This window comes from Emys orbicularis, chromosome 2 (genome assembly GCF_028017835.1).
Source record: "Emys orbicularis isolate rEmyOrb1 chromosome 2, rEmyOrb1.hap1, whole genome shotgun sequence".
NCBI lineage: Eukaryota > Metazoa > Chordata > Testudines > Emydidae > Emys > Emys orbicularis.
The window spans coordinates 268,505,626-268,793,983 of NC_088684.1; the positions used below are offsets into that span (position 1 = coordinate 268,505,626).

The window sequence follows — 288,358 nt, forward strand, 5'->3', positions numbered from 1 at the left end:
GGGAGGCTCCATGCGCTGCCGTCGCCACCCCCATCGCTCCCATTAGTCGCAGTTCCCAGCCAATGGGTGCTGTGGAGCTGTCACTCGGGCGGCATGTGGAGCCTCCCTGGCTGCCCATGCGCCTAGGGGTGGCAGGGACTTGGCAGCCGCTTCCAGGAGCCATGTGGACCCAGGGCAGGCAGGGAGCCTGCATTAGCCCCGGGCCCCTGCTGTGCCACCGACCGGACTTTTAATGGCCACCACCAGAGTCGAAAACCGGATGCCTGGCAACCCTACACGGGACCCAAAGAGGATAAAGGACAATACTGGGCCCGGGTAGCCCTGTCCCCTTCTCCTCAGCCTTCAGAGCATTCTCCAACTGGAGAGGAAGCTTTAAAAGGGAGCCACTCAGCTCAGAGGGGGAAGAAGACAGACCTATCCTGAGGGCTCCTGGACAAGGGTGCCAAAGAAGCCTCCTTGTGGGGAATAGAACTGCATGCTGAGTCCAGTTGGGGCTGAAGGTTTGGTTGTCATTTCTTTTGCTTTTACCTTATATTGGACTTGGAGCTGGGGGAAGAGACCAATGGTAGGAAGTGACCCAGGGAGAGTAACTCTGAGGGCACTCAGAGTGCCAGATACTGTTGACTCTCATAGGACTCTGGGTGGGAGCCTGGTGGAGTGGGATGGCCTGGGCTCTCCTACCAAGTGCCCCTGCTGCAGGAGGGTCATAAAACTTATTTCTATCCCATAATTACAGATATTATTAAGCTGCATTTGTTGGTCTACACAAAACTATCCATGCCTTTCACAACACACACCAGGAATGTATGCACATTTGAAAACAGACTGGACATGTCTTAGCTCAGTATCATTTTAGTCAATTGCATGGAGGAAATGAGGTGGTACTTTCTAGATTTTTAGACTGTCTACTGGTGACCCACACAATGACCAGAGCTTTCCAGGTGTCTGTGGATTGCACAGGTGCATCCCAAGAGAGGGGATGCCCCTGCTCAAAGGAGACTCAGGACTGCCAACTCTCATGATTTTATTGAGAGTCTTCCATCGTTTGGTGCTTTCCTTAAAGCCCCTGCTCCTGAGAGCAAGTGATTAGGTGAGAATCTCAACTTTCATTTTTTAAAAAAGGATGTTTCTAGCCCTCACAATTGTAAATTGAAAACATGACCCAAATGCACCCTAGAGACTTGAAAACCAGAAGTCAATAAAAAGAATCCAATATTTATTTATTGTAAATCTCATTAATTTTAAGCCAATATCATGATTTTTAGCATGACTTCATCTCTCCCAGGAGAAACAGCATCCTAATGGCCACACTCCTCACAAGGTATTGTGACATCTAGCCAGGGTGGGGCTTTTTGTGTCCTTGCTTCTGCCTTGAGTACCTGTGGAGAGGACAGTCACAAGCTGGATTATAGTCTTACTATACTGCAGTTCTCCTGGAAAAAAGGAAAACTTTTGCCAGTGTGAAAATGAAGTTACAGAAGATGGGACTCTCTCTGGTACTTCTTTATCTGGTGACAAGGAGTGAAAGTGGTGGTCAGTCATCTAAGCCAGTGGTTCTCAACCTTTCCAGGAGTCTGATTTGTCTTGCATACCCCGAAATTTCACCTCATTTAACCTACTTGCTTACAAAATCAGACATAAAAATACATCACAGCACACTGTTACTAAAAAATTGCTGATGTTCTCATTTTTACCATATAATTATAAAATAAACCAACTGGAATATAAATATTGTCCTCACATTTTGGTGTATAATATATAGATCAGTATAAACAAGTCATTGTCTGTAGGAAATTTTAGTTTGTACTGACTTCGCTAGTGCTTTTTATGTAGCCTGTTGTCAAACTAGGCAAATATGTAGATGAGTTGATGTACCCCCGGAAGACCTCTGAGTACCCCCAAAGGTACACATACCCCCGGGTTGAGAACCACTGATCTAAGCTGCCACTGGATGTCCCTGTAAAATGGATTCCCAGGCTGAAGAGAAAATGGCATTTGATTGATATATGTAAAATGAGAAGAAATTGACAGTAATTGTCCTTTGATTGTGACTTTACAATTTGGATTTGATTATATCATTCAGAGCTCAGCAGATTTCCACATCCTGAACAGTGCAAAACATGCATGTTCCATTTACAAAAAGGAATTTCTGGGAAGCCTGTTGTGCGTACATATCAGGAGGCAGGATTGGCTGCTACTTCGTCGGATGGTTTTTATTTAATAGGGTTTTGAAGAGCATATGGGGAAAAATTCTACAGTGGTGCATCTAACTTGGAAATATGTTGTGCCTGGAGGAATAAGCTTTTAAGAGCTATAAGGCTCTTGTATCCATGTATAGTGTTCTAGTGCAGTGCTGTACATTTGGGCTTGCTTTATCACAATCTCTGAGGTTGATGTCTGGACTGTACCCTGTTGGAGGTTCAGTGTGTGTGCCAGAAAGCCTGTGCAGAGTCTGTGCAGATTTTTTTTCTTATAGATTTTAGCTCAAGGCCTTGATTTTTATAATATTCTCTTTTTGAAGTGGGTTGCTCTTTGGAGTGAGCTCTACTAAGTGTTCAATTCCCTTTCCTCAAAGTTCCCCCAATCACTTTCATATGGCAATATGTAACATACAGTATGTGACCTTTCAACTTTTAAGGGACAATTCAAGTGTTCTACATTTGTTTTGTGATAGTTATTTGGTGTTGTCCTACTAAAGTGATTTAAAGATAGATCATTTCTGTATAATTTGAAGTATGACATAATCATAATGGTATTTGTTTTAACTAACGTCTCTATTTGATTCTAGTGGAATTCCACTTCTTTGTTTAATTCCAGTGGAAGCATTTCTGAATGTGAGTAGGTAAAACTGACACATAGGAACAATTTAGAATAGAGGCAAGAGGATAATACAGGTTATGGGCTAGTTTCTACAAGGAGCTGAGCACCACTGACTCTCAGTAAAATCAACGGGAGTTGAGGGTACTCAGCACCTTGCAGGATATGGCTGTATTGGAGATTTTGAAGACACGTTCCCCTAGAAAAGTTTTCTGTTTTTTGGGTTTTTTGTGTTTTTTTTTTAATGCAAAGCAGTGCATTTGAACACACTCCAAACAGGACACTATCACCTTGAATTTTTTTAAATGGACTAATTTCAAAATATTCCAGTCTCTGTTAGAGCACACTTTAAATACTATGACCTGAAATTAGTGTTTAAAAAGCTTCCTTTAAAATTGTTAGATTTTTTTCCTGTTTCTCTGATGATGTTTATAATGGTCTTTTCAGGAAAGGAAAAATTTACCAAGGCCTCAAACCAGCAAAGAGTTAACATGTGCACTTACAACATGCAGAGAAGTAAAAAGCATGTGTAAACCTTTGCGGAATCACAGCCTAACTAGATGTAAAGGGGAGACTGTAAAACTGACTGTACACAAGTGTGCAGTGTCATACACATACAGCAAAGTGAAAAAAGAGACACAGTTTTTTACTAACTTCTTTAAATGTTATTAAAGTTAAGTATTACTTGTAAGTATAATAGGAATTTTTCAGACAAAATTTGATTTTCAAATTGAAAGTATGCCTTTAAATTAAATTTCAAATAGGTTTTCCTAATTTATTTACAAGTGCAGCATACATTATTTATAATCATAAGTAGTTTTCTCTTTTAGCCTTCAGTGGAACTGATGGTTGAAATTCTTGTAGTCTTAAAAGGATGCTTAGATCAATAAAAATTATCAGTCTCATTAAAAAGCTTACTTTCACAATTCAGAACAAAAAATACAAAGCATAATGACACAGCAGGTATGTACAAACAAACTTGGAAACAAGAGTGAAAACTGAAAGAGAGTAAGATGTAAGCAGAAGAGGAAAAGAGACAAGTATAACCACTAACAACCTGAGTAAACATTAACAAGAAAAGACTCCCTGAAGGGAAAAGGTCCCTTTCTCATGACTTCTTTGTTTATTGATTCAAATGAAAAAAGATAGATTCCCACATTGTGAACCTGTTTTCTAATTAGTAAACAAACTCAAATAATACAATTAAAACACCTGCATTTTAAAAATGCATGAAAAACAACCTTATTGTTTTGACTGTAGCTTGTTTAGTCTGCTTTGAACATTTTAGAAGCTCACTATCAAAGGTTACAGAACAGATGGAGAAAGCAATGCAACAGTACTTTTTTATTTCTTAAACTGCATGGTGACATTCAATAGGTAGGCATCTCATATCTAGTTTGTGCTAAGAAGGCAGCAGAAAACTCTAATTTTAATTCTACAATTTGTAAGGACAGTATATATTCTAATTTTTCATTACTGACAGCTATTTTAAATGATTTCTCTTGTATGTTGCAATCTGACCTGGTTAGTTGCTTTACAGGGATATTTTTAAGTCTGCCATTTCAAATACTGTACAATAAACTGAAAAATAATTAAACTTCTACGTCATAAACATCTTATTTTGATTCTAGTTTTAGTTTCTTATTTTTCTGTTTATTATGTGGAAAGGCTTATTTTAGCACTTTGTAAATCAACTGCAAAAGTCAATGTTATTAACTCTACCATATTCTGCAAGGCAGATGTCAAAGCTTTGCAATACCCACAGAATACAGGCAACTTCCAAGAACTCCAGGGGCACAAATAATTTGCAAATGTAGCCACATAACTTTTTAAAGTAAAATTCATCAACACAAGCATATTTGTTTGAACTGGTCACAAATTGCTTTTAATGTTAGGTTCGCCAGAAATAAAAGCTCACAGCTGATCAGGTTTGTCCTTGTTTTGGAGTGAAAAGGAAGAGGGCAGCTGCATCTGGGGTCCTATCCAAAGCCCACTAAAATCAATTGGAGTCTTTCCAGTGACTTAAATGGGCTTCCAATGAGGATCTTGGCTCTGCAACTACACATTATACTCTGGTCTAAGAGTTATTAAAAAAAATCCAGAAATATTTCCATTTCTATATGTAAGACAGAAGAAGGGATTGATGAGGTACCCCCAAATATTTCCCACATAAAATAAAGTTGTAATAAACTGTCCTGTTACATGGCATAACCTAATACACTGGAGTGACTGACATCCAAAGTGGCCTGCAGAGGGAAACAAAACAGTAGGTCTATGCTCTTATTTGCTAATTTATGATATATAAAGAAAGGTTTTTCATTAAAAATATAGTGAGAGGTAGTTCTGTTTGTGGTTCTTCAACAATAGAAATACAAGTCTTGTCTGTCTGGTTTTTCCTAGAAGAACTTCATTGATGACTGAAGAACAAGCAGAAGTAGGACATCACAAATATGAAGGAAATCAGAACAATTGAGAGGAAGAGGGATTTTTAGTTAGACTATTGTGGGACCCAGGAAGCTTAAGAACCAGCAAAAATAACAAGGAGTCTGGTGGCACCTTAAAGACTAACAGATTTATTTGGGCATAAGCTTTCGTGAGTAAAAACCTCACTTCTTCGGATGCATAGAAGAAGTGAGGTTTTTACTCACGAAAGCTTATGCCCAAATAAATCTGTTAGTCTTTAAGGTGCCACCAGACTCCTTGTTGTTTTTGTAGATACAGACTAACACGGCTACCCCCTGATACTTAAGAACCAGCAATTTGTTTTCTGGACTGAATCTTTTGTATTTAGTACCCCAGTAATTTTTGGCAGAAACAGAGCAGCAGCATGGAATGAAGCCATACAGTATATACAATTAGACAGTCTTGATTAAACTGTACTGTATGAAAAACCACACAATGACCTAAGTGTCTCATTTTTATACATCATGGACATGCTCAATGATATGATTTAAAAGGTCAATATCGAAAGGCCTTTTGTTAATGCCTTCTAGAAGGATTACATAAGTGTAAAGTATTATTATTAGTCCATTATTAGATGACAAGTCAGAAGATCTTATTTGCCACAATGCTATTTATCTCTGTACCTCTGCTGACACTATTTCTGGACAAGAGAGAAGATCATTTTTTGTGTTGGCAAAAGAGTGAGAGAGAAGTCTTTTCCACTGAAACATCATCCATATTAGGACATTTTAAAAAATCCCATCAGTTCAGCTGCAATGTTAAAACTGCTGGGAGCCCTAATGTAGACATCATTCAGCTGCCTTGCGACATTTTTACCAGTAGTTTACCAATCAAACCTGCTTCTTAGCCTAGTTAGCTGATATGGTAGTAAAAATGCCAGAGCCTTTTCTACACTAGGGCTCTCATCAATGTGAAAAATAGTATGTGATCATGAAATGTTGGAATCTCCCAGTGGAAGCTTGTGAAATCTGAAAGTTGGTAGACAAAAGCAAAATGCAGAATCAGAGCCAATTTACTGCAGGAGGTAAAGATGATACCGTGTTAGGCTTAAAATTAGATAGAATCAAAACAAAGTTCATGCTTGGAGAATTTCTTGAGAATTTTCATTGGTTGATTTCAACCTTTATATTACATTCCTGTTAGTTTAGTTTATTTTTTATCAGAATATTGTATAGTAAAGGTTCTGATTATTATCAGAATTCTGGCGAAACGTCCCTAAAGCCAGAACACTTTTCAGTTCTCCTACTATTGATCTATGTACTTACTTGCCTGGAACAACAGCCCCATGACACTTTGGAGGGTATAAAATAAGAATATTTAAAATGAAAAAAAAATTGCCTAGCCATTGAACACTGAATTACAATCTACCCTTCCCTTTTCAGCAATAGGCAGAGTCCCTAGTTCAGGGATGCTTCATGAGGATACTGACATTACCAGTGCTTTGGAGATAATGCCCCAGATCCTCCAGTCTGATATGGCTGCTTTGTACTGCTAAGCAGCTGTAAAGCTGACTTAGCTAGCTAATGGCCAATTGCCCCTGCCTTGGGGAATCCCTGGGTGACATAAAGGTGCCATAGTGGCTCCTATACTACTTCTTTCATGGGTCCCAATGTGAGGGGACAGATATGTCCATGGGAAAAGGTTATGGGCAGCAGTATACCTAAACTCCAGCAATCTCTGACTGCTCAAATGGCCCCTTGAAGCCATTGTCAGCCAGATGTAAATTAGAACAGCCCACAAGATCTAACTTGTAGTGGGGGTTTGCAGCACTCAGCCAGAGTTGAGGATCTGGCCCAAGTTGTGTAAAGGTTAGTGGTAGCATAGCTACTTTGCCAGGGACCTGGGATTATCAGAAGCCATGGTGTGTATCTCCTTTTCTCTAAATACAGATATCCTACAATGCCACTTCCCACTATAAGATCCTGTTACTTTGGCAAGCTATAACCACGTGAGCTGAAATTTTCCATGCTGTATGTCTGTCTCAGATTGAAATGTTTTGGAAAACTTTAGCAAAAATGGTTCAGCTATTTCTGGGAACAAGGCTAGTGAAAAACCCATTGTTTTGCCATGTTAAAAAAAAATCTGACAATATTTCGAGAAGCTCTAATGCCTCCACTATTACTAGTGCTTTGGAGCTGCTTTGACATGGCTGGGTATAGGCAGTGTTTGTCTAAACAGATTTGGCAGGTTGTTTAAGAGCCCTGCTAATACTGGGAGGGTGATCTTGCTATTAGGAGGGGACTCCATTATATCAAAGACTGGGTTAGAGGTCTTTTCTACTGAGAAAAATGATACCTTTAAAGTTGAAGCCATTCTGACTGCTGAGGCAACTCCTGGGTTGTCAGCAGGAGATGTCTAATCATCAGGCTCCAGAGCCATGTCCTGCTATTCAATGGTCCCACTGGCTCTTCCTCTGCGAGTGTATCTGGGCCTGCCATACATTCCATCTCAGGGCTTCCCCTCTAGGAGCTTACCCTGCCTCTCTAGTGTACTTTCGTTCCCCTTTATCCTCCTGTTAAACCCTAGATTTGGGTTGCTCTCTGCTAGAGAGACCTGTCTACTGCACTGCACAGCAGTCTCATCTCTCCTTCTCCCAACTGAGCAACTTCAGTCTACTTATGGCTTAGCTTAGAGGAGAGATTAATAAGATTGGGAGTTTTAAGCTTGGAAAAGAGACGACTAAAGGGGGGATATGATAGAGGTCTATAAAATCATAACTGGTGCGGAGAAAGTAAATAAGGAAGTGTTATTTACTCCTTCTCATAACATAAGAACTAGGGGTCACCAAATGAAATTAATAGGCAGCAGGTTTAAAACGAACAAAAGGAAGTATTTCTTCACATAATACACAGTCAAGTAGTGGAACTCTTTACCAGAGGATGTTGTGAAAGCCAAGACTATAACAGGGTTCAAAAAAGAACTAGATACATTCATGGAGGATAGGTCCATCTGTGGCTATTAGCCAGGATGGGCAGGGATGGTGTCCCTAGCCTCTGTTTGCCAGAAGCTGGGAATGGGCGACAGGGGATGGATCACTTGATGATTACCTGTTCTGTTCATTCCCTCTGAAGCACCTGGCATTGGTCACAGTACAAAGATAGAATACTGGGCTAGAGGGACCATTGGTCTGACCCAGTATGGACATTCTTATGTTTCTTCTTCTTAACTGTTTAATAACAGACGTGGGCAAACTACGGCCCGCGGGCCACATCTGGCCCGAAGGACCGTCCTGCCCGGCCCCAAAGCTCCTGGCCGGGAGCCTAGTCCCCGTCCCCTCCCCCCGTCCCCACTCCCCCGCAGCCATGCTGCCGTGTGGGCCGCACTCTGGCCTGCCGCTCCCGCTGGGCAGCGTGGGGAGCACAGCTGGCTCTGGCCAGGTGTCGCGGCTGCAAGCTCCTGCTGCTGGTAAGGGAGCGGGGGGGTTGATAAGGGAGCGGGGGGTTCTGGGGGGCAGAGGTTCTGGGGGGGCGGTCAGGGGATGGGGAACAGGGAGGGTTGGGAGTCCTGTCAGGGGGCGGGGATGTGGATAGGGGTCGGGAGGGCAGTCAGGGGACGGGGGGGTTGGATAAGGTGGTGGGATCCTGGGGGGCAGTTAGGGGCAGGGGGTCCCGGGAGGGGGTAGTCAGGGGATGAGGAGCAGAGGGTGGTTGGATGGGGGTGGGAGTCCCAGGGAGGCTGTCAGGGGGCGGGGGTGTGGATTGGGGTTGGGGCAGTCAGGGGACAGAGAGCAGGGGGGGTTGGATATGGGGTGGGGGTCCCGGGAGGGGGCAGTCAGGGGACACGGAGCGGGGGGGGTTGGATGGATCAGGGGTTCTGAGGGGGCAGTCAGGGGGCAGGAAGTGGGAGGGGGTGGGGGCCAGACTGTTTGGGGAGGTACAGCCTTCCCTACCCGGCCCTCCATACAGTTGCGGAACCCCAATGTGGCCCTCGGGCCAAAAAGTTTGCCCACCCCTGGTTTAAGAAAATGTAAAAGCTGATAGCATGGGGGCAATTCAGGTCCCCCCCACCTGAAGTTCCATATACGGTAAACTGCATTTTTCCCTTATTATTATATTGATTACCCAAGAGAATGTTCAGACTGGGACACATCACAATGTAGTTAAAATGCCCTTATATAAGATCTGAAAAATAGATGTTGCAAGTAAGTTTTATAGTAGGTATTAATTGTAGTTGCAAACCCTAACATTTCTTCAGTCCTTTCAGGCTGAATATTTTTAAAGCAATGGATCATGTTGGAATAGATATAGATGTCAAAGAACTTGTAAATATACTGCATAAGAGCAGGCTCGTCATAGTGAAATATTCATTAGCTATAGATAAAGTAGTCTAAGATTAACAACACAACTAAGTATGGTAGTTTTGGATTCATGGTCAAGACTGCTATTGTATATGCAGTGTGCTTCAACATCTTTTTTTTTATGCTGCAAATTAATCCTACGCCTAACACATATTTAAGGTAGGGTCTAAATTCATATTCTTGAATGAAAAGGGATCCGTTTAAACCATCTCCACAGGGAGGGAAAGGGGTGGAAGCCATACAGTTTAATTTTATTCCCTTCACCGTTTAAAGGACAAGCCTTCAGTATACTATTGTTAATAATAATTAACTCAATTCCTTCTGCCCCATTCTTCAAGCTATTCTAATATCTGCATGACAAGCTAAAATGTAAACAGGTTTACTTGTAAGAATGAAGCACAGTTCTTTGAGTAACCTGATTTGGCAGAATTAGGCCCTGTCTATGCTAAACACACCATATTTTTGTAATCATTTGACCTGGTTACAAACACAAACAGTTTGATTGTGTCCACATAGCAATTTCCCACCCACAACACAATAACGTATGTCGCACATACTTTGTTGCCTAACTATGGGTATATAAGTGCATTCTGGGAGAATCTCAAGAGGATGCTGCCTCAGTAAGGCATAATGCCCAGAAGACACACACAAAGAATAACATACGTCAAGCGATGCACTAAGGAATGTTTTACCACACAAAGCTAGAAGCAGGAACAACCAGTTAATTAGGTTACACAGGCAAGGTTAAGACAGTCCCACAAACACAGCCAAATAAGTTTTACAACCTGGTTAGAAGAAAACAACCATGCGCCACTTTGGTCTGATTGCAAGGTGGCACAATTAGTTACTATCATTATTAAATAGTGCATTAGCCATGACATCCAGGGAGCCAGCTATGTCAATAACTGGTTACAAACACTTAATTTATATTGCAAACAGGAATAAATATGATCCAGTTAACCAACTCTTCATTTTAGCACTCCTGATTACTTTGATTTTTACCATCTAGGGACCAAGTTCTGAAGTCTCATTCAGTCCTTATTCAGGCACAGCTCTGATAAACTTCAGTAGTTTTGCCTTCTTAGTAAACACTAGCAAATTTGGCCCCTAGATTAATATCTTTCACCCACAGATGGTTTGTCTCTGCTAAAAATTTTAACTCTAATTAAATTATCTCAAGTTAGCTAACAACTTTCTTACATGGTCGTGTGGGCACTCCACGTTTGTTCAAGGACACAAACATTTGTGATTTAGCCAAGGGCTGAGTGTGTTGTCCTGGACCAACAATTTGTTGAGTATCCCAACTAGCATGTGTAAGTGTTAACTAACTCTGAGTTTAGACTCAAGTGCACAGATATCCACCTTGTAGGGAAGCTGATCTGCACAGAGGCTTTAAGCTCACTTTTACACTCTCCTGATTCTGCAGCTCTCTGCAGAACTGGTCCCCCTATACTATGTTAGAACAGCCCGAGGCTGAAAAAGATAAAAAATTCAGTTGATTGGTGTGATGCAGGACAGTCATGACCCTTTTCCCTTCTATGTCAGTAGCAGGGTATGTATGAGGTGCACAACTCTACAGCAGAGAATCACCTTGCACTGAGGTGATTCTCCCTGGTCCACCAAGCCAATTTCATAGCCAGAGTATACTGCTGGGGAGGTGTCAAATAGTCACACCAGAGAACTGACCATAGAGCCTGCTTTTCAGGTAGGCTAGGGCTCCTTTACATCATTCATTTACACCCATCCTAAGATATCTTGGCACTGCCAGTGGGAGGCTAAAGCTCCATTACACAACTGAGAATCAGGCCCACTATGTTTAATACCTTAATGTTTCATCGCATGTCTCATAAATTTAGCTCATAACCATTCCACTATTCTTAGGCTTTTTTTTAATAATAATTATTTGTTGTGATTTTTATAAAAACAACCAAAACCAAACAATTCAGACTTTTATTTATTTATTGTGGCGGTTATATTCCTTTTCTGGTTTTCTTTATGTTAATACTGTTTATTCAGAAGACACGCTACAAGCTCCAAATCTACAAATTTTGCAAATATATTAAGCACTTTGCAATAAAAGAAAACAAATGAATGACATCTAGCAAGAAAATGTTTCAAAAATTAAAAAAAAAAAAACCGGTGTAGTGAAATAATCAAGAAAAGGATTGTAAGTTTGCATCTAAAGATCTGAGTGAGACAGCTGTACAGATATCACAACAAACAAAATAACTCCAAATGAGAGCCAAACAAGCAACAGCACAATATTTTGAAACAGCAAGGAAGAGAGTGGGTAATAGAGCTAAATCAGAAACAGAACGCAAGTTACAGGAGGAAACAAATATGAACCATATGGAAAAATATTCATAACACATTAGTGTATAATTAAATAATATGCTGGAAAGGACACTTATGCAAGTCATCATAAACATAGACAAAGAATAAATGAAAAATGTGCTGCTCATAAAATTGGTTAACCTATTTGCCCTCTAATTGTAATCTGAGCAGCCACAAGTTCAGACATGGTGACTTAAAGCTGAAAATAATTATATTTTTGGTATATTACTTTGCTACTGTAAATCACAGGCTATAGATTAGTGACTATCAAAGTAGAAGCTCCAGGATATTGTAAGAAAGAGCTACTCATAATCAAATACATGAGCCCATAATTAATGAGCCACATTGCTAAAAGAAAAAGAAGAAAGTAGTAGAATGTATTTGGAATGGTGGTAGAACTTCCTAGATTACATTCCTCCTTTTCCTAAACAGCAGTTTTTTATGGAGGGTGTTTGTAAATAAATCCACATGGCTGGTCCATACATGCCACAAACTAGGGCATGGATCCCCAGAGTAAAATTGGTGTAAGAGTGGAGAATTAGACACTGTTTGTCCTATTCATTAAATTTATACAATGAAGTAGCACATAAATCACAAAATTGGCATAGAGCATCATCATAGGTTAATTGCATTCTAACAGTAGACCCATCTGTGACAGCATTGGGAATGGAAGGGAGTGAAAAGTACACAAGACAAACAAAATGGTAGGGAAGTAGTCTGGATATGTATGATTCTTCATATGTTTACAAAGAAAATTTCAAAAGAAAAATACACAAGTCTGACCAGCCCATGGTAGATGTAATTTACACAAGTAAATGGCACTTAACCTTAGTTTTCATTATGCTTAAGACTTTCTGAGAAGTCTCTTCTCACTTACTAGAGAGATTTGTAGAATTATTTAATTATTTTTATATAAATTGCACGTGGTATTTTTTCAGGTTGGTAAGGATGATAATTGGACCACAATTAATTTCAGCAACAGGGCTCAAACACAGAGAGAATTTCATGGTAAAGTTCTCAAATGGAGAAAAAAAGTTTGAGGATAAAAGTAGATAAAAACCAATATCTTTAAATTTTTATTTTTTGTTGAATTGTATAAAGAAAAGATCCTAAACTATACAATACAATAAGTACTTATATTAATAAATGAAAAAATCTGTATGGTAACCATGAGCACAAAATATTCCCATTGTACATGGTTTACAATGCACTTGCACTAATGTGACTGTAATTTTTTTCTTAACACAGTTTGCATCCCCTCCCAACCAAAGACTTTCAATCCTAAAAGTTTCAAGCACATTATGTCCATATTGCACAAATTAGATTCATATTTAACTGGAACTAAATTTGTATAATATTCATATGGAGCTGAAGATTGGGCATTTTTGGTAACTGGCCACATATCTGGAATTCTTTCTATAAAGAAATATGCTTACAAACCAGGCTATGTTTAGAAAGAGCCACAAGATACCATCTCTTTGCCTAGACCTTTACAAATAATTAAACTATTAATTCCTAGGTTCCTAGATAAAAAATCAGATTAAAAGATGAGGACAATAAGGTGTTTCATGTTTCTTAATTCTCATTTACAATATAAACTGACACAATTTAAACCTTGTAAGATGTGCCTAGATACTACAGTGATAAGCATCTTATAAATGCAGTAATAACATTTAACTAATTGGCCTGTATGAGGAATCAGAAGAGATTCATTAGGCCAAAACATCATATTTGACGATGGCTACATTTTATTGTGACAAACTTTTAAAAATAGTATAGTGAGCATATGGAATTCTTCTTGAGAGGCTGAGAGATCCGCAGTTGCTTGGTGATTAAATATAGCAAAGTTCAAAAAATCCTCATCTACTTGTTAATGGTAACTGGGAGGCTTTCAATGGTGAGTGGTGGTTGTGGGCTAATTCATCAATTTATGCAAAATCTAGCTTCTCTTTTTTTAGTTGCTAGTCCTTTTGGTTGCAAAGTTACTTTCCAAATGTAAACTAATTCAGTGCTGTCTTCATGTGACTATAAACAGATCACTCCAGTGACCCTAGTATTATTTCTAAGCAGCAGCAGTATGAAATTAACAACCCTCCTGTCAGTTTCACTTCTGCTCTTCACAAACTGGTGGTCAGCAGAGAAAATGACAACAATTGTCATCTGTTTTCTTTCTGCTGTTGCTTACAAATCTCCAAGAGACAAGTGTGTGAACAGCAACTATTCACAAGGAGTATCAGACAAAACTGAACAAAACCTCAGAGGTGAGGCTGAGGAAAGTAAAGAATAGCAAGAGATATACCCCATCATGCAGAGCAACCAGTAGGCTGAAGGAAAAGTAAAGAAGCAGAGAAACGAAACCTTCCTACAACAGTCAAGAGGCTCTAGGGAAGGAAATAATCTTCCCGTTCTCCCTCTCAGCAGCCAGAGGAAATCACCTTGATAGAAATCGCAGCTTCTTTAAAACTAAGAGCCAACGTGATTTCCCCCCCCACCCCCAAAGGTGAAAAGTTACAAAACAGAATCAAAACAAGCTAATTGAAGGACACATACAAAGGAGAAGTTTGGATTTTGGTACCATGTGTGCAAGAGACAACTGTTATAAACCTTTTGAATAAAGAGAATATGAATGGTGAATTAAACTAATGAGATTTTCCCCCCCATCTTCTTCAACTGCCTTCTAAAACATCACAAGTTTAAAGAGACTGAAATCCTAGCACAATACTCCACAAGCGACACTCAGGACAAACATCATCTGTAGAATTACAAGCATTTAAATGTATTACCTGTGTTACTAATACCTTAGGGCAGTGGTTCTCAACCTATTTACCAGCGTGGGCTGCATATGAAGCTCTCTATGTGTTATGCGGGCCACATCCACACAATATATATACTACCTGTATGGCCCTGAGGATGTCATGTGGGCCACAACCGTGTGCTGATTGGGCTGCATGTGGCCCATGGGTTGAGAACCACTGCCTTAGGCCCACCTAAAAGGTGCTCCATACGACTGGATGTCTGCTTGTATGCAGAGCAGCTTGCAGAACAGCTTGCAGGACTGGGCCCTAGACAAGATTAAAACCCTGCCTTACTTTTCACCATTTATATTTTTTTACTCTTTGTAATTTACTCACTTTTAACAATAATATTTTACTGAGGGTTTCACTTGTATTTCATAGTCCACTTCACTTTGTGATTCTAAGGTACACTTGTACTTGGGCTTCAGAAACTTTTAATTCATAAAAAGATTTCTATTATGGATTGTAAATCTTTTAAAAAAAGGGCTAATGGGCATATCCTCAGCAGGCATAAACTGTCATAGTTCCACTGAACTCAATGGAGCTCTGGTAATTTACACCAGCTAAAGATCTGCCCCTAAATGCTAAGCCTAAATTTACTCAAATTTTCAGAAGTATGCACAAACAATGTTGACATGTGCCTGTAAATGAGGGCTGTGAGATACTTAGGCATGTGAACACATAAATCCATGACTTGCATACACTTTTGAGACTGTGGACTATCCTGTCCCTTTAACACAATGTACAGAACAAATACACAGTTGCAAAAAATTAGCTTACATAGATCAAAGTTATGAGAAAATATTTGAGAAATCTGTGTAAACCTCACGTTTCAGCTTTCTCTGTCACTTTTCAATTAAGAAAAAGTCACTTCAGTTTAAAAAACCCATTGTTTCTATAAAATGAGGTCATATATGTACATGAATACACAGACTACCTAAAGGGATGTGATAAGGTAATTTAGGCCCCAGATTTAGTAGTTTTTAAATTATTTTTTAAAATCTAATACAAGTAGAAATGTTTTCCCTGAAATTTACTGTGTTCTGTTCAGATTTAACCATTCACAGAAGTGTTGGCAACCTAAACATCATAGAATTCTTCGAGTGCATGAGAACCAGGAAGTGAAAATAACTAGAAATAAGAGGGAAACTGACTAACTTATTTTTGTTATCTAAACTGAGTGAAATGTAAAAAGTAAACAAATAGCATAAATGGTAAAAGATCAATCAAATATCTAACATTTTCAGTTTTTTAATAACGTAAGGTATTTATTAAATAAAGAAATAAAGTAGGTTTTTAATTTTAAAAATATCAGAATCTTTTTGGTGTGTATAACCTCTCCACCCCTCCCCCTCCCCTGGTAAAGTAGAAAATATGGTTTGTTAAAAAGATATTTGACTATTTCTTTACATTGTGGAGACAGCTCTCTTTTCTTCCTGTTTTTTCTTTCTTGATTAGAGCCCTGTAATGCAATATCAACATAATTTATGTAAATCATCCCATAGTAACACCTACACTTTGAAGTACATGACAAATCAATCAGTTACTTCATATCTATATGGTGATAGAGATGATGGTAAGAGGTAAGTGAGGTCATGCTATACAAGTGGAAGAAGAAATGACAAATATGTAACATACATTATGTTTTGAAGCTGTTATGGCTACAAGTGGAGCTTCTCTGCCATTTTGCACTTGGGAAATGAAACTTAACTCTCTTCTTGGCCTCAGTTAACCTTTTATTTCCTAACACCAAGTGCTTTATTTAGTAAATCAGATCTTCCCTATAGGCTTGTACACCAAACAAAGCCAGACTTGCTAAATCTCTCCAGCTATTTTGAGGGTGATGGTGAGAGAGATTCATGTGGAAGACAGGAGGCAAGACCTGCCCCTACTGTCTTTGGGGAAGGAGACAGGCCCATTTTGGGGGATGGGGGGAAGCAAAGACTCCTTCACTGAACATAACTTTTAAAGCAAGTATCTCTGTTCTGGAGATGACTGAAAGGGGATTTTGATTTGAGAATTTTGCTATATACGTTAGTATCCCTGCCCACGAGCATACCCGTCACACACGTAAAATCCCCCGACCCCGCTCCGCACGGGGTCCCGGGGGAGATCCCCCTCCCGCACACCCATGCTCACAGGAATCCCCGCCTTCCTCGGTGGGGATCCCCCTCCTGCACACCCCAGGCCCAAGGGCATCCCTCTCGCCTCCCGCCCATGGGATCCCCCGCCCCGCCCCCGGAAGGGATCCCCCTCCCGCATACCCCGTACCCACAGAAATCCCTCTCTCTCACACACACAGTACCTAGGGGGATCCCCCTCCCGCACGCCGCATGCCCACGGGGATCCCCCTCCCGCACGCTGCATGGCCACGGGGATCCCCCGCCCCCGGTAGGGATCCCCCTCCCACACACCCCTTACCCACGCGGATGCCCCGCCCTGACCCCGGTAGGGATCCCCCTCCCACACACCCCGTACCCACGGGGATCCCCCTCCCACACACCCCGTACCGACGCGGATGCCCCGCCCAGCTCCCGGTGGGGATCCTCTTCCCACACACCCCTTACTCATGGGGACCCCGCGTCCCTCTTTCGCTCCCAATCCCTGGCTCCGCAGCCCACACTGCGCTCTCCCCTACCCCGGCACCTGAGGCAGGAACTTTTCCCTCTTCCCCGTTCAAACGTGCTGCCGTAAAGCACCCGTCTCCCCTGGCAACAAGGTTCCGGCCGAGAACTAGGTGTAGGAAGGTGATGTAAAAGTAAAACCACCCAGTGTCGTAAACCAGGTCCGGGGGGGAGGGGTGGGAGGGGGAGGAGGTGACTGGAGCATTTAGACACAAGCGAGAGGATCATGGCGGATGGCCCCAGGTGTAAGCGCAGGAAGCAGGCGAACCCGAGGCGCAATAACGGTCAGTCAGCCCGCAGGGCAGCGGCCCGCTCCGCGCCGGGCCGGCTCCGGGGCTGGGCCGGCCCGCCTGGAGTGCAGGGGGGACGGGAGAAGTAGAAAGTAATTTCCCTGCTGCTCCTCGCTGGGTGCCCGGCTCCCTCTGCACCGTTATATCCGCTACCTGGTGCCTCCCTCGCTCCCTCCCTCCGCGCTCGCTCCCTGCCTCCCTCCTCCGCCTAGTGGTGCCTCCTCGCTCAGCCGCCTGTCCGGGACCGTTACACGCTGCCTCCCCCACACGCCTGGCAGCGGCAGCACCTTCTCCTGCCGCTCCCCGGGGCTGCGGGTCCCCCCTCGCGGGGCTCCGAGCCCCTCGGGGGACCGCGGGGAGGCTCGGCCGGCCCTGGCAGCCCAACTCCCAAACTTGTTACCTGGGTGCGAGAGAGAGCGGGGGCAGGCGCCTCCGCCCCGGGCTGGCAGCGTGCGCGCCCCGGGCCGGAGCGGGGCGCCCCCCTCGCTGCCGCCGGGGCGGCTGTCTCTCTCCCCCGCGGTACTTTCCCCGCTCGCTCCCGGGGGTGGGGGGCTGGTGTGAGGCGTTACCTGGGGCGACTGGGACCCACCCGCGGAGTGTAGCGGGGTGACGGAAGGGGCTGCTGGCGCTCGGGGGCGGCGGGGCTGCACTGTTGCTTGCTGCAGTGTGTATCGATTTGCGGGGAAAACACTCCCCCCCCACGCCCTGGGGACCGCAGTGAAAGGGGAGCCTCCCCCACCCCCTAAAATAGCCCGTTTGCTACTTTCGGAGCCGCCTTTAGTGCAGCGCAAGTTTATTTCTGTGTGTGGCCGTTGACTGGGCTGTTTCTCCTCCGTAAAAAAGTCCCGATCTCTGCAGGATTGTCGGGACAATTAGGTTTCATAGGAGTGGCGGGGAAGGGAGGGTTTCTGCCTGTGTGGCGGGGGAGGGAATGCGATTCGGTGAAGTTTCTTCCCTTCCTTTGGCTTTGGAGGTACCTGTTTGTATAATAATGGGTGGTAACGGTTTGGCCAGGGGCCCCTCTGCTGTGTGTCTGAACTGCTGCAGTCTATATAAGGAATTACATTTACATTTCAGACTTAAGGGGCTGTTTTTTGGTACGTGTGTTACTTCAAAACGCATTTTGAGGATAAATAGAGGGGGGAATAAACGCTCATAACTCCTACTCCGAGTTTATCTTCAGTAAATAAGGAAACCGCTCTGTTAGCTTAGTAACTCTTTTTAATAGGATGTTAAACGGGAGGGGGGGGGTTTGTAACCGTCCTTGGCAATTTTAGGTTTTATGTGGCATTTCCTGTGTAGGGTCACGGATAGGAAGGCTTTCAGCTGTGATTCTTACCGTGTGAACAGTTCTCTCTCCCCCCCCCCCTTTAAATATATTTGAGTCGGGATTGATGTTTCTGATCACTGCTTCGAATTGTTTAGGTGTATAAATGCGTATGTAAACATTGGCCTTTTAAGGGACTAACAAGTTGATCTGATTGTTCTGAACTCGTGGCTCTTATTTTTACCGTATCGAGATATTATTATAGCAAGTATCGGTGTATTTAAAATTGCAGTTTTTAATTTCCTGTTTTACGTCAGTACTTATATTTAGTTGATGTGGCTTTATTAAAGGTAAGTTTAGAAAGTGCTTTTCTCTTCCACCTTATTTAAAATGTTGATGATCAGAGAAAGGGGCTTTTCTTGTTGCTGACGACATGTGTGTGACATGTGAGTCTGAACCACCCAGTGTCTGTGCAGGAGCAGTAAACATGTTTACCTGAGCAGGAAAGAAAATGGATTTTATCTTAAAGATCCCGTGATATGAATATCATCCTCTTAAAGCATATCAACAGATGACTTGTGAGAGAGAGAGAGGTTTTTTTTCCGAAAACCTAGCTTTTTGAATCAACGGGGAAAAGAGGTTCTCGATCGCTGCAGCAAATGGCAACTTGTGCAGGTAGAAAAAAAGATGGTGTTTAGTTTTCTCCTGCATGCATGTCAGCCCCCTCCTGTCTGCTGCTTTCATTCTCCAGGGAGGGATTTATTTACCACGCTTGCTGTCAGTGTTTTTTCCTTTGTGCTTAATATTAGAAAAACAGATTTGAGGCTGTTTAGCACAAAACGTTTTGTCTGCAGTGTGGATCGCTTGCAGAAAACAAAAGGTGTATAAGGCCATTCAGGTGTCTTTCATCTTCGTCACTTTTGGTCCTCATCATTGCACCTTTTTTGTTATCAGAGGCCTTTGATTCTTTAACTAATTTGTTGTATAGAATTTAATTTTTTTATTTTACAAATTAAATATAACTTCTTAAGCTATTGTGTATTTAAGCATGAGGCTAGGTTAGATAATAGACGCTGGATAATAGAGATTTCTCGGCAGTGGGCTTATGTCTGACTTGCAAATGTTTACTGAAGAAAATTGATAGAAAAATGTTAAACCTTTAGCACAAATAAGTAATTTGAAATTATTTCTGTGGCAAGCTTCTAAATGTACTATAGATAGAGATCTTTTTGTTAATCTAAGATTAAGGAACAGTAGATCCTCTAGCCACTGTGTTACTAGGCATATGCAGTAAATTAATTTTTACTCTGTTCCTTTCTCCCTCTACGTCTCTTCCCCCTGCAGGACATTTTACTGGATGTCAACAGTGTATGGCTAGAACACCAAACTGTGTACAGTACTCTAAACTTTAACGCTGTTGCTCATGTAATGGAGCCACATACAAGCTCTAATTGATTTAGCGTGACTTTTTTGATGCTGTCTATTATTTTTTTTTTTTTTTTTTTTTTTTTAACACCTATACTTTTCTCCTTTCTTCCCCTGTTGGGAGTCCAAACTTATGGCTGCCATTCTGATACATTAACTCTGGATGGAAAGACAGCTGCACACCTTTCTGTCTCCAGAGCTAGTTCCTTTGCTGCCTTTTGAATCAGCCAATACTGGATGCTAGCAAAAGATCTGAATGTTGCCAGTGAAAGCTTTCTAGTAGAACCAATATCTGGCACTTTCAGTTCATTCCTCAATAAACCATTGATTAAAGAGCAGCATAACACACATGAAAAGATCCAAAGAATAAATGTCTGTATAGTGTTTCTGTATTAGAATTAAATTACCAGACTATATACAGTATCAACACAAAGACTCTTGAGTGATTGTATATTTTTTGTTTAGCATATTTGTGCTGGGGGAGGGGGAGGGGGCAGGAAGAAGGCTGTGATTCTTCAGTCTGATCTGCATGGACATTACCCTTACAGCTGTGTAGAGAGCCCCTGAAAAGTCAGTGGGTCCTGTGTAGGCACAGGGGTCCAACAGTGTGGTTCAGCGTGCAGGCTCAGGGCCTAAGGATATTGTTTTGTCCCTGTGGCTTTAGGTCATACACCTTCAATTAAAGACTTTATTAGCATATTTAGCATGCATGTTGCTTAATTCTTATTTAAAGACAGTTCAGATATGGTTATGGTAATGATTAATAATGGTTGATGGTGAATGTCTTTTTAATTTAAAAGTCAGAAAGCAACAACTATTACTTACTTATTTCTATCACAGTGTTTAAATAAACTTCTCAAGCAGGAAAGCTAAATGGACAGTAACTTAAAATAGTAAATTTCAAAAAATGAGTTTAGACATAACTACAGACACCTTGTGAGCACTACATCTTACATTGAGTACCTCTACCAGCTTTTTGTGGTGGTAAAATATTTCTCCCTTTTAAAAAATAAGTCTTGCTCCATGCAGAGGAATATGTGAAACTTACTAGCCATACAGTGTGGTCATGTTTACAAAATTAAAAATAAGCTGGATTTTTCTCTAACCTTTCATTTATAGTAATACATAATATTACTTCTAACAATAATAGACAAACATTTTCAGGAAAGCTTTTTTTATTAGTGACTCTCTAACCATTTTACAATTGGTTTTTCTTCATTTACCATTTTATGATATTTATATATCTTCCGTATGTTAAAATATAGATTAAAAATAACACTGCTTCCAAATAAGCGAAAAGTATGACATGTCTGTTACCTTCAAGGTGTTAACAACTGGCAGGATGTCAGGTGTTAGTGATACTTTGGATACTACATTCTTTTTCATGCCTTTCTCTTCTCCCCCCACCCACCCCCCCAGGTATCATGTTTTCACTCCAGCATTAATTTAAACTTGCAATTTGGGAATTGAGGAATGTAGCCCAAGTTAAAATTCTAGGCACAGTGAACAGGTCTGCTCAGCCAGCTGAGTTAACTGCTTGAATCCAAAGAAATCCTATATCTCATGTAAACTAAATGCAATTTTTGACATTAGGGAGATAAATACTGCATTTTAAAATCGAATCCAGTTTTCTCCTTTTTAACTTTCTTCTGGATTGTTTGTGTCTAGTATAAAAATGGCTATGAAGCCTGTTATTTGAAGTTAATCAGCTTATTTACTTCTAATAGTAGAAATATTTTCACTTCAATTTTTACAGAGCTTCTATAAGTGCATTAGTGATATAATCAATGAAAAAACTGCAAGCAGACAGAACTTCTATATAGAGGAATAGAAGTTAAATCTGACTCTAAATTACAGAAGCTTAAATTAACTTCCTCAGCCTGGCATCAGCTTTCTTATATCAGGAGTTTAGATGTTTGGGAGAGGTGGGTGTTCAATTAATTGAATGTAAATCTTTTGTTGTGAGTTAACTTTTATCATATTAAATATTCCTCCCCATTGAGAGCATGATGGGAATCTTTCCATAGATCTCGCTGGGCTTTGCATCAGGCTCTGTATGAGTGTCCCAGCTTCTGTTGACTCCTGAACTTGGGTTTTATGTCTTCAGTGGTTATCAGCCTGGTATCTAGATGTGCCTGTCTCCTTAATAATTGTATGTACAAAAGAAGATAACTTAATAAAGTTCAGGCTATTGATAGAATTTATATTCTGTTTTAGGAGGGAGGCTAGAGAGACAAGGCAGGTGAGGTAATATCTTTTATTGGACCAATTTCTGATGGTGAGAGAGACAAAGTTTCAAGCTACACAGAGCTCTTCCTGAGGGAGGTGGCAAAGTGTTGGTTCATCTATTCTTAAAATTATCCTCTGTTAAGATTCGTATACTTCATATTATTTTTTCTCATCAATTTACATATTGCACATGTGGAAATGACTATAGAAACATGGGATATTCCCAGCCAGGGATAGTGATGATGATAAAACCATTATTTACACTTTTATTCCTAGGGATGTTGTACTCTTTCATTGTCCTTTTTTTTTTTTTTTTTTTTTTTTTTTTTAATTCACTTACATGCATGTGACTAGCATTACAGTGACTGCAGTTTGGTGACTTTTTTTTTTTTTAATCCCTGAGCACAATATCTGCTTGAGCAACTATTCACAATACTTACAAGAGGAAACACTGCTAAGACTGAGACTATCCAACCTGCTGGTTCAAAAAAGCAAACACTCAGATGCTCAAACTTTTAACCACAGCCACTATGTTAATAAAAATTAGTTGCTTTTACTTGGTTGCTGTATTTTTTTGCAAAAATGGAGACAAATGAGAGCTGATTATGCATATCACTTAGTATGAGGCACACCTTCCTGTGACCATAGAAGTGCAATAAGTACTATTAATGTTAACAGTTTTTATCTTTGTAGTGCCTAGAGGTCCTGGTTGTGGTAGGCTCTACACAAACACAAAAGACACAGTGCCTGCCCCCAAAAGATGTGACTCTGGAGAATTGGTTTTAATTCCTGGCTTTGCTACAGATTCCTTTGTGATCTTGAACAAAGTGCCTAAAGCTACATTTTCAGGTGTTCAGTACTCACAAATAGGATCAAATTTTTAAAAGTTCCTTTGTAGGCACGTAAATAAGGAACAGATTTGTAAAGGTGCTCTGCACCCAGCAGTTGCTATTTTGCCACATATAACTAGACTTTAAGAACTCTGCACCTGTTGTGCTGACCTGTCTTGAAAATTTAGCCACTTCATATTGGTACCTAAATGGGAAGTGAGCTTTCTAGAAAAAATATGGCCCTAAGTGATTTGCCCAAGGTCACACATGTAGAAATGTGATGGAAATTGAACGCAGATAACTTGAATCCCAGTCCATGTTTTGCCATCAAGAGCATGCATCCTCTCTGGTGAAGAGAGAGCTTTAAAGAAAAGGGATGGATCTGGAATAAAAAATTGGCAAATGCCTATTAAATGCTTAGGAAGCACCTTTGACTGACTTATTTGTATATATTGACTTTAAGTACCATTCACACATATCAAGGTGCAGGTATTATACATGTCAAGTGGTGGTACTTAACCAAAGCCAACTAAAAATGATTAAAGAAAAAATTAGGACAGTTTCTTCATGAATGACTCTTCCTACATTTAAAGTCGATGTGGAAGGAACGAGGAGCAAAAGTTCTGTACCTTGATTTTGCACAGCATAACAAGCAATAAATCTATTGCAAAACAGCGTGTAGGCAGGGATGCCAATCAAATAAAATGAACGAGGGAATTGAACTGTAAAGAATGCTAACTAGTGTTAACTGTCTAAATCTTCTCAGGTGTTTGAGTAGCTAGCGTAAGTCTTTAGTTAGGTGGTTAATATAAGTGTTCCATCAGGGGAGGAGACTGCCTGACCTGCCCTTGGTCGGGATAGGACTGTGGCTGAGAGAGAGCACTATTGGATGGCTGTGATTGCTAGCTTCAGAAAGCATCTGCCAGAAAAAAATAGCAGCATGGTGGATTTTTTCATTTTTAGATATGAATAGGGTTGGAAAATCTACCTGTTCAAGGTAGGCACAATAAACATCTGCTGAATTATGTTTATTTTTAAAATCTCTAGCCCTCATGGCTGCATGCATAGCCATCCAAGTGTGAACAGGGACAGCATAAATCTATGAAGTGATGTCTTCCTAAACTGCCTGGAAATCTCCAGTATCATCACTGCATGGTGGGGAGGGAAGAGAGGGAATTGCTGCTTTTGGGACAGAGAAGGCCTCTCTCGGGGGTAGGATGGCCTGGTAAGGTGGTGGCTGCTGCTACAGTCACCACCAACCCTGGATCATGTGTTTGGGTGGAGGGCTGGCATCCTAACTGAGGAATCTGTAGACTTGTGGGTGGAGTCGAGGGCATCATAAACTAATCTCTGGTGACGGGGAATGTCTTTGCTTTCATTTACTGAAAAGCAGTGTAGGTTGATTGGAGGAGAGGGGATAACTGGTTGTAGGAAAACATTAGGAGGTGTTAAGGAAAAAAATGATTCTTTACTCTTTTGTAGGGGGTGGGAAAGTGGGAGCATTCCAACTGTCACTGAAGTCTGGTACCTTGCTCTATGGTGAACTATCCTGGTGATCTTTCAGTGGAAAGTGTACACCCATCTCTTACAATGTAGTGCCCTTGCCTGGTTGTGCAATAGAGACCATAGTATAAAATATATATATTTTTTTGACATCAGTTGATCAGCTTATGCTTTGAAACACTAGGATTGCTAACCCTTAACTTTTCTCCTTGCATGTTCTTCATGTAAATGAGCAATTTTTTTTTATTTTTTTTAAATCTCACTTGGCTATTGCCTCCAATATCCTGATTTAGTCAATCCCATAGGTTAATTATAAGATGCACAGGAGTTTCTCATCAGTCTTTAATCCGTTTTTTTTTTTTAGCTTTTTAATTTCAAGTGTCTCCTTGTTTTTTAAATTATAGGCAAGAGTAATGGAAGTCCATGATTAGGTTGAAACCACTCATTGTTCTATATTGTTGTACTTCTGTATTCTCAGTCTCTCTCTTCATTTCAAACTAAATAACCCTAGTCTTTTTAAAATTGCCTCTTTTATGGAAATGTCTTCTGTGTATGTACTGATTACTGATCTTTTGGGGCCTTTCTAATTTTTGCTGTGTTGGCTAGAATAAGTCCTATTTGATAGCCCAGAAAAATGAAACTTCTTATTTGGTGAACAAGCTACTGACTTGCACTTAGATTAACATGCATACCCACAACTAACCTAGGTATTTACCTGGACCACCACCATCATAGTATCTAGCACTTCCCAAGTATTTAAAATACAAGGATAGCTTATAGAGTCCCCTGTTATGGTAATTGTGTGTTTGTGTCCCTGAATCCTTGTCTAAATATTTCATTACCAGCACTATTACCCTCTGAATCCATTTTCTCTTAAGGACTTGTGTTTACACAAGAACTTGCTCTCCTGGGTCTTCTGGAGGGTGAAGAAGGAAAACAAAAGTAGTGAAACTTAATTTTTTATGTTTAAGACTGATGGGACAGTAAGGGTTTAATTTCATTGTCTTGATGGGGGAAGACTCTTCCCAGCACCTGGCCACAACATACATTTTTCAAAATGTGGGGGCAAGAATAAAGGAGACGGTGATACAAAGGAGTCAGAAAAAGGCTTTTAGATTAGAAGCAGGTGGTGATATTTTTGAACTTCTTACCGGTCTCCATCTTCATTCTTCTGGGTCAGTTCATCCTTATCTCCCACCCCAACATTTCATGCTTCTCTCCAGTCATGTTTTATTTGACCTCTTGTGTCTCTTTCGGGGTGTTGTAACATTGGTTCAAGTATCCTGGGTTTTCCAGCATGCCTTTCTGTTCTTAACAGGTCTCTGTTTCTGCTCCTGCTTCTAACATTTGACATGTGGGCTGGCAATAGCAGTACAGTGAAACTGATAATCCTGATCTATCACTCTGCTGCTCTGGTGGAGGACATATTTACAGGAGCTGTTGTGGTGAAGGGTAAAAAGAAAAGCTTGAGGGGATGTTGCTGACAAACAAGGGAGTGGGATAGTAGTTTCACCAATGGTCAAGTGAAAGAACACATCAGTACTTCTTCTGCCTGGTCCAGCGCTGCAAAATTAGTACATTCAGGGCCTGGTTTGTGAATGCTTCCCATCATTCTAGGAAACTCCCTTTCACTAAATTGCGTCTGACAGAGTAGTGTGGATGGACAATGGTGTCAGCTATGCCCACCCTATTTTGTACAGAGGGTTGCCAACATAGGGGAACTTTGGAGGGAGTAAGAAAAATAAGATTCCAAAATATCCACAAACAAATATGGTAGTCGCTTAAAAAAGGGGTGTTTAGGGGGAAACGCACTCCATCTGAAGGGATGGATTAGAGAAGAGACCCAGAAAAGAGGAGAAAATTGCTGGGGGGGGGGGGGGGTTGTTTTTGCTAAGCTGAAGGTGGCAAACTGGACTAGTGGTTCAAAGAAAATATTCTATCTAACACCAACATTGTGGGATTCTCCATCTGAAAATGTTTGGGAGAGTGGGAGACTCTGCTTCCCTTACTCCCAGATACATACATACTTAATTTGTGTTTGTGCACAGCTTCTCTCCACACTTCAGTCTCTGAGCACCCTCCCACCCCAATACCCTTTCAGGGCTATCTTCTGAGATTTCTTTACCATCATTTTGTTTGTTCATTCTCCAAGGCTACAGATCACAGTGACCACCAGTCAAACTAATTCTGGATTTGACTTCATCCAAAGCCTGGCAGACATTTTCTTTGGTCCAGCCTCCTGCTCTGCTCTTCCAAAACAGAATTTTGCCTGTTCCTTGTTGCTCCTGATACTATCTAGCAGCAGCACCAGGAGTTGCCACAGAATGGAACTGATGTTCCCTCTTGTTAGGTTCACTCTGCGGTTGCTGTGAGGAAGTGTTGCGAGTAGCAAAAGCAAATCCCCAGATGCAATTGATTCCTGCAGCAAAAGGGTGTGAATAGGAGAAGAGAATACAGTGAATCTCTCTTAGGGTACGTCTATACTTACCTCCGGGTCCGGCGGTAAGCAATCGATCTTCTGGGATCGATTGATCGCGTCTTGTCTAGATGCGATAAATCGATCCTGGAAGTGCTCGCCGTCGACGCCGGTACTCCTGCTCCGCGAGAGGAGTACGCGGAGTTGACGGGGGAGCCTGCCTACCACGTCTGGAACCGCGGTAAGTTCGACTAAGGTACTTCGACTTCAGCTACGTTATTAACGTAGCTGAAGTTGCGTATCTTAGTTCGAAGTGGGGGGTTAATGTGGACCAAGCCTTAATGTCTACCTATTAACTTTCTCTCCCATCAGAAGAGAACCTGATAGGATCAGCATCAATTTCTTTCCACTTTTGAGGAAGTGTTCTAGGTTATAACAGAGGTAAGGTTTGATCTTCTATGAGATTGTCATGCAGGGGAATTTCAGAACTTTTGAGTAGTGAAAAGGGACTAGAAAACACAGTTCCCATGACAAAGTTAAACTCTTGTATTGTGCAGATTACTTCAATGAGTCATCCACAGCTATACTTAGGTCTTTTGTGAGAGTACAACTAATTCAGATACCATTAGTGAATTAGAAGCTCAAACTTTTGGTTCCAGTGTGTGTTTATACTCTGAATTTCATCTGTAGATTTGTTGTTTGTAATTGTATTATAAAGTTTAAATAATCTATACAGAAAGATTTTTTTGCTAACATCCTATACCTCTTACTTCATCTAATAAGAGATTGGCTTAAACTCTGCATGTTATAACATGGATAAACTACACTTGCTCAGTTGGTAACGGTAATGATACTAAACAAACCAAGACTAACAACTTCCATATACAGAATCTGTTCTAATTCCTTGGACCTTATAAAATCAAGGACCTTATAAAATTCTCTCTGTGGAATAATGTTCTTTAGTAACTTATTTGACATGGGTTTTTTTTGTTTGTTTTGGTTGGTTTGTTTTGGAGCCTTGTTTAGGGAAAGAGGAAACGTTCCATCCTATACCTAGTGCCTTTCCCTACCTCCTCATCATTCTATACAGGAACAAACAAAATAAATGGTTTGCATTTTTCTTGCAAACAGGCCTTTATGGGGTGTGGGTGAGAGAGATTTCCCTCTAAATTGTAGAACTTGACTATTTTCTGAATGTTTTTTTTTAAGATCGCCTCCAGAAACATCAGGAAATTGTAAAATTCATATTGCAATCTTTTTTTACAAGCTTTTATTTTCTCTAACTGGACATTGTCCCTTACACTTCAACCTTTATCTCTAACCTATCCAATTTAGAACTTTGAGAAATTCAAACTTTTATAAGGATTTTTCTACAGAAACTTCCTGAGACTCCATCTTTGGCAGCCTACAGACATTGCTTGTGTTATAATGACTTCCATTCTCTTGATATTTAAGTAAACTGAGGGAAAATCTTCACTGGTATCAGGCATTCCACTTAGATTTTTAATAGTCTAGGCTGAATAGGCTTAAAGAACTGCTATGTCTCCCACCAGCCTCCACAATGCTAGGTATGGTTGCAGGAAACAACTAGACAAGTTTCCCATAGGAAGGTATTGGATGGTCCAGCAGGCACAAGAACCAGCAAGTACTGATGAATTTTTTTCTTCCCCCTTGTCTCTCTTGCCATGGTAACTGTTGGTAGGAAATGCCAACAGCTTCAACAAATGGCTCTACTGCTTTTAGGCATACAAGAAGTTGTTTTCGAAGATATTGACACACCTGACACTAAAAGCAGCTTGCATCTGCTTCACTCCTTGTGTCCTGGCTTCCTTCTTAACGTTAAGTAACTTAAAATTTTGTATCGGTAAACTTTACCACTTCACTCATTTTAATCTGTAGAAGAGCTTTGTGTAGTTTGAAAGCTTGTCTCTTTCAATAGAAGAAGTTCGTCAAATAAAAGATATCTCGTCCACCTTGTCTCTCTAAAATATAAAGCAGTCTTGGTACACTGCACCATCAACCTCTTTCCACAGTGAGAAATAGCCATTTTTGATTGTTCCTCTTACCCAGTTCTTAAAGTCTGACAGTAGATTTATTTCAACTTGGTTCCCAACTCTTTTTAACATCATCTCTTCAGAGACTGTATTAAATATTTTGAAAGTCTAAATTAAATCCACCAGCTCCCCTTAATCCATTTTTTTTTAATTAACTGCTAGCATCCATGACTTCTCCATTGTGCCAAGTGTGCCAGGCGCTTTACAGACTAATCTAAAGAATAGGTCTTTGCTCCAAAGATTTAAAAATCTTATTAAGATGATGTTTAAAAAAAAAAAAGTGAACGGTACAGAGATTAAGCATAGAAGTTTCTGGTTATCAGGGAATAATGTACAGATTATCGAGGGTGCAAAGTTTGGTTTAAAATCGGATGGCATAAGGAATACATAATCTGCAATATTCCCGATTGGGGGTAAAAGGTTGATGGGTCAAAGTACAGACATTGAGATATGAGGGTATGAAGTTCATAAAGTGTCTATGTTCGGGTGTGGAGTATGAGTGGATATGATGATGATGGATTGACCCTCATTTGGTGAGATTTAATGTTCAGGGAGTTTATGGTTCCAGTTCATATGATCCAACGGAGAAAGTCTCTTGGTCCCTTTCTCGTAGTCTAAGAACGATGTCACTCTGGCTCACGCCTCCTGGTACTGTCAGTGGCCGGTGTTTGATGCAGATGTCCCTGGACCATTGGATGGTGTCTGAGACCATGATGCGCCGCATGAGCCATGCGTAGCATCGACCGATACTGCAGGTCCGCAGCACACGCTCGTTGCAGGAGTCCCAGGCACCCAGGGCTCCGACGATCAGGGCGTCCATCTGCACCTTGTAGCCTTCGCTCTCGGTGTCCGCCAGGGGGGCGTACTTTTCCAGCTTATGAGCTTGGGCTTCGCGAAATGCCGGGGTCCTGTTCTCAAAGGAGATTGTGACGTCAATGAGGATGATCTTTTTTTGGGCCTCATCGGTGACGACGACATCAGGTCGTAGCTGGCTGTTGGTACTGAGGATGGTGCAGTTTACAGATAACTCCCCCAGGTGTGGTGCGATGGCTTTCACCAGGCGGTTCTGGATGGCGTTGTGGCACAGCTGCCAGGCTCTGCAGTGGGATATGCAGCTGCACAGGACGTGGGGCAGGGTCTTTGAGTAGCCACACTTCCTGCAACGCTTGTCTCGGTTCCCGTGGCGGACGGCTCCGTTGAGCGGGACGCAGTTGAGCCGGGCACGGTGGATGAACCGCCAGTTGGTGAAACGGGTGAAGCGGCCCCCCGGCGAGGAAGTGGTTGCTGGCGTCTCATTTGCTGGTCAAATCAAAGGCTTTACCCTGGTCCGGTTTACACTTTAGGGTTTCCACGTACAGCGAGTGCATGGCGGCCTTCAGGGTCCTCTCCAGCAAGCCCCTGGCGCTTGGGGTGACGATGGTGGTGTCGTCAGACCTGATCTGCGGCACCTGGACTCCCAGCTCCTGGCGCTCCTCACACCACTCCCAGCGGCAGCCGATGCGCTTTCACAGGCGACGCATGGCGTTGCGAGTGTGGGACCACAGTGAAGCAATGTCGCTCCCGTCCAAATTCCCCATCCAGGGAGCTGCTCAGGAAGGTGGCGATGTCTTGGTTGGAGGGGGTTCTGCCGATCCGCTTCTCTGTGGCATCATGCAGGGCATTTGCCGCGATGTTCCTTACCATGGCTTCAGGACATGTCAGCAGGCAGAAGGCGTGGGTGATCACTGCAATGTCGCACAGGTCACCCATGCGGGGGACATTGGCGCCGCCATGCCTGTGGGTGATGTAGACCAGCTCGTTCATTCTGAAAGGACAGGGAATAAACAAGGGATAGCAGGAGGAATGTGACGAAAAGTAGCATGATAGTATGGTTAAATAAAACAAACATCTTATTCCACTTTAATTTAGTGTTTTGAATATAGAAGAGTGGTTTGTCTAATCCTACAGGCAGAGATGTTAGGCTTTTATAGGCCTTTTGGAAGGGGTATCAGATCTACTTGAAGGACTGGAGGCCAGAAGCATGGTGGATTGAGACAGGGTTGCAGGGCATGGAGAGAAGATAACTTTACTGGTTGGGTGGAACATAGGCATAAAGGGTTGTGCAGAAATACCCAGGAGTTAGTGTCTCAAGGCCTAAACAACCCGACCTAGTACCCTATCACAGCAGGTCAGGGTTTCAAAGACTTAAGCATGTTCTGCTGCCCATGTTCCTCCTAAGCAACCAGCACATGCTGTTGGCTCCTAACCTCTCTTCTCCGCTAGAGCTTGGGGTGGAGGGGAGAGATTTTATTTGCTTTGTGGTAGGCTTGCAGCATCCAGCCAGCAGATGATCTGCTCCTGTGTTCTGCTGTAAATGAAGGAGCCTTCCTGGACTTTGCCTCCACTCATGAAGTGAGGGCAGTGTCTTTTGAAACAAATACAAACTCTCAATTGAACTGGCAAGTTAACATAAAACTGTTTGGTGTTCTGTTATGGAAGGAGTTGGACTCTTGAGGTTTGCAAAATTTTGTTTCCAGTGTTTCGTTTCACCTGAGTGAAAGTCCAGTCTATCTTAGCATTTTGTTTTTAGTCCTTAAACTCTCAGACATATCAAAGCTTTTTCAAATTTCCATATTGGAAAGGATGGTGTTTAACCACATGAACAGTAGTTCATTGTCATTTTCATAGTCCTAGATTCTAGGGCTGGAAGGGACCCCGAGAGGTCATTGAGTCCAGTCCCCTGCCCTCATGGCAGGACTAAATACTTAAGCACTAAGTTCTTGTTACTGTATAATGTAAGTATTTGTAACTTACTCTAGTGGTATTCATGTTCTTATTTACCTCTTTGACAGGTATAGCTTACAATCTCCTTACTCCCTGGCTGCTTCTCTTGGTCTAACCGTAATTACTGTCAATCTGGATGCATCATTTTCATGTACATGACTCATTTTATGACCCTTCCAGATTTCATTGTGTGTCTTAAGTACCTCTACATCAGATTTTCTTTCAATCCTAGATCCTATTGTCAAAAACCTTTCCCTCCCTCATATTTCTATGTTTCTCTATTTTAAAGAGTGACTTTAGAATATGAAACCTACTGTTGATCCATCTGTGGTCCACAGAGAGCTTCCAGGTGACTCGGTGCTGCCTCCACCTCTTTCCTTAGATTTGTTTCTACAGACATCCAGGCTCTCTATGGCATTGAAAAGCCTGTCTGTCTATAAAAGAAGCTAGAGACAAGGAAGAACTAACCTAGATGCTTTCTGTAGAGCAGTGGCTTCTAGTGGGGGGAAGGGGTGAGTAGGAGGAGAATGGAACCAAAGCCACTCATGGAGACTATATCAATTATTGGAACATTAAAAATACTTATTTCCACATAAGCAATTGATGTAGTTTATATAGTATCAAATGCAAAGAGAATGGTTCATGCAGTCATCATGGGAAGGGAGGTTGCCAGTGAGACTCTGTAAAATGTAAGCCAGGCTAATGAACTCTTGTGTTGGAGCCATAGTAGATTTCTGTGAATGCCAGGGTTAACACTTATGAATGTGGCCAACCTATGTTTGTTACTAAAGTCTCCCTGCTTTTCAAACTGAATTGGCACTCTCAGAAGTGAATGTCCCAGTAGACTGAGTCTCAAATGCACATACATGGGGGAAGGGGGGAAGAAGGTTTTCCAAAGACAACCATGACCTTCAGCAAAGAGGGGGACTTGAATATGATGGGGAAAATATTCTACAACTGTTAGTGGATGTGGAATTATAAAGATCACATGTAAAACTAGGGAGGTGGTAATGCTGCTTAATGTCGACTTGGTGTGTGACTTTTGCTAGAATGTTGTGCAGTGATCCCCACACTTCAGGGAGGCTATAAAAAAAGCAGAAAATAGCATACGAACGGAGGGATCAATTGCCTGAAGTTTAAAAACTAATTGGGTTAGAAAGAACTTTCTTTAAACAAAAAAGATAGATAATGGTAGAATAACTACCAAGGTAGGTGGTGTCTGAGGCACAATTACTGCAGATATTAAATCTATTGCAAAAATTTGTTAGTGGGATTTGTGTAGTGAATAATCCTCCTATTAAGGAGGTTAACAGTATTGTTTTCAGGCCCTGATCCTCTTTTCTTCTCACTACGTGAAAAAATCAGTCACTTTGTACATCACAGTATCTGCAGCAGTATTAATGTGATGAGTTCTTTCTCAATTGTCTAATCTCCTAACTCAACCAACTGGCAATGATGCCTTTCAAACAAGACTACTGCATTTGTCACTCTCATTGAAACTGTCAAATTGAGTTTGAGAGCACTGTTCTAAAATTTTGTTTTAACACTAGGTTCTGTCCACACTGGCTAGTCCAAACCATGTTAAAAACTAGTTTTGCTGAGATTGCAAAAATGCAGTTACAGTAAAACTCTATCCTTGGACCTCTGGTCTGTGTAGGATCACCTTTCAGGCTTACTCCTGGGGGGATTCTGTGCCACTGTGCATGTGCAGAATTCATGTCCACCGCAGATTTCTTTGCTTCCCTGCAGAAAAATTACTCTTTGATGGGGAAGCAAAGGGAAGCCCCCAAAGTGCTCATGCAACCCTCCCCCAGCAGTATGGTTTGGGTGCCCAGGGCAGCTGGCAGAGATGCAAATCACTGTCGGGCTGGGGAAGACCTGGCTGGTGGCTCCTACCCTGCCCCAGGCTCAGCTGCTAGTCCCGGCTGGGCTGGGGAGGATGGGACTGGATCAGACCCACCCCCAGATTTTTCCCAAGGCTTCAGGAAGCTCTGCAAACCCTTCCTCCCCCCACTTCCTGCACCCATTGCTCCTCAGCTGCAGGGGGAGGGATCACTGTATGGGGAGCTGCTCCCCCATCCGCCTAACCCCTGTGCATCCAGACCCCTCATACCCAGACCCTCCCACTAAGTCTCCCCCCTGCACCCAGAACCCTCCCCGGCCAAACCCCACTGGCCCTGCACCTGGACCAGTTACCTACACCTGGATCCCCGCTCCACTGAGCCCCAACCAGCTTCATCTGAACCCCCCCACACCCCTGCTGAGCTCTATCCCCACCATACCCAGACTCCCCACCCCTGCTGAGCTCCAACCACCTTCACCTGTATCCCCCTGCAGAGTCCCATTACCCTTGCACCCAGAACCACCCCCAACAAGCCCCTGTGCATCCAGATACTCCCTGCACCCAGATCTCCACCCCCCCCCTCTGAGCTGCTTGCACCCAGATTACACTACACGGAACCCTCTCAGCCCACACCTGAATCCCCTCACACTACGGCCCTCCACACTTGGATCTTGCTGGTCTGAGCCTGCCTGCCCACATTTGGTGAGCCAGGGACAGGGCCCTGGGTTGTTTCTGGAGCCGACCCCGTCCTTGCACTTTGTCAGGGTTGGGTGCAGCCTCACCGCTGAGTCCACGTCCCAGGGCAGGGAGCTGCAGAGTGCCATGCTGGAGCCTCCACAATTATTTGACAAATTTGCAGAATTTTAAAATATTGTGCACAGTTTTGGTGTTTTGTTTTGGTTTTTTTTTGGTGCAGAATGCCCTCAGAATATTGAAACAACTGGGTCAGATTCTGGCCTCTGCTCCAGCAGCATATGGAGTTGTGGTGTGTGAAGAGTAATTCCCTCACTGTAGGGTAGATGCAAGTGACTCTGCGCTGCCCAGCAGTACCCCATGGGCACAAGAATAGGAGTGTGCTGGAGACAGGAGAGGGCATTCTCATAGCATGTGGTCAGATGGAGATTCTGGACTGCAGAACAGCTTGAGTACGGCTGTCATAAGTTAAAGCAGCACAGGGCTGCTTTAACTCATGGTGAGGCCACTTTAGCATTAAGAGCAGTCCAGAATTCGGGTTGTGTAAAGCTGCCTTTCCCTCAGTACAGAATCTAGCCTATTGTAGCCACACACTTAGAAACTACAGATTTAAACAAATCCTTTATGTCCAGCATGAGTTTTGGAAGCCAGATGTACATACATTTTATTAAAAATCTAATGAAGTCACTTTTAATCTATAATAAAAGCAAATCAGAACTGGAAGTTCTTTGCTCAATTAATGATTGTGGTTTCAGGGAACAATCTTACAATTTGCTGAAGTGACAGCTAAACTCACACTTGTCTTTGGTAGCTGGGAGTGTGTGCTTCACAAAGGCATTAAAAAGAATAAATTAGTTTTCCTGCATTACTGTGTTTTGTCCTCACCAATTATCAGTTGCCATCTCCCCTCCTCTTTAACTTTGTAGCCATCCAGCCTGCTAGTGTTTCAAATTGCTCCATGCTAACTGGCTTCTTCAAAATGTGTTGAACAGTTTTGTAAAAATTGACATTTGAGGTGTCTTTTTAATTGACTCTAGTTAGAAATCAGTGTGTTGCAGCTCTGCATTTCTATCAAAGTAACGAAGGTCTGTCTGGTAAGCCAGGATCATTACGTCTGAATTTTATACTTGATCCAACTGACTAAACTTTCATTTATACAGAAAAGGCTTTCTGTATTTTAAGGGGCAAAGGGGTAATTGAATTACCTATTCAGGGCCTGCTTTCCACCAGTTCACAATATTAGTTGCTCAATAGCTGAGCTGTATTGTGGTGTTTTTTTTTTTTTTTTTTTTTTTTTTTAATTCAATTTTTGATTTCACTTTTAACAGGAGTCTTTTTGGGGATTTTTATTTTCTTAGAGACAAAATTGTGCCACTTGCTAAAAAAAGAAATCTAGTTTTGTTGCTTCATATAAATGACGTTCTTTGAATTAAACTTACCAAACATTCCATGAAATATTCTTGGCCAGCTCAAGCTCCCATGTCAGTGTGTCCATTACTGTAGGGTTAAGATAGTCCCTTTTTAAATCTGAGTAAGCAGCAGCTGAAATACTGCTAAATGACCTTTGACATAGGAACCCATGAATGCCCCAAGTATGATTTCACTTTCACCATGTTCTTTGTGAACCTGAATGCTTGTCAAATCAGATGTGTGTTTAGACCTTTTCACTGAATGTGCCTGGAGGGGGAGAACAAAGCATGGGGTCAATTTGGTATAATCCCCACGTTTATCTTTATTCTGTTATAGTGGCTTGTGGGGGATGGGGTAACTATTCTTCCTGAGGTGAAAGTGCAAGCAGAGTGTAGGGAGGCTATCAGTCATTTCTTCTAGACTTTTTTCTCAACAACCTAGCTGGTCTCCTGTGATGTACACATGCTAATGTATGGCTGACTAGATAGGTTGCTGGTTGATATGCATGATTGCTATTTGCTCTACTCATCACTGTTATGTAATAGTAGCATCAGTTGGCTAATTATGTGAAGTAAACAAATGTGTATATTTAACCTTGGGCAACAGATGCAGAAGTCTATACTAAACACTGCTTTCTTCTTGGCCTTGAAGGGGGGGAGATGAGTATTTGTGGTATACTAAAATGATAGGTAAACAGTTAGAGTATCTTAAATTATTTTTATAAAGACTCCCAATTTAATATACATTTTTACTGTGTAATCTTCATTACACTTCCTTTTGCAGGTTGTTAGTTTTACTCAAAGTAGTGACTAACTAATACATTTTCAAAGCATGTAAGGTTTTGTCGTTTGGGGAAAAAAATAGTAGAGCTCCTCTCCTACTAAATTATTACATGGTTCTGTAATAGTATTTGGAGATTTTACTCCTGTAGTAGATTGACTTTGCAATAAAGGATATTGGTTTCTGTATTGAGCTTGAGTGTTCTGAATCTGTAAACTAGCCATTGTGTGGTAAAGTACGAGTGGGTGGAGGAACTATATGACAAAGGGCCTAGTTACCTTTACAGTTTGTTCGCTGTACCTTGTACACTTTGTTTCAGAAGAAAAGCGCTATTCAGTGTCTTGTGTGAAAGACTGCCTCCTCACACACAAGACTTGTGGGAAATTTCTCTCCAACTTGTGGGTTTTCAACTTGTGTAGAGCTACATTGAATGCCTTTGGGACGTGACTCCAAACAGGAGGTGTGTGGTGTGTTTTTTTTTTTTGTTTTTTTTTTTTTTATATAAAACATCTTTAGACTGAGCATTTCCTAATTTGACACTTTGATAGTGAAAACAGAAATCAAACATCAAGAGCACCTAAGAGGTGGAATATGTTAGTCACTAAGTTTAAAAACTTACTCTTCAGAAAAGATGCCTTTCCAAGGGACTCCTGAAATAGGAAATTGCTTTCACTGAGGTTAAAAATCTTGCTTTAAATTTGGGAGGAGGAAAACACATTTAAATGTAAAGAGCTAATTTAGTATTGTCTTAATCAATTCTGGAAGAAAAACTAGTTTTTGTTAATTGAGATCTAAACCTCATCTGCTGTCCTTGTTAAACCTGATAGTTGTCTTCACACAAACCCCATAAAAATGTACACATACTTCAATATTGTATCTGGGTATTTACTTTGTTTTCTAAAGGGACAACTTTTGTTTCTTGTCTACATTAGCACAGCAGAGAATAAATTTTTTAAAATACTCTTCTGAAAGCTTCTAGGTACACTTAGGAGGTGTGCTTCACCCAAAATATAATATAACTATTATGGGGATTAAAAATGTAACTATTCTTTCTCTGCACCTACAGTCATTGATTTGTTTTTTATTTATTTTACTGCAGTCTTCTTTGGCATTGAAGTGGGAAAGGGTGTGGTGGGGAAAAAAGAGCTAGGCTCATTCCTGGCTAGCAGCTTCCTTCAGGAACTCTTGTACTCTTACCCTCAAGCTTATCTTCTGCCCATCTGTACCAATACCTTCTTAGACAAGAAAAGCAGCTAATTCTGGGAAAGGATTAATACTACTAGGCTTTAGGGACATTTCCCAGAGGAGGCTGATTAAGAAACTCAGCCTGTCTCTGAGGCAGGCCTTGGCTCCATAAAAGCTCTTGCAATTTTTCCCTATTGCAACCTGCCACCCTCTGATTTTTCAGATCTTACATCAAAACTACTAACCTAAGTTCACATGTGCTCTTCTGAATTAAAGGCATGCAAGCCATAGCACATTTGCAGAACACCTGAACAACAGCCTCTTCTCATTCATACCAAGGGTGCTTCAGCTCATCTCTTCTGTGTTAGTAGGTCATGGTGAGAGAAGCCGTCTCCGGTAGATACATTTTCTGCAAACAAAAAAATGGTTAAACTTCATTTGGAAACCTATAGGCAAGGAGCACTGGCTTCATCTGCATGTACTAGGGCTTGTCTATACTTACGCGCTGGTTCGACGGCAGGCAATCGAACTTCTGGGTTCGATTTATCGCGTCTTGTCTGGACGCGATAAATCGAACCCAGAAGTGCTCGCCGTCGACTCCGGTAATCCTGCTCGGCGCGAGGAGTACGCGGAGTCGACGGGGGAGCCTGCCTGCCGCGTCTGGACCGCGGTAAGTTCAAACTAAGGTATGTCTACCGTAGCTGAAGTTGCATACCTTAGTTCGAATTGGGGGGTTAGTGTAGACCAGGCCTAAGAATGCTACTTACTATTGCATTCAGGAACTGCTTCAATTTAGCCTTAATCTAGTGTTGGGGGGGGGGGAATTACATTAATTGCATTGTGAAGGACTTTTTTGTCCCCCAGATGCATTCAGAAACTAAGAACAATTCTTTAATGTTTTATGCAAAAAAACCTTTATTTTACTAGCAAACTGAAAAAACTAGCAGGAGTCTCTCTAGGTGAACCTGTATGCAATTTTCACACATCAGCATTGATGTGGAGTGGTCAGCACATACGAAATCACTGCATTCTCCATGTTGCTTGTCTCTCTTCTGATCAGCTGACTTTGGGCAAACATGGCAGCATCAACTGCTGAGTTTGCTAGGTGCTTCCATGGTGGCTGGTTTTTGATGGTAGGCAAGGGACAAGAGTGCTGCTTTGATGGACATGGCGAGATGATGGATTCTTCCCTTGATATGTGTGTCTGAGTCATTCTGCTAGATTGACAGGGAACAAGTGCCTTCTTTGTCTTGGTCGAGTGTGCAATGCCAGCAACATCAGGTATGTTGAAGAAAAGAACCATTGGACACCTATTTACCTTGTGCCTGAAGGAGTACATTCTTACAAGATGGTCTATATTATTGCCACCACTTTTAATGTCATTGTACTGGAGAATTATGTAGGGTTTCTTTTTGTCTCCTCCTACAACCTTGTCATGATGCATCTTCAATAGCATTATTACTGACTTGCCCTTCTTTGGCATATAGGAAACCAGAGAGAATGGCCCAGCAAACCTGAACATTGATGACTATTTTCTCTGCTGTGTTGTGGATGCATCTCACTGGGTGTATGTGGCTTATTTTATTGGATTGTTCCAGCATAACTTCTTCACCAGTATTCAGTTTGCTGAAGATCTAACTCAAATATTTGTGAGGTAGATCCCCCAACTACATCTCTCCCAGTGTTAAGGTCTGAACGTGAGCTTCTAATTGTCTGAAGATGAACAATCAATGGAAATGTGGTCTTCCTTCTCAGAGCAACTCTTGATGTGATCTGGCACAAAGTCACTATTATCTAATACATTGTCAGCATATGACAACTCACTTTCTGAGTTGCCAATCACTTTTATAAGGTCAGAAGCAGAATATTGTGCCCATTTGTTCGCTATCTTGAATTGTGCAACACAGAAAATTCCCTCAAGAGTTTCCTGAGTCTGCAGTGTTTGGAGCCCAATACCTGCATAGAAAATCCCCTTGAGTGTTGGGTATCCTCAACACAGAGTGGACTGACGCTGGCTCTCTTTGCCTAACAGGCCTGGAAGGACCAACCTCCCTGGAATACTTTCTATGGGGATTATGCAGCGACAACTGTCATTGCAATGCATTATCAATTAGTATATGCTGACTACTACAATACCAGATACTCTCACTAGAAGCAAATATGTAGATTGAACTACTAAAAATACAGGATAATAGTGCAATATGTTTCAGGTACACTTTTGTGTACCACATACAATGTTTTCATATAATTTTTTTCCCACTGAATCATGTACATGTGCCTAGGTGACCGTGTCCTAAAATAGCATAGTTGGAGGGCCACTAGGTCATGAATTACTGCAATTTATATGCTTACGGGATATAACATTACCCAGCAAATGTGCATGAGGTCTCAGTTCTAGACCCATGCAGAGAGCATTGCAGTAATACAATCTTGAAGTGACAGTGGCATGGATGACAATTAGCCTGCTTCTAAAGGGAATGGTAGCCTCCAGATCATACACCGAAGAGAACAAAAGGCTGATCTGCCTGCTGATCTCCTGGTAACAGCAGAGAATCCAACCAGATCCCTAGATTGTGAATCTGACCAACAAATGGCAGACACACATTCTCAATTAAAGGGGCAATTGTTCTTGTCCTATCTATCTTAGAGTTATATGCTACTGCCCATCACCATAATGTGAGTACTAATGATTTTACATGGAAGGCAGAAAGTCCGTCCCTGATATACCTATTGTCTGGTTGCTTCCCTCAACCAACCGACATCACCACTGTCTTGTCTAGGGCCTTGGTGAAGTTCAGTCCAGTCTGAGACACTGGGGCAGGGGAAGAGGACTGAGTGTAAGTGGAGGATGAATGGGGGGTGAGTGAACAATCTGGGTATGTATGAGTTGGTGCGGTAGCGGTTGAGTAGTTAGTCATGGTTGGTGTGGCCTGTGTGTATGTTTCTCCTTGTCTGTGGTTATGCGAGTGGAAAATCTAGGGGTTTCTTCATTTTGATGTTCATGGTAAGGTAGGCTCTTGTCCAGATTGGTAAATTTCCTTGGCAATTATGCAAAACTGTCTTACTGTTTTGTGCACTTAAATTTTAAGCAGTTAACTGACTCTGCTAGTTAGCTTCTTTTACCACAAAATTTTACTGAAGTCGAAAGTCAGGAACTATGCTTGGATCCTGGTGCCTTTGGCTACCCTGGTTGCCCTGCTCTGTGGCGCTATGAGCTAAGCGATCCTGGAGAGCTTAGCAGTGCCTCAAAGTACTGACAGCTAGGGCTGCCCCGACCCTATTTAGTTCAAGGTTTTGTGGCAGTGGAAGCTAAATTGCTTCTAGCTGAGCCAGTTAAGTGCTAAGGCACTTGAGGAAACCTTAATTGTTTAACTGATGAAGCAAAAAGCCAGTTATTGTTGATTAATATTTTCTCCAGCCTCCATGGTGTAGACTAACAATACTAATAACTCTTTACTTAAAACTGGCTATGATTGTTTTGCATCTGTTCCACTAGTAAATGTTTCAAGTATTTAAACAAAGCCATGTAAATTTGAGGGATCTGAAAATTAACCCCCCCCACTAATTCTTTAAATTCCTCGACTATTGAATATACTTGTAACTCTATACAGAGTTACAAGTATATTCAATAGTGTTTACTTAATGTGGCATACATTTGATGGTACACATTTTTTATTCTTCACAAGTGTTGAACCCTGCTTCAGCTGGAAAGAAGTATCCAATACCTATAAAATTATAATGGATTTCCACCCTACTTCTTCTTCCTTCTTCTTTAAAAGCAACATTTTTTTTTCCTTTCAGGTGGCAGCTGCCCCATCCAGCAGGGATTACAGTTGTGTAAATAAAAACAAGGGTCTATTCTGCATCACTGTTAAACTATACGTGAAGTTGATAGCTCCGCCTACAGTTAGATTGCCCATCACTTGCCATTGTAAGACCCTATTTTCAGTTGTTTATAACTTTGGGTTGAAATATCTCAGGTGTTTGCTTCAGACTGAATTGACTTTTTTTTTTTTTTTTTTGGAAAGCTTCAGCAAAAACTGTTCAACTGTTTCTAAGGATATTGAGGAAAATACATTATGTTGCCCATGGTTTTAAAAAACAAACAAACAAAATCTTACAACCATTTCCTTAAGAATCTTTAGTGTCTGCATGCTTTGGGGCAGGGACTTGAAATTTGGTACACCTCTACCTCGATATAACGTTGTCCTCGGGAGCCAAAAAATCTTACCACGTTATAGGTGAAACCACGTTATATCGAACTTGCTTTGATCCACCGGAGTGCGCAGCCCCGCCTCCCCCCCCCTCCCCCCGGAGCACTGCTTTACCGCATTATATCAGTATTCGTGTTATATCGGGTCGCGTTATATCTGGGTAGAGGTGTATGTGTGTTTCCCTTTGTGGCAGGGATATGCTTTGGGTGGGCCTTTTGCTGTTCCTATGAAAAAAATCCAAACTTGGCCAAATTATAAGGCTGTGAAAAATAAATTTGCATATGCTCAGTACATACTTGTTAGAATTTGGTAGCTAAATTCTCCAAAGATTCCACTGTACTGGGCATACTCCAGCCCAGGGCTGCAGGGGTGGAATAGGATTATTGCTGCTTCTGGCTGCTGTGGGCTGCTGTGGTGCCAAGCGAATAGAATTTAGAGCATGGAGATTATTTTCTGTACTCCCAGTGCTGCCTCATTTGTTGCAGAGGTTAGAAGGTGGTAATAAATGAGGCAGGGGATGGCAGGAACAGAGGATGGCCTCATGACTAAAGCAGTTGGAATGCTTCCCTGGAGAATTGGATTGTATCCCTGCCTCAGACACAGGATTGCTATGTGGTGCTATATAAGTCACTTAAACCAAACTTCACAAGTGGTTGCTAATTGACTTCCTCATTTTCTGGGTGACTTAGTTGAGACGCTGGGTTCTGAATTTTCAGATGTACTGAGCACTCACAGTTGTAACTGAAGTTAATGGGAACTGTGCTTTGAACATATGAAGTACTCTATAATACTAAATACTCTGAAAAATCTTGCCCTAGGTGTTTGTAAAACGTGCATAATACCTCCTCTTCACCTCACTGGTATGTTGTGGAGATAAATTCACTTTCTGAAGCACTTGGATACTATAATGATGAGCACCATAGAAAATCCCATGAGGAAACTAATACTTCTATTCAGAGCAGGGTTTGAATAATGTGCAGTAAATAAGGGATGAGGCCACATATTGAACAGTAAGTACTCCTCAGGGAATTCTGTGCCCCCAAAAAATTAAATTCTGCGCATGGTATTTTAAAATTCTGCATATTTTATTTGCCACAATAACACTATATAGTCATGCCAGTTTCAATGAACAGTTTCAATTATCTTGGTAATTTATTTCAAAATACTTGTCAACAACTGTCTGTAACAGTGCAGACACACACACAAATTTCCCCTAGGAGTATAGTTAAAGAAACCCCTGTGACAATCCAGTTCCTGTTTCTCTGTTCCCTCCCCCGAGCCCAACCCGGGGAGGGGTCAGATAGTTGCATCCCTATCCCCTCCAAAACCCAGGGATCCAGAGGGAGAAACAGTCTGATGCTGGGTTCCCAGGCTTATATGGCATTTCCTGCATGCTGCCTCCTTCCTTCAGGGTTTGCCTGGAACCCTCCAGCTCCTTCCCCCAACAGTGTCTTATATTTATGAGCTGTGGAGCGGGGCTCTGCTGAGTCCAAGAGCCCCTAGTGGCGGCCAGCAGCTCTGCAGTGCCAATTCTGGGGGGGGGGAAATTCAGCACAGAACATTAATTCTGCGCAAATGCTGCGTTGCACAGTGTAGCAGAATTCCCTCAGGAGTAAATAAAGATAAAACAAAATATTGAATAGTCACTTATTCAATGAGTACAGTTCATCCTGTGTATTAAATGAGACAGCAATCCTTTGAAAGTCAATGTGTGATCATGTAATGAAAGACCATATAATTATGCAACTCACAACAGGGCCTTTTTAAGGTTGTATGGGTAACTTTTATTCTGGTATTTCCTAAACTTTGAGTAGTTGACTTTGCAACCTTAACATTCTTTTCATGTAGTTTTTTGAAGTGATAAAATTATGCCCATGGAAGTTGCAACCTAAGGACAGTAGGGAATTTTGTAACTCTGTGTAAAAACACAGTATTAGCTTCCCAGTATGTGGAAACTTGATAGCTCATAATTTTAACTTTCCTCACAACTTTTTGTACACTGAGGAAGTTAGTACTCCATTTTATTATCAGGCTTGAACAAAAACTTCTGTACTGCACCATTTAAAAAAAAAACAAAAAACAAAACCTGTTTACTATTAAAAATTAATGAGCTGTCACATGTGATGTTCCTTTTTCTTTCCTGTTGTTCACATCTCCTGCTACAAATGAGTGTTTGCTAATATTTTATTTTGTTTTTACAGAGTACATCAGGCCCCCAAAATCTTTGTAATACTTATTCTGTAGAGGCTTCTGCTTTCTGAAGCAATTCATGCCAGCCAACTGTCTTCTGCTACCATGTATAAAAGCAGTGTTGAACGTAGCCTGGGCTTATCTCTGAACTATTATATTTTTATAATTTAGGCCCTTCAACCCACAATATTTAAATCTATATCCAGCCTGCTCGATAAATAAAAAGGGCACTTGTAGGCCTCCTGCCATTTGCAGAGTCACTGCCGTCCAAAGTATTTCCTCCAGTGATAAGTAAAAACTGATCTGTCTATTGCACCTCTCTGGAAATCACTTGAACTTTATAAATATAGTCAATTTCTAATTATCTGAATTTATCAGGAAGTATTTGTGTAATCAGTTTGATAATTGATATAAAAACAAATATACAGGCAATCCTCTGACTTACGACACAATTTGTTCCTGAAAATTGTGTCATAAGTCGAAACGTTATAACTTGGAACCGCAATCCACTCCATTGTAGGACTGAGCATTGTAAAGTCGAAACCAATTGTCGTAAGTCAGATCAGTGTGTCAATTCAGAAGCGTCATAAGTGCGTTTGTCCTAAATCAAACGTTGTAAAGTCGAGGACTGCCTGTATATATATTTTTGAATTAGATAAACCGGAAATATGGATAATAGAGGTTGAAATATAGCTGGAGAGCCCTTTACGCAACACTAAAAGGCACCACCTGTAAGAGTGGAATATAACAACTCTTATATAACCATTCAGAAAGGGACGAACACAGTTTCATCCTAAAACGGAGAGAACGTTTGTGGGTAAAATCATTTAGTCAAAGATAGGGCTAGCTACTGCTACTACTGTACTGCAAAATGTGCTTTTATTTATTTTTAACCCACCTATGGTTAGGGCCTCCATTTCTTGTCTCCTCTGAAAGACACCCCCTCCAGCAGCAAAGTGCCCATAACAGCATGCCTGTGCACTTGCTTAATATTTATTCAGAGGGAAAAAAGCAACTCATTGAGTGGCAAACACCTTTTTGCAGCATTTGGTGTTCTTAAAACTAGGTATTCATCAGGCCAGACCCTGAGTAGTTTAGGAGATTTGAATACACTAGTCTACAATTTTTGAGAAGTCGTCTGCTTCAGAGAGAAAATGTGCTATTTATTATGTATTTTGATGGGCTGAATTCAAATATGACAATTAAAACAACGGATTGGCTACTGTTTCTAAGATATTTAAGTTTTTACATTTTATGTCTATGTATATTGTGTAGATAGTAGAGTTTTAATCATAAATTGTAAACCTAGGTCTTTTCATGTGTTTATGGTTGCTTTACATGATAATATTTCACCTGTCCTGTTTATATAACAGTTTAAAAATCAGCCAAAGGGTGTTATAAATAAAATTTATTATGAAACAAAAGGCAAAAAACTATTCTATACATAGTTTAGTCCTATTCAGTGTCTACTCGGCGCTTCTTGGCTTGTCTCTTGTATTCATTAAATGGAGCATCTCTTGTCACTGTCCAGCAATAGTCTGCAAGCATTGATGGGCTCCATTTGCCCTGATAGCGTTTCTCCATTGTTGCAATGTCCTGGTGAAATCGCTCGCCGTGCTCGTCGCTCACTGCTCCGCAGTTCGGTGGGAAAAAAATCTAGATGAGAGTGCAAAAAATGTATCTTTAGTGACATGTTGCAACCAAGACTTTTGTATGCCTTGAGGAGGTTTTCCACCAACAACCTGTAGTTGTCTGCGTTGTTGTTTCCGAGAAAATTTATTGCCACTAACTGGAAGGCTTTCCATGCCGTCTTTTCCTTGCCACGCAGTGCATGGTCAAATGCATCATCTCGAAGAAGTTCACGAATCTGAGGACCAACAAAGACCAACCTTCCTTTATCTTAGCTTCATTTAACCTTGGAAATTTTCCACGGAGGTACTTGAAAGCTGCTTGTGTTTTGTCAATGGCCTTGACAAAGTTCTTCATCAGACCCAGCTTGATGTGTAAGGGTGGTAACAAAATCTTCCTTGATTCAACAAGTGGTGGATGCTGAACACTTTTCCTCCCAGGCTCCAATGACTGTCGGAGTGGCCACTCTTTCTTGATGTAGTGGGAATCTCTTGCACGACTATCCCATTCGCAGAGAAAACAGCAGTACTTTGTGTATCCAGTCTGCAGACCAAGCAAGAGAGCAACAACCTTCAAATCGCCACAAAGCTGCCACTGATGTTGGTCATAGTTTATGCACCTCAAAAGTTGTTTCATGTTGTCATAGGTTTCCTTCATATGGACTGCATGACCAACTGGAATTGTTGGCAAAACATTGCCATTATGCAGTAAAACAGCTTTAAGACTCGTCTTCGATGAATCAATGAACAGTCTCCACTCATCTGGATCGTGAACGATGTTGAGGGCTGCCATCACACCATCGATGTTGTTGCAGGCTAGAAGATCACCTTCCATGAAGAAGAATGGGACAAGATCCTTTTGACGGTCACGGAACATGGAAACCCTAACATCGCCTGCCAGGAGATTCCACTGCTGTAGTCTGGAGTCCAACAGCTCTGCCTTACTCTTGGGTAGTTCCAAATCCCTGACAAGGTCATTCAGTTCACCTTGTGTTATGAGGTGTGGTTCAGAGGAGGAGGATGGGAGAAAATGTGGGTCCTGGGACATTGATGGTTCAGGACCAGAAGTTTCATCCTCTTCCTCTTCCTCGTCTGACTCAAGTGAGAATGATTCTGGTGCATCAGGAACCGGCAGTCCTTCTTCTCCGTGGGGTACTGGGCGTATAGCTGATGGAATGTTTGGATAATGCACAGCCACTTTTTCTTCTTTGACACACCTTTCCCAACTGGAGGCACCATGCAGAAGTAACAATTGCTGGTATGATCTGTTGGCTCTCTCCAAATCATTGGCACTGCAAAAGGCATAGATTTCCTTTTCCTGTTCAACCACTGGCGAAGCTTTGTTGCACAAGTGTTGCAGCATATGTGTGGGGCCCACCTCTTGTCCTGATCTCCAATTCTGCAACCAAAATAAAGGTGATAGGCTTTCTTAACCATAGTGGTTATACTGCGCTTTTGTGATGCAAAAGTCACTTCACCACAAACATAGCAGAAGTTATCTGCACTGTTCACACAAGTACGAGGCATCTCTGCTCACTTTGGCTAAACAGAAATGTGTCCCTTTGCAAAATCAAACACTGACAAATAAGAGAGCACGACACTGTATGATTTCTAGGGCTGATATAGGGCAATTTGTTCAGCAGAGTGATGTAAGCTTCGTTATGATTGCATCATCCATGACTTCTAGGAATAACATGATGCAATTCATATCATGTATGACGCAATACCAGCTTCAGATTGCATCATTCATTGTTTTGCCTAAAAAGCAAGTACTGTCCAAACCCAGTCATAGATTTATTCATAGATCCAGTCAAAGGTGTATTTTAGTCATTTCTGGTTTAAATTGAGATCCCTTCCCTTTATAACTCACTTATCCTCCGCCATTCCCAAGTCAAGGGTCGTATATACTGACCCAATAGCATATCTTGAAAACTAGAGCCAATCAACAATTCTAAGCATCATTTTTGTTCTCAGTGACCAAGAATTAGTAAAGTTTGACTACATTTATTTCAGAAGCATTTTGGCTGTAGAGCAGTGATATCGGAGCAGTGTTGCTGCCTTTCAAACTACTCATTCTGTTAGGTGCGCTTGGTTGGAGGATGAAGCCTGGCTAGAGGTTGGAACACTCTCCAATTGTCCATATTTGGACAGAGAGAGAATGTCTCTTTTTTCTTTTCTCTTTTTTTAACAAGAAAATTTGCTCAATCTATTGAATAAAGGCAGCGATGAACACAGCTTAAATGTACAGTAACCAATCTAGTAAATAGAAAGCTTCCATGGGTTCAATCATCATTGAACATGTGATTGCTATGTAATAGCAATACAGTTACGATTAAATACGTTTAGTATTTGTAGTACCAGACAAGATTCTACTGACTTCTAAAATCACATTCGATTTTTTTCATATTTCTCCCCAGTTTGGTGTTTATGGGGTAGAGTTAAGGTGATTTGGGTGTAGTAACTGCATTTTGTTCTTAACATGTTTGAATTTCTTTTTAAGTGTCACCTTTACTGCGAGTTTCCTTGGTTTGTAATGTTTATTTTGAGGTGATTATAACATCCCTGTGATGTGTGTTTTGCCATTAAATTACTGAAACGTACACTCAATCTTAACTTTATCTTATCATACAGACTTTTTTTGGGAGTGGTGGGTAAAATTTCCTTTTGTCTTGATTATTTAAAATTTCATTCTCTCTCTCTCTCACGCACGCACACACACCCACCTCCCCCTCCCCCAAGAAGAATGTTACCAAGAGAGATTTCTAATGACACGTAGTAACACTTAAAGATTTTTCTTTTAAGATTAAATTTTAAAGGCAGGCTCACTGGTAGCACAAAACCAGAGTGCACTTACCAGTGAAGCAGGCTTTACAGCTGCTTTGGGTTACCAAAGCAAAACAGCTGAAGCATACTAGTAAATCTGGCCCTTAATTTGCAGTCAATTTATCAGTTTAGAGGGTTGAATTAATGAGACTGGCACAAAGGAATGCGGGGTGGACAGGGAGAATTTGTCCCAATGTCTTTGTGCTTTAAGGTGTTCTCCTGTACTGTTGTCTCAGTTCTCTTGGCCTGGCAGTGTTGCCTCAAACTACAGTGGACCCATAGCACTGCTGCTTTGGCACTCTTTCAGTCACTGATGCCTAAATTATCATGTAGCCACAGCATCTTTAAAGATGGGACAAGTAATCTGCCAACACAAAGTTTTGATGTGTCCAGTCTCCCTCATACTGCTAATTCAGTACACGCAATAGAATTGTTGTATGAAAACTAGCTGTAGAAGAAGGGTGCTGGTTGGTTCTGTTAGCTCTGTCACCACAATGGCCTCACTTAAGGGTTACCTGACTTGTTGATTTGATCCTGTCTAGAGATTATGTAATCACAATAATTAGATACAATCATCAATAATGTAGCTTAATTACAACCTAACTGAAAATATAGCCTATGCACAATATTTCAATTGTAACTTTCTAGAAAGTTTGATGTATCTATTTCATTAAGAAATTTAGCATCTGTTTTCCCCCCCCCAAATGAACTTAAAGGGCCCAGTTTTTAATGCTAACTCAGACTAATTAATGAATTTACTTGTCACTTCTCAGAAAATTACTTCTGTACTTATTCTAAGTGCTGGAAGTTTGTAGAGGAGGCACTGTATGTTTAATATAAAGCAAAAGATAAAACCCTGCTTTAAGTCAAAATGGAGCTCTTAGCTATAGTCATGACCAGCACCTCCATAATATAATCACTGACATAGCAATTAAAATAAACCAATAAAAGCTCCTACTCTGCAAAAATGCTAATAGGCATCAAACCTAATATCCGCCAGCTTTTTACTCCCAAATAAAGTGAAAGATAAGTACAGAATTTCCACACAAGAAAGGAAGAATGGTGTTGCTGTTAAAGCATTGAACTAGGATTCAGGTGATCTGTGTTTAAATTCCTGGTTCTGCTACAGGCTTGTATAACCTTGGGTAAGTAACTTAATCCCCTGTTGCTTCAGTTCCTTTATCTGTAAAATGGGACTAGTGTTTCCTCTGTCTACTTATAGCTGTAAGTACTTTTGGTCAGGGGCTTCCTATATGTACAGCACCTAAAAGAACAGCAGATTCTTTATTAATGCTAATATATGAGAGATCCCAAGATGAACAGCAGGGCTGACAGTTTACAAGTGAGGAATATTTTTCCTGAGCAGTAGTAATCTAGAAATCCACTGATGTGTGTTGCCACTTCTTTCAGAGCAGAACCTCATCCATTTAAAGCGTGCATGCCTAGAAACTGCTCACTTTCAAGCAAAGGAACACCTGAATGAAAAATGGTGTAGGAATTCAGCTTAGTTTTCCGTGCTAGCAGATTTTCCTATACTGCCTCTAATTTTCACATTGAGTCATCCTGTTCTGAACAGAATTGCAAGAACACTCCCATAACACACACTATTCAGATATAGTTTTTTTTTTTCTTTTTAACCGCATCTGTGCACCTCAGCACACCAATTTGTGATTTTTGACTGGTTACTTCTCCTTTCATCACTAAGGGACAACACAGCTGATTTTTGTTTAGGTACTCTTTTTCCCTCTGCTATTGAAATTCTTCTGCTGTTACTTTCTCTACCTAGTATTTTTTCTCTTCATAAAGACAGACAAAGTTGAAGCAGTTGCTGACTTATTTTCCTATGATAAAACACATGTTGGACTTGAAATATCTTAGTACAGTTGAAGTGACTAACTTTAAATAGAGAATCATCAGTCATAGTGGCTATCTGCCCTTAGGACTGCATGAAATCTGAGTCGTAGGATGCCTGTCTTCAGATTCTCTTCAAAGCTTCTGAGGCTATTCGTTTAGTACAGGGCCATTCTAGTTCCCCTAAAGTATCTGACAAAAAGACTGATGGCAGTCCTTGGAAAAGAAAACCAGAGAGTTTATATCTCATTGGGACCTACCAGCTTATTCAGGCTCGGTTCAAGGATTAGCATCAAGTAATTGCATCCTGTAACTATTTCACCTGACGTTTCTTCATCTAATTGAAAAAAGAGCTTGTGAGATAATTGCAACCTATTTGACCTTCCATGAGTTATAACAGGCACTTAAGGAAAGTTTATTATACTTAACACAGATGATTGGTTCCCCTGCTCAAGACGTACCTGGTTTTTACACTGAGAATGTCCATGACTGATGTTATACCTAATTGCACAGGTTTCCTGCCTGGAAGAAGTGGGCAAGACTTCACTCCAGATGTTGTCGTCTTCTTTTTTTTTTTTTTTTTAAGTATATGTAACTCCCAGATTTCATAATGAGAAAGCAACAGGATTGCAGTTTGTGCTTATAGTCTGTGCTAGCGGCCTTTTGGGCTGTATAAGTAGGGGCATTGCCAGCAGATCGAGGGACGTGATCATTCCCCTCTATTCGACATTGGTGAGGCCTCATCTGGAGTACTGTGTCCAGTTTTGGGCCCCACACTACAAGAAGAATGTGGAAAAATTGGAGAGAGTCCAGTGAAGGGCAACAAAAATGATTAGGGGGCTGGAGCACATGACTTATGAGGAGAGGCTGAGGGAACTGGGCTTGTTTAGTCTGCAGAAGAGAAGAATGAGGGGGAATTTGATAGCTGCTTTCAACTACCTGAAAGGGGGTTCCAAAGAGGATGGATCTAGACTGTTCTCAGTGGTACCAGATGACAGATGACAGTCTCAAGTTGCAGTGGGGGAGGTTTAGGTTGGATATTAGGAATAACTTTTTCACTAGGAGGATGGTGAAGCACTAGAATGGGTTACCTAGGGAAGTGGTGGAATCTCCTTCCTTAGAGGTTTTTAAGGTCAGGCTTGACAAAGTCCTGGCTGGGATGATTTAGTTGGGGATTGGTCCTGCTTTGAGCAGGGGGTTGGACTAGATGACCTCCTGAGGTCCCTTCCAAGCCTGATATTCTATGATTCTATTCCAAAATATGCTGGCTTGACTAGTTCCCCAGTATGTTTTCTGAACACTGACTCAATCTAGCGACTGTAAATGGTCCCCCTTCTCACTCTCTCTCTCCCTCCCCCAAATTCTGTGGAGTCACTGGGTGCTATGGTACACCAAATCCTTCCAAATATTTGGTAATATGCCAGGTGTACCGTGAGATAGAAATAAGTGCTGGAAACACCTACAGCATTAGTACGTAGGTTCTAGCACCTGGCAGTCTGCCAATAAGTCCTCTCAATTTTTAATGAGGGTGCAGTTACCATAGGTACAAATTCTTAGACATGTCACTTGCGTATATAGCTTCTTATAAGTTCCTAGACAACAGTGCATTAGTCAGGTATAAGTGTAACTTTGCTCACTGAGACCAAAACTGAACACGGTACTCAAGGTAGAGATGTGCTAATTTTATATATGTACGCACGCACACAATCCCATTTTAATATTTTCAGTATTCTGTTCCTTTCTTCATGTATTCTAACATCTTGGTCTCTTTGTTTTCAGTTTTATTGAACACTGCTGTGTACTGAGCAACAATTTCATTAAGCTGCCTATAATAATCTTAGGATCTCATTCGGAGTGGTTTTAGTTAACTTAAAACTCATCAGAGTCTGAGTAGTTCATATTGCTCCTTCCAATATACATTACCTTGCACTTACCTACACTGAAATTCATTTGCCATTGTATTACCCAATTATGCTCCTTGGAACTGTGATGGGGCTTCTTGCCAATTTGGAACACTTTCAGGCCACTTGCCCTTGCAGCTTCCCACACTAGCGAGCATCGTGGCTTTCCTCCTTGTGTTCCTTAGTTGTTCCCTCAGGCCCCTTCCCCTGCTGTCTGTTACTCACCTACCCTCCCTAGCATTGAGCTGCCTATACCTGTGGCTCCTCCTTGGTGATGCACCACCTGCATTTCTGGGATCTCCCCTCCTCCCTACAATCTGACCTAGACCTTCCGTTCTCAGTTAAATCGTGGTGGAGGACTCTCTACTGTCTGATGATTGGATTCCTAAGAAACCCTTCTGTCTTTGGACAGATCCTTAATATTACCATCCACCTGGTTTCTCTGTACAGGTAGAGGCAGTCAGATCTCCTCATTCATCTGACCCATGGTACTTTTTCTCACTCCTTGGTAACTGACATGCTTGGAAGAAGTTTTGCCTTTGAGTATATTATTCCCTAATGTCTACTAAGGTTTCTTGCACCTGCCTCTAAGCATGGTACTCTTCCACCTAAAAGGCATGTAAATTAGGGGTGAAAGGACGAACAATGCATCAGTTTCATTTAAGGTATTAAGTTGAATGAAGCCAGTTGGGAAGAGTTCCTATATTATCAAAAAACATTGGCTTATTTTTAACGTACATGTTTAAGGACTAAAACTACTGAACCTGTAATCATGAATAAGTATTTGGTAACAAGTATATCTTTTAATCTTTTTAATAGGGAAAGCTACTTTGAAGTGTGGTGTATCAACATGAAGAAGAACTAGGGGTTTTAATAGCTGTAAATTTTTTTAAATTGAATGGCTTTGAGTTTAGTGTATTTAGAGTAACTTGATGGATGTTTCAGATCAAGGAAAAGAGAGTTCATTGCTTAATTGAATAATTCACAAGGCACAAAAGCAGCTTTTTTTTTTTTTTTTTTTTTTAACTCTCCACTCCTTTCTCCCTATTCACATTCTTCCTTAATGGTCCCTTCCTAGCCAAAGAGCAACTTTGTCTGGATGTGCAAAAGCTTGGACATGACTGCAACCCCAATGTTAACAGACTACTTGGTGGTCAGAAAAATCTGTCTCGAACTGGTTAATAAGCAAGAAAACTAAACTGTGCTTAAATGCATGCATTTCATTATGAGGCTCTGTATTTATCAATTTATATAAAGTATTTGAAAATATCAGCATTCTAAAAGTCTTGCCTCTTTATATTGTATGTTTCATACAGCATTAATTTTGTGGTTTTTTTTTTTTTTTTCTTTAAACAAATAATGGAACGGAAGAGGCCTGTGTTAGAGCAGGAGTAGAATTAGCACCACTTAGCTCAGTTGTTATTGGGCCACTAAAATAATTCTTTTTCAAGTGACCTGTAAAAAGATTATAGGCCCTAAAATCTGAGATTTTTACAAGAGATTGAATTAAACAGTACAACAGACTTTCTCTCCCCCTTCAGACACCAGTTGCCTTTTTAGTGACCTAAAGACTTTTTTTTTTCTCCCCCCCCCCCCCGGTAAATGAGACCATTATCAGGATGTAAATAGCCTAAATCCACCCCTTGACCTCATAAAGCTCCGTCAGAACGCTTGAGTTCTGAACTACAATTGGCGCTCCTTATAGTCAGTTCTCCAACTAAGTGTCCCAGATTTCCACAACATCAGTTTGTTGCAGTCATATTTTAGACTGTGGAGATTGATCATTTAATTCTAAAATTTTATTAAGGCTCTCAAGCGATTAAAAAAATCGTGATTAATTGCACTGTTAAACAATAAGAATACCATTTATTTAAATATTTTTGGATGTTTTCTACACTTTCAAATATAGTAATTTCAATTACAACACAGAATACAAACTCTACAGTGCTCCCTTTATTTTTGATTACAAGTATTTGCACTGTAAACAAACAAAAGTATTTTACAGTTCACCTAATACAAGTACTGTAGTGCAATCTCTTTATCCTGAAAGTTGAACTTACAAATGTAGACTTGTGTACAAAAAAAACTGCATTCAAAAATAAAACAATGTAAAATTTTAGAGCCTGCAAGTCCACTCAGTCCTACTTCTTGTTAAGCCAATCACTCAGACAAACAAGTTTGTTTACATTTTCAGGAGATAATACTGCCTGGTTCTTGTTTACACTATCACTTGACAGTGAGAACAGGCGTTCTCATGGCGCTGTTGTAGCCGGAATCGCAAGATATTTTTGTGTGACAAATGCACTAAAGATTCATATGTCCATTCATGCTTCAACCACCATTCCAGGGGACATGTGTCCATGCTGATGATGGGTTCTGCTCAATAAGAATCCAAAGCAATGCGGACTGATGCATGTTCATTTTCATTATCTGAGTCTGATGCTACCAGCACAAGGTAGATTTTCTTTTTTGGTGGTTCAGGTTCTGTAGTTTCCGCATTGGAGAGTTGCTTGTTTAAGACTTCTGAAAGCATCTACACCCCGTCCCTCTCAGATTTTGGAAGGCACTTCCAATTCTTAAGCCTTGGGTTGAGTGCTGTAGCTATCTTTAGAAATCTTACATTGGTACCTTCTTTGCGTTTTGTGAAATCTGCAGTGAAAGTGTTCTTAAAATGAACAACCTGTGCTGGGTCATCATCCGAGACTGCTATAACATCACTTATATGGCAGAATGCAGGTAAAACCGTGCAGGGGACATACAATTCTCCTCCAAGGAGTTCAGTCACAAATTTAACTAACGTTTTTTTTGTTTTTTTTTTAACAAGCGTCATCAGCATGGAAGCTTGTCCTTTGGAATGATGGCCAAAGAATGAAGGGGCATATGAATGTTTAGCACAGGGGTGGCCAACCTGAGCCTGAGAAGGAGCCAGAATTTACCAATGTACATTGCCAAAGAGCCACAGTAATAAGTCAGTAGCCCCCCATCAGCTCCCCCACCCCCACTCCCAGTGCCTTCCACTCACCGGCAGCCCCACCAGTCAGCGCCGCCTCCTCCCTCCCCGCACCTCCCGATCAGCTGTTTCGTGGCGTGCAGGAGGCTCTGGTGGGGGGGAGGAGTGAGGGCATGGCAGGCTCAGAGGGGGTGTTGGGAAGGGGTGGAGTGGGGGCAGGGCCTGTGGCAGAGCCAGGAGTTGAGCAGTGAGCATCCCCCAGCACATTGGAAAGTTGGCACGTGTAGCTCCAGCACCGGAGTCGGTGCCTATACAAGGAGCCACATATTAACTTCTGAAGAGCCGCATGTGGCTCCGGAGCCACAGGTTGGCCACCCCTTGTTTAGCATATCTGGCACGAAAATACATTGCAATGCTGGCTACAAAAATGCAATGCAAATGCCTGTTCTCACTTTCTGGTGACAGTGTAAGCAAGAAGAGGGGGCAGCATTATCTCCTGTAAATGTAAACAAACTTGTTTGTCTTAACGATTGACTGAACGAGAAGTAGGACTGAGTGGACTTGTAGGCTCTGAAGTTTTACATTGTTTTGTTTTTGAGTGCAGTTATGTAACACAAATGTAGATTTTTTTTTTTAAGTTGCACTTTCGTAACAAAGATTGCACTACAGTACTTGTATGAGGTGAATTGAAAAATACTATCTTTTGTTTTTTTACAGTGCAAATATTTATAATAAAAAATATACACCTTGATTTCAATTACAACTCAGAATACAATATATATGAAAATGTAGAAAAACATCCAAAATATTTAATACATTTCAGTTTGTATTCTAACAGTGCAATTAAAACTGCGATTAATCGTGATTAATTTTTTCGAGTTAATCGCGTGAGTTAACTGTGATTAATCGACAGCCCTAAATTTTATATAAAAAATACTACCATCTGGCCTTAAAATCTATTAAATAAATGACTCTCTTCACAAAACAGTTCAAACACACAGGTTCCAAATTTCTAATTCTCAGAGAAACTCTTCTTATCTCCAGTCATTAAATGTCCTGGTTAGACAAATATGAAAGAGTAAATCCTCAGAGTAAATTGTTTACTATTCTGTTGCTGTAAGCCTAGGTCTTTCCTTTTCTCCTTAATGACTTCATCCCAAATATTTCCTGAATAAACTTCTATTGATAACACAAATCTTCCTGGAAACTTCCTGTTCCATAACAAAGCTTAGAGGATACAAAATTTTTAAAGAGAACTCTTAACTATTTTCCACAAATACTACCAAATAGTCCGAAGGTAGATTATAAACACTCACATGTTTTAAATTACTACAACTCAAACTTGATAAAATTTTACCCAAATAAGTTCTACGAAATGCTCATGCGGTTCTTTATCTGCAGCTCAAAGTGATCCAGTTAGATACCAATTCATTCAATCTTACTCCAGAAGAAATGACTTCTCTCTCCTGACCCCCCCAACTACTGTTTGTTGTACACAGACTCCCAGTAAAGAAAATGGCACTTCATCTACCATCTTCCTAGGATGTGTTTACACAGCAGCTGGGAGGTATAATTCCCATCTTGGGGAGATATGCACTCTAAAAATAAATGTGGCCATGGTGGCTTGGCTAGCTGCTCGAGTACAATCCTGTCAGAGGTCATACATATGTAGCTGGCGGTAGCAGCTCAGGCTAGCCATCCAATTTACATATCTTGGATGGGATTGTACTCAAGTGGTTAGCCTGAGCCTCCGCAACCGCTGTTCTTTTTAGTGCAAGAGGCTTGATTTAAAGCTAGCACATATTGGTTGATCTGAGCTGGGATTTGTACCTTTCTGCTGCAGTGTAGGCATAATCTGAGCATGCAAATACTAGGCACGTTGATTGCATCAAAACTGAATAGAGCTGGTAGTGTAGTGGGTGTTTTTTTTTTTTTTTTTTAATACTATAGTAATACCTATGCGCCCAACTCATAGACCCAGGACCTCATTGTGCTAGGCACTGTACAACCACACAACAAAAATACAGGCCCTGCCCTGAGGCGCTTACAATCCGTTCCCTTCTGGCCACATAGTATAATGCACTTCATTATATAGGGCTTTTCTGTAGAGCCATGTTGATCCATTATTGCTGAGCTTGGAAAGGTCAAAAATGCAATGATGGTTCTTGGGTGAAGTGAGCCACCAAGAACTCTACTTAATTTGAAGAGACTTGGGTCTGCTTGTAGTTTGCTGTGGGACAGAATCTACAGTGCTAATTGCTGTGCTGAGAATGTTGGTGTGGCTGTTTTAGCACCTCTGCTGTGGTACTTGCATGAACACCTACTCTGCACAGAATTGGTGTTTGAGGGAGGACTGTAGTTGCAAAACATGCAACAGTGAAATACTCAAGTAATTTTGTGGAGAGGTATTTCCCCCTCCCCTCCCCCTTGGAGCATTACACAGTGATAGGACTTGGGGGTGGGGAAGAGGTGGAGGGGGAAAAAAGGTAAAAATATTTCTAACTTCCAACCTCTGAATTTCTTTAAGAGGGAAAATATGCCCCTACTTAAGTTTAGATGACATTTAAGGTGATTATAATTAAAAGCTTTGCTAATTGTTTGAATGGGCTTATGCACTACCCTTTTTCTCTTCCTCTAAATTAATTCATTTAGCAGAATGCAACCCCCGCAACCTCACAATTATGTGCATGTGGGTGCCTCTCTGTCTGGACTGCTGAGGGGGCGGAAAAGGGTAGATGCTACTTCTAATGGTCTCTTCTCCCTTGCCCGCCTGTGCCCCCTCCCCCACCCGTTGGAGTTTGAAAGATGGCTAGCTGGGTGTGTGTGGGGAGAGGCTTCACCTGAATGGGTGGGTAGGCAGGCATGTGGGGTTCAGGTAAGCCATTGACTCCCACGGACCCAGGGGTGAGGAGGGTATATAAACCATGTCCTTCTGGCTTGATGCTCTTCTGCTGCCCAGATTACCAGCTGCAAAGAAGCATCAGAGGAACCTGCCACTGTTCAACGTGGCAGTGGGCCCACTCCCAATGGAGGCTTGGAGTCCTACTGAGGATGAGGGACTAGGAAAGATTTCCACCCCCCCACCCCCCGCCAGATATGGTGGAGGGACCTGGTGGGGTAGGTCAGAAGGTAAGAATTTCACAATTTTAGTAGGTGGCAGGTGTCTCCTGCAGGTACTCATTGTATAGGAGATTGATTCCTTGATAAACCAGAATTGGAAGTGGACTCAGGGGAAGGCATCCCCTAAAGAAGCTGGGAAATGGGGTTGGGGCTCCTAATGTCTGGTACAGTGAGGAGACGGTCCTTCTCCAGCCTCTTAACCCTCATAGAAGATGAGGGCATGGGGTCCCAGCAAGGGTCTGGGAACAAGCTGTGGAGGGATAGGGGGCTGATGTCAGCTCTCCACCAGGTGGAAATGATTAAGGAAGGAATCATGACCTGTGCTCTGCGAGTTATTGCTGAATAGTTCAGAGATAATAAAAGCTGTGGCCTAATTAAACCACATCCTTTGCATCTTGTCTTTCTTCCCACATGTCCGAAATAATGTTAAACTGCTTCTTGAGTGACCTAGGTCTTTCCTACAGGCTGTAGAGTCAAAAACCTTTCACCTTCTTGGGACTTAGCTTTATCTTATGGGTGTTTTTTTTTTTTTTTTTGAAGCCAGCTCAAGACTACCCCCCCCCCCAGGTTTGGATGCTCTTAGGGTTTCTGATTTGAGCTCTGGGCTGAGCAGTCCCATCTCTTTTCTTCAGATAGCTACTTGCACTTCCCATATATCGGGAAAGGAACCACAAAACTAGCTTCTAGCAGGAGCAATGCCTGCTGTAGCTTTTCACGTCCCACCTCATATGGCAGTTCCCCCGTGTACCAGTTCGTGATACCAGGCACTTCCAGAGGGTTATATACTTTGTCCAGGGCCTGCTCCAGGCACCAGGCAACCAAGCTGGTGCTTGGGGCGGCACCTGGAGGGGGGCGGCGCGGCGCTCGGGCCGCCGGGGAGAGCGGGGCCACAGCCGGGCTCGCCGCCCTCCCCCCGGCGCTCTGGCTGCCCTCCCCCCCGCGCCCTGCCCCCGGGTGGAGAGCGGCGAGCCCGCCCTGCGCTCTGGCCGCCGGGGGGAGAGCCGAGCCCCCGCCGGGGCTCGTCGCCCTCCTCCCAGGGCTCCGGCCGCCCTCCCCTCCGGCGCCCTCCCCCCGGCCGCCGGGGGGAGAGCGGAGCCACCCTCGCCCCGGGGCTCCGGCCGCCCTCCCCCCGGCCTGGGGCGGCAAAAAAGCCAGAGCCGGCCCTGACTTTGTCAAAGAATTATAGCAGTGAAAAAGGTTAAACTTAATGCACTATGAAATTCTTCTTGGTCTGGTATTTGTCTCCAGCTAAGGTTTAATGAAAATGAGTTCTAAGTTACTTTTTACATTTGTAGTAACTACACAATTTAGTGGAAAAAGCTACACTAAAGGACGCTCAACTCATATGAAAAGACAAATGTGTAAGGACCTAAAGAGAACACAGTAGTAAATGCTAAAAACACAAAAGAAAAAAATGGGAATGGGTAAGTCTTATGTTGCACCCCTTTCTCACACCACATTTTGTCTGTTTATATAGCGTCACAGGTGTTCTGTTGCTTTACAGACATATAAAGATAATTCCCTGCCCAAGAGAGTTCACAATCTATCTCAGGATAAGATGATCTAATACAGTGTTTCCCAAACTTTAACAACCTGTGAACCCCTTTCACTAAAATGTCAAGTCTTGGGAACCCCCTCCTAAAAATGAATATTTCCAGGGATTTTCAACTTTACCTGAGTATAAATTATAAAAGCAATGACCTTGGAAATATAAAATTTGTTTTTATGACATGCTTATTACACACTATTATTAATTATTTATCATTACAGTATTCTTATTACATTATGAAAACGGCAACACTCTTCCAAGATCTCACTTTCGTAGCTTGTATCACTTTGAATAAGCTTGTTGTAAGACAAGGCTCCTATGTTTCATCAAGGAGTATCAGATGTGAAACAAGCATGAAGGTATTTAAGAAGCCAACTTACAGAGTTCCTCCTACACAAGCATTCAGGTCTTGAGCAGTCCAGGCAAACAACGCATGTTACAACAAAGCTTAAACTTGTTCATAATAATTTTAAAAACAATACTAGCTGCCTATTTAATTTTAAAAACAGCAAAAAATATCTACCTCCCTTTCCATTTCTTATAAGGAGTCTTGAAGTTTAAATCTCTTCAGTGTGATAGATATGCTTGCTTTGATCTGCTTAGCTCTTGGAAGTCCAGGGGCTCCGGGCTGCTGGCCCCATGGTGCCTGAGGTCCCTAGGGACAGCTCTGTCCGCCATTAGGGAATTTTTTCCCGAGAACCCCCTGTAACATTTCGCGAACCCCCAGGGGTTCACAAACCCCAGTTTGGGAACCACTGATCTAATAGTATTATTCAGAATATAGTTTTCTTTTGGAAAACTTCAAGGGCTAGAGTCATCTTGTAATTGGAAGATGACTTATGGATTAGAATTGGGTCTTCAAAATTTGTTCAAAGATTCAAAATATAAAACTTCCCTGTATATTTTCAACCTCATTTATAATAATAAAGCTGTTGTCTTTCCATACTTAAGAATGTGATTATATTTGTTTAAAATCACAATTTGACCTGCCCTTCCACCCCTGCCCTGCAATTTCAGATACATTGGTTTCTTTTTGCCTACGTATCATGTGTTCTCACTGAGAATATCTTTGATCACGTTGAGGTTAGCCTGATAGAGTATATGGGAGATTTGAATTTAAAATAGAGGGCTGTTCACTTTTTCTAGATGTTTTGTCGGAATATTTTCCAGTTTATCTCACAACTGGCATAGTTTTTGTGTGGGGGGGGGGGGCGGCGTGGTTTTTGGAGGAGGGGGGTTGTGTGGTTTTTTTGTGTGTGTGGTGGGGAGGATATCTCAACAAGGACCATTGACTTAAACTATTTTTTTAAATGAGATACCTTTTAGATTTTGAGTTATCCTAAGCTGCTTATAAGCTTGAGTTATACCACAGAATTTGAAGTCTGAAATCATATTGAATGATATTTGAGATATCCACAGCCTTTTCCTAAAGTCTGTATTCAAGTCATGAAAGACACCTGTAGCTGAAGACTCGTAAAAGCTTTTTAGGAACTACTGCCTCAGAACACCTAGAGGGGTCATAATATCATAGAGCTACAGCAAGGATTCCTTTCTCCCTTGTGGTCCCCTGCTGCTCTGGGTTGATTTAACTGATGGGATTTCCATGGTTCCTCCTTTTTATTTTTTTCCCTCTTTAAACACCTTAATTTAGGATATGCTAGCTGTTTTTTAGTACCTACGATATTCTAATAATCTACTGAAGTAACTGATTTGTTATATGAAACCAAGTGTTATGCCAGTAAATATAGAACTTAAAGGCCAGTCACTAATAAATAATTTTTATAGAGAAATTAAAAGTAAAAAGAAAAGGATTAGTGCAAGACACTTGCTAGGTGAGCAGTCATCTTGCTACTAATTTGTTTCCCTTTTTTACTTTTCTATATGCAATGCTTAGAGACTTCATTATTCAGAAACTCCATTATAGTTAGATAAGCAATTTATTTTAAACTAGTATTTCCTGGAATGGTGGTACCAGTTCAAAATAGTCAAGCACCTATATCCACAATAGCATTCACTGTAATAGAAGTACCAAAGTTCATTGGGTTGATCCTAACTTATTGGAAATAAAGTAGTATACTAAGTATTGATTTATAATTGAAAATAGTGAGTTATGAAATAAAAATTCCTCTTAGTATATTTAAAGCAAAGAACAAACATCACCTCATTGTCTAGTTCAACTGTATTTTAATAGTGTTGTATAAAGCAACTTATAAAATGCTTTTTTGGAAAGCATTTTGAAAAGATATGCAAGTTCAAATGAAAGTCTTTTGAAGAGACATTTTATAATAGAATCTGTGTGTGTGTGTGTGTGTGTGTGTGTGTATACATACACACAATTTTAAATGGAAATATCTAAAACTGTTTTCTCTCTGTCTAAAACATTATAAGATCTTTTGAAATGAAAAGGTACTATGGGTGGATGGAATAGCTTGTGAATTTTGAATCCACTTTTGCCAGAGTTAGGCTTTGTCTACACTGAAACCTGAACGACAAAACTTTAGTCATTTGGGGTGTGAAAAAAACACAACACCCACGAATGACAAAAGTTTTGCTGACGAAAAGCGCCGGTGTGAACAGCGCTTTGTTGGCAGGTAAGCTCTCTCTTGCCATCAAACAGCGGCTACACTGCATGCCTTTTAGCCGCATGGCTGTAGCGGCACAGCTGTGTCGCTAAAAGGTGCGTAGTGTAGACATAGCCTAAGGTATCTCATTTGTTAGCCTTGGTATTGCAAGATTTTTGGTGGCTGAAAAAGATGGCTTCACAAATCTGAAACTTAAAACTGTGTACTATTAAATTGCACTCTTCAGATGTTAGGCAACCACTGTATTTGGACTACTACTGTACTTGTTTGCATGTGTAAATTTCTTAAAGGAGTTGACCAATATCTGTTAGTTATGTAGTATATTATGTAACTATTGAATTCAGTGGTGGAATTGGAATTCAGCCAAGGGTGCCCATGATTATATTATGATCTAATTCAGTAATTAACCTACCTGAACTAGTTGATGATGCTTACATGAAACTACTCATGCTATGGTAGAATTGCAATGCTGTATCCTAAACTTCTGTTCAGCTCTGAAATTACTGATCTTACCACAGTATAGAATCTTCTATGGAACTTTCTTAATATATTAGTTATAAACAAAAAGGATATAGTGGCTGAGGAGTTTGGTAATACATGCAGTCTTTCACCTCTAGGTCACAGGCACAAATTTGGAAAGGATAGTAGTGACCAAAACTAGCTGTCAAACATCTTTTCATTGGTCTATGTGCAACAAGATGATGGTTTCAGTAAAGCTGTCTGTCACAATTGCCACCGTATTTGTTACTCTTAGCAGAGAGACTAAAGAGTGCATTGGCTTGGTCAACCATCTTCGTTCCAAGAGGTGGTCACTGCTAAACAGGGGGGACGCTCATCGGCAGGGTGCTATGGGGAAGCTCACAATGCTGCTGCCTGCAACTAAATTCATTCTAGAATTCATTTTAAAAGTGCTGTTTGGAAAAATGAAACTTTAAATGTGCCTTGTGTGTCTCTTCCCCCCCACCCCCAATATCTGGCACAATAGTTGCATTTAATGTTTTCCATTGTGTCAAGTGTTGGAGTCAGCAACGTTTGTGAGAGAGAAATAGGGTGCACTTATCTCTTAAATGAACACTTGATGGTAATAGAACCACACCAACCTGCCAGCTGTCTTGTGGTACATATGTGTGTCTCATCCTTTTCACTCTAATGGTCTACTCAGTTCCTGAGAACACATAAGATATTGAAGTTCAGGCAAAGTCTACACTACAAACTTTTGCTGGCATAGCTGTGTGATTTGTGACAGACATAGCAGTGCTGGCAAAAGCCTGTATGTAGTCTAGATATACTGGCCAAGCTGCTTCCACCCTAGTAGCAAGGGACATTATAGGGTAGCAATACTGGCAAAGCCTTCCAAGTCAACTTGGCCTTACAAGAAGTGAAGCAGGATTCCAGTGGAATTGCATATCTTGCTTGCTCACAGTCCTGAACTCAGAAGATGGAATGACATGTTTTTGCTAACAAAAGGAGAGAGAAAAGTAGGTGCTAATGGTAATATAAATTATCTTGGCAGATAATTTAAAACTTTATCAAGCTACAGTCCTTATTTTGGAGATCTGGGGTTTTGTCTCCCCAGGATGAGAAGATCATTTTAAATTAGATTAACATGAGCCTGTTGCTAATAATTTTGACTTTTGTTTACCACATCTTTAATTTAGTACTATTGTGATTAAAGATGTGCAGGTAAGCATATTTTACTAAATTTAAACAAAAAACAGTCTTGATTTGGTCACTGTTAAACTTTTGCATCTAACCCCAGTTGGCTGTTGGCAGCATTCAGTTGCTCATGAGAGGAAGGGTGTGGAGGAAATGTGATATAGCTTGACAAATGGACTGTAACCCTTTTAGACTAAACCTGCTAGGACGTATGCGCATAGTCAAGGCCACATGCTGCTTAAAGTTTTTTTTATATATGAAAAGAGAAGAGCAGCTGGTATATGTAGCTAACATAAGGTAGTTTGTGGAGCTGAGTAATAAAAGTATTCTAGTTTTGAACCCTCAGGCTTCTGGAAAACTGCTTAGCAACTAAAGATGCGACCTGAATTAAAGCAGTGTTTTGATTCAGAGGGGGAAAATGAACTAAGGCTAGGGTTTTAAAATTAGTTTAAGAAAAACAATTGTTCTGTTAAATTACATATACTTTATAAAGTGTCTTTGGAGGGAACTGTACATGGTAGAAGTACAATTAAATAGTCTTACACATGTTTAAAAACATAGGACAAACGTATGTTCGTTTTTCATTTGGAAAAAACAAACTTTATAAGGCTTATGCAAGAGGAGGGTTATTGTTTGGTTTTTAATCAGAGCAAGCGAGATCCTTATGTCACCATTTTCCGACACTTAATTTGATTTCTTCAATACCATATTAATATGATTGACTTTATCTGACTTACTGCCATTTTCCGTTTTGGGTTAGTATTTTGTCACTATCTGAGTAGATTGATATAGACTTATGGATGTGCATTGTAAGTCCTCATGCATTTGTGGTGCTTTGAAAGTGCCAGACCTACCTTTTAAGGCATGATGCTGGAAAGTATGGCAATACAGAGTTAAAGGAAGCTATCACTGTTAGAAAAGGATATATAAATGTGTTAAATATTTACCGGTAATTAAAATAAAATTTAAAAATTGCCATGAAGTTTCAGCTTTTCTTTGGCAGCCCTGACTCATTTCTTGGCAACTGCCGTTGTGAGGGTCAGGGAGCAAAGCTGGCTGTCTCTCGTTTCTGGGGTGTTGCTAGAACATTTTAGGCAGAGGGAGCCACCTTCCCAGCAGGTTACGTGACACACATTTCACAGTAGGTGCCCCTACCCTTCTCCAGGATTTAAAAAGATAATATACCAGGTGAACTGGGTACCTTTTTTAACGTTGATTTCAAAACAACCAATTATTTTAAATATAAACTGATCATTTGAAATTTAGCTCTTTGTAAATGGGGCATTTACTACATGCATAGAATCAAATATTAATACAGGAGAAGACTCTCATGAGCAATAAGCATATACAATTTTCTATAAAATTGTAGTAACACTTGTTAAAGCTGACCATATGGAAACACCTAGATTTTTATGGTCAAAATGTCTGAAACTATGGCGCATACTGCATTAAAAGAAAATCTTTTATGGGTGGCCCATATATCCATCTTCCCTCTCCCCCCCGTTCCCCCAACTTCAAACTAGTAATCATAGGGTTAGAAAAAATAAAAGCAACTATCTTAAATGATCAAGTGATTGATTGCTTTAGATACATTTATTAAGCCACTCTCAAAATATAACAGATACTGTAAATATAAAATTATTTGAATGTTCCCTTTTTAAAATGCACCATGTGCTTGGATAATTTGTCAACAAACGCAGACTTACAAATAGTTTCAGGGACCTAGTGTTCAAGTTTAAGGTAGAAATTTAATTTGGACTTAAACTTCCTATTTGGATCAGCTTTGATAACAAAGGTCAATGACTTACTTCACTTCAAGAAAGTTTGGTAGTTGTCTTTGCTAGACCTCTGGAAGAAGTAGTTTGTTAAGCTTCACTGGCTGTTGAATAGGGTATTAGTGAATGGTTTGATTGCTTTATGTGTGAACTATGACTTTTATGACCTGTTTAAAACTAATTAACATGTTATGCTTTACTGGAAACAACTTGTGAGTTTTGACTTTGAACAGAATGGTGCAGTGAGAACTAAACCGATTTGTATTAGGCTTGAATTTTTTTAGACTAGATTGGTGTAGTGGTTTTTTTTTTTTGTTTGTTTGTTTTTTTTAAACCAGAAATATGAAATCAGCACTCAGTATTTTACTGACTTGGGATTTCATTCTTGTGTATTCTGTTGCTGTTGTGTAAACTGAGTAAATTCACTATTCTCTGGCAGCCAATCACAATGCAAGACTTTTACACCACTCTGCGCCCTGGAAGAGGTGTGTTGTGTTTTGTTGTTTTTTCCCCCCCCTCAGACAGAGGCCTCATGCTGTGTTACTTCAGAATCAAGGTGTCAAAAATGAGTCAGCTCATTCTTACCCAAAACCGTAGGACTGCAAGAAGTACAAATTCTGTGGAACTCAATCTTTTTCTTAGGATGTCCTGCAAACCTTCCAATCCCTTCAGAATACAGTTTAGGCATGAGTCCTCTATTAAAAGTACAGCTTGCTTAGTCATCTTTGCTTGCTGTAGAGCCATGTGGCTGTACAATACTTTAAGAAAGTTGCATATTCATGTTTCCATAGTACCCATTCTCTCCATTCTGGATATTGATTTAAAAATACATCTAGTAAGAAGAAGCTACGGCGTTTGACGTGTTGGAAGATTCCCTTACAGGTGACCAAAAATGAAGTAATAAGCCCAAAGAAGATTATGTATATGTATATATTGTATGAATTAGCAGCTGTATGGAAGTACTATCTCTACTTGAGGACAAAGGGGCTCAAATGGAGAGACCCTGGAGCAGATGAGAATAATAACTGACTGAATTATATTCTTTGTTAGGTCACATTGCTATTTGGGACCTTTTAAAATGCAGACTTGCTGTTCTTTAGCCCAGGGAAGATTACCATGGCAGATGGTAATGTGGGAAAATTGAATCTGCAACAAAGCAGATTAGGCCATTTTACTGAACTTTAAATGATAATCGATGAGGTTGGGTTTCTGGCTAGACTTTGCACCAAGGTGTTTATGGTCTGTACTTATTCATTGTACTGATAGCATTTACCAAATCATACTGTACATTTAGGGAAAATGTTAAAAAGTGACATTTTCATTTTTAAAAAAATAGCATTCTTTTCCCTTTGTTTGGGGTATAGAGCATATAATACTGTGACTACTGAATGTTTTTAAAAAAAAAAAATTGTAGGGCACCTGTCCCTTGATCTTAACACATCCTTTTCCTGTTTAATTGTGTGACCTTAATAAATATTTTAAAATAAAACTTTAAAAAAAAAAAAAAGGGTTTTCCTAGACTATCGTTCTAGACTGGATACTGGGGAGTCTGCATTGGAGAGTCAGCACTAATTGCTAATGTATGCTAGAGAGACCAAACTTGCCACACTAGGTTGGAGTGTGTAATTGTGGTAGCCACTACCCTAAAAGAAATCTGATTTACAGTAACTGGTGATTGAGCAAAGAACTTTAGACTCAAACTGCAAGAGCTAAGAATGATGGTTATGGAACTTGTGGGGGTGGGGAAAACAGGCATTTGGGTAGAGAAGAAAACTATATTATGCTTCTAATTTTGACACTGATTTACCAAGTAATTGGGAATATATTTTTGAAAAATGTACAGCTAAAATAACTCTTCTAGTTGCATAAAATATTCCACTTCTCTTGGGATGCATGAGCCCAAAACACTTCCCTAGATTAAATTGAATGGAAGTGATATGAAGGTCACAGGTTGTGACTCACCTGTATTATTGTGTGATATATATATATATTTTTATAAATGAATTTAATCCGAAACACCTCAATTAAAATAAAATTGGCCATATGAAGGTGTGACTACTACTGTTACTCATACTTCTAAAGCATGTGTCCTGGTACTATCAGAAAGCTCCTCTTATGTTAGGTATTGCATTCTCTCTAGATGAGTATTTTTTTTGTTCGTGACATGTTTAGTGAGAAAAGGTGGGTGAGGTAATATCTTTTATTGGACCAGCTTCTGTTGGTGGGAGATACAAGCTTTTGAGATACACATCTCTTCTTCAGGTCTGGGAAAGCACTCAGAATGTTACAGCTAAGCACAAGGTCCAGCAGATAGTTTAGCATGATTTTTAATGTCTAGCAAAGTTATGAATTTAAGCTCCCAGGCTCATCTTTTGAAGCTGTCGTCCAGGTTTCCTTTGAGGATGAGGACTGATAGATCAGATATAGAGTGATCGCTTTGTGAAAAGTGTTGACCCACAGGTGATATGGTGTTTTTGTCTTATCATTTTCCTGTGTGAGTACACTCTAGAGCAGGGGTCGGCAACCTTTCAGAAGTGGTGTGCCGAGTCTTCATTTATTCACTCTAATTTAAGGTTTCGCGTGCCAGTAATACATTTTAATGTTTTTAGAAGGTCTCTTTCTATAAGTCTATAATATATAACTAAACTATTGTTGTATGTAAAGTAAATAAGGTTTTTAAAATGTTTAAGAAGCTTCATTTAAAATTTAATTAAAATGCAGAGCCCCCCCAGACCGGTGGCTAGGACCCGGGCAGTGTGAGTGCCACTGAAAATCAGCTCGTGTGCCGCCTTCGGCACACGTGCCATAGGTTGCCTACCCCTGCTCTAGAGCATAGTGATTGTCTGGTTTCACCCACATAGTTGTTGTTGGGGCATTTAGTGAGCTTGATGAGATACAACATGTGGTGTGACAGGCATGTGCAGGGCTCACGGATCTTGAAAGATGTAATGTGTGTGTGTGTGTGTGGGGGGTGTATTTGGTCATTGTAGCAGTGGAGCTATGTCTGCAGGTTTTGCATCTGTTGTTCTGACAGGGTCTGGTGTGGCTTTGAGTTGGTGTGTCCTCGTCTGTGGGGAGTTAGCTCCTGACGCTTAACTTGGAGAGTTTGGGGCGGAGAGGTTGTTCGAAGGCCAGAAGAGGGGGCTCAGGAAATATTTTTTTCAGGATGGGATTCCCATCATGTATGGGTTGTAGTTGTTTGATGATACCCTGTATGGGTTCCAATATAGGGTGGTATGTAACTGCTAGCAGAGTGCAGTCTTTCAAAAGACAAGCCTGGGAACTTAAATTTGTAACTTTGCTAGACATTAAAAACCACAGCCTTTATTAAGACACTGGATTTAAGGCTTATTACAGCAATCTGTAACTCACTAGTTTAGTCTCTAAGGTGCCACAAGTATTCCTCGTTCTTTTTGCTGATACAGACTAATAGGGCTACTACTCTGAAACCTTTTTATCCTATGACTACAGGGGTGTTAACAGACCACTTCACCTTGAATGGTCTCTTAGAATATGTGCTAACTACTTATGCTAAACTATCTCTTTGACCTTATATTTAGCTGTGACACTCCTGAGTACCTTTCCCAGACCTGAAGAAGAGTTCCGTGTAGCTTGAAAGCTTCTCTCTCTCACCAACAGAAGTTGGTCCAATAACTGATATTACCTAATTCACCTTGTCTCTCTAATATCCTGGGACAGATATATCTACAACAACATTGCAAATGACATGTTAGAATTTTTTTGGTTTAGTTATTACCTTTCATTATGAGGAGCAGATAAGATGTACTGTAACTTGTTTTTAAAGATTCAGACCTCACTTATGGCTGTAATATCCATATTAACACTTTGATTTATTTTTTCCTGTATAGGAGTTCAAAGGTAACTTTAAGAGTAAATCTAATATCACTGATTAGAACATAATAGGTCTCAATAGAATTGTGACTTTTAAAATTAATGCAAGACTGAAGCTAGTGGACAGATATCTTTAAAAATCTAGATATATTTGGCCACTGGAGGGCTCCCATATTTTTTCCATTTATGCAGTAGAAACCTAGTGGGTGAATTGCAATATGTTAAAGTTCAGACTCAGTACACTTAGTTTATACTAAGATCTGATCATAAAACTTAATGAAAATCCTACTTAATTTACTGTGGACGTTCAACAAAAATGCGGTGGTGATGTTTTTTCCCAGAACATTTTAGCTATAAACTCTAGCCATAAACAGGGCACATCCTGTGTTTTGGTTTTGATTTTTATAAAACATTACTATTTGCCCATACACACTTGCTAAGATGAAAGATAGAGTTGCCATGATAGATTCTCATTTAAAAATTCTTTCTTGTATAGAATGAGCACTGCCATTACTAACTAGACTTTGAGATATTAATGTGACTCTGAAGTACCTGTATAACTTTTCTAAATGAGAGTCTCCTTCTGGAAAATTGGGACCAGGGTGGAATTGATTTAAATCAAATTATTTAAATCACTAGTCAGGAAGACTCAATTTAATCCATGGATTTCTACATAAAAGAGCATTCTTGTTGGTTGTTATAACCTTAATACATACTTTTCACAACTCAGAGATAGATGTAGGTTTCATTTTTAGAAGGTACAAACTATACATTTTTAAGTGATTTACTTTGAAAACTTTTCAGATTAGTTTTACAGCTATATCAGAAAATGAATTATTGTTTGGTTATTTCATTTACCAAAGGTAATTGAAGCGGATATTTATGAAGTCATTGGGAGGTGAACTATCTCCAATTCAACAGGTTAGTCATTAATATTTGGAGGATTTTCTTGCTGTGCTGTATTAGGAAGAGAACATCAGACAGACATTTAAATTGTTTTATTTAACTAAAACAACAACGTTATGTATTCTGGATTTTTTTCTTCAACAGCAAACATAATATTTTAACAAAACAAGCATATGAATTTTTGAATTTAGTTAAACATTCAAGTTTGTTAAAATCAGGTTTGTTTTCGTTAAAATTGTTTAACTATAAAATAGTTCTGCAGCTAACTCAGTCATCTTCACTTTCATTTTCCTGTTTGTTTATATTCTGGAAAAGAAAAACAAGCTTTCCTGCTTTGTTGGGTCCCAAACGATTTCTCAATTTGGAATGAATTAGTCCGAAGGAAGAAAATATTCTTTCTACACCGGCAGAAGAAGCTATTGCTGTTAAAAGTGAGATTAGCACTTCAACAGTCTCTGAATCCAAGTGCTTAAGTGACCTTCCACCAGTTCACTGATGTGACTGTCTTTAAAACATCAGCAAACCTATATTTCTTGACTGTTTCACCCTTAGCTTCGAAGTTTATTATAGTTGGCATTATGGAGGGATGATTGCTGGATGTCCATGTCATAGCCAATTCCTCTTCTTCAGCAGTTAAGGTTTGACCCTGGTACTGACTATTGAGAATATTTGCAAGAAAATGAGCTGGAGATAGTGCTTGTCCCATTTGTTTTTTTAATGCTTGTAATTTAACTGTCATTGCATATTTCTCTTTTTAAGATCTCACTCAGTTCTTTCCAAATTTCAGCAGAGTCAGCAATAAAACAGCGAATTCCCTGCATTTTGTTCAACGCTACAGAAATAGGCTTCAGGGTACTCAGTATGTGTTCAACATTTCTCTTAAGCCCAACGCTAAGAACTCTGGCTGTGACGGCGCCATCTATTTTTTCATGATTTTGTTCACAAACTCTCATCAGATTAGGCCAGTTCTTGATATAGTGCTCAAAACAGTCCACTACTGAGTTCCATTGCACGTCTTGTGGGAGAGTTAGCTTGGCTCCTCCCACTTTTTTCAGAGCAGCTGTTACCAAAGTATTTTGCAATTTCAACAACATTAGCCTTTATTTCTGGAACACTGAAGTCTTTGGCTAGGAGGTGCATCAAATGAGCACTGCAACCGTATGTTGTTAGCTTGGGATTCTCTTCTAAATTTCTTCTCATCTTGGATACATTTGCAGCATTGTCTGTGACCAAGCTGCATACTAAACATTTGAATTTGTTTTCAGTTTGTTATAGCTTTTACTGCTACTTCTTGTAAGTATTCTGGTGTGTGTGTGCATTTCCTGATGTATCAATTGTTTCTGCAAGGAAGACATTCCCTTCTTCTGTCGTCACACAGTCACATACAACAGGATAATTGTGGATATTGCTTCACCCATCAGGACTCAGGTTAACAATTTCATCCTCTAGACCTTTTGCATACTGCTCAATTTCTCTTTCATACACTTTATCCAGCAATTTGTCTGCAACATCTGTTCTGTTGTGTGGACTGTATCCTGGTCTTAATGACTGAACCATGTTAATGAAGTGTGGGTTCTCAATCCTATGGAAAGGAGAGTTTGTTGCATTAACAAACCGGGCAATTTTTTTTCATCAATTACCTCTTTTTGTAATCTGGTTCTTATCACAAACTTATCTATACTGTGGCTATGTGACATACATGATGTGACTGAAAGACTATCATTGGCAGATAACTCTGAAACTATAGAAAATGATGGTGATTTTGAAGATGGATAGTCTTCAGAATCCTATGTGTTGAGGATGGATTATCTTAAACAAAATAAGTCAGTGCAGTTAATTTAATTATTATTACCATACTGCTCATTTAGAATTACTCATTGAATTCCCTGACACTCAGTACTACTTTAAAGGTGAAATTGTAAAAGGAAGATCTGCCTATTTCAGCTTTTTTTTTTTTTTTTTTTATCACAACTGCATCTAAAATGATAGTACCATAGAGTAACAACTATATTTTTTGCTCAAACATGAGAATTCAAGAATAGTCCAGAAGGAAGACAGGCAGTCCTTAAGAAGTATGAAATAAAAAAGTTTACCAACCTGAAGATCCTGTATGTTCAAACCTGTTCCTTTCATCATCTTCAACGCAGCTTCCTCCTGAGAAGGAACACTTCTCATGATGTTGTTTTACTTGGGCAACCAGGCCTTGCATTTCTTTGTTGCACTGTTTGCATTTTGCACTCATGCCCGTCTTACCCACAGATAGAGGAACTTCATTAAAATATTCCCAAACTGGGTCTCTTTTACGGCCTGCTGCCATTATAGGTTTTTCCTTCTAGTGAGAGAATAGTATGGTAGGTCTTAAATCAGTGAAGGCTACACTCAGAAAGCCCTCAAGACTTCTGGAATATGCTGCTCAAAGTTTCACTTTTGTTACTATTGTCTGTTCCTCCCTTCTCACATTTCTCTCCAAACTTCTTCTCCTTGTCCAGATCTATTTCGCCTCCAACAATCTTCTGTTCATTGAACTTTTTGAAACTTTGTACTTTTAGAGAGAGGTAAGGGATTGACTCTGTACACACAAATTTGCAGAGGGACAATAGGGTTGAGGTCTGTTATTTCTCACCTCTATATATTATTTATTTACTTAAAAACATTTTTGCTGTTAACAAGTATGTGATCTCTGGAGATACAAATCCACAGTTTGAGAACTGCAAAACTAAGCATCTCTGATGGTATCTTCTAGACTGAGCACTGAGTCCCTTTGGGTAGATAGAAAGATTAACCTGAATAATCTATACAGAAGCCCCTGGAACCCCATAAGATTGGGTCCCTAATCAATGAACTATTGGAACTCCTTTACTCCTTTTCTTAAACATTACATGAATATATTGTCTCATACTATAGAATTTATAATCCCTATTCCATGGTGAGATATCTTTGAGCTATAATGTATCTTAAAATGCTTTTTGAGGAAAAAACCTATTATCAAAAAAATCTGGTTTTTGTTTTTTTTTATTTTTCTTAAAAAATCATTCATTTTTATCCACCCTGATTTGGACAAAATAAGGGAATTTCATTTCAGTAAATTCTGAGTTTGTCACTCACACTTATGATCTTGTAACTGATAGTACTGATGTCTATCTTCTATAATGCTCACTTCCCAGAGGATGGCCCGTATTGCATGTTATGTGCAGGGGATTACTATAGTACTTCGAAATTTTTCTGTGTGGTGTCGTGTCGTGTCCCCCCCCCCCCCCCCCCAGTAATTTCTGCACTCTAGATATTGACAATACAGAAAGCTGGGTTATCATGCATGCACTCTTTTTTAACAGGCAGATGGAGCAAAAAGCATGTCCGTCTTTTTGGCATTATGTCAGCTACGCTTGCCTCTTGCACAAGGACTTTGTATTTTTCCCCCTTTTGTTCAATGTCCTTATATAGCAAAACAGATAATTTTCCCTGCCATGAAGTATATGGGGTAATTGTACCTCTTGTGACTTCCTCAATAGCAGGATCCTTCTGTTCTGCTTCTGATAGATGCCATACTGAGACTCTCCTGAGAAATGGTAGCTCAAAGGCCTCATCTTGCACCTTACAACAGAAAAGAGAGAAGTGTTTCTGGGCATAAGAGGGCACATTTCCTCTTCATCCACCCTGTGTACATGCAGAGCTGGTTTCGGTTTTAAGCAAAGCCCTATAAAGCATCCAGAGCGCACAAAACAAACCTGTTTAGAAGCCACAGCTAGCCTATGTGACTCCTGTAATCGGGCAGAGGATGGTCACCATCTCATTTTACATCAATCTCTTCCTCTTTAACTTACATTGAAACAAGAATGGGAGAGTTCTTAAAAATCTGTCCATTTTTTGTCTTAATTTGAGTGATTTTTTTTTTCAACAACTCTATTTTCAAAAGAGGAAGGAAGATGTTAGATTTAGCCTAGAGTCTCTCCTTGATGCAGATAAGACTACTTACCTGCATGTGTATTTGCTTAATACGTTGAGACTGAGTAGCACTACATTTAAGATGTAAATCCTTGTCAGTGTTTCTAGAAGACTGATCGTGTTCTCTGTCTGAGGCCTGGTCCACACTAACCCCCCACTTCGGACTAAGGTACGCAAATTCAGCTACGTTAATAACGTAGCTGAATTCGAAGTACCTTAGTCCGAACTTACCGCGGGTCCAGACGCGGCAGGCAGGCTCCCCCGTCGATGCCGCGTACTTCTCTCGCCGAGCTGGAGTACTGGCGTCGACGGCAAGCACTTCCGGGATCGATTTATCGCGTCTAGACAAGATGCGATAAATCGATCCCAGAAGATCGATTGCCTGCCGCCGAACCAGGAAGTAAGTGTAGACGTACCCAAAGAGTATATAAAAACTTGGAGGAGCAATAAATAAGTTTCCAGATGTGATGTATTCTTGGGTCTGTCTAAAAAATTAAGAAGCCCACGGCTGTTTCCTGGATTGAAAGTCAGCTCTTATAATGGACTCAGTGGTGGCAGGCTGCATTGAAACCCTGTGATGGGACCAATTCTTTGTCTTTAAAGCGGCAATTGTAAGCCAGATGGATGGTGTGCTAACATAGAGATAAGACACAGCTGGAGTCCTTAGTTTCCCCATTTGACTTCTACAGTGTCCAGACAAATAGTGACTTGGTTTAAAGATTCAAAGGATTCCAGGCACAAGAAATCTACGAACCGGTAAAAACTAACAGCAGACTTTTGTATGATATTGTTATAGCGGCGCTTACATTTGTTTCCAAACTTGATGTACAGCCTATTGCTTAGATAAAATCAGTGGATTAAGCCTTTCGCAACGGTTTTCACTTTGAAGGTCAGATTAATTGGCTTCTTGTTTTAAGAGTTAAAAACTGGAATTTTAAGACTGTTGTGCTGTAAGGATCGTTTTTATTTATGTATTTTATTTTGCTAGGAAAAGATGCAAATAAAATTAACTCTTAAGATGGGTCATGATTTTGGGTCTATCTTTAATAAAAACAAAACAAAAAAAACAACCCCAACCCAAACAAAAAAACCTAGAAACTGGCTGCCTAGAAAGGCCATACAAAGCCACTAGCAAATGTTAATATGAAATGGTAACCATCTTGCTGAGGACAACTTGTTGCTTTATCCCATGACAGCAGTGGCAAATCGCAGTCCTTTTGGGGAAGGATAAAACTTCACAAGATTTAGGGCAGAAATCAAAGTCTTGTGAAATTTTTTAAAGCCACCTAATTTTGCAATAGTCATGATAAAATCATGACGGCCAGCAATACTGATTCCTGTTTGAGGTGAGGGAATGTGGTGAAGGATGTTTTGTTTGTTGATTTGCAGCTTCTTAGTCTAAGCTCCCCTAATTCTTGCGTGTGAGAAATTAAAGCATCATTAGAACTTAAAATCTCCACCAGTGAAATATATACAATAACTTCCCCAAAATTTGGCATACGGTTGAGTTCCAGCAGCTTCTCAGTCCATGGCTACTATTGCTCAGTGCAGCCATTTCCCTATTTAGTTCCTGAGTAATGTCCCATGACTCATTTTTATAGTGCTGCCTATATTGAGGAAACACCCAGACACCTTAAGAAGCAGCCAGCAGTCTTCCCCAGAGTGTAGGGAATAAGTGCCAGCCATATGGGACAAATCTTGCCTCAGGGTAAACCTACCCTATCTTAAAATTTTTGGGAAAATCACTCTCACCTCATATTTATTTAAATGGAAGTTGAGGCTGCTCAGCATTGTATGGGAATAGGTCTACAGATAACTTTACTTTCTGCTGAGAATTGCATTGCGGGAAAGCAGCAAAACCTTAACACCTGTATACAGTAGAACTCCTGTTTTCAGACTATTGGGCATTGAGGAGTTAATAACATTGAACATCTCAAAATCACAGTCACTAGGGACGTAAGTTGCAGTATGGTATACTGCATCCCTTTCTTCTTGTCATTCAGACTACTGCAAAGTGATTTCCAATCCATTGAAGGCATCAGAATGTGAAGGGATGTCATGACTGATCTTTCATTGACATCACTTTCATTGTGTGTGGTTTTTTGTTTTTTTTAAACCTTTTCCCCATTGGGATAAATGGTTCGTATAACTGGTCATTTGTAAGATTGGTGTTCATAACATTGAAGTTCTACTGTATAAACTCTGAAAATGACCAAGATTACTCTTGTTTTCTATGTTACCTCAATTTTCTGGAACACGAAGACCACACAAGGGATTCCAGATGTGGCTTTAGGAAAATGAAAATAAAAATACAGTACTTGAGTGAGAAAATAATTCTTACTCCTATTAAATCCAGCTACAGTGGCTCCATAGTAACTTCCAAACTGGTAGCTTTCTTCTGCCTCGCTGTTAGATCAACAAGGTAGCCATTAACTCTCAGAACTCTGCTTCAGGACAGAAGTCAAAACAATGTATGACCACAGTTTGAATAGAAATTGAATCACAGCCATTTCCTCTTAATGTCTGCACAGCATTTTTTAGATGTAAAGCTCTGTGACTCCTGAGGAGTATTCCCTGCTGAATAGCAAAGCACTCTTAGCTCTAGTATACACTAGAAAAGAATTGCTGGTATAGCTATACCAGCAAACCAGCCCAGTGCACAAGCACATTTTGTCAGTATAACTTACACCAGCTCCTCAAAAAAAAATATTGGCAAAAACACTTTCCCCCCAGTATCAAGTATCAGGGGGTAGCCGTGTTAGTCTGTATCTACAAAAACAACAAGGAGTCTGGTGGCACCTTAAAGACTAACAGATTTATTTGGGCATAAGCTTTCGTGAGTAAAAACCTCACGAAAAGTGATAAAAAGTGATGCATCCGAAGAAGTGAGGTTTTTACTCACGAAAGCTTATGCCCAAATAAATCTGTTAGTCTTTAAGGTGCCACCAGACTCCTTGTTGTTTCCCCCAGTATACAATTGCGGCTACACTAGGACTTTTGCTGGTTATAAATAAATAAATAAAATAATAAATAAAACATTACACATCTAACCAGCACCACTCTACTGGCAAAATATTTTAAGTATAGACCCGACCTTAGTACTTGGGTCTAGAGACACTCTGGATTGAGGTGAGACCAAAGAGACAAATGTTTGTTTGGTGTTATCTAGTTAGACGTTTAAATTCATAAACACATCTCTCAGTGCACAAACAATGAAAACATTTAAAAAAAAAAAAGGTAAGCTTTAAGTGTCATTTAAATACACAGCATCTGAGGGAAAATTCTTTTGAAAAAGGCTATGCTTAGTCTTATGGTAGATCCATGCTAGTAGTACCAACTCATGCATATGCTTGAAACTCCCATTGCATACCCCGAACTGCCTCAATAGTCTCTTTAGATTTACCTTGAAAAGAAAATTTAAAAAGACACAAACTTTAAAAATCCCCAGAGAGGATCTGATTTAGCAGTCCCTGACTCACTACCAACTACTTGTCCATCCCCGGGGCGCTGTAGCAGTGGCAGAGAACCTGGCCTTCTACAGGCTTTGAATTGCTGGGCAAACAGTGGGAAAATAAGGGTGGTCAGGAGCACAGCCGCCTTACTGTCATGAGAGGCACAAGGAATATGTGCTCAGGGCTGTTATTGTGCATCTGCCATGAAGATTACTTTCTGAGAAAGTAATTTAAGCCCCTAACAAAATTAAGGTAGTGTAATGATGAGAATAAACTTTAGCAACATGGTAGTTTTAAAAACCAAAAGTTTGAAAGGATGTCTGGAGTTAAGTACTACTGGAAAGGCTGTAGTTCTGGTGTAAAGGTCCCTATTGGTGAAAGAATTCCAACATTGCCACTAACTCTGTCCCTCCTTAGTCCTTACCCTTGTTTATGCTCCCTTTTTACCAGTGCAAGAACCTCACTAGGTGCCAATTTAAACAAAAGTTTTGTGTTTATCAATTATGATACTTTAGCTTTGTTGTCCAGTTGTATAAGCTGCCCCAACCTTCTGGTATGTTTATGTAGCTTTGAATATATATTACCTTGAGGTAGATGGAATACCTACAAACCTGCCCCAATTGTTGATTTCACCATTAGCCTAATACGCTCATAGGGGAGATTTCAAAGACACAAATGGGAGTTGAGCATCTAACTGCCCATTCATGCTTTGAAAATATTCCTCTCTCTCCCCCCCCACAATATAACTTAGATTCATAGATTCCAAAGTCAGAAGGGATCATTGTGGTCATCTTATCTGACTGGCCATAGAACTTCACCCAAATAACTCCTAGAGTATATCTTTTAGAAAAACATCCAATATTGATTTTTAAAGTTGTCTGTGATGGAGAATCTGCTACAACCGTTCATAAATTGTTAGCTGGTATAGCAAAGGCAACTGGTTCACAGGCTAGTGAACAGGGCAGAAAGTGATCCACCAACAATTAGTGAACACCTCCTACAGTTTGGCTCTTAATTTAAGAGTTGACACTTCCCATGATTGTTACCACTCATCTCAAAGATGCTTCTCAGTGGCAATCAGTATCTGTATTACTAGTAAGCAAAATAAACAGTCTGTAATTTTGTAACATGGTTGGGCACATGATTAGCAAAAGGAATGAAATGTAGTAAAAAGGTGAAATGTACCACATATTGTCCTTCATCCAGATACTTACCTGGCTTAGCATACCTAAATACTTATGTCTCCATCTATAAACTTTTTCCTTACCCAAAAGTTTTATATATTCATTTTGAATTAACTTAAATTTAAGTTAATAACAAAAACAAAACGAGTCTCCATGAGAGAGAGTGGTGTGTGTCCTCTGTGACATGCTGCATGAATTCTGCCTCACAAAATGGCAGTTGCTATTGTAGACAGAAATATAAAGGTTCAGTACAAAGGATAGTCACAAGCTGAAAAGAGAAACAAAACTATAGATAGATGGAGATACTATTTCTGGAAAGGAAGAGTAGGTAGCACGATACCAGAAGGATCTACTTAGCTGTAGATGACTAAATTTCACCAATTTTTAAAAGGGGTCACTTTAAATTCAGTGAGGCATAGAATTAATAACAGGTGATCTACAGGCGATGGATGGCAAGACACAGCATGAGGTAGCTGTTTGTTTTAGCTGCAGATTAATGTGTAGGTTTTTGGGGGTTTTTTTTGTTTTTCCCTGGGGGCCCTTGATACTTTGGATGCTCTCTGTTACTCTCCTACAGATATGGTGCCTTGGCTATAGTGGTTGTAGCTTTTTAAAACCACCTTCCCTCCCTGCTCCTGTAGCACTCTAATATTGTTGGTCACTCGAGTAGGTCATGGATATGGAGTTGCAGAGTGATAGTGTCTCATTAGCCTCAAGCTTTATGTCTCTACTCTTCCAATGAACAGCTCAGCTTGCAAAGAGAGTTTTCAAGCCCCACACAGTCTCTATTGGATACCCCCACCCTGAGTAGCGCATAGCTTTCAGACGAGTGAAGCCCTGGGTAGGGGAGCAACCAGGAAGGAGAAGTGCAAAGAATGATTAAAAATGAAAGCAGAAGACATGGGAAAACAAGATTTGGGGTGAGGTGGAAGAAGATCAAAAAAAGGAGTGAGCGAGAATGGTCAGAAATGTAGAGAAATGGCACCTGTGCTAGGGCATGATGAGGGTGCAGATAGCCCACCCAGCAATTCATCAAAAGGGGGCTTCAATAAAACAGGTTGAAACTCTTAATATAGTGATTTACAGTTTCTCTGTCCTTTCACTGATTAGTTCCAGCAATATATATTGCCATAACTGTGCACCAGTCTACATTTAAAAGGTTCAACAAGCTAATCAAAACTCTGTCCGTTTACATGCTTTTTATGAATCTTCATGTCCTCTCTTCCATCCTCAGTCTGTGCTTGTATAAATCTACATCATGGTAAAATCATTGGGCCAAATTAAGAAGTGATGCAAGTTAAGCTCATGTGTACTTCCCTAGACCTACTTTCACCTATCCCACCCATGTGTAAGTGCTAAATTGCACCACTCGCCTCTTCTGAATTAGTGCACATAACTTTTATGCTGAGGCCCTGACTTCATTTTATGGTGTGTGGGAGAGGCAATAAACTTTCTGATACTCTTTCTGATGTGCCAGGGGTGTTTCCCAAATGGGAGTTTACTACCCCCTTCACTCCTCTGCAGTTCATACATCTGCTGCCCCTCTCATTGTTTAGAGCAGCAGCACAAGGAGGAAGGGGAAGGAAGCTGTGTGGTTGCTGGACAAGCAGGAGAGTGGCTTGAAAGGAGGGACAGATGAATATTCTATTTAGAGGGCCTTCTCCCCAAGAAAGGAAAATTGGGGATGTGGGAGGGGGAGAAGTCCACCACATCAGCAAGGACTACTACCTGCCTTCCACCATACCTAGGGCCCTACCAAATTCATAGAAGATTAGGGTTGGAAGAGACCTCAGGAGGTCATCTAGTCCAGCCCCCTGCTCAAAGCAGGACCAACACCAACTAAATCATCCCAGCCAGGGCTTTGTCAAGCTGGGCCTTAAAAACCTCTAAGGATGGAGAGTCTACCACCTCCCTAGGTAACCCATTCCAGTGCTTCACCACCCTCCTAGTGAAATAGTGTTTCCTAATATCCAACCTAGACCTCCCTCACTGCAACTTGAGACCATTGCTCCTTGTTCTGTCATCTGCCACCACTGAGAACAGCCTAACTCCATCCTCTTTGGAACCCCCCCCCCCCCCCAGTCAGGTAGTTGAAGGCTGCTTTCAAATCTTATCTTCTGCAGACTAAACAAGCCCAGTTCCCTCAGCCTCTCCTCGTAAGTCATGTGCCCCATCCCCCTGATCATTTTCATTGCCCTCCGCAGGACTCTCTCCAATTTGTCTACATCCTTTCTGTAATGGGGGGCCCAAAACGGGATGCAATACTCCAGATGTGGCCTCACCAGTTCTGAATAGAGGGGAATAGTCACTTCCCTTGATCTGCTGGCAGTGCTCCTACTAATGCAGCCCAATATGCCGTTAGCCTTCTTGGCAACAAGAGCACACTGCTGACTCGTATCCAGCTTCTCATCCACTGTAATCCCCAGATCCTTTTCTGCAGAACTGCTGCTTAGCCAGTCGGTCCCCAGCCTGTAGCGGTGCATTCACGGTCCATTTTAGTCAATTTCACAGACATAGGATTTTAAAAATAGTAAATTTTCATGATTTCAGCTATTTAAATCTGAAATGTCATGGTGTTGTAACTGTAGGGATCCTAACCCAAAAAGGAGGGGTGTGTGTGTGTGGGGGGGGGAGGGTCGCAAGGTTATTGTAGGGGGTTTGCAGTACTGCTACGCTTACTTCTGCACTGCTGCTGGCAGCGATGCTGATTTCAGAACTGGGCAGCAGCAGCGCAGAAGAAAGGATGGCATGGTATGCTATTGCCACCCTTACTTCTTTGCTGCTGCCTGCAGAGCTGGACCCTCAGTCAGCAGCCACCACTCTCCGGGCACCCAGTTCTGAAGGCAGCAGCGCAGAAGTAAGGGTGGCATGGTATGATATTGCCACCTTTACTTCTGTGCTGCTGCTGGTGGGGTGCCACCTTCAGAGCTGGGCACCTGGTCAACAGCCGCCCCTCTCTCTGGTTGCCCAGCTCTGAAGGCGGTGCAGAAGTAAGGGTGGCAATATTGCGACCTCCCGAAAATAAGCTTGCGGACCCCCCCATGCAACCCCCTTTTGGGTCTGGACCCCCAGTTTGAGAAATATTGGTCTCCCCTGTGAAATTTGTATAGCATAGGGTAAAAGCACACAAAAGACCAGATTTCATGATCTGTGACGTGTTTTTTATGGCCGTGAATTTGGTAGCTGCTGAAGGAGGCTTGCTCTGGGAAGACTCTTAAAGTCTGTCTGTTGCCCTGGAACTGAGCAGCAGTGCACTCGCTTGTCCACTCCTGCAGAATGGAATTTTTAAAGTGTGTGTGTGTGTGTGTGTGTGTGTGTGTGTGTGTGTGTGTGTGTGTGTGAAGGGACTGAAAAATACACACTCTGTAAACGTGCATTGAACTTAAAGCCCTGTAGGACAATCAAACTGCCATGCACGTTGAGCAAGTTTAAAAATAATCTTTATTTGATTCCAGTAAGTGAACCCCTGAAAACATGAATGTGAGCCATTTTTAATGGGGACAGGGTTGTGGCAACAGGAGGACCATACTCTTGTCTAGGGTATAGCATCTAAAATTAGTAAACTTTGGGGGGGGGGGAAACCTAAAATTCCAGACTGTGATAATGAAGCAAAAGTTTACACTGAATAACTGCAGTTTACTTTGAATAACTTCCTTCATTAAGTGCTGTTAGTAACAATCAAGAATATTTGACTTCATTTCTATAGCGCTATACATGTTCAGTCTGAGAATAAATTCTGTTTAATTTGTTAAACTATTATTATATCAAACTGAGAACAGCTTTTCTATAGCTTTTTTTTTTTTACATCCAACTGATGAGATGCTCTGCCTAGCTGGTTGATAAAGTAATAGGAATTCAACAGTAAGCTATGCCAAACTGATCTGCACTCAACCTGTTTGTTTTTTACCTTTCCAAATATGGAGATGGAGTGGAGCTCCTATAAGGAAGAAGAGTTAATCCTTTTTGTTGTTCTGTGTATGGCTGCCGTGGAAGCAGAAATTTACACAGAAGCAAATACAGAGATAAAACAATGTAATAAAACAGTTATTTGTTATTACATTTTAAACTTAAACTGTCTCTTATTGCTTTTATTGTTTTTATTTTTTGTAAAAGGGCATTAACCATACAATCATAGAAATTGAAGGTGGAAAAGACTTTTTATGTAATTGAGACCCCTCCCACCTGCCAGTAAAGAATTGTTCTCTACAGTATATTTTTCAGCGCTTTAATCCTGTCCAGGTCAAAATAATTGCATTAAAATCATGTAAGGTTTATGTGTAATGGGGTTAAGAGTTCATTCTATCAAAAGACAAAAATCTGAGCAAGTCCAGCTTTGCTGTTCAATCCTATGTTAACATGCTTTGATGCCACTACTTATTTTTAATGATTTCTTTTGTGTATGACAGTGTACTTTAATTATATAAACGTGTGGATCTCTTCAGGTGCCTTTTTAATCCACAAGAATACTTACAGTAAATTACACAGCCTATAATTTATAAGTAAAGTTTGAAATGCAAAATAGCTGAATGACGCCTTTTATTTTGTTGAGGTTACATTCTTGTAACCTTGGAAAGCTGTCATATAGTATGGGGTGGTGTTAATGTTTTAAAATGATTTTCATAAGGATAGAGCCAAAACAGATTCTGTGAAATAACCAAAACTTTAAAATACCATGCATAAAGTGGCTAAGTCATCACCAATGTGAAACTGATTCCCCTTACGCTTGACAGATACACACACATTTTTGAGTCTATAAAGTTTATACTTTGATCTTTCCCATGCCTTAGACCAGACAAGAGTTTAATCCTAATACATAGTAATAAGGGGAGAACACACAAGAATGTCTTTCAGTTTGTAATGCAACTACACAGCTTGGCATTGTATGATTCTTTCTGAAGTGCGTTATTTGGATGATAGGAATGGGGATAGAGATGGTATACAGGCTGCACTTCAGTTATCTCCTCAGATGTGACATTGGATAGTCATGAGGATGGTTGTTGCCCTGGGTGACTTAAATCTCCATGCAAATGATGATTCTTCTGAGTCCTCTCATGGTCTCCATAACAACCATGAGATGATCCTAGATGGTTTCTGGTTCAACATACAAAGCAAGTCATAGCATGTATCTTGGGTTTTGGGATGCTTTTGGGGAAAGCTAATGTCTATATTACTTTGCCATTACGGTCTCTACTTGAGGTCAGGGCTCACCTTTTGCTCCTTTTGTGGCATAGGGCCTGTTTTAATTACCTGGCCTCCAGATGGGTAGAATCAATTGGGTTTGGAAGTCTCTGCAGAAAAATGCTGTTCAGATGAGTATTATTGATAGCTTGCTTAGACATTCTGATTTTCTGTTGGCCTCAACTACTGGCACTGTGGTTTTTAAGTCTTCTGTCCCTTGTATATGAATAGTCTGCAACATATAAAACAATAAGAACGTTAGAGCATTGATGGTGGAAAGCGCTTTAAATTTGTTGACCTTAAGAGTCTAGAGAAAAACCCATCTTTTCATTGGGGCTTATCTGGACAGGCAAAAGTTTTCGGATTGAAATCTGGAGGTGAGTGATGTGTTGAGTCTTTTTAAAAAATTGTTTTAAGGGTATGACTGGTTATTTTAATTCTTGTTGTAACTTGATTGCTGGATTTTGTTGTATGATTTTAGTATTTATTGTGGCAAAGGCACTTAGAGCTGAGAATAATTGGTTTTTAAGGTGTTTTTAGTTATCCAAATAAGCAAAGTAAAAGTTTATTTGGTAATCAAGTTACTAACACTTAGGGTTAATTGAAAACAATTCTAAAAAAACCCAGTACATCTAATTCAAAACTAAAGAAAAAATAGAAATTATGATTTAGTAATCCAAACAGATTTCTAACTTTGTCAATCTAGGAAATTGATTGTTTGTGCATCCTTACATATTGGATGCAAAATATACCAACAGGATATAGACATTCAGGTTCTAAAGCTCAGAAAATGGACTTCTTATGGAAATGCGTGTGCAGGTAGAGCTATAGTAATTCTGTAGCATCTCATGGGAGCACTACTGGAAGAAATTCACTAAAATTATTGTTGTTGTAGTAGTTCTAATTAATAATACAAAACTGATGGCATTTCGTGTACATGATGATATATGCAGACTCTTGCATTTAGTTTGAAGAAATTAGGATTATTGGTGTAGGTAGTTGAATTCATGTGACTAACTTTGTCTTACGGTTACTTTTTAGGTGGTTTGGCAAGATAGACAGGAATTTGGGGGACTGTTGCTTCCGTTTGTTCACTGCAGCCATAGTTCTTGAAAGTGACACAGCCCTAACGTGCAAAATGTACTGAGTTGAATTTTCAATCTACAGTATGGTGTAACTTCAATATAAAGGGTTGGGACTGGGTGGGTGGGTGGGTAGGTAGGTAGGTGTGCGTATTAAGCTTTGCTTAACTATTCACCCAGTTTGACACAAATTAGTGCTCAACGAATGTTGTAAACCTTTTTATGAGTTAGCTGGCAATCTTGGTAATATCTTCTCTGGTATATCAGTCTTTTTTTCTTTTTCCGCTTGAGAATGGAGGTGGGCATTTAACATACTCAACTTTTTAAAGAGAGAAGAGTTTCCCTATAAAAGTAGCAGGTAAGATGTTGAGGTGAAGAAAGTGAACCCTTTTCTATTCTTGGGTGGGGAGGTGTAGCAGTGTGTGCACTTGCTTCAGACCTCACAAATTAAAAACTAAGTCTCTTTTTAACTTTATTTTTAAAAACCAAATTGAGAAATCAGTTTTAAAAAACATAAATTCAGGTGACATGCAAAAGAAGAATACTCAAAATATCCCATATGAAGTTATTTTTATTAAGATTTATAGTGCATGCACTTGATTACACAAATACTAATACTTCAGCACAGCTGCCTGCCATATTCCCTGGATAGTCATAAATATTTTATTTTCTCTTTTGTGTCTGGGGCCCACAAGCATAATAACTTTAAAATGTGGTACTTGCCTGCTATTTTTTATTTCATAATTTCAGTTTTACCCGCAACAACTATTCTTATGGAGCTTAAAAACAGACTACACTTAACAAGATGGGTACACATGTTAAAATACAAATATGTTTGAGACACTGATAATATAAATATTTTCTGTATTTCTAATACTGTTAAATCGTTGGTGCTATGACCTTATGCTTTCAGTGTGCACTGGAAAAATCTTGTGTGAACAGGAAACAAAAATGAAACTAACTCCAATTATACACTCTTTATCTGTAGCACCAATATTCTGGTGTAGTAGTTACTGTCGAGTAGTCACGCAGTACAAAGAGTCAGTATTATCAGATCTCTCAAAAGCCCAAAACAGAAAGATTTGCAGTGAGACTATTCAAGTTAAGTTGGTGACTGACTTCTCTAGACCTTTAAGATTAAAAAAGGGTGTGTGGCGGAGAGGAAGAAAAATGCTGAAAAGCGTGGGTGGCACATGCACGTGCGCGCACACACCCCTTTTGGGAAGGCTAGCCCCCCCATCCCCACTCCACGCCCTGCCCCTGCTCTTGACCGCCAGCCTGCCAGTGCAGCCCCGAACCCCAGCTGGCGCCTCGAGCAGCCCCAAGCCCAGGCCAGCCCACTGGCATCTGGAGTATCCCCAAGCCCTGGCCAGCCAGCGAGGGCCAAGCCTGGGCCCACCCAGAGAAGCTCTGAAGCCTGCCGTGGCCTCACCCCGGGGCTGTGGTGAGGTGCATTAGTGGAGGTTTGGGAAGGCTTAGTCTCCCCAGCCTCCATTACCTGCCTCCCATTCTGAAAAGCCCAGTTTTCCTCACAGATTAAGTAGGAGCCATGGATCTCAAAGTCCTGATGCATCAATTGACATAGTTTGTGTTGACTGAATTGGTTCACAGAAGTGTTTAATAAACAGCAATAGGGGTCTAAATGCCAGAGATAGGGGGGGAAAAAACTAATCTAAAAGAGAAGATTTTTTTTTGAGGCATCAGTGGGTAGCCATGCAGCTCGTAAAGCAGCTGCAGTGACCGTGGGAAGCTCATTTTACTAATAAGTGTCATAAGGAATTGAAGGTTGAAAAACAAGGGGCCTCTGCATTTCACTACAGGAGCTGGCACAAGATTTGTGAATGAGTGGCTAGGAACTTCCATAGATAATGGTTCCTTCTGGCCTCAGAATCCATGAATGATCATCTAGTCTGACCTCCTGTATAACACAGGACATAGAACTTCTCCAAAACAATTCCTTTTGAACTAGAGCATACCTTTTAGAAAAACATCCAGTCTTGATTTTAAAAATTGCCAGTGCTGGAGCAGCTATCACAACCATTGGTAAAGTTATTCAGGGTTTAATTACCCATATCCTTTAAAAATTTCCAGTCTGAATTTGTCTCGCTTCAAATTCCAGCCATTAGGTCTTGTTACACCTTTGTCTGCTAGAATGAAGAACCCATTATCAAATATTTGATCTGCATGTAGTTACTCTTATAAACTGTGATTTAAGATGCCCTTAACCTTCTCTTTGTTAAATTAAATGGATTGAGCTCCTTGAGGCTATCACTATAAGGCATAATTTTTAATCCTTTTAATCATTCTCATGGCTCTTCTCTGAACCCTCTCCAATTTATCAACATCCTTCTTGAATTGTGGACATCAGACCTAGACACAGTCTTTTATCAATCAATCTTGTAATATCATTTAAAAGATCGTTAATTTAACAGAATCTATGTTCCATAAACCCAGTGATTTGCATTAATTATATTACCCTCCTTTAATTCTTTCTTAATCAAGTCCCATATCAGCCGCTCCATTATCTTGCCTGGGATTGATGTCAGATTGATAGGCCTATAGTGACCTGGGCCATCCCATTTACCCTTTTTAAATTCTGACACATTAGCTTTCTTCCCGTCTTCTGGAATTTCACTGGTGTTCCAAGACCTATTGAAAATCAACATTAATGGTCTAGTGATCTCCTCAGCCAGCTCTTTTAAAACCCTTGTATATAAGTTGCTGGACCTGTTGATTTTAAAACTGTCTAACTTCAGTAGCTGCTGTTCAGCATCCTCCTGAGTTACTGTTGGAATGGAAGGAGTGTCATTGTCATCATACAATATGACTACATCATCTGTTTTTCCCCAAATACCGAATAGATCTTTTTATTGGACATTTTTGCCTTTTCTCCAATATTCTTGATAATTCTACCATTTCGATCTAGCAATGGACCAATGCCATTGTTAGGATTATTTTTGTTCTTAATGTACTTGATTCGATGACTTCGTGTCCCTGTATTTCCCTTATCAATTTTCTACGATTCCTAGCTGATTTATATTTATTACTGTCGACATCCCCTTTCTTTCATTCGTTCAGCAGTCTTCACTTCCCCAGTGAGTCAGGCTATTTTTTTAACCATTATGACCTTTTCTTGATTGTGGCTTTTTGAGCATCTAGTAAAGTGTTCTTAAACAATTCCCAACTATCATTCACATTTTCTGTTTAAATTTCCAACATTGAGCTTTGAGCTATGATTTGATTACATATAGGAACTTTGTCCCAGGAACTGGGTTGGCAAAAGCTAGTGCTTCAGCAGCTTTTAGATTGATGCACTGAATATCATTGTGTTCATGGATGGAAGAGTTGTGTGCAAGCTGTGTTTGTGTTAACAGTAATAGCAAATAATCCCAAATGAATTGGTATAATCAGTACTGTTCGTGATGGGTTTGGGTGCATATTTTCACCCTGAAAACTCTCATATGAAATTAACTTGTAGAATAAACTGAGTAAGAGGCATTCCCTTTGAGTTAATTTGGAGGCTGATTGCCTTTCATTAATATATCAAAGGGAGATCAGTTTCTATCTAGCCTGTAGTTATCAGATTAGTTTGGGGCTTGTTACTTTAATATGCAAATCTTTGAGTTATGGGTAAGGTTATGGAATATGTGACTTCCAGTGACCTCCATGACTTCCGCCTGCAGTGGTGGGGAGCTGCAGAGTTGCCTGTGGGGGCAGGGAACGTCAGGGTACCCCCACCACTTTTGGCGGCCCTCAAAGCTCCAAGCAGCCGTGCGCGGCAGGGTACCCTAGAGCTCCCAGTTGCCATGGGGGGAACCCCCAGAGCTCCCGGCCCCTGTGGGCAGCAGAGGCACCTCACAGCCGCCGCGGGGGAACCTCCGAGCTCCTGAGTGCCGCAGTCCCCTGGAATGGCAGGGGTACCCCACTACTCACGGCTTATATGGGAGGCGGGGGCACCCCACAGCTCCCAGGTCTCATGGGCAGCGGGGAACCCCCAGAGCTGGAGGCTGTAGGGGTACCCCGCAGCCCCCAGCGGCTGCAGGCGACTCCTAGCCCCTGCACAGCTGCCCCGCTTCAGGTGGTGTGGGGACCCACAGTTCCTCATTTTGTCAGACTTTTTTAGTAAAAGTCACTGGACAGATCATGGCTTCCGTGAATTTTTTTTTTGCCCGTGACCTGTCCGTGACTTTTACTAAAAATATCCGTGACAAAATCTTAGTCTTAGTTATGGGATATTAATATGGTCCATACTAACATAAAAGCGCCTTTTGAAACGCTCGGTATCCTTTCAGCTCAAGTTTCTCACATGGGTCATGTTCTTGGTGGCAGAGATTGGCTCTAAAGGCTGATCCCCTTTATTATTTTTTCATAATACTTTATCCTACACTCCATCCTAACATCACTATCGCTTGGTTTCATTGTTACAGAAGCTCTTTCCAACTCTCTCACCCATTGCCTGATGATTTTATTTTGTGATTTCTCCCTCTCCACCATCCCACACCCCATAGAAAGAGATTCTGATATTAGAATCCCTCAACTTGAACAGTAATAAATGTTTTTGATGTAATATTTACCTTTTCTTCACTTCCTATTGCTTGTTGCAGTATCTAATAGTTTAAGAAACTGATCATTTTGTTTGAGAAGGCATCCCTGGGTTTTTTTAGTCTCTTGGGGTGGTGCTTGTTCACTCTGCCTCTTTGGAGAAAAGAAAAGCACTTGCCTGTAATGCTGTTCTTGATTTCCATTCACCCTCTTCTGTCTCTTCCCCGCCCCCCTTTCAGTTGAAGGTCCTGCTACATAAATAAATAAAATTCTGTGTGTGTACACACACACACACACACACACACACACACACACACACACACACACACACACACACACACACACAGAGAGAGAGAGAAAGAAAAAATAATAATAATGTGTGTGTTTTATATCCCCCATCTTGGATCCATGCAAGCTCAGAGTTCTAATCTTCTGGTTCCACCAGGAGACATCAATGCCAACTGGGAGTAGAAGGTAAGTTGCTCCCTAATACTTCCACTGATAATTACTTTCAAACAACGGTGTGTTTGTTTGTGTGTTTGTTATAATTATATAAAAAACTCTCTATATAATTATATAAAAATCATATATATAATGAGAATAAAAAACCCTTTCTGTTTGAAAGTAATTATCAGTGGAAGTATTAGGGAGCAACTTACCTTCTACTCCCAGTTGGCATTGACATCTTTGTGGAACCAGTGGATTAGAACTCTGAGCTTGCGTGGATGGATCCAAGGTAGGTGATCTTACATGTCATCTGCAGAGAAAAGCCACACACTCCTCATTTGGAACAGGAAGTACGCCATCAGGTAGCAGCAGCAACCCCCCCCCCCCCAAAAAAAAAGGCAAATAAAGTACAGTACTGTGTTAAATATAAACTTCTAAAAAATAAATGGAAAGTTTTTTAAAACAAAGATTTGACAAGATAAGGAAACTATTTCTGTGCTTTTCATTTAAACTAAGATGGTTAAAAACAGCATTTTTCTTCTGCATAGTGAAGTTTCAAAGCTGTATTAAGTCAATGTTCAGTTGTAAACTTTTGAAAGAACAACCATAATGTTTTGTTCACAATTACTATCAATCTCATTCCCGAGGTGTTCATAACTCTGAGGTTCTACTGTAGTATCTTATTGACAAGCAGACTGGTGTCAGGATAAACCTTTTATTACACTGCTCTACAGCCAAAATGCTTCTGAAATAAATGTAGTCAAACTTTACTAATTCTGGGTCACTGAGAACAAAAATGATGCTTAAAATTGTTGATTGGCTCTAGTTTTCAAGATATGCTATTGGGTCAGTATATACGACCCTTGACTTGGGAATGGCGGAGGATAAGTGAGTTATAAAGGGAAGGGATCTCAATTTAAACCAGAAATGACTAAAATACATCTTTGATTGGATCTATGAATAAATCTATGACTGGGTTTGGACAGTACTTGCTGTTTAGGCAAAACAATGAATGATGCAATCTGAAGCTGGTATTGCATCATACATGATATGAATTGCATCATGTTATTCCTAGAAGTCATGGATGAAACTTCTGGTCCTGAACCATCAATGTCACAGGACCCACATTTTCTCCCATCCTCCTCCTCTGAACCACACCTCATAACACAAGGTGAACTGAATGACCTTGTCAGGGATTTGGAACTACCCAAGAGTAAGGCAGAGTTGTTGGGCTCCAGACTACAGCAGTGGAATCTCCTGGCAGGTGATGTTAGGGTTTCCATGTTCCGTGACCGTCAAAAGGATCTTGTCCCATTCTTTTTCCTGGAAGGTGATCTTCTAGCCTGCAAGAACATGGATGGTGTGATGGCAGCCCTCAACATCATTCACGATCCAGATGAGTGGAGACTGTTCATTGATTCATCGAAGATGAGTCTTAAAGCTGTTTTACTGCATAATGGCAGTGTTTTGCCATCAATTCCAGTTGGTCATGCAGTCCATATGAAGGAAACCTATGACAACATGAAACAACTTTTGAGGTGCATAAACTATGACCAACATCAGTGGCAGCTTTGTGGCGATTTGAAGGTTGTTGCTCTCTTGCTTGGTCTGCAGATTGGATACACAAAGTACTGCTGTTTTCTCTGCGAATGGGATAGTCGTGCAAGAGATTCCCACTACATCAAGAAAGATTGGCCACTCCGACAGTCATTGGAGCCTGGGAGGAAAAGTGTTCAGCATCCACCACTTGTTGAATCAAGGAAGATTTTGTTACTACCCTTACACATCAAGCTGGGTCTGATGAAGAACTTTGTCAAGGCCATTGACAAAACACAAGCAGCTTTCAAGTACCTCCGTGGAAAATTTCCAAAGTTAAGTGAAGCTAAGATAAAGGAAGGTGTCTTTGTTGGTCCTCAGATTCGTGAACTTCTTCGAGACGATGCATTTGACCATGCACTGCGTGGCAAGGAAAAGACGGCATGGAAAGCCTTCCAGTTAGTGGCAATAAATTTTCTCGGAAACAACAAGGCAGACAACTACAGGTTGTTGGTGGAAAACCTCCTCAGGGCATACAAAAGCCTTGGTTGCAACATGTCACTAAAGATACATTTTTTGCACTCCCATCTAGATTTTTTTCCCCACCGAACTGCGGAGTAGTGAGCGACGAGCATGGCGAGCGATTTCACCAGGACATTGCAACAATGGAGAAACGCTATCAGGGCAAATTGAGCCCATCAATGCTTGCAGACTATTGTTGGACAGTGACAAGAGATGCTCCATTTAATGAATACAAGAGACCAGCCAAGAAGCGCCAAGTAGACACTGAATAGGACTAAACTATGTACAGAATAGTTTTTTGCCTTTTGTTTCATAATAAATTTTATTTATATAACCCTTTGGCTGATTTTTAAAGTGTTACATAAACAGGGCAGGTAAAATATTATCATGTAAAGCAACCATAAACACATGAAAAGACCTAGGTTTACAATTTATGATTAAAACTCTACTATCTACACAATATACATAGACATAAAATGTAAAAACTTAAATATCTTACAAACAGTAGCCAATCAGTTGTTTTAATTGTCATATTTGAATTCAGCACATCAAAATACATAATAAATAGCACATTTTATCTCTGAAGCAGACGACTTCTCAAAAATTGTAGACCAGTGTTCTAAATAGAAACTATGTACAGAATTAGGTAACAAGTTTCACACTATTCTGGGTAGCAGCAGCCTGCATCTGCCTTGTCCTTTGCATCTTGTTTCTGCTCCCTAGTAGGAAGCGTGTCACAGGAACACTAAGACTGCACAAAGGGTGTAAAGGAAGTGTCATCTTTGTACTTCCTGGAGGACTTACTGTACTCTATAGCATATCTTCCCTTTTTTGATACCTTTCTAAATTTCCTGGCTGAACTAAAATACCTATTTTACAAACTATAACTAAAACAATAACTGATTTAACAAACCTTCTGTTTGCTTTAACACAACTTTAGAATGTCTTGATCAGTCTCTTAGGGCATTTCGGTCATCTTTCTGATCTGTTGTGTTGCAAACCCTCTTGACTGTTTATGGTCAATAACAGAGTCAGTTTGTGAACTGTTTTAAACTTTTGTCTGTTCTCATTTCCCTTGACTCAGCTAAATTGTCAGGTATCTTGAACAGATGCTTACAATTCCTTTAGAAGATTTTGCCTGTGTCTGTGGTCACTGAGTGTGAGTGAGATGATTGCTCAAGCTTTGATTGGCCACTACCTAGCTTGCCAAATTCTCAGTCTCTTTTTTTTTAATTTTGGAAGAAGTCTTGCTCCTTTATTGTATTGTAATGTTTTGTCTGATTGTAATTTCCCAATCTCTTCCTGACTATCATATTTCCTTAGTTGTCATTTTGTTTTTGTCCCGCTTCGGGTAATCAAGTATTTATATGTCTGTTGTAGAGGAGTTCAGCTGGTGACTTTCCACATTGAAGCAGTGTAGCTCTATAGTTGAGTAGCACTAAATATGGATCTTCTCTTGCATCCATTGCACTTTTGAGCAAATTCTTCACTATAGCTACTCCACATTCAGCTAATCTATTGTTTTGAGGATATCTGGGATTAAATTCCTCGTGATGAAAGTCATACATTTTAGCAAAGTCCAGGAATTTCCTATTCTTGAACTGTGGTCTGTCAGCTATTGTTGTTCTTGGAATTTCGTGATGTGCAAATACAGATCTAATGTGCTTGACAAATGTTGTGGTCGTATCTGCAAGTCTGACTACTTCTGGGAAATTGGTAAAGTAGTCCATTATAACTGGCTGATCATGTCTTCCCAGGTTGAACATGGCAATTCCAAAAGGACAAAGTTGGAATTCATAAGTTGTTTGTGAGGTGTCATTTGTTCTTGCTGCTGGGAATCTCTGTTCTCTGGTACACTGCCCACCTGCTCACTATTTCTTTGATATCACTATTCATCTGGGGGCGGAATACAACTTCTCTAGCTTTTCTTTTTTATTTGGTTGTTCCCAGGTGCTCTTCATGTATTCATTCCAGTATTTTCCTTCTCATCACTGTGGGAGCCATGATCTGTGCCTCCTTCAAGAGCACTCTTGAGAGCACTGAAAGTTCACATTTATAGTGGGAATAGGCAGATGGGAAGTGTTCAGGGTTTGTTTTTTTTCTTCCTTTATTTCTCACTTGTATCACTATTTGTAGCATTTCATCTTTAGCTGTTTCTATCTCCAGTGTATCATATGTGCACGGAGATACAGCACATGACATGATTAAAAATAAGTGTCCACATGTATGTTTATTGCTTGTTCCAGATCATCAAGCTGTGTATTGACAGATGGAGCATATGCTCTTGAGAGTGTGTCTGCCATTACTAAGCAGCATCCAGGTTAAAGTCCAAAAAACCTTGACCAATTAGTGAATTGGTTTGAAATAAACAAGATGAATTCAGTGAAGACAAATGCAAAGTACTACACACAGAAAAGAAAAATCAAATTCACAACTACAAAATGGGGAATAACTGGGTTGGCATTAGTAATGCTGGAAACGATCTGGGGGTTATAGTGGATCACAAATTGAATTAGTGAACAATATGATGCAGTTGCTAAAGAGGCTACTATCATTTTGGAGTGTATTAATAGGAGTATTCTAAAACATCAGAGGTAATTGTCCTGCTCTGCTTGGCACTGGTGAAGCCTCAACTGGAGTGCTATGTCCAGTTCTGGGTGCCACATTTTAGGAAAGATATGAGCAAATTGGAGAGAGTCCAAAGGAAAACAACAAAAATGATAAGGTTAGAAAACATGACCTATGAGGAACAGTTTAACAAAACTGGGCATGCTTAGTCTTGAGAAAAGAAGACTGATTGGAAACCTGATAAGGCTTCAAATATGTTAACATATTAAAGTCTGTTTATAAAGAGAACAATTCAATTGTTCTCCATGTCCACTGAAGGGAGGCAAGAAGTAACTGGCTTAATCTGCTGCAAGATAGGTTTGGGATAGACATTAGAAAGTTTTTCCTAACTATAAGGGTAGTTAAGTACTTCAGTCTTCCATGGGAGGTTGTGGAATCCCATCCTTTGAGGTTTTTAAGAACAGGTTGGGCAAACACATGTCAAGGATGGTTTAGGTTTACTTGCTCCTGTCTCCTCAGAGGTGGCAGATGGGAAGTGTAATTGCTTCTAGTCCTACATTTCTGTGATTCTATGAAACTCCTGGGTCATATCATACTTCTGTATTTTCAAAAGTAGTCACTGTAACCCTGGAGGTGCTTCTCCAAATCCCTTACCGTGTATTGTAATAAGTGGTTTGTGATCACTTTTTGATTTGAAGCTACAGCCATAGTAAAAGTAGTACAATCTTGTACATCCATACATCAGACGATGTTTTTCTTTCAATTTGTGTGTACATCATTTCTGCAGCTGTCATAGTCCTAAATGCATATCAGACTGACAACCAATCCGTTCCATGACACTGTAATAGTATTGCTCCCAACCCTCCTTTTGAGGAATCTGTGGAGAGCTTGATGTCTTTCAATGGGTCAAAAAATTGCAGCATTGGCGCTGATATCAAAATGTGCTTAAATCATTGAAATCTTTCATGCTCTGGCATCCAGGCCCAGTCAGTGACCTTGTGGAGATGTTCTCTTAGGTGAGTTGTGTGAACTGTATAGTTAGATATGAACTTGCTGACATATTTCAGTATGCCTTGCAGCCTTCGAATTCCCCTTTTATCTTCAGAATGCAGCATGTTCAGTATTGCCTGAATCTTTGATTCATTGGGCAAGATTCCCATTGAGTGATCAATCTTTCTCCCAAGTATGTTATTTCCATTGTTTAAAATTGACACTTGGCCTCATTCGGTTTAAGGTGGTTAGCTTTTGCAATTTCTGGTCCTCTCCTCAGTTGTTCATGATATTCAGTGACAATGTTGCCCCAAATTATTGTCTCATCAGTGTACACTTTCACACCTTCCAGGCCTTCTAGCATCTGGCTTATTGTATGGTAAAATACTTCTGAAGCAGAACGTATTCCAAAAGGCAGTCTTAAGAAGCAGTATCTGCTGATGGTGTGTGAAAGTACAGATCTTAGAGCTTTCTGTCCAAGGGGTCTGCCAAAATCCAGCCAATATATGTAATTTGCTTGAAGAGTTTGGTTCCTGCCGTCTCACTTCTTGTAGGCAAGTGTGGTTTTTTTCTTATATTTTTGTTGAGCTCCTTAGCTCCTTAGGATCCATACACAGCTGTAATCCCCCCTCCTTTTTTTTATTTTTTTACAATCATTGAGTGAATCCAAACAGTTAGTGGTTCTATTATTTGAATATCATCTGAAGACATGTTCCACAACTCTTTTCGCTTCTTTCTTATGGTTTGTGGAGTTTTCATGTAGCATGTACCACAGGTTCTGCATCTTCTGTTAACTACAGTTACTGAGAGGCACCCATTTCCTGTGAATACATCTTCATATGATGTGATTATACGTTCATACCTGGTTCTGTGTTGACTGTCTCTCTGTGGCATACATTCTCTTAATGAGACCACGTATCTTCTATGTGGATAGGCCCAAGACCAGTTGCTTGTCTTTGTATACCATCACGAATTCTTGGTTTTTATCATTTTCCCTTTTTACTTAAGTGTCTATGTTCACACTCCCAAAACTGGTATTGTTCCTCCATTATAGTCTTTCAGACACTTCTGATTCATGTACTTTCATATGGCTTCTTACAGCTCTCTTACGTACTGGGGCACAAGTAAACAATAAGTTATCTTCTTTGGCACATAAATGCCATTTGTGGACATTTTAATTAGCCAGTTTTTTAAGTTTTCCTCCTCTTCCATTACTGCGCTTAAGAACAGCTCTTCCTTTTTAATGGAGGAATCCATGTTTGCACTTTATATATGCACTTTCCTGTTTTCTCTGCATATTTCAGCATAATAGTTGGGCTTGTTACAGTTTCTTCATATCTGCCCAGATGCTGGGTATTTCCTATACTTATGCTGGTTGCCACATGGCTGGCATTGTTTCCTGATCTTCAATTTTCTGTCTCCGGACAATTTAATTACTGTGGACTTTTCCCTTTGTGGTTTAGCTGTGGCACTCAGTCATATGCTGTGCGCTTTCTCTAGGCTTTTTAGTTGTGTGTTCTACTGTTTTTATATATATATATATATATATATATATATATATATATATATATATATATATATATATATATATATATATATATAAAAAATCAGATCCATGTTAGTAACCATTCAAACTTCTTTTTATTGTTACACCCTTAGACAATTTGGTCTCTGAGTCTTGACAAATTCCTATAGTTTCCCCTTCATTCTGTGTTCTTATCCTGAACACCTCTCTCTTATAAATAACATTTTTTCCCCTAGGGACACAATGATTCTAAAACACTTTCATTATTTCCAGAAAGCTTTCCTCTCTTTCCCCACAATTATCTGCATGGAATGCATTGTATACATCTAGGGCTTCTGTATATGCCACTTTTAAGAGCAGAGCAGTATTTGGCGCATCTTCTAGTTTATTTGCCCTTGTGGCTTTTGTATACAATTCAAATTGCCATTTGAACATTTTCCAGGGATCTTCAGCTTTTTCCCCTGATTCTCAGGGCTGGCAGGGTAGTTATCTGCAGTTGCGCAGCCTCTGTAGCATCCATTTCCAAGTTACTTATTGTACCTTGTAGTATCTTATTAACAAGAACTATGTACAGAAATGAGGTAACAAGCTTCACATTGCTTTGTGTAGCTGCGACTTCCCTGTCCTGGGCTTATTTGTTTCTGCTCCTCAACAAGAATGGTCAACAGGGAAACCAAAAACTGCATAACAAGTGTACAGGAAGTGAGGCATCTCTACACTTTTTGGAGGACTTGCTCTATAGCGCAGTATACATACTTGAGCATCTAATCATTCTCTTCAAGGCTCTGTGCAACTTTGCCTCTACACCTGTGTTAATTTTCTGCTAATCCTATCTTGTTGCTTTCACTTCTTCCATGCCCCTCTTCTAAACTTGCGTCTTTTTATATACTTTTTGCATTGTCCTGTTCATGTCCTCTTCCATGGCATCCCTCACAATTAGAACTCTCTCTCTCTCATATTGTGTGGGGAACAATCAGGTTTTTTTCTTTAAAATCTTCAACACACTTCTTTCTCAAAGCTTTTCGAATTAAATGTAGTTTTAAAAAAAATTTCTATCCCTCTATTTGTAAAGTCTGGTTTCCTTAGTGTCACAAATGTCAACTATACAGGCCCCTGCAAGAGAGACATTTTATAACACCCACATTTATAATATTGTATGTAGAAAAGCTGGTAAAGAAGGCAGACCTAACTAAAGCTACTCCATTTGAAATTTCTTCATTGGGTTCACAAACCCAACCAGAACAGAGTACTGATGAGTTACCAGGGCGGAACTATGGAAACAAGCAGCTTCTCAATTTAAGACATAGGAAAGTGCATCAGTCTCTGTACAGAACAAAAAAGTTCTCTTTATAACCTCGTTCCCCATCTCCTTGAAAAGGGTACAGGTTAGACTGTTAAGGCAAAACCCTGACATTTTGTCTCATATTTAACTTAACTTGTCCTTTTACCTCCGTCAACTGGGTTATAGGAAAGCAAGCTACTTAATGCATGTAAAAAGAGCTTACATAGTATCTGACACTTCAGTATGGAAAGAGTATATGGCTAACATAGTCAACATTAATTTACTTTGTAATTCTTGTCTACTTTTTCTCATTAGGAGTTCATCCTCATTTTGTAGCTCCTGGAGCACATTAACTTTTGAAATCAGAATGCAAGCTATTTATTTCTTTGAGATATTTTTTTATTAGAGTGTGACTTTTTGGAATAAAAATGCTGTTTTAGTCATAAAGCTGAAGTCAAGAAACTGAAAATTCTACTGTCAGTATTATGGTTCAGCATAATGTTTCCATAGTCCACATTCTGCACCATACCCAAATATTTGTGGGCAGGTCTGAAGTTTAAATTAGGTTGATTGAGCATGAGACGTTAATCTGAAAAGGTCAACTGAAAAAGGGGACTTCCTAAAACAATTCAGGTAAGCAACACTAGTCTATCAGAAATACTGTAATATAGAAAGTGCCTTCTGAAACAATTCAACTAGATTTTTATCCAGTTGGGCAAGAGTATTTATTTTAAAATCTTATTAATTGTACTTGATATAAAGCTGTTTTCTTTCTGCCTATATTACTCACTGTCAAATTAACTCTTGGATGCAAACTGTTCTTTTTTTATTATTGAATTGTTTTATTATTGAATTGTTAGGCAATTTATTAAATATTTTTGTATCACTTAAAGAAATAACAGTATTTTTGATACTCTGAACTGGTTATTCATTAATACTGCATAATTCCCCCTCTTCCCCCCCCCCCTTTTAACACTATCAGATTTTTTTTAGCTTGATTTGTGGTTTGATGGAAAGTTTAATTTCATTTCAGGATAATAATCCAAGCAAGAGATTAACAAACTCTAAAGAATAAAAAAAGATGTCAGAGCACTAAGAAAAATGCAGGAAAATATTTGGAGCTTGTCACTCTCTTTCATGGTTTCCATTTAGAGCAAGTTTTTAAAGATAAAAACCACACACTTGGTCTAAAATTTTCAAACATGTACATCTGCTATTGGGCTCCTAAATCCAAATTTAGGCATCTGTATAGAAAATGTCTGACCTTCTACCCTATATCTTCTCCCCCGCCCCCCCCCCCCCAAAAAGGGGGTCCTGAGATCCTGCAACTTCCATTGACTTCTCATTAATCAGGGTATTTTCTTTTCATCTAGCTTTTGCTGTAAGCCTAAAGTGGGGGTGGGGATATAGGGGGGAAGAAATTGTAGCACTATCTCTGCAGAGCCTTGAAACATTCTGTGTCCAGAATTTTAAGGTTTAGATAGAATTCCATTTGTTCTGTCTGCTTGAGGGCATGAATCAGGATCTCATAGGCTATCCTAGCTTCATGATTTGTTATAAGTAGATGGATTCACCTGTGCTTAGCAAAAGACTATTAAGAGTCATACTAAAAACTTAAGTGGTTTGTTTCATTTACCTGGGCAGAAAGGGGGGGGAGGGGATGAAAGGTGGTTTCTGTGGCAGAATTGTGGTAGGCAGCTATCTAATGTTCCCCTACTCCTTTTTCACCTCATTACAGACTTGGAGTTCACCAGTGCAAACACATCTCGCGATTGAGAGATCCGGTGATCAGCAATCCCATAAGATCTTTCCCCTTCTGTCCAGCATGTTCAATGTTACATGTTTTTTCCTTCAGATAATGTCTTAGCCATAGGTGGATCTTTCACCTTCTCTCCACAATGAAACTGAAATGCCACAACAGCAAGTTAAACAGTCTTTCACACTGTTTCTGTTCTCTTGTGCAAGAATTTCATTATGTTAATTTCCAAATACCACAGCTGAATTAATAGTAGTAAATTAATCCTGTTAAAAACTTTTATCTAAAATTAAAATGAAGGAATTTTTCCTTTACTCTGTGTAATGGGAAAGAGGGAAAAGTGGAAGGTAAAACAGTGGCAGCAGATTTCCAGAGCAAACAGCTAGTAACATGAACAAAAAAATATTTTAATACACTTTCATCAACATTTTCAAAATTGGGCCCTGAAATTGACAAGAAACCCCGTAGCTGTTGGTGGGCTCCAGCTAGAGCATGGCTGACCCCCATCTTGCCTCCCCGCTCAGGGAGGTGAGTAGCCAGGGAGGCAAGAAACCTGGGTGGATCTGCACGGAGCTGAGAGCCCCCACACTGCCCCTTTTCAGTCGGTGGAAGTGCTCCTGGTGAGGACGCGCACCACCTACCGATGGAGGGTAGTGTGAACATCAGCCACAACGATAATTATTGACTTTTAGAAGAGACGGGAGAAGAACTCTGGTACTTTCTTTAAGACCAGTGTTCTGCATATCTTAGTAATAGATCCTTAAATCAAGATAATGCCCATAATTTTGTACATGATGTACAAATGCTGTCCAACATGGTGCTTCCTACTGTGAGCCATCGTAGTCAATGGGACTTCTCACAATAGTAAACACTATGTTGAGTAGTATTGGTAGGAGATGAACCTTTAATGGGGGTTTCTAATACTTGGTTTTAAGTGTTTTAACCAGGCATACAATGAAATGCTTGATGGCAGAATGTTTCTTCAGTAGCTTGAATGGAAAAGTGGGAAGAGGGTGCAGGAAGAAGGGGAGAAAGTTGCATGATGATCTTCAAGGGCCTCTGTGCATTCCCATTTATGGGATTTAGTGCCTCTAGCATCAAGCTGTAGGACTATATAACACAGCCTTGTCCCCTGGATGGTGCAATAGTGTTCTCATGCTAGGATAATGCCATTGGTTCCATCTATGAAAGGGAGCTCCCTATCTACCAACCTCTTCGGTTCCTTTGTTGCTGCAGAAAATTAAATAGAACTACTTCTCATGTCCGCAAGCTGGTTAGCCTTATTGTTTGTTTGTTGCTTAGTTACTCATAGCACAGTTAGAGTAGTTTAGGCAACTTTCCTTGGGTATCCTCATAGCTGTGTCTGGTCCTGAACCCTGTAGGTTCAAGAGACCTGCTCAGCCATCTTTCCAGAGCCAGATGTACACATTTGGTGCCCAGTGTGCTTGGGAGAGGCTCGCATAGTATCTCCATACACCAGAGCTGTAATTAAACATTTTAGCTCCCATTTAGCCCAGGGGTTTTCAAACTGTGGGGCATGCCTCCCTAGGGGGATGTGCCCTATAGTTTGAAAACCATCATCTCCTGTCAGGAGCTGGCAGATCAGAAGTTGGTGGGAGCTGCCTGGAATGCTCAGGCCCCTGCCTCTCTGTTCTGTGAGAGCTGGGGCGCTGTTTGGCTGCATCTGCACGGCCGGCTGCTCCACAAGCTCCAAGCTGCACCCCTAACAAACTTTTGCCTCTGCCCCAAAGGAGCTTGGTGCAAGCCCATGACACCCTCTGGAAGCGGCCTGTGTGCCCAGCGCCCAGCCCAGGCACTGGGGGCAGGTGGCTGTTGGCAGGGTGGACTTGCTCCCACCAGCTCCAGAAACCAAGGATGTGAGAATGGAGCGACCCCTAGGGTTACCATATTTCAAGTTCCCAAATAGAGAACAGTACTAGGAGAAAGAACTGCAGGGGCTATTTGGGGTGGGAGAACTGAGGGGTGTCTGTGTACTGGGAGGGATATTTGGGCACTGGAGGAGGCATCTGCCGCAGGGATACCCACTAGAGGTGGGCTGCCAGTGCTGGGGGGGGGAGGAGGATGGCTTAATAGGGAAGCCCCAGCTGCTACTGCAGGGATGCTGCATGCAGGGGTCCCACTTCCCATCCCCCTTCTTTCACCATTGCCTCTTCCCCCCAACCCCCTTGGCCCTGCCTTCCTCCCCCACAGGCACTCACCGTTGTACAGAAAACAGGATGGTGGCCATATAGGGCGCCTAGAACACACAGAAGGGGAAGATGACTGGCACTAGGACACAGGAGGTGGCATCCAGCTACAGAGGCACCCAGCATGTGAAACAGCTCCATGCCACACCCTCCACTCCCAGTCTGGGCCTCTGCGGGGGCAATGCCCCCCACCCCAAACTAAACCTATGGACTGTGGCCGACACTGCTGGGCCCAATCCTGGGAGGGGGAGGGAGACACTGATGCCACTGGTTCCGATCCTGCACTGCTCCATTTTTGTGCCCCTGCCATCTCGGCGCCCTGGATGGCTGCCCCTTTTGCCCCGCCCTGCCCTAGTTACAGCCCCACAATACACAGTTTGCTAGGCCTTCACTCCTTGGATGAGGAAGAACAGACTGTTAAGAATGCAGACACACTAGGCTACTTTGAGATTTCAGTTGCAACATCTTAGCACTTCTTTTGGAATTTTGAGATCCATCTCTTTGTCTGTCAAGGACTTCTGTAAAGAGACATGAGATGCACCTGCCACCCTAGCCTTTGTATGGCCCTCAATTTTGACCCATGATCTCCCCCCGCAAGGTAAATACCTACTGTAGCAGAGCTTCCCACCCAGGACTGTCCAATGCCTCAGGCTCCATTAAAACTGACTGACTACTCTGGTACCTCATCTATGTCGGTACTGCTGGTGGCATCAAATGTTCTGTCAGTGCCCTTAGAGTCCACACCAATCAACATTGCAAGTGAGAGTTACGCATACAGATCTCCTCGTTCTCCTGTTTTTAGGGACTCCAAAAGGAGTGTAGGGAGGAAAAAAAGGAAAGCATGATGGTTCTCCTTTTCCATTGATATATATCACTTTTGGAGACTCCTTAGTGATCTCAATGCTGCCTCTAGCATTCACCCCTTCCCAGCTTGAGGCTCCAGTGACACTTTAGTAGCACATACCTCTGATACAGTCAGGTTTCCCCTTCTATGTCTGTGGGACTTCTATCAAAGCTTTTGGCTACATCTCTGCTGCTTAACTGTGCAGCAGTATTTGTTGCTGGTTGTGACTGAGTGCTAAGAGAGGGAGCTTGAGCCAGCACTCTGGTCCCTATTAGCACCAGTTAGGTTCCCCCAGAGAAGGCCTAATTGCTCAGGGTGTGCCCGAATACTAGGCCAGACTGCAGTTAGGATGTTAATGAGCTAATTACCCATTAACAGGCAAGTAATTTAAAAAGATCACAGGAATGAAGTGCTCAGAGGGGGAAGTAGAAGAAAAAAAGAAGAGGCTAGCTGGGCCTGATAAAGGGAGCCCCTGTGTGAAGAGACCTTTTCCCACCTCCCCTTCTTGGGGGAGTAAAGCTGAATGACTCTCTGAATCATGTGCATGAGTATGTAAAAGGTGGGGAGGTGAAGTGCTGTACATAAACTGCACAGTGGAATCTATTAAAGGAAGGTCTCTGAGCAGTCTGTGTGAGAGTAAAAAAGACAGGAGCAGAAGGCTGTGCCTCTATCACTGCTATTGTTCAGGAATATCCTTGAGGAGCAAGGGATTGCCTTGGAATGGATCAGGCAAGTTCCTCCAACTTGCTGCAGAGAGCCTAGTTAGCTTTCCTCACCAAACGCTGCATTTGTCTGGAAAGACCCAAGGAAGGGCCCCCTACAATTGTTAATGTGGTTCTACATTCAGAAGTCAATGAAGGCGTTGTTGAATGCTGCCAAAACTAGTATGGTACATTTAACACTGGTGATCACATTGACACAATACTCCTTCTGGCACTGTAGGCAAAGGGCACAGTCAGGTCTGTCATTCCAAGTAAATTTCACGCTCTAGAGTGGCTCAGGGCTGAAAAGTTGCAGGGTAAGTATATTTACAAGAGCATGAATAATTTTTCTCTTCTTCTGAAAACTAGTTTTTGTCTTTACAGTTATTTACCAAAAGCTCCCCATACACTATAATCTTTAAAAAGCTATATTTTACTGGAATACAACAGAAAAGAAAGAAAACTTTGCTACAGTAGAAATGATTACTAATAGTACGTCTGCACTTGTGACAGCATGTAGAGTACAGACACTGCTACCCAGGTAGCATGGGTATAAATAGCAGTGTAGACAGCTTAGGCGGGAAGAGTGCCTGAGCTCTTGAGGTATATACCCTCCGGTATACATGTCCACACTGCTGCTTTAGCTACGTAGTGTCACATTGACTCCCTGCTACTGGAGGCTTTTCGTGTTGCCTCCCTGCTGCTGAAGCCTTTCCCTGTGGTGTATAGCTATACAATGCAGTGACAAGTGTGGATGCAGTCTGCCTTTCACGGTGTACATGGTCTTTTACATGTGTAGCTACACATGTAGTGCCTGGACTCTACACAGTGCTGTAAGTGTAGATATAGCTTAAAACATGTAGCCATTAAATGCCAATCTGGAATCTGTAATTATAAAATGTAGGGTTGCAAACGTTATACTCTAACAAAACCGAACACCCTTGCTCTGCCCCGTCCTGCCCCTTGTCAGAGGATCTGCCCCTCTCCAAGGCCCCACCCCCGCTCATTCCATCCCCCCTCCCTCTCTCACTCGCTTTCCTCATCCTCACGCTCTTGCTCATTTTCACTGGGCTGGCTCAGGGGGTTGGGGTGTGGGAGGGGGTGAGGGCTCTGGCTGGGGGTGTGGGCTCCAGGGTGGGGCTGGAGATGAGGGGTTTGAGGTATAGGAGGGTGCTTCAAGCTGGGACCAAGGGGTTTGGAGAGAGGGAGGAGGATCAGGGCTGGGGCAGCGCGGGGGTGGGAGGGAAGGAGGGAGATAAGGTCTCTGGGGTGGGGTTGGGGATGAGGGGTTTGGGGTACAGGAGGGTGATCTGGGCTGTGACCGAGGGGTTCAGAGGGCAGGAGGGGGATTAGGGCTAGGGCTGGGGCAGCAGATTGGGGCACAGGGGACAGTGAGGGCTGCAGGTGGGGGTGCGGGATCTGGGATGGGGCTGGGGATGAGGGGTTTGGGGTGTATGAGGGTGCTCTGGGCTGGGATTGAGGGGTTCGAAGGGTGGGAGGGGGATCAGAGCAGGGGCAGGGGGTTGGGGAAGGCGTGCAGGCTCCGGGCCGTGCTTGCCGCTGCTTCCGGGAGCCGCCTAAGGTATGTCCCTCTTCTGGCTCCTATGCAGAGGCACGGCCAGGCAGCTCTGCACGATATCTCATCCGCAGGTGCCGCCCCTGCAGCTCCCATTGGCTGCGGTTCCCGGCCAATGGGAGCTGCGAAGCTGGCGCTTGGGGTGGGGGCAGCGCACAGAGCCCTCTGGCTTCCCCTACACCTAGGAGCCTGCCTTAGCCCTGCTGCATCACCAACTGGACTTTTAGTGGTTGAAAACCGGACACCTGGCAACCCAGGTAAAATGCCTCTTTTAACCCACGCTGAAAAATATTTGCGAAGAGACAGTGGCTTGTACTCTGAGGCCCTGATTTTAGCAGAGCACTTAATCATGGGCTTAAAGTTAACCATGGGTGTAGTTCATTGAAGTAAATGGAATTATTTACATGCATAAAGTTAAATGTGTTCTATTGAGGTTGGGGCCTAAAGCCTTAAAGTGTCTTTTAAAGTGTTACCACCGATGATCCATACTTCAGTACACACTAATTATGTAAAGGCACAAAAAAGGTCAGATGTTTCATATTGTGAATGTGAATTGGGCCACAATGTCAGTGGTAGAAAAAGATTGGTCAGGTGTGCAAGATTAAGCTCTGTAGTTGATATTAATATTGAAAAGGTTTTCTGATATGCTTAGAAATGCACAGCAGATCTATTGCATGTGGCCTTGGGCACATCTATGGCCTGTCTAGCATACAACAGTCTACATTTCTCAGAGCAGCAGCTACATAATTGTGCACATGGGTACTACTTGCTAGATGGAATGACAGTTCTTTGACGGATTAGTGTCAAAGTAAGTGTTCCATTTAAGTCACTTGTCCAAATAAGATAGGGTACTATCTAATCTTAATGTGTATATTTAATGACCACCTTTCACATCCCTTTAATGAAAATGAGTCTCTTAATGATAACTTTCAACTGATGTTTTCAAACACCTGTATGAGCACAACAGTACTTACTATACTATACACTTCTGGTATGTAGTGCTGTAGTAGTCTGTCTTTTTTTAAGAAAGTTGCATTAGTATTACCAAAATAGGTAGAGAACTGATATTTTGTTGGAGAATAAAAAACTGTCATCAACCATGCAGAATCAATTTGGCTCTGAAAGGGGGAACTGGATTCTTCTCTGGTGTCCTCAGATCCTGATTCAGCATGTGCGTAATTTCAAAGCAGTGTCACTTAAGCACATGCTTTAGTTTTTAAATGTATTTATGTATTGTCCTAAATAGGGAAGCTTTTCTGATTCAGGGCCTCAGTTGTTAACTGACTTCTAGTTCCTGGGTTCCTTTTCAGCTGCATTGTCTCCAGATTATGCCTCAATTACACATGTGCATTCAAACAGAAGGCAACATGGTTGTACCCATATAACTGAGGACATAATTTGAGAAAAAATGGGTTGCCCAGGTAATTAGGGATAGTACTTAGCCTGCAAAACTTATAGTTGAACACCCAGAAACCGGTTAGGTACTTCACAAGAGGAGATTAAGACTCAGTCTTTGCATCAAAGTGTTTATAATCTAAGTTTGGACATGCACAACAAGTGAGCATGAAAAAATGGATAAAAAGGGAGGGACTATGGTTATAGCTAGAAAATACATATACATGATAATTCTATTGTTATTAATAATCATATTTATCATGTAGTGCCTAAGGGCCAACCAAGAGTGGGATCTCATTGTGCTAGGTGCTGTGCAAACAGTAGCAGACATCTCCTGCCCCAAAAGGCTTACAGTCTAGATGGAAAAGACAGACACAGGGTGGGGGGAAGGGGTAGAACATCCAGCAGAGTGAACAGTGTGCTGGCAGCGAAAGTCACATTAGTTCTATGGTTTTTGGTGGGAGGTGATAAGTTCAATGGATGGGAAAGGGAGAGTGATGATCCAGGACAGAGGAAAAGCGGGTAAGAGGGGCAGGTGTGGAGTGAAGCTGAGGTGAAGAGACTGTGAGGGAGTAGGAGTGGGAGGATTGGAGTAAACAGCCAATCAGCACAGGACAGAGAAAGTTCAGTCAAAACTATAGAAAGTTTTCCAATGTCCAAAGGACCAAATGTCCCTGCTTTGGCCACTTCTGCCACTATAGGCTGGAATCTGTGTTTTGGCTTCTTTCTACACTGTTCTCCCAAGCCCACATGGGGAGGAGAAAGGGAGACACCTCCTGAATGCTAAAACCCCTACAGCAGTAGTTCTCAACCGGTGGCCTGTGGGCCACTTGTGGCCCAATCAGCACAGAGCTGCAGCCCATGTGACATCCTCATGACCATACAGGTAGTATTGGATGCGGCCCACATAACACATTGTGGGCTGCATATGCGGCCCACAGTGGTAAATAGGTTGAGAACCTCCCCCTGCACCATTGTGGGCCTGGGTAGTGGTGCTGGGGGAGGTTTGGCTCCAGCTGGGCCCCAGCATAGCAGTCCCTGCTAGGGCTGTTTCTGCCCCTATTGGCTGGAGTCTCTGGCTGGCTTACAGATAAAATAATTTTTTAGCTGAGTCTTGAATAAGGAGTGGGAAAGTGGCTTACAAATTTTGGAAGGGCAATCCCAGGGAACAGCATATGGTAAGGTACAGATGTAGAAGTAAGAAAAGAAAATGAAGGTGGCATCAGAACACAGTTTGACTCAGACCCAGGTTGAGTTTGCTGAAAGTAAACCATCTTTTTACTTGCAAGTTGAGCAATATAGAAATCACTAATGGTCAAATGTAAAGATCACCTTTACAGAGTCAATTTTGAGAACAGAATTCTACTGTAAGAACTTGTCATCTAGCCTAGTGAGCTATTACCAGAAACCTGTACATCAGTTTTCAGACATTTGTTATTAGTAGACATTTCCATAAGCATAAGAACTGGAGGATGGAAAAGGGAGAGGGAACTGGAATAAACTACATTTTATGATTTTTCTTTAAAGTTAAATACAAACTGCTCTCAAAACAAAAATCAAAGTACTATATTTGAAGCCGAGAGCTCCTTTCTTTGGAGCAAATAATTCTTAACTCCTGTGATATTCTCCATCTCAAAGATTTAAATGCAGTAAAACACCATGAAAATCAGTCAAAATTACACTAAATGCACGATTAATGTATTTTATGCTTATTAGTGTATAGCAAATTATCATAATGAGCAAACTATACATGGACAAATATCGAAAGAATCTCATCCTTCTAACGAAGTCCTCACCCACCATAATATGATCTAAAATGAGCATGACCTAAAAGTACAATGCAGAGAGGAAATAATTTGCAAGAGAAACTGTACAAAGAGCTGAATCCATATAAACTGGTGGTAGAAAGAAGGAAAACATGAAATATGGCTGCATTAAATATTCTTTGCTGCCACAAAAGCGCTTCACCCACAAAAAAGCCAAAATAACACATTAATCCAACATCAAATCAATTTTCCCCTTTAACTAGACACACAATTAAAAATCATGAGCAACAGATTTTTAACAGTTTTGTCTGAACCAAGGAGTACTGCAACTTGAACCCAGCTGACTTCTATAAATAATTCTTTCTCTTTCAAGGCCAATAAGACACACACTGTTCCTTTCCTTTAAGTTTCTCATTCCCATTGCCTGTTGCTTTAGAAGATTTTGCTTTAAAAATATCTTTTCTGGCTTTGTGGACTTCAGTGGGATTGAAGAGGCCTCCCAAACAGGCATCCAAGCACAAGCCGTATTATGCAAAGTGCTCAAGAAGAAACTGCTATGTATTTATTAAAAAGCCACCTTAATCTACAGTGCAGTAATAAAATTCAAACATACCTAGCAGACACTTTTCAGTTAAATTATTTTAAATACAAATCTTAATTTAGGAATTGTCCTGCCATATAATTAAAGTTCCACTAATTTTCCTCTACATGCAATGTTACTTTTTTTTTTTTTGAGCCAGTTAAACTAATACAGACCTATAAGACTGATTACTAAATGCATTATTTTAAACTATGGCAAAACTGTGCTACCAATGGACATCTTATCAAGTAAAAACTAATTTAAATTATGACAATTTATTCCAAAATGATTGACATACTTTGAAACCTATTTTGAACAAAAGGTTACTATATTTTTGCAGGGAGATTCAAAATTAGTCATGCCTCTAGCATGCATATGAAGTGTGGTTTGTGAGTCACTGTCACCTGTTCCTTATTCATATTGTAGAGGTAGAAAAGAGATGACCTAGTCCCAGGTGGTTAGAACTGTTTTATTTCCAGTTTCTCCACCCAATTTTCTCATCTGTTACAATATACATAGAACAGTTGCATGTCTGGTCAGAGAAGTATTCTTAAAGTTTGTGGCTTTCTTTTCCTGTTAATTTACATTAAAAGTTTCTCTGATACTAAAATTTAATATGCTATGTGTTATGACCATAATTTACTGCTTTGCAGTAATTAAGATCAGTACCTTGCTGGCATCTGAATCTTGCCAAGTAATCATAATTTGTTTTGAAAGAAACATATTGCAACCAACTGTAATAGTTGAAGATCTTATTCCACGACTGGATCACCATCTCTTGTGATAAAACTCATTGGGGGGCACTTAGGAGGAGGAAAACTTTGCAAGGACATGCTTGTGTATTTTCTCTCTGTGTCCTGTATAAACACACCAAACTACATTAAAAGAACAAACATTATTAAGGTTGCAAAATCAAGCACTCAGAAATTAGGAAATGTCAGAATTAAGGTTGCCTGTGCACCTTTAATTTGCTCCCCTTGTGTGTTTGCATTATGATAATTTTCAGTTACAAGATCACATGTTTTATTCTAGAGGACCCTTCCCTCATTTAGCGCACTTTATGGATAGTGCGCAGTTACTGAGCAGCTATTTATAGTTTATTTTATCCTCATTGTTCAATGAATGGCCCTAGCTCCTTATTTATTGCACACTATTCAAATCATGCTCTGAATATAGGGTTGCCAACTTTCTAATTGCACAAAATCGAACACCCTAGACCCACCCCTTCCCTGAGGCCCCACCCCCTGCTCACTACATTCCCCCTCCCTCAGTGGCTCGTTCTCTCCCACTCTCCCTCACTTTCACTAGGCAGGGGTTTGGCATGCGGGAGAGGATGAGGGCTCTGGCTGGGGGCGCGAGCTCTGGGGTGGGGCTGGGGATGAGGGATTTGGGGGGGCTTGGGGTTGGTGCTTGGGGTTGGGGTGCAGGTTTACCTTGGGCGGCTCCCAGTCAGCAGTGCAGCGGTGTGGGGGCTAAGGCAGGCTGCCTGCCTGTCCTGACACTGCGTTGTGCGTGCGCCAGAAGCAGCCAGTAGGTCCGGTGCTAGTGGATGGGGGGAGGCTATGCACACGCTGCTCTTGCCCACAGGCATCGCTCCCCCAGCTCCCATTGGCTGATTCCCAGCCAAAGGGAGTGCGGAGCTGGTGCTTGGGGCGGGGGCATCGCGTGGAGTCCCGTGCCCCCCCCCCCCCGCCTAGGAGCCGGACCTGCTGGCTGCTTCCAGGGTACAGCGCAGTGCCCCGGGACAGGCAGAGACTAGTCTGCCTTAGTACCGCAGCACCGCCAACCAGACCTTTAATGGTCCGGTTGGTGGTGCTGACCGGAGCTTCCAGGGTCCCTTTTCGATCGGGTGTTCCAGTCAAAAACCGGACACCTGGTCACCCTATCTGAATACAGAATTATTAATGTCCTTATGGGCTTTTCAATGGTGTTCAACAATATAGTATTTACAAACATTAATAATCTTCAGTCCTCCTGTTAGGTGGAGATGTGGTATTGTCTCCCTTTAAAAAATGGGGAAATGAGGCACACAGGTTAATGTAAAAAGTTTCCATTAATTTTTGGTGCTCAGTATGAGATACCTAATTGCTGAGTTTTTGGAGAATTTAACATTATATAGCACTTTATATGTTCAAAGTACAGCTCCCATTGACTTCAGATGCAGCTGCAAGTGAATGGCATGTCTGTAGTCACACCCCAGGATATTAAGTTGGGCAACCAGAAAATGAGGAACACACAGTTACTGACCACGTGTGGAAAGATTGGTTTAATTGACTTTATGAGATAGAAACTCTGTGGCTGAGGCAGGGATAGAATCCAGTTCTCGAGGGCAGCCTTCAGCTGCCTTAACCATAAGACCATATTTCTCTTCTTGCAATCATTTACCTCAATCACTATGCACCTTCCAAGTTCTGTAACAAATAAGGCCGGTATCCTACAGACAACAGCCTCCTTCATGCACAGCTGAGATTTATTCCAGAGCAGGTCCATCTTGTGCACTGAATGAGGCAGTGGTCCTGTGGGGGGAAAAAGTATGTGGTATGTAATACAAGACTCTATTTTAATGCGTATAGACAAGGGGGCTGAATTAAGGATAGATAGGCAACCTTAATTCTGACAGTTCCTAACGTAAGTGTGTGACTTTGCAAACTTCCTGGTCTCTTAAAGACAAACTGAAAAAACAGAAAATCTCTTATGTGGCATTGCACTGGCTCTTACATGTTCATCAGCTGGAAACCTTAGATCACACAGACCTCCGTCACTTGAGCTAATGGAATAACTGATAACAGTAGTAGGTTGCTTATCCTCTCTAAAGACCAGCACTAGAGGGGAATGACACACATTTTGCTAGTGGTTTTCACAGATGTTTGCTGATGGCTGTGAATAGTGAGACTCAGGAATTTTGGATTCCATTCCAGGCTCTTGTGAGGACTGTGCTATAGTGGACGCAGATTCTTTTGTCTCCCCCAAGCTTAACTGCTTCTGGCCCTTTCCCTTCTGTCCTCTCTTCCCCAACCCTGGATCTTGCCATTCTCTACTTCTCAGGTTTTTCATCCCAGTCCCAATTTCTTTGTCTAGTCAGTCCTAGTTCCTCCTCCTGGCTCCTCATCCAATCTGTTTTCCCACCCCATCCCTGGCTTCTTGTCCCAGTCTCTTTGCCAAAGGCAGATTATGGATTTGTGGGGCCCTGGGCCAGAGCAAGTGGGGGCCCTTCCCTGCCCCCTCTGCTCCTCCCACCCCTGGCTCTCCTGACCCTGCTCCCCAGCAGAAGCGCCAGGCAGAGCGGGTCGGGGCACGGGGGCATCCATTTTTCCATAGCCCCCCCCCCAATAGGCCGGGGCCCCATTGACCCAGTGGCTAATCCACCACTGCTCTTTTCCCAGCCAGTCCCAGTTCTTCCCACCGCATTCCAGATCCTTGTCAGATCTGTCTCCTCTCCCCTCACCCCCCATTTCCCTTACACTGATTCCTAGTTCCAATCTCCTTGTTGAACCAATCCCAGTTTCTCCCTTCCTCTTGTCCAAATTTAGAGCCCTTGCCTTGTTGCCCTCACCTTGGTCAACCATCTGTATCTTTTTGCCCAGCCAGTCCCAGTCTCTTCCCCTGCCAGTTCCAATCTAGAATATCAGGGTTGGAAGGGACCTCAGGAGGTCATCTAGTCCACACCCCTCAAAGCAGGATCAATCCCCAGACAGATTTTTGCCCCAGATCCCTAAATGGCCCCCTCAAGGATTGAACTCAGAACCCTGGGTTTAGTAGGCCAATGCTCAAACCACTGAGCTATCCTTCTCCCCCCTTCTCATAGTCTCCTTTCCCCAATCTACTCCTTTTCCTTTCCTGCGGTCTGGCTTTTGTCTCCCCTGAATTCAGATGAGACAACTTTCTCCTTTACGGTGCCTGAGTGCCATCACGAAGATCATTGCAAACACAGGAGAGAGAGAGAGATGCTCTTCTCTCAGTTCCAGTGTCTGGCCCCACAAAGTCCTAAAGCAATTAGGAGCACCCATTATAGGTAAAGTCCAGTGCTTCACCTGTAGCCCTGGGATGGACGGAGCATGCTCACTCTCTCTGTGGGGATAAGGCATTCTCAGTTTGGTCAGCACTAGGAGCTGTGTGAGAGGTTCACAGATTCAGTCCACACTGAGCATCTTGGAGATTTTAGCTATTAAATGCTAAGAAATCTTTACAGAGCATATGCAAACTCTGATTTTTCAGAGGCTTATAACTTGGCTAAATTTGGATTTTCACACAGGTAGCAAAAATAACATCTCTGACACAAACTCAGGCTTCCCAACAGTCTTGGGTTTTGGAGGAGGGATTGAAGCCTAAATGCTTAAACTTTGGCAAAGTATAGTAACTCCTCACTTAAAGTCATCCCGGTTAACGTTGTTTCATTGTTACGTTACTGTTCAATTAGAGAACATGCTCGTTTAAAGTTGTGCAGTGCTCGCTTATAACGTCATTTGGCAGCCACCTGCTTTGTCCACTGCTTGCAGGAAGAGCAGCCTGTTGCAGCTAGCTAGTGGGGGCTTGGAACCATGGTGGACCGGCAGCCCCCCCATCAGCTCCCCTTTCCCCTAAGTTCCCTGTGTGGCAGCCGCCCAGTAGGTTATCAATTGCCGGCAGTTCAGCTGTCTCTCCCCCCACTGCCATGTTCTGCTCCTGCCCTCTGCCTTGGAGCTGCTCCCTGGAGCCTCCTGCTTGCTGTGCAGGGGGGGGGGGGAAGGAAGGGGGCTAATGTCAGGGTGTCCCCCTGCTCCTGCACCCCGCTTACCCCATCTTCCACAGAGCAGGGGGGGACATGACAAGGCTCAGGACGGAGCTTCCTGGCAGCAGCTGCGGTATCAGCTTGCTGATCTACTTAAAAAGACAATGTACTTAGAGTGGGGTCAGCGTACTTAAAGGAGCAATGCGCATCTCTCTCTCGCACACACGGTGTATGTCTCTGTCTTTCTCTGCCATGCTGTCTCCGCTCCCTCCATTCATGCTGCCTTGTAGAGTGTGAGGCTACATTAACAATGAGTTAACCCTTGAGGGCTCAGCCAATTGCTAGTTCATCATTTAGCAGTAAGGCATTCCCTGGGAAATATCCCACCCTCTGACTTTACCACCTCAACCAAGCTTCACAGTCGTCATTGCTGTGTACCGGTATTAAATTGTTTCTTTAAAACTTATACTCTGTGTGTGTGTGTGTGTGTGTGTGTCTGGTGAAAATTTTTTCTCTGGAACCTAAACCCCTCCCCCATTTACATTAATTCTTATGAGGAAATTGGATTCACTTAACATCGTTTTGTTTAAAGTTGCATTTTTCAGGAACATAACTCCAACGTTAAGCGAGGAGTTACTGTAATAAGCAACTGAAAAGAGAATCTTATAATGGGAAATGTCAGTCAACCTTTAATAGGTGGTGCTACCAGCCCTGCCTATAATTCTATTCTATATAGGTTATTACACAATTCTGTTAGGCAGGTGGGGAGTGTGCTGCTCTCTCTGCCCCCCCCCCCCCCCCCCCCGCCCATCCTTGGGATTCTCCAAATGACAGTAGAATCTGTGTGAAAGTCTTGTGACTCTGTGCTGGCTCTGTCCTCAACAATCCATTTTCTTCCTTCTGCCTCCTTCCCCTACCCCTGGAAGTACAGTTCCATTGGAGCCAAGCTACCAGGGCCATCTCTTGGCCCAGGTTGCCCCAGGGACACCTCTCAAAGGGAAGGAGACTCTCCAGAAAAAATTAACTCTAGGCTGTGTTATCTTTTCTCTGTGGATCTACTAATGGATGAGGTGTGCCCCATAACCCTTCCTCCAGCTATCATAGGGCCAGCCCAGTTCCCTCCCTCCCTATCTGCTAGCTGGATCCTGACTCCATGCAGTGCATTCTCTGGGGTTCAGGAAATTAGAGGCCGTACCCATCCTCCCCTCCCCTGTGTTGAGAAAGTTGCATCTACATATGTCTGTATCTCTTCCTCAGTACTTTTTTCCTGCATTGTCAAATTTTGCCTTAAAATAAAAATACTGTTTGCAACAGCAAACCGAAGCAATAGTAGAGCTATTAGAGAATTCTGAAACTTTTCTCAAGTGCCACATTTTTACTTTTTAGGAGGTACCAACTAATATCTGTGCAACTGAATTGTCACATTTCAGAAATGTTGTTCTGCTTAATGTGTGGAAATAATGCACTTTTTTTACACATCTGTTTTGAATTAGAACCTATGAATGAGAAACTGCTGTTGTGAATTGTTTATGACACATGGAGAATAAACAGGAAGAACTAGAAGTATTAGTATGTAATTTAAATTATGACTTAAATGGCATCACAGAGGCTTGGCGGGATAAATTTCAAGGTTGGATTATTGATATAGACGGGTATAGTTTGTTCAGAAAGAACATATGAGGAATAAAGGGAGGAGGTGTTACATTATACATCAAGAATATATACACTAGTTCTGAGGTCGAGAAGGAGGTGAGAGGCAGACAAGTTGAAATTCTGTGGGTAAAGGTAAAATGGGGAAAAAAATAAAGGTGATGTTATGCTCGGGGTCTCCTATAGGCCATCAAATCAGTAATAGGAAGTGGATGAAGCATTTCTAGAACAAATAACAGAAACATACAAATCACAAGACCTGGTTGTAATTGGGGACTTTAACTACCCAGGACATCTGTTGGAGAAGTAATATGGCAAAACACAAAATTTCCGGTAAGTTCTTAGAATATATTGGGAACAATTTTTTGTTTCAGAAAGTGGAGGAAGTAACCAAGGGGTTTTACACTTGATTCTGACCAATGGCTAGTAATTGGTTGTGAATCTAAAGGTGAAAGGCATTTTGGGTGAAAGTGATAATGAAATGATGATTTCATTATTCTAAGGAAAGAAAGGAATGAGGCCAGCAGAATAAGGACAATGGACTTCAAAAGGCAGACTTTAACAGACTCAGAACTGGTATGTAAGGTCCCATGGGAAGAAAATCTAAGGGATAAATAAGTTCAGGAGAGTTGGCAGTTTCTCAAGGAGATAATATTAAAGACACAACTGCAAACTATGCCAGTGCGAAGGAAAGAGAGAGAGAGAATAGTAAGAGATCAATATGGTTCCATCTGGAGCTCTTTAATGGCCTGCAAATCAAAAAGGAATCCTAGAAAAAGTGGAAACATGGATAAATTGCTAAGGAGTACGAAAAAATAGCACAAGCATATAGGGACAAAATCAGAAAGGTTGAGGCACAAAATGAGTTACACCTAGCAAGGGACATAAAAGGCAATGAGAGGTTTGTTTATATCTATCTTTAAAAAGGGGAATAAAGACGACTCATGGAATTATAGACCAGTCAGATACTGGAACAAATTATTAAACAATTTGTAAGCACCTAGAAGATAATAGTGTTATAAGGAATAACCAGTATGGATTTGTCAAGAACAAATCATGCCAAACCAACCTCATTTCCTTCTTTGACAGGATTACGGACATAGTGGATGGGGGAAAGCTGTAGATGTGATAAATCTTATTGATATATATTTGTAATAAGGCTTTTGACACAGTTCCACGTGACAGTCTCATAAACAAACTAGGGAAATGTGGTCTAGATGAAATTACTGTAAAGAGTGCACAACTGGTTGAAAGACTGTACTCAGAGAGTAGTTGTTGATGGTTTGCTGTCAAACTGAGAGTATGTGTCTAATGGGGTCCTGCAGGAGGCAGTCCTGATTCCCTTTCTAGTCACTATTTTAACTGATCACATGGATAATGGAGTGGAGAGTATGCTTATAAAATTTGCAGATGATGCTGAGCTGAGAGGGGTTGCTAGCACTTTGAAGAACAGGAGTAGAATTCAAAACAATCTTGACAAATTAGAGAGTTGGTCTGAAATCAACAAGATTAAATTCAGTAAATACCAGTGCAAAATACTGCACTTAGGAAGGAAAAATCAGATTGTAAAACTACAAAATGAGGAACAGTTGGCTAGATGGTAGTGCTGCTGCTAAGGCCCCAGGGGTTATAGTGGCTCTCAAATTCAATATGAGCCAAGAATGTAATGCAGTTTCAAAAAAGGCTAATATCATTCTGGGATGTATTAACAGGAGTGTCATATGTAAGACACGAAAGCAATTGTCCTGCTGTATTCAGCATTAGTGAGGTCTCAGCTGGAGTACTGTGTCTAGTTCTGAAGGCCACACTTTGGGAAAGATGAGGTTAAACTGGAGAGAATCAAGAGGAGAGCAACAAAAATGATAAAAGGTTTAGAAAACCTACCCTATGAGGAAAGGTTAGAAACACTGGGATGCTTAGACACAAGAAAAGAAGAATGAATGGGGACCTGTTAAGTCTTCTGATATGTTAAGGGCTGTTGTGGAGAGGGTGGTGATCAGCGGGGATCCTAGCAATCCATTTGCCATGAAAAAAACTCCAAATTTGTGTTTTTTACAGAGTATCTTTAGTTTTTACATTTTGTGAAAAAATAAAATCATATATTACTCTTAACTAAATTTTACTGAAAGTACCACTGTCACTTATTCAAAGCACACAACCTACCCCTCTTGAATGCGCGTTAAATTTATATAGCGAAACATACTACAATAAACTGTTTCCAGTGTGTAGTGGTTACTTCCAGGTTCATGTTCTAATGCATCTCAAATTTCACTTCAGCCTCCAGACGCGAGTACAATAGAACCTCAGAGTTACAAACATCTTGGGAATGGAGGTTGTTCGTAACACTGAAATGTTCGTAACTCGGAACAAAACATGGTTGTTCTTTCAAAAGTTTACAATTGAACATTGACTTAATATAGCTTGGAAATTGTATTATGCAGAAGAAAAATGCTGCTTTTAACCATCTTAATTTAAATGAAACAAGCACAGAAACAGTTTGCTTACATTGTCAAATCTTTTTTAAACTTTCCCTTTACTTTTTTAGTAGTTTACATTTAACACAGTACAGTACTGTATTTGCATTTTGTTGTTGTTGTTGTCTCTGCTGCTGCTTGATTGCATACTGCCAGTTCCAAATGAGGTGTGTGGTTGACCAGTCAGTTCATAACTCTGGTGTTCGTAACTCCATACTGTAATTAAAGTTATGAAAAGATGCCAAAAACTTTAAAAATCACCCCTAAAAACCGTGTCACTGAGTTTGGCAAGGACAAATTTCATGTTGATGGTAATGTGCTGTTCTGTACTGTATGCAGCGTGGCTGTAGATTACATTTGAAGGCAGACAATTGTAGAACACATGGAAAGTGCTAAACTGAATGAAAAGAAACGAAAACAAGAGGCTGAAACCGCAGGGCCATCAACAACAGTTAAGAAAAGGCACTGTGAATAGATTAATTAATTAATATTAATTTTATTATAAGGATTGATGGCACTGGTAGGCTTCGAACTACCTTAAACATTGTAAATATATCAATAAAACATTGTGTTCAACTGATACTTCTATATATTCTGGCTAGGGAAATTAAAGTTCAGCATTTCATTTTAATTGCAGAAAAAGGAGGATTTTTATGTTTTTTTTGTTTGTTTTTGTTTTTGTTTTTGTTTTTTTTAAATCAGAGAATTTTGGTTTTTTATCATGGGAAAAGTAGGATCCCTGCTGGTCACTTGTTCCCCATGTCTGCTGAAGGGAGGACAAGACGTAATTGGCTTAATCTGCAGCAAGGGAGTTTTAGGTTAGGTATGAGGAAAAACTTTCTAACTATAAATGTAGTTAAGTTCTGGAATTGTCTTTCAAGGGGGGTTGTGGAATCCCCATCATTGAAGGTTTTTAAGGACAGGTTGGAGAAACAGCTGTGAAGGATAGTCTAGGTTTATTTGTCAAGCCTCAGCACAGAGGACTGGGGGAGTTGATGACCACTTGAGGTCTCTTCCAGTCCTACATTTTTATGATTCTATGATGTTCAGAGTTAAGCACTGAAAATATATATACTTAGAAAACCAAAACCTTTATATACAAATGTGGGTGTGTAAAAGTTGATCTCAGTGTTTAAGCTTCTCTTTTAGAGATTTCATTCAAGTCAATACAAGCTTCACTTTTTACCACCACTTCAGTGAAGGCCCAATCAATACTTGAAACCCACAACAAGTACTTTCTGTACATCGCCATTTGACCTAAACTTATTTTCGCCTCATTTTTTAAAAAAAAGATGGAAAGCTGATCCAAACTGATCGGTAGATAAATGGCTGATTTTCCCAATGTCTCTCACCTTTGCCTCCTCCTTTTTTAAGAATACCATTTATAATATTTAAATTTTGGTTTTTCAAACCTGCATTTTATACATTTAAGTAACTTCTTCCATGATTGATGCAGACCAGTAATGTATATTATTGTCCATAAATTCATACTTTTGTGGCATTTGCAGTTGCTGTATAGTATATCTTCCACCTTTTGTTCTGTACGTGTCTGTTGCTGATATAACAGTTAAACTATGTTTGTGAATTTACTATGACTTCCTCTTTAAAACTACATAATCTGAAAAATATTGCATTTTGTAGCCTTATTAATCTGAAATTTGTACAAATTTCAAATTATATATCTTTAATTTGATGCAGAAAGTTAGGATTTCCAAATGTTAGTACTTATGGCTGGAATTAGACCTGCAAATCCAAGAAGCAGCACTATATAATAAAAAAACAGGGTATTTGATTTCAGCCACTAGATTTGGGGTGCATTGTCCCCTCTCAAATCCAGCCTGAACAGAAGGCAGTTGAGGATTAATTAATATGCATCAGGATTAGTTTCTCTATCAGTTTATAGGTAACATACAGCAGAGACGTTGGTCATTAGTTCTTTTGGTCTGTCATCGGTTTCCCTTGCTTGGGAACAGCTACAGCCTTTTCTCTGTACCACACTTTTGGGATGCAATAGTCTTGGCTATGACAATTCAAAATTGGAGCAGCCAAAAGCATTTGGCCCAAGAGCATTGTTAAGCTACAATTGATGTATAACCAGGTCGAGCTGTTGATCAGTAAAAGGAGCCATCAGATTCATGTCCCCACTCGGAGTTTGCCATCTGTCAGCAACAATCATTTTAACTGCATGGCTTAAAACATTCTTGATTAGAAGGAATCGGCTACCAGCAGTGATGCAATGAAGTTTAGTCTGACTGGATTTTCCCTCTTGATCAGACTAGATGTCCACTCAGTCTCTTAACAGTTTGCCAGGGTTTGTTACTGGAATGCATGAAGTTCAATTTGAAGACGGGTTTCTTTCCATCACTCTTGCCTGGTTTGATCTAGATGGTCTCTACTTCTGTCCACCCCCACCCCCCCAAACACCCTATTCATTCTTGGTGGATTTAAATTCTTGATATAGTCTGGTTTTATCAGATGACCACTGATTTAATCAACAATTCATTCCTGGATGAAGCGTACATTTCTTTGCATCAGCCAGAACTTTATTGATGAAAGTTTGGTAGACAGCACTGATATGGTTCCGAATATCTGATTCCAAATCTTTACCCACAAGAGACTCTAACTTGGATTGGAACAGATCCCAGCTTGCCTTCTGGAAATTGCACCAAGGTTTCTGGGGGGTCACTTTTACTTGGAATTTGCATATCTGCTGTGATCAGGCATAGCTAGTGCAGGGAACAAGGAAACATATCAAGCACTTAAGGCTGCATGACCACTAGAGGGTGCTGTCCAGTTCAAGGAAGGAACCTGAGGTCCATCTTTTATTCTGGGGGTGGCTACTTAGGATCCTACAGAAGCTGCAGGTTGACCATCGATGCCCACTCCCCAAGCCTTACACCATCCACACTATCATCAGGGTATCCCCTGTGGGAATAGTGTGAATTTTAAATTGCCATAGTGAACTTAAGGTCCTGAGAAGATGGGAAAGACAGCAGTTGGCTGATGGAGGTTTGTAGACATTAATAAGAGTCAGATCCTTCACTTCTATAGCTTTCCACTTGATAACATTATTTGAACATGATGATGAGACTGGTGTTGCTGGAATACCTTCCAATATTGCCTATGATGGGGGTGAGTCACAAAGGCAAAGCCGGGAATTGATAGTTTAGTGTTAGTAACTGTGTGTGTTTCCTGAAGCAAGATGACATGTGCTTCAAGTTCTTCTGTCAGCTGAAGGGAGGATATTTCTCTTGGCCACTGAAATTCCTCCAATATTGAGGTGCAGCACCTTGAGAGCCAATCCTAGTGCTAAGGTTTGTAATGTTGACACTGATATGGGCTCCCTTGGATGATGATTCCTTCTGACTGTATTTCTTTCACTTTCTATGATAAGAACTTGAGCTCAGATTTTGCATTTTGTCAACTTTAGCTTCAAGATCTTTGTGTGACTCGAGACATAGAAAATACGTTTGAGTCAGGAAAGAAAGTTGATACAGTCCTTGTTGACCTGACAGCAATCTGGGGGGAGGGATAGCTCAGTGGTTTGAGCATTGGCCTGCTAAACCCAGGGTTGTGAGTTCAGTCCTTGAGGGGGCCACTTAGGGACCTGGGGCAAAATAAAAAAAAATAAAAAATTAAAAAAAAAAAAATTGGTCCTGCTAGTGAAGGCAGGGGGCTGGACTCGATGACCTTTCAAGGTCCCTTCCAGTTCTAGGAGATGGGATATCTCCATTAATTTATTTTATTTATTTTTTATAATCGGAGACACTGTAGAATGTTGAGCTGATTGCCAAGCTGCTGCACAGTTACTTCTTGTAGGCCAATGGTGCGATTCATCCAAGAAATGATCAGTAACCAAAGCTTCATCCTGGAAGCCAGGAAGAAAATCTAATCACCTTAAATGTGTCTGTAATTGCCTTCCACAGGGTCATTTTTGGCTGCCCTTTTGTTCAGTATCTACATATATAACGGACCTGAAATGAAGGACAAGAAGTATGTGTATGCTGATGATTAATGCTACGTTTTAGTCACAGGTATTTTTAGTAACAGTCACGGGCAGTAAACAAAAGTCCATGACTTTTAATATATACCCCTAACTAAAACTTGGGCAGGGGGGTGGGGATGTGGTGCTCAGGGGTGCAGTCCGGGGACACTGTGGGTGCTGGGGGAGTGGCCCGGGACCCCTGTTGGTGCTGGGGGGTAGGGGGCCAAGCCTCGTTGCTGGTGCTGTGGGGGCAGGATTGGTGGGGCTCGCAGGCTCCCTACTAGGCTCCAAGTCTGCATGTCCCTGCAGCTCCAGCCAGGGGTCTCCAATCACTCTTCCCGCCACAAGTACCGGCTCTGCAGGCGCAGCTCCCGTTGGCTGGGAACCGCAGCCAATGGGAGCTGCAGGGGCAGGGCCTGCGGGAGCAGGCAGCGCACGGAGCCCCCTGGCCTCTCCTCCACCTATGCCAGTGGGAGCTGGGGAGTCCCCCACCCCAAAGTAAGTGCCCCCCTACCCCTCAACATCCTGCCCCTAGCCTTGAGCTCCCTCCCACACACCCAAACTGCTGCTGCTGGCCCAGTGACCTCAGTGACAAACAGCCTTACTGATGATATCGGTATTGATGGCACTGGAAATTGGCACTAGGATTGAAGAGACTCTCAGCCAAGACATAGATATTTTGATCACTTACATACAGCAGTGGAGACTAATCCTTAGTGAAACCAAGACAGGGCAACTACTTTCTTTCTAAACAGTCATCTTGCCAGTCAATCCATCTTGATCTGTGTACAAGGACAGTTACATTCCATTCCAACCAATTGCCACATACTTGGGAGTAAAACTTGACTGTAGCCTGAGATACCAGCCTCACCTAGAACACCTGAAAATGAAGATCTCTTCCTGTGCTGCCTTGATACAATAACAATCAAGAATCTCCTAGGGAGCAGACCCTTCAGTCCCTTGTACACATGTATTGGCCCTGGTATTCGCTCCAGCTGAATACTGCTCTGCAGCTTGGGGGGTGCAGTTGCCATGCTCATCTTGTCAACATGCAGCTGAATTCAGCCATTTGTATTATTAGTGGCTGCTTGCATTATACCCCAACCTCCAGTTTGTATGTGCTAGTGTATGTAGCTCTGTCAGACCTTAGATAAGATGCCATTACTGTTAAGTCTGCCAGAAGAGCTATGACAGATGAAACCAACCTATTACACCTCTGGTTGAAGCCCCATTTTCTGACAGGAATCAACACACAGCAGCAATGTGAAGATCTGGTTTTATTCAGAGAAAGGATAGGAAGGAGTGTTTGTAAGCAAGACATGAGAAGTAAATCTCCCACTCTAGTCAGCATTAGTAAGGCCTCAGTTGGAGTACTGTGTCCAGTTCTGGATGCCACACTTTGGGAGGGATATGAACAAACTGGAGAGAGCCCAGAGGAGCGCAAGAAAAATGATTAAAGTTGTAGTAAACATGACCTATGTGGAAAAAAATGGGTTTGTTTAGTCTGGAGATGAGAAGACTGAAGGGCAACATAAGTCTTCAAGTATGTAAAAGGTTGTTTTAAAGAGGAGGGTGATAAAGTGTCTCCTTATCTGCTGAGGACAGGACAAGAAGTAATGGGCTTAAATTGCACAAGGGAGTTTTTAGGTTAGACTTTAGGGAAAAAACTCCTAATTGTAAGGGTAGTTAAACACTGGAACAAATTACCTAGGGAGATTGTGGGGTCTCTGTCATTGGAGGTTTTTAAGAACAGGTTAGATGAACACTGATCTAGATCATCCCTGACCAGTGGTTCTCAGCCAGGAGTACACGTATCCCTGTAGGTATGCAGAGGTCTTCCAGGGGGACACATCAAATCGTCTAGATATTTGCCTAGTTTTACAACAGGCTACCTAAAAAGCACTAGCAAAGTCAGTACAAACTAAAATTTCATACAGACAATGGCTTTTTTATACTGCTCTATATACTATACACAAATGTAAGTACAATATTTATATTCCAATTGATTTATTTTATAATTATGTGGTAAAAATGAGAAAGTAAGCAATTTTTCAGTAATAGTGTGCTATGACACTTTTGTATTTTTAGGTCTGATTTGTAAGCAAGTAGATTTTAAGTGAGGTGAAACTTGGGGTACGCAAGACAGATCAGATTTCTGAAAGGGGTACAGTATTCTGGAAAGGTTGAGAGTCACTTATCTAGATAATACTTAGTCCTGCCTCAGTGCAGGGGACTGGACTAGATGACCTAGCAAGGCACTGGCGCTGACTTTTGGTTTTGCCAGTGGGTGCTCCTCTCCGCCCCCTCTCCCCTATGTAAACTGCAGGTGGGGCCGCAGGGGGAAGAGGCTGAGTGAGGGTGGGGTCTTGAGGAAGAGCGCAGGCTGGGTCATGTGGGGAAGAGGCCAATCAGGGGCTGGGCCTGGGGCAGAGCAGTGGGCAGGACTTCAGAGGGAAGAGGCCAAGATGGGGCGGAGCAGGGGGTGGGACGCACAAAAGATTAATCTGGCCCTGTGGGTGCTGAGCATCCCCTATTTTTTCTGGTGGGTGCTTGAGTACTGGAGCTTCCACGGAGTCAGCACCTACATATCAAGGTCTTTTCCAGTCCTACATTTCTACAATTCTATGATCCTGTGGACCCAGCTGTGACATCACGTCTAATCTCTAGACATCCCTTTGCTAAGGCAGCTCAAGCACTCCTGGAGAAGAGCACTACTGGCCCTTTAGCATACACTACTGTTCAGCGTTGCTAGTGAGTGGAAGCAGCAGTGGAAAAGAGTCTAACACACTAAGTAAATTCAGGAATCCATTGCTGTACGTGCCTCCTTGTCCACTTGATCACAGATCCTGGACCAGGCTCCACAGGCTACTCTGGCTCATGCAGAGTTGCCACAGCTGTGTACTAGATTGGCCTGGTCTCCTCTCCACGTTGAGCAGTGTTGCAATCAGCAACTCATGTTGTGGAAGAGTGCCAACTTGACATCTAGTGGGCAGTTTATGCCTTGCTTAGCCTCCCTTCATTCAAAGGCTATCCTTCAGTTACGGAACCTAGACACAGAGCTCTGATGTCTGCATATGAGAAGACATTACTAGGTATTTGTTAGTGATATTTTTTAACTAGCTATACATATTTTTAACTAAAGTGAAACACATTTCTGTTTTTGTCTAAAGATGGTTTTACACAGGATATTTTGGCTAGTACGCAAGTGATTTTTTGCTTAGAAACGTTGCTAACAATGATGTTTTACAACAATTTGCTTATTTCATCTTCCAATTATTATTTTTTTATGCTGATGGTTAATTTATAGAAACTCTCTTTCATTGCGTATTTGAGCTTCCTATACCTCACTAAAATGTGGTCATTTTAAAACCCTGATCCAGATGAGCTTTTGCTAGACCATTTGGGCACAAAGGGTAAAAATGATCCTGTTTGGGCTTGTTTTTGGCACAACTTCAAATTCTGAAAGTTGTCATAGTTGCAGGTTTACACTGCAAGTGACACTGAGTTGAGCATTATAAATCTGGAAAACAGCAGGAAGCAGCTTCTAAAAATAACATTAAAGATTTCCTTATATTCCCAAGTATTAATCTACAAAAATCTATACTGCCCTCATCTGTTCTTTGCATTCAGTTTAAAAACATCTGTTTAAATTGGCTTTTCCTTTTAACTTCACAATTCAAACTGAATGATTGCTGTCTGAATTTGTTTAAAAGTAAATACTCTTATTTACTAGGACCAACATTTGACTAGTATGGCTAGTATAAAGTATTTAGGAAAAGATACTGGTAGTGTCACCTATAGTTAATGTTGCGTAAGGCTTTCCTTGATAAAGTCCTGTTTTCAGATACTTAAAGTTTGGAAAAGTTATAAGTATTTGAACTAAAAATGTTCATGACTGGTGTCTGTCTTGAGCTTTTTTTTTTTTTTTTTTTAAGCCTCAAACTGCTGAACCATTTTACTGAAATGGAGGTGGGGAATGTTTTTGCTCATGTTTAAAAAAAATTTTAAACTATTTTGAGAAGATCTAGGTTCTCCATGTTTTGGAACAATTTGCTGGAGGGATTGTCCCAGGGCAAGAAAGATTCATTTACCAATTTCTAAGACTCTAAAAATCACCATTTGCACATACTCAGCAGAGGTTTGTGAGATTTTAGAAGCAAAATTCTCTGAAGATTCTGCCAGCACTGAGGAAGGCTGTCCTTTCAACTTTTGCTCCTGGATGTTGGGGCCATTGGGGCATCAGGCACTAGAACTGAGAGCTTGGAGAGACACTTTGCAGTGCTATGTGCTTCCCCTTCTGGTGCCCAGGCAGCATTGAGGAGAAAGAGGAAGCAGCCTGACCCCAATGCAGAGGAGCGAGGAGTCAGAGGGAAGGAGTGGGGGAAGTCGTGGGGAATAAAGAATGGGATAGTAAAAGAGGGAGCTGGGAGAAGAGATGATGAATCTATAACCCCCGGAGAACTCTCCCTTGCAGTACCTGTAACTGAAAGCAGGGTTCCTGGGTCCCAACATTTTTTCTATTGTCAAGCAAATAGCCATTAAATCCCACTAGCAAAGGGTCTTATTCCTCCCTCCAGTGGCTGGCTCATATAGGATACATCTGCAGTTCTTCAAGCTGGAGGAGTAAGTCCCGGCGGGAAGAGACATACTGCACTAGCTCTGATTGAGCTACCATGCTAAATATAGAATGTAGCTGTGACCGTGCAAGTGGCAGGAAGGACTAGCCATCCCAAGTACATACCCAACCAAGATGCTACATATGTACTTGAGGTGGCTAGCCCCTCTCCCTGCTGACCTACACTCTATTTTTAGCACAGAGCTAGCACAGGTGTGTCTCTTTAAACTGGAATTTACATTTTCAGTTTGAAGTGTAGATGTACCCATAGTCTAATAGCCTACCTCTGCTGCCAGTTATTCAGTTACCTCAAATTGTGGAAATCTGTGCTGTTGATCTAATGCTGCTGGTGACCCATGTGGGGGTCAGTATGGTTCCATCTAATAGAATTCATTTTTAAAGTTTGCTTTTTTTTAAATTTAGGAAATTACATTTTAAAATCGTCAAATTAAAAGAGCATTAAGGCTGTAATATTAAACACTCAAAAGTTAAGAAATGCCATATGTAAGCAATGCCAGATTGCCTGTGTAATCTTAATTCAACCCCCCTTGTGCATGTGCATTATGATAGTCTTTAATTATATGATCACATATTATTTTTCCCATAGGACACCTGCTTCATTCAGTGTACAAGATGGAGGGTGTTTGGGAATGAATCGGGTTGGGTACTGACACCTTGGTCCAGATTTGCAGAAGTATTTATCGCTCACAATAACTGAACTCAATTGGAGCTGTAGTTTGGACTTATAAAGTGCTATAAAATGCTAAATACTCTTAAAAACTAGGCCCTCAGGTGTACATGGGCGTCAGGTTTGTATAATTTTTGGTGTTGCCCAGAATGGGTCCAGGCAGAGCTGTCCAGTCCGTAGTACGGACCGGGGCAACCGCCCCCGGTCCCGCACTTTGGGGGCCCTGCGCTTCAGGGGGACACGGGGTCCAGGGCGGCCTGGGGTTAGCGGGGGCTTGGCGCCAGCAGCAGCAAGCAACCTAGCCCCATTCCGACCCACCCTGTCAGCTCCCAGCATTGCTCGGGGGAGGGGGTGGAAGCCAGAAAGAGGTGGGATGGGGACTTGGGGGAAGGGGTGGAATGGGGGTGGGGAGGGGGCACAGCAGGGGCAGGCTGGAGCCAGGCCCCCTGCTAACCGCCCAGGCCGCCCTGGACCCCGCGTTTCCCTGAAGTGCGGGGCCCCCCCCCAAAGCGTGGTAAGCACAAACATTGGTGGAGCCAGGCCCATGTTCCTAAATATTGGTGGAGCATGGGCCCCATGGGCCCATATAACTCACCACCATGCAAGTGTAGGTATCTCAAGTGTAGTATACAAATTAGTGGACACTTCTAACAGTTTTGACTTGAATCTCCTTCTGCTTCAGTTCCCCATCTGTAAAATGGAGATAATACCACCTATTGTCATAGGATGTTGTGAAGATTGATTAATGTTTATGAGGTACATAGATATTATAGTGATGAGCACCATAAACAAAGCTCATGATTAAATTAATACTATTTTCAGTGCAGGGATTGGATGGTGTGTGGTAAATAAGGCCTGGGGCCACACATTGAATGATGGGGATAAAAAATAAATATTGATTAGCTACCTTTTCAGCAAGCATCCTGTTCATCCTATGTACTGAATGATGTAGGAGTAAGGAGGAAAAAATTGAATGTGATCATGTAATTAAAGACTATACCATAATGCATACATACAAGGGGCCCAAATTAAGGTTCCACAAGCAATCTTAATTCTGGCAATTCCTAGCTTTTGACTGTGTGACTTTGCAACCTTAATATTCTTTTAATGTAATTTTTTTGTCTGTAATTTGTATTGTTGTAGTTTTTACTGGTTGTTCTCACTACAGTTTCTTTGCGTAGTTTCTTTTATTATGTTGGGAAGGTTTATATAGTTCACATTGTCCAGAAAATGTAATCTGAAAAATCAGAAGTGCATATTTGCTTTTCAGTCTTCATCTAGTCCCATGGAAGTCCAAGTCCTGCTACCATCCCTGTCACGTTTCTGCAAGTGAAAGTTTGCACATACCATCTTCTCTACTGAAATCAGTACTTTCCTGCTGCTGGTCCCTCTAGTAAGGTGTTGTTGTTGTTTTTTAAAATAAAAATAGGGTAAGGTTCCTCTTCCTCTTCTTCATTGTTTAAAAAAATCTCACTCTTTCTGTAGTTCCCTGTTCATTCTACATCCATGGTACTGTACTTTTTGTTTCCTCATACAGTTATTACTTCTTGCGACACTGCTTCAAGAGATTGGAGTTTATTACAGTCTCAAACTAAAAGCAGCTGTTTCAGGATCTGAAATTTTCATATACCAGAAAAGCTTTTCACGCAGTACTGTTTTCTTTCTTTCAAAAATGCTAAACTGTTGCTACCAATTGAAACCACTAATTCCTCTACTCCCTGCTAAAGTATCCTCCATGATCTGCCCCCTAGTATTTCTAGCAGTGCTATATTACAGCTTACTATGCTGTATTTAATTTAGTCTCTGGCATAATAGAATGCTAGCTTGTGCTACTATTGGAATTTATACCACAGAGAACTCTGAAGGCTTTAAAAATATACATGAGAAAAAGATAATACCCACAGTACTTTTTCTAGGATTTGGACAAAATGAGATTTACTTGTACGAAAGGGTTCTGAAAACCTGGTATAACATTAGTGATATTTCATATCCATTAATGACTCCTGGAAACCTCACTTAACTGATGGCACATTATATCCCAATGTGTTTACATAGAACTCTCCATTTATTTCATTGATATGGACCCAGGTATTTAGAGTTTTGTTGGCCTTGTTTCACCTGGCCCTACATCCAACCTGATAACACTTCTCTGTCTCTCTGCTGAGAGCAGCCTAACAGCTGTGGGGTGGATGCTTAGCCAGTAGGGAGAGCCAGAAAAAGAGAGGGGCTTTATTCCTTCCTCTCTCCTAGTATACTGTTTTCCCGAAGTGTGCTCCATGGTCAGGAAAAGCTGTCTGCCCATCCTTTGTGTTCTTAGTTTTCCCTCTGGAAAGGAGGTAGGGTTGCCAGGCGTCTGGTTTTCGACCAGAATACCCAGTCAAAAAGAGATCATGGTGGCTGTGGTCAGCACCGCTGACCGGGCCATTAAAAGTCTGGTTGGCAGTGCAGTGGGGCTAAGGCAGGCTCCCTGCCTGTCCTAGCTCTGCGTGGCTCCCGGAAGCGGCTGCCATGTCTGGCTCCTAGGTGCAGGGTGGCTCTGTGCTCTGCCCCTGCCTCGAGTGCCAGTTCCGCAGCTCCCATTGGCCAGGAACCGTTGGCAATGGGAACTGCGGGGGCAGTGTCTGCAGGTAGCGCTCACCACGCAGCGCCGCCTGGCTGCCTCTGGGCCTAGGAGCCAGACATGGCACCTGCTTCACAGAGCCGTGCGTGGCCAGGGCAGGCAGGGAGCCTGCCTGAGCCCCGTTGTGCTGCCAACTGGGAACCACCTGAGATAAGCACCGCTTGACTGGAGCCCGTGTAACCCACACACCACCTGGGTGAGGTGCTCTGTCCCATCTAGTGGCACTGAGACCACTTAGAGAGAGAGAGATTAATGAGTCTGCTCCAAAGCCTTAGCGAACGGCCATATGGCTTTTAGCTCATGCAGTAGAGGCTCATGCATTTAGCTCCAGAGCTCCCAGGTTAGATCCCGCCTGCTGACGACCGGGGTCTGTCGGTGTTACACCCACACCCCCTCTCACACCCTAACTCCCTCCCAGAGCTCGCACCTGAACCCCCTACCCCAGCCCTGAGCCCCCTCCCTGAGCTTGGGCCTCCTCCCGCACCAAAACTCCCTCCTGGAGCCTGCACCCCTTCCTGCACCCCCTGCCCCTGCCTGGAACCCCCTTCTGCACTCTGAACCCCTAATTTCTGGCCCCACCCCAGAGCCCTCACCACCTCCCGCACCCCAACCTGGTGAAGGAGAGTGAGTGACGGGGTGGGGAATGGAGTGAGTGGGGGGTGGGACGGGACAGGGCCTTGGGGCAGGCAAGGGTGTTCAGTTTTGTGCGATTAGAAATTTGGCAACCTTAATGAAGGGGAGCAGTCCACAGAGACTCCTTGACCTGGGGTGGGGAGAGAATGAAAGATCCTGGTATATGGGGGAAGGAAGAATAGGGGACGTAGAGCCCTGGCATGCAGAAGGGGTTGTGGGCTGCAGGGAGTCCCTGAACTAAAGGGTGATAGGAAGGTGATACACAGAGAGCTAGTTGTGAGGAGGGTGGATGGAGGGATGCAGAAAGCACCTCATGCGTGCAATGAGCTCTGCCTACAGAAGCAATGAAGTGTATGACCATCTAGTTTAAATACCACAACTTTTTAACTAGACATCTTTGCATAAAAAACAGACATTAGAAATGGAAAAGACTGGTTTGATCATCCAGTTTATCTGATTGCCAATGCAGGTGTGTTCCTGATAGTATATTTTCTAGTGCTTTATCCAACTGAGCTTTTAAAACTTCCAGAACAAGAGGGTTTTCTGCCACTTTAACTTGAGAAGACTGTTTCTCATCTTGGTATATTATCATAATGGATGGGTGAATGGGTGGGTGTGTACAGGATGGGGCCTAATATTCTTTTGGCTGTTTTAAATTTCATCCCATTAATCCTAATTATAGTCTCTTATCCGTGAGGGTGCTACAGCACTAACTGTTAACACTTAAGAAAATTCTAGATGTTAGATCCCACCCCCTGCATTTCTCTTAGCTAAATTATTTCATCTCTTAGCCTTTTCATACAATTCAGTCCATCTAGCCTCTTAACTAGTTTGTTGCTCTTCTCCCTGCTATGTCAATAGCTTTCTGGTAGTGAGGCATCCAGAATTGCATGCATTATTCCAAGCATGGTTGTGTAAGAGTCATATAGAGAGGGATTATCATTGAGATAGTTCTTTGACTTGGTATTTCAGTATATGCAGCCCATAATCTGCTTTTTTGCTTCCATGTTACATTGCAAGATCATCATACTGGCATTGAGTTAAGCTATGTCTACACTTAAACTGCTACAGCAACACAGATGCAGTGCGTAGTGCTTCAATGTAGTTACACGCTACATTGAAGGGAGGAGTTCTCCTTTATCGCCTCTCGGGGAGGTGGATTGCTAGGTCGGCAGAAAAGTTCTGCTGACGACCTAGCGCTGTTTACACTGAGGGTCAACTTAACTACGTTGCTCAGGGGTGTGGATTTTCACACCATGAATGACGTAACTGAGTCAACTTAACTTTTTAATGTACACCTGACTTTAGGGTATGTCTGCAGTGGGGCCAGAGATGTGACTGCAGTACTTGTAGACATACCTGAACTAGCTTTGATATAGCTAGCTCTCGAATAACCATATCAGTTAGGGCTGCAGCAAGGCCTATACAACCCCTCTTAGGATCCAGGGTGTTTACTGGAGCTGCTAGCCTGTGCTGCTGCCCAGGCTGCTGATGCTTCACTGCTATTAATTATTCAAGCGAGCTAGATCAAAGCTAGCTCAGGTATGTTACACAAAGGTGCTTTTGTCACACCTTTAATGGCTGTGTAGACATACTTTTAGATTCAGGAATAAGCAACAGAAGCAGATTAATCCTTACCAAATATTCTTGATTTTATGCAAATAGCCATAGTGCCAAGTAAGACTGTAGAATAACACATCAGCAGAGTTGTTTCTAAATATAATAGTTTTAAAAAAGTTTTCTTAGATATTTTGGTGGCTGCTAAAATAGCTATGCTTTATTTTACAGTTGAACTTTTTAGAACATGTGTGTGAGAGAGAGAGAGAGAGAAATTTCTGTAAAAACTAAATGTTCTTAGTTAATATAACTGTCAATGGACAGTGCTTTCCACTTTTAAAGAATTTGTTGCATGTAAATATGAAACAAAATATAAAAACATATATAAAACAAATATAAACAGTTAACTGACTGCTGGTCTGCTTGGTGAAAAGTTTTCTGAATAATATACTTACAAAAATGTTATCTTCTGTTACAATACAAAACTTGGTGACCTAGACACCTACTGTTCTATTTATGTACATTATTCAGATGGCTGAGATATATCATTTCCACTTATCAAGAAGCGCAACTGAAGTGTAAAGGCACAAATGTTTCCTCTGTTATATTTGTGAGATTCATTCTCCACTGTCTTGTTTGCAACATCAAGATGTCCTTGAAAAGATACTGAATCCATGGGTTTTATTCATACATATGATAAAACCTTACCCTTCATTCTAGTTGCTATTCTTTGCATACACATTTTTTTTTTTATTGAAATGTCTTGTCTGACACTGGCTATATTCTTTTTACTTCTAACTATCACTGTAAGGACTATATCTTTATCAATTGAAATTAGTGTCATGGTTTTCCTTTTACTGTTTTAAAATTGCTCCCCCAGCCTTTATAGTTGCAGTGAACTAGAGCCTTGACTTCCAAATCTAGATGATTTTTTTTTTTTCCTCACTAGGCCAAGTTTAAATGTTTCTTCTGGTTGCTTCTAGCTGCTATTTTGGGATATGTTGTATTGTTAATCAGTTTTAAGATAAGTTCTTACAGTTTGTTTCTAAATTTATATAAGTTATACCCTTAAATTACTTACAAAATCTATTGCAAGAGTAGGGTAATTTAACCAGACTACAGGAGGAGGAGTTCAAATGGTTTTCTGACTATAATGTAGTATCTACTGGCTACTGAAGCTTGAGAAATTAGTATAGATATGAGATTGGGGTGCATTACCCAGTTGGAAGGCACCTGATAGTAAAAATGTATGGAAAGCACAAATTTCCAGCTACTGATCATGTCCACTGTCTGCTAGGGTTGCCAGGTGTCCGGTTTTCAACCGGAATGCCTGGTCAAAAGGGACCCTGGCAGCTCCGGTTGGCACCACCAACCGGGCTGTTAAAAGTCTAGTCAGCGGTGCAGCGGGGGCCCGGGGCTAAGGCAGGCTCTGCCTGCCCTAGCTCTGCTTGGCTCCCAGAAGTGGTCACCAGGTCCCTGCAGCCCTTAGATGCATGGGCAGCCAGGGAGGCTCTGCACGCTGTCCCTGCCCTGAGGGCCTGCTCCGTAGCTCCCATTGGCCAGGAACTGCGACCAATGGGAGCTGCATGGGTGGTGCCTGCAGGTGCGAGGGAAGCATGCGGAGCCTCCCTGGCCACCCATGCATCTGGGGGCTGCAGGGACCTGGCATCCACTTCCAGGGTGCCGCAGTAAGTGCCACCGGGACCCCGCACCCCAAGCCCCCTCCCACACCTCAACCCCCTGCCCCAGCTTGGAGTCCCCTCCCAGAGTCCACTCCCACCCCCTGCCCCAGCCCCCTCCTGCACCCCAAACCCCACATCCCTGGCCCCATCCCAAGCCGGAGGCGGAGCCCTCACCACACACACACACACACACACACACACACACACACACACACACACACACACACACACACACACACACACACACACACACACACACACACACCTACCTCCTGCCCCCAGACCGGAGCTCCCTAAACTCCTCATCCCTGGCCCGCACCCCCAGCTGCAGTTCTCACCCCCCTCCCACACCCCAACCCCCTGTCCCAGGCTGGTGAAACTGGGTGAGGGTGGGGGAGAGCAAGCAACGGAGGGAGGGGGATGGAGTGAGCAGGGGTGGGGCTTTGGTGAAGGGGCAGAGCCGGGACGGAACCTTGGAGAAAGGGCGGTGAAGAGGTGTTCAGTTTTGTGCAATTAGAAAGTTGACAACCCTACTGTCTGCCCTTTTTGTTCTAGAAACACTGTTTGATAATTGTAAGGGTCTCAGTATTTTTAAGTTAGAAAAGCAAGAATACTCATTTTAAGGATTGAAATCCAGTTGTATTCTTACATTTTAAATGCATTTTAAAATGTGAAGATCAGTTTTTTCCTACCCTCTTTTTTATTTTCTAAGGCCTTAATTCCAGGTTCTAGGTTCTCTTGCAGAAGCTGTATTTGGTGTTGTCTTGTACTGTAAGGCTTTTAAGATAAAGCCTCATTCTACTACATAAATTGGCTGTATTGAAAGGACAACCATTGTGTGCTCTCACCAATAATTCCTATAAGTAAACTCACATAAATCATTCAAAGAATCCAACTGGCAGTGAAAGACTAACATCTCCTTCAGAATATTGATCTCTTGCCTGTTAAACCCCACAGTATTTATTAATTTGATTTCTTAAATTATTTGTATTTTATTTGGTGCTAAGAAACATGATCAATTTTAGTTGAATTAATTTATTTCCAGTGATGTTTAATTAAAATAAACTTTTTTAAAAAATTCTTTTTTCCCCTCATGCCCATAACACTTTTTTGTGTTTTGTCTTTTGCTAAAAATTAACTTCTTTTTTTAAAGAGAGGAGTGTATTGGTCTTAGAGCATAAAGTTTCTGAAATTCTGTTATTTCCACTTTAATGAGAGATTTACATGGGAGCTTGCTATTTTCTCAAAACATTGGGTGGATCTGTATTTCAGTTATGTACTCAGTAAGTTACTGAAAGTAAATTTAATTTGGCTAAAAAATTACTCCTGAAACCTGATATATCGTCTGAGACTGAGAGAGAAAATTTGGTTAAGAGAAAAATATTTAAGTACAAATAAAGGTTTAAGGTACATTTTGCTTCTGAAAAGTGTTCCTCCTTATGTAATATGTACTATTCTTGGTATACATCGTATGTCATGCACTGTGCAAGTTTTAAATCTGATAATACAGTATGAGCTTTGGTTGTTTCTGAAAAATGCAGTTAGTATGCCTTCAGTTTGCCTTGCAAGACCAGGAACTAGTCTGAGATTAAAGATAATGAGGGAGGAGCCCATAGAAAAAAGACATACTCGTATTCAGCAGTTTCAAGTGTAATTGATTGATTCTTCAAAAGGTGGATGACAGTTCCAGGCCCTTAGGTAAAATACTGAATTAACAATGTAGTTAATTGAACTTGGGGTTTTTTGTTTTATTTTTGTGAAGAGGGGAATGCTTTATAATGCATCAATAGAAGTATATTGTACATTTGGGATGCATGTCTCTGGTGTGATCACAAAACTTAAGTCCCTAAACACTTTCTTAGACAGTCCAATTTGGCCAGTAAACCATACATTAAACAGATGTAGTTCACTGACATTCTGCTACCTTAGTGATGGGCTTTTCATAGACCATTTGTGTATTTTAGTATATGAACTAATAATGGCTCTAAGATCCTTTTTATAGAAACAAATAGAGACGATCTACTTCTAATAGCTGTATTTTGTGGAGTCTAGAATAGTACAAATATTACTTCTGGGCACACTGTGCAACAGAATGAATTCCACATATCGCAACAGTACACTTTTAAATAGGTATTATTAAAATGATGCAAAAATAAATAGTTTATCACTTTTTAAAGTGTCTCAATTTTATGTTTTGAAAGGGAAAAATTTGAGGGAAATATGGCATCTAGACATATAAATAAATCCAAAATTATGGAGAAGAAACTAAAGCTCTCTTATGAGTGATCATCCCATTCTACAGACCTATCAGACAAACCTACTGATTTGTACCTAATTCAAAATGACTTTAGAAAGCAAAATGTAACTCTCCGTATATACTTTCTAATAACTTGCTCATCTCTTCAGGTTATTGGCAAGAACCACATTAATGGATTCTGTCACTAATCTAATTCTAATTCTTTCATCATTCTAATTCTTTTGTCTGGTAGAGTAAACTATAAGTCCCCCCAGAAGCACATCCTTTCACTAAATAGAATTTGTATACATATTAGGCCGCATTCAGCTGTCCTGTCATACAAAATGAAAGACTCGGTAAGACATGCATTAACTGTTCTGTACTTTAGATCAGTCTTATTACTGGAGAACTAGATGGCTGAAAAAGAGAAATTAAATCCCACCTTTTGTTCATCACTTTTAGTTGCTACTATGAACTGATCACCTGATAGCTCTCTAGCATATATGGGTTCTCTAGCATATATGAAATCAGTTGGTTGTCTTAGTCCAGTTTCCAGTGGACATGTTTATACATCTGGCACTCATGTTGGCCGTCCCAGCAGAGAAGTCATGGACTGCACTTCTGACTTCCAAAAAGTGGTCCCTGCAAGTAAAATTAGAGCTACATTAACAGGTTATTAAGGGGAAGCTTGCAATCAAACGAAATATAACTCAGCATTTTCTGGTTTTCTAAAGTTTAAGGAGATTCTTGCAACCCAAGAGAATCCAACAGTCTTAATTAACTATATCCTCTTTTGATCTTAAGAAGCTCCTCACAGGTCACACCTTACTCCTCAAGCTATCTGTCTATTGTGATCTCTAACAATCACCAAAGTACTCCTTGTATCAGAGAGTGGTGAAGTTCCATGGGACTCTGTAAATAGGAATATTGGTTTGTAATTGTGGGTCTAGAGCAATGGCTACTTTTTGTGAGAGAACTTAACTACTATGTACTCAGTTACTATGCCACCCTAATGGGGGCAGAGTTAAGGCTGTTTGGTTCTGTTAATTGAGAAGTGGCACCTTACCTCTGTATTATCTGGTTTTCTGTTATGATACCAATATCAAATTTAATTTTTAAGTCAAACTGATTTTAGAGAGGTTTGAAACTTCAGGTTTACACCAAATAGTTGTTGCGTGCTTACCTGGCATGGCTACTCATCACTCCTTAATATAAGACTATGATACAAGACTTTTTAAAGCTACATTGATCACCCAATATCATTTTGCCGCTCTGTTGCCTTCCAGTCTCCCCTGCTTCACTATTATCAGGTACAACTTTTACAGGTGATCAATAAAACAATGCAGCATACTCACTTGTTTGGCTCCAAAATAAAATCGACAACATTATCTACCTCACAGGGAAGATTCAATAGTTGGGATCAAAGGGAATGTGTGTGGAAGATTCGATCGGATGACTGTTTTACCAATTACTTTATAGTATCAAGAAGCGTGATAGTACAGACACTCCCCGAGTTACGCAAACCCGACGTACGGAAAAAGTTCCGTAAGCGTGTGTGGGTTTTTTTGTTTGTTTTTTGAGTAATTGTCAGGTATATGTCCCCAACTTATGCAAAATTTGACTTACGCAAGGCGTTCCGGACAGAACACTTGCGTAAGTCGGGGAGCATCTGTGTCAAGAATTTTAAAGGAACTTTAAGGTCAGACAAATGCCTGGAGTATCTGGATATTCAAATGCAGTATAATGCAAAAAAACCAAACCCATTATTCCTAAATATAAAGGGAGGTCAGAATTTTCCTTAGAGAGAATTGAATTAATAACATTCTGAAAGATAAGTGTGCAAGACTTTTTACATAAGAGCCTGTTGTATTCTTCTGAGAGAAATGGGTGGGTGGAAACACCTTTTTGATCATGGTTTTTGGACCAGAGAAACAGACTGTCTAATATAGATGTCCCTTTCAGCAAGGAAGAGATTCTAAATGATAGCGAATGTAATAGTTGGTGGCTATAGCTTGGTTATACCATGTATTAATAAGTATAAAAGGCTTGAGTCTGATCTCACTGGTCACAATTGAGCTCAAAGTGTATGGAAATTAAAGTTTCCCAGTCTCTATCTTCCTCGGTTATATTTTTCACTAAGAAAATTAATTTTGAACAGTAAAGCTGTGTGCTTATATCACATTACACAAAACCCTCAGAACTAGGATGATGAGACTTGGAAAAAGTGCATTTGCAAAGGATTGTTACTTTTTAATTTTATTTAGTAATGATATGTTCAGAACTAAAAAATCAACTTTGCTTTTAAATTACACAATAAAACAAATTCATTTGCTGTAGTTCAAGAATTGCTTTCCTGTCCCCCTCTTTTATTTACATGTTGGGTGGACATGGAGTAACACATTAATCCTGGAGCTTTAGCTACTGTGGGACTTTTGTGTGATATGTCATGAATACATTCCTTTCTGTTAAAATTGTTTTCAAAGTGAATGTAAAACACTGTTGAATTGGAATTATTTGTACTTCTTTGTACCTGTTTTGCACAAATAGCAACAAATAGTTTGACTTCTGTGTTTGCTTTCTGAGAATAGCCTATTAGTTGGTTTTCTAATAGAGTTGTTTATGGAAACACAGGACTTTTAAAGCAGATATTGAGAAATATTCAGAGAAAGCCAAAGCTGAATTAGTAAATTCAAGTCTGAATGGAAACATCAGCTGAAGAGTTACGGTCAACCAGCTAGGGAACAAAAAACATGTTATATGCCAAATTAAAATAAAACTACATAGCTCAAATAGTACTGTTAACAAACAGCTCACAACTTGTCTAATTCTTTGCCAAACTATTTTGAGGAACGCACTTGAGAAAATTATTTCCTGATAACTATGAAAAAGGTGACATTTTAATAAATTATATATTGTAAATTGTTCACCTAACTTATAGATACACACACACACACACAATTATTGGATAAATGGATGCTTTGTCTTTTTCAAATTACAAATACACAGTATTCCACCTAAATTACATTGTGTGTTGTGATTTAAAAGTACATCTTTCAGCTAAATGCTTAAGAATTACTCTGATCACTTTGACTGTTTTCAGCTGGTGGATAGTTTACTTTCTCCTCTCCCTCATGGTTTCCTTCACACACCTCTTCATGGGGCAACAGTGTAGGAGTCCTGGATACCCCAAAAATGATATCCTTTGGAGCTTCCTCACTTCTTTCACTAGCAACAGCACAGAGAGCTGGGGCAATACCTGCCCTTTCCAGCCATATTCTGATCTCATGCCTCTGCCCTAGCTATCATGCCTCTCTCCATTCTTCTGTCCCTCCGTTTTCACCTCAAACTTCTTCCCTCCAGTTTTCCTTCTTACCATCCTCATACTTATCTTTTCCTCTATTTATACCCAACTGAGCACAAAAAACAACAACAACAAAAAAACCCTTAATCCTGTTCCTTTAACAGTCTTGTTTTTAAAGGAAAAAGAATCACCTAAAGTCAAATCATGATCAAGGATGGTTGTAGTCCTTTTCACCCTATTTACTCCCTTTGTGTGTCTTGTCTTGTTTAGATTTCAATCTCTGCTGTACTATACTGCCCCTAGAATGCTTTGGTGCTTCTTTAATAATGCGAAAAGTAATAAGACTGGCAAATAACATTGTCTTCACAATAGGCAAAACTTCTGTTGTCCATAGAATGTTTCAGCCTTTTCTTCAATACTCATTTGCTAACAAGACATTTACACTGTTGCATCACACTCCTCCAGAATAATTTCTTTAAGTAATTTTTCTTCAGTTGTTTGTTTTTTATATAATTGAAAACTGAAGAAAGGCAGGTAGAGCCCCCTGCCTGGCTCTTCTCTTCAGTTCAAGTTTTTCTTATGCACTCACTCAGATTTAGAAGTCATCAGAGGCCAGCAGGGATTGCTGAATTTGAAAAGTGATATTTTTGTAAATGTAGGTTGGACAGTATTATAAGTTTTGTTGTTGTTTTGTTTTAAATTCCATTTGTGACTAGTTTAGTAAATTGCTTTGAATAAAAATACTTAGTCTGTGGCATGGAATTTGGCCATATTTTCCATAACCTGAAATACTTAAGTCATTATGCATGTTTGCCCTTCCCCTTGTACAATTCCATTGTACAATCATCACAGTCCCAAGGTTAATAGTGGTGTATGTCTGTTATATTTTATCCTCCAAGATTTTCACCCTTGGAATATTGCATCCTTCCTGGCACTTCTGTGGTCTAATCACTTAACTTGTTTTAGAATCTCTCTACATGATCAGGAAATTCAGATCAGCTCTTGACATCAATAGCTTTTTAGCCCAAACTCAAGATTACTTTGGGAATAAAGATTTTACACTAAGAATTCTACTTGTACGCTTCCTAAACAGTTGCTTATTAAAGGTTCCATAACCGTTGGAAACCCTCTTCTGAATAGCAATCTTAATCCTAACTAGACTGGATTTGTGGATGTTATTCTGAGTTATCACAGGTAATGACAGTTCTAGTGTTCGTACCTCAATTCAGTAATCTGTACTATCTGCGTATTAGTTTCTGGACAGTTTAAAGTGCAACTCTACTCTGAAAAACGTACATTTAAAATGGCATCTTAGTGTTTAACAGTTCTGTTCTTTTTAAGTAGACCGTCATATCCACTGGCTGCAGTGACAAGGGGTTTTGTTTTGTACTATTTATTCCTTCTGTTAGTAGTGCAGATGGAACACAGCTGAGAGAAAATGAGCAGGAGTCATTGCAAATCTCTTAGCCTCTATGGCAGAGATCTGTGTCCTTATACCCCAGTCTCATCTCCCACAAAACCTGCTTCCATTCTCTACTTCGCCCTCAGAGCTCTTCAGCCTACTTCTACTTCCTCTTCCTGCTGTCCGTCACACTTAGGGTTGCCACCTTTCTAATTGCTGTAACCAGACCCCCTCGCGGCCTTACCCCTCTGCCTTGCCTCTCCCCCCCCCCAAGGCCCTGCCCCTGTTCAGCCTCTCTCCCTAAGGCCCCGCCCGTCACTCGCTGGATCATCTCAAGGAGCCTGGCTGCAGGTTGGAGGCGGCCCCAGCTGAGCAGGGGCTGGCACAGATTAATGACTCAGCACCTCCCTCTGCCCCACGGTAACCAGACTTTTGGTTCGGGTGCCATTTAGGTAGGGTGACCATATTTCCCTATGCTGAATACAGGACACATAGTAAAATTACTCAATTCAAGCGAGTTCAGCGGCAATCAATCAGAACTATACAGTACAAACATTCACATTAACATTAAGTTGACTGAGCCCCCATTAAAAAGAAATACTGTGTAGTTGGATTCTTTTTATTTATCTTATCTTTAAGGCTTAAGGCTCACATGGGAACACACACACCTCTCCCCCCTCCCCACATACCCCTCTCTTACACGGGGGATGACCGACAGACCGACCCTCCCTGCCCAGAGCTCTCCACTCTCCATGCCTGTCTGGGCCCCCAGGACGGACCCACTTCTCCCAGTACCTGGTGCCACGTCTTCCCCAGGCAACACATGGGGGAGGGGGGATGCAGAGTCCCATGCCCCCCACCCCAGACTTCTGCCAGGATTCATACCAGAATGGGGCCAGCAGCAGCCTTTCAGCACTGTGTGGGAGGGAAGGGACGGGAGCCACGGAAGGACAACAGGCCTGGCCCTGTGTGCTGCAGCTTTGCCCCACCACCAGCCTTGCACACCCTTCCCCATTGTCAGCCATTGGACCACCCCACTCACCGCTGGTGGGTGGGAAGCTGGCGAGCAGGGATCCAGCCAGCAGCTGGACCCGCCAGTACTGATGGGCGGGGGAGGCAGAAAATACGAGACAATTTGCCCATTTTAAAGAAAAAGGTAGGATACTTGCAGGAGGTCTTAAATATGGGACACCTGGTAAAATTACTCGTATTCAAGTGAGTTCAGCGGCAATCAATCAGAACTATGCGGTACAAACACTCAAATTAACATTAAGTTGATTGAGCCCCCATTAAAAAGAAATGCTTCGTAGTTGGATTCTTTTTATTTACCACCCAGACACAGAAGCCAAAAACCAGACTGTCCAGGTAAAACCCAGACAGGTGGCAACATTAGTCACACTCCTGCATCCTCTAATCTCTTTTAATCTAGAAACACCTTCTTTCCCAAAAGCACTCTAGATTCTAATAATGTCTAGCTTTTCCTCTCTTAATTCCTCTTTCTTTGGCCTCAGATATCGCCACTTTCCTCCATAATCTCCTTGATATTACCTGAAAGCCCCCCATCTCCCTGAAACTCCCCACTATGCAATTCTTTCCTCCCTGTGCATTTCTTCTCACTGCCCTTTCTCCATGGTAGCCTTCACTTCTCTGCGATCCGTTTCGTCTATCATCCCTTCCTCATTTCTTCCTGACTTCCAGGATCTCCTGTCCCTTCCCCCTGCTGCCCTCTCTTCCTTCCTGCCCTTTCTAATATCACCATTCCTCTTCCTGGTGTCCATCTTTTCCTCCTTTCTTCCAACCCCCAAATCGTCTATCCCCTAGTATCATTTCTTCTTCTATCCTGGCATCTATCCCCTCTATCACACTCTGCCCTGGCTTCTACCCTACATCATGTTGCATCTTCTCCTGGTAGCCTCCATTTCTCTCTAATACCAATAGTCCCCAAGCCACTTTCCATTGGCATTTGATTTTTCCCTCACTTCTACAGATCCTCTACCCTTCCTATTCCCCAAAGCCCCCTTCAACTAGTTTCCTCCTCTAATTTAAGCTCCCTCTGCTTTTCTCTCCCCCACCAAAGATCACCATTGCCTAGAATTCTTTCCCCCCGTCTTCCCCATCATCTACCCCCACAAGGATCTCCTCTTTCTTCTTACTGCTGTCCTCAGTTTACCCCATCCTCTAACAAGAATTCACTTGTTCCTCCTTCCGTGTATTCCCCTTCCTCAAATATCTTCCTATCTCATTATGGAGTTCTCTATCCCTCCATTCCAAAATGTCTCCCTGTAGATCATCTTCTGTCTTGAATCTCCCTATCTGACACTTTCCAGGGCTCTGAGTCAACATATAGGGATCTGAAGCTGTGGGGTACAGAGACAGTACTATCACCTTTATCAAGGCTGAAACTTAGTGGGGACAGGTCTTCTATCCATCCTTAAAATTACAGCTGTGCGTTTGTTTTTGGATAACATGAGGTAGTAGTGAGCAACATTTTCTCGGAGAACACAGCAAGAAGCAGGATGGCTTTTGTCCAAGAGTACTCCAATATTTATTATAACTATTTTGAGTGATGACAAAACATAGATTAGGACCAATTTTGTGAGAATTTCTCACCAGGAAGGGACCTAAACACAGTTGGTACTGGGTGTGTATAGAGGGGAGGGCATTTCAGCCAGTTTCATACATTGAAATTTTAGGTTTTCTTGAAAAGTTGTACCTAACAACCCATGGAATGTGTTAATACCCTTCATTGCTTACTAAAGCTATTAGAGAGACACCAGAGCACATTATTGATGAGAATTATTAATGTTTTCTTTTGGAAGGGCAAACTGCCTGACATTTTAGTCGCTCACTTAGAAAAACATCTTTGAATGCTAACAACCTTGCCAATTATCCTGTCTCCTTGTGAAGGAGATCTCAGGGAACTGGTGGGCAGGATCCCCTGGGAGAATAACATGAGGGGGAAAGGGGTCCAGGAGAGCTGGCTGTGTTTTAAAGAATCCTTATTGAGGTTGCAGGAACAAACCATCCCGATGTGTAGAAGGAATAGTAAATATGGCAGGAGACCAGCTTGGCTTAACAGTGAAATCCTTGCTGATCTTAAACACAAAAAAGAAGCTTACAGGAAGTGGAAGATTGGACAAATGACCAGGGAGGAGTATAAAAATATTGCTCAGGCATGCAGGAGTGAAATCAGGAAGGCCAAGAGTAACAAGAAGGGTTTCTTCAGGTATGTTAGCAACAAGAAGGTGGTCAAGGAAAGTGTGGACCCCTTACTGAATGAGGGAGGCAACCTAGTGACAGAGGATGTGGAAAAAGCTAATGTACTCAGTGCTTTTTTTGCCTCTGTCTTAATGAACAAGGTCAGCTCCCAGACTACTGCAGTGGGCGGCACAGCATGGGGAGGAGGTGACCAGCCCTCTGTGGAGTAAGAAGTGGTTCAGGACTGTTTAGAAAAGCTGGACGAGCACAAGTCCATGGGGCTGGATGCGCTGCATGCAAGGGTGCTAAAGAAGTTAGCGGATATGATTTCAGAGCCATTGGCCATTATATTTGAAAATTCATGGTGATTGGGGGAGGTCCCGGATGACTGGGAAAAGGCTAATGTATTGCCCATCTTTAAAAAAGGGAAGGAGGAGGATCCGGGGAACTACAGGCCAATCAGCCTCACCTCAGTCCCTGGAAAAATCATGGAGCAGGTCCTCAAGGAATCAATTCTGATGCACTTAGAGGAAAGGAAAGTGATCAGGAACAGTCAGCATGGATTCACCAAGGACAAGTCATGCCTGACTAACCTATTGGCCTCCTGTGATGAGATAACTGGCTCTGTGGATGAGGGGAAAGCAGTGGATGTGTTATTCCTTGACTTTAGCAAAGCTTTTGATATGGTCTCCCACAGTATTCTTGCCGGCAAGTTAAAGAAGTATGGGCTGGATGAATGGACTATAAGGTGGATAGAAAGCTGGCAAGATCATTGGGCTCAAAGGGTAGTGATCAATGGCTCCATGTCTCGTTGGCAGCCAGTATCAAGCGGAGTGCCCCAAGGGTCGGTCCTGGGGCCAGTTTTATTCAATATCTTCATTAATGATCTGGAGGATGGCGTGGACTGCACCCTAGCAAGTTTGCAGATGACACTAAACTGGGAGGAGTGGTAGATACGCGGAGGGTAGGGATAGGATACAGAGGGACTTAGACAAATATAGAGGATTGGGCCACAAGAAATCTGATGAGGTTCAACAAGGACAAGTGCACTTAGGACGGAAGAATCCCATGCACTACTATAGACTAGGGACCAAATGGCTAGGCAGCAGTTCTGCAGAAAAGGACCTAGGGGTTACAGTGGACAAGAAGCTGGATATGAGTAAACAGCGTGCCCTTGTTGCCAAGAAGGCTAACGGCATTTTGGGCTGTATAAGTAGGGGCATTGCCAGCAGATCGAGGGACGTGATCATTCCCATCTATTCGGCGTTGGTGAGGCCTCATCTGGAGTACTGTGTCCAGTTTTGGGCCCCACACTACAAGAAGGATGTGGAAAAATTGGAAAGAGTCCAGCAGAGGGCAACAAAAATGATTAGGGGGCTGGAGCACATGACTTATGAGGAGAGGCTGAGGGAACTGGGATTGTTTAGTCTGCAGAAGAGAAGAATGAGGGGGGATTTGATAGCTGCCTTCAACTACCTGAAGTGGGGGTTCCAAAGAGGATGGATCTAGACTGTTCTCAGTGGTACCAGATGACCGAACAAGGAGTAATGGTCTCAAGTTGCAGTGGGGGAGGTCTAGGTTGGATATTAGGAAAATCTTTTTCACTAGGAGGGTGGTGAAACACTGGAATGAGTTACCTAGGGAGGTGGTGGAATCTCCTTCCTTAGAGGTCTTTAAGGTTAGGCTTGATGAAGCCCTGACTGGGATGATTTAGTTGGGGATTGGTCCTGCTTTGAGCAGGACGTTGGACTAGATGACCTCCTGAGGTCCCTTCCAACCCTGATATTCTATGATTCTCTGATTTGAAAAAATCCCTAGCCACATCTGATTCCATATATTTGTTTGACCTCTGCCACTCTGCTTAGACTTGGATTTGGAATTGAGACACCAAAAATTATCTATTTGTAACTATCTACTTCTATGTCAACCAACATCAGAAAATATGAGCACCTAGTCAGTGACTGATATCACCTCTCCAAAGTGCTGGTGCTCACTTTTTTAACTTATTGGCAACTTTTGATACCAGATAACCAGAGGATGCTGTTGATTTTCTTGTGGGATCCTCCCAGCTTAGTTGGTGTAACCCTTCACCATTCAAACCTTCAGTTGGAGACATTCCAGAGGGTAGTGCTAGCTAACATTATCCTCTATAAAATTGTGCAGGGTTCCATCTTATCACCTTTCCTCTTCAATGTGCTGTACTGTTATCAATATGCCAGAGATACACAACTCTATAACTTGTGTTTGATGAAAATGAGACATAGTTTTATGTCTCACCAAGGATATGATCTGGCTGAAAGCAAACTAGTTGAGACTCAATATGCACAACACTGAAGCTGCTGCATGTTGGAGGGAATAATTTGAACTACTCCTACAACTTACTGAGTTCTAAAATTTACTATATCAACTCAGGGAAAAGAACCTCATCTTCATTGTGCAATTGAAGGAAGAATTCCATTTAGCGTGAAGCAGTGCATTTTAGAACAAACAACAAAATGTTAGAATGGATAAGGAATAGAATGGAGAATAATATGGAAAATAGTATAATGCCATTACATAAATCAGTGGTATATTTTCACCTGAAAAAATGTTCAGCCCATCTCAAAAAGCATATAGCAGAAATAAAGGGAGTTTATAGACTGGCAACAAGAATGATTTAGCGGCATACAAAAACTGTCATATGAAGAGAGATGAATAAGAGGGGACATAATAAAAGTATACAAAGTAATGAACGGTATAGAGAAAATAGATAGTGGGAATGTGTGTTCAGTGTTTCATGTAATACAAGAACAAGGGTACAATCAATGAAATTGAAAGGTGGCAAACTTTAAACTGATAAAATACTCTTTTGCACATTGCACATACATAATTAGACTGTGGAGCTCAATGGTATAAGGTGATATGGAAGCCAACAGCTTAGCAGAATTTTTAAAAATGTACATATATGCGGACAACAAGAATATCCAGAGATATAATAGTAAATATTTTGTAAAAAGAGCTTTGAAAGGGATATAAATCTTCAAGTTTTGAGACATCTAGCAACCTGTAATTACTAAAGATTAGGAAGAAACTTTCCCTGGGTGAGATTATCCCATAACTGATTACTACAGGGTTTCCTCCTCCTAAAGTGGCTGGTGCCGACCATTATCAGAAAGTCCTGGACTAGACAAATCACTGCTTGTTGATGAGGGGAAATATTTTGGTAATCAGCACCATCTGTTAAGGACATCTGGCTACATTTTGCCAAAATGGCTGTTAGTTTTGGGGTCCTAACAGATCTGATTAGAGCTTCTGGGTTTTCAGGGAACTGTAGTAGCCAGTAAAGGCGGCTGTTCATGACTGGCAAGAATATTATCATAGAATCATAGAAGATTAGAGTTGGAGGAAACCTCAGGAGGTCATCTAGTCCAACCCCTGCTCAAAGCAGGACCAATCCCAACTAAATCATCCCAGCCAGGGCTTTGTCAAGCCAGGCTTTAAAAACCTCTAAAGATGGAGATTCCATCACCTCCCTAGGTAACACATTCCAGTTATGCAATTTCTTCTTTTTTATGAGGACCTTGCCATGGTCATCCACAATGTTATCACTTCCCTGAGTAAACTACTATAGTGTACTCTATTTTGGGGTACTCTTGAAATTCATCTGGAGGCTACACCTGGTGTGGAATACAACTGCTGTCCTCCAGAGTGGAGTAAGATGGTATGTACACAAAAAAATTGTGAACAAATCCTTGTACTGATTTTTGTTTACTTCTGGGTGCAGTTGAAAGTGCAGAAAATTATAAAGCTCTTAACGATCTGAAAGATCACTCTTCCCACTGTGGTAGTTGATAGACTTCTGAGAGGCTCTTGCTGCCTGTTTTTAGGGTCAGAAGCTGGAAATGATAGTAGGATTTTCTTATTCAAGGGACCGACTTTTTCTGGCTCATTCCCCTTGATATTCAAAAGAGTAGTATATTGCAGGGCTCAATACAAAATGCATATACTTGGTTCACTTTCATTATAAGTGCTTGGCTACAATGATAATAGTACTCTACAAATCAAAAATATAAATAATAATCTGCTAGGAGGAAAGCTGCCTGAAATCTGTTGCAGTTGTGATATAACATTTTGGTATGCTTCAAGAACAAATCTTGGGGGGAGGGATAGCTCAGTGGTTTGAGCATTGGTCTGCTAAACCCAGGGTTGTGAGTTCAATCCTTGAGGGGGCCATTTAGGGATTTGGGGCAAAAATCTGTCTGGGATTGGTCCTGCTTTGAGCAGGGGGTTGGACTAGATGACCTCCTGAGGTCCCTTCCAACTGTGATATTCTATGATTCTAAGATGGTGTCACTCAGATGCAAAATTTTTGCTTAATTTTTCTTCCTCTTCTCTCTCTCTCTCTCCTCTTTCTTTTTCTCTGTCCCTAACTTTGCTTAGTTAAATTATACCAACTTTACATCTGGATTTAATTTTATCTATTACAAAAATCTAGCACAGATATGCTTATTCCTGCTCTTCTACTCTCCTCCTAGTTTTTATTTGTTTGTTTTTTGTTGTTTGTTTTTGGGTTTTACTACATATTGACTACTTTTACTTAGTTTGGCACATCATTTTGATCAACTGTTTGTTTTTCAACTCTATGAAAGGGAAGAGGTTTTTATACGTTCCTGTTTGTATTCATTCTCTCTTCTCTTGTCTCTCTCAATTTCTAGAATGGTTTAAAACCCAATATAATAATAGAAGTAGAATGGAGGGTTTTATATGAAGCAGGAGTTTACTTAAATTAACTGTCTGCTGCTTCTGAGTGAATGTAGAGGAGCGTTTTTTCTGAGTACCTTTATACAAGATCTTTGTCTAATGGACTTACTCAGGTAGTGCTTATACATTTAATTGATCTTGTATTATTTCATATTTGTAAATATTGTCTTTGGAGTGAGGTGTGAATAGTATGAATTCTTTAAGGGCTCTGTCTAAAAACTGTAGCATAATTTGACTGTTTTATTGATCTGACATAGAGTACATACTTGCTATTGTTTGCACCAGTTAATAAAAGAATTTGTTGGCTTTCTTTTAACCGAACATTTGAGAAATGCAGTTCTGTTATGCTGTAGAATTTGAATTGCTTATGTACTGGAATATTTACTACCCTCTTTGTTGTTTCATTTCAGAATGACCTTATTTAAAGATGTATGAGGCTATTTATAATCGACTTTGTGGCAGTGATTAAAGAGGTGTGGATAATAGGTTATTGGAAGTTGACAGCTTCTTGTTTACTAAACCAGTGTTAGAACATTTATGCTGCTCAGTTCTACCTCATTTTTCTAAGGTGGGATTTGCATTTTGACAAGTGCATAGCATGGGTACGTGTTTGGCTTTTTTTTTTTTTTAAGTGGTTACCAATGTATTGGTGGTTCTTATTTTTTACATCTGCGTAAGACTAACAAATCACACACTATGTACCTAATAATCATTGTACCATGTATTAAGATAAGAGTCAACAAATTAGTTGTTTGGCTTGCAGAATGCCTTTCAAAGCATTGTTCTTCCCACATGGAAATCCTTCAGATGTGCTTAGTCAAAAGTCTGTCTTTCTGACAAAAGTAGTGCTTTTTCTGAGTGCTTCTAATATTTTTATTTTGAAACATAGGGATTTTTAATGTTTCTTTAATAATTCAATCCCAAAATGGCAATGTTTGATTGTTTTCCTAATCGTTGTTCAAAAGCAAGATTCAAAAACTGATTGGACACAGGAGGCTGTGATTTTATTTATTTATTTTATTTTCAATGTATTTTTTTTAATTTTTATCTTTAAGCAATTCAGTATTTTTGTTACAATGCTCGTAAGCATGGTTATAAGCAGTAATAAGCTTGTATTACTGTCAGCTATTTATCCACACAATTGTTATTAATAACGTCTTTGACCTAGTGTACCCCTTCTAAAGGTGAGCAGTAATTAAAGCTCCCTGCTCAGTCTTGTGTCTTTCTTTAGTGGAAATAAACAGTTCCGTGTATGTCTCTAGATACTAGAATGATGGGCAGCATCATAAAATGTTAAGATAATTGAAAGGGACAAGGTGATGATGTAGTATCTTTTATTGGAACAACTTCTGTTGTGGAAGACAATTGAAGTGATTCTGGATGGAGATTGATTTGAGAGGCACTGGAGAACTTCTAGAGCATATGCCATATGTATCTTGTGACTCTCTGCCAACAGAAAATTGATAAATAGATGCACTTTTCTTCACCAAGGTGTGTTTGCTCCCAGTGATTGAGCTTATTTAAAATCTCTTCATGCATTTTTGAACTATTACCCAAGAAGTGGAGGAGGAGGATATATTATTCACAAACTCATCTTGTTCCATATTTTAATATCTGTATGTTACTAATGAGTAATATATTAAAATAATAGTTTAGTAGTAATATTACTAATAACATAAGTGAGTTATGGAAAAAGATTTATAATTCTTGCTAGTTTCTTTTTGAAAGTTTGTCTTTATCTAGTCTTTTTAAGGTAATAGAATAAATAACCATCATACTACCACCTTCAACTGTAATCTCATTAGTCACACAGGATTTAGCCTGACTAGTACGTAGATGGAAAGTCCCAGATACTGCAAAAATTATTACTGACCCAATGATCCTGAAAGTATTCTGAGCAATGAGCTGTTGTAGATCCTACCTTTTAGATTAGATACAGTATCAAATTGAACCCATTTATACTTGTGCTCTCAAACGGTAAATTGTATTTTTATAAGAATCCTGATACGAACCCCTGTTTCCTGGTCATATTTAAATTATGGCAGTTACATTCCTTCAGTAGTTTTAGTGATATTATTCTTCATTCCTCCTCCTCAAAACTGTGGTATTGTTTACCTGACCCAAAATGAGTGCTACATTTCCACTCTAGAGAGAGTTACATTGTAGTGTGGAGTGGTAGAGCCTTAAATAGTCAGTTAAAGTGCTTTGGAATCCTCCTGGATGAAAAGATCTAAATATAATGTGGTATGGGGAAGGGGACCCCAGAGAAGTGTACGGTCTTCTACAATCTACAGAATTTTTGAAAACCTTTCTAGATGCCTTATGAAGCACTTTGGAACTTAGTTTTTCAACTTAATTGGAATGTAATAAAATAAAAAGTGTGTGTATGCCATTTTAAAAATAGATTACTGTTCCCTGTGCTAGAACTGAGCACCCTAAGAAGGATTCTTGACATATACTCTTGGTCCTTGTTTTCTATTTCTTCAGAATCCCCTTCATTTTTTCCAGGCCTTCTCATTGCACTTTTGACCTCACTTGCCTATCTGTGCTATTTCTGAATAAATGCCACTAATGTCCTCTCGCTGCACTAGTGATGATGCTTAGCAGACACATTACAATTTGATTGACTAGCTAGTGGGTGAGTTTTCCTAAACTGTTTGGGATGGCAAACAGCCTGAGAAAAAATGTTGGAGCTCAAATGTCACTTCTCACTGAAAGTCATCCCTGCTTTTACTATAGTTTCAATACTTTTTTATTTAGTACTCCACAGTTACAGATAGTTTTAAATTGTAATGTTTTCTTTTAAAAGAAACATTGCTCCATTTACAGTTTTAAAGTGGTATTTAAATAATATGCATGTTAATACTACAACATAATAAGTCAGTGAAGGAGTTCTGGACTAAAGCCAGGGCGAAGAATGCTCACATGTGTTTCTCAGCACTGTCCAATACTGCAGAGCCATGGAAGGGTTTCATTAACTTTTTTTACTGTATGCTTGTGTGGCCTAGAGTTTGTAAATCGACAGGCTTCACAAGTGTTCCAGATGATGTATTCTTACAGTACCTTTTATGGCTGTTGGTTTCCGGAGTACAGTGCTTACTTACCTGCAGTGGCCAAAACTAGTTGCTTCCTGTTACAGGTCAGTGGTTACCTAATTGGTCTAAAATTAGCTGATAAACAAAGTTGATCTTTGCTTTTACACCTTAGGGTTTCCTAAGTCATGAAATATTTAACCTGTAATAGGAAGTGCTATGCATTACCTTGTAAGGTTATTTCTATTTTTTGCTCTCCCACTCCCCACCCCACCCCCAAATAACTAAACTGTCATTTATTTTGACTTATAAAAAGATGTGTATTTTTAAAACAAGTTTACTAATAAATATTATTTTACATGGCTACCCCAATGTTAGATTTTTTTTGACATCGTCTATAATTAGGGTTGCCAGGCGTCCGGTTTCTGCCTGAATACCTGGTCAAAAAGGGACGCTGATGGCTCAGGTCAGCACCGCTGACTGGACCACTAAAAGTCCAGTCGGCGGTGCAACAGGGCTAAGGCAGGCTCCCTGCCTGCCCTGGCTCTGCATGGCTCACAGAAGCAGCTGGAATGTCTGGTTCCTACGCACAGGGATGGCCATGGGGGCTCTGTGTGCTGCCCCCGCTCCAAGCGCTGGCTCTACAGCTCCCATTGGCTGGAACCGCAGCCAATGGGTGCTGTGTGGGCGGCACGGGCAGCACCCAGACCTCACTGGCCTCTCCACTTAGACAAGCCGGCCACTTCTGGGCGCTGCCTGAGGTAAGCGCTGCCCGGCTGGAGCCCGCACACCGAACCCCCTCCCACACCCAACTACCTCCCGGACCCCACACTCCAAACCTCTTCCTGCACCCCAACCCCCTGCCCCAGGTCAGAACCCTCTCCCACAACCTAACTCCCTCCCAGAGCCTGCACCCCCTCCTGCGCCCCAAACCCCTCATCTCCAGCCCCACCCTGGAGCCCGCACCCCCTCCCATATTCCAACCCCCAGCCATGAGCCCCCTCCTGCACTCCAAACCCCTCAGCCCCAGGCTGGAGCCCCCTCCTGCACCCCAAACCTTAAACCCAACCCCACCCCAGAGCCTCCAGCCAGAGCCCTCACCCCCTCCTGTACCCCAATCCCCTGTCCCAGCCCGGAGCCCCCTCCCGCACTCCAACCCCTTGCCCCAGTCTGGTGATAGTGAGTGAGGGTGGGGGAGAGCGAGCGACAGAGGGAGGGGGGATGGAGTGAGTGGGGGTGGGACCTCAGAGAAGGGTCAGGGCAGGGCTGCAGGGAATGGGCAGGGTGCAGGGTGGGGCAAGGGTGTTTGGTTTTGTGCTATTAGAAAGTTGGCAATCCTACCTATAATTAAATAAAGACACTTTCTGGGAATACTTTTCAGCCCTTACTAGTTGAGATCTGACAACTCATGCTTCTCACCAACACAGCTGCTATCCAAGGAAAGTTGTCAGTTTGGGATTAAATACCAGCAGTGGTATGAAGTTTTTGTTTGTAACCAGTAATTACCAGCAAATCTATAACTTTATTTCAACAGGCTTTCACCAGCCAAAATTTCATACTAATGAAAAAATTTTAATACGTTAGAGGGAAAGATTGGAAGATCCCCAGTGATAACTACTATGTAGTAGAGTTAGAGTGATTTGTCAAATGTGCTATCTTGCCCTTCATCCATAACATGGTTAAGATTGATCCAGCTCTCTTCCACCCTCCCCCAGCAGCCAGACCTTTGTCTCAGGCTACCGTGCTGAGCTCTTTCCCTTTCTGACTTTATTCAGCTTCCTCTCCCCACATTCTCTTCTGGCTCCTTGGCTTTTCTGTTCCCACTTAGCCCCTGTTCAATGACTCCTGCTCAGTGGCTTCCCTACTCAGCAGCTTCCAATTCCCTCTCTCTCTTTCCCAGTAAACCAACAGAGAGCTCCAGCTATAGGGATGCTCTCCAGCAGCAATCCGCCTTTCTCTAGCAGCTCCCTGACCTCTCCAAGATCTGGATTCCTCTCCTAGAGGAGGGGGACAGCAGATGACTGATTATCTCTGACTGTGCTGATCATCATCTTTGGAGCTGCCATCCTCTACTTCCTGGCATCTTGCCCTACTATTTGGTCCTGTTTACATGGGTTTGCAACTATGAAGATGGGCCACCTGTTTGGGGGGGGAAGGGAAAAAATGTTAAATACTTTGAGAAAAAAGTTAAAAAAATATATTTTTATTTCTGAGGCATGTCCCATATTTTAAAAGTGTCATTAGTGTTACAAATTGGTCTAACAATATTTTAAGTTAATTGCCTTACTCATACTTCAAGTGCAAATGCTTTTCCTGTCAACTTTTTCCCATTTACAGAGAACATGTTTGTACACCTCACAATTGTTCTATATCTGAAATAATGTCCCATTAATGAGGTTTATCAGTGCAGAAAAACTAGCTTAACCATTTTGCCTTTATTAGCATTGTTGTGTTCTGTTTATCTCCTTTCCAAGGAGTAAGTGAATCACAGTCAGACTGACCCAATATACAGTATGTAAGTAACTGTTTTAATAAATAAATTCTGTTATAACCAGTATTGCAAATACTTAAATATATACTATTTAAATAAGCGTATTTATGAAGTTAACTGAAATACCATATTTACTACCTTAACATGTATAGATAGCATTGTATGCTTGCTGTCTTCAATCTCTCTTGCCTTATCTTATCAACTATTGAGATTTCTACCTGTATGTGAAGCACTGAAAATAACTCACAAAGTATTTGAAAACAACTTATTCTCTTCCTTTTCAGAATGCTCTCTCTTCATGAGTTGATCTAAGCCATTGCAATCTGTGTAGAATATTTCTCCATTTTGGACAGGATTGCACCCTCCCACAGTAAAACATAATGGAGGAGGCTAACAGAGAGGCATATCTCTGAGAAGTTCATGGAGATTTCCCTGCAACATTTTCTTGGGATGGAATAGCATTTGATTTCCTGCAGATTTCCTCATTTGAATCACATTGATCCCCTTGATCAAAAGAAGGGCAGGACTAGCCATGCCAAAATCCTGCTGCTCCAAGCTGGTTCAAACTCTCAAATGCTCCCTTCCTCCTAGAAGAATGACTCCACTGGGGGAACACTACCAGGGGTTCCACTGGCCATGGGAACTTTCGTTATTTTGGGTACCCTTTCCTTAGAGCGGATCCTAACCATGGAGGTGAGGGTTCCATGAAACAGGTAACACAGTCACAGGCTTTATTATTTCTTCCTGGTAAGCTCTGAGATACCAAGATGAGATAATTTGCTTCCCCGACCGAATAGAGATTTTTTTTTTATTGGCCTAATACTAGCTCCCTGCCCCACTAGCATTCAACTAGTTCTTCATATATGCAGCCTTCTGACAAGTAGAATATCTCTATTTGAAAGAGTATGACAGAATTTCTTCTCCTATCCATGTCATTATTAATCTGAAATCAGACATGTCTGTTACTTACCCGCTATACTTCATTTTCATTTACAAAAGGCTAACAGAATTAAATTCAAGACTGCCTGAAATGCACATCAGCTCATTTATATGAACAAATGTAGTTTCTAAAAATTGATCCTTTCTAGTTAAGTTACACCTAAGTTGATTCTTTCTCAGCTTCTGCTTTATCACTACTCTTTCATCTTACATATGAATTTCAGTGTCAAATGGAACAGACAAGCTCCCTTAAATTAAAGTTTCAAAATATGTAACTTTGTTCCTGTGTAGACAACGAGAATTCAAAGGTATGGAACTGAACTGAACACATTTCTTCATCACCATCATCATTAACAAGTGTTTTGACATATCTGGTGTAGAATAAATTCCATTCATCACAGTAAAAATCTTCCAATTATCTTTTATTCTCTGATATTTTGTATCCTATTCATACTCATGACCTAGTGTGTCCCCTCTCCCCCCCCCCTTTTTTTTTAGTGTAATGTATTTATTGAGAACCTTTTACAGACTCTAATGAATTAAGGGTCAACCTTAAATAAAAATGAGTGCATGTATTCTTGAAAATTCAGTGTATGCTGGAATTGTATAGCTTATAAAGTAAAAATATTTATATTCCATAAAGGCTTTAGCATTTGATTATTAATAAGCATTAATTCAGCCCACATTATAGTAACCTGATATTAACTGAAGAAATTCAGAAAGATCATGCAGAACTCTTGCTTCTTGTTTCAGCTGTATCATACTGGCTTTTACTGTTTTTCACTGCCAATATGGGAATGTTGACAGTAATATGTACATGTAGCTGTACCTGTATGCTTAACAAAAAACAGCAACAAAATAACTCGGAGAAGAAAGCATATTAGCACGTGGCCATTGGTTACTATTGCAAGTGAAGAAAACCTAAAATACGACAGGAAAAATCATCAATCTGGGACTGGCTGGAAAACAGATGTGAGGCAAATTGATAGAACCTCAAAAAGTGAGGTACAGAAGAGATTACTGGAGGGTAAAAACTCACATATCAAGTGTTTAAAACATAAGTCATGTTAACTGCATTTTTTTGTTCTATAAAAAAAGCTATTTCCCCTGGGGCTGAGAAAACTATTTCTTCTTCAAGTGCTTCTTCATGTCCATTCCACGTTAGATATGTGTGCGCCACATGCACCATTGCCAAAGATTTTTCCCTCCGCAGTATCCGTCGAGCCGGCTTTAGTGCCATCTGGAGCCGCACGCTCATGCACTGGTATAAGGTGTGCTGCCAGTCACGCACCCTCTCAGTTCCTTCTTACTGGCATGACAGTTGCTATTACAACCCTTCTTGCTTCAGCAAGGTTTTCTTTCCAGTTGTTTTTGGTATAGGCATAGTTAGATGGGATGGAGGGGGGACACTGCTCCCCCCCAAAAAACAGAGTGCCATTCCCTCTGCCCCCGATTTCTGCAAGCGCTGAGCTACCCTGCACAGCTAGCTTTGCTCGGCCTGTGGGGTGGGAGTGGGGAGGGGTTCTGTCCTTCCCACACTGCACCTCCCTCCCCTGGCAGGCCAAGCACAGTAGCCTGCGGCTGGGCTGGGGAGCAGGATAGAGCTGCTGCTCTGGATTGCTATCTCAGCAACAGGCGGGAAGCAGGAACCCAGCATGTGGCATCCCCTTGGCGGCAGCAGCCCCAGCAGGGAGGTGGCTGTGGTAGCACTGGGAGGCACCAGAGTAGCCACATCGCTGCAGCAACTGGCGCCAGGGTAACTGCAGCTCCTGTGCTCAGGTCACCACAGCAGCAGCTGGGCTCCCCCATTAAGCCATCCTGTCTCATCCTGTCCCCCCACCATCACTGGCAGCCCACGTACCACTCCAGGCGGGAGGCGAGCCAGTGAGCCAAGGGAACTGGCTTCAGCAATGCACGTGTGTGTGTGTGCATGCATGCGCACCTGCGCTTTGCCCCCCCCAATACAGCACTCAAACTACGCATATGGTTTTTGCATTCTAACTTTGTTCTTAGTTATCATACTTTAGTGTATATAGTTTTTGTAATTAGTATTACTGTACGTAATGTAAATAGATAGTTCCTGTTGTTCAGGGACTCCTTCACCCCAGGGGACGGGCATGTCCTGGTCCCCAGGTTTCAAACCTTGTGCCTCCTTTGGCAAACCTATGCCTGTGAGTGACCCACACTCCAGCTGCTTGAAGTGCTTGGGGGAAACTCACATGAAGGACAAGGCCAGATCTGTCGGGACTCCAGACCTCATACTAAAAAAGACAGAGACATTTGGCTGATGGCTATCCTTATGGAAGCCACCCTCAGACCTCAGAGCTGAGTCACTCCGATTTGGTGTTGAGCACTTCAGCGTCAGTGTGAAGTGCTCCTCCAGCAATGAGCTCTTCCTGGCACCATTCACCATCCCCGGTGCCGAGGAAGAAACACAAAAAGCAGCACACTAACAGAGAGGTCTTGCTAGTGTAGAAGAAGGACAAGCAGGGGAAAGGCAGCGCAGAGAGACCTGGGCCACTCTTCCACTCCTGGGCCCGTGATAGCATTGTTGACTCTGCTTAGAGCATTGAGTCTGGTGCAGGACCCTCTGCTGACACCTGGAAGCCACAATGGAACCAGCAGTCTGACTTATGTTGACCCCAGGGGGTTTCCAAGTGGCAAGGGACCAACTCTCTTTCCCAGTCTCCCAGACCTCCAATGGGACACCCTTCAGCTCCAGTTCCAGAAGCAGGAAAGAACAAGGGGATGTTGGGCTTCTTCCCAGCACCAGACCCCCCCCCCACTCCAGCATTCTCTAGAAGCAAGCCAATCCTGATCTCAGTGTCCCGACCATCTCCAGTCTTCCGCCCGTCCTCAGACCCCCAGCACTGCATGGTGGCAGAATTGGGTACCGCTCCGTTGTGGTCACCAAGAGAGGACTCCTCTTCTGAGTCCAAAGGGGAATCCTATATGCAACTCAAGGCTCACCACTGGTACCCAGCCTACTTCGGTACCAGTCTCCCCGACGGCACTTGGCCAGTGGGTCACTGGCCGATGCAGTGGCCTTAATGGAACCTTGACTGCTCACAAACAGCATGTAGGTCACACCCTGAGTGTCTGTGTAGAGCTGCAGCCTGCCAGCAATACTCCAGTAGACACTGTTTTCCCCCAGCCTTGGTTTCCCCTTGTCGGGTGACCCCTTTCTCTTCTCCCCAGGTTCCCGCCTGCAGTGCTCTGTCCAAGGTGCTACTGGGTTGCAGCCTACTCCAGACACAGTCCTCCCTCCCCAAGATCCAGGCAGCTATTCACCCTGCTCTGCTCTGTGGATCTTTTTATATGGGCCTGCTAGGCCCTGATTGGTTGCTCTTCACAGCCCCTCTCCTATTGGCTGCTTTTTGCACAACCTCCCTAAGGCTCTCTTAACCCCTTACTGGCCAGTGTGGTGTGGACACCCCATCATAGGGGTTCATTGCCCCTGTATAGGGTCAATATTCAACAGTGTGCTACTTTAATTGGAGTTACCAAACAATTCAGTTTAAACACAGCACTGGATTAGTTTTAATTAAAGAATAAAACAGTTTATTTAACTACAAAGAGAGAGAGATTAAATGAGTACATGTATAAGGCATTAAAGTCAGAAATGGTTACAAGAGAAAGAAAGAAAGAGAAAATGCTTTCTAGTAACTAAAATGTAACAAACTAGACTTGGTTCAAGGTAAAATCCTTGCCACCTGTTCCCAGCAACATAGCTGACCAAATTCTCAAGTCAGGATCTGCACCCAGAGTTCAAAGGGCTGTTTCCTTTGTCATCTTTGGTGAAAGAGCAAGAGATCCACTGGGGTGTTTTTGCCTTGCACTTTTATAGTCCAGTCCCCCTTTGAAGTGGATTCTTCTGAATAGTACCCCTAAAAGCAAAGTTTATTCAAACAGTAAAGAAGGTAACGTGGAGGTTTTTTGGGGGGTGGGGCGAAGGGTTCCCCCATGCTCTTTCTTCTCTCCTGTGTATGCTCAAATGCCAATTTACCTTGTCTCCCTCTTGCTGTCTCAAGAACCTTGTTTACTACTTATATGTAAATTGAGGTAAACACACATTCCTTTGTCTAATTTTTTTTACATTTGGCAGGTTGTCATTTAATTTTAAATATTAAAAAAGATCAAGTGCTATTTCAAGCCTATATCAGTGCAGTTGTTATATTTAGAGTGTTTGGTTAATATTGTTGGGAAAACTCAAATCGGAATTTTTCAGTGACTCCCAAGCTTAAGACGAAATATGTTAGAAAAACTTTAAACTTTAAAAAAAAAAAAAGATGACTAACTTTAAAAAAAAGAGAGGGAGAAATTAAGCTTCTGATACACCTCTTCACTAGATCATAGGTCTATGCTTATGGTAACAGTCTTGTACTCTAATGGTGGGAGACCTGATAGGATATGTGTACATTTATATAATGTGTGTGCTTCAAAAGTGGACTCAGAAGTTGTACTATTTACAGAGACTAGAGTTATGTAGTGGTGATATCTGTGACAAATGATAAATTGCATATTGTCATGCAAATTTGGTTGTCCTAGGTTTACAAGGGACCACAAGGGTCATCTAGTCTAACCCCCTACCAAGATGCAGGATTTGTTGTGTCTAAACCATCCAGTACTGATGGCTTTCTAGCCTCCTTTTGAAAACCTCCAGTGAAGGAGCTTCCACAACCTCCCTAGGCAGTCTGTTCCATTGTCCCACTGTTCTTACAGGAAGTTTTTCATGAGATTTAATCTGAATCTGCTATGCTGTAGTTTGAACCTATTGCCTCTTGTGCTATCCTCTGTGGCAAGGGAGAACAACTTTTCTCCAACACTTTTATAGACGCCTTTCAAGTATTGAAGACCATTATCATGTCCCCCCTTAATCTCCTCTTTTCCAAAATAAACATACCCAGTTCCTTCAGCCTTTGCTCATATGGCTTGCATTCCATCCCTTTGATCATCTTTGTCACTCACGTCTGGATCCTTTCTAGTTTCTCTACATTCTTTCTATACATTGATGACCAAAATTGAACATAATACTCCAGCTCAGGCCTAACCAGCACCAAGTAGAATGGTGCTATCACCTTTCCTGACTTGCATGCTATGCCTCTGTTAATATATCCTAAAATTGCATTTGCTTTTTTTTTTTTGCAAAAGCATCGCATCTCTGACTCATGCTGAGGTTGTGATCCACCACAACTCCCAGATCCTTCTCAGCAATGCTGCTGCCAAGCCAGCTATCCCCCATTCTATATTTGTGTATTTATTTTTTCTTACCTAAGTGAAGCACCTTACATTTGTCTTTGTTGAATTTGATTTTGCTGTCTGATTGTCTCATCTCTACACACTAATCCACCTTCTCTTGGGGCTGTTTCTATTTTGGCTCCCAGCAACACCACTCCTATCAGTAGTCCCCTCTCCAAACCCCAGTTTGACCCTACCTCACTGTCAAACCGAAGCATGTGCTGTAGGCGTCTGAAGCTATAGTGTCAGTGACATAAAAGGTAGGGCAATGCAATGACTGTGGAGTGGGACTTGGTCCTGTCTGTTGCATGTCCCGCTTCCTCATTTTTCCTGGAGAAGAATCCTCAAGACAGGCCCCAATCTCTATTCCAGGCAGGAACTGGGCAGGTGGCCTGTTCTATCAGAGGCACTGAAGCTGAGTCACAGGCCCACATGAAGTCAGAGGTTAGGGTGAAACAAATGTCCCCACTTTCCTCCCAGTAGTGTAGTGTCACTCCTCAAATCTGTGTTTGAGTTGTGGAGAGGGAGGTGACCAAGGCACTTTCTCTCCCTTCTCAAGCCTTCAGTGCTATAGTTGTCTGCTCTTTCCTACACAGGGTTTTCTTTTATTAGTAGTATAGGTGTAGCTGGTGGCACCACCTATAAGCATGAGGCAACCTTAACTATAAACTTTTTTTCCAAACTTTAACCATTTGGGCTGAAATTTTCTATGCCGCTGGCTGAATTTATTCATTTATTTATTTTTATTTTTGAAATTTTAAGCAAAAATGGTTTGTCCACTTCTAAGAATGAGGTTAAGGGAGAATACATGTTTGCTAATGTTAAGTAAAGTTCTTACCACCATTTTATTGAAAAGCTCTAGCTCTTCTATGCTTTGAAGCAAGGACTTGAAATTTGGCAGAAGAGTTGTTCTAGTATCAGGGATGTACCTCTTCTATCCCAAAATGTGACCAAATTAAAGCCTCTGAAAATTGCCATTTGCATACATTCAATAGAGGTTTCTTAGAGGCTGGCAGCAAAATTATCTGAACATTCTATCTGTACTGAACATGCTCCAGTCTGGGTCTGCATATGGCTTTACCTGTAACTGCTCCTGGCTATCAGTGGCCATTGTGGTGTCGGGCATCAGAACAGAGAGCAGGGAAACTCTCTCCTCTGCTTTGAATAATCCCTCTACTTGTGCCAGGGGAACATGGAGAAGGAAGAAGCAGCAGCACTGCTATTCAAATGTAGAGGGATCAGGAGCAGAGTGGGGACAAGATTAGGCTAGGGCATGGGGATGAGAAGGTGAAATAGGGGAGAGACTGGGAGCAGGGACAGGAACAGAGAGGGAGCATGACAGTGACAAGTTGGGGTGGGTGGACAGAAGCAGTGAAGTGGGGGACAGGAGTATAGGGGATGAGGACAATCTAAGAGAATAGAAGCAGGGAAGACAGGAACAGAAGGAGACAGGCTGTGGGAGCAGGGCCGGTGCAACCATTTAGGCAACCTTGGCGGTCGACTAGGGCGCTAGGATTTGGGGGGCACCATTTTCTTCGGCAGTGACCGCGGCGGCCGGATCTTCGGCCGCTCAGGTCGCCGCCGGCATTTAGGCGGAGGGAGCTGGGGCAGTGGAGCGCGGGGAGGGCCGCCTGCAGCAAGGGGGGGGGGGGCGGCACGCAGGGGAACTCCCCGTCCCAGCTCCCCCCCTCCGCCCTGAGGCACCCCCCCCCCCCGCGGCAGCTCCCCCGCTCAGCCCTGCCCCATCTCCTCCCCGAGCACGCCGTGGCTGCTTCACTTCTCCCGCCTCCCAGGCTTGCGGCACCTAAGCTGATTGGCGCTGCAAGCCTGGGAGGCGGGAGAAGTGAAGCAGCCACGGCGTGCTCGGGGAGGAGGCGGGGCAGGGGTGAGCTGGCGCAGGGGTGGGGGGTGGGGAGCTGCCGCGGAGGGGGGGAGCTGCTGCGGGCGGGGTGCGCCTCAGGGTGGGGGTTTGGGGGGGGGCGCAAGGTGGAAGTTTCGCCTAGGGCGCGAAACATCCTTCCACCGGCCCTGTGTGGGAGACATGCTAGCAGACTGGGGTAGAATGGGTTGGAAAGGTTTGTAAACACTAATGAATGCTCCCTTCCAGAACCTGGAAAAGCATGTAGGATTCCTGAGTTCACAACATTCTTCTGCTGTCTGCAAATAGCTGTGAAACCCATGGGCAAAATGTGTCTCTTCCCCCTGTAGTGTCTTCTGCTACTACCACCAGTGATTCCATCAGTTCAAGTGGTAGATGTCTGTGCTGAACATCTAAAGACCCTGCTCCTGACCAGTGTGGTGGTCAGTTTGGTTCCATATGATGGAATTTGTTTTATGAATTTAGGAAATTACATTTTTTAAAAAAAATTATGTTGAAAGAATGTTAAGATTTCAAAGTCCAGCACTCAAAAATTAGGAAATGCCAGTATTAAGTTTACCCAGGCAATCTTAATTTGGTCCTCTTGTGAGTATGCAGAATGATAATGTCTTTAATTACATGATCACGTACTGTGTTTTTCCACAGGATGGGATGAATCAGGGTTGGAGGTGAATGAGATTGTTGTCAGTAGGACGCCTACCTCATTTGTTGGAGAACTGGGAAAGTGTGAAGTGAATGAGCCAGGGGACTGCAGGAAGAGAGGATGCTCCCAGGATTAAGGCAGTTGAATGTCACCTGGAGGAACTAGATTCTATTCTGCCTCTTCCTCTGTCACTTAAATCAGACTTATCACCCTTAGACATTGTATATTCCTTATTGTCTGGGTGCCCAACTTGAGACAGCTGGGGACTGATCTGAAGATGTGCTGAGCACTACTGCAACTAGAGTGAATGAAAATTGTGGTTTGAACATATAAAATGCTAAGTACTCTGGAAAAAATAAGGCCCAAGGCATCCCAGATTGGGCATTCAAAATTAATGGATACTTTTGACAGTTTTGGCCTTATTCTCTCTGCACTTCAGTTTCCCCTTCTGTAAAACGGGGATAATAATACCACTTCACTTCATAGGAGTGTTGAGAAGTCAAATTTATTAATGGTTGTGAAGCACTCAGATGCTATGGTGTTGAGCACTGTATGTGGAGATATAATTCTGAATTCAGAACAGGGTTTTGGATAATGTGTGTTAAATAAGGCATCGAAACCACAGATTGAATGATGAGGGTAAAAAGAAATATTGAATAGCTATCAATTCGGCTATCAATCCCAGCTTGAGCAAATGAGGCAGGTATTCTACAGACAACTTGATTCACTACACAAACCTGATTTGTTCCCAGAGCACCATCCATCCTGTGCACTGGATGAGGCAGAGCTCCTGTGGAAAAAAAAAGTTGTATGTGATCATGTAACTAAAGACTGTATCATAATGCATGTGCGCAAGGGGGCCAAATTAAGATTCCACAGGCAACCTTTATACTCACATTTCCTAATTTTTGAGGGCTTGATTTTGTCACAGTAATGTTCTTTTTGGTATGTATTTGTTGGTTAGTTGTTGTATCACCCAAAACATGCTGAGCACTTTCCAAACATAGTCTTTTGCCTTGTGTTCCGCAATCCTCCAAAGGTCACAGGAGGGGGAAGAGCAAGAGGAAGACTAAAATATTGGAGCAAAGTTTCGTACACGTTGTAGTGTGTTGGCTCATTGAGAGTTGTGGAATGAAAATCTACCTGATGGAGTCATTGGTTTAGATTCTGAAAATGGATCTTTGTTAATTTTAGCATTCCACAAATGTTGGGATGAAACGATTCCAAGTTTGTACTGAATCCAACCATGATTGTAGTGAAAACATAAGAAACTTTCAAAATAATTAGAATTATGAATTCATTATATTTAAAATATAAAAACAGTGGTAATCAAGACCATTTTCTTTTACAATTTTTTATTGTGCAGGTTAGACACACAAACTTACATGTGCATGTCTCCAACTGGCATGTATATTACAGAATTTTTTTTTCATTTTCCATATTTGAATACCACTTTATCCCTGATTTTCAAAAGATTCTAGTTAATATACTGATTACGTAACTAAGCAAAACCAAAACAACCCCCCAGCAACCTGAATTTTTATTTTATTTTATTTTTTGGGGAAAATGTTCTTGTGTTATCATGATTGCATTTTTAGCTCCTGATCCCACAGTGACCTCCATGAGGGCTGACCCCAATACATCTGTGTGGAGTTTGATTAAATTCAGTAGGGCACCATGTGACCAGACCTCTGCACCCATGCAGAGCACCATTAAATTCAATTCGTCTCCAAGCGGGTAAAGGCCTCATTGAAAGATCAGGGTCTTAATTTGTAAAATTACAAAAATATTTTTTAAATGTTTGTATCTTTTTTTTCCTCAGCATTGGTTCTATGTTTACAAAGAAGACTAAAACATGGGTAGAACAAATGACCAAGAAGGAGACAGAGGTCAGACTAAAGTACATAACAATATAAGAACGGCCATACTGGGTCAGACCAAAGGTCCATCTAGCCCAGTATCCTGTCTTCAGACAGTGGCCAATGCCAGGTGCCCCAGAGGGAATGAACAGAACAGGTAATCATCAAGTGAGCCGTCCCCTGTCACTCATTCCCAGCTTCTGGCAAACAGAGACTAGGGATACTATCCCTGCCCATCCTGGCTAATAGCCATTGATGGATCTATCCATCATGAACTTATCTAGTTCTTTTTTGGACCCTGTTATAGTCTTGGCCTTCACAACATCCTCTGGCAAGAAGCTCCACAGGTTGACTGTGTGTTGTGTGAAAAAATACTTCCTTTTGTTTGTTTTAAATCTGCTGCCAATTAATTTCATTTGGCGACACCTAGTTCTTGTGTTATGAAAAGGAGTAAATAACACTTCCTTATTTACTTTCTCTACACCAGTCATGATTTTATAGACCTCTATCATGTCCCCTTAGTCATCTCCTTTCCGAGCTGAAAAGGCCCAGTCTTATTAATCTGTCCTCATACAGCAGCCATTCCATACCCCTAATCATTTTTGTTGCCCTTTTCTGAACCTTTTCCAATTCCAATATATCTTTTTTGAGATGCGGTGACCACATCTGCACACAGTATTCAAATGTGGGCATACCATGGATTTATATAGAGGCAATATGCTATTTTCTATCTTATTATCTATCCCTTTCTTAACGATTCCCAACATTCTGTTAGCTTTTTTGACTGCTGCTTCACATTGAGTGCATGTTTTCAGAGAATTATCCAAAATGACTCCCAGATCTCCTCCTTGAGTGGTAACAGCTCATTTAGACCCCATCATTTTATATGTATAGTTGGGATTATATTTTCCAATGTGCATTACTTTGCATTTATCAACATTGAGTGCTCTATGTATTTTCATCACATGGAGGTAGATATCACTAATATAGTCCTAAAGATGCAGAGGAGATGTTATAATTTGGAATTGTTATAATTGTTCTATTCAAAAACATTATTTCTTTCTCTTACAACCTGTAGAAACAAATGTTACACATACTGAAATTTTAATATTTTTAAAGTATATTTACGCTTATTTTTTGGTGTAAGGTTCTCTGCTACATACTCATATCAATAATCACTGGCAGATTTTCATATATTATTATGAAGTGCTCTGACATACCTTGATTGAGAAAGGGGATTTTAAAAAAAGGGCAAATATTTATCAATGAATAAGCCTACAGATGTTGTTATACTGGCGATACTCCTCCAGAGGTTAAAAGAATCATATCTATGATGCAGTAATCTCACTACTTAGGACACTTGCACATCTATGCTATTTGCACTGTTAACACTCCAGAAGGTAGATTAATTCTCTCATTTGAAATTTTGCCTATTAAAATAAATGGGGGGCTAGATTCCTGCTCTTTTGAATTCCGCTTTTTTAAAAAAAGTAAATATTCTAACCATTTTAAAAAAGCATTTAGGCAAGGAAATAGTTTCACCGCGAATCAGCAAACCACTAACTCATTTCCTTCCATTTCAGAAGAAAAATGTTCCATGTAAAATATGCACCAGCATGACAAAACAACCTTTTTGAATTTAAAATGATCACCACATATTTCATATATGCATAATATTATTTTCATAAAATGTAATGTGCAACCACTCCTTCATGGTTTTAGGTTTTCTATGACAACCCACAAACACACATTCTGGTGTATGTACAATGTGATAATGTTATCATATTAAGACCTTTCTATTCTATTGGTACTAACTATTACACTTTATGTATATTAAGTTTTGAAAGATAGTACTAATAAAAGAAAAACAAAAAGACTTACATTAAGTTGACAATAGAAACCAAACCAGAATTATTTAATTGTATCTTCCTGACATTTCTCTATTCTGATTCCAGTGTGTAAAGAGGATAATGGCAGTAGGAAGGAATTACATCAGATACTCCTGTTACAATAATTTCACATACTCAGTGGAGCCAAATTGGATCCTTTTACAGTAATGATATTATTTGGCACATTTACATAAACACCACACAACAACTCTTTAAAGGACTCTCACCTGCAATCTTTTAACTGGCATTAATTTAACTGCTTAAATATACAGAAAAATATCCCACTCATTCTAATAGTTCATTAAATGACTTTTCATTTGTTATGAGCTTGAAATTTTATAATAAATTTAGCTCTACCTAAAAATTGGATTGTCCAAATCCTTATATTTGGCCCATTTGATCTGTTGAACCTGAATTACTTCATCTTCAGAGATCAGTGAATCTAATTATGCAAAGTAGAGTTGCTGTAAGTGTTGAGAAGCACTGGTGTGAAGGACAGCAATAAGCCAGGGTTCAAATGCCATCCCTGACCTGAACAGCAGTAATTTATGAATTTACGTGCCTGAAAACATTGTCTAATTTACATCTATGTATACAAACAGACATCAAGTCCAAGGAGGAGACAGAACAATTACTTTTTTTTTTTTAGGTGACAAATCTGAGGAACTGTCCCAGATTGAGGTGTCATTAGAGGAGGTTTTGGAACAAATTGATAAACAAAATAGTAATAAGTCACCAGGACCAGATGGTATTCACCCAAGAGTTCTGAAGGAACTCAAATGTGAAGTTGCAGAACTACTAACTGTAGTCTGTAACCTATCATTTAAATCAGCTTCAGTACCAAATGACTGGAGAATAGCTAATGTGACGCCAATTTTTAAAAAGGGCTCCAGAGGTGATCCCGACAATTACAGGCCAGCAAACCTGACTTCAGTATCGGGCAAACTGGTTGAAACTATAGTAAAGAACGAAATTGTCAGACACATAGATGAACATAATTTGTTGGGGAAGAGTCAACATGGTTTTTGTAAAGGGAAATTGTAAATGCCTCACCAATCTACTAGAATTCTTTGAGGGGTCATGTGGACAAGGGGGATCCAGTGGATATAGTGTATTTAGATTTTTCAGAAAGCCTTTGACCAGGTCCCTCACCAAACACTCTTAAGCAAAGTAAGCAGTCATGGGATAAGAGGGAAGGTTCTCCTGTGGATTGGTAAGTGGTTAAAACATAGGAAACAAAGGGTAGGAATAAATGGTCAGTTTTACGGAATGGAGGGAGGTAAATAGTGGTGTCCCCCAAGGGTCTGTACTGGGCCCAGTCCTATTAAATATATTTATAAATCATCTGGAAAAGGGTAAACAGTGAGGTGGCAAGATTTGCAGATGAAACAAAACTACTCAAGATAGTTAAGTCCCAGGCAGACTGCGAAGAGCTACAAAAGGATCTCTCAAAACTGCCTCATCGGGCAACAAAATGGCAGATGAAATTCAGTGTTGATGAAAGCAAAGTAATGCACATTGGAAAACATAATCCCAACTATACATATAAAATGATGAGATCTAAATGAGCTGTTACCACTCAAGAAAGATCTTTGCCAGAGGATGTTTGAAGGCAAAGACTATAACAGGGTTCAAAAAAGAACTAGATAAGTTCATGAAGAATAGATCCATCAATGGCTAATAGCCAGGATGGACAGGGATGGTGTCCCTAGCCTCTGTTTGCCAGAAGCTGAGAATGGGTGACGGGATGGCTCACTTGATGATTACCTGTTCTGTTCATTCCCTTTGGGGCACCTGACATTGGCCACTGTTGGAAGACAGGATACTGGGCTAGATGGACCTTTGGTCTGACCCAGTATGGCTGTTCTTATGTTCACTGTACAGCCGTTTCTCCACAAGACTATTATAATATGTCCTCCAGTTTGAACAAACATAAACTCTTACTCTTTCCAGGTACCAAATGATAGGGGAAGATGTTGTGTAACATCTCCTTTGTAAAGCTGCCACTAGGCTTGTTGTTTTGTTTGTTTTGCTTGTTTATTTGTTTTAAAACCTTAATTCTCTTTGGAGCTTGTATAATGTGATCTAGGCTTGTATGCACCACTTGTGTATACTAGCTTCTAAAAGAAGAATGTACAATAACTGCTTAGCACCTACACTAAACATGTTGGATGTGCTGTAGTGATGCCTCTAAAGAAATCATAGTTACAGTCTGAACTGAGTGTTTCTGTTGATTTATTTTTTGCTTTTTGTCTCCATGCAGTTACCAATTACAATAATGTGGTAGAAACAAATTCAGATTCAGATGATGAAGACAAATTGCATATTGTGGAAGAGGAAAGTGTAACAGATGCAGCAGATTGTGATGCTAGCGTGCCAGAAGATGACTTGCCAACAGACCATACAGTATTACCAGAAAACAGTGAAAAAGCGGGAAGTACAAACAGTTGCTGGGAAGATGAAGGTATGTTCCGTTTGGGTAATGATGCTCTAATTAGAAAAATTATACTTGGAAACGTTCACTCAATAGAATTTTTTTGAATACACTTCGTCATTAATGTGTATTTGTAAAGTTGGGGCTAGATACACAAAGAAATGTAGGAGTGGTGGTGTCAAGAAAATTACTGGGATTCACAAACCCTGAGTTTGGTGCTTAGACTCCCTGTGAATAGGGAGAGATAGGCATCTCTAGAATGGGATTCACAAAAACCAGTACACTAGGAGGCTCCTTGCCTAAGCTAGCCAGTGGGAGGTGCTAAGCCCTGCCTCTTTCTCAGAGATAGATGCTTAAGTCCAGGCTGTAGGCAGGTGCCTCCCTCTGCTTGGGATTTTCAGATGAAAACCCTGTCTTGGTGGTAGGTACCTATGCTGTTTTAGCAAGAAGCGGGGTAGAAAGTGCTGAACTCCCTAATAACTTTTAACCCAGTGATGAAGATACTCACCTGCGTTGTGGGAGATGCCCAGTTCAAGTCCCCCCTCCACCTGAGAGGGAGAAGGAATTTGAACAGGGATCTGCTACCTCTCCCGTGAGTGTGCTAGCCACTGGGCTATAGGATGTTCTGATGTGCAGCTCCCTCAGTCTCTCCTGTTGAAACTGTTCCAATAGGGATATATCATTATTTTTTAAAAAGTCACTGGAGCAGAGGGACTCAATCCAGGACCTCCCATTTGTCAGGTGAGTGCTCTAACCATCAGGCTACATTATCATTTTCATGCTTGTTCTCTCTCTTTCTAATCTGATGTTGAAAGTAGTCCATGCTTACTGGATCGGGCCTTCCAGACAAGTTAGGTGGGGGAACACCTAACTTTCCCTCATTCATGAATCACTCAGGACAGGGGCACTGGAATGGGGGGGCCCAGGGGCAAGAGCCACTTGGGGAGCCCAGGCAGCTTTGGGGAGTCGCCGACCCTCCACCTGCCCAGGGTGGGGGGGCCCAAGAGCCCGTGCCCCGGCTGTCGCTCTTCAGCCCCCAAGGCTCCACCCCAGGACGGAAGCCGGAGCCAGGTCGGGGTAGGAGCTGTGGGAAGCCGCGGACCCTCCACCTGCCCTGAGCGGAGGGTCTGGGGGAACGGTGACAATTGGCCAGGGGCTGCTCTCAGGCCTACCCAACCCCAGGCAGGTGGAGGGGCCCGGACTTCCTGGTCCAGCTCCAGCTTGGCTGCAGGGCGGGGCCTCCAAGGGAAAAGGAGGGTTAGGGGCAGGGTCTCGTGACTCCCCCACTTTTAGGAAGAATCCCATACATGCTGTGCTTTCTCAGAGCTCTATCAGTGTAATTTCACCTGCTTTTACTGTTCTTATTTAAAATATACCATCAGCCTTTCAAATCTAGCTGATAAAATTGAGCAGCTGAACCAAATTGTACTATAAACCTGGTATGTGTGCAAGCATGAGTTTGAGAGACAGGTGGCTTAGCTTTTAAGCTTGGCTCTAAATAGCTCCATATGTATAAATTTGTACAAAACCATGACTTTGGATTGGGCTCAGTCATTAACTTTACTATACTTTTGATTTTTGTCTCTATTATAAATACATTAAATATGCAGCAAATGATTGTGTCTACTTCAGTCATTTTTACTAACATAGACTTTCATAGCTGTTTGAACAGCTAGTAGATTTAAATAATTAATATACTGTGTGTTTGCTAAAAAAGTTTTTAACATTCAATACTGAAAAATATACATACTCTAAAACATTCTTCTTATAGTGAAGAGAAGTCGGTTTTCTTGGTTTGTTAACATTATGATTTATGTAAGTATGTGATTTGAGTATTTCGCAATAGATAAATCAGAGAAAAGGAGGAGGATATAGTAGTTTTACAACATTTTGATTTGCTATGTATTTATATTTTTGACATTTGTAGTAAGAAAGTTAAGTCACAAGTATTTTGGTGCTCTTGGTTGTACAGCATAGGTCTAAGGAAACAGCACTTGAATATGTGCTGTTTGTCTTAAAGGGGAAAGCCAATAGGGTGAGTAACTGAAGGATTGAGAACATCCCTGAAACACTTTTGTGTGTGTTTAGAATACCGGTTTACAGCATGTGTAGCAAGTTGTGTTTTCATCACTAACCTGTACTGAAATTTTTCCTGCATATGTGGACTCAGTGTACTTTTTGATTTTCATCTGATTGATCAGTTCAGAAAAATGTAAAAGTAGGTGCAACATACTTAAACTACATTTCATTATCAGATCAGTTTCTTTCCGTTTCCAGCAATTCTAACTGAAGTTCTAAAAGATCTTCAGAACAGGTGTCTCAAATATAAGGTGTATATCTCAAGAGGTTTAACTGAAACACGCATACATGTCTCAACAAGTGAACCACATGATCCCATACAAGTTGATGGCAATGTTCCAGCATTGGTGTGTGTTGTGATTCTATAAGGTCTTCTTTTCCCCCCCTTTTAGTTTAAACTAAAACCTACATTATATTTAAAAAAATTATATTGTTATAAAGTAAAGTTTTCTGATGAAAAAATATAATGTTATTAAACTAAGGCATGATAAATTTCCAAGTAAAATATATAGGAAATTCAGAAAATGCATATTTTGCTCCTCTTACAGTTTTTTTCAGGTGTTTAAAACTTGACTGAAAAATTCCATTCCTGCTGGATTTCTGTATTAGCATCATAGAATGAGAGCAAGATTCTTTTTATCTTTCTCTGTTTAAAAAAATAGTTCAGAAATTTGAGGAATCCAAATGCATTGAAAAAATTAGTTCAGATACATTTTTGTGTTTGTGTAATTCAAATCCATAACTAGGAGCAATAGCTGTTGGCATTAAGAGTATAATTTTGAAAAGACCTTATAGAATCAACAAAGTATTCAAGCTCTGAAAACCACATAAGATGAAATTCATGCTGCTGAAGAGGACCCACTCAAGACCCCATGCAACATTTAAACCCCACATTAAGAATTTAAGTAGGGCTAAGTGCAAGGCATCTGGTATGTGGCGAATTTCACCCATAATGTGCACACACTCAACAACTGGATGCCATTCATATCTAGTGGATGCAATGCTTATTAAACTATTTTTATTTCTGTATTCCTTTTGATTTAAGTTTACACTTGTATCTTAGTGCCTTCCAAGTTAAAAAAAATAAGCATGGTTACTAATGTCAGTCAAATGATGTTTTCTCACCATTTTCCATCTATCCTCCTCACTCCAAAGGGGAAAAGTTAGATTTGGTTTATGTCTTCTACTTAAAAACAAACAAACAAAAACAAACTAATATGCTGTAGATTGCTATCCAGGAAACCCGTGTTGAAGCGAGTCTTTCTTGTCAATGGGAAGATTATAAGGTTTGTGGTTATTCTTAGTTTCTGCCAGAGTGTATTCTACACTCTTGGGTCAGCCCTCAAAAAACCTTGTTTCCTGCACTTATAAGCTTCACCCCTGAAGTATGCAAAGCCATCATTTCTGAGGAGCAGAGCTGTTGAGGGTGCTGTTGAGCGTGGTCAAGGTCCTGGAGGATAAGATCTTGTATAACCAGACCATGTCAGTTTTTATAGCCTTAAAACTGACAGCTGAGAATTTAAACTTCAATTGATGTTTTCTAGAGAGGCTTTGAAGTTAAAGAAGTACAGATTGTGTTTTCTCAGTAACCTGGGTTACTGAGGAGGCGTGCTGCAGCATTCTGCATTGGTTGCAGCTTTTTTCAGGCCTGATGCTTTCAAGCCCAATGTAAGCTGCATGACGTAATCAAGCTCAGAGATAATGGAAGTGTGGTATGATTCAAGACAGGTTATTCCCAAAAAGTACAGGCCCTAGCCAGTCAGAGAGGGGAGATCAACTTGACTGTAGACAGTTCTTGCTATGTGCCAGTCCAGAATCAGAAAGTTGTCTGTAAAGATTACTACACTACAGAATGCCTTGATGATATGTGGAATATCTCCTCCTCCACTAGAGACACCACTGTGGCAAAAAACTCTTTGAAGTGTTTCTCTGTCTACAAGCAAAACCTCCTTTTTGCTAGAGTTTAGCTTCAGCCAAGTCCACCTTATCCATGTGCTGATCTTTGTTACCTAACTGTCTTTGACTGTGGTGATATTGTAGGCTGTGAACAATAGGTAGAGTTGTGTGTGTTCTGCATATTGTTGGCATTTGAGCCCATTAAATCTCTCCATTTCTCTGAGCAGCTGTATGTAAATATTGAAGAGGAAGGGAAGAGAAGGGAACTGCATAGTACTCCACAGATGAGGGCTCTGGCCTCAGAGGCACAGACGCCCATCACTACCTTCTGGGTGTAGCCCTTGAGAAATGTTTCACACCATTTTATAGCTTCTGCCTGAGCCTCTGCTACTTCTCTTAGGCTGGATAGTAGTAGTCTATGATCAGCCATATTGAATGCTGCAGTGAGATCCAAGAGTATGACTATCCCTTCATCTATAGATAGCAAGAGATTGTTCATCCGCACTACCAGTCGTGATTCTGTTCCATGTCCTGGCCTGTCACTTCACTCAGAATAGTGCAGAGCAGGTAGAATAGTGCCAAGGATCTGACTTATTTGCTGGTGTCCTCATCTAGGATGAGGTGAGTGCAAGATGCCCAAAAAGCCTTTAGTCAAAGTGCTGCAAATCACATTTAAAGGGGCTTTTAGCATTAAGTCCAGACTACTCTTGGATAGCAGAACTCTGACTCCTACTAACTGGTTAAGGACTATTTAGAAAAGCTGGACGTGCACAAGTCCATGGGTCCAGATCTAATGCATTCAAGGGAGCTGAGGAAGTTGGCTGATATGATTGCAGAGCCATTGGCCATTTTCTTTGCAAATTCGTGGCAATCGGGGGAGGTCCCAAACAATTGGAAAAAGGCAAATATAGTGCCCATATTTTAAAAAGGGAAGAAAGGAACCCGGGGAACTACAGACTGGTCAGCCTCACTTCAGTCTCCGGTAGAATCATGGAGCAGGTCCTCAAGGAATCCATTTTGAAGCACTTGGTGGAGAGGAAAGTGATCAGGAACAGTCAACATGGATTCACCAAGGGCAAGTCATGCCTGACCAACCTGATTGCCTTCTATGATGAGATAACTGGCTCTGTGGATATGGGGAAAGCGGTGGATGTGATATATCTTGACTTTAGCAAAGCTTTTGATACGGTCTCCCACAGTATTCTTGCCAAAAAGTAAAAAAATTATGGATTGGATGAATGGACTATAAGGTGGATAGAAAGCTAGCTAGTTGTTGGGCTCAACGGGTAGTGATCAACGACTCAATGTCTAGTTGGCAGAGTTGGAGTGCCCCAGGGGTCGGTCCTGGGGCCAGTTTTGTTCAACATCTTTATTAATGATCTGGATGATGGGATTAATTGCACCCTCAGCAAATTCTCAGATGACACTAAGCGCGGGGGAGAGGTAGATATGCTGGAGGGTAGGGATTGGGCCCAGAGTGACCTAGACAAATTGAGGATTGGGCCAAAAGAAATCTGATGAGGTTCAACAAGGACAGGTGTAGAGTCCTGCACTTAAGAAGGAAGAATCCCATGCACGGCTACAGACTGGGGACCGACTGGCTAAGCAGCAGTTCTGCAGAAAAGGACCTGGGGATTACAGTGGACGAGAAGCTGGATATGAGTCAGCAGTGTGCCCTCATTGCCAAGAAGGCCAACGGCATATTGGGCTGTATTAATAGGAGCATTGCCAGCAGATTGAGGGAAGTGATTATTCCCCTCTATTCGACACTGGTGAGGCCACACCTTGGAGTACTGCGTCCAGTTTTGGTCCCCCCACTACAGAAGGGATGTGGACAAATTGGAGAGAGTCCAGCGGAGGGCAACGAAAATGATTAGGGGGCTGGGGCACATGACTTACGAGAAGAGGCTGAGGGAACTGGGGTTATTTAGTCTGCAGAAGAGAAGAGTGAGGGGGACAGGGCCGGCTCCAGGGTTTTTGCCGCCCCAAGCGGTGGGGGGGGGGAGCCATGATCGCGATCGGCGGCAGCTCCACCGCACCGCTTTCTTCTTCGGCGGCAGGTCCTTCCCTCCGAGAGGGACAGGGACCCTCCGCCAAATTGCCGCCGAAGAGCTCGACGTGCCGCCCCTTCCCCTTGGCCGCCCCAAACACTGCTTGCTCAGCTGGTGCCTGGAGCCGGCCCTGGAGGGGGGGGATTTGATAGCAGCCTTCCCCTACCTGAAGGGGGGTTCCAAAAAGGATGGAGGTCGGCTGTTCTCAGTGGTGGCAGATGACAGAACAAGGAGCAATGGTCTCAAGTTGCAGTGGGGTGGTCTAGGTTGGATATTAGGAAACACTGTTTCACTAGGAGGGTGGTGAAGCACTGGAATGGGTTACCTAGGGAGGTGGTAGAATCTCCATCCTTAGAGGTTTTTAAGGCCCGACTTGACAAAGCCTTGGCTGGGATGATTTAGTTGGTGTTGGTCTTGCTTTGAGCAGGGGACTGGACTAGATGACCTCCTGAGGTCCCTTCCAACCCTGATATTCTATTTTCTATTTGATCAGAGACTGTCCTGCATTCTTCTCCGTAGCACTGGATATCTTTTTCTCCTTTCTGCTCCCCAGTGGCTATGTTTGCAGCATAGTCCTTGACTCCTGAATGCAAGAATGCAAGGTAAACTGTTCACCGATGTTCCCATCCTTTGCTGAACATATATGACTATAGTCATTAAAGTGATTGTATATTTGTTAGCCTTGCAACACACTTCTGCAAATAATATAACAAAAAATATAGAATACATATTCTGGTTATTAAACATCTGCTATGTAAAGGTTAACACTGGGGAATTTGCAAAGAGTTAAATTTGTGTAACTTCAGGACACAGAATACCTTCCTACATGAAGAAAAAAGAAAGATGAAAGCTCAATAGGTGGCTATGAAATTACTGCTGTTTGTTTATTGATTATGATAGTGCCCAAAGGCCTAGTCAGGATCAGGACCCTAGGTGCTGTACAAGCACACAGGAAGGCATAGTCCATACCATGAAGAGTTTACAAACTAGTAGATTTGGGGAATTTTTTTTACCTTCTGTGAAATTAAATCCTGTTGCCACTGAAATCTTAAATTACTCAGGATCAGCTTGGCTAATATTATTTTTGCCTGTTATGAAGCCAGAGTGGCTTGCTGTAAATTGTTATAAATAGTAAGTAAACTACATTAATAACCCCACCTCTCCAGCAGATCCCATTGTCCTAATGAAGAGCCCTTTTTATAGGGGAAAACATGGTTTTGTGTAGTATGGACTATTTTAAATAAACTAAGTATTTGGTTTTAGTGGATTTACAGCATGTAAAGCTTTTGGACTTGAAGCACATGACAGTTCCCATTGGTGGATTGGATCAGACCAACAAAACATGGATTTGTCTATGACTAAGACTTTTCAAGTGATGGTCAAAATTAGAGCTAGATTAAAGCACTCCAGTGTTCCTTTAATTATATATCTTGTTTGTGAAAATATCTGCAAGTGCAGGCATACTTTCTAACCTATTAGTTCGGTAGACTTCTGTCAGTCTTCATTACTACTGTCTCCACTATTAGGGTAGTTTGATTATTCATCCTTTTCCTTTTGGAAAGACCTATTTAAAATGGAACTTAAAGTAGTCCTAGAAGTCCTCAGTTTATGTGTAAAGCAGAAATTGGCTTCTGTATTGATTAAAAAGGTAGCATGCCCTTGCTTTTTTTAATAACCACTACAAATTATGGATTCTAGCATTTGTTGTGTGATTACAACACTTTTAGCTCACTTCTGTGGGAGCATAAGAACATAGGAATTGTCATTCCAGATCAGATCAGTAGTTCATCTAGTCTAGTATCCTGTATCTGAAAGGGGGACAGGACCAGATGTTTTTCTATTCTATTCTATTCCGGTTTTATGCCATGCTTATCATTGTAGTATCTGAGTGCTTTCCAGTAGTGCATCTGTCATGTCTCGTTTGTTCTCTCATTTTTTTCCCCAGAGGGAGAAGCATGTGCAGTGGAGTGTCTTGTTTTGGTAGTGTTTTTTTTTTAATTTATTAATAAACATTGCAATGTGTATATTTAGAGACAGCAAAGTCAAAGAAATGTGCCTTGCCCTTGGAGTAAAAAGCGATGAGGTCTGTGATGGTCCTCAGTTCCTGGGGGAGTTCATTCTACAATCTCAGAGTACCCCAGAGAAAATTCTGTTTCCTTGCATGGGTGAGCTTTACTCTTATTGTTGAGAGTCCCATTGTGCCAGAGGAACGTAGGGGAACATGCTAGAATCCCCATAATGGACAATTATAGAATAATCTATTTAACCCCCACCAGCTGGTGTATTCTCTGAAGCACTTGTATTTTTTGTCCTAATTAATGTAACTGTGGATTTTCTCATTATTCATATACTGTAAATGATCTGCTGCCTTTTTTTAATACCTCTAAGTTCTTGGACTTGCTATATGTGGCAGTGAGTTCCACAGGATAACTATGCATTGTGCAAAAAGTACTTTTTGAAATAAAGATGTAGATTCCACTCTTCTGTTTTTAGAGAACCAAAGATTTTTAAAGCTTTTATACAGCACCTACAATCAGCGGAACATTCCTGAACTAGAAAAGCATATTTAGCATTAATCTTGAATAAAACTTCAGCTGAAAAATATTTGAGCAACTAGTTGGCTCTTTTCTCTTTTTGGTATTATTTCAAGTTTGATGTGACCTTTGGGTTGGAAAATTCTATAGATTGTGATGGGCTTAGATAGATACTGACTTCAGATCCAGACTCTGCACTTCATACCAGAACTTGTACTAAATAAGAATTCCATAGTTGAGCATGTATTGATTACAATTGCAAGTACAAGTTACCACGCTTTTATCAACATTCCACATACTACACTGCTCATTCCTGAAGTGCCACTGTCTATCACAGAACACAAGGGAACTGGACAACTGGATGGCTTAAGGGACAGATAGTAGACTATAAGGGTTTTCATGTTCACTACCAGCTACTGGCTCAAATCAATACGGTCTGAAAGTTGTTACTGATTGAAAGATGTTTAGTAGCCTGTATAAAGTGAGTTGGTAACCTTAGACAAGTTCATACAGGACATGTCTCCAAATTTTAAAAGTACCATAACCTTCGGGACTAATTGCCTCTCTTGTTAATAGTCAAAGAGTTGAGGCATGTTGGTGGAGGTGTGTGCAGAAGCCTCAGCTGTCAGTGTCTGTGCTATACTAGATTTGTAATTAATGAAAGAATTTTGGACTCTTGTATAGGACTGCTATTCTAGCTCCTTCAGCAGCAAAAGCGTCACTTAAAAACCCCCCACCTGGAGCCACTGTTCTAGAGAGAAAACAGTAGACAGAAACAATAAATGATGGCCACCATCAATATATATTTGATGAAAATATGGGGCTGGTAGTGAAAGTGACCTTCCAGTATAGAGGGTCACCATCCTGAAATGGGGTGGAGAACACCATGACCCATAGAACAATTGCACCAGATCTAGTGCCTTGCTTAGACTCAGTCTTAAAAGTGATTTAAAATTAGCACATAAGGAAATGATTTCATAGATTCATAGATTCTAGGACTGGAAGGGACCTCGAGAGGTCATCGAGTCCAGTCCCCTGCCCCCATGGCAGGACCAAATACTGTCTAGACCATCCCTGATAGACATTTATCTAACCTACTCTTAAATATCTCCAGAGATGGAGATTCCACAACCTCCCTAGGCAGTTTATTCCAGTGTTTAACCACCCTGACAGTTAGGAACTTTTTCCTAATGTCCAACCTAGACCTCCCTTGCTGCAGTTTAAGCCCATTGCTTCTTGTTCTATCCTAAGAGGCTAAGGTGAACAAGTTTTCTCCCTCCTCCTTATGACACCCTTTTAGATACCTGAAAACTGCTATCATGTCCCCTCTCAGTCTTCTCTTTTCCATGATGTCAGATCATGATTTTGAAGTCAGTCCTATTTTGCAGAGATATATGAATCCTTCAATAAATCATCTTTTAAGGGCATCCATCCAACTGCCCAGAGATGTGCAGTGGAGTCAGTAATAGTACTTTTGTATAAGTGGCAGGGCCAGCTCCAGGCACCAGCTTACCAAGCAGGTGCTTGGGGCAGCCACTTCGGAGAGGGGCAGCACGTCCAGCTGTTCGGCGGCAATTCGGGGGATGGTCCCTCACTCCTGCTTGGAGCGAAGGACCCAGGGCCGGCTCCAGGCACCAGGCAACCAAGCTGGTGCTTGGGGCGGCACCTGGAGGGGGGCGGCGCGGCGCTCGGGCCGCCGGGGAGAGCGGGGCCACAGCCGGGCTCGCCGCCCTCCCCCCGGCGCTCTGGCCGCCCTCCCCCCCGCGCCCTCCCCCTGGCTGCCAGGGGGAGAGCGGCGAGCCCCTGCCGGGGCTCGCCGCCCTGCGCTCTGGCCGCCGGGGGGAGAGCCGAGCCCCCGCCGGGGCTCGCCGCCCTCTCGCCGCCCTGCCCCCGGCGCTCTGGCCGCCGGGGGGAGAGCCGAGCCCCCGCCGGGGCTCGCCGCCCTCTCGCCGCCCTGCCCCCGGCGCTCTGGCCGCCGGGGGGAGAGCCGAGCCCCCGCCGGGGCTCGCCGCCCTGCCCCCGGCGCTCTGGCCCCGGGGGGGGGGGAGCGGAGCCCCCGCCGGGGCTCGCCGCCCTCCCCCCCGGCGCCCTGCCCCCGGCCGCCGGGGGGAGAGCGGAGCCCCCGCCGGGGCTCGCCACCCTCGCCCCGGGGCTCCGGCCGCCCTCCCCCCGGCGGGAGAGCGGAGCCCCCGCCGGGGCTCGCTGCCCCCCCCGGGCTCCGCCCCCCCCCCGGAGGCTTTTTTGCCTGGGGCGGCAAAAAAGCCAGAGCCGGCCCTGGAAGGACCTCCCGCCAAATTGCCATCGCAATCGTGATCGCGGCTTTTTTGTTTGTTTGTTTTTTGTTTGGCTGCTTGGGGCGGCCAAAACCCTGGAGCCGGCCCTGATAAGTGGTGGTGTGGTAATTCCAATACACAGGAAAGAAGTTGGTAAAACTCTTAAAATCAGTTTTACACAACTGAAATATATGCTTTAATTCAGTACCAATATTTTTTTGTTTTCTCAATTCAATAGTCAAACCTAGCAAGAACTCTCATAATGATTTTTATTTGGCTAAGTTTAATAAGCTCTAGATGTCTGCAGGTAATTATACAGTATTACATGATAGATTGTTGCAAATAATTTTGGAGTAATTACTGATGATCTGCTGATATTGCTAGTTAGAAAAAGCAGAGCAAATGTGTTAATCTTACAATAAATTAACCTCTGAAAGCAATAATCTAGTGAATCAGATACTAAGAACAAACTACTTCCCTTTCATTCTAAGCAGCACACTCTGTACTTGCCAGAAAGATACTTGTACTACAAAAATACCATATTTGGATATGTAACAGCAATCCTTATCCTATTTTTTCCCTGTCTTCAAATAATTACTTTGGTATTGTATGTTTGCCTTCTGTTAAAATTGCAGTTTCTTTTTCTCGTAAAATCTTTACGACCTGAGAAACTCAATACAGCTAAAATCATGAGGAATCCATATTTTTTTAAGTATATGAGACTTAAATATATTTTCCCCAAACATTAGAAAAATATGGAAATTTTTGTTTAAGAAATAAGGGAACGTTTGTAATATGCAAAGAAAGATGATGGTATTTTTAAATGTTAATTATTCCTCTTTTGTAATATTATATTTCAGATGGAAAAGAAACAAAAGAAATCCTGGGGCCTGAAGCTCAAGCCGATGAAGCTGGATGTACAGGTATTTGTCTAATTAAATTCCGCAATCTGTGCCCCTTATCCATAGAATGTTCTTGGGATTGGAATAATGTAGTATCCCTGGAAATCTTTTAAGATTCCCCCTCACCTTTCTTTTTAAATTGCCTTTCTCTCCTGTACTTGATGCGGTAAGTTGCAAACACTGTTCTTGGTGAAGACGACTAGACTGGGCTCCCAGTTTAGATCTCTTCAGTCTTGAGGTTTTGCTGACAAATGACACGAAGCAGTCCCTTTCCCCAAGGGACTAATTGCAGTGCCTCTGCAGCAGCGTAACCTGACTTTAGGAGAAAGGAAAGGATGAGGACTCTGTCACCGGTGTTTCACATGGTAGCATAGAGTGCTGCTATGGACCACAAGACAGAGCCTAAACCCATAGCCATTAAAATGAACTAGAGTTAATATCTCTATTAACCTGAGGCCAGACCTGAGGCCTGGTCTACACTAACCCCCAAATTCGAACTAAGGTACGCAACTTCAGCTACGTGAATAACGTAGCTGAAGTCGACATACCTTAGTTCGAACTTACCGCGGTTCAGATGCGGTCCACACGCGGCAGGCAGGCTCCCCGTCGACTCCGCGGTACTCCTCTCGCCGAGCTGGAGTACCGCAGTCGACGGCGAGCGCTTCCGGGATCGATTTATCGCGTCCAGACCAGACGCGATAAATCGAACCCGGAACTTCGATTGCCAGCCGTCGAACTACCGCGGTAGTGTAGACCTGGCCTCAGTATTAACTCTTCTGTTAATAGTAATATTACAGAGTAGATAAAATAGAATGTGTGTCTTCATCTTCAATACTATGCTAGAAAATGTACAGCTCCTTTTTGCTTACTATATTTTTCTTCAGTAATGTTGAAAATAATTACTGTATACTTTAAGGGGAATCTATATACTATTTTTAAATGGTCAGATAAATTAAGATATATGCTAATTGGTCAGTATATAGATACTAGAGTGATAAGCATTATACCAGGAGTGGCCAAACGGTGGCTTGCGAGCCACATGCGGCTCTTTTACAGTTAAAGTGCGGCTCGTGGAGCTCCCCACCCATCCCCCCTGCCAATTCTCCACCTACCAGACTTGGGGGGTGGAGCTCAGGACCTCTGCCTTGCAGCAGGGTGGTGGGGTAGGGGCTTCTGCACAGCAGGTCAGGGGGTCTCGTGGCTTCAGCCCTGCAGGGTGTACCTGCTGGAGCTCGGGGCTCCAGCAGGAGCAGGGCTGAAGCCCCAAGCCCCAGCAGGCATCTCCACTGGAGCTGAAACCCCGAGCCCCGGCAGGTGCCTCCCAGCTCTCGAACTCCTGAAGATTGTCATATGCGGCTCAAAGGGTCAGTAAGTTTGGCCACCCCTGCACCATACAAAAATGTAGGATTATTCGGAAATATGTTTGCATTTTTTAAATCTTGGTATACATATTTTAACCATAAGGTCAATACCAAAGAGAACAAAGAACTACTTTACAGTGTGTATGGTGAAAACTGTCCCATGTCATAAATAGAATCTAGTGCTTGGATTTTAAAACAGGAAGACCAGTATGAGACTTCACACTGTGAGACAAATGGTAAAGCTTTACCACCTTATTAAAAATATGCTTCACATTAATAACTGAGAATGAAGTATAGGATAGTAATTTACAGTCAAAGCTTTCATAAAATGCATTTCATGGCAGTAAGTATAAACTGCATGAATAATGTATTCCAGCAAATATTTACTAGCAAATATTTGTCATGCTATAGTTTATGTAAAATATTTAACTGTATTTTTGCTAATAGTGAAATACAGTTTTAATGAAAAACAAATGAAGTTGATCATTGATTGTGCCAAGTTTAAACCTAGATGATTTGGAACAGTACTAACTAGATCCAGAGCAAACTGTTTGAAACCTGTGGCCAAACTCTGTGAACAAGTTACTCAAACTCTCAAGCTTACTGCATTTCAGCCAGCAAGCATGCTTTTCAGTGAAAATCTGCATGAATATGTCCTACGCATTTGCAGTAATGAACAAACTTTAAATCGTGTCTTGAAGGCAACAAATTCAGCCTTGCAATTGCAGGACCCAAAGAAGCTGCAGGAATGGCAAGTGCCATTCAGAATAGGATCACTCAATCATGACCAAGAATCCATCATTTTATCCTAAGATTTTTGGACAAGTTAAGTGGAACAAAGGAGCCTAACATGGACAAAGTTAGGACTTTTAAAAAAAAAATTGTCCTAATTTTTTATTTTTGTATTATCTTCTATGAATCTGAAGATGGAGGAACCATTCAGGAAGGGAATCCACAAAGGGAAATAAAAACATAATGCCACCATTTAGTGGTTTGAAGGGAGGCCTTGATAATTGCGACCTGTAGGTGATTTCTTTTCAGTCTGTATACTTTATAAGGCAAACCCTAGGTCCAACTAGTGCGGTGGAATTGATTGTTGTTCCAAATAGGTGGTTCCTTTGAATGTGCCTATTTAGAAATTAATTACGTCTTATCTGTTCAACTACTGTTTTCAGCTTACCCCAGGAAATCCACATGCAATGCCTCATTTTGATACATACTTTGTGTGATATTGAGCAAAATCTCTTAGAGACACTGCCAACTTGAAATCTAGTCAATATCTAAAAATAGTTTAACACATGTTCCTCTAAGGGTACGTCTACACTTACTTCCTGGTTCGGCGGCAGGCAATCGATCTTCTGGGATCGATTTATCGCGTCTTGTCTAGACGCGATAAATCGATCCCGGATCGATCCCGGAAGTGCTCGCCGTCGACGCCGGTACTCCAGCTCGGCGAGAGGAGTACGCGGCATCGACGGGGGAGCCTGCCTGCCGCGTCTGGACCCGCGGTAAGTTCGGACTAAGGTACTTCGAATTCAGCTACGTTATTAACGTAGCTGAATTTGTGTACCTTAGTCCAAAGTGGGGGGTTAGTGTGGACCAGGCCTAACTCTGCTTGCTAATTTTCGTGGTTTTACAACCACATTTTCCTATTTCTTCCCCCAATTGCTATGTGAAAGACAAACACAGACAGGGGACAGTGACTGACTAAATAACTGAGCCTGCAAGGAAAACAGTGAAACATTATACAAACAACTTCGATTTTGTTTAAGTTGGTATCCCTTTAACTTCATAGTTTAACTGTCATAGTTTCTCTATTTGTAAAATTGGGCTAAAACTCTTTTCTCTCACAGGGCTTAACCTAAGACTTAATTAAGATTTGTGAAGTGCATTGAGATCCTTGAATGGAAGATGCGATAGAAGTGTGAAATATTATTGTCATTTATGTATTATTTTAAAATGTTTTCCTATGACGTTGAAATTCCATTAACAAAGCTTTTTTTTTATTTTAGTAAAAGAAGATGAAGGTGATTCTGAAGTAGAAAATGAACAAAATCATGACCCCAATGTTGAAGAATTCCTTCAACAGGAAGATACAGCTGTTATTTACCCTGAAGCACCTGAGGAGGACCAGAGACAAGGCACACCAGAAGCTAGTGGTCAGGATGAAAATGGTAAATATTATTTCACTAATCAGTAGTCTTTTCAAAATGAATTACACTGAAAGGTTGACCTAGAAATTCCCTATATTTTAGAAAAATAAGGATCCAGGCATCTATTGTAGACTGTGTAGCTGTTGAAATAAATGGAAGTTCAAACCGCTGATTGTTATGTAATGAGGCTATAATCAAGCAAAAATTACTTTTAAGGTTTCTGAAGCTTAAATGGCCTTAGGTTTAGCATTGACTATTTATTTTTATGATAGATTTTGCTTATACCCTCTTATAAATTCTGTTTCACTTACTTGTCTTGTGTGAAAGTAACAATTGATACATGCGATAATTAAAACATTTGGGTTTTGATTATTTGTACTGGGAATTGTTAAGTGGACATGCTAGTCTACAATAACGGAGCGTAAAATAACAGTCTAGAACTCCATTTGATAATATATGCAAAGGCATAATAAAACAACATTTAAATAAATGTAAACGGATTGAGTCAAACTAGCACACTTTCTGTCAAAGTAACTTGTGTCTCTGTAACCGGTTAGTTATTTAAAACATATAATAAAAATAATTGGCAAAGAGAATCTGCTAGATAATAATTCCTTGAAGATCTAAATAATTTCTGGCAAGTTCCTTCTCAAAAGACTAATAAGAAAATAGGAAATACTGGCTTACGTGCAAAATTCTCTTCTGGAATAAGAAATGGCTAAACAGTAGAAAAATAACAATTAATGGTTGTTTTTCATAGTGGAGATAAATTGCAAGATAGATAAAAAATATTATTTACAAAAAATTAAATATTTTTAAAATTTAAAACACAATTTTTAGTTGAAATCAGATTGAGCAATTACACGGTCTATGGCCCCAGCCACCTGGCTGGGGTAAATGATTATAGTCTATGGATCAGGCCTTCTGGATGAGGCCTAGGGTTCAGGCCTCCTAAGGTGATGGCCAAGCAAACAAACAGTCAGTAATTCCGGCCTTCTGGCCTAAAGGTTCGCGTACAACCATCCCCACATATGGGTTTTCTACAGCAACAGAACCCCTTACATCACTGTACTAAGTGTCTACACCAGTGGTACTCAACCTTTTTATAATTGTGGGCTGCAGGCCACAGGTTAAGAACCACAGAGCCCCCTCCCTCCCCACACACACACAGTCCTCTATGCCCAACGCCTCCCCCCCGAGACCCCTCCACAGAGCAGGGCCAGAAGTGGAACACGGGGCCAGGCAGCTGGACCCTGGACCACAGCGCAGGGCTGGGCAGCTGGACCCCGTAGTCGGGACCCTGCTGCTGGGGGCTGGGCAGCCGACTGCCAGGACCCTGCCACCCATGGCTTGGTAGCCGACTGCCGGGACCCCACCACCCAGGGCCAGGCAGCCAGATCCTGGGACGCCGCCACCCAGGGCTGGGCAGCTGGCAGCTAGGACCTGGATCCCTCCATGCCAGGCAGGCAGCTGGACCTCCAGTGCCAGGCCAAGAGCAGAGTGCCCAGTGCGGGCCGTCAGCCAGGACCGGAGGCGCGGGGCCAGGAGTGGAGCCCCACCTAAGACCTGTGCTGCAGCACCCCCACAAACTCCTAGTTCCCAGTGCCCCTCACCCTTTCACTGCCCAGAGCCCTGTCCCAACCTGCCCAGAGACCCACTCTCCCGCACCCTGCCCCCATGCGGCACTCACCAGCCCCCTCCTGGCAAGAGCACTCCAGCAGGCTGCCAGACGTGGTCTCCCATTCATCCAGCCCCGCCCCCTGCCAGCCCAGAGTGGCAAATTTTGAATATTTTTTTAGCTGCACAGCTGGGCCATAGGTCTACACTACAGCGTGTGTAGTATAGATGTACCCCAAGTCTCAGTGCAAAGACATTTTTGCTTCCATAAGTGAGACATGAACTTCATGCAGGAGGCTGTGAGATATTTTCATCAAAGAACATCTAGTTTGCTGCACCTATTTGGACTCTGTCTGTAGCCTAGGTAAATGAACTCATCAACACTCACTACAATAGTCAATTCCACCTGCACCAGGGGTTCTGGTGGCCCAGCTCCAAGATTCATGCCATGAGGCATTCAACCCCATAGTGGAGACAACATCTTGGAGACCTTGGAGGGCAGGGCTGAAATTCTCTGACTTCTTCACTAGCAGGGCCGCATCATTGGTGTAGCCTTGGTCAGTGAAAACTTCTTGACCAATCTTGATTCTGACATGTGGAGCGGCAAGTCCCAATATCCAGTTGATAGCTTCACAGAATAATGCTGGGAAGAGAATGCATCCCTGCCACATACCTGGGGTCATGTAGAAACATGGAGAAAGCTGTGAACCACTATACACACTCACACCAATACCAGTGTGAAGACTGCACACCAGATGTATCTAAACACCATTCCCCGTCGCCGGTGCCCCAAAAAAAGGCTAGGAAGCACGGCTCCCCAGCACCAGGCAAGAAGGGCCATGGGTCATCAGACAAGGGATCCACTTTGGGCCACCCAGCCACTCTGGAGCCACGCATTCGTGCCTTCCCCAGTCAGGGCCCTTAGCCCTTGAAAGGTCCACCACCGACTCCCGGGAGTGGCATGGGACCTAAACTCCTGACAGCACCGAAACCTTCACAAACTCCCCCGGCACCAAGAGAGCAAAGGCCTCCACTCACACCATCGACGCAGCATGTGCCTCAGGAATCAGCAAAGGCTCCCCATAAGAGCAAGCCAGCTGCTAAGACCTCTCAGGGGCCAGTGGAGCACTGCTGATCCCCCAAGACAAAGCAGCGCTCTCCACCCCTGCGCCGCAGATCGCCGGAGTCAGAGCCCAGATCCTCTGGGGCTTGTCCTCAGTCACTGGCACTGGGATCATGGCCCCCGCCGTCTCGACACGGATCACCTAGAGGGAGATGCTGGTCTCCGTATTACCGGCACCATTCGCCCTCCCACCGGTCATCCTCTCAGCGCAGGTCCAGGTTGCCTGTCCCGTGGGAGTACTCCCCATTGCATCTCCGGTCCCCTTGACACCAGTCTCCGACAGCAACGGTCAGCAGACAGACTCAGGCTTCGACAGCTCCACCATGGTCACCGCAAGGCAATTCTTCTGGCACAGGACAGTTCAGCCCCTCGCCTACACTTCACCGGTATGAATGGGCACCTGAGGCCACGTCAACATCGGCTGTGCCGCCCTGGCAACACGGCCAGTGGCCAGTGCAGTGGCCTTATTGGAGCGCATAGGGAGTACCGGTCATAGTGATGCCCCCTTCACACCACTCATCGGCCGCTGCCTCGGAGCAACAGCTGTCGACACTGATGGCACTGGGCTTGGTGCACGAGGCATGCTTGGAGGTCAAGGCAAAGGAGCCTGCACCTACCCCTAAGCCTCCCTTCCACCCAGGGGAAAATTCCCCAGGGCCTCCCCCAGCAGTACAGTTCTCATCTTCGTCCCCAGACAAGGCAGTTGCGGGACCCTCGAGGACCAGCCTGCCAGACAATTTTAAAGAACACCAGGCCCTTCTTCATCGGGTGACCGAGAACTTGATCCTGGGGGTGGAGGAAATGTCTGAGCAGGCGGACACCTTGCTTAATGTCCTGTCAGCCGCTACCCCAGCCTGTGTCGCACTACCAGTGCATGACGATGTCCTCAAGATTGCCAAGGCCCTCTGGCAAACTCCCTCATCCATCCCTACCACCTCAAAAAGGGCAGAAAAGAAATACTTTGACCTGGCCAAAGGGTTTGAGTACCTTTACATCCACCCTCCCATGGGCTTGCTGGTGGTCTCTGCAGCCAGTGAAAAGGATAAGCAAGGACATACCAGCTTGACACCCAAAATAAAGAGGCCAAAAGATTGGACCTGTTTGGGAGGAAAATTTATTCAACTGGCAGCCTGCAATTCCACATGGCAAACCATCAGTCCCTCCTAGGGAGATACAATTTTAACTTATGGGACTCCCTCCATAAGTTCAAGGAGTCCCTCCCGCAGGGCTTGGCCCAGGAATTTGGCAACCTGGTGGAGGAGGGCACCACAGTGGCTCGGTGCTCCCTCCAAATGGCATGGGACACAATGGCTAAGCTGGTTGCGGCAGCTGTGATTATGAAGCGCAGCTCCTGGCTTCAGACCGCAGGCCTCTCCCAAGAGCTGCAGACCTGCATCCAAGACTTCCCATTTGATGGGATCGATCTTTTTTTCAGAGCAAACAGATGCGAGGCTGCATGGGTTGAAGGACACTAGGGCCACCCTGTTCTCATTGGGGATGCATACGCCGCAGTCTGCGAGAAAGTAGTTCTGGCCATCGTCACCCGCCACGAAGGCCTTGGCAGTCTCACCTGCGCAGCTTGGCCCGGCAAAGCACCCAAGGGGCCAGAAGCATTCGTTTTGAGGGTGCAGTCGAGAGTGATGCCCCAGTCACCTCCCAGGATACACCCTGTTCTTTCATCAGCCATCTTCATCCCTACCATTCATCCTGGTTGCGAGTCACCTCGAACTGTTGTGTGCTGGAGATAGTGTCTCAAGGTTACACCCTGCAAGACCTTGAACTCCGAGTCCACCTCCATTGGCACTGCTTGTGAGTCACCTAGAATGGAATCGATATGAGCAAGCACTCAAAGAAAAAACAGTTACCTACCTTTTCGTAACTGTTGTTCTTCGAGAAGTGTTGCTCATGTCCATTTCATTACCCGCCCTCCTGCCCCTCTGTCGGAGTTGCTGGCAAGAAGGAACTGAGAGGGCGTAGGGTTGGTGGTGCCTGATATACCAGCGCATGAGCACGGCACTCAAGGGGGCACCACTGCTGACCCTACAGATAATGCTAAGGCAAAAATCTATGGGCACGTGCATACCTGGAATGGAATGGCCATGAGCAACACATCTCGAAGAACAACAGTTACAGAAAGGTAAGTAACTGTTTTTTCATCCCAGTGTCTGCAGCCATGTGGTTAGCCAGGTCACGTGGCTTTGGACAGTCATCAGCAGGTGCATAGTGTGTCCTTCATAATGTGTTTTCCTTCTGTCCAGGACTTGTCCATCGAAGAGCAGAGTGAGTTGCCTGGTTTTGTGATAGGGATGTTAAAAGGCTGTTTATGGCTGCCAGTCAGGAGTGTGATGCATAGGCAGGAGGCATATTGTTGTACTTTAGGCTGTCCTCTGCTTCATTGGCCAGGGAGTTGATATAAATCTCATGGTCATGTTTTACCCTTTCCCCCAAGGCCCTGCCCCCACTCCACCCCAAGCTCTGTCCTCATTCCACCCTTTTCCCCAAGGCCCCACCCCTGCCTCTTCCTGTACCCACTCTGCACCCACCCCACCTCTTCCCGCCCAGTTCCACCTCCTCTCCCAAGTGTGCCCCTTCCCTGCTCCTCCCCCTTCCTCTTAGCACCTCCTGCACTCTGTGGAACAGCTGATCGTGGTGGGCAGGAGCCACTGGGAGGGAGGAAGAGGAGTTGATCAACAGGGCCACTGGCAGGCAGGAGGCGCTGGGGGAGAGAAGGGAGCTTGGCTGCCGGTGGGTGCTAAGCACCCACTAATTTTTTTCTGTGGGTACTCCAAGGCTGGAGCACCCATGGAGTCAGCACCTCTGCTTGTCAGTGACACAAAACTAAGTAACTTGTGAGACACTTGAAAAGGATGCAGTGAAACTGGGGAATTAGGCAGCATGATGGAAGACTAAGGGTGGGATTTTAAAATGCACCTGATTTATTCTGTTACCATTTTGCCATTGACTTCACTGGAAGCAGTGTTAGGCCACAATGAACCTTTTAAATATTATTACACCCTAAATGTAAATTAAACAAGTGCAAGATACTGTAATACACATTGAGTGGTACTCAGACTGGAGTGGAGTGCGTTTCCACATCACTCTGCATCACTTAAAAATGAATTATAAATGGGACAGAAAATAGACATTATAGAAAGATGATGATAGGATGGCCACACCTTTACTATTGTGTTCAGTTTTGCTGACCCCACCCAAAAGATAGGCAGAGACGAGATTGAAAGTATCCACAGTAGGGTACCAGAAACAGTAGGTTTTACATAGCTAACCTGCAAACATAGGCGGAGTTTAGGGGGCTCATGGGAGGGCATTGCCCTCCCAAACTGCAAGCCTCAGGCAGGTAGCCTAAGTGTGCAATGTCATGAGTTCAGCAGAGGAGACAGGAGACTGCTAACAGCTTGTGCCCCTGAGGCAGGGAGTCAGAATTTTGTTTATAAACAGAGTGATTAACAGGTGATTGAGATAAGAAAGGGCTGTTAGGATGTTTCCTAAAGTTAAATGATCTGTTCCAAGCTTGGTGAACTGCAAAAAGTAAGTAGCCTAAATGATAGAAAGTAACTAGATTTTTTTCTACAAATGTTTCAGTTGTACTCAAGAGGTAGTAACAAAGTTACTAATACCTTTCTTTGAGAAGATAACTGACTTTTTAGACAAAGGAAATGCAGTAGATCTAATCTACCTGGATGTCATTTAATACACTTCCACAAGAGAAATTGGAGAAGATGGGGATTAATATGAGAACTGAAATACAAAGGAAATGCAGTAGATCTAACCTGGATGTCAGTAAGGTATTTGATATACTTCCACATGAGAAATTACTAGTTAAATTGGAGAAGATGGGGATTAATATGAGAACTGAAAGGTGGATAAGGAACTGGTTAAAGGGAAGACTACAATAGGTCATACTGAAAGGTGAATTGTCAGGCTAGAGGGAGGTTACTAGTGGAGTTCCTCAGGGAGCAGTCTTGGGACCAACTTTATTTAACATTTTTATTACTGACGTTGGCCCAAAAAGTGAGAGTGTGCTAATAAAATTTGCAGATGGCATAAAGTTGGGAGGTATTGCCAATACCAAGGAGGACCGGAATATCATACAAGAAGATCTAGATGACCTTGTAAACTTGAGTAATAGAAACGGAATGATATTTAATAGTGCAAAGTGCAAGGTGATGAATTGAGGGACTAACAGCAAGAATTTTGCTATAAGCTGGGGATTTGTCAGGTGGAAGTGACAGTGGAGGACACAGAACTGGGTGTATTGGTTGATCACAGGATGACTATGAGCCGTCAGTGTGATGCAGCTGTGAAAAAGGCTAATGCGGTCCTAGGATGTATCAGGTGAGGTGTTTCCAGTAGAGACAGGGAAGTGTTAGTATCATTATACAAGGCACTGATAAGACCTCTGGTGTATTTTGTGCAATTCTGGTCTCCCATGTTTAAGAAAGAGATTAATTCAACATGGAACAGGTGTAGAGAAGGGCTACTAGGATGATCTGAGGAATGGAAAACCTATCTTGTGATTTAAAGAGCTTGGCTTGTTTAGTCTAACCAATATAAGGCTGAGGGGAGATATGATTGCTCTGTATAAATACATCAGAGGGATAAATGCCATCGAGGGAGAGGAGTTATTTAAGTTGAGCATCAATGTGGACCCAGAACAAATACATATAAACTGGCCATCAACAAGTTTAGGCTTGAAATTAGGTGAAAGTTTCTAACCATCAGAGGGGTGAAGTTCTGGAGCAGCCTCCCAAAGGGAGCAGTGGGGGTAAAAAAACTAACTAGCTTCAAGACTGAGCTTGATAAGTTTATGGAGGGAATGGTATGGTGAGACTGCCTACGATGGCATGTGGCCCATTGGCGACTGCCTGTAGCAAAAATCCCTAATGGCTGGAGACCGGACACTAGATGGAAAGGGCTCTGAGTTACTACAGAGAATTCTTTCCCAGGTATCTGCCTGGTGGGTCTTGCCCACATTCTCATATTGGGGTCAGGAAGGAATTTTCCCCTGGGTCATATTGGCAGAGTCTGTGCATTTTTTTTTTTTTAAACCTTCTTTTGCAGCATGGGTAACTTGTAGGTTTAAACTAGTGTAAATGGTGAATTCTCTGTAACTTGAAGTCTTTAAACCATGATATCAGGACTTCAGAAACTCAGCCAAAGCTTAGGGGTCTATTAGTGCGTGAGGTTCTGTGGCCTGCAGTGTGCAGGAAGTCAGACTAGATGATCACGATGGTCCCTTCTGACTTTAGTAAGAGTATCTGAGTAAGAATATACATTACAATTTTAAACCTAACCAGTGTCTCATAAGAGACTTGGCACAAGATGTCAGAACATAGAGCTGAGTGGGTTTAATATTTATTTAATTTTCTTTCTTGATATAGGAATTAGATACAATGCTCCTGTCAGATCTTGCAGATAATAGCTTAGAAATAACACTAGAGTTTTCAGTTGCCTAAGTCAGTGGTTCACAACCAGGGGTATGTGTACCCCTGGGGTTTGGCGAGGTCTTCCAGGGGTACATCAAGTCATCTAGATATTTGTCTATTTTTACAACATGCTACATAAAAAGAACTAGGAAATCAGTCCAGACTAAAATTTCATACAGACAATGACTTGTTTTTACTGCTCTATATACTATACACTGAAATGTAAGTACAATATTTATATTCCAATTGATTTATTTTATAATTATATGGTGAAAATGAGAAAGTAAGCAATTTTTCAGTAATAGTTTGCTGTGACACTTTTGTATTTTTATGTCTGATTTTGTAAGCAAGTAGTTTTTAAGTAAGGTGAAACTTGGGGGTACGCAAGACAAATCCGACTCCTGAATCACAGTTAAAGTTGCGCCCCTCCCCCCCCAATCTGAAATAGAGCCCCTGTGGGCAAGCACGGAATTTGTCCCCTCCCTCCCATACACTGCCCTGTTGGCTTGACTGGAGCTGCCCCCCACCCCAGGGCCGGCTCCAGGCACCAGCCGACCAAGCACGTGCTTGGGGCGGCCAATCTTCTGGTGGCGGGGCGGCGCTCGGGTTTTTGTTTGTTTGGGCGGGGCGGAGTTCGGGGGGTTGTTTTTGTTTCGGCGGAGCGGCGCTCGGGGGTTGTTTTTGTTTGGCGGGGCGGTGTTGGGGGGGTTGTTCTTGTTTCGGCGGGGCAGTGCTCCTTTTTTTTTTTTTTTTGCTTGGGGCAGCAAAAAAGTTAGAGCCGGCCCTGCCCCCCCCCAATATAGAAGTCAAACTATACCTATGCCTGCAAATATGAGCATTACTTATACTGAAAATGCAAAAACTAAGAAGGTACTTAGTTGAGAGACACAACACTACAAAGAATATTGTGAAAATTGATCTAAGTCTCTTCTTTTCTTTGTCCCTCTGTGCAAGAACAATGGAACACTCGATAAAACTGAAAGGCAGTAAATTCCAAGCAAACAAAAGGAAATGCTTCTTTATGGAGCATATACTCAACCTGTGGTATTAGTTGCCACAGGTCATCAAGATATATAATTTAGAAGTACTTTCAAAGGTATTGGCTAATTTTATGAGTATTAATATTTGTAGTTATGCAAGTTAAAATAACAGTCCATGCAAATTTACATCTTGTGCTTCAGGGTATAAGATCATAATCAGTGGGGTTCAAATAGAAATTCTGCCCTCTCCCTTGCAATAGCTCTGCACAGTTGGATAATTGTATGATGGCAGGAATTGCCTTCCATTTCCTCTGAAGCATGAAGGATTGGAACTGCCAGAGGCAGGGTACCGCACTTTATAGATCAATAGTCTGATCCAATATGGTAAATCCTGCATTCCTAAAACCAGGTTTTTATTAATCTGAAAATAAAATAAAATAAGAGACCTTTGAGACAATATTTTCATTTTTATTGTTAAACATGTGAGAAGATTAACAGCCAGGATGTTTACAATGTTATACATAAGTTACTTTCTGTATAACATACTTATGTTTAGATAGCAATGTAAGAGTTCTTGAATATATGTACTTACATATAAAACCATAAACATGTCTTCTCACACACAGTCCTGCCTAGCCATAGAGAGACTAATTCTGATTTTACTTTATGCTGGTGAAAAGCACAAGTAACTCCATCAAAGTCAGTAGAGTGACATCAATGTGAACCTGGGTATAAGTGAGATCAGAATCAAACCTGTTTGTTTTCTGCCTTTTTCCCTCTTTCCTGCATTGCATATTAGTGACATTTGTACCACAGGCAATGAGTGAATACATGCTAGGAAAAACTGAAATAAGAATTCTTATTCTGAGGTATATTCCTCCATGTAAATTATGAAAGTTACATGAACTTATGTATGTGAAAATATATCCCCAACATGTTTATTCATATTAATATATTTGATCTTTCATTTTATCTAAATAAAGGTTTATTGTCTGTCCTTTGCAGGAACACCAGATGCATTTTCCCAACTGCTGACCTGCCCATATTGTGATAGAGGTTACAAACGCTTTACCTCTCTGAAGGAACACATTAAATATCGCCATGAAAAAAATGAGGATAACTTTAGTTGCTCATTATGCAGTTACACATTTGCATATAGAACACAGCTTGAACGCCACATGACATCACATAAATCAGGAAGAGATCAAGTAAGTGGAAGTTTTATTAATTTATATATTGATTATCATACATGTAACAATATTTATAAAGACTTATTTATGCTAGCAATAATGCAGAGCTAAGAGTAACTTCCATACCAGACTGCCTACATGCTAAGGTCCTGATCCTATGGTCTTTGCTTGGGCAAACTTGCTATTAAATTCATACTTTTCTGTAGGTAATCACTGTGGGATTAGGCCCAAAATGAGGTGTCTTTAGCCACTTTATGTTCAATAATTGAATTTCTTGAAGTGTTTTATTGCCTTATAGATAGTGTTTTCTTGAATTTTGTACCAATTGGCTATTGATGCCTGAGCCTTGTGACTATACCAGATATTATATCAAATTTTGTACTCAACCAGTGACATTTTTTCTTTCACAAAGATCATTTTATAATTTTGGATCTTCAAATGCATTTTTCTTGCTTTCTTACTGCAGGAAGAATCACTGTCTTTATGAAATATAGGTTGTAAGTAGGTTCTTTATGGACATTTGAGTAATGAAAATAATTGTTTGTACATAAATAAAATGATGCAATACTAGAAAAATCAACAAAAAGGGCAAAAATTATTCTAAATGGGTTTTTCTGATCCTGAAAGGTGCTGAGATCTCACATGCGTGCTGAGATAAATGGGACTAACAGGTTACTCAGCTCCTCTATTCCTCTTGTATGACTGACTCTCGGGATTGATTATGATGTATGATCATAGCTGTTACTATGGCAGGTTGTAAGTAACTTTCCATTTGAACTTCATTAATTCATAGATATTTTTTTTAAAGCCAGAAGGGATCCTTTAGGATCCTTTACCCTGACCTTCTGCATAACACAAGCCATAAAATCTCATCCATTCATTTCTGCATCAAGCCCACAACTTCTGTTTGATCTAGAGTATATTTTTTTTAAATCTATCCACTCTTAATTTAAAGACTAAGTCACAGAAAATTCATCATGTCTCTAGGTAAGTTGTTCCAATGGTTAATCACCATTATTGTTAAAACATTGCACCTTATTTCTGAATTTGTCTAGTTTCAGCTTCTAACCATTGGATCTCAATTTACCCTTTTTTGCTGGATTTAAGAACTGTCTGCTATCAGAAATCTCTTCAGAAATCCATGTAGGTACTTGTGGACTATGATCAAGTCACCTCTTAATCTTCTCTTCGATAAGAAGCTCAATATGTGTAGTGTAAATCTATCACTATACGGCTACATGGCTCTTACTATCATTTTTCAGTTCTCAAATCATCACTATAGCTCTTTTCTGAATGCTTTCCAATTTTTGAAGTGTGGACACCAGAACTGGACACAGTATTCCAGTAATGGTCTCATTAATGCCATATACAAAGATAATATTACATCTGTACAACTATTTGATATTCCCCTGCTTGTGCCTCCGAGAACCATGTTCATCCACTTAGCCACAGCTTCGCACTGGGAGTGCATGTTCAGTTGGTTATCTACCATTACCCCTAAGTCCTTTTCAGTGTCATTACATTCCTATCTTGTAACTGTGGCCTTTGTTCTTTGTATGACCTTTCATTTGGCTGAATTAAAACATGTGTTATTAAAATGAGTTCACCTTACCAAGCTATCCACCTCAGTCTGTGTAACTGACTTGTCCCCATCATTATTTATCACTCAATCAAATTCTACAAATTTTACCAGCAATGATTTTGTTTTCTTCCAGATCATTGATAAAGATATAGAATAGCATTGGGTCAATAGCAGACCCTTGTGGAACTCCCCTAGAGTTTCCCCATTAAAAAATTGCTTCTTGAAATCTATTTGTTAACAAGTTTTTAATCCATTTAATATGGCTGACATTGATTTTTGTATAGTGTTAATCTTTATCACAATGTTATGCAGTACTAAGTCAAATGCCATGCAGAAATCTAAGTATATTATGTCAGTAGTTACCTTTATCAATTAAACTTGTAATATCAAAAAACTATATAAAATTTGTTGACCAGACATATTTTTCATAAAGCCATGTTGATTGGTGTTAATTATGCTACTATCCTTTAAATCTTTATACAGTTTTAGTCTGGGATCAGTGTCAAGCTAACGGGCCTGTGATTACCCTAGTCATTTGGTTTACCCTTTTCAAATAGGGCGCAATTTTCACTTTTTTCCAGTCTTCTAGAACTTCCCCATTGTACCAAGAAATCTAATATTCTCTTTCACTTGCAGCAGGAATAACTGTTTGTCAATTTTATCATACTATTTCTTGTATTCTACTTTCTAGGTAGCTCTTTTGTAATTACTTCGAAGTAATTTGTCTTTGACTCAAGAAGTTTGTTAGTTGTTGGTACTAAGGTTTTTGACCGTTTCTCTAGGCGTCTTTGAACTCATGGTCCTAAGAAATCATTGTGAAGACTTGTGATATTCCAACAAAGCTATATTTCAATCCTTTGAATTCACCAACATTTTTAATCGAGTTCTTTGTTTTTTATTCTGACTTTTCTGTTAACCCATTGGATAGTGCATTGGTAAAGCTTGATGTGGTGTGCTTGAAAGTATCAAAGAGAATTGTTCAAATGAGCCATTCATGAAGTATGGACCTGCACTTGTTAACTCATCTGGAATCCAGTGCAATTTATTACACTATTACACTGCTATTTGACATGTTGTGCAAATTCATTTAAAATAAAAACTCCGTAGTAGTCTATCAAGAAGAGGCAAACTGTTCCATTCACTTCAAACAGATCTGTGCTAGCTTTGGACCACGTTCAGTCAGGAATCTTATGTGATTTCAGAGGGCTTTTTACATTCTTTTCCCCCACATTTATTGCAGACTTCACATTTTGGGTACTTTTCTTCTATGTCTGAATTAATAGCTGACCAGAGGAGGATGTCTCAGTCTCTGTTCTTACGGTTTTCAATACTCAGAGACAGCATGGATTATTCTTAGCATTTCTGACTTATTTGTGTGATATTATGACCGGTAAAGAATCTCTTTGTAAAGAATTCCATCATATGCAACAATTTCATCTCTGTCCCAGTAAGTTTTATTTTTGGATTTGCCTGAGCATTTTCCATTGGTGATCCATGTAGAATTACAGTCATGCTGTTGTACGGTTGGATCATTTTGTGTTTCTTGACTCCTGGGGCTACTGTTACAGTTTTGTGAATAAATAAAACTTGTTTCACTCAGAAATGAAAGTAGTTTGTAATGGTTATGTTTTCCAATCATGGAACACATACAATATCCTATGATTTAGGTGCTCTGTCAAGAAAAGCCTGGGTATCACTGTGGAGAGATCAATTACCATATCTTCTCCATGCACAGCAATGGTCAAAAAAACAAACAAAATGTTAGGATGTACAGTAGAACCTCAGAGTCATGAACACCAGAGTTACAAACTGAACGGTTAGCCACACACCTCATTTGGAACCGGAAGTACACAATCAGGCAGCAGCAGCAGAGACCAAAAAAAAAAAAAAAAGCAAATACAGTACTGTACTGTGTTAAATGTAAACTACTAGAAAAATAAAGGAAAAGTTTAAAAATAAAGATTTGACAAGTAAGGAAACTGTTTCTGTGCTTGTTTCATTTAAATTAAGATGGTTAAAAGCAGAATTTTTTCTTCTGCATAGTAAAGTTTCTAAGCTGCATTAAGTCAGTGTTCAGTTGTAAACTTTTGAAAGAACCATAACGTTTTGTTCAGTGTTACAAACATTTCAGAGTAGGAACAACCTCCATTCCCGAGGTTTTTGTAACTCTGAGGTTCTACTGTATATGGGACAGGAAATAATACTGAGGATATTATACTGCCATTATATAAATTGACTGCATATCCTTACCTTGAATACTGTGTTCAGTTATGATTACTTCACCTCAAAAATAAAAAGGGGTTGAGAACTGGATGACAAAAATGCATGGAAAAGCTTCCACATGAGGAGAGATTGAAAAGACTAAGGGTATGTCTTCACTACCGGCCGGATCGGCGGGCAACGATTGATCCCCGAGTGCTCTCCCGTCGACTCCTGTATTCCAGCTTGGCAAGAGGCGCAGGCAGAGTCGACGGGGGAGCAGCAGCAGTTGACTCACCGTGGTGATGACACCATGGTAAATCGATCTAAGTACGTCGACTTCAGCTACGTTATTCACATAGCTGAAGTTGTATAACTTAGATTTCCCCGCCCCCCAGTGTAGACCAGGCCTGAGACTGTTTAGAAAGGAGAAAACAGGGAACATGGTAGGATACAAAATAGAGAATAGTGTAGAGAAAGGTAAATTGAGAGCTACTGTTTACTCTTCCTCATAAGTTAAGAACAAAAGAACAGCCCATTCAAATTAAAGGCATCAAACTTAAAAATGATTGAAGGAAATACTTTTTTACACAATACATAGATTAACTTCAGTGCTGCAAAATATCATGTTGTCCAAAAGCTTAGCGGGGTTAAAAATTAATTAGATATCTATATGGCTAATAAGAGCATCACAATTACATTAAATACTCCTGGGGGAATTCTGTGCCACTGGGTGGGCTCAGAAATCATGTCGCTCCGCAGATTTCTTTGCTTCCCTGCAGAAAATGACAGGGAAGGAAAGGGAAACTGCAAGAGTGGTCACGGACCCTCCCCAGCAGTGCTGGCACCTAGTTTCCATTGCCTGGAGCAGAAGTAAATCACTGTGGGAGTGGGTGGGACGGCAAGGTATTTGGGGGGGGGGGCATGTGCAGGGCTGGCCTTACCATGAGGTGAACCGAGGCGCCTGCCTCAGGTGCCAGACTGTCGGGGGGCGCCACTAGGACCCAGAGTGTAGAAAATTGTGTCTGCTGCTGGTGCATATGTATTCTCTCTGCTCTAGATGGTGGAGTGCTGTGCTGGAGGAAGGAGGGCACAAGAGACATAACAGGCAGGCAGGAGAAAAGTTGAGAGGGAATAACAGAAAGCGGCAGGAGTGCCGGGAGAGAGAGGAGGAGGAGCCTCTTATGTACCTCTCTAGCACCCCTAGGAGCCTGGACTGATTAACACCAGCTTCTCAGGGAGCTTCTTCTTTCCTGCTGCTTCCCTGAACCCATTTGAGGAGAACAGGCAATCAACTGAAGCAGTAGGAGCCAGTTAGGCTCTTAAGACGCTGATATCTTGCCTCACTCAAGCCCTGCTACCAGCTTGCTTATTTGTCCCCTTCAATTGTGTGTTGAGAGCCACTATAGCTGGCACAGAACAGCAGTCATGAGTGAAAGAAGAAAACGCCCCTCTGGGGCAGCATTCAGAAAAAGAAAGAAAGCAAAGGAAGCTTTTCTATCTAAGCAGGAAGGAGCTCTCCTGAGATACATAGACACAAATGTTCACGGTGAGCCTTCCGGCCCCAGTGAGGATGTGAGTGGTGAGGAGATGCCTGATCTTCCAGTTAGTCAGAGTGCAGGTGACCTGGCAGCTACTGCAGCATCCATATCTCCATCTCAAATGGATGTAACCATGCACATTCCTGAAGAAAAGTGTAGATCAGAGAAGAGTGTGGTGGAGGCGCAAGAAACAGCTGCTGCTGAGGTTAGTTCCTTAAGTCTAGATGATGCAGGCTGTGGACCCACTTGAGCAGTAGCCTGAGGGTCTTCCTTGTACTGCATGGGCCACAGCAAGTGAAAAACTTCATGTTCCCCAAAGACAATGAAAATAGAAGTTTCCATCCAACACATTACTGGCGTGAAATCCCCAATGGTGACAAAGTGGAGAGGCCATGGCTTATGTACTCAAAAACCCAGAATGCTGCATACTCTTTTTGTTGCAAACTTTTCCAGTCTAATGTTCCAGCCAAATTGGATTCTGCAGGAACAAAGAACTGGAAAAATCTGGCTAGAAATCTGGCATGCCATGAGAAGGCAGCAAATCATCAGAGAGCATTCCATAGGTGGAAAGAGCTTGAGATGAGACTAAGGTTAGAGGCCACCATAGATGATCAGCATCAAGAGAAGATTGCATCAGAGTCTCTTTACTGCATACCTGACATCAGCCATACGGAACAAATGACTTTAATGGTGCGTTTTGTAACAACAACAGAACCTGGTGAAAATGTCCCTGCAATGGTGACTGTCAGAGAGCATTTTCTAGAATTTGTTGACATTGATGATACTACAGGAACTGGTATGACAAATGTGCTTCTTAAAAAGCTGGAAGATATGGGAATTGCGATAGCTAACATGAGAGGTCAGGGCTACGATAATGGTGCCAACATGAGAGGAAAGAACAGAGGAGTGCAGACATGGATCCAAGAGTTAAACCCTCGAGCTTTTTTTGTCCCATGCAGTTCTCATTCATTGAACTTGGTGGTCAGTGATGCAGCATCAGCTTCTAGTGAGGCTGCTGAATTTTTTAATGTAATTCAAAGCATCTATGTATTTTTCTCTGCATCAACTCATCGATGGCAAATGTTGAAGCAACATCTGGGAACATCCTCTTTAACACTGAAACCACTGAGTGCCACACGATGGGAAAGCCGAGTGGAGGCGATAAAGCCTATCAAACACCAAATTGGGAAGATAGATGATGCCATAGTTGCCATTATGGAGGATAATGCTATGACAGAAACTGTTTGTGGGAGAACAGTGGCAGAAGGAAATGGAATCACCAGAAACATACATAACTTCAAATTTCTGTGTGGCTTAGTGTTGTGGCATGACATACTGTTTGAAATAAATGATGTAAGCAAGAAACTCCAAGATGTTTGATCTTAATATATCTGGAGCAATGGAACAACTGGACAAAGCAAAGTCATACCTACAGTCTTACCGGTCAGATGAGGGATTTCAAAACGTTCTGAAGAGTGCACAGAAGTTGGCAGAGGAATTTCACACTGAAGCTATTTTCCCACCCATTCAAGAATACAAGAGTCACCGAAGAAGAAGACATTTTGATTACGAGGCACGGGATAATCCCATAAGAGACCCCAAACAACAATTCAAAGTTGAATTCTTTAACCAGGTGCTAGACTGTGCAATACAGTCAGCTGAAGAACATTTCATGCAGCTTAAGGAACACAGCAGTATTTTTGGGATGTTGTATGATATTCCCAAACTCCTCACTATACCTGAAGAAGACCTACACCAGCAATGCAGGGCACTAGAGACAGTGTTGACACGTGATGACATGCGCGATATCGATGCGAGTGATTTAGGTGATGAACTGAAAGCCCTTTCAAGATACATTTCAGGACCGTGGACCTACAGGAAGCAGTTGAAATCTTTGCACCCAAGAAGGCACGGAAAGCACCACTTTGATTATTCAAACAGGTAAAAATGCCAGTGTTGACTAGGCAGACAAAAAAAGTTACATTTGCTGTTCAGGTGTTTGAAAGTTAAGTGTTACTTATAGTTTTTGAACAAGGCATTTTAATTTGTTAGCTCTCCTTTATTGGGGTAGGTAGCAGAGCAGTACCATGAGAGGAGAAGAACAGGAAGAAGGCAGAATTGAGACCTTTCAAAGTTTTGACCCAAGCGAGGGAGCATGGGGGCATCATTTGCGCTCCCGCCTCAGGTTTCAAAATGTTGTGGGCCGGCCCTGGCATGTACCACTGCTCCCCCCATTTCTGCAGGCACAGAGCTGCCACGGTAGGAGAAGGTGGCCATTTGGGTTCCTGCCTCAGCAGCTGGATGCTGCCTCCTGGGTCCTAGTTCCAGTCAACTTCCCCTTCTATGTGTGCTGGACAGTTTTCTGTACAGTGGTGAGTGCCTGCAGTGGGGCAGGGCAAGGGGTGTGAAGGAAGTGTGGAAGAAGCAGTGGGGATAGGATAGGGAAGGGGGTTGTGGGAGTGAGAGAAGAAAGAAGAGCTGTGGCAGGGGGAAGGGGATGGGGAAAAGAAAGGGATAGGAGAATGGAGGGGGGAGCGGGAGCCTGGCACACGGCATTCCCTCAGTGGTGGCAGCAGCAGCAGCAGCTGGGGCTCCCCTGGGTATTCAGGCAGAGTTTCTTCAGGAGAATATCCATAAACTCTCCAACATTCTCCAACCCTCTATCCATGGGAGAGTGGCCCTTCTGATTAAGGAGGTGCTTCTCAAGCCTGCGAGTGCTCTTTGGAGTACTACTAGCGGCCAAGTGCTTGGAGAAGCGCTATTTTGTTCCAGTACAGGGATACAAGGGATTTTAGTCCCATTTGGCCCCAAACTCCTGGTAGTCACAGCAGTGAATGACAGCGCCTGGCAGGGCAGATTCAAGTCCTCCCCCAAAGACAGAGACTTGAAGCGCCTAGATCTTTTAGGCAGGAAGATATACACCTCATAGTCACGTCAAATGAGGATTGCGAACCAGCAAGCCCTGCTGGCCAAATATGACTTCCTCAATTAGTTGGTTTTGGCCAAGTTTGAGGAACAGTTTGCCCAAGGCCTCCTGGGATGAATTTTGTGTTTGTCACTGAGGGCAGTTTAGTGGCAAAAACATTATTGCAGTCTGCACTTGAGGTGGCGGATACTTCGTCCAGGGCTATGGCCTCCACAGTTACTATGAGGAGAGCGTCCTGGTTTCAGATCTCTGGGATTATATTGGCTGTCCAGCAAGCAACTGAGGACTTGCTGTTCAATGGCCAACCCTTGTTTTCGGATAAGACTGATGAAACCCTGTATTCCTTCAAGGATTTGAGGGCCACCTTAAGGTCCCTGGGGGTGTATACAAGACACGCACAGAGACGCCATTATGGTGCACAGGAGCAGCAGTGATACGGGCTGCAACGCCCCTTTGTGCAGCCCTTCCCCCAAAGACAGCGAGACTACCCCAGGAAAATGGGAAACAGTCAAGAGGAAGCACTCAAGCTCGGGGCCTGGCCACTCTGTGCATCTTCCTTCAGCACCTGCTAAACACCCATTTTGACTCATTAGGCCAGAACATTGTTCCAGTTGTTCTTCCTTTCTCATCATCCCCCTGTTCCTTTGGGGACAGGCTGGCTCACTTTTACAGTGCCTGGGTATCGATAATGTCCAACAGCTGGATCCTAGACACTTTCAGCTGGGCTACACCATCCAATTCCTCTCCAAACCCCTATTTCCCCCCCCCCCCATCCTTCTCACGAGATACTGCTCTTTGAACAGGTCAGCTCTCTGGGAGGGGTGGAGGAGGTTCTGTGAGAACACCACAGTGCTGGGTTCTACTTCCGGTATTTCCTGATACCAAAATCCAAGGATGGGATCAGGCCCATTCTCAATCTCCACGTATTCAACACTTTTTCTGCCTACCACTAAGACTGGTTTGCTAACTCAGTTATTTACCTGATTGGATTGCTGGCTCGGCTTTTCACCTGATCACATTGCTGGCTCAGCTTTTTACTTGGCTGTTTTCTTTCCTTACCAGACAAGCAGGCATCTTTTCCCATGTGCCAGCACCAAAAATATACATCCTACACATGCCTTCCGGGACCGAATAGGCATTCAGTGGTTCACACACTCATGGGCCATACCACTGTAATGTCCTATGTGAAGACACAAGGGGGAACTCGCTCCAGAGCACTCTGCCTGGAGGCAGTCAGTCTGTGGCAGTCTATATCAAAGAGGACATCACCCTGATAGCTGTCTACTGACCAGGGGTCCAAATTGTCTTGCGGATCATTTCAGCAGGATTTTCTCCCCAAGCCACAAATGGTCCCTAAAGTCAGAGGTCCTTCAGATGGTGTTTGCAACATGGGGCATCCCTACATTCGACCTCTTTGCAACAAGGGAAAAGAGGAACTCAGCCCAGGCTCCCTCTCTGACTCTTTCCCCTGCAGCTGGAAGTCAACTCTACTGTATGCATTCCCTCCTATCCCGGTTCTTCCCCAGGTCATCGCCAAACTCAAGCCAGGCTCATCCTGATTGCCCTAGCATGGCTGAGGCAGCACTAGTTCTCAGATCTCCTTGCTCTGTCAGTTCAGCCTCCCATGCCTCTTCCTCTCCTCCCTGACCTCCCTACCAGGACAACGGCCACACCCTGCATCTGGCGACCCCTTGACCTCACTGCATGGCTGAATGAGGAGGAAGAGCATTGCTCAGAGGCTGTTTCAGAGGTCCTACTTAACAGTAGGAACCCTTCCACTAGAATGGCCTACTTGGCAACGTGGAAGAGATTTTCCATGTGGTCCTTGGCCCGTAGGACCCATCCAGTGGAGGCTTCCATCCAGGACATCGTGGAGTACCTGTTACAACATCAGGACTCGGGCCTCGCACTCAATTCTCTGAGAGTGCATGTGGAAGCAATATTGGCATTTCATTCACCTACCCAAGGGAAATCTGTTTTCTCCAATACCATTGTGATAAGATTTCTGAAAGGACGACCCCTTCTGAATCCTCCAGTGTGAGAGCCAGTCCCCTTGTGGGACCTGAATGCAGTTTTAGCGGCTCCAATGGGACCTCCATTTGAGCCCCTTGCTTCCTGTCCGCTGCCCCTCCTGTCTCAGAAAACTGCATTACCTCTGCCAGGAGGTTGTGAGAGTTGCAGGCCCTGATGGCTGGGCCTTTTCACATGCAGTTTTCAGGGACCAGGTGACACCAGAAGTTTGTATCCAAGGTGGTCTCTCAGTTTCATTTGAACCAGGTGGTGTATTTGCCTGTATTTTTCCCCAAGCCACATTCCTCCCTGGAGGAGCAACGCTTCCATTCATTAGCCGTTAGACACCATCTAGCCTTCTCTCTAAGCAGAACTGAACAGTTTCATGCTTTGCCATGCCTGTTCTTATTGTATGCGGACTACATGAAGGGACAAGTGGTCTCTGCCAAGACTATCTCTAAATTGATAACAAATTGCATAAAGACTGCTTATGAGATAGTGTTGGCTACACCTCCTCGGCAGATATGGGCACATTTGATGAGAGCACCATTTGACCATTACACAATCACTGCTTCTTCCAGAGCGGACGCTAATGCCAAAAGAATGGTCCTGCAATCCTTAGGTAGACTTCAAGCCCTGCCTCCAAATGGGGGTACTGCTCGCTAGTCATCTACTTGGAATACACATCTGCATCTACTCGAAGAAGAAGAAACGGTTACTTACTATTGTTCTTCGAGATGTTTCACATGTGTATTCCATGACCCAGCCTCTGGCCCTTCATACAGCCAGGGGAGGGGCTACAGGCACGAGGCAGGAGCACCACCCGTCTACAGGTACTGCTAAGCAAGAGGCTCTGGCTCTGACACATGGGGCGGGCATACACCTTTACTTGGAATACATGTCTGCATCACATCTCAAAGAACCACAGTTACAGTAAGTAACAATTTCTTCTTCTACAGAGGATTCTACAAAGAACTTCCCTTTTTCAAAACAGCTGCTATTCTTAATGGGACTGAGGCCACAGGCGACCAGCTGAAGCCCTGAAGCATGAGATTAAAATATGTTATAGCCATTATCATGATACAGAACTACAAATGCTATGAGCCTGCCGAATGCAATGCAGGCAATCACACTCTCTCAAAGGCCCATGAAGGAAAGGTTTGAAGATGAGGATTCATAGATTCACAGATTCCAAGGCTGCATGGGACTCCCACAGCCATCCAGCCTGACCCCAAGGCCCCTATTACACACACACAGGCTGGAGAAAATACCTAATCTTAATTTAAAGATTCCAAGCAGTGGTGAGTCCAATACCTCCCCAGGTAAACAGTTCCAATGTTTACCTCGCTGCTAGGAAATTGCGTCTTATCTCAAAGTTGAATTTGTCCAACTTTCATTTTCAGCCATTGGATTTTGATGTCCCTTTATCAACAAAATTGAAAAGCCCAGCACTATCCTTTACTATTTGTAAGTAACTATACACAGTAATAAAATCACCTCTCATATTTCTCTTCAATAAGCTGAGGAAGTTGAGCACCTTAAGCTTCACATTGTGAGGCTTGTTTTCCAGCCTCTAGATCATTTTTGTGGCTCTCCTTTGAACTCTTTCCAGCATTTCCACATCCTTCTTAAAAGCTAAAGTGTCGTCTGCCAGTATTTGCAAAGAATCGAGGGCAGAGAAACAATAAAGTGTAAAATAGTATTGTGGAACCTCAAATAGAATATCTTGTACAGTTGCTAGCAAAACATACAGCTGCATCTGAATGGTGGTAGAGCAGGGGTGGGCAAACTACGGCCCGCGGCCACATCTGGCCCTCGAGCTCCCGCTGGGGAGCAGGATCTGGGGCTTGCCCTGCGCCCATGCTCCAGCCAGGCCGCTCCACACATGTGTGCCGAGGCTCCTGGAAGCAGCAGCATGTCCCCCCTCCGGGTCCTACGTTTAGGGACAGCCAGGGGGCTCCGCATGCTGTCCCCGCCCCAAGCACCGCCCCCGCAGCTACCATTGGCCGAGAACTGCGGCTAATGGGAGCTGCAGGGGCAGCACCTGCGGACGGGGCAGCGTGCAGAGCCACCTGGCTGCACCTCCGCATAGGAGCCGGAGGAGGGACATGCCGCTGCTTCCAGGAGCTGCTTAAAGTAAGTGCCACCCAGAGCCTGCACCCCTGACTGCCTCCCGTGCCCCAACCCCCTGCCCCAGCTGTGATCCCTCTCCCGCACCCCAACCCCCTGTCCCATCCCAGAGACTCATCCCACACCGTGAACTCCTTTTTTCTGGCCCCACCCCAGACCCCCAGCCAGAGCTCTCATCCCCCGTGCCCCAACCCTCTGCCCCAGCCCCGATCCCCCTCCTGCCCTCCTAACCCCTTGGTCCCAGCCTGGAGCACCCTCCTATACCCCAAATCCCTCATCCCCCAGAGCCCGCACGCTCCCCACACCCCAACCCCCTGCCCCAGCCCAGAGCCCCCTCCCGCACCCTGAACTCCTCATTTCTGGCCCCACTCCAGAGCCCGCACCCCCAGCCAGACACCTCGCCACCTCCTGCAGCCCAACCCCAATTTTGTGAGCATTCATGGCCCACCATACAATTTCCAGACCCAGATGTGGCCCTTGGGCCAAAAAGTTCCCCCACCCCGTGGTAGAGCATCAGTGGTCTCGTTTTTCATAGACAACTTTATTTAAAATTAAGTTTGTTGCAAATATTTTTTTATATAATAAACTAACTCAGTTTGCTCTAGCAGTAAATTTTCCTTTCTCTCTCGCCTCTATATTGAGAATTAAACAGCTCTGACTATACTTTCAAAAATAATATACTTGGTCAGTGTTTAAATATATACATTTGTACATATAAACTATTTATACTAAAATAAAGGTGTATTTATTTAAACTTATCTTTCTTGGCCTATGCTACTTTAAAAGAATTGTAATGTAAATAAGGCTGAAATGGTTAAAATACTTCAAATTCGTAATAAATGTTCTCACAAGACATAACAAAAAGATAGCTAAGTGACTTCATCACAATTGTTAACAAATATTAGGTGTTTGAGGAATCCATTTATTATATTGCATATTTTAATGTAAATTTTTTGCATTTCTTTTGAGAATAAACTGTGACTGACAGTGCCTTTGTTGTTACTGAAACATCTTCTCTTCAGCAATCCTGTGGTGCCATTACATAAAGAATCTAAGGCCAACAGTAAGAGCTGGAAGCATGTAAATGGAAAAATCAAGTCAACCGATTAAATTTTAAACTGTCTCTAAATGCTTTAATGTTTCTTTCTTGTATTCCATATCCATTGGATGATTTTTACAAACAGAAAAGGGAATATCTTACTAAATTTCTTAGGCACGTAACCTGGCCATATTCCCCTTAAGTAAAATTAGGATAGAGAGCAATGTATTTTTTTAACTGTACCAAATTTACACCAATTATTTATATGGCTCTGTTTTCTAACCTGACCACTGATCTGTTTCTTTTTTATAAGTAACTCATATAACCCTCAATCCCTCAAAATGATGATTGACTGTATTCAGTTTTGAATTACTTCTGGGCTGAAATTTGAAATTTTCCTTATGCTGTTTTTTCATTAAATTTGAACTCCTTTGTACTCTGAATGAATTTCAGATTTTCTCTTACAGAGACATGTGACTCAGTCCAGTGGTAATCGAAAATTCAAGTGCACTGAATGTGGAAAAGCTTTCAAATACAAACATCACCTAAAGGAGCATCTACGAATCCACAGTGGTAAATATGCCAAGTCTTGATATACATAATGCATATTATCAAGTGTACTCTGTATGACTTTGGCATGAAAACACTTTTGTAACTATAAGTTTAAAATATAAAGTTTATATTTTGTTCTTGGAGATACTGTAAATTCTGGCCCAAGTACTCAGCTGTGCCCAAGGTGCTCCCAGTGCAACTCAAGAGGCTTTGCAAAAGTGGCTTTAAGCTGAGACAATTAAGCAAAACTTCAGCTGTAGTGTTAGAGTTCTGGCATGTGTAAAAGCAAAGATAGTCAGAAGGAATTTGGGGATGTTTTATTCATGTTATGTGTATGTATACAATTTTTAATTTTAGAAAGTGGACAGCCTTTGCCTTGACCTCTTTATAAAGTGTTTGTTGTCAAAGTCATGTCTGTGACCGTTTGAGAGGAGAGATACTGTTTTCCTATTACTTTAGTATGATGGAGATGCACCGTAACCTAATCGACTCTCATTTATCTTTGTTTAGGAGAGAAGCCATATGAGTGCCCAAACTGCAAGAAGCGTTTTTCCCATTCTGGTTCATATAGCTCACACATAAGCAGCAAGAAATGTATTGGTTTGATGCCTGTGAATGGTCGAGCACGGTCAGGGCTCAAGACGTCTCAGTGCTCCTCCCCTTCCCTTTCCTCATCACCAGGTATCCCAGCGAGACCACAGATACGGCAAAAGATAGAAAACAAGCCCTTACAAGAACAACTTCCCATTAACCAAATTAAAACTGAACCTGTGGATTATGAATTCAAGCCCATAGTTGTTGCTTCAGGAATCAACTGTTCAACCCCTTTGCAAAATGGGGTTTTTAGTGGTGGTAGCCAATTACAGGCAACCAGTTCTCCTCAGGGTGTGGTACAAGCTGTTGTTCTACCAACAGTAGGTCTGGTATCTCCCATAAGCATCAACTTAAGTGACATTCAAAATGTACTTAAAGTGGCAGTAGATGGTAATGTAATAAGGCAAGTATTGGAAAACAGTCATACTAATCTTGCATCCAAAGAACAAGAAACAATCAACAGTGCATCCATACAACAAGCTGGTCATTCCCTCATTTCAGCTATCAGTCTTCCTTTGGTTGATCAAGATGGGACAACCAAAATTATCATCAATTACAGTTTGGAGCAACCTAGTCAACTTCAGGTTGTTCCACAAAATCTGAAAAAAGAAAATTCTGTTCCCACAAACAGTTGCAAAAGTGAAAAATTACCAGAAGATCTTACAGTGAAGTCTGAGAAAGATAAGAACTTTGAAGGAGAGACCAATGATAGCACTTGCCTTCTTTGTGATGACTGTCCAGGAGATCTTAATGCACTTCAAGAATTAAAGCACTATGACCCAAAAAATCCCACTCAGCTTCCTCAGCTCAGTGAAACAGAAGCTGAGAAGTCTGAATCCCCTGTTCTATCAGAAACAGGGGAGAGCAACTTATCTCCTGGTCAGCCACCTTTAAAAAATCTTTTATCTCTTCTAAAAGCATATTATGCATTAAATGCACAACCAAGTGCAGAAGAGCTCTCAAAAATTGCTGATTCAGTAAACCTACCACTGGATGTGGTAAAAAAGTGGTTTGAAAAAATGCAAGCTGGGCAAATTTCTGTACAGTCTTCTGGACCATCTTCTCCTGAACAGGGCAAACTAAGTAATCCTACAGATAATGATAATCAAGCAGGACCTACAAATCCAAGTGAACCCCACGACAACACAAGTGATTCACAAAACTCCCTCAAGATAATTAAGTCTCAGACTTTATCAGTGGGATTGACCCTGAATGGTTCACGAAGTAATACGCCATCCCCATCACCACTAAACCTCTCTTCATCCAGAAATTCCCAGGGTTATGTGTACACAACAGAGGGTGTACCAGAAGAGCCACAAATAGAACCTCTTGACCTTTCACTACCAAAGCAACATGGAGACATATTGGAAAGATCTACCATAACTAGTGTTTACCAGAACAGTGTTTATTCTGTCCAAGAAGAACCTTTGAACTTGACTTGTGCAAAAAAAGAACCACAAAAGGACAGCAGTATTACAGACTCTGATCCTATTGTAAATGTAATCCCACCAAGTGCCAACCCCATAAATATTGCTATACCTACAGTCACTGCCCAGTTACCTACAATTGTTGCCATTGCTGACCAGAACAGTGTTCCATGCTTAAGAGCTCTAGCTGCCAATAAGCAAACCATTCTGATTCCACGGGTGGCTTATACATATTCAACTACAGTTAGCCCTGCAGTTCAAGAAACACCGCCAAAACAGACCCAACCTAATGGAAATCAGGTACCTAAGCCTGTGTGTATTCTTGTATGTACTATATGTAGAGGTGTGGCATAATTCAGGTCATTATTTTTACCAAACTAAGAAATACTTTAATGGGAAAAGAAAAAAAGCCAGAATTGGTTAAAATAGTGTTTAAATTGTTGATAATATTTATTTTGGTTGCATCCTAATAAGTGGGTGATGGAAGTTATTGTAACATTTATTCCTTTGAAGCCAAGCTGGTACACAGTAGGGCAACACACAGAAACTAATAGTTGTGTCAGATTTTCAGGACCAGTTTTCAATCTAAATAATAGATATATTATCTACTTATGAATTCCAGTACCCTTGGTTAAAAAACAATGTAACCAGGCTCATATACTTTGCTGGCGCCCTATCCTCTCCCCCTTCCCCCCCCCCCAAAAAAAGGCTGCGTGGAACATCTTTATCCTCCTATTTTGCCCTTCCTGTCAGCTCCCTTCCAGTATTATCTTGATCCGGTGGGTAACTGAACTCTTCCTGTACCATAATGGAACTTTAAACAAAATTAAAAGGAAACTTTCATTGAAAATGGGGCAAGTGCTTGTCCCTTGCATGTGTTATTTATGTACTCTACTCTGTTTCTACCTCAAGATATGTCTGTGTGATCCGAGTCGATCCCACTGATAGTTGTACACAAATTATTAAGGTAGGAACAGAGAAGAATAAAAAAAACAAAACATGCAAGGGACAAGATCTTTTCTTGGTTGACTCCTTGTAAGTAGGTGATGGAAGTTAATGTAAACTCTTTCCTGTACAGTTGGAAACTGGTCAGCCTGGGTTTGGACTGACACAAGGTATGTGTGTGTTTGTTATATATTACTCATGCATACTGAGGTAGCTAATACATATTTTATTTTGATTTGAAAACTGATGCCAAAAATCTAATACAGTTTTTGTGTTTTTTGTGACTTGCTGATACCATTAAAATATGCTTTTATGCTTCTTGAGAGTGAATTTAGCAGATGAATCACAATTACAATTACAGTATTATGGTATTATAGGTACAGTTTTTGTTCATGGAATATTAGCATTCCCTGGCTAGTTACTTTAGGTTACGTTTGTAACAGAATTATGGGAAGGAAAGTAGCCAGTGTTACAGAATTGAACTCTAATGTTAGCATAATTTTAATTTCCACAAAAATGGTGAAACATTTAGATGCAGATGGTGTACCTTGATGTAAAAAACTGTTAGAAACATTCTTGGTCTTCCACATTCCCAATGCCCTTTTATGTACCTTTTCGTTCTATAATCTCATTTCCCTCCCTTATCCAGCTCTTACTTGGTATGTCAGTGCTCTTCTGAAGGTTGGCCTGAAGCCAAATCTTGAAACTCAAACATTGCAACTCTGTTAAGTACTGGTTTTCCAGGCCTTCTAGTTATAATAGATCAGGAATGTTAGTGTCACAAAGAGAGAGTCTTTTCTTGGCTATGTAAATGTTAGAATTAAACAACATTGTTGGTCAATGTATTGAAATTAAGTGAAATTACAACTAAAATTCCAGGATATGATTTATAATCTCGCCTACTGTGTCCATGAAATTTGTACTAGGTTTAATATTTTTTTTGTAATTTTCTTAGGATGAAAGGCAAGATACTAGCTCAGAAGGAGTCTCAACTGTGGAAGATCAAAATGATTCTGATTCAACACCACCCAAAAAGAAGATGAGAAAGACAGAAAATGGGATGTATGCTTGTGATTTATGTGACAAAATATTCCAGAAGAGCAGTTCACTATTGAGACATAAGTATGAACACACAGGTATGTAGTAGTAAATATAGTTTTTAAAATAGTTTCCTTATTTTAATTCTGATTGGATTCCATGCTTCAAAAAGAACATGTAATATGTCCATGGTTGAAGGGTGGAGGAGAAAATAACTTTTTCATCATCATGGCTCAATGCACACCTTTTTCAGTAAACCTACATTTTTTATGTTTGTTCGATTTTCATTGCAATTCCAGGATGTTGTTTGTTTTGGGTTTTTTTAGGGACTAATGCAAAAACGTTAAATGATCAGGTATCTCTTCTCCAGCTGAGTCATGGTCATGATGATCTGACAGCTCCTCTAATCAGGGACTCATTTCTCACCTTCCAGCTCATACTGCTGCCCTCATTATTATTATTTGCTATTTACTCACAAAGCACCTTATACATGTGGGACGCTTTACATACAACTAAAAGACAATGTCCCTGCCCCCAGGCATTTTACAATCTAAGAGTCTAATCTAAAATCATTTGGAAATCAGTGGGAGTCTTCAATGAGCTTTGAATCTTTCACAAAAAGAATAGCGTTGCAGTCTTAAGTTTTTTCATTTTTATTTCTGTGCGTTCCTCCTTTCAACTCCAGTTCTGGCTGTTTTGGTCGTTTATTACATTCTTTTACTTTAGTCTTTGCTCTCTTGTGTATTAGACATGTTTTGATATGTGTGTCTTCATATGCCTTTTTCTTTTTTTATTAACTAGATCACTGTATTATTTCTCTGTTTATCTGCATTACTCTTTTTTTAAATCTCTATTAGGTTTGGTTCTTAATGGTGTATTGTCTATTAATTCTGTTAATTTTATTTTCAGTCTTTCCCATTCAGTTCAATTTCTCAGAGTGTGTTTCTCAACAAAATATGTATTTTTCCCAGCTTTGCTTTCCTAGAAGTTTAGCGTGTTAGTTTCTCCATTTTTAGAACATCTAGTTCTTTCTATTTTACTTTCTAACTAAGTACAGAGCTCAGGAAAAGTGCCTGTTTGACAGTATTAGTCATTGCTCTTCTGTGTACTGTGATCAGAAAGCTACCATTTGTCTGCATCTTTCATATCAAGGCTAGGCCTATACAAACTTTTTTGCCTAATTTCTACCCTATTTAATTGTGAGTTTTGAATACTGAAACCAAACTAACATTACTGGATTCTGTTGTATTAATTTAGATGGAATATATGGGCCCAAAGAGTCAAAGGTGTTAACATGATTCTGAAACTACAATATTAAACAGTTTTAAAGAAGTGTTGGGGTACAGAGACCTCCGCCTGCTTAGTCCCATGGCAAACACCATTACAAATCATTGTAATCTTTTATTAAAGATGCAGAAAAAGAAGAAAAACAGTTAAAGCATTTGAAATGTAAAGAAATAAGTAAGGCTTTCGTTTTAACCACATCCCTTGTTCCCTTTCCCTTTAGCTGGGGACAGTCTTTAAAAGAGGGGGGCGGGGAGTAACTTAAATGGTATCAAAGATGATGATAACTGCCCTTTTTGGAAGAGAGAAGTTAGTTGGAATGGCTGGAGCGGTTGTTACTGTTTTTGTTGTCGAAGTCCAATTCCATTTCCTAGAAGACAAAACAAGACACACACACACACACATATACACACACACACACACACACACAGAGTGAGAGGGAGAGAGAGAGAGAGAGGGGAATGAAAAGAACAGGGAAGATAGAAAACACAACTTCTGTCTCTGGTATTGGCTTTCACTTGCATCCTCACTGCTGGAAAAACACAGGCACAGCACATGCTCTTCCCAGCCACTCTGAGTCCTGGCAATCTCGTATCAGCATTGGACTGTTTCAGGGGCATTGCCTTTAGCTGCCCCTTTTTGCTCAGAGGCTTACAGCAGTGTTGCAAAATGTACATTCTTGGCTCGTTGAACCAGATTCTTATTGGACAGAATGCAAAAGGGGAAGGAGAAGAAATAAGGTGGGGAAGGAAAAGGACACATGGGAAAGGGGTGACGAAGTCTCTCATACCAGGTTGTGTTTGGGATTCACCAGAGCCAGTGAGTGGAGGTGGAGCCCTTTTATGGTTTGGTTTGGTCAGGACATCTCTTGGGATCAGGACAACCAAGACAATGATTTACACTGGATCCCAGGGCCCCAGGAGACAGTGGGGGTGGCAGCCATGATGGTGAAGCTCGCTCCTTCACCTCCCTTCGCTTTCTCTCAGTCTCCTTTATTTTAAGGACCTCAAAAGGGACTGATGGGCAGAATAGTCTATCCTCTCATTATTTTGTCCACCAATAGGCCTAATTTCAGACCCACCAATTTTGGTTCTCTGATTTCTGATCTCACACTGTTCTTGTTTACCAGGCATGATCTTGATCAGTTTTGTTTAGACTAATTCAGTCTTTTTTCTTTTCCCTTTTCTCTTGTCTCTTCTTTTCTCTTTTCTTTTCTTGTTTTATTTTTTACCTTTTCCCATCAAATTATGTTGTTATAGGTTATTATGACATTTTATGAACTTTCACTCACTTTTCACAGTTGAGCTCACAATTAGGGTAAATTTGTAGGCCCAATTATCACACCAGTTTGTTATGTTTAGAAGAGACATTAAAAAATAGCAGAGAGGGGACAAAGAAAAAAAATCTGAAAACTGAAGCAGATTGAAGACTGAGGGATAAACAAATACAGAGAGACTGAGCAGGGGTTAGGAGAGAGATTTTTCTAATGAATTTGTAGGGACAGAATAAACACTTGTGCCAATCTGTTTTTGGGGGTGAAGATGTTTCTTCTCCTCTCTTCTTAACACAAAGTGAACAAAAATATTTTAAGTGAGTTATGAGTGGGATTAAAATCCAGGTTAAAAATGGATTTGAATTTGAACTAATTTTCTATCCAAAAAATGTTTAATGAAATTCACCATCATTAATTGGGATCCTATTCCTCTTATCCCACCTGATTGTGGGGTGTTCATTCACTAAAAGTATCACCCAGGAGCCAGTCTATCAACTTCCAACATTCTGTGCAATTTTGGCAAATGGCTTTCAAGACAGCCATTCTTGTTCTCAAATTATTCAGCTATGTAGAAATTCAAGAAATTCAATTCACGCAGTTCAACAAAGGAGTTAAATGGATTTAAGCATGTGATTAAGTCAGTGAGACTCAAATGTGTGCTTAAAGATAAGCACATGCTTAATTGCTTTGCCAAATTGGGGCCTGAGCATGCTGTGGACGATGGTGCTGAGTCTGCCCTTTGTTAGAATGGAAAAATAGGGTCGATAAGTGTTGCAATTTTCTAATGTATTTTATCATCTTTTTTGGAATAAGGTTTTAGTTATCAATGTGGATCTTTATAGTTTCATTGAGTTAGCTATACAACTGGCCTAGAGCTGGTCTCTACAGACCTGTCTCCATTCTCTTCCTGCGATGGGCAGGGCATACAGTCTCCTGATAGTCTCATCGCAAAAGGAAGACTGATTTATTGAGTGCAGAAAGTAAGTCTTTATACACAAGCCTCTGACCTTGTGATATATGTCATATTCACTCAGAACTTTGGATGGGTTTATTTACATTTATTATTATTTTGATTTGTTAAATCCTACTTTCAGCCTAGAATTTAGGCTGAAATTCAATGGGAAATGGGTTAAGTCCAGTTAACTCCAAAGCAGACTGCAAGTGTTACAAACGGATCTCACAAAACTGGGTGACTGGACAACAAAATTGCAGGTGAAATTCAGTGTTGATAAATGCAAAGTAATGCATATTGGAAAACATAATCCCAACTATACATAAAATGATGGGGTCTAAATTCACTGTTACCACGCAAGTAAGAGAGAGTTCAAAAAAATCAACAATGTTAGGAAACATTAGGAAAGGGATAGATAAGAAGACAGAAAATATCATAATGCCACTATATAAATCCATGGTATGCCCACATCTTGAATACTGCATGCAGATCTGATTTCCCCATCTCAAAAAAGATATTAGAATTGGAAAAGGTGCAGAGAAGGACAACAGAAATCATTAGGGGTATGGAATAGCTTCTATATGAGGAGAGATTAAAAAGACTTGGACTTTTCAGCTTGGAAAAGAAACAACAAAGAGGGGATATGATAGAGGTCTATAAAATCTTGACTGGTGTGGAGAAAGTGAATAAGGAAGTGTTATTTACTCCTTCACATAACACAAGAACTTGGGGTCATCCAATGAAATTAAAAGGCTTCAAGTTTAAAACAAACAAAAGGAAGTACTTCTTCACACAACACACAGTCAACCTGTGGAACTTGTTACCAGGGGATGTTATGAAGGCCAAAACTATAACAAGGTTCAAAAAAGAGCTAGATAAGTTCATGGAGATCCATCAACGGCTTTTAGCCAGGATGGTCAGGGATGCAACACCATGCTCTGAGTGTCCCTAGCCTCAGTTAGCCAGAAGCTGGGAGTGGAAGACGGGATGAATCCCTTGATGATTACATGTTCTGTTCATTCCTTCTGAAGTACCTGGCATTGGCCACTGTTGGAAGACAGGATACTGGGCTAGATGAACCATTGGTCCGACCCAGTATGGCCGATCTTATGTTATGTTCTTAGGCTCCTTTGAAAATCCCAACCTTAATGACCCTAAGAAAAGAACACCTTCTTAAATAAATCTTCCAACAGTTGTACCAAAATCCAAATGTGAAACCGCCGCTTTTCAACAAATAGTCTCCACCAACCATAGATGAAATGGAAACCAGTAATAACAATTAAAGTGTGGAAACTAAAGTTACAAATATTTGCTTATTATTTTTAGGTAAAAGACCTCATGAGTGTGGAATCTGTAAAAAGGCATTCAAACACAAACACCATTTGATTGAACACATGCGACTGCATTCTGGAGAAAAGCCCTATCAATGTGACAAATGTGGAAAGCGTTTTTCACACTCTGGGTCTTATTCTCAGCACATGAATCATCGCTACTCCTATTGCAAAAGAGAAGCAGAAGAGCGTGATAGCACAGAACAGGAAGAGACAGGACAAGAAGTCCTAAATAATGAGCATGCTGGTGCCAGAGCATCCCCATCGCAGATCGACTCAGATGAGAGAGAAAGTTTAACGAGGGAAGAAGAGGAAGACAGTGAAAAAGAGGAAGAGGAAGAGGAAGACAAAGAGATGGAAGAACTTCAGGAAGAAAAAGAATGTGGAAAACTACAAGAAGTAGAGGAGGAAGAAAGGAAAATTGAAGGTAACATGAAGAATGAAGAATCTGTAAATCAAGTGAGCAATGTAGAACAAGAAGCTATACAGAATGATGAGCGGGTGTCAGAAAAAACAAACAAAGCTTAACTGATAGTTGTTGTTTTTTTCTATAAGGAAAGCAACTAATTGGTAATGAAGTTTGTTCTATACTATATATGCTTAACATAGAAACACAGTAGTCTGCATACTGTGATTTCTGTTCACTACTGTGTAAAAAATAAAATAAAAAAATTATAGTAAAATAAGAAAATGAGAAAAAAAAAAAAAGAGAGAAATCCAGGTGTGCCTGAACCTCAAACCTAGTAATTTTTCATGCAGTTTTCAAAGTTAGGAACAAGTTTGTAACATGAAGCAGATTAGAAAAATACAGTGACTCTGGAAGCAAAGATTTAACAGGTTGTAGGAAACCTGATTTATTAGACAAGCATCTGGCATCATTTGTTTTATCAGTATTAATTTTCATTCTTATGTTGATTAATTTTAAGCTGTACAATTGGGAGAGATTTATATGATTTTTTTTTTTATCCGGAAAACATTTGCTAAATCCGCTTCAGTATTTTATTATGTTTAGAAAATGTGAGAACTTCTGCACTACAGAATTCCCTTTCGCAGAAAAGTATAATGCAGTTCCAAACAGTGCTAGACTACCTTTGTAAATTCAACCTAGAAGGTAGCAATTATAACATTAGATGTTGTAGTAGAGCATATTATCATTTAAAGTGTATTGTTAGCCTTAAGAAAGCAACTGATAGAAGAACTGAAGTTTCTTACTCATGTGGTTAAAAATGTAGTTGAAAAGATTGTTGTTGAGTTCTGATTGCAGGGACTAACAGTGTTAATACTGGTAAGGACAGCAAAGTCGTCAAAAATCAGTGTTTGTAATTGTGTTTTGAGTATGTAGTAACAATATGAAGGATATGATATGAAGCTTTGTATCTCCTTTGGCCTTATGCAAGACCTGTGTGCTGTAAGTGCCATTTATCAGTATTTTAAAGGCTCTGACCAGCCTTTATCTAATGTGTGGCCTACAATAACTAGCATTTGTTAATTTGCATCAAACTTCTAAATAAATCAGGGGGGGGGGGGAGGGACACTCAACCATCCAAAAAGTAAGAACACTGGTACATTTCATTATTTAATTCTTCAGTATTATGTTTGGTTGATATCTAATTTGCAGAATTTCTCTACAATAATTACAAGGGAAAATTTCTAATCTGCTTTATTGGTTTACTTTAATTTTAGACACATACATGACATGTTATCTGGCTCATAAGTGTTTCCAAATGTTAGTTATTATGGACCCCATTTATTACCAATGTTAGCTGATTTTTACCTATCAGTATTATTTTATTTCTTTTAGTTTATAGATCTGTGCAACATTTTGTACTGTATGTCTTCAAACCTGGCAGTATTAATACCCTTCTTACTGACATATGTACCTTTTTAGTTTTAGAAAACTTTTATATTTATGTGTCTTATTTTTATATTTCTTTATTTATTACACAGTGTAGTGTATAATACTGTAGTTTGTATTAATACAATAATATATTTTAGTATGAAAATTTGGAAAGTTGATAAGATTTAAAGTAGAGATGCAATTGGTTCTCTTGCATTGAGATTTGATTTAACAGTGTTATGTTAACATTTATACTTGCCTTGGACTGTAGAACAGAAGAATTAAAATGGGAATGTATTAATTTTACAGTTGCAATCAATTCATTTTACCTTTACCCAGTTTTTAATATAAAGCTCTTACATTTTGAAATTCACTGTGTGACTAATAGCATGATGCTCTGCAGTTTTATTAAGAGATTAGCCTAACCATAAAACTCTCATTTCCTTAGGAAGCCAAATTAGAATAATCTTATAAACAGTGTTGGGAACAATGTTTAACATTTTTGTGCCAATTTGTTCCTGTATTCATGTATGTAAGTTACAAATCTGAATCTTCATTTTTAAGTTCCTTGTTACATCATGGTCATTTTCTAGTTTTTTACCAGGCTCCCCATCTCACAATAAAATGCGTCAACAAGCCTGACTTACTGTCATTATTCCAATAATGTAAGATGATTATGTTTTGAATTATTTTTGAGATGTCATGCAGACTTCACTCTTAGCTTGGATACAGATACTCCACTTGAGCTGTGTGTAGGTAACAAATGAGTAAGAGCAAGGTATAGGGATAGCTGTTTTGGTGGTTCACTGGCTTCTATAAAGATATACCAAAGGTTCCGGTTTCAGAACCAAACCACATGTTTTCTTGGATTTTTGTTGCTTTTGGATCTGCATTGTATACTTTTAAATGATATATCTCATTAACACTTATTTTAAAGCAAATAGTTCTGTGAGTGTTTTTTTGATTTAGCACTAGGTTCAAGCATATATTGCTGTTGGACTTTCTTACCGTTTCTAATGCAAATTCAGGTGTAATATTTTTTTAAAACCTTAATTTTACATTAGTGGCTTTTCTGTAGCAGAGATGTCAGTTCAATATTTTTAGAAACTCATATCTTTACATTGCATATACTAGATGTAAAAAGAAATGTACTGTAAACACACACCATTTACAAACAATGTTCTGCTGTCTTAATGATCCCTAAAGAGCATTTTGTTGTGAAGGCCATGCATGTTATGCTTTACATTCAAATATCTGTGTTTTGAAACACTTTAAATCCTATTATAGCATGACTCTTCACCATTAATACATATAAAGGATTGTTCCTATGTAACAGGTTTCTCTATAAGATAGCTAGCACTTTGGCTGTATTTCATCACATAATATACCAAATATTGCAAGGTTTAAGTGGAGTAAACTGCTCACTGAACAGTATACACCTCTTTGAGAAAAACCTAAAATTGATTTATAATGCTGAAGAAAGATAAATTGGCTTTTAATTAACTTCTTTGGATTATAACTGGAATCGTGCAGGAGGCTTATGACTTCTCTCAGAGAAAACTGAATCTGTGTCTAAAGATCCTTTAAAGGCATAGTTAACGATGCCCCTCTTAAAGCCCATTTCAGAACAGGCATTTCGTCACCTCCACCATTAAGGATCATTTCTACCTCACTTGTCTATAGTAATAAACCCAGTGAGACATTTGTTGGAGATGGGGGGGGGGGAGAATACTTGCTTTTGCACTGTAAAAATGAAACAAAGGATTTGAGCAAATCAGGAAGTTATCTGTTATCTACTGTTACACGTGATAAAGCTTCAGTTATCATATAAATCCCAGTTGCATGTGAAAGGCCAATAGCTTTCAGTTCCAGAACCTCAAATGAAGCAAGAGAAAACTATGCTCAGATAGAAAACAGGTTCTGAGTAATTTGGAATCAGGAAATTCCATGACTTTCTGTGAGGAAATTTATATTGATTACAGATTTAAACCCTGTGTTAAAATTCTGAAGCCAAAAACAAGTATATCAGCTTTAGCACCGTTAGATTTCAGAGATGGGCTCTGATGCTTCTGGTTTATTGTTTTGACATCGTGTATTGTCCATCTGAGGAACTCAGATGCATTACAGTAACTCTGATGCATTATCCTAAATGCAATTGGAGGAATAAAATCAATTGCAACAAGGTGGAACTCTGGAGACCTGGATTGTATTCTAGACTATGTCACCAAGTTCCTACGTGACCGTAGACAAGTCAGTTAAACTCTCTGGACCTCAGTTTTTACAATAGTAAGATGGGGATCATACTTATTGGTATATATTTCACAGGGGTGCTGAGAGTTTAATTTTATGAATGTGTATGTAAAATATTTTAGATCCAAAGATGGGAGACACTGTGTAACTATAAACCATTATTTACTGATAATTTCCTTTTTGGAAGAACTTTCTATTACTCCAAAGGAAATTACAGTGAAGACTGAAAAAGAATCTATCTTAAAGGGGAGGAAAAGATAAAACTGCATACAGTATTTTCAGAATCTCATGAAAGCCACACTGGAATAGTTAGTATGAAAGCTGTCCAGCAATAAAGGCCCATCTTGCAAATCTTATGTGACTAAGCTGTACTCACCCAAGATCCATTGTCTACTCAGCAAGTAACATTTTGCAATATTAGGTGCCATGATTGACTCAGGATATAGAGCTGGTGAAAACACAATATGATGTGTGCATACAGACCCATGCTCTGCCACTACATGAAGCTGCCATCCTTGGATTTGGCTCAGAACCCATTGCAGAGAATTCTTTTTGACTTTACAGACAAGGACAGTCTTAAAATGCATCTTAGAGCAATATTGTCTTCTCCTGAGACAGCAAGTGGCAAAGCAATTACAGGAAAAATCAGACTGACAGAAAAATGTAAAAGTAAAAGGGTATAAGATCTGAATATATATTTTCTCTCCTAAACAGAGATTACAGGGGAAGAGAGAAGTTAAAGTGGAATAAGGGTTTACTGAAAGGGAGCTTTATCCTATGATCTGTGTTGTGTTTATAAATGGAAAAGTGATCCAGGTGAGTCAGTCTCAGTAAGGCCACAGACTATTGTCTGTGTCTGTTTCTCCCTTAACCTCTGCAGCCATGAGATGACTCAGCCATCCTGCCCCATGATGCGGAGGAACACCACCAGTCCAGATCAAGAGAAAAGGTAAGGCTCGTTTAGAAGCAGTATGGCTCAATGGGATAATGATACGTACCTCCTTAATTAAGTACTTTGAGATATTCTGAAGAAAAGTGCTCTAGAAGTGCTAAGTATTATTATTACATATTATTATTGGGGTATAGGGAAAGAAGGGTCTCCTGGGCTCAAAGATTCAGAGAGATCAGGAGTAGAGCTCTGAAATGGAGAACAGGAGAGGAGCAGAAAAGATCCTGATGCAGAAATAACTGCTTGATTTCATCATCTCCCAATTTATGCATATTGTGCATGTCTTTATTGTATGCAATATGCTGTGATGTTTTGATGCAATTTTTACATTTGTAATTGTTATGTGAAACAGCTGTTTAATTTCTGACTTTAATTGTAATATTAGTAAATTGAATATTGGAACCAAACATGAAATGTGCATAAGTCATGAACACTTTTGATGGCAGATGTGGGGGTTGGCCCTGTAGTTATGTCTACATTGCAGTTGAGGTGTGATTCCAGAGGCTTCACTGTTGTTGGTACCCAAGCTAACTAGATTAAAGCTAGCTCAGGTTGTCTACATGTGCTGCAATCACATACCCTGATTTTGGATCTTTGGGATATTGTCAGCTTTCCAGGACAGGAACAGTCCTCATTTTGTGTCTTGCAAAGTGCTGAGCAAATTTTTGGCATTTAAATAATGAGGTGCTTTACATAGTGTGTATTTAACCTAGGGACTTAGGAGTAAATGAGCTTTGAAATGCAGGTATATGAACTAAGCTTGGCTCCTTGTAAACTTCTGATTTTCTTTTACCTAGAAATGAATGGGAAGGGTTTAGTTAATTTGTTGTTACAACTAATATTCTAGCTTGCACTTGTAGCAAGGGGCTTAATCCTACACTCCTTGGACACTGGCAGAATGCAGAATTGGGCTGTTAGAAAGGAGAGACCTGTATGTAGAAAGGTGCTGAGGAGAAGCATACTAACTTTTTAGATGCTTAGACTGCTGGATGTATCTTTCATTCTTTGGAATCTCTTTTTAGGCCAAATCCTGTGTGACTGACTGCACATCATCTCCTTGAAGCTCTTGACCATGTATGTGAGTCAGGCTAACAGGATTTGCCCTCTTGTGTTTAATAATATCCAGATGTATATTTGTTATTTCAGTATTAAAAAATACACTTTGATATTTGAAACAAATTGCTCTGGTGCTGGAGATAATCTCATCTGAAAATGCTGCAGTGGAAAACAGTGCAAAACTCCAAAAGTATGACATTGAGGCTATGTCTACACTTAAAATGCTACAACAGCATGGCTGCAGTGCCACATAGCTGTGCCACTGTAGCACTTCAGTGTAGACACTCACTACAGCCACGGGAGAGGTTCTCCTCCCACTGTAGTTAATCTACCACCCTGACTGGTGGTAGCTAGATCTGCAGAAGAATTCTTCCATTGACCTAACAATGTCTACACTGGGGCTTTGGCTGGCTTAACTGCATCTCAGGGGTGTGGATTTTTCACACCCCTGAGAGACAGAGCTATGCCTGTGTAATTTTTCATGGTAGACCAGCCCTGACTTGCAATTAAACAGCTCTTTAAGGCTCTAGTTACACAGCAAAAAGATGTGGGGTTTTTTTTCAATCAAGTTAGCTCAATTGATTCAGCTTAACTTGATTGACAACCCTTCTCCCCCTTCACATTCATTTGGACATAGTTTAACACCTTTTAGATTGTTTGGTAGGTCTTTAGATCATATCAGCTGGCTACCTTGTGGCTAACACCTTATAGATTGTTTGAAGTGGTCATGACTACAACATGACCAGCTCAAATGATGTAAAAGGTGTTAACTTGTGGCTGCATCTCTGTTAAGGGGAGTTTGCAATCCAGAAAAAAGACTCCATTGAGTTAACACACCTTTTCCCCCCACATAGACATGGCCTAAATGTCAAACCCTCGGCCTAGCGCACAGCTCAAATAACTGAGCCATGTGCTTTTGGAGCCTTTTGGCAGCAGCTAGCAAAGCTGTTTTGTAGCCTGCATCACTATTGTTCTTGCCTTGTGGGATGAGAGGAGGCCAGGTCACTATTCAGCTACATTAAAGATTGAGAGGTGACTTGGTTACAGTGGTAAGTACCTTCATGGGGAGAAAATACAGAGAATTAAATAGCCCTTAAATGTAGCAGAGAAAGGCACAATAGGAATCAATGGCTAGAAGTGGAAGCCAGACAAATTCAAATTAGAAATAAGGCAGAAGTTTGTAACAGTGACGGTAATTAACCACTGGACCAAACTACCAAGGAAAGTGGTGGATTCTTCATGTCTTTAAATCAAGGCTGGATGCCTTTCTGGAAGACATGCTTTAGCAAAACACTAGTCACTGGGCTAAATATATGGGTAACTGGGTAAAATGTAATAGTCCCAGAAACACAGGCGGTCTGACTTGATGACGTGGCAGTGTTGCCAGCTCTTGTGGTTTTTTTCACGAGTGACCAGGATTTTGGCTGGGGCTAGAGCCAGTTTTCTGATGACATGAGAAGCTCCAGCCCTCTAGCGAATTTGAGCCCTCTGATGGCTGCCTGCCCCACTTGCTTGTCTCCTGAGGCTCAACAGCCAATCAGATCTGCTGCTGGTAGAGTTGTCTACCTGGCCTCCTCTCAGCAGCCCAAAACCATTCTCATGGGGAGAGGAGGGAGCTAAAGATCCCAGGAGTTCAGGGTGGCTCTGTTCCCTCCTCTCCTCTCCCCAAACTCCCCGCAGAATCTTGCCTGGGAAAGGGCAGAGAGGAGTGAAGAGCCCTTGACCTGCCCCCCACCACCGCCTGGAAAGGAGAGAAGGGACTGGGCTGAGACCCCCCACCTCCTTACAACTGGGAGAGGAACTGAGGAACCCCAGGATGACCAAAGGTGAGGCTGGGTGGTGGGCTGAACTGATATGGGTGAGGATTGAACTAATGCAGAGCCCTGCAACCAGACCCAAACCCAACAGGACCCAACTACAAGTGTTAGGGTTGGGTCAGGTCACCTTTAATGATTTTCTCCTGCCTGTGGGGTTGGCCTGGTGGCGGCAACATGTCCTGCTCCTGCTGGCCACAATCACCTCACTGCAGAGTGAGCATGCTGATGAGTCGCAGCACCTCCCATGGGCAGCAGACGGCAGCTGCGGTGCTGACTCAGGTTCCGGGGGGAAGGGTCAGGTCAGAAAACAACTTGACCCTCTCAGGCACATAGATTCCAAGGCCGGAAGGGACCATTGTAATAATCTAGTCTCATCTGCTGCATAGCACAGGTCATAGAACTTCCCCAAAATAAATCCTACAGTATATCTGTTAGAAAAACATCCAATCTTGATTTAAAAATTGTCAGTGATGGAGAATCCACCACAACCATTGGTATGTTGTTCCAATGGTTAATTAATCTCACAGTTTAAAATTAACACCTTATTTCCAGTCTGAATTTGTCTAGCTTCAATTTCCAGCCATTGGATCGTGTTATGCCTTTCACTGCTAGACCAAAGAGCCCATTATCAAATATATGTTCCCCCTGTAGGTACTTCTAGACTGTAAACGATTCACCCCTTTAACCTTCCTTTGTTAAGCTAGATTGAGTTCCTTTTTTGTCACTATAAAGAAGATTTTCTAATCCTTTAATCATGCTCAAGGCTCATCTCTGAACCCTCTTTAGTTTTTCAACATCTTCTTGAATTGTGGTCACCAGAACTGGACACAGTATTCCAGTAGTGGTCGCACCAGTGCCAAATACAGAGGTAAAATAACCTCTCTACTCCTACTCAAAATGCCCATTTATGCATCCCAGGATCGCATTAGTCCTTTTGGCCACAGAATCGCACTGAGAGCTCATGTTCAGCTGATTATTCACCTCAACCCCCAAATCATTTTTGGTCCTTTTCTCAGGGTAGAGTCCCCCATTCTTAAATATGGCTTGCATTCTTGATTTCTAGATGTATGACTTTATTTGGCCATATTGAAAAGTATATTCTTTGCTTGTGCCCAGTTTACGAAGTTATCAAGATGCCTTTGTATCAGTGACCTGTCCTCCTCATTATTTACCACTCCCCCAATCTTTGTGTCATCTGCAAACTTGATCAGTAATGATTTTGTTTTCTTCCAGGTCATTGATAAAAATGTTAAATAGCATATGTCCAAGAACCAGTCCCTGCGGGATCCCACTAGAAACAAACCCGGTGATGATTTCCTGTTTGCTGTTACATCTTGAGACCTATTAGTTATCCAGCTTTTAATCCATTTAATGTGTGGCATGTAAATTTTATATTCTTCTATTCTTTTAATCAAAATGCCATGCAGTACCAAGCCAAATACCCTGCAAAAGTCTAAGTGTGTTACATCAACACTATTACCTTTATCAACCAAACTTGTAATCCCATCACAAAAAATTAAGTCAGCTTGACAGGATCTGTTTTCCATAAACCCATGTTGATTAATATTAATTATGTTACCTGCTTTTAATTCTTTAGTGAATGAGACCCATCTCAGGTGCTTCATTATCTTGTATGGAATCAATGTTGGACTGACATTGAGTCAGGTGGGCTTGGGTCCAGTTTGGGCTTAAAAATTAGGCCCAAGCTGACATCTAAACTGATCCGGTGCTGAACAGATAGGGGTGGGGGCTGGTAAAGACAGATGAAAAAACACAACACTGTATAATCTTCGTAAAAATCTCATCACTTTTTGGGGTCTGAATCATGACTTTTGAGCTCTTGAGGTTGGAAATGCTGCTTATGCTTCCTTTGGGCCTAAACATCTGTGAATCGGTGCTGCAGGGTTGGCTGGAAAAGGGAGCTTAGATTTGTGCTCTGCTGCTTCCGCCTATGCAGCTGTTCTCAGCACAGTGCTTTTTGGTGCCAAGAGCAGCATAGACAGAAGCAGCACAGCACAGAGCAAAGCCCCCTCACTGCCAGCACCAGCACCAGCCCCTTCCTTCAAACCCCACCCTGTGGAGCAAGAAGAACCAACAGGCCTCAGTGTTGGGAAGGGATAGAAGGATAACCCTGCTGTTCCCCCTCTGCAAGAGAGCATGGGCCTTTAGGTTGCCCTCCTCGAGGGCAAGAACAACCATCTGGCTCTCCTATCTGGCTCCCAGTGTGGGGAGGAAAGAGGAGCAGTGGAACCTAACAGTGGGACTCATCAGAAAGCATGGTGGAGAGGAGCCCTCCTGGCAATCTTTGTGGGGGGAGAGCGAGAGAGACACTCCCTATACACAATGCCCTGTAACCTAGCAGAAAGCACACTAAGCTGCGACCCAAAAGCTCCAATCCCAGTGCTTCCACTGACCACTGTCAATATTCCTATGTCCTTCACAATGCTTATGATAAGCCAAGCTTTCATAGCTTGGCAGCAGGGTGGTAGTGGTGATCAAATTGGTGAACAATAACCTAGCTTCTACAAGGTTACTTCATGCAGAGCTGGGAATGGAACCTATGCCTCGAATATAACAGAGTGTTTTCTGCTTTGCCACATTGTCTTTTAGAAGGACCATGACAAATTAGGTCTTTCTGTAATCTACACTATCGCCCTTTAGCAGCTGCACCACATATAGAGGTTTATGCTGCTACTACTTCCATGCAAAGAGGGCTGGTTCTTTAGCTCAGGTGGTAGAGGCTCAGACATTAACATCTAGAGTTCCGGTTCAGTCCATCAAGATGAGCCAAAAAAAGGTAGTGGTACATTTGGCTCTACAGTTTGTAGCCACTAGATTTCAACATAGTCCCAGAACCAGGAAGAGAAACCAAGAATGCTAATGCCCAACATCCCAGTGCTGTCTGTCTCACAAATACTTGTGTAATAGATAGGTGATGTGAGTTGTCTCTCTATGGGCTGGTCCACATAGAGGATAGTAACATACTGCCCTCCACTCCCACCCCATCCCTGATTGCTACTATATATGAGGTGGAAGATTATGGGTTCAAATTCTGGTGATAATTCATGTGAAAGTTAAAAAATGTGTTTGTATAAACCTTAGCGTAAGTACTGTAGAATAATTGTATGATTTTATATTTTAAAACTTTGCTTTTAGCTGTGAATTCGGATATTGGTACCAATATTGGTTTTACGGTTGCATTTTGCCTGGGGAGCCGTGCCTCCTAAAATAGCATGTGACAAACATAGAGTGTGTTTGAGATTTCTCTTCCCAGAAAACAGGCCTAATTGATGTGGACACAGCGGCAAAATGAGGACAGACACATGCATGGAATTAAGTGGCAGGCCACAACTTTTATTAAACTTTACCACAGGGGAGGGGTTCTACCCACCCATCACCCATAATCTGCTATACCAGGCATTTGATTGGTTCCAGTGTGGGAGTTACAGGGCTCTTTACCATATAACCTGTAACTAATGCCAAGGTTTACAGGGGTCCTTACATGTAACCCATAACATGGGGTAGGCTCGACTCAGCTCCCTGAGTCCTAGCACCCTCCCTGCACGAGGGGGATAGAGAGTGCAGCAGGGCAGGGATCTTGGTCCCGAAAGGCCACAAGGTCTCACCCTGTCACATGAGCCCAAGACTAAACACCAAAATCCCAGGTCTCTTACCTCTGGGGACTGTTCGTTTTATTCTCTTAACCACACTGGAAACCAGCCACATAGGGTGCCAGTGACTAGCTTGGAAGCTCCCCATCCAATCATGCTGCCTGGTATCACACCGCCTGCACAATCCATGCCTGTACATGCCATAACTGTATGTCAGCACCTCGATCTGACAGATATATGCCATCATCCCTGAATACTTCTGGCTGATTGTAATGAATGTCCCTGTGCTGTATCACTGAACTCCCTTTCTCCAGGGATATCGTGGTGACCCCCTTATTTACTTTCTTACTAGCTTTGTCCACATGGGCTGGAACTGCTCACAGCCCCTGCCTGTCAGTGAGTGCAGAAGTGGCATGAAACCACTGCATGCCTCTTCTGCAGGGCCGGCTCCAGGCAACAGACGAGAAAGCAGGTGCCTGGGGCGGCACATTGTAAGGGGCGGCATTCCGACCAATCTTGGGGTGCCCAGCCCTGCAGGGGCACGGACCCGGCCGGGGCGGGGGCAGGAACTAGCGATCCCCGCCGCTCACCGTGCCGCCGGGCTCCCTGGGACGCGCCACTCCCCGCCGCCTGCACCGGCCTCCGCCTCCCGTGCCGCTCTGAGCCCGGCCGAGCCGCCTTTAAAGGAGCGGCTGAGCCAGCACCTCCTGCAGCCCCCGGGGGCTCAGCCTGCCCAGCCGGGAGAGGCACCCCAAGGCCGGAGGAGGGAGCCCCTCTCACCCGGCTGCGAGCAGGCTGCAGCGCCTGGCTGCCCACGGGCGGAGGGAGTGGGCGGGTGCCGCCCTTCACCCCCCTGCGAGCCGCCTTGACCGCCCTCCACGCGCTCCCTGCGGCTGCCAGGGGTTTTTTTTGCTTCGGCAGTCCGGCCGCCTTTTTTTTTTTTTTTTTTTTTTTTGCCTAGGGCGGCAAAAAAGCTAGAGCCGGCCCTGCTCTTCTGGATGCGAACAGCTTCGGCCCGAAAGCCAAGCTGAGATCCGGCTGCCGTCCTGGCTGCCCTCTTGTGGGCCCGATGCACTATAGAGTACCCACACATCCAAACGTTGCTACGATCTGGGTAGCTTCTGAAACAAACAAGCACATTGAGTTAGGTACGTTTTGCTATTCCCTGCCATCTTTTCCTTGGTGCGGACATAAGTCCTGTAACACCTTGATTTCCAGTGTCCTAATGCCTGCACCTGCCGCAGGGCAGAACACTCTGCAGCCTCTAACGTGGCTGTCCCAATCCTGAAAGGATGAGTACCAAATTTACCCTGGTCAAGACCACAGTAGCACAAGGTTTTTTTCAGTACCGCACTGAATTGGTACCTTGTCAGGAAGCTGCCATCACCACATGTGAACAGCTGGAGGCCCCAGATTTTTAGTGAGTGTGTAACAGCATTTGTGGGGGGATTGTGCCTCAGGACATTGCTAATGAGCTGTAGGGTCTTTCAGATGTAGGTCACCAGTGTGAGTCCTGTCCAGCTCAGCGGGGATCAAACTTGTTTTCATTTAGGGCATGCTTGGTCCCTATTACAAACAGGCCTGGTACCACACTGTATGCACACCATGCTGCTGAGAATGTACCCAATTCCTGGATCCCATGTGCTTCCAAGTGAATTGGGTGTGGGTGGAGTTTAGTCATGATTTGAATCCCCAGGCTCAGACCTCTTGTCTGAGCTGTTCCTTGTGATGTGGGACTCTGCAGTTCAGCTGCCCTAGAGCCCGAAACCTGTGCCTCAGACCTCCTGAGCCTCTGTCACCTTTAGTCAGTCCCTCAGAATTCCACTTAGCTGTGCACGCTCTGGACTGCTAGTTTAACCCCTTTGAGATACCACAGCAGGAAAGCAAGGCACACATTCTTAACCACAGATCCTTTGCTCGTAAAGCACTTGAGAACTCTGTCCCCTACCACAATAAGCCTGATTCTGGGCCCCCTAGAGAGGACTTCTACAAGAAGGGCCTAATTCGCCTTCCTGTCTATAATTTTATGAGACTTGGCAATACTATAATTGTCACATGTCCATTTGGGTGAGCAGGGGAAATTAAAAATCAGGAGACCAAAAATATGATTTAATCTTTTTAAAGCAATATCATGGGTTTTTCTCGGGGAGATGGGGGAGAACTCATGGTATTTTAACATTTGGAGTTGGCAATACTGTATTCCAGCCAGCCTGCCTCCTGCTGCTCATGTCTTGTCCCAAGACTCCAGTGGGTGTGGGTGCTGTGAGCTGTAGTTACTTGTATCTAGCACAATAGGATGCACCACTTTGAGGGCTTTAGGTGCTACCACAGTATGAATGTTTAGAAATAATACTGTGAGTACTAGGTCAAATGAGGGTATCAGGGAAATGGATATTGTGGCAAACCTTCTATACAAAGGGAGGGCCCAGGGGATTGGGGGAAGCAGGTGTCAGAGACACATTACCTGGGGATTCTCCTGCACCAGAGAAGTCCCCAGCTGACTCTTTAAACCCAGATTGCTGACCCCTTTGTGCCACCAGAGCAGTGCAAAAAGCCCAGCATGGGGGCTCGGGTCTGTCTCGGGGAGTTCACGCTGCACAAGTTCTCTGCAGCCAGAGGACATGGAAGGGGTAGACATATCCTATGGAGAGGTAATTCTGACAGGATCTGAGGAGAGGGGATGTATTTTCCCCACCATTTATTTAGATTACTGGAGCTCCCCCAGTGTGGTTGGTGCTTCCCAAACATAGAGGAAGACATAGACCCTGCCCCAAAGAGCTTAGTCTTTATAAACATATATAAATAAAAATCTGGACAGTGCATTTTACCTGCTCCCCTAATTCCCTCCCTGTACATCTTCCCCTGCTGGGATTACTCATGTTCTGGCAGACACTTGCTCCTGGCACAAGTAATCTGAGTGGGTGGCTCTGCAAGGGCTGGCTGTCAGAACACGGGAACAAAATGACTCTTTGGGCCTGATCCTGAACTCAGTCTACTCAAATCAAAGTTGGGAGTAACTCCATTGCAGTAAATGGAGTAAAGCCTGTGTAAAGCCATCAAAGTGAAACCATAATCAGCACTTTCATTCTTCTTCCAGAGATGTCCCTGTGGGTGCGCCACTTCAGGTAATTATGCATCCCTGCATCTTTGCTCTGAGAGTTTTGCAGCAGTGCCTGTACAGGTCGCACACTCGCTGTGCCTGCTTCTTGTGCCGTTGGTGCTTCATCTAGCACGCATGTGACCCAGTCTCCTCAGTTCCTTCTCAACCATCCCCGGCCTGAGACGGAGCTCAGCAGTCCCATTGAAAACCTTCGTTTCTACTAGACAAGTTTAGATAAATTAGTGAGTTAGGATAGTTTAGATATGTTAAGTTTCAGTTATTAGAGTTATGTTCCCTACCAAAAAAAAAAAAGTTTTTAGTTTTTCCATCCCTTAATACAGTTAGTATTAGGTTAGAAAAATGCCTGGTTCACCAGGATTTAAAAGATGCACAACATGCAGAGAGGCGATGCCTGTGTCAGATGGACACACTCAATGTGTTTGTTGCCATGGGGAAGCTCACATTCCTCAGAAATGTGCCCATTGTAACAAACTGAAAGCTAGGGCATGCAGAGAGAGAGACCTGAAACTCATCTTGATGGAGAAGTAACTAAGACCAGCCTCCAACCCGGGGCAGGAACCCTCTTCCTGGCATAGGTCACAAATCTGCAAAAAAATGGCCATCCTCTTCGGTTCATAGAGAGCAGACCAACACAAAACAATCACCAACTAAATCGCTCTCATCGGTGCCGGGCGCACCGTGGCTCACCGTGCAGTGGCCAGCACCAGAACCCAGCACTCCGGTGTGGAGTCTAAGGGCTCTAAGCTGTCCATCTCCACCATGGCACGGTCAACAGTGCTAAAGGAGACGGCACCAACAACCGCTCCTATTTCCATGTCGCAGTCCAATGCTGCTAGCACAACAGCGCCGACACAAACTGCACTGATGTGGCTCCGTACACTGCACTCCTGACACAATCGGCACCTTGCTCTTCAGCACCGAGGCTCTTGGTACAACACAACTTTCTGCACCAGAAGGATCTGTTGGTCTCCTTGACGCCGGAGTCCCCTATTTTAGGCACCGATGTCTCACTGGGGCCAGCGGTACCATAGCAACAGTTATCTCCGATAGCATCAGAGTTCTCGAATGATGAAGATGAGGAGGTTGAAGGGGTATTCTCCCCTCACCATTCCTCCCCAATCAGGATACCTATGGCTGCTGGACCACTATGATCACGGTCCACATATGCGCACAACATGGTACGGTCACCCGTGGATGGGATCACCCAGGGCCTTCCCTGGTCACTGGCCATCCTGGAATCCCTGTGGGTCTTACAGAAGGCACCACAGCAGGCATTCCCACATAGGGAAGACACCAGATCCCCACCTCCACCCTCGGAGACCGTAGTGACCGAGACAAGGGATGAGAGGACACTGCTCCTGACACCTCGCTAACCAACAACAATTCATCCTCCTCACTGGACGAGGCTATTATGCCTCCACCCCCAACCAGTGCGGATGCCTTTACCCACGTCCAAGATTTATTCAACAGAGTGGCCAGTGAGCTCAAAATTGCTCTGGAGCAAGTGCCGGAAACTCAGCATGAGCTAATGGATATCTTACAGACATCTTCCTCCTCAAAGATAGCGTTGCCAATCGATGGGGCTATCATGGAACCCACCAAGATGGTATGGCAAATTCCAGCCACCATACCTCCAACCTGCAAAAGGGTGGAAAGAAAATATTATGTTCCCTCGAAGGCATCGGAATTTTTATTCACACACCCAACACCCAACTCACTGGTAGTGGAAACGGCCAGCCAGAGGAGCAAACAGCAGTTTCAGTCCACAACCTTCGATAAAGATAATAAGAGGTTGGACCTATTCAGCCGCAAAGTATATTCTTCCTCCATGCTTCAGTTCAGCGAGGCAAATTACACAGCACTACTTGCCAAATACGACCACAGAAACTATGGAAAGTTTATGGACTTTATTAACAGGATTCCAGAGTAAAAGAGAATTTAAATTGCTGGTCTCCGAAGGACAAATGATTGCGCACACGGCTCTACAGGCCTCGCTAGACGTTGCTGACATGGCCGTCAGGTCCACTGCTACAGCTGTGGTCATGAAATAAGCCTCATGGTTTAACTCCTCAGCATTCCCACAGGAAATACAGAACACAGTCGAAGATTTCCCCTTCGATGGAGAAAAATTGTTTGCAGCCAAAACCAGTGAGATACTGCACACTATGAAGGACTTGCGGGAAACTCTCCGTTCGCTCAGCATTCATACACCTGCCACAAAAAGGAGACAATACAGGTATCAACCATATCAAAGAAATAGATACTCAACGTATACACAGCAACACCAGAGGCCTTACGAACAACAAAGACAGAGACCACAACAATGCTGACTTCCATCACCAGTGGCATCTCAACCTGCTTCCTCTAAGCAACAAATTAGAAGGCTTGGTCGATGGTTTGGAAGATCTCTCCCACATTCCAGAACTTATGCCATCCATCCATCTATTTGGAAACAGTTTGCTCCCATTATACCTGAAATGGGCTGCCATCGCCATGGACAAATGGGCCCTAGAAGTCATCCATATGGGCTATACCATTCCTTTCCTGTCCATACCTCCCACCCCACCCCCGTCCCTCATCAGGGACCCTTCTCATAAACATTTGCTATGCCAAGAGGTAGATCATCTCCTCCAATTAGGGGCAGTGGAAACTATTCCCGTGCAACACAGGGGGAAGGGGTTTTATTCCCACTACTTTTTAACACAAAAGAAAAATGGGGGATGTCGACCTATCCTTGATCTCAGGCGACTGAACAAGTTTGTGAGAAAGCAATGGTTCAAGATGGTCACCTTAACAACAATAATACCAGCGCTGGAGCAGGGGGACTGGTTTTCAGCCCTCAACGTGCAGGATGGTTATTTTCATGTTACGATATACCCTACCCACAGGTGTTTTCTGAGATTTACTTTGGACACAGACCACTATCAGTTCAAGATTTTACCTTTCAGCCTGTCAACAGCGCCTTGCATTTTCTCAGAGATCCTCGCAGTAGTAGCAGCACACCTGAGAAAACAAGGAATAATAATACTCCCTTAACCGGACGACTGTTTCTTGAAGTCACACACTCGATCAGACACCTTTCGCTCTACCCAAACGATGATAGATTGCTTCCAGAGTCTCAGTCTACAAATAAACTAAAATAAATAGACAATAGAACCAGCTTAACAGTTAAAAATTCATTGGTGCTTATCACGACTCAGTGGCAGCGAAAGCATCATTTCCACAAGACAGATTCGACACGATAAAGACACTTATATCCACAGTGCAGAACAGCCCACAGGTCACAGCCCACGCATGCCTACAACTTTTGGGCCACATGGCAGCATGCACATTTGTGGTCAAACACATGCACTTACAATACGCTGCCTGCAAGGATGGCTAGCAACCGTCTACAGACCAAACAAACACAGGTTAAACATACGATTAACAATGCTTGCCACGGTCAAGGATTCACTAACCTTGTGGACTCAACCACACAACCTGTGCTCGGAGATCCCATTTACACAAGATCCTCCATCACAGATGATCACAAAGGATGCCACCCTCATAGGGTGGGGAGCACATAAGCAACATCACAAAATTCAGGGATTATGGTCCACAGCCAAGACCAGGCTACACATAAACCTACTAGAACTTCATGCCATCCGCAATGCCTGCCTCCACTTTCTACCATTCATAAGAAACCAAAAATAAGAGTAATGACTGACAACATCGCTTGCATGTTTTACATAAACATGCAAGGGTGAGCCCGATCACACTCGCTATGCACCAAGGCTATGATACTCTGGAATTGGTGCATCCAAAACAATATCCACATCTCGGCTTCCTACCTATCTGGATGCCAGGACACAATGGCAGAGGAACTCAGCCAGACATTTTCCCCACAACCACGAATGGGAATTAAATGATGCAATGCTGCAATGTATATTCCAAAAATGGGGCCACCCACAAATAGATCTATTCATGCCTGCCCGCAACACCAAATGTCCAAGATTCTGCTCCAGAACAGGTCTGGGAAAGCAATCAATGGGGGATGCATTCCTGACCAGGTGGAATACAGACCTCCTCTGTGCATTCCCATCAATGCCATTACTACCCAGAGTAATACAGAAAATAAGGACTGACAAAGCCAGACTCATCCTAATAGCCCCCACATGGCCAAGACAAGCGTGGTATCCGTACATAACACAGATGTTGGTATGTGCCCCAATCACTCTCCCGCTTCAGACGGACCTGTTAACACAACAAGAGGGTCAAATGCAACATCTGAACATAGAGATGCTACATCTGAAAGCATGGTTCCTCTATGGTTATGTAATGGCAAACGAAGTTGTTCTGAACAGGTCCAGCAGGCGCTACTCCACAGTAGAAAACATATTACACGTAACACCTACCTACAAAAGTGGAAGAGATTTACAGCATGGTGCACCACCAGACAAACCGCTGCAACATCTGCACCTCTTCCATTGATATTAGACTACCTCCTGGAATTAAAACAATCCAGCCTCTCCATCAGCTCAACAAAGGTACACTTCGTGGCTATCACTGCTTTTCACCAAAAAATTGGCGACACTACAATATTTGTTCACCTAATCACCAAGCGTTTCCTGGGGGACATTCAAACCATGTATCTGGGCATGAGACCACCCACACAACCTTGGGACTTAAACTTGGTCTTAATGGCCCTCACTTGGAAACCGTTTGAACCCTTAGCAAACTGCTCCCTACTACACCTATCCATGAAAGTGGCGTTCCTAATAGCGGTAGAGAAGGAACTGAGGAGTCTGGGTCGCACACACACTAGATGAAGTGCCAATGGCGCACGAGGCAGGCATCGTGCATGTGTGACCCGTACAGGCACTGCTGTAAAACTCTCTGAGCAAAGGCGTAGGGACGCACTATCACCAGGAGTGGAGCACCCACAGGACACACTTCTTGAAGAACCTCAGTTACTGCACAAGGTGAGTAACCTTCTCTTCTTCCTCCCATCTTTTAACAAAAACAGAGTTACTTATGTTCCTATTTCAAAGGCAAAAGTAGAAAATGGAGAGCCAGAATTTGGCCTGATGAGTTTATTAGGCATTTTTTTCCTGGAATGAAAATCTACAAAAAATAAAATATGTTGCTTTAATGCCATAATATGGTTAATAACCCTACTTATCTGTCATGTTAGTTATTATGATGTTTCTGTCATCATGTTTAACAGTGAGGGCTCAGTACTGCAAATACTTACTCATATGAGTGATTTCTACATGTGGAAATAATTCATATCAGGATTATTCACATGAGTTAAGCTTTGCAGCATCTGACCCCTACTTTGCAACTAGAATCTTCAGAAGTGTCATTTTAAAAAAACTGCCATGGAAAACACACAATATTTTCCTGCTTTACTATATAGCTTAATGGGAACATTCTATTTGGCTCATTATTCCATCCCTACAATCTCTATTTCTGTCTAAGACTGACATTAACTGCATTACTCATGCCATAATAATGGAAATGTATACAATATTTTTGAATCTGTATCCATTCAACACACAATATTGGAACCTTTTAATTTAAAGTAGCTACAGAGTCTGACATCTGAATAAGCAAATGTTTCATGACCAAAAATGTGCTTAAGTCATAGATGTTTTATATTCCTGATTTTAAAATATATGGAAACAAGCACGGTTAAATATATTCTGTTATCACTCTATGTAAACATGATTGCATATTTGTATCTTCTATCCTCTCTTTTTAACAGTACAAACAATAATTAAAGCACTTTACAATACCAGAACAGGAGCCAACTTACCTTAATTGTCACAGTGGAACCACATTATGCAATTAGACAGCTGCACCTAATTCACTTCTTAATTCAAATTGTTTTATTTATATAGTGCCTTCTAAATACAAACTTTAAGCTGTTTATTGGGATTTTTCATACTTTATGCCCCCAAGATACACTTAGAGACAGTCTTACATATTTTGCATGCCAACTTTTCTTAGTTTACATAACTGAAACACCATTGAATTGGCGGTCTTCTATCACTTTGGAAGTGTTCTCTTCCGTATTGTCTCTTTCATATCAGGTCTGATGCCATATTTCAGATGTTAGCTGCTATGAGGCTTGCTGAATAAATTTAATATTCCATCTTTGACTGTGGAAAGTTGAATCTTCATCCCCCTGAAGGGTGTTCACTAACATGCAGATGTCAAATAGTTCCCTAACAGTTCTTCTGAATTGCAAATTATTGCCAGGAAAGGAAAATGAGTTCTGTAAACTTGTAACACATTCTACCTTTGGGACTACAATATATTAAACTTCCAAGGTTACAGCTTTCCTCTGACCTTGGATTGGTAGATGCTGCCACCACCCAAGTGCAGAAACCCTTTGAGAGCCCAGGAAGGCGCACTTGGAAATTCCTTCCTGTGGGGTACCCTCAAGTCCTTTCACCCCCTCCAGAGAAGAGCTGAGAAAGAAAACAAAGGAAATCAGCTGTTGCCACCAACTAATTAAACAACATGCACAAACCTCTTAGGACACAACAATCAATTCTGTTATTAAAAAAGGTAACTTTTATTTAAAAAAAGAAAGAAAATACATCTGGGAACTCAGGCTACTGCTAGATTTTTTTTTAAACAAAAATACAAGGATTAAGCACCAAGAATCGCTTTCTTGAGGTCCAGTTTAAAGGTTACAAGCAAAACAAAAGCACCTGGGGTTAGCACTGAGGAATCCACAAGCCATAAAGAAATAAAAGGGATAAGCCTAATTGAGTCTTCCTAGACATTTCCTGATCTACTTACATATCTGGGGTTTTAAATGAGTAGTTTCTAGGTATAATACTGATGATTTTTTTCATACCTGGTCCAAGCTTCTTGCTGCATAGTTCCAGCCCTGTCTGCCTCTCCCCGAGAACAACAACAGACAGACAAAAGGGGGGGAGTCTTTTCTCAATTTTAAGAAGTTCTAGCCTTCCCATTGGCTCTTTTGGCCAGGTGCCCACTCACTTCCTTTTACCTATGCATAGCAGTGAGACTTTTTAACCCTTTACAGGTAGAGCAATTAGAGAACAGCTACTAAGAGGGATTTTATAGCTACTGGCTGGCTGGGTATCCATAAAAGGGAGCTACTGCCACCCCCCCCCCCTTCATTTATCACAACAGGTCTTTAAATATTAAGTGTGATAAACTTTAAAGACAAAAACCTGTGTTTGCTTCCTGAACAACCATGGCTTAAAACTTTGAATATTCTTTATAGTGTAATCCATTTACCTAGGCTGTGAGCAATTTGTAGCAGGGACCATCTTCTCATACGTGTGTATGTTGCCTAGCACAGTAGGGCCCCCAGTCACTGTCTGGGACTTACCACTGCAACGACAATACAAATAATAATAGTAATGGACTTATACCACTGACATTCTAGCCAACTCTTGTTTTTATTTCATCTGTCACAGGACCTCTGTATATCCTGGTGACATATCAGAATGGAGCTGGGGGCAATGGCATTCAAGAGCCACTGTACTGATGGTTGTGAACTAAAGTTCATCAGAAAGGTCAAATAGTCATTGACAGAATAGTCTGTTGGCAGAACAGTACTCTCCTTTTGAGGCCTCCGCAAATATACAGGGCTGAGTCAGTCCAGGCAGTCTGAGAAACCATTTGGCCTAGAAAATTAGAGAGACTTGGTGGGTGAGGTAATATCTTTTATTAGACCAACGTCTCTTGGTGAGAGAAACAAGTTTTTGAGCTTACACAGAGCTCTTCTTCAGAGCTGGGAAACTTACTCAGGCCAGGTCTATGCTACAAACCTATATCGGTATAACTATGTCACACAGGGGTGTGAAAAATCCACACCCGGAGTGACGTAGTTACACCAACCTAACCCCCTTGGGTAGACAGCACTATGATGACAGGAAAGCTTCTGCTGTTGACATAGCTACCACCTCTCAGGGAGGTGGATTAACTTCACTGACAGGAGAAGCTCTCCCTTCAGCATAGTGGTGTCTTCACTAAGGACATGTCTACACTACAAAATTAAGTCAACCTAATTTACACTGGCATACAGCCGCCACAGTAATTACATCACTTGTGCATGTCTACACTTTGCTCCTTATGTCGGTGGTGCGAATCCTCACCAGGAGCGCTTTCACCAATTGAACTGTCAGTGTGGGGCATTGTGGCTTCTGAAAGCCAGCAACAGTTGATGTAAGCAACACAGTGTCTACACTGACGATGCGTCAACCTAAATACATCGACATTGTCTCTATGCCTCTCATGGAGGTGGATTAAAACGCTGCAGCTGTCGCATTGTATGTGAAGACAAGCCCTCAGAATGTCAGAGTTAAATACAAGGTGGAACAGATTGTTTATCATAATTAGTTAACATATATTTCAAGGGACCATTCAAGGTGAAGTGGCCCATTAACTGTCATGGGGGGAAAGGAATAGGGGGAGAAGGCAGTTGAGGGGAATTGTTAGTGGGTTATAGGTTGTTGTAATAAGCCATAAATCCAGTGTCTCTAGTGAGTGCACGATTTTTAGTATCAAGCAAAATTATGACTTTAAGCTCCCAGGCTCATCTTTTGAAAGCATTGTGCAGGTTTCCTTTGAGGATGAGGATTGATAGGTGAAAAGTGTTCACCCACAGGTGATAGGGTGTTCTTGTCTTATGTCATTTTCCTGTGTGAGTTCTTTCAAGAGTATAGTGCAGGGGTGGGCAAACTTTTTGGGCCGAGGGCCACATCTGGGTGGGAAAATTGTATGCAGGGCTGGGGCAGGGGGTTGGAGTGCGGGAGGGGGGTGGGGTGTGGCAGGGGGTTGGGATGCATGGATGCAGGGAGCTCAGGATAAGGGATTGGGGCAGAGAAGGGGTGTATGTGGGGGCTCAGGGAAGGGGGTTGGGGTGCAGGAGGGGTTCAGAGTGCAGGAGGGGGATCAGGGCACGGGTGCGGACTGTGGGAGGGGGCTCAGGGCAGGGGGTTGGGGTGCAGGAGGGGCGTGGGGTGTGGCAGGGGGTTGGGATGCATGGATGCAGGGAGCTCAGGGCAGGGGGTTGGGGTGCAGGAGGGGTGTGGTGTGTACAAGGGGGCTCAGGGCAGGGAGTTGGGGTGCACAGCGGTGCAGGGTGAAGCAGGCAGCTCAGGGCAGGGGGTTGGGGTGCAGGAGGGGTGCGGGCTGCACGAGGGGGCTCAGGGCAGGGAGTTGGGGTGAAGGAGGGGTGTGAGGTGCAGGCAGGGGGCTTAGGGCAGGGTGCAGCAGGGGTTTGGGCTCCGGCCCGGCGCCACTTACCTAAAGCGGCTCCGGGGTGGCAGCGGCGCACACCGGGGCCAGGGCAGGCTCCCTGAATGCCTGCCCTGTCCCCAGCCCCGCACCGCGCCGCTCCAGGAAGCGCTGGGGGAGGGAGGGCGGAGGGCTCGACATGCTCTGCCCTTGCCGCGTCTCCAGGTACCTCCCCCAAAGCTCCCATTGGCCGCGGTTCCCCATTCCCTGGGAGTGCGGGGGCAGTGCCTGGAGTCATGGGCAATGCATGGAGCCCTCTGCTCCCCCGCCCGGAGGCCGCAGGGACATGGTGCCGGCCGCTTCTGACAGCGGCGCGGGGCCCACGGCACCATAGGGGGCAATCCCGCAGCCCGGATCCAAAGTGGTGTAGTGATTGGTTTCACCCACATAAATGGTGGGTTATTTAGTGCACTGGATGAGGTACCCCACATGTTGTGATAGGCATGCATAGAACCCATGGATCCTGAAAAGTGTTTTTTGGGGGGTGTTGATCAGTGTAGCAGTGGAGATATGTCAGCAGGTTTTGCATCTGTTGATCTGGCAGTGTCTGGTGTTGCTTTAAGTTGGTGTGTTCTGTTCTGTGGGGTGCTTGCTTCTGAGGATGAGCTTGGGTGTTGTTTGAAGGTCAGAAGAAGGGATTCAGGAAAGATTTCTTCCAGGATGGAGTCTCCATCCAGTATGGGTTGTAGTTGTTTGATGATACCCTGTATGGGTATCCAGTGTGGGGTGGTAGGTGATAACTAGGGGTGTGCAGTGGAAGGGGTTTTATTTCTATAATGAAGCAAGTTCTCTTGGGGTATTTGTGTGGCCTGTTCCATCATGCTGTCTCCACTGCTACAATGATCAACACCCCCTACAACACATTTTTCAAGATGTTCAGTTCCCAAATTAATGGCTTTACCAGTGTCCAACATGGTTGTAAACAAAAGCTATCCAATAACCCAAGGGCCAAGATGCATCCAAAGGTTCCTCCTAGCTCATTTATAATTTACTCAACCTTTGCTCTCTCTCAGGAGTTTAGCATTCTAATTTGATGCTTGCATTCATATTGTGCATTTATGAATGCAAAGTTCTTGCAGCCACTAAATTATCTTGAACCAGATTCTGATACCCATGTCCTTGAAATCAGTAGGGATAATCACAGCGTGAAGTACTACTCAGTGCAAGTAGAGAATCATAATCTTTATCCTGATAACAGTTATGGCCAGATTCTGCCATCTTTACTAATCTTGTAATGTCTTATCTGTAGGTACTACAAGGTGAGTAAGGATACCAGAATCTGGTCCTTAATCTAAATGTTCCCAGGAGATTTGCTTTAAGTCCTTTTTTAATACTTGGAAAAACAAAATAAAATCTGTTTATGGAACTAAAGAAATCTCTCTCCTTCCATTTCAACCCTGAATTGCAGCCTAACTTTTGACAAAAGAGAGGAGATACAGTCTTGTTTTAAAGAACGCTGAATCTCCTTGGCAGTATGCCATGAAATGACATTAACTCAATATAATTACAGCTTACTAATGGCTTAACCCAGGCATTCTATCCCCCACAATTTTTGTCTCTTCTGCATATGACACTTCCTCCAGTTCTTGCTAAATTTCACTAAATACTGGTGAGCTGCCCCGAGAGAGCAAATAATTTACACTTTTCACTATTAGGGCCATTACATGAAACCATGAGACTGGATGTGTCTTCATTCTTTTAGCTGTTCAGTATTTCAACAACAGCTGGCATAATGAGCTGAATATGAATGGTTTTGTGTTTGTAGTATAGCCAATCCCTGGAGGGATAGCTCAGTGGTTTGAGCATTGGCCTGCTAAACCCAGGGTTGTGAATTCAATCCTTGAGGGGGCCGTTTAGGGATTTGGGGCAAAAATCTGTCTGGGGATTGGTCCTGCTTTGAGCAGGGGGTTGGACTAGATGACCTCCTGAGGTCCCTTCCAACCCTGATATTCTATGATTCTATGATAAATGGGATGGGGGAGGGAAATCCCACACTATAACCATCACATAACAGTACAAAAAAATTAAAACTGCCATGGAGCATGTGATGAGACTTATTAATATCTGTACTTTAAAGTGCTTTGATCTCCTTGGGTGGAAGGAGCTATAGAACGTCCACGTATTATTATTATTTATTTATTTTGTTTTTATAGGTGGGCTGGTAACATTGTCTCTTATTGAGGCTACACAACACTTCCAATTACAAAACCTTGTTTTCAGCTGCTTATATCATTGCCAAACTGGAAACATTTGGGTCTTTGCACATGATTGGTAGAGATTTGCTCGAGCTTAGTAGTTAAAATCTCTGACAATTCCATTCTCACTGAGGATGCCTGAACCTCTCACAAATCTAGTACTGACCAGTTTGTGCATGTGCCACTCCCACAGAGGGACTGAGTATGCTCCAGCCCAGCTATGGGAGCTCTGAATGATTTTCCCTCTAATGGCTGCTACTAGCTGCTCCATGCTGAGGTGGGGTCAGGAACCAGAACTGAGAGCAGTGATCCTGCCATTCCTATGCTGTCAAAAACCTCTCTGCTGGTGCTGAGGCGGCATGGAGAAGGAAGCTGTCTGATTTGAATGCAGAGGGGAGAAAAGCCAGAGCAGGGGGAAGATAAAGGACCAGATTGGGACAAGTAGACTGGGTCTGGAGAGAAACATGATTGGTTGAGCAAGAAGACTGGAACTGGGACAAGAAGCCTGTGGAGTGGAGAATGGGACTGGGACAGAGAGACAGGACTGGGACATGAGGGAGCAGACAATGCAGAAGGTGTCAAGCTTGGGGGAAATGGGTGGAAGACTCTGTGCCCACTAGAACACACTCTTCTCCAGAGCCTGGACTGGTACCCAAGCCTCTTGAGTCTCACTATCCCTCAACCGTCCATAAATATCTGTGAAACTCACTGGCAAGTGCAAGGGTGTGTCTCATCCCTCTCTAGCGCTGGTCCACATAGAGGATGACAACCTACTATTGCTATCAATTACCCAACAGCTCAAGTGGCAGGTGTCAATGTGGTGGCTCTACGGGTTCTAAAACTGTTAATGAACCATGTGGGTGTCAATATTATGCCACACTGTGGAATTTGTTTTTCCTATTCGCTTTTTCAAAAAAAAAAACCTAGGAAATTAAACACAAAAAGAACATTAAAGAACATTATTAAGGTTGCAAAGTCAAGCATTCCAATGCATGGTGAATTGCCGGCTGGGTGCAAAGACGTCTTGAGCCGTCTAGACAGACATGTGCAGTGCTTGGGAGGAGCCATTGGTTGTGGTACATGTAGGTACCAATGACATAGGAAAAGATAACAGAGTGGTCCTGGAGGCCAAAATTAGGCTGCAAGGTATGAGATTAAAGGTCAGGACTTCCATGGTAGCATTCTCTGAAATGCTGCCAATTCCACATGTGAGGACAGACCGACAGGCAGAACTGCAAGGTCTCAATGTGTGCATAAGATGATGCTGTTCGGAGGCAGGATTTAGGTTTATAAGGACCTAGGAACCTTTTGGGAAAGGAGGAGCCTATACAGGAAAGATGGGCTCCATCTAAACTGAAACAGAACCAGATTGCTGGCATGTAAAATTAAAAAAGTTTAAGGAGGAGTTTTTAAAATGAGGGCTGGAGGAAAGCTGACAGGTGTGAAGGAGCATGTGATTTGGACAGATACATTACTTAGGAAAGGATTTATTAAAGTGGATAGTCTATGTGCTAATAAAAAGGAGAGGACAGAAGTTGATAAAGTATAGGTAAGAACTGAAGAGAAACAATCATATGAAAAAAAGTTCCCTTCAGTTACATCACAGGAAGGCAGACAACTAAATATTGACACATTTTATAAGTGCTTATAAACAAATGCAAGAAGTCTAAATACTAAGGGAACTTGAGTGCCTGCTATTAAATGAGGATATTAATATAATAGGCATCAGAGAAATTTGATGGAACAATGATCATCAATGTGACACAGTTGATCCAAAATATCCAGGATCCAAAATATGTAGGAATGACAGAGTAGGTTGCGCTGATGGGGGAGTGGCACTGTATTTGAAAGAAAGCATAGAGTCAAATATAGTGAAAATCTTAAATGAACCAAAATATACCATAGATATTCCATGCTTGAATAATAAGAGTAGATCAGTAGGAATATACTACTGACCACCAGACCAGGATAATGACGGTGACTGTGAAATGATCAGGAAATTAGAGACGCTACAAAAACAGAAAAACCAATAATAATGGGGGATTTCAACTATCCCCATATTGATAGCATACATGTTATCTCAGGATGGAATGCAGAGAAAAACTTTCTAAACACCAGTAATGACTGGTTAGTGGAGCAGCTCATCCTGCAATCTCCAAGTGGAGAAGCAATTATTGATTTAGTCCTAAGTGGATCATAGGATCTGGACCGAGAGATTAATATAGCTGACCTGGTCAGTAATAGCAATGTAATTAAATTTAACATCCTTGGGGAGGGAGAGAAACCCATCACAGTAGAATTTAACTTCAACCCCCTCTCAGAAATAGGTGCCAAGTCCAAGCTGCAGGGAAGTGCTTAACTCTGCTTGTGATCCACAAACCAGGGAAAGATAGGCATTGAGCTGCCTAAGTTGCATGCAGGCCCGAAACAAAATGGATAGGGGTGGGAGGAGGTCCTCCCTTATAATGTTTAGCCTGCGAGATTAGTTACTCACTCAGGATGTGGCAGTCACCCTATTCAAGCTTCTTCTCTCCCCTCAGAAGGGATTTGAACAGGGCTCTGCCATGTCTTAGGTGAGTGCCCTAGTCATTAGGCTGTAGAGTCATTTAGCTCTTTCACTGGCCCAGTTAATATTTAATTATTCAATTATTTAATTAAAGTGGAGCAACCTCAGCAGAGGCAACCCCACATCAGGATATTCCATGCACAACCTGAGTTCTGGCATTTCTTAACTTTTGAGTGTTTGACTTTGCAACCTTAATAACCAGTGTAGGTTTTTTTGTGTGTAATTGTATATAGGGTCACTATTATTAAGAACATTCTTGTAATCTAATCTGGTGCAAGTAAAATACTTTATATTTACATAACACCATCCATAGACCTTCTCATTGTGAGCTTTACAAGTGTAGTACAGTCATCAAGTGTAGATAATAAAGAATTTTTTCAGTATATTAGGAACAAAAGGAATCCTAACAATGTAACAATGGTATTGTTCTATTACTAGATGGGAATGGTAGAATTGTTAATAATAGAAAAAGTAAATATATTCAATAAATAATTCTATTCTGTGTTTGGGGGAAAAAGCCAGATGATGTATTCATACTATGTGATGAGGATGGAATACTTTCCAATGCAGTAGTAACCCAGGAAGATGTTAAAAGCAGCTACTAAAGCTGGACACTTTTAAATCAGCAGGTCCAGAGACTTTGCATTCAAGAGTTTTAAAAGAGCTGGCTGAGGAGTTGTTTGGACCATTAACGTTCATTTTCAATGAGTCTTGGAACACTGGGGAAGTTCCAGAGGAGTGGAAGAAAGCTAATGTTTCAATATTTAAAAGGGGTAAACCGGATGACCCAAGTAATTATAGGTTTGTTGGACTGACATTGTTCCCAGGCAACATGATGGAATGCCTGATATGGGACTCAAAGAATTAAAGGAGGATATATAACCAATGCCAATCGATATGTCTTTATGGAAAATAGATCTTGTCAAACTAGCTTAATACCTTTTTTTGATGAGATTATAAATGTGGTTGATAAAGGAAACAATGTTATTGACTTAGACTTCTGTAAGGTATTTGACCTGGTACTGCATAATATTTTGATTAAGAAACTAGGATGTTAAAAAAATCAACATAGTATACAATGAATGAATTAAAACTGGGTAACAGGTAGGTCTCAAAATGGAAATCAACATCAAGTAGGTTTGTTTCTAGTGGAATCTTACAGGGACTGGTTCTTGGCCCTGTACTATTTAACATTTTTATCTATGACCAGGAAGGAAACCAAACCATCACAGATCAAGTTTGCAGATGACACAAATATTGGGGAGAGGTAAGTACTGAGAAGGGTAGGTCACTGATGCAAAGCCATGTGGATCACTTGGCAAGCTGGGCACAAGCAAATATGTGTTTCAATACAGCCAAATGTAAAATCATGCATCTAGAAACCAAGTATGCAGGCCATTCAAGATGGGGGACTCTATCCTGAGAAGCACTGACTGAAAAGGACTTGGAGGTCATGGTGAACAATCAGGTGAATATGAGCAGTGTGATGATGTGGCCAAAACAGCTAATATGATGTTTGGATTATAAACTGGGGCATTTTGAGTCGGAGTAGAGGTTATTTTACCTTGTATTTGGCACTGGTGTGGCTGCTACTGGAATACTGTGTCCAGTTCTGTTGTCCACAATTCAAGAGACTGTTGAAAAATTGGAGAGCATTCAAGAAAAGCCACAAATATGCTTAAAGAATTGAAAACCTTCCTTCTAGTGATAGGCTCCAGGACCACAGTCTATTTAGCTTATCAAAGAGAAGGTTAAAGCATGACTTGATCACAGTCTATAAGTACCTACATGGGGATCAGAAATTTGATAGTAGAGGACTTTTCAATCTAGCAGACTAAGGTATAATGATGGTTGGAAATTGAAGCTAGCTAAATTTGCACTAGAAATAAGGCACACATTTTTAACAGAGAGGGTAATTAACCATTAGAACAATTTACGAAAGGCTGTGGTGGAAATGTTAAAATCAAGTGTTTTCTAAAAAGTCTGCTCTAGTTCAAACAGGAATTAATTCAGGGACATCGTACAGCCTGTGTTATACAGAAATTCAGACTAGGTGATCACAATGGTGCTTCATAGTCTGAGTCAGTCCATTCCCTGATTGGTTAATCTGGACCAGGATTTAGATAGACTGTGTGTAGTGGCACCGCAGCACAGGCTATGTTCCTCAGGCTGCTAGCTAGAGGACTCAAGGAATGCTGCGAGTGTCTCTGCGTGTCCAGCATCCTGAACAAATAAATAATCCTTTTTGTGTTTGCTACGCCTGAATCCTGTCATTTCTGTATCACAAGGGACACTACAACAAGCACCGGTTAATTTAGTGTTAAAACACCCCTGTGACATAAGTATTATCACCCCATTTTACAGAAACTGAGGCAGAGAGTAAGATCAGGAGATTTGCCCCAGGCCACACAGGAAGTCCATGGCAGAGCTGGAAATAAAACCTGACTTCCTGAGTTGCAAGCCCTGTGCCTTAACCACAAGACAATCCTTCCTCCCATACTCCCTAAATGGGCCTGATCCTGGCTGCCTTGTGGATATTTCTACATGTTCAAAGGGGGTACTAACAAATCAGAATTGTCCACTACGACCATGGTAGTGTTTGACACCCACTTTGCACAAGTGTGAAGAATTTGGCCAACTTTGGGGAGTTTGCGTAGTTGCTGCATGTGCTGCACTTGTTCTGAGGATGAACAGAGGACTTCAGTCCACAGGGTTGCCAATCCAGCATCGTTCTATGAGCAAGATATTTGCAAAAAAAATCATTTGGGGGGGTTTATATACAGACTTAATGTTACTTCCACCCTTTATATGGTTTGTCTGTTGCATGATTCTTCCACTTGCATCTCTAAAGGCACCACTTCCCCATCTGCCATTGTGTGACTCCTTAGTGTGTCTCCTGGGAGAAGTCTCACCCAACAAGGAAAATGCTTATGAGTCTTCTCAACTCACATATTGCATCTGAGAAATGCCTGGGACTATTTCTGAGAAAAGTAACAAAATCCAAAGGTTGAATCTTTGAATTAAAAGGTGGCTGGAATTTTGTATCCTATTGAATATTTTGGGAAGTGTAGAAAGCGACACACTCAGTGACTGTCAAATATAAAATTTAGCAGCTGGGAAGGCAGGAGTATGATATATCTGAGTGTTTTTCCAGACCCTTTATAACGTTACCTACAACAACCACAAATATATGTTCCAGGAGGTCAGGCTGGTCAAAAGCCACTGGCAAAGGAGAAAACAAGAATCTTGCTGATCAAGAGAGCAAACAGAATGAGATCTAGGCTGAGTTTTTGTTTGGTTTTGTTACCATGGGCTCTATTTTAGGTCAGAAAGGGGGGTGACCTAATATATAATAATTATATATGCAGATGCTCCCTAATGTGTCAGCATCTGCATATATAAATTATTGGCCTTTAGTGGCAGACCCAGAAGAGAAAAGCCCTGCTCCTACTGACAGCTAAGTAGAAGGTGGCTTGTGCTTTTGGAGCTCAGTATCTTGGACTGCATGTGTATGTTTCCAGGTGGCTCTCTGTTACAGTAGCCGTTCTTTTTGTTTGTCCTGCACCCAGAAAGGCCTAAACAGTATGGACCGAGGTTTGCTGAAAGTCAGACTCATACTTTGAAGGACACTGCTGCTGCTAGAGGTGCTGCAGCAAGCAACATTGAATTCTGATGTAAAGACTCTGATGCTACCGCTTTTTTGACTAGTCCCTTCTTGGCCCCTGATTTTTTCTATTTTTCAGTCTCTGTTCTTTATCTAAATACAGGCAGACATACTCTTTGTATTGTGCTGAATGGGACTGCAGATGTCCTTTTTCTTCCTTCCTGTATGGTACAGCATCTTTCAATTGGGAATATTTTTGAGACTGTATGTATAAATATGTGCTTATTGGGCTATTTAAACTCAAAGTTATGGATTAGTTTCAGTCGTAGGCTGCCCTTTCTCTGCGTTTTATTTTGACTATTATTATTCAAGTAATTACTTCTGGTTAGAGTGATAGTACTTCAGAGTCCTTAGCTGAGGTAGCAAAATAATAACTGCCTTTTTTAGAGAGATTAAGTCATCTAGGCATAATTGAATCTGGAGAGGTAATTCCAGTTCAGACCATTTCTAAAGATATTCCATGTACACTATTCTCCCAATAGGAAACCAACACCGTCCGCCACAGATACATAGAATAGAAGCATTGCAATTTCGGAATGCTAATTGGTAGAACGTGCTTTACAATTTAACCCTTTCATGAGTATCTCCATACATTTCACTGTAATCTTATTCTTTTTCCAATGACTGAACACTGTAGCTGTGAGTATGTTTCTTTCCCTGCCAAACACATAGAGCACAGACTATTCAAACACAGTATTTAAAAGTCTTTGCCTTTCACGCTGAGTCTACAGCATAATGTTTCTGGGGTTGATAAAACTGCACTGAAACCAAAATGCAGTAGGTTTGTATAAAAGAGATCAGGAAAATATGTAAATGTTGCCATTTTTACAGGGTTGTGAATTGTTTGCAGAAGGAAACCGCAGGCCTTATAGAACTTGTATGGTCACTGGGAATTCATCCCCAGAAAAACTGGCCTCTGGAGTGAGTCAATGTTTGACACAGTTCAAAGAAAATATTTCTTAAACACCAATAAAAAGGGATGTTTGCTTCTAAAAAAGAGCCATAAGAGTCCTAAAAATATAACTTGAAATTCTTGACTGAGCACAAGACGAGGAGTCAGCAAGCCAAGTCTCAGTTTCACAAGTGATTGGTGTGTGACTGTGGGTAAGTCACTTAACCTCTCTGTGCTTAGTCACCCTACCTGAAATATGGGGTTAGTAGGGTGTATTGACCTTTGTAAAGATCTTTAAAAGCTCTGGATGAAAAGCATTGTACAAAACCAAAGTATTGTTCAGTATATGGTTAAATCAAGCTGAGTGGTATATGCAAGGTTGATTTTGAATACAAGCAATGCTAGTAGTTGACTCATTGCTATTTGAAGACTTTCCATCACATGCACAATTTTCAGCTTCTAAGAGGGGGGATGGAAAGGTAAGGACACAACATGCTGCTAGACTTCATCTGCCCCTCCAACAGCAGGCTCAAAAGATAAGGCAACTCCTTCTCATTTTCTTCCCTCCTGACATCATATACAGTAATGATATTACTGGTCACAAAGCAGCAGCCCTTGTTTTGTGATGCAATGTGCCATTACTGGACCACTCGTACCACAGGCAGAAAATAGTTCTGAAAGTTATGGAGCGTGTTAAGTCTTGTCACAGTGGATAAGGGCAAAGTTATCGGTTCAGCTGTTTCCTTATATGATTCATAAGGAAAACTCTCATTCCTGATAGTCCTTCACTCCTCAGTGCCAGTAGTCAGAATTCTAAGCCGTAAATACAGCTGCCCCTGTCAGTAATGTACTGACTGGGGATGGCTACCACAAAAAATTAGCTCCGTGCTTTGACAGTTGGGTCCCAGTGTTATCTCACTGAACTAGAATAACTCAAGAATAACCAGAGACATGTTTCCCCAAATCACTTTGTGCGTTGGGTTATATGAAGCTTTAATTCTTTGTTTCTCCTCGTTTAAAGAAGAAACAAACAAAGCAATAAGGAGAGAGCAGTAGCTCTAGTGTGAGATCTGTAGGAACACAAAGACAAGTAGAAATGAGAATAAACTACAGAAATCTCACACAAAGAGAAGAGGAAACAAAAGGTAGCATTAAACCTGGAAGTCGCCAGCCTTGCCTAACAGAGCATTGCCAGCAGGCTACAGCTGTGCACCATATAAGCAGGTGAGAAAGCAACTTTGAGAAAGGTGTAAAGTTGGTTCTGTGTCAAAAATGCATCCAGTCCAAGGCACCTGAGCATCTGCTATGTATTTATGTGTATTTTATTTCTAATTTAAAAGATTTAAGTAGGTGAGTATCTAAATCTACAAGACTACATGTGAAAGAGGACCTGGGAGGTGGCTGAATGGCTAATATGTGGTCATCAAAGACTACAGTGCTTGTCATTCTAAAGATTGGGGTGGAGTCTCTTTTAAGTAACTTGTAACCATTAGAATCAAATGATCAGCGCCTGCAGACCCATAAAACGGAGAGCTTCCTAAATCAGCTGTGGCGAGAGAATCTGTACTTCTCCATTGCAAAAACAAAATAAATACTGCCAGCTGTTATAATGCCAATGCAGGTAAATCAAATGTTATTGGTTCTAAGTGTGACCCACAGGGTGACCAGATAGTAAGTGTGAAAATCAGGACACTTTGCGGGGTGGGGGAGTATAGTTGCCTTGCGTATATAACACAAAGCCCCCAAAATCGGGAAGTCTGGTCACCCTAGTGACTCACATGGTGTTAATTCATTACATGCAGCCAAATTGCAATCCGAATGGTGCAAAGTTCTTTCTTGTCTAATGAAACATCACAAAAATACAATCAAGTAAATGGTTTCTCATTGGATCCTTATCAGACAGCACCGTGGATCGTTCTAGGAAAAAAGTGAACTCATCTGAACCAAGGGGAACTGGCTTTTGGAAAGCCAGACTTAATCCATGGCCTCAAAGGTTCATTACAAGTGGTATCAGTAAAAGTTGAATTCTCCTCTGTGTGAAATGGAAAGGGGTGTTTGTGAGGAGGATTCTCAACTGCTTTCATTCCTCTCATTCTACAGGAATTTCACTAGCCCAAATGCTTCTTCTTAATGGCCCTAAGAGGTGACTTTTAATACATTTACAGAATAGTTTGATGTGTTTTAGTAATTACAAACAAATCCGTTTTTCTTTTGTGGGCATCTCTACAACCTCTCTAATGAACAGTGACTGTGGTCCCATTGCCTGCTCCTCCTCCTCCATCCTGCTCCAGCTCCAGTTATTGCTGAGCCGTTGTTTTATTGCTTGACATGGGGCGAGGCAGGATCCTCCATGCTAGGTAAAGGTCTTGCTCCCTGGTGACAACTTAATGGAGCTTCTCCTGTAGCTGCTGCTCTTGGATTGAAAGAGCCAGGTTCTAACTCCCAGCAGGAAGAGATTCCTCATAGTCAGCACTAATGAATTTTGCACTCTGGGTGAAATCCACCCAGTAATGCCTGGATGGTAGAAGATTCCAATTACACTGGAATTATGCATGGGATGGGCACTGATGGCACAGGCATTAAGGGGAACTCCACACCTCTATATAGGAGGAGTAGCCCTTGTTCTAGCTCAGGGACTGGATCACCAGCTGGCACAGGGAAATTATATGCTGTCCATGGGCTGGGTGTGGATTCCCTCTGTTAACTCACAAAGACCCATTAACTTTGCCTTTATGTAGAGCATATGTAGGGGCCAGGTTACTTCTATTTCCATGCACAGAGTATTGCTGTAAAAGTTAATAAATTTGTCACTTCTCAGTGTTTCTTTCTGCTATTTCTGTCCTTGATAACGCTGTCCAGGGCCTGTTCATGTTTTCTATAATAGGAACACACAGACCAGATTAGCAGTGGTACTGGAACCATTTTTATAATGGGGTTGCTGAAGGCAGAAACCATGTATTTGGGTTGTTATTACTACTTCAAGCCACAGGGTACAGCAGCACCCCCCACATTCCTAGCTCCAGCACTTACGCAAATTAAAATAAGCACTCACTGCAAAATTCTAGTATCTCAGAACTGTCTTCATTCTGATCTTATCACTGGATGTTTAAAATGTTTAATCTCTTAGGCAGTAGGCATAGTCTTGGAGATTCACTTTTGAACAATGTCTACCAGAATTGCATTAAGACACTTGGGGAGTTGATCATTTTGCTTAAACCGAACAGCCTGGCAGCAATCAAAATCAGACCCAAATCCTAATCCTTCACTCAGTGAAGCTCATGGGAACTTGGATGGGAAGAGGAGCAGGTGCCGCCAATGGTGAATAAAAGTGCAGAAATGTTCCAACTGGCAACCTTAAACTGCAGTGGGGAAACTACTGTGGTACCCAAGATGGGATACTGATAAGGGTCTGTCCCAGACCACTAAATCAGACCAGAGAAGAAGATGGGGATTACTTCTTAAGCACCTGTTGGTAATGTGTGGAACAAAAAATGGTGGTGTTGTGGGGGACAGATGCTGGAGGTCTCTCTTGCAGCCAGAAGTAAAATATCATTAGAGTTTCTAAAAATTAGAGATGATGATTTTCTAACAAAAAAAAGTATTACACCCAAAATGAGTCAACTCTATTTTGGACCTCAATATGATGGATAAAGAATTAGTCACTGGACTAGAAGTTGTTGGTTGCCTAATACCATTGATCATGATCTGATTACATTCAATACTGGCAAACAGAGGACTGTCCCAACTGTATTATATATATTTGGTGCTTCAAACGGGCTAATTTCTCATAGTTGAGGAAAATTATGAGTGAAATTGATTGGGGGGGAAATTAGACAGAAAATTTGAATAAAAATCGGGAGTTCTTTAAGAAGAGTTTATTAAATGGCCAAAAAGCCATGAATCCACAATCAAAGAAGAGAACAACTTTGGCAAAAAGACCATCTTGGTTCAGTGGTGAAATGAAGGAAGCAATTAGACATAAAAAACTGCTATCCATTATCCATAATATATAAGAAGTTTAGAAAATTGATAAGAGAAGCTAAAGACATCAGGGAAAAATCCATGCTAGCTGAACTAAAGGCAATAAGGAGGAGTTTTTTTAGTATATTAGGAAGAAAAGAAATCATAGCTCTGGTACAGACCCATTGCTAGATGGAGATGGTAAAGTTGTTAATGATGGAGAAGAGGAAGAAGTGTTGAATAAATATTTCTGTTCTGCATTTGGAAATAAGCAGGATAATGTACTTGTATGACATGAAGATGAAATACTTTCCAGTACATCAGTAACTAAGGAATATATTAAACAATATCAACTGTGGATAAATATTTTTAAATCAGCAGACCTGGATGACATGCACCCAAGGGTCCTAAAAGAGTTAGCTGAGGAGATCTCTGGCACATTGATGTAGGATGCCTGCTCCCGCTTGTCAGAGGGATGCTGCTGCTGTTGGAACAGGACAGTGGTGTGGGAAGAGGGCGCAGCATTACGACGCAATAAATACTGGTGGTGTATATGCTGCACTTTGGGAAGGCTCCCAGACTGTGCACTCATTCAAAAAAATTTGTTTTAATACAGCCAAATGTGGGGTTCTGCCAGGATCAATATCACCTGCAATGCTATTCAACATTTTCATCGATAATCTGGAAGTAAATATAAAATTGCTGCTGATAAAATTTGTGGACAATGCAAAGATTGGCATAATGGTAAATAATGTTGAGGACAAGGTAGTCATACAGAGCGATCTGAATCACTTGGTAAAATGGGCCCATTCAAACAAAATTATGTTTTAATACAGCCAAATGCAAAGGTATTCATCTAGGAACAAGGAATGTAGGTCAGACCTACAGAATGGAGGGCTATATCCTGGAAAACAGCAACTTTGAAAAGGACTTGTGGATCCATGAAAAGCAACTCAACATTAGTTCCCAGTGTAATGCTGCAGCAATAAGAGCTAATGCAATCCTTAGATATATAAACAGGTAAGTAGGAGTAGGGAGGGGATTTTACCTCTGTATATGGTATTGCTGAGGCCAATACGGGAATACTGCCTACCATTCTGGCGTGTATATTCAAAGGGGATTTTGAAAAATTGGAGAAGGTATAGAAAAGAGCCACTAAAAAGATTCAAGGATTGGAGAAAATGTCTTACAGTGAGAAACTTAATGAGCTCAATCTGTTTAGTTTATCAAAAAGAAGATTTGAGAGGTGATATTGTTAGTGTATAAGTACATGTCTTCATGGGGAGACAATATCAGGTACTAAAGGGCTCTTTAATTTAGCAGAGAAAGGCATAACAGGAACCAGTGGCTGGAAGCTGAAGCTAGAAAAAATCAAATTAGAAATAAAGGAGAGTTTTTTTAGCAGTGAGGGTGACTAATCACTGGAACAAACTATCAGGGGAAGCGATAGAGTCTCCATCTCTTGTCTTCAAATCAAGACTGAATGCCTTTCTGGAAAATATGCATTAGCCAAGTTATTGGCTTCAATACAGAGATAATTGGTTGAAATGTAATGACCTGTGATATACAGGAGATCAGACTAGATGATCTAATGGTTTGTTCTGGTCATAAACTCTACGAATCTTCTGCTCTGTTATTGTACAGAAAGAAGAAATGAAACAATGGGAAATGCAAAAAATAATCCTTGGCAATTTAGTTTTGATTTAAATGGGAGCAGGATTGTTTGTATAAAATGGCTATATACTAGGGAGGTAAGCTGAAATTTACTTAGGAACCAGTTTCTTCATTAAAATATACTAAAAGGTATTGGGAAATTTTGTTTAGTGAAAAAAACCAACAAATTTGAAAATAGACAGAAAGATAGATAAGAAAGAAGGCAGGCAGGTATGTATGAACGAGGTTTGAAGGTGTTCTCGTACCATTGTGAATGGTACAGATTAAGAACCCGACTTGTATATAGAATAGATGTCCCTTCGTAACATAAAGGCCAAGCTGGATCCTAGAGAGATCAATAGCAACGCTGCCACTGACTTTAAAGGGAGCTAGATGCAGGCCATAAAGGGTTATCAAGGCTTTCTATAGATTTTCAGCTGTGGGACTCCTATTAAACTCACAGGGACTAAAATCCTTCAGATCTCTTTGAAAAGGTAACCCAGAGTTGCACTGTCTCTTTTTTTTAAACTATCATCTCTCAGTTATGGGTTGCTCCTATGACTACTGATGCTGGGTTCATTGGAAAGTAGAAATGTGTTTGGTTTTGGGGTTTTTTTTTAATTTATTTAACATTTGGGTGCAACTTCTCCTTCTCTTCTTTTCCCCCCATTTCCTATGAAAATTCACTGAGGATTGTTAACACAGACCCGCTAGATTTGTAACGACTGCATTAAAACAGGCTGTAAACAAGTACTGTGGAGAACACATTGAGCTACCAGGTATGTAACATATGTAAGGGAATTAGAGGGTCACCTTAAAATATGTTAATAGCCTCTTTGTGCCCTGACCTCTAAGTGGGAAACGAAGAAAATGTCTACTCGGCTGCCAGCCCTTGTATGGTTTGTGTCAGCTGGACCCTCTCCAACAGGGAGCTCACAAGAGAAGGACAGACGTTGTTGCTCCATAGTGCAACAATATGTGTGTGTTTACCCTCTGTGAACACAGGGAGAGATTTGCAGCACGTGCCCTAGCGCAAGTCTGAAGAGAGGTTACTGACCACTTTGCTGACTGGAGAACGTTGCTGGGTATTCCTGAGAGTAATCACAGAGTGAAGAATTCAGAATAAAATCAGAAACTGTCCCAGTAAGCCCCATTCCAATCTGCTGAGCTGAAACCTGACTGTTACGGGCTCTGCAGTGCAACACCACATTGATATCTTGATGCCATCCCAGAGCATCTCTAGAGCTCTAGGAAATTATCCCCAGAGTTCAGGGAGGAGGAGAGGGATGGCGGCTTCCCTGTGCAGCAGCCCTCTCCAACCATCCCCAGATCATAGTGTGCTCTGGGCCAGCGTGGCAAACAGTTGATGATGTATACATCTTGCATATTAAAACATACTACATCTTGCATATGTACTATAAATATCATTGTGTTGTAATGCACGCTGGTTCATGTATGCAGAACGCAAAACGTCTTTGTTCTCACTACTAGAACGTTCAGCCTCTATATAGTACAAGTGATAGCAGTGCAAACTTCCCCATGCTATCTCACACAAGAACTCAGGCGTGTCACAGAACAATCACCTCTAGTATTTAAATAATTTGGAATTTCATGCTACACCATCAGCTTACACATTCAGCATGGTGCATGCTGATTGCGGTTAATGGGTTTTGTGCTTCCACACCCTCACAATACAGTATAGTATGCTGATCCTTTGTAGTGTAAGAGGTTAGCCAATGTTATACTCTATAGGGACAGGGTTTTTTCCCCTGAAAGTCATGTTTTCTCTCTTTTATTACTTTTTTTGTATTGCTCTGTGGCTTGAGGCTTCATTTGTACACAATAGGTGTCCCTCATTCCTCCCCATCACCCTAACTTCCCTTTGTGTCAGCAGGATCTTGCATTCACGTGGGCTTGACTAAGTAATCTAGATTGTCTGTGTCTCCTATGAGCTCCGTCCAGCACTGGTGGATTTTGGAGTTTCAGGAATGAAATGCTTTGCCTAACTTCCATCACCCTTTCAGCCTGGAAGTTAAAAGAGAAGAAAAATTGTTAATGTTTTGAGTAAGCATGCTAAACGGTTCTCAGCCTCCAGCACTAAGCAGTGGCTCACAATTAATTATATTTCTCTACAAGAACTTATAGGACATATTGAAGCAATACATCATGGGAAACTGACAGGGGAACAGTGAGTTTGGACTTAAGTGAATACATTTTTGCCTTGCTAGCTCTTGGTACATAGCCAATTACAACAGAGCAGGAGCTAGTTTGAAAAGACCACAGTGAGCAGGTGTGCTCCAGACATTGCTGGAAATACTGAAAATAATACCCTTAGGTAGCGCACTTCTGCTTAGTGTCTTTAAGGCAGTTTTGGTGGTAAATGTGCACCCCTTGTGAGAGTCATGAACACCAAAATGTTTTTTGGTTAGTGTTCATTTTGCGTCCCTGGAAAGGATCATGCTGTAACGCCTCCATGGTGTGGGGAAATTGAAAAATTGAAATGATTTAAAATCAAATGTGATAATGTTCTTTGTATAGCATACTATTTGCCAAAGAGTCAGAAATCCAAAGTGCCCTGAAGTAAGAGATTTGCTTTCTTCCATAGCTGCAGTCAGTCACATGCAGTACTGTTACCTGCTAGCAATACTGACAGAATATTTTTTTCATTCCCCAAATTCCAACTGATGCTCTATAGAGAAGCCAAAGTCAGCAATATATTCCCCAAACCAGAAGTCATGACCTTCATTTCCAGGCGAACAGCTACTCCTGTTACAAACCCCGAACCACACTGCCTGAATCCAAGAAAATCACTTCCCTGTGCTCAGAAACCTTTTAATCTTCACTCCATTAGTCTGGGCCTCTTGATTAACTAAAAATCTCAGTGCCAAATCTTGAGTGTTGATGAGCACCCCTAGGTTCCCCTTGAAGTCAATGGGAGTTGCAAGGGCTTAGTATCTCTCAGGATCTAGTTGGGTTTTAACAAGGTCCATGCACTAGCACGGTATATTTCCCCCTAGTGCCTATTATTTCAGACCCTGCACTTGCTGCAGCATGTGTTTCTCCTCTGGAGTAATGGCATATAAAATCACTTTGATTCCTGATACTATTTCAATTGAAATCTCATCCCCACCCATCACCACCTTTGTTGAAAGATGAATTAACAACGCTTTTGTTTTATTCTACTCCTGAATGTTCTATACATTGCTGAGAGCCTCCAGTACACACTCAGGGCAGAGAGCAGAAAGAACAGAATTAAATTAAAGGCAAACTACCTTCTAAACTTCAGGGGCTGGGCAGAGCTAGAGGAGTTGGGCCAGCAGAGCTCTTATGAGAAATAAGACAATCTTCAAGTATTGTATTTCAACAAATAAACCAGTGTAGAAAGGGTCACAGACTATATCAATAAGAATTGCATCTGCAGTTACACTATTGCAAGAGTTGCCAATCTTTATGCTTCAGGTCATAAGATGATCACCAGCTGGGGACAGGAAGAAATCTGTCAATGTAATTGAAGTTTAGACCTCCAGTATTAGCCACTGCTGGAGAAAAGACACTGAATTACATTGGCCCATACCTATTTTCCTAGAAGAGCAGAGCTCACACACAGGCACACGCTCTATATGAAATGTTTTATACATCAAGTGAGCAAAAAGAAGAAAAATTAGATTTATTGGCTTCTTTGCCTCAGATTGTTCTCTTGCTTTTAAATCACAGACTCGGTCCCCCAGAGTTGGGATTTCTTTCTAAAATTAAAATGTGAGTATTACAAAATGAACATTGTGTAGGTTATATAAAGCTTCACCATAATTTTTTTTGAAACCTTGTCTCTTAGATGTGTGAGTGTAAAAAAAAAAAAAAAAAAAACCTCAGTGAAATGGACATACCTGTCAACAGTCTCATTCACCCATATTTCCCTTTGGGACGGGAAAGAAAAGGGACATGGCAGGACTTATGGGAAGATAGTTTCAGCTAAGGCGTGTACTGTAAAGGCTTATGGAGGTGGGGCGAATGTGGAGACGTCAGCACTAGCGGTATGATGAGAGGAGTGGATCTTACATTTGATAAATAATATGCTTAAGGAGTCATATGGAAAGAAGAATTCCATTAGAACCAAACAGGTATCCACGTGAATGTCACATTTGAGGGGATGGCCCAGAATGCAAGTGGATTGCTTCAATTATCTTGGCTCCATGATGAATGAGAGCTGCAGCAGCTCCTGGGAGAGCCAGAGGAAGCTGGCAATAGATTAATCAATTATGACATCACTGAAGTCTGGCAAGATCAGAGCGTTTCTGAAATCAAAAAGCTTAGGCTTCTCCAGTCTCTTTGGTCTGCACTAAGCTAACTGCAAGGGGGGGGGGGGAAGGGGAAGATGTGGTTTGAGACCTTTGAGAAGGAAGCTCATGGAACAAGCACAACCCCAATGAGTGAGAACTTACAAAGATGAAAAAAAAAATCCTGACCAAACAAAGAACAGCCTAGGTCCAGAAGAGGAAGATAACTTCAGCTTCTAGGGTGAGACGTGCCAAGGAAAAGCTAAAGCAACCAGCAGATGTAAGAGAATCATCTTACACTGGGCAGTTACACGAGCCACAAAGGTAGAAAGGACAGAGGAGGTGATTCTCCTCCACCTGCCCTTTACACCAGTAAAGCAGCAGTAACTTCAGTGAAGTTACACTGATGTAAAATGGTGCAAGTGAGTGGAGAACCAGGCCCAGAGGTCCCTGTGCACCTACCTTTCCATGTGCGCAATTTCAACCAGCAATTCCAGTCTCTTCCTCTTATTAAACCAATGACAAAAGCTCCAGTATTCTGCAGTAATAGCCCAAGACACTGCTGTGTTGCTGTTGTAAGGTGTAGTGATTTGAGTTATTACTGTAGACTACTTGTAGTACTTTTTTTAAGGGTCACTACTGTGCTGGCCCAGCAGAGGCTGGAATGATGCAACTCTAGTGGCTTCTGCTGGTTACACAGAGTTGTACCATTGAAAGGGAGCCTTTTTCATGTCCTCCTGTCCAAAGGCTGCTATTGCAGGATGGTTTGGCCTTGCTTGTTGAATGTATGACAACACTTCTTCCAGAGGGATAAAAATGAACTATGCCACCTCCAGCAGGCTTCTCTGTGGGTGGAAAAATATCTAGGGAAATGGCCACCACCCAGGAAAATGTGGTTTAAAAAAAGCAAAAAACAAAGAGTATTACAATAGTATGTAGGGTGTGAATACAGGAGTGCTTGGTGTCACAATGTGACACAGCAGCTCTCCCCCTCTGATCCTGATCTGTTGCTTAATTACCATTAGTGTTCCCACCTATCACAGGTCAAGCAGGACTACATGAAGAGAGGAAAGAACTCAGTCCAAGGGAGACAACCCAGGAGAGATTTCCCTCTCTTTGGGAAGACCCTGCTGGAGGCAAGCTAGCGGGAGCCACAGGGAGCAGGTTAGGCTCAGGGCCGGTGCTACCATTAAGGCGAACTAGGCGGATGCCTAGGGCACCAAGATTTGGGGGTGCCAAAAAGCGGTGCCCCCAATTTTTTTTACAGCGTTCCTCCCCGAGCGCACCGTCGCTGCTCCGCTTCTTCCGCCTCCCAGGCTTGCAGCGCCAATCAGCTGTTTGGCGCCGCAAGCCTGGGAGGAGAATTAGAGCGGGGTCGGCGTGCTCGGGGAGGAGGCGGAGCAGAGGTGAGCTGGGGTGGGGAGGTGCCGCATGGCTCCCCGGGCCGGGGAGGGAGCTGCCGTGGGGGGATGCCTCAGGGCGGGGGGGGGGGGTCACAAGGTAGAAGTTTCGCCTAGGGCGTGAAACTTCCTTGCACCGGCCCTGGTTAGGCTTCTGTGGGAGGCCCTGAGATCGGGCCTGTAAGAAGCAGTGATGGCTCTGGGAAAGACTGCCAGAGTCAGGGAGGGGAGGCAGTGGGGAAACCTGCTAAGAAGAAACAGCCCTGGGAGGCAGTGCTGTGCCTAAGAAGTGGAAAAGAAATTCTGCAGTGCCTCAGAGCAGGGGTATAGAGCAGAGAACTTTAACATAGCCCAAGAGGGGAAGAAAGATCATTTATTTGGATTCTGTAGTTGGACTGTTAGCCCAAAAGGGGGTGAATTTTAAACATGACCTGGCTGCAAACAGCCGTCATGGGGCCAAACAAGTGGTCACCAGGGGGTGCTAGAGAGGAGGATCCTTGCAATGACACAACCTGAAGTCAGGGGTTAGTGAGTGGAATCAGTTAGTCTGATAGGAAAACTGCAGCAGGATTATGAATGAAGGATCAGATCAATGGACTCCCAGAAGTGTGCCTTATCCACAGGACTAACCTTCCCCCTACTCCCTCCCTCTCTCCATTTAGCCAAGCGCTTTTGAGAGGAGATGGTAAAGATTTACCACAGACTATGTCAGGAGGTTTGCTGAGGGGAGAAGGCAGAACACAGTGATGGAGTCAGGCAGGGATATGAGAGGGAGGAGCACCCGCTGATGGCCTCTCACCTTTGGAGGTCCTTGACTTTGGGATTATTGACAGGAGCTAGCTCCTTCTCTTAGTGGTGTCTGCAAGGGTCTCTCCTCATCCTCTTCTCTTGACCAGCTATGCCCCAGAACACAGTGAGAGAAGCAGCCAGATGGGGGGGCAAGGGAGGGGGCAGAGACAACAAAGACCCATTCAACCCCCGCCCCAATTGCTGGGTGCTCCTTCAGCTATCTGGTGTGCTGTGCTACCTGGCCCATTTGCATGGTCTCCTGTTCACAGCGCACATACAGTCTGTTACTTTTCCTTGTGTGTACCTTCAGTCTTTAGATTCCAAGCATTGCAAAGTATAGTACAGAGAGGTCTGTGGAGCAGCCTTCTACACAGCTTCCCCTCCCTATAACATCCTGTTTCTGCCAACTATATATCTTCCCGTTATTGGGCTAATTAGTCCAACCATTGCCCCCAAGTGTCAACAATCCCCATCATTATCACTGATTCCAGTTAAACCTGTAATCTTCTCTGTTATGCAATTACCTAAGTGACCAAGGTGCTACAGCTACTCTGTCATACCCGCTATGAGACCTCCTCAATACCCACCCCTCAGAGACCTGCTCAGAGAAGCAGCTGATGGTGTGGGGGGGAGTGGAGAGCTGCTGGAAAATCCTGAACGAGAGAAGTTTGGACCAGCTGTACATGGTGAGTTCTAGAGCACTTTTCTCCCCCAATTCTCCCACTATCTTTACAACCTTCTGGAAATCTGACTTCTGACAATCCACCAGACTTCACAGGGTTACTTACATCAGTGAGCTGTTTCCACATTGGTTGCTTATTTAGTAGTTATTTAGCTGCCTGTAGTATTATAATGTTTAAAGTAAATAGGCACCTAAAAGAATAATAGGGCTAGTTGGTGAAGTGACCAAATTATGACAACTGTGAGGGTGTAGGCTAGAGGCCATGTGATATGACAACATACTAAAAATTATAGAAAAAGGCAAGGAAAGGGAGTCTATGGAAGGAATACGTCATGAATTAAAAGATTACAAGTAATAAAAACCAGCTGGAGAATGAAAGATGTCAGATTTATGTAGAGATCTGTAGAACTACCCAGGCATGGCATGCTGGTAAGATAAACCTCCTCCTTCCAGGTCAAGCTACTGCAAGATAAATTTTCTTTCATATACATTTGTAAAATGCAACAGTGGCATTATATGGCCAGTTAAGTTAATGCCTAACATCCCAGACAGTCTGCTATCCCAAGCCTTTTTCCCATTTGCAGAAGTAGTCTGAATATGAATAACGTAATTATAACTTGGGTACCAAGGTCTCCACATTTCTAAAAGTAAAGCTTCATTATGTTGTTGTTGTGTAAATGTTGGTGATTTAGGACCTGATCTTGGGGGAGAGATTGAGCTCCTCTAGGTCCCATGAAAGTCCATGGAAATTATGGATGCTGCAATGGAAGCAGATCTTTGAATTTCACAAACAATATTTATATATGAACTACTCCCTTCTTGCTAGATGTTAAGTGGCATGTGATATCTGTTGCTAATCAAAATGTTAGGCTATTTTGTTGCCCAAATGTCCAAGCGCTTTTTTTTTTTTTTTTTTGAATGCTCCAGAATTAAGCATTTTATCTTTTTAGATTTGGCAAAGCATTTTCTGTTGTACAGAAAGAAAAGTGTGGTGAGAGAAGGAGCAAGGGTATTTAGAGCAGGGGTGATTGTAGCTATATGCCAGGACTTCTTTTTGTATGGAGTGACTAAAAAGCTGTCTAATGCTGATTCATGGCTGCATCTGTAGTTTCTTATTCATTTGCTTGAACTTGCAGACATCCCAGGGTTTTAATTTTTTTAAATTTCATTTGTTTTAAATCTGAATGTAAAGGGCTTGCTCACTAGACAATTAATGTAAGAGAAAGTGATAATCTTCACAGTATTGCTGAAGTAATAGCTAGGCCTTTTTATCCATTTCTAGTGCACCAATCACCGGGTGCCAAATACAAGAATTAAAATCTGTGTCATCTTGGGAGGACCATTTTCTCTGCTTCTCCCTTGTGATGTTTTATTATGTGGATTTTACTACATTCAAGCCATATATTTCTAAAATTTATTTACATTGAATGTACCTGCTCTTTGAATGGGGAGCTTCATCTCCTGTAGAATAAGTGTATAATGTTGGTAAAGTGCAAAGTACAGCACTGACCACTTTTAGAAGCAGAAACAAATATAATTTAGTGCTGGGGAAAGATGCCATCTAGACAGCCTTGGTAATCGAAGTCTGCAGTTCATCCATAGGCAACAGCAATACAAGAATGTTGACACTTCTCCACCTGTATGCCCTGATTGTGATTGGGAGAGAGGGTCTCTCAGAGTTAGATGGGCAGATCGCTCTCATACACATTAATTTCTGGGGAGTTTACAATCAGGGCACTTATTCATACCAGTTGTGGTGATATGGACTGAATTTAAACCAACTTGGCAGCCTATGAGCAGACATCGTCAGACACTAATGAATTTTGGTTGCTATAGGGGTGACTAGAGCCATCTTCGAGGTAGCCACACATCCAGTCCCAGTATGATCTGCAATTCTGAAAAGAATGTCTGAATGTGGGTATAGCTGTATTAATGAGTGTGTTGTTATTGATACAAGTTCTGCCTAGCAGGAGCAAGGGGGGGTTGAACTTGGGAAAGAATTTGCAAACTCTCTGATCTATTCATGGCTCGCTGGCTGAGTTCACGTACATTCTATAGTCTCACATCCACTCTGAGTAAAGCTCCTTCCTAAGAAAGCTCTCGACAAAACATTATTCACATTGTATTAAGTGTGCAGTGGGGCTTTCATTTATACCCGATCTATGCTTGATTGTCTGCTTCTGGTGGGGGAGGGCAGCAAGATCACTCTTTATTCACAAAGGAAGATGCAGGAGAAAGTCTCGGCTGTGTGTGAAGCTTTTTGCCACCTCCGCTTGTACATTCCTGAAATCTGACACTGCCAGTAATTTTTTTGTTTTGTTCCAAGGTGCTCATACTTCAGACGGTGGTGTCTTGACATTCACATCCATTATGTGAACGGATTGCGGAAATAGCTCAACTCGGCATTCTCTCTCCCTCTCTTTGTGATATTAATCCGCTGCTGCGTTCTGGAATTGAGTGGCTGTCAGTCTCGTCCCTGGATCATAGACACACTGAACAGCCCACATGCTCCCCAATACCTAGAGTGCTAGATCATGAGGAAGGCAGAGAGCATTTTCAAAATTAGGCCACCTCCTGGTTCAAAATTGAATCCACGTCAGCACATTTGAGCATTTCACCCAGCTGATCAGACACAAGTGCTCTGGGTAAAATATAAGATCTTTAGTCTGATGGTTTCTACCACTAATATCACATTATGGAACCAGACTGGCTTCATTAGGCAGTGGCTGAAAAGTGTACAAATGAGACTGAAGTCAGCAAATTTTAAAATGACTGTTTCTGTTACTGTGGCAAAGAATGATTAGCTTTGAGGTGAGGAGACCGTGTTACCTTTTTATACCCTGTTGACTCTTAGTGCTTGCATTTTTATACAAACACTGCAGGCTGGTTCAAGCAATGCAAACTGGAGTAATTACTCCAGATCTCAATCCATCACTCCTTGGAGCAGATGTCCTTAGGGAAAGAACCTGCAGAAGGAAAAGAGAGAGGAGAAGAGAGAAAATTAGAGTAATTGTACATTAGTGAAATGGGATGCCCATCTGGATTGGGGACTAGCGCTGGCAGAGCGCATGGTTGCTGCACAGGATTTTGCCATGATATTGCACTATTTGCTGTAACCATTGGGCGCTTCTCTGACTGCCAGCACTTAGGAGAAAACACGTCAGACGGGGGACATATCAAAGGTTGGAAAAAAAGCTACTTCCTCTGCTTAACTATTTCTGAAGCCTAAACACTCGCTCTTCTGTAAAAGGCAATGAAGATTTTTTGGAAGGGGGAGAAGAAAGGGGGAGACCTGAACTGCACCAAAACAAAAACAAAATAACCCATGGAGCTGTCTGTGTGAAAGCTAAAGAGGAATGCAAAGATGCAATGACAAAACAAGCCAGAAATCTGGAGGCCTGGGTTCTGAAACACGTACAGTGTGTGGTGTTCTTACCGCAAACCAGAAATATGTTCCTATTTGAAATGGTTGAATCCACAGCTGTTTTAAAATCCCTTGGTACTTCTGAGACAAATGATCGAAGTCAGATTGTGCTAACAGGGTCAATTTTAGAGCCAAGCGAGAGCTGTGACTGATGCAGAATCACTGCAATTCCAACCCTTTTCACATCAATCACTGCTCAATGAAAATCCTGCGGGGCTGCCGTACTTTCTTACAATGTTGTTTACATTAGAAGATGATGTAAAGCTCCTCCAGCAAAACTCTGCTGCTGGATTATGATCCTCACTAACGGCAAGACAGCTAAAGTTACCATACTTATTGCAGCTGCAGGACAGTACTGGGAGATGTGCAGACCACCTCCAAATTCACACCTCCAAATGCAGACATTAATGTGTATAAAACATACCTGGCAAATTTTATTCCTTTATCCCAATGATTATAAAGTACCTTGGGGTGAATCTGTATCCAAGATGCTTTATAAAGTAACCACCATTGACGTACTAGCTGAAATGGCTTTAATACATTTCCTCAGAGTAGCAGTTTTAATTCTGAGAGGGTTGGCTATCAGGAAAATAATATTTTTCTCAGAATCACACCTGAGGTCAAAACCTTGCCCTATATGTCAGAACAAATACATCACAATTTTCTTCTGAATTGCTAGGACAGTATTCACCAGAAAGACAAAAGTGATCTTCAAGGGAGTATGCGCCATAGCAGGGAGGGTGAAGAATCAAATCAGGAAATAAACCCTTCCAGCAATATACTATAATCACACATTGGGAAGGGAAGGCTCACAGTTGTTCCAGCTGTCAGGCTTTGCTAAAGAAAGATTGTGCACCTGTTTAATCTTGATTGAAAGATCTCGAGTTATGATTGCTATGTTCTAATAAACCCTGTAAAATATTTGCATATTAAAAATACAAAAAAGGAAATATTTTTAAAGTGACAGTGAATGAATAACATCTCTACCTCCTTTGTCCTCCAAGACTCTGCTAGACAGGCTATTGCTTATTTCCTTCCTCTTTTCAACTTACTGATTCAATGCTTACCTGCATTCTTTAAAAAGGAACAAATACTCTGGACAAACCAATGGTGCAGAGTGGTCACCATTTAAAAACAAACAGGTACCACCCAATAGTATCCGAGATCTCCTAGCATTTCCCTGTATTCATGTGACAGCACATACAAGCCCCACACCAAAAAGGGAAGGACTAAGGAGCCACATTAGGCCCAGGCAGCCCCATCCTGCCACACCTGCAAAGTCTGTGGGGTTGGAGGAAGAGCTCAAAAGGAGACCAGACCAGTTCGGCAACTAGTAGAGGTGAACAGACCTATGTTCTTAGCTCCAGGGAGGGAGCACTGCTAGAGGTCCACTACCTGGGACCTCTGCCTATTGGGACTACCAGACCCGCTGAGAATGGGACTCTTGACACTCAGAAGGTCTGAGATTTACCTGTGTTTTGTTTTGTTTAAATGTCTTTACCCATTGGGAGAAGGGGATTGGTAGGAAATAATTTTTGGAAGCAGCAGAACAGCACCTTTGAGTGCAGCCCTCGGGTATCTGCCCGGATTGGAACCTAGTGGAGAGATTGGGCCCAGTGGCCCCTGCCAACCCCTAGGGGGTGCAGAAACTATCCTGGCACAAGAAAATCTGGAAGGGTAAAGACCTCTGAAACTAGGAGCTAGGGATCTGAAGACATAGAGACGCCTGGTGACCCCTTACCTGTGCATAGGGCTATCTTTTGCCAGGCTCCTTCGCATATCTTAAGAGGAGTGAGGTGCTATGGGCTAGATTCACAAATAAACTTACTTATGGCAATGCTGAGCATCACCACGCATAACTTTTAGGTGCCTAGAAAATCATAGGGATTCCCAAAGCCTGAGTTAGACACCTGGGCTTCCTAGACAATGAATGGGGAGTGATGGGTGCCTCAGAGAGGGATTCACAAAAACCAACATGCTAGGCACGTCTCTGCTTAAGCTAGTTACTGGCAGATGCCAAGGAGAGGGGTGTGTCCTTAACCCCACCCCTCTCAGGGAGTTAAGCATGTAAGTCTGGGCTATAGGGAGGCCCCTTTCTGTGCTTGGGATTCTCAGCTGTGAACCCTCATGCGGAGTTAGGCACCTATGCTGGTTTTTCAAGAAGTGTGGGAGAGAAGGAGCTCCCTCATAACGTCTAGCCCAGTGGGTAGGGTACTCACAGAGTGAGTTTAGGTGCCTACAGTGTTCAGCGGCAGCTGGCTGGGAGTTTTGTGAATCCCAGTGGAGTCTGATTCTGGGATTTAGGTACCTCAAGTGGCAGTTGGGCACCTAACTCCTCTGGTGAATCTAGCCCTATGCAACTCAGTCAGGGGGTTGAGCCTCCGGAACTAGAGTCCCACCTGTGAGGATTGAATGTGATGGCTGACAAGCACCTAGAGGCAGACTCACCACAATGCTGTGCCCAGATGCCTGGGGGCACCCAGGCTGTCAGTTGCCTACTACAATTCAGAACAGGAAATAATGCAGCACCTCAGATGCTGCTGAGGTTTTAATGGTGATCACTATGGGCCAAGAAACTCCATTGTCTTGGCTCTCCTGATACCAAATGTCCTCCTCTTCTCCCCCCCCTCCCCCACCCCGCTACTATTGAGGAGTCTGGCTTCCTGATTTCAGGACCAGTGAGTCAAAATCAGATGTTTTTTTTACTTGAACTGAATGTCCCTGACTCTGCAACATCCCTACAGCTCACGTGATGGATATTTTCAAATCCTATCCTGGGTTTCTGAGTAATCAGGATACAAAAGAGACCTGGACTCGTTTGTCCCCCTCTTTTAGTCAAGCATATGTCCTTAAAATGTGTTCGCTCACCTGCTGTGCAGACTGACTTTGGAACATTCCCTTCTGATATCACCTTACATGCTCTCATATACTCCATCCTATGTGCTAGCAAACTGCCCTGCACTAACTTGCAAATGCTGCAGTGGCAAATGGCAAACGGAAAACAGACGTTAGGCCTTGCTTAACTTCTCTATTTCATATTCAAATGTCCAGATTCTCTCCTGGAAGGCCTTTCATCATACTGATAGAGAGACACATTGCTTAATGCACTACTACAAAGTGCTTGGATACTAAGGTGGTTAGGGGGATATAAGAACCTATCTAGAATAGAACCTAACTGACATTGCAATAGCTTCTGAAACTGAGCTTGAAAGCTGTGCTTCATGAAACTGCTCTATTCTGGTCCTGAGGACAGCAGGAAATGTGGTCACATGATCCATCTTGCCATGCATATTTGGCAGACTTATCTTAAAAAGCTGGCCTCAGATGTGGTTTTAGAGGTAGCTGATGTCTGGTTGACATGGTCTGTTTTCAGATGTGGTTTCAGAGGCAGGCCTCTCAAGTGCTCCTCGTTTTGCAGAGTGCGTCTCACATGGGAAGGAAAACTAACCATGCTCCTGCTCCTCAGGCTTCTGCTCCTCACTGGGCCCAGATTTGGCAGAGCACTGAAGCATGTGCTTAAATCTATCTGTAATCAGTAAAGCACATACGTGTTGCCTGTTTAGGTCTCTCACTAATTTCCAACCTACGAGTTGGAGTATTGTTGCTGCCCTTCTGGTTCTGGACCCATTACGAGGAGCTTCTGAGCCACTGGATGCTCTGGTCTGTCCCCTGCCAGCCTTAATGACCCTGTCCAGGCACTTCTGTGCAGCGCTATTCTAGAGCTCCCTCGCTATGGCATGCAGTGAGTACAGCTGTCCTCTTTGTGTAGCTGCTTCACCCATGGTCCTTATACAGCCCCAGGGCATGGCTCAGATAGTATGGAGGGCCTTACGTGGGGCCTTTACACATGGTAAATTTAACCCAAACCATGGTTTTTTACTATTATTGTTGTGGAACAAAGGCCATAGTATCTCTTGTCTCCTCATTTACAAAACCTCTGGATTAATGAATACCTACAATTTCTCAAGACCCTGCTGTGGGGCTGAGCCCCACATCACAGGTAAAGCACTCCTGGCCCCTGCAAGCATTTTAATTCTTTTCATTCTTTAATTCTTGCAAACATAGAGCAAAAAAATCACTCAGGTGCTGATGTGCCTAATTGCCCAGCAGTGGCAGAAAGTGATTTGGCAGCGTACTCTTCAACCTGCACAGACTGATTCTTCACCTTGCCATATGTCTGCTCAGACGTTTGCTACTCGCCTGAACAAACATCATGACAGCCTGGAAACTCCATAAAAGCCATGCATGCTTTTCTAGAGAGGCAAATAAAAATAATTCCAAATGCTCAGTTTTTCTCTGTCTCTCTGCTGGAGGCTAGAATTATGTTTCCAATCCTGCTTCCCACTCCTCTCCACTATCCCCTCACCTTAAACCTTGCAGATGTTGGGATGAAATCCTACTTTCTTATTGGTTACCATACTGGTCTTTATGTGCTAAAGAAAGACTGGTAACATAAACAGAACATGGAAAAGATGGCTTTTCCTATCGCTATTTGCAGACTGGGTGGGTTTATTTCAGGCTCTAAACACATGCTGCCAGGGCCGGTGCTACCATTTAGGCAAACTAGGTGGTTTAGGCACCAAGATTTAGGGGCGCCAAAAAGTGGTGCCCCCAATTTTATTTTTTTTTTACATCGTTCCTACGCCCCCTCCCTGAGCACGCGGTTGCCGCTCCACTTCTCCCGCCTCCCAGGCTTGCAGCACCAATCAGCTGTTTGGCGCCACAAGCCTGGGAGGGGAGGAGAATTAGTGCGGGGGCAGCGTGCTCGGGGAGGAGGCGGAGCAGAGGTGAGCTGGGGTGGGGAGCTGCCGCGGGGGTGCCTCGGGGGGGGGGAGCTGCCGCAGGGCTCCCCACCCCAGCTACGCCCCCTCCCCGAGCGCGCCATCGCTGCTCCACTTCTCCCGCCTCCCAGGCTTGTGGCACCAATCAGCTGTTTGGCGCCGCAAGCCTGGGAGGGAAGGAGAATTAGAGCGGGGGCGGCGTGCTCGGGGAGGAGGCGGAGCAGAGGTGAGCTGGGGTGGGGAGCTGCCTCACGGCTCCCCGGGGGGGAGCTGCCGCGGTGGGAGCGCCTCAGGGCGGAGGGGGGGCAGGGAGTTGCCGCAGGGCTGGGGGGGTGCAAGGTGGAAGTTTTGCCTAGGGCGCGAAACTTCCTTGCACCGGCCCTGCATGCTGCCAGTCATTAATGTGCAGGAAGTGCCCTTCCTATCAGTCATTATTGCTCAACTGTCCTGCAATAGAAAGTCTCAGATTGTCAGACAGTAGGAATGCTGCACAGTTACTGCTTCACTGCTATTCAGTACTTTTCAGGAACTATACAGATTGCAAATCCATGCATTCTGATAGGCTACTGCCCTCCTGGTGCTCATGGAAGAAAATACTGCAGTGAGCCCCAACAATAGCCCCAAACACTTGCAGTATTTATCACTATTACAATCTGTAGGGTTCGGGACCATCACTTTACAACATGGTAGAACACTTTTACAAGGACAATCATATTTCCACCATAAACACAGCAACCTCAACTTCTTGCTTTATCCTGCTGCTGGGAGAAGAATATCTGCAAAATATTTAATCATTAGGCATTCTAGTATAATGATACCTTCAGGATATTTCCTTTTGACTCAGTATTAACAGTATCCCAGGCTAACAAGTTCTTTGGCTCGAGTATCTTATACATTCCTCTTTCTCATACTCCCTATTGCATTGGTCTCTCAGCAACAAAAAGTTGACAAATGCCTTCCTCTAAATCCAGTGTCCTGTTACTGCCTTCATCAGGTAGAAGGGGCTGAATTGCAGCGGTCTCAGCCCATTACCCAGGGAAATTAAATAAAAGAACATTATTGGGCAATACGGGCATGAGGAATCCTATTTGGGTACTTGATCAGATTAAATGAACTCACAGCCAGTCTGTATATGCTACCTGCTGTAGTCTCAGTGCTTCTCCTGTGCTTCTTTCCCCTTTGTTGTGCCACATAGATGTTCCTTGCTTAAATACAAGTCCTTCCTCAGGCAAAACTTCCACTGAAGCCAGTGAGAGTTCTACAGCAGTAGAGACTAAAATCTCTCTCCTAGTCCTAGATGTATTAGGAAGAAGTTTAAATCCATAGCAGACACATTATATGTGTGCTCCTGGGGATGAATGCACAGGGGAGGCTTAATGTACCATGCATTGTTGAATTTCCCTGACTCCTCTTCGCAGTATTCCTCTCCCCAGACAGACGCACAGAGTACATGCTGGTGATTGGAATTCAGATGTCTCCCTTTTCTGTCTGAACCCTTTATGGGTATCAGTGAGACAGAGGGAGCACAGAGGCACATAATGTTCTAAAGGTTCTGGGGGAGAAGGTGTGCGTGCAAGCTGTCACCACTCAGACAGCCATAATGGATACTGAGCCAGGACTGCTGGATCCTGTCTGGAACCCAGCCAACCTGAGGGGAGAGAGAATCCTGCACAAAGAGGACAGGCATTGGTCACTCAGTGTAGTTCCTGGGCCAGATTCAGCCCACAGAACTGAACCTATTTGCATCAGGGATTTGCTTGCTTTAATAACAGGCCACCAACTGAGAGTCCTTGGAACAAATGAGCTCTTCCGTTGTTTGCCAGAGCTTTGAACCACCCCTACACAATTCCTTTGGCCACTAGAGTTGCAGCCTTGTTATCCCCTTCTGTCCCTTCCAAAATTGCCTGCTTTAGTCCAAGGAACTGTCCTGATTGGTCTGTTTGTCATCTGTGAGACTGCCAGCATCAAAGCTGTCCAAATAGCAGTTACTTTATCAGTTTGAACAACCCAACCAAGGTCAAGGGAAACTCAGATTCATGTCCACACTGGATTGAGCTTTCCCTAGAAGTTGTATATGTGCAGGACAGCTATCAAAATCAATACAGTGGTTTCTTTTACAATTCTGCCTCTTCCCTGGCAGTTGTTTGCCATAAAAATATTACTATTGGCTTCCATGAATGGGGAATACTGTAAATACATTCTTCACAGGACTTTGTTTATTCACTCTTCATACATACACGCTTCACACATGTCATACTTAAAGTCAGACTTCACACAAGAAATAACCATCCTCCTATCTCACATCATCCCATTTGCACTGGCTTATGTGGTATATTAAGAGGCTTAATGGCAGTGTCTTGGCCTGCACTAAGGCAGCAGGATTAAGCCATGAAGAAAATAAGTGGGTTTGAAGTCCTTTCCTCCTCACCTTAAAACAGGGGTGTTCTATTTGCTTATAAAACTGAAGAGTCTTGCACTCCATAAATCCTGCCACATGATTTTACTTTTTTATTTTTATAATTCTTGAGTGAATTTATTGCTCGTGAAAAGTAGGGGCTTGGCTGCCCTGGAGAGCAGATGCCTTTATTTAACAGAACAAGTACAGCACTAGCAGGGGTAGTCCAAAGCTTCTCTGCCAGGGTGCTTCAACTCCGCTCCAGAAGCGCCACCTCAGCACTGGGAGTGGAGATCAGTTTCCATGTCCATCAAATCCTCAGCCTTCTACTGAGACTGCCAATGAAGAGGCTAACTAGAGCCACCTGTGCTGATGGTTTTTCTACTGGAGAAACCTATTTATTTATTATCCTATGCTTTTCTCACCCCAGCCTCCCTCTCCCTGCTGGCTTATTTGTTTGATTCCCCTGTTGTGTCTTGCCTTTTAGATTGTAAACTATTTGGGGCAGGCACTGTCACTTACTGTATAGCACCCTGGGTCGCTGAGCTGGTTGAGGCCTTTAGGCCCTAATGCAATTTAAATGATGAATAATAAAATAATAAGGAGTCTGGTGGCACCTTAAAGACTAACAGATTTATTTGGGCATAAGCTTTCGTGGGTAAAAACCTCACTTCTTCGGATGCATCCAAAGAAGTGAGGTTTTTACCCACGAAAGCTTATGCCCAAATAAATCTGTTAGTCTTTAAGGTGCCACCAGACTCCTTGTTGTTTTTGTAGATACAGACTAACACGGCTACCCCCTGATACTTAATAAAATAATAGTTCAATTCCTAAAAAAGAGGCTAAGAATTCCAATTCCAATTCCAATTTTAGCAAAGAGCCATCTGATGGCAATGACTTTTGGGTGCTATTAGTCTAACTTGGATTTGAGCTGGTGAGCTAGAAGTGAAAGTCTCCTGGTATTATTATTATTTAAATTAATATAGCACTGAAGAGCCCTGGTCATGGATCAAGACCCCATTGTGCTAGGTGCTGTACTATCACAGCACAAAAAGATGGTCCCTGCCTCAAAGAAAATACAGTCTATGTCGCAGCGCCATCCATATCTAACTTTTATTTATTTAAAATTTCACCCCAGGGAAGCCACAACTTATTTTCCAGGGGTTCCGGGGAACACTCATAAACTGAATAAATTAATACATTTCAAATATTAAAGCAAGGTTTCTCTGAATTAGATGATCAATAAAGTACACAAAACATTAAATGAATCCAGTCATTCCCTATTATACTGTATATACATATTTTTGTTTCAAGTAAATCCAGCCCAGTCTTTTCTAAGAGATGTAACAAGTTTGACTAGGATGCATTTGCAAACAGGTGCACTATGGCTTTTTTGCTATTGTCTGAAATGTTAGGAATGGGCCACTGCCAGAGGCAGCGTACCAGACTTGATAGACCACTCTGGCTACCCTTTGTTCCTGTGTTCCTATTTTAATGTCTGGTGGGACTGAATTCCAGTCATGTGGGGATGATTTTGCTAATTAATATTTACCAAGTCTCTCTACTCTGGGAATACAAGTCAAAGAACAACTCCCCATAAATTGAATATGGCCTAGAATTAGCACTGTAAAAATATGTCAAGAACATTTCCTCCTTAATACTGAAACAATAAAAATACTGCTGTGATTCACATCTACTTTTAGTACTCAGCCAGTCCAGCTTCTCATATTGTACATTTTACTGGGTTCTGGGTTCATAGGATTCCATGCAAATTATGACGCTAGGTAACGTGTTAGATCACATCTTTATAATTCAGCATCCAAACAGTAAGTTATCTGAGTCTCTTGGTATCATCTGCAGCGAGGATGTTCGTGAGTTCATCTGGCTAATCCCAAAATAACAGGCTACATCATAATAACCCTACCTTGTGCTCCCTCTGGGAACCAGACTAAACTCCATCAGATGAATGCCTATATGTTTCAGCACTTCTTGTCTAGACCAGAGGTTTTCAAACGGTGGTTCATGCATCACTTGGTGCTGAATCTGTGGAGAACTGGCTGGTCACAAGGTATCTGCTCCACCTCCTTCTTTCCATCTGTTAAATTTGATTAAAACAAGCTATGAATTAATTATATTCTTCCCCAGTATTACATAGAAAAGTAAGTAATTGCTGCAGTTGCTACAAGGCTGTTATGTAGTCACGTAAGAGAGGAGAGGTTGTCTGTGCGCTTATACATGGGAGGGGAGGTGTCTGTGAGGCAATCTCTCTATTAAGATGTGGTTCACCCCACAACAAAGTTTCAGAACCTCTGGGGTATAGCAAAGTACTGTAACAATATTCTTTTTAAAATGTGAACTGATCTTGGCCTAGAAAAAAGATACCAAATAAGGCCTAGAAGAGCAGTGACTGGACCACTGATAAGTGTTCAGCTTGGACCTTTCTAAATAATATATCAAGACAAAAACAGAAATCTTAATAAGAACTGAGCCGTTTTTCCACCTCTCTTAATACTGTGACTAAGGGATGGAAACTGATCTGATGAAAGATCAGTGCTTTGTAGAGTGAGCCTCTAAAGCACAGGTTCAAGCTAGAGAAGATACGGAGAGACACTGCTACATAGGGAGATCCACAAGAGGTTGTGCCTCAAAAGGAATCCTTGAAGATGATGTTGCCTGCTTCTCTCTCTGCAATCTACTGCAGGGAGGACTTAGACCATCTGGCCTCTGCACTGATTCCCAGATTCCTCAGTCCTCTTGGCAACACAGCTCCCCAGTGCAGGCTTGCCAACCACAATCATTTGAAAATCATGGCTCAAAAATCATGAGATTTTTAAATAATAAATGTTGGGTTCTTTGCCTTCTGGGTTTTGAGCCTTTTGGGTGTATTTGATTCACCTTTTCAAACTTTTCTCTGCAACCATGAGGGTTAGAAAGATACTTCAAAAATATATATTCTATATAAAAAGATGAGATTCTCTTCAGGTGAAGAGCATCCGAGTGCTGCTAATTTTTGCAATCATAATGTGAGGCAGGGACTGTCTTTTTTTATTTTGTATTTGTACAGCACTTCGCTCATAACTGAGCTTTTACTGTGTTATCGGACATGGGAATATGCATCTGAATCTCTTCTAGTCCTGTCTCATTTTGGGTGACGTGGATTTGGCTACAGTTGAAGGAACGAGGCAGAATTTGAATATTTACACAGGTCATCATGTAACTGCAAAAAATGTAGGACAGACAATTTTGCATTAATCTGTAATGTTAAGTACTTAATCAACAAGTTAAATATTCTTCAGGTTCACAGCTCGAGTGACAACATCTGAATAGTTTTCTGCGAATTAAGTGGGCTTAAATCTAAGCACATTAGTGTTTTTCTAATTACTGCTGATAGACGTAACCAGGGTTCCAGGTATGCATATTTATTCCAGGGAGTAGATAATGTGTTAAATCCAGCTTTGGAGTGGGTTTTTTTTTTTTTTTTAAAGAATTGTAAAAGCCTGTTTAAAGGACCAAAGCATCAGAAACATATGGTATTAGTGTTGTTTATTTGGCATTTGCTCACTAAGGAGCCCTCTCTTGCACTTCAGTATGTGGTTTGGTTTACTGCACAGTATGTCTGTTCCCACTAGAATATTATCATCCTTACTATGAAATACAAGACTATGAACAATGATAGTCATAATTTTTAAAGTACCTAGTCATTCATCTCTCTGGGCTTTCTGGGGCACCCTGTCTACTTTGTGTCTCTTCCTGGTACTCACATCGCCTTGTTTCCATAATAGCTGCCGAGCACCTTGCGATCTTTAGCAGATTTATGCTCACAACAGCCCAGTGACGTAGAGCAGTGCTATTATCTCCCTTCTACAGATGGGGAAATGTGACCAACAAGGTCACATAGGAAGTTTGTGAGAGACCAAGGAATTGAACTAGGCTCCCTCAAGTGCAAGCTAGCACCATACCCATTCATCCATCCTGCCTCTCTAATAAGAAGTGATCTGCATAAGCCCTAATCCTTCAGTGTGTAACATGTAGGTGGACTGCTGCACCCAGATGGAACACCATTAAAATCAGTAGGTTTTACAGCACCTAAACTTTTGCGGTAAAAATTCCCTAGATGTCTAAGTCTCTGCCTCTGTTTATGCCCACTGCTGCCTCACTCTAGGCACCTGGATGCCTAAATCTCAAATCAGGGGAAGATAAGCAGGAGAGCACCTATCTTGTCTCCAAGGCCCGAATCTAGTAGGCATGCTCAGAGGCTACCTAACTCTTCACAAAGTGGGAAGAAGAGAAGGAGGAGCAGGCATGTAATTGATACAGCTGCTGCCTACCAGGCACACCTGTTGGAAGCAAACAGAAACTTGGGTTCAAAACATTTCAGAGAATTATTATTATTATTATTATTATTATTTTATTATTGTTTTGCATTCCAGCCTCATCATCAAGAACAAGCCTTGTAACCATCAGCTCTTCAGTAGCAAGGAGCTGTAAGGACTTATTGAAGCCCATTTGTGCTGATTTTTAAAGCCACTCAATTCACCCTCCCAAACGGGTCAGTGTTGAGTTATAGGAAGCACATTGGATGAGTACATTGCTTCCACATTAGCTTTTAAAGGTTATTTTCTTACATGGGTGCCTTGGGCTAAGAATAATTTAGTTTAGTTTAAAAAAACCCTGACATTTCACCAAATTATTATTGGACTTGTACAATTTTGTATGTTTGATATCACTGGACTCCTAACTGGCCTGGTGGTAATGCATATGGAGCTGCCATATAGAATATATAGGGTTAGGAACCCTGAATCCCCAGGCTAATAAAGCCAGTGAAAGTGCTTAGGGTTAGGAGTGTGTGCAGTCTGCTTAGGGGCCAGACACTGCTTGCTGGACGGTTTGTGCAGCAGCAGTTGGTTTGCCTTGAAGCAGGTTACTGGGATGATTCGCGCGGAAGTTGGCTTTTAGAGGGTGGAGATTCAAAAGATTATGGTGTTGCATTATAGATATAGAAAATTATACTGCACTGTAGGACTTAGGCCATAAGGCCAGAACTTTCAAATCACTGTGTTTGGTGCTTTATAGATGACATGAGATTTTAGGCACCAAAATCCATAATTAGACACCTTCAGTAAAAGTGGCCTGAGTTTTCAGAGGTGCTAAGTGCCCACGGCACTCATTGACGCTTATTGGGCTGGAGGCTCTCAGCACTTCTGGCTTTTATACATCTGTAAAGCACCTGGCGCTACATAAATAGCAAAGCTATTACAATAAGTAACACGCTAAAGGAAAAGTAATTACAGCAGAATTCAGAGGAGGATGAACAAGCTCCCTAGTATGCCAAAGTTGGTGTCCAGGATGGACCCAGGGAAAGTGAATCCCTCCTTTGAGTCCTGCTGGGGAGAATCTTTCCAGAGTCCTGATAAAGTGAAGCCCTGAATGCCATACTCAGCGTGAGCAAATAATTGCCAGATCTGGCTAGAAGGGGGAGGAGGGGGGAATTTGCTAAGAGAAAAAAGAGCATTTACTAATGTTGTAACCGTTAGCTGCTATTAGCAGTGAACCAGGTGTAGACTTTGTGAATATTTTAAGTCTAATTTAATTTAGCACTTGGATTAGGGGTATACTATTTATAAGTAAGCAACATGGAATGAGTCCTCCGGTCTTGAAGCAGGTGGGAGCCAATTTAGCTCAGAGTCAGTGAGTGTTGTGAGTTTTGTCTTTGCCCTGCAGGGAGCAGCTTGAAGCCCTGTATGTCAGGCAGTGCCAAATAATCAGTACATAAAGAATAGACCTAAGTTGTCTAACTAATGGAATGCTTTTTAATAGGCAATGTGAGTGTGTCTCGTTGGCTTTGTTATAGCATACACTGAAAAACAGCATAACCCTTTGTGTTCAATAATATTTGCATAAGGTAAAGTAGAAGTGGTTTGTTCTGCCTTGATGGCTCTCCCTTTTAGAGAGGTGAATTTGGTATCTTCCACTGGACACAAAGAAACAGCTTCCAAATGTCCATGTAGGAGGCCTTGCTGAAGAGCAGTGGTGCTGCACTGAGACACGTGACAGGGGCTGCATGAATGCGGGGAGCTCTGACTTCTCGCTCTAAGTGCAGAGTTTGCTTCACTGTCTAGACGCCATGGCTCTTATTAAATCAGATTCAGAAGTTGGAGACACTGGTCTGGCAAAGTTACCAAAGCAGTAAAACATTATAGGAGACAGGGACAGACAGTGAGGTTAGCCTGTGGGCTTCATATGGGCTGAAATCTTGTCAGTGCAGTCAGCAAGAGGCAGAGCCAGTCCCAGCAAAAAGAGGAACTCTTGAACATCCAGCAAGCAGGATGAGGGGCTGTTGAAATCAGAGAACTGTCAATTAAATCAGTGATATTGAGTTATTTCTGGTGCCGTGGGTTATTAACATTTAGCATTAAGGGTTGTGCATGTTCCGAATGGCAACTGAATAACAAACACTATTATACTTTGTCTAATATTTAAAATCCTCCAAATATTCTCACTAAGAAGTAATAGATCTTATGTGTTGGGTTACAGAACATGTCCTATAGACAGAGACTGACTCTCAGCACTTCTAGATTTCTGACTCTAACCTAATAAAACGCAGGCACCTTGAAAGACTACCTGTGACCCAAAAAACAAATTGTGCTGCCAGGGCCCGATCCTGTAAGGTGCTGAGTAACCACTACTCCGTCTGATTTCCAGGAGAGTTGAGAGGTCTCGGCAGCTGGCAAGCTCTTGTACAGAGAAGACACAGAGCCCGGCTGGTTTGGAAGGGTTTGCTGTACTTCTCAAAGTAGCAGTGCACCTTGCCATGCATGGGAATACATTAAATGTTGTCATTCACCTGACTGAGAAGTTGTTCACTTATGGCACTAAAGTATCTGAAATGTTTACTGCTGCTGTACCAGGCACACACTTCATTTTTTAAACAGATCACAATTTGAGTCGTAATATTTGCCTCCAAAAATTGTTTTTATGATAATTTATGGGCTTTCCTGGAGCATCAGCCAAACACTGAAAGCACTGATGCTAGCACCACATAGTGGCATGAATAATAAAAATAATAATTAATAAATAATGTTAGGCAATATTTAGATTTTAGTATCACATAAATTCCAATCAGGATAAGAAGAGTTGGTCTCTACCCAAATTCCAAGAAAACTGTGTGGCCTCAAGCCTGCAAACACTCTATGCACATGAGTAAAAGTAAGCATGTGAGTAGTTCCATTGAATCCAAAGCATCTTTATTCTATGCCATCTTAAGACAATAGCCCAAAATGTGCGGAGTATTATATATTTTTAAGCAGGATTTTCTATTTGGTGTTTAATTTCCTTGTCCTATTTGTGAATGTTTGCTGCATACTCAAGTACATGGTGAGCTCTTAGAAATGTGCTGGGTTGAAAATTGCAGGTTGGTTCTATACTAGAAGTGATGGAAGCCAAGAAATTCCACTGCACGGACGATTCAGATGTAGAGATGTACACTCACTTTAGTTTTCCTTTTAAACTATCTTGCTCACTTTAACTAGCTATGTTAAATTATCTTTCATGCAACTTCTCATACACATGTTTTCCCAGAGACCCTGTTATTTCTCTCTAAAAGAGAGAAAGCAGAGCCAATCTGGAATTTCCACTTAACTCAACTTGCCATGGCTTTACAAAAGGGACCACGAAAGCTGTCTATTGTTTTCTTATGCATCGCTCCATATTTGCTTATATCCTCTTTGATTATATCATATGGTATAACATGTATATTCTAAGGGCCTGATCCCCAAAGCACTTGCTACTGAGTGTAATGCTTGCTACCATCAGTAGTTTGCTGAAAGCAATGAAACTGTTTGGTATAAAGTGTTTGAAGGACTGGGCCACAGTGTAATATCAAATACTATCCAGCACACATTGCACTGCATCAGAGATTTATGGAAACTGGCAGGTTTTTCACAACAATGGAAGTGGCTTGTGTTAGTGCACCAGTCCCATTCAGGAGCTACCCAGCATGGTTTGTGTTTGCAAGAGTTCCCAGCTAGAGTTAGGCAGATCACAGAAAGCCCTGAGAAAGATTATCCTCCAAAAATAAACCAAATGTCAATTTACACATGTAAATAACCCTGAGCACCATCGTTTTGAAAAAATATACTATGAGCATCTTCCCCATTAGTTCTCATAAGACAATAACTGCTGTGAAAGGGTTACGGTGTTGTTTGTGTCTGAGGATATGCTTTCATTCTTCTGACAACAAGAGTTTGCATAGAAATTAGAAAATTACAGGTGGTAAAGGTCTGTTAGGTCTTCTGGCCTGTTACGTCTGATGAAAGACACAGGATCGAGTGAAATAAGGGCAGAATGTTTCATTCTATTATTCTTTACTGGGTTTGCTGTAACACAAAGGCTTTCTGCTCTTAGTTGCCCTGCATGCTAGCAGATGATGAAGATACAACAAGCACAGAGACTTGTCAAACCTTCAGAGACTCATTCTTTGTAGAGATGAACTCTGTTACTAGGATATCTGACACATGCAGGGATGAAGGTGTTAATCTGTTCACATCTAAGGCACAGTCTGCAGGCTGCTAGTAATTGTGGCCCCATAAATGTGCCTGTCATGCCGCCTAAGTCTTTAAATATCAAAACTCAAAATAGATGTCTGTGCAACATGTTGGGCCTAGCGCTATTGTTTTGTTAGACAGTATTATTCATTTAGCTTCAGCCAGCTGCTCTCTATATTCAGAGGAACTGGCTGGAATTTGCAACCAGGCAGACTGGGATGATAATTTATTCCCTAGGTTGAGAAACCAGTGCATCAAAAGTATGCTAAATAAATATCCACTAGAAACTCCTTGCAACCCAGTGCCTCAAAAACAAATATGCCCATTAAACATTAATTCCAGCATAAGTTGCATGACATAGTGTTACTGGTATGTTAGTCATGGCAGGTTATACCAGGATATGGTGCTATGTTAGATAGGGCATTGTAATGTACTAGATAAGGTGTATGGATCCCACTGCCTTCTGCAGGATGGACTGGGCCTGCTTAAGTGTTTGTGATTACATTGCCCTCTAGTGGCAAATCCATGAAGAGGTTAAAACCCTAATGCTGCTAAACCTAGCCTAGCAAGAGGTTCTTGGGTTAGCCAAGATGGTGTGATACAACATGAAATGGTGTCATGTTACAGCATGACATAGGACATCAGGAAGGATTTAAACTGACATGGTGCAGGCAAATTTTGTATAGCCATAAGTTACTGTATTTTTATGGAGAGTATTCTTACAGAAAAGAAGCAGTGTTTGATTGTTTTCATTCTATTCTTAAACCTTTTGTGGCTATTGCAAGGCGAGTAACAATACGTACAGTCCAGCTGCAGATTGATGATTAACTCACAGGCTGTGAGTTGCCCCAACCTCTCTTGCAATGTTTGGCACTACTTTAGAAGCCACAAGAACACATACTCTCTATACATTGTTATTGCTGCTCAAAGAAATTGAACGTTGTTCATACTGTCCTGTGAAAGCAAACAGGATGTTCGAATGAAGGGGTGGAAGTACGTGTAAACCTCAGTGTTTTCCTTGTTTGCAAGAAACTGCAAGTCAGCTAGTGTATTATCCTAGGACAGTGGTTCTCAGCTAGTGGATTGTGACACCATCTCCCGCCAAGGAGAGCACCGGCATTTGTTTGTAGAGCTCACAAGGATAAATTGAGCCCTGGCATAAAGTGGCACAATTTCAACTTCAGTGGAGCTGTGTCCACAAATACCAGGGCTTAATTTGGCCCCATTCCCTGTCTTTAGTTTTCTGCTGAAGTGGCTTTGCTCAGTTGCTTATAACAGCTCCTTTCCAGGCATAAAGAGCACCAGTGAGCCATTGGGCTGATTCCTGGGGTGTATCTCTTGGAGCCTCACAGAACCCAACAACGCTTTCTTTGAAGTACCAGCAAAGGATTCTCCAATGCATTTAAGGAGGACCGGCTGCAATGGACTGCGTATTGGATTATGGAGTGAAAAAGGTTGTAAACCTATTGTTTTGAGATATGATTTCTTCTCTTCCAACCCCATATCTAGCTGAGATGGCTATGAAGTTTTAAAATGAGACCATTGTAGTTTAACAACTATGAGATGAGATGAGGACAGACAGACAAGTTTCCCACATTATGAGCCTTACGCCTGTCTCAATTACACTGGTGTAAATCAGGAGTAACGCATATGAAGTTACACATGTGATTAGAAAGGTCAAACTCTATACATTTCCCAGCTGAAGACCAGATTCTGCTCTCATTTACATCAGTGCAAATCTGGGGTAACTCCACTGGGACCCTTTTTTTTTTTTTTCCTTCTTCAAACACTAAAGAGCAGTGCTACATGATATTTTCAGTCCCAGTGTGTTTTGTTTTATATTAAGAGAAAATGACAAAACCTGGATGCCTGAGAGAGCACAATGCCTCTGCTCATCTCTCACACACTGTGCTCTCTCATCTCTCATACACATGTGCGTTGATTATATGACAGGATTGCCTGCTGTAACAGAGGCATGGACTTGATGACCCATGAGATCCCTTCTAGTCCTTTGTCCTATTTATGGCTGTGTGTCTTCTCTATAACATGCTGCATTTGAACTGAACATAAAATGGCTGCTGCCGTCAAAAGAATCTTAGAAATTTTAAAGGTTCAGTACACGGAAAACAAAATAATCTGTCACACCCCATACATGCTGTGACAAAGTGGGGGGTATTCTTGTTTTCTGTGGAGTTTCAATGGTTTGCATGCAGAGGGGGTGGGAGTCAGTTTCCCTGGGTGTTACTGGTTTAACGAGGTGAGGGGAGAGGGAGTTTGTTTTGCAGAGGACCAGAGAGAGGACTTGGGGACCCAGCCGATGGGCTGGAGGATGGATACCCCAGCGACCGGTGACCTGGTGACCCGGAGGCCCAGCTGAGGAGACGCAGCCGGTTCTGGCCAGTGGGCGGACAATGGGCTGCAGAGTGAGGACCCAGTGACCTAACCAGCCGGTTCCAGCCAGAGGACAGAAGAGGGGAGAGGAGGCCCCAGTTTACGACCCTGTTTCCCTGGAGAGAACACAGTGGACAGAGGCGGGGGCTTGGGGCCGGGGATCTCAGATGCCCAGCTGGGAAGCAGGGGGGCTCTGGGCTGGAGAGGGGGAGCAGGCAGAGCCCACCTGGATGTGCTGGGCTGAGGGAGGCCAGGCCTGAGGCCCTGAGAGTTTCCTGTGCTGTGTTCAACTCTCAATAAATCCTCCTGTTTTATGCTGGCTGATTGTCACTCCGGTCTAGAGAACAGGGTTGCATCAACCCCTTCGGGGGTGGAGGCCCCAGGGGTCCAGAGCGAGTGGACTCCCTGAGGGGGCCCACGGCAGAGACAGACGTGCTAAGGCTCAGAGAGGTGCGGCTCCAGGAGGTAGAGAAGGGCTGTCGCACTGAAAGGGGCACCCCCCATGGACCGCACGGGGCCAAGAGTGGGCACGATCTGTGAGTCCGTGACACATGCCACAATCCCTACATAAACAACTCAACTTCAGTGCAATTACTCTAGGTTTACACAAAACAGAACTTTGCCTTGATCCCTTTAAGCAAAAACAATGATGTAAAATAATCACATTTGCTCCAGATTTGGATGCTTATTATCCAAGCAATTGATGGACCTGAAATGTTTTTAAAGTCCTATGAAAACAAAACAAGTGAGAACATCTGTTTAGACTGATGCGGGTGGGGGTTTGCTGGGTGAGTTCATCAGGAAGGAAACCAGTGATTGATCAGCTCAGCGTCAGGTGTCGTCTCAGTCAATGGAAACACTGGCAATAAGGGGAACTGGACATGGGAAGGAAATGAGTAGCAAACAAGCCACGAATGAAGCACTGGAATCAAAAGTTGAAAAACAATGAAGCTTAGGTAATGGGAGAGCACATGCCACATAGGAACAGGCTGCAGACTCATTCCAACCCAATCACTTTAGAGCGGGTGTATAAATCATGAGGATGAGATGTTATTTATAGCGGAGAGTTGAAATACCTGTTATTTATTATGATGTTTATATATAAAGAAAAACCTCAGTGTAGGAGGGATGCTGCTGCAGGTCTCCTGTGCTTCCTGCCGATTCTATATACATACTTTCCCCCCTGTTTTATTTAGGTTAATGTCCTTTATTTAAAAAGGACATGGACTAACGATGGCAGCACTGATAAATATTTATTAACACTCATTGCTCCATCTCGAAAGCCTGAGCCTCCTGTGGGAGAGGTGTCTCAGAAGGATGCGGCGGGGCCTCTCCCACCCGATTAGCACACGCCAGCTCCTGCCAGTGCTTCCATTACCAATCTCCTCAAGGGCACACACACAATTTAAAAAAAACACTTCAGGCTTTTCCGTACAAGGCAAATAAATAAATAAAATGACATGGATCAGACTTCAGGCCCCTGATCTAGTGGGAGTAGAGAATGAGAGAAATAGTCAAGGTAAATAAATCTATGGAAATCGCCTTTGATGCCACATTCTGCCCTTGGATGCACCATGGACTCAGCATTTAGGCCCTGAGATTTTGAGCATAGGTGTCAATCCCGTCCAGCAGTACTGGGGTGCCCATGACTTCAGGGACCCTTAGTTGCCTGAGGAAGTCAAGTTCTAAGGTTCAGCTGCCACCTGTGGTCTGCTGCATAGAGGCAGCTGAGCAGGGAGAGCAGAGGACTTCAGAACTTGGAAACACTGTTCCAGTGTAGCAGGCTCTTGCTGGTGTTGCTAGGGCGGTGGGTGGCTGTTCCTTTTGAAGGTGTTTATCTGCCCATCTGACTGACTGCTGGCAAGTCACATGCTGCTCTTGGAACTGCAAGCCCTGTCAGCAACCTAGAAGGAGGGCAGCTACCTACCCAGTGTAGGTGCAGACAGCAGCAGTATCCTCTTTTGACAACCATCAAGGTAACTGGGCAGAGACACATAGGAGGGCGTTGAGGAAAGGTAGAGCCACCAGAGACTGGAGGAATGGGGAAGGCAAGAAAAGCAACAAAGCAGAGAGGACTTTAGGATGTGGAAAGAATAGGGTCAGAGTTGGCAGGGACTGGTATAAGAGGGCTAAAGGGAAAATGGCATAGGATACAATGAACATTTTGGGTGGATATCAAAAGGGACAGGATATGGGAATGGGCCCCCACATTGAATGTGTGCTTTGAGGAGAGAGGGATATTTCAATATCATTAGATGCATTGTTACCTAAACTCAGGAAATTCAGAATAAATGCTTTCACAACACCCATAGCCAAGCTTTCTTGTGTCCATAACATTGCCTTAGCTATGGTCCTGAGACGTCGCTAGCAAAGGGCCTATATATGACATACACCCATACATGCCACTAGGACACTCATTACTTCACAGTAAG

The 288,358-nt window shown here is 42.1% G+C and overlaps 1 protein-coding gene across 4 annotated transcripts; it reads left to right on the top strand.

Moving 5' to 3' along the window:
- Window positions 1-17,539: 17,539 nt before the first annotated feature.
- On the top strand, window positions 17,540-218,937 carry ZEB1 (zinc finger E-box binding homeobox 1). Of its 4 annotated transcripts, XM_065400081.1 has the most exons (9): window positions 17,540-17,614; window positions 169,813-170,013; window positions 181,677-181,739; window positions 185,092-185,253; window positions 195,402-195,604; window positions 209,481-209,586; window positions 210,076-211,886; window positions 213,487-213,667; window positions 218,405-218,937. In XM_065400081.1, exons 1-9 carry the CDS (start codon window positions 17,557-17,559, stop codon window positions 218,935-218,937), a joined length of 3,318 nt encoding a protein of 1,105 aa, XP_065256153.1. In that variant the 5' UTR covers window positions 17,540-17,556. The 4 variants fall into 4 exon arrangements, with proteins under 4 accessions (XP_065256153.1, XP_065256154.1, XP_065256155.1 ...); XM_065400082.1 differs by lacking the exon at window positions 181,677-181,739; XM_065400083.1 differs by lacking the exon at window positions 169,813-170,013.
- Window positions 218,938-288,358: the final 69,421 nt, after the last annotated feature.

Excerpts from the sequence above, each read along its gene's own strand:
- ZEB1 (XM_065400081.1), top strand. The coding sequence starts at position 17,557 with ATGGCGGATGGCCCCAGGTGTAAGCGCAGGAAGCAGGCGAACCCGAGG. Across the intron at positions 17,615-169,812 it reads GAACCCGAGGCGCAATAACG|TTACCAATTACAATAATGTG; the intron begins GTCAGTCAGCCC and ends GTCTCCATGCAG. Across the intron at positions 213,668-218,404 it reads ACATAAGTATGAACACACAG|GTAAAAGACCTCATGAGTGT; the intron begins GTATGTAGTAGT and ends TATTATTTTTAG.